General features: G+C 42.9%; 4 protein-coding genes and 9 non-coding genes across 18 annotated transcripts; 2 read left to right on the top strand and 11 right to left on the bottom strand.

The window, feature by feature from the left end:
* Window positions 1–11,238: 11,238 nt before the first annotated feature.
* LOC132765249 (carnitine O-acetyltransferase-like) lies at window positions 11,239–68,312 on the bottom strand. Its single transcript, XM_067465290.1, has 14 exons — window positions 68,158–68,312; window positions 62,422–62,643; window positions 59,942–60,060; window positions 41,322–41,375; window positions 40,988–41,153; window positions 30,540–30,714; window positions 30,035–30,213; window positions 28,707–28,807; window positions 26,240–26,359; window positions 24,541–24,663; window positions 20,911–21,046; window positions 18,292–18,354; window positions 14,974–15,111; window positions 11,239–11,803 (listed from the first exon to the last, which is right to left on the bottom strand). Exons 1-14 carry the CDS (start codon window positions 68,221–68,223, stop codon window positions 11,576–11,578), a joined length of 1,890 nt encoding a protein of 629 aa, XP_067321391.1. The 5' UTR covers window positions 68,224–68,312; the 3' UTR covers window positions 11,239–11,575.
* On the bottom strand, window positions 22,541–22,612 carry TRNAC-GCA (transfer RNA cysteine (anticodon GCA)). Its single transcript has one exon. It is a non-coding gene; the product is annotated as a tRNA-Cys (tRNA).
* TRNAC-GCA (transfer RNA cysteine (anticodon GCA)) lies at window positions 31,714–31,785 on the bottom strand. The gene has a single exon. It is a non-coding gene; the product is annotated as a tRNA-Cys (tRNA).
* Window positions 33,807–33,878, bottom strand: TRNAC-GCA (transfer RNA cysteine (anticodon GCA)). The gene has a single exon. It is a non-coding gene; the product is annotated as a tRNA-Cys (tRNA).
* Window positions 43,837–43,908, bottom strand: TRNAC-GCA (transfer RNA cysteine (anticodon GCA)). Its single transcript has one exon. It is a non-coding gene; the product is annotated as a tRNA-Cys (tRNA).
* On the bottom strand, window positions 46,388–46,459 carry TRNAC-GCA (transfer RNA cysteine (anticodon GCA)). The gene has a single exon. It is a non-coding gene; the product is annotated as a tRNA-Cys (tRNA).
* Window positions 46,716–46,787, bottom strand: TRNAC-GCA (transfer RNA cysteine (anticodon GCA)). The gene has a single exon. It is a non-coding gene; the product is annotated as a tRNA-Cys (tRNA).
* Window positions 53,585–53,656, bottom strand: TRNAC-GCA (transfer RNA cysteine (anticodon GCA)). Its single transcript has one exon. It is a non-coding gene; the product is annotated as a tRNA-Cys (tRNA).
* TRNAC-GCA (transfer RNA cysteine (anticodon GCA)) lies at window positions 55,191–55,262 on the bottom strand. The gene has a single exon. It is a non-coding gene; the product is annotated as a tRNA-Cys (tRNA).
* On the bottom strand, window positions 57,706–57,777 carry TRNAC-GCA (transfer RNA cysteine (anticodon GCA)). Its single transcript has one exon. It is a non-coding gene; the product is annotated as a tRNA-Cys (tRNA).
* Window positions 68,313–86,478: 18,166 nt separating the features above from the next.
* On the top strand, window positions 86,479–145,315 carry PPT2 (palmitoyl-protein thioesterase 2). Of its 4 annotated transcripts, XR_010909389.1 has the most exons (10): window positions 115,362–115,512; window positions 120,617–120,789; window positions 127,916–128,069; window positions 129,375–129,470; window positions 130,733–130,840; window positions 131,934–132,017; window positions 133,741–133,825; window positions 134,457–134,511; window positions 136,089–140,413; window positions 140,551–145,315. XR_010909389.1 is itself a non-coding variant. In XM_067465457.1 (9 exons), exons 2-9 carry the CDS (start codon window positions 120,628–120,630, stop codon window positions 136,230–136,232), a joined length of 888 nt encoding a protein of 295 aa, XP_067321558.1. In that variant the 5' UTR covers window positions 86,479–86,659; window positions 120,617–120,627; the 3' UTR covers window positions 136,233–145,315. The 4 variants fall into 4 exon arrangements, 3 of the variants coding, with proteins under 3 accessions (XP_067321558.1, XP_060615509.2, XP_060615508.2); XM_067465457.1 differs by lacking the exon at window positions 115,362–115,512 and adding an exon at window positions 86,479–86,659 and having other exon boundaries at window positions 136,089–145,315; XM_060759526.2 differs by lacking the exon at window positions 115,362–115,512 and adding an exon at window positions 107,971–108,054 and having other exon boundaries at window positions 136,089–145,315.
* A 10,920-nt stretch (window positions 145,316–156,235) lies between these two features.
* On the top strand, window positions 156,236–185,640 carry LOC132765246 (uncharacterized). 3 transcript variants are annotated; one of them, XM_060759492.2, is made up of 11 exons: window positions 156,236–156,406; window positions 167,627–169,298; window positions 170,941–171,066; window positions 172,735–172,830; window positions 174,701–174,814; window positions 175,636–175,773; window positions 177,430–177,609; window positions 180,442–180,618; window positions 180,828–181,007; window positions 183,996–184,089; window positions 185,366–185,640. In XM_060759492.2, the coding sequence occupies exons 2-11, from the start codon at window positions 168,384–168,386 to the stop codon at window positions 185,389–185,391; spliced, it is 2,046 nt and encodes a 681-aa protein (XP_060615475.2). In that variant the 5' UTR covers window positions 156,236–156,406; window positions 167,627–168,383; the 3' UTR covers window positions 185,392–185,640. The 3 variants fall into 3 exon arrangements, with proteins under 3 accessions (XP_060615475.2, XP_060615474.2, XP_060615477.2); XM_060759491.2 differs by lacking the exon at window positions 156,236–156,406 and adding an exon at window positions 159,725–159,867; XM_060759494.2 differs by lacking the exon at window positions 156,236–156,406 and adding an exon at window positions 162,738–162,811.
* Window positions 185,641–188,410: 2,770 nt separating this feature from the next.
* Window positions 188,411–246,922, bottom strand: SLC44A4 (solute carrier family 44 member 4). The gene is made up of 21 exons (XM_060759532.2): window positions 246,780–246,922; window positions 228,705–228,753; window positions 225,734–225,807; window positions 223,379–223,457; window positions 221,402–221,501; window positions 219,479–219,625; window positions 218,452–218,512; window positions 215,947–216,052; window positions 213,131–213,214; window positions 209,933–210,045; window positions 208,739–208,861; window positions 206,201–206,300; window positions 202,930–203,022; window positions 202,022–202,124; window positions 199,974–200,230; window positions 197,762–197,856; window positions 195,096–195,199; window positions 192,558–192,631; window positions 192,290–192,455; window positions 190,362–190,446; window positions 188,411–189,440 (listed from the first exon to the last, which is right to left on the bottom strand). The coding sequence occupies exons 1-21, from the start codon at window positions 246,832–246,834 to the stop codon at window positions 189,334–189,336; spliced, it is 2,175 nt and encodes a 724-aa protein (XP_060615515.2). The 5' UTR covers window positions 246,835–246,922; the 3' UTR covers window positions 188,411–189,333.
* Between the last annotated feature and the right edge of the window lie 242 nt (window positions 246,923–247,164).

Raw genomic sequence — 247,164 nt, 5'->3', positions numbered from 1 at the left:
TCCTCCAGGTGTTTTGGACTTCAACTCCCACTATTCCTAACAGCCGGTAAGCTGGCTGGGAGTTGAAATCCAAAGCACCTGGAGGGCCAAAGTTTGCCAATGCCTGGGCTAGGGCCACGGGGAGCAGGGATGTAGAAGAAGAAGAAGAACTTTATTTTTCTACCCTGCCTCCATCTCCCCGAAAGGACTGGGGGCGGCTTACATGGGGCCAAGCTCAGGCAACATACAATTAAAAGCAGAGCAATAACAAAATGCAATTTAAAAAAGCATAAAGCAACATAACAATAATAGACAAGTATTAAGCAGCAAAAACTAATTTAAAAGGAGGGGGAAAGGCCAAAATATGGGCTGATTAAAGAATAATTGGTTCAATAAGATGGATGAAAATGCATGATAGCATAGGAAATATCATGAAAACAGAGCAATTTTACAGGAAAAGAATATTCAGAAACATGTTGTTGAAGGTTTTCATGGCCAGAATCACTGAGTTGCTATGTGTTTTCCAGGCTGTCTGGCCATGTTCCAGAAGCATTCTCTCCTGATGTTTCACCCACATCTATGACAGGCATCCTCAGAGGTTGCCAGGTCTGTTGGAAACTAGGCAAGTGAGGTTTATATATCTGTGGAATGTCCAGGCTGGGAGAAAGAACTCTTGTCTGCTTGAGGCAAGTGTGAATGTTGCAACTGGCCACCTTGATTAGCATCAAATGGCCTTTCAGCTTCAAAGCCTGGCTGCTTCCTGTCTGGAGGATCCTTTGCTGGGAGGTGTTAGCTGGCCCTTATTGTTTCCTGTATGGATATCCCCCTTTTTAGTGTTGTTCTTTAGTTATTGTCCTGATTTGTAAAGGGTGGGAGAAAGAACTCTTGTCTATTTGAGGTAAGTGTGAGTGTTGCAATTGGCCACCTTGATTAGCGTATTCGGAAATAGTTTAAAATGGTTGAAAAAAATGGTTTTCACAAGCATTGAGACGTACTGATGCTGAAAATCCTGCAGTGATGAATCATAGAATCATGGAGTTGGAAAAGACCTTATAGGCATCCAGCCCTGCCAAGAAGCAAGAAAATCATATTCAAAGCTCCCCGACAGATGGCCATCCAGTCTCTGTTTAAAAGCCTCTAAAGAAGGAGCCTCCACCATATTCTGGGGCAGAGAGTTCCACTGCTGAACAGCTCTCACTGCTAGGAATTTCTTCCTCATGTTCAGGTGGAATCTCCTTTCTTGTAGTTTGAAGCCATTGCTCCATTGCGTCCAAGTCTCCAGGACAGCAGAAAACAAGCCTGCTCCTTCCTCCCTGTGACTTCCTCTCACATATTTATACATGTCCCTCATCATACCTCCTCTCAGCCTTCTCTTTTGCAGGCTAAACATGCCCAGCTCTGCCGCTCCTCATAGGGCTTGTTCTCCAGACCTTGATCATTTTAGACACCTTCCTCTGGACACATTCCAGCTTGTGAACATCGCCCATCAGTTGGGGTGCCCAGAATTGGACACTGTGTGATTCCAGGTGTAGTCTGACCAAGGTGGAACAGACAGGTAGCATGACGTCCTTGGATCTAGACTATGCAGGCCAAAATCCCATTGGCTTTTTTTTACTGCTGCATCACATTGTTGGCTCATGTTCACCTTCTTATTCGCAAGGACTCCAGTATCTTTTTCACACGTACTGCTCTCGAGTCAGGCATCGTCTCCATTCATTTTTTCTGCCTAAGTGAAGTATCTTGCATTTGTCGCTGTAGAACTTCATTTTTTTAGTTTTGGCCAATCATCTCTCTAATCTGTTAAGATCATTTTGAATTCTACTCCTGGTAATGAGAACTCTTGTAGTTCTGGATTTTTGGATTTATTCTGTGCAAAATTAATGCTTCATTTGTGCAGGAAACAGTTTTCTGTGCATAAACATGAGTGCTTTTCCATACAGAAAAAAAATACTTTTATTTGCAGAAATATTCTGTTGTGTGCAAAAAAATAATAATCCCACATCAGAGTAAATCCCAAATTATCATTTTGATACCTGTTTCTTGTTCCAAAGAAATTTTCTGTGCCAAAAACCCCACTTACCTGCAATTTTTGCACAGAATAAATATACAGTTTTCAACTACTGCCCAATTTTCACAGTCTTTCTCCCATCAGGTAGGAAATTGAAGTGATTCCTTCCTTCTTTTGATAAAAGAAATGAGTGATGTAAGGAGTTTCAACCCAATTATTTCTATTTTCAGGAGATCCACCACTTCTCTTTCTGGTTTGTTTGCTGGGTGACTTTGAGGGCCAAAGGTCTCAGTCACAGTTCATCCCCTTTTCCTAATGCAAATAGTTCCAAGAGCTAACAGGTGAGTACTATATACTTGGGACATCCGCAGGGATACCAAGATGCTTGTTGATAAATCTGGTGTCCTCCCAACCCTGCTATACGCCTTCAAAACGTGGACTGTTTACAGACTTCATACGCAACCATTCCATCAGTGTTGCATCTGAAAAATCCTGCAAATTCCTTGGGCAGACAGGTGGACAGATGTCAGTGTGCTGGAAGAAGCAAAGACCACCACCATTGAAGCAATGCTTTTGTGCCATCAACTCCGCTGGACTGGCCACGTTGTCCAAATGCCCGATCACCATCTTCCAAAGCAGTTACTATACTCCCAACTCAGGAATGGGAAATGAAATGTTGGTGGAAAGGAAAAGAGATTGAAAGATGGGCTTAAAGCCAACCTCAAAAACTGTGGCACAGACACCGAGAACTGGGAAGCCCTGGCCCTTCAGCGCTCTAACTGGAGGTCAGCTGGGACCAGCAGTGCTGCAGAATTCGAAGAGGCATGAATGGAGGATGAAAGGAAGAAACATGTCAAGAGGAAGGCATGTCAAGCCAACCCTGACCAAGACTACCTTCCATGTGGAAACCGATGCCTGCACTGTGGAAGAACATGTGGGTCAAGAATAGGGCTCCACATTCACCTACGTATCCACTGCCAAGACTTGGAAGGCCATCATACTCAGACAACAAAGGGTCGCCTAAGTAAGTAAGTAACTATACATGTGTAGACGAAAGGAAATGTCTTGTCATCTTCATCATCACCATTGATCTCTCATGATCAAGTGTGATTGTTTTCCAGAAGGAGAGTCTTGGCCATGGGTCTGTAAGTGACTATAGAGACCTGTTTTACCATAACCGCCTTGAGTCTCCTTTGGGAGAGATAAAGCAGGGTATAAATAAATATAATTATATTAATAACCTCCTTAACCACAGTTCCAATGTGACCAAAGAGCTTCTCTTGCAAACACTTCAACAACAAACCAGGGATGAGCTTGGTTCATTCGAGCATCCCCTGGGCAACGTCCTTACAGATGGCCAATTCTCTCACACCAGAAGTGACATGCAGTTTCTCAGGTCGCTCCTGACACGATAAAAAAGCTTGGTTTATTCTCAGTAAATGTTTGATTTTATACTTATTTTATATTCTATATATCCAGATAGTTTTTAACACAACAACAGAGAGGAAGCAGGCAGGGACATCTAATTACCTCTCAACAAAAGTTTGTTCCAGGCACAGCCAGCCCATTGTATGCTAATCAAGGTGGTCAGTTGTTAACATTCACACCTAGCTCCAGCAGACAAGAGTCCTTTGTCCCACCCTGGTCATTCCACAGATATATAAACTCTTTTTTCTAGTTCCAACAGACCTCACTACCTCTGAGGATGCTTGCCATAGATGCAGGCAAAACGTCAGGAGAGAATGCCTCTAGACCATGGCCATACAGCCCGAAAAAACCTACAACAACCCAGTTTTTAAAATACTTAGGTGGAAAGGGGTCATGAATGGAAATGGTTTCAGAACAAGGTTTTTTGGAAAGCATACATCAATATAGGTTCAGGAAAGGTCAGTGCAGAACCCGACTATTAGATGTAATCATAATCATAAGCAATCCCTCGTGTCTAAGTATGATTGCCTTCCAAGTGTAGGGTCTTGGCGGTGGGTCAGTAGGTGACTATAGAGACCTGTTCTTGATCTGCATGTGCTTCCGCAATGAGGACACCGGATGGAAGGCAGTCCTGACAACGGTTGACCTGATGCGCCTTATTCCTCTTGACACGTTTCTCCCTTTCGCCCTCCATTCGTGCCTCTTTGAATTCAACAGCACTGTTGGTAACAGCTGACATCCAGTTAGAGCGCTCGAGGGCCAGATGTAGTATTTTGGCCATTATTTACTGGATAAGTCATATCATTTATTCTGTAATTAATGACCAAGAAACTACATCACAGTCTGTATTTAGTACCTTTCAATCTGTAGCTACATTGTAGATATGTAGCTACCCTCTGCTGGTGAAGACGAGTATCTCTGAACACTTGAAAAAGTGCTCCATTTTTTATGTGCATCGGGTATTTTTATTTTACTCCAGTACTTCCCAACTGTTTCAGGAAGCACATTGATGCAGTTTGGCACCAACATCACCTTGTACAACACCTGTCACTCCACTTACTACCACAGTAAGACTCTCTTATGCCTAGGGATACGTTCCACTGTCTCCTGTGGATAGCTTTTTTTTGTCATGTCAGGAGCAACTTGAGAAACTGCAAGTCGCTTCTGGTGTGAGAGAATTGGCCATCTGCAATGACATTGCCCAGAGGACATTTGGATGTTTTGACATTTTACCATCCTTGTGGGAGGCTTCTCTCATGTCCCTGCATGAGGAGCTGGAGCTGATAGAGGGAGCTCATCTGAGTCCGTCCACAATCACCTGCTGCAAATGGAGTAACCAATTCACTCCCAATTTTCCTCTTGCTTCATCGACAGAAACTTGCATAACAAGCAGAAGATGGGAGGTCAATCTCCATCCCAAGTGTATCTTAGAACTGCACTGGGAGATTGAGAGATGCGAACAAAGGCTTCGGATAGCAGTGACCACAGGTAGATAAAACAGCAAACGAACTCACAGATAATTTATTTTTTATTATTTATTTACTTTGCTTCTATGCCGCAGTTCTCAGCCCAGAGGCAACTCACGGCGGTTCACAACACACAAAAAAACAGCAAAAATTCAATGCACCAATATAAAAACAGTTAACGACCTAATCTAATACACAGTTAATACACAATTACTATAATAACCATTCACTAGCGTCTCATCACTAAAAACACGATCCAGACTCGTCATCCATTGTTCCATTCCTATGTCATCACCAATCATTGCACTAATTATTCGAACGCCTGCGCAAATAACCAGGTCTTTACTTTTTTGCGGAATACCATTAGAGATGGTGCTAATCTAATGTCTGCAGGAAGGGTGTTCCATAGCCGGGGAGCCACCACCAAGAAGGGTTTTTTTTTTTAAAATTGTGTGTTGAAACATAATGGCAGCCTGGGTTGTTGTAGGTTTTTTCGGGCTATATGGCCATGGTCTAGAGGCATTCTCTCCTGACGTTTCGCCTGCGTCTATGGCAAGCCCCTAGGACAGTTTCTCAACCTTTCTAATGCAGTTCCTCATGTTGTGGTGACCCCCAACCATAAAATTATTTTCGTTGCTACTTCATAACTGTGATTTTGATACTGATATGAATCATAATGTAAATATCTGATATGAAAGATATATTTTCATTGTCATAAATGTAACATAATTAGAGCATAGTGATTAATCACAAAAACAATATGTTTGGGGGAGTATGGACAGCGGATGTTGGGATTTGCAGTATCTTCAACCGATTCAAATCTGACTTCCACAGCCTAGACCTCCACGAATGACAGATCTGGGCCAAACTTGGCCCACAGAACTTGGCACACAGAAAACACTGGAGGTGTTTGGGAGGAATTGACAGTGTTTTAGGGGAGATATAGTTCACCTAGGTCCAGAGAGCACTCTGAACCCAAACAACCATGGATCTGGACCAAACTTGGCACAAATACTCAATATACCCAAATTTGAACACTGGTGGAGTGGGGGGGGGGGGGGGTGGAGGAGATTGATTTTGTCATTTGGGAGTTGCAGTTGTTTGGATTTATAGTTCATCTAGATTTTGAACTCCACCACCAAACTTGGCACACAGAACTCCCATGACCAACAGAAAATACTGGAAGGGTTTGCTGGACATTGACCTTGAGTTTTGGAGTTGTAGTTCACCTATATCCAGAGAGCACTGTGAACTCAAACAATGATGGATCTGGACCAAATTTGGCACGAATACTCAATATGTCCAAAATTGAACACTGGTGGAGTTTTGGGAAAATAGGCCTTCTCATTTGGGAGTTGTAGTTGCTGGGATTTATCATTTACCTACAATCGAGCATTCTGAACTCCACCAATGATAGAATTGAACCAAATTTGATGCCCTGTGGATAGCACATGGGCATCAACTTTTACCCTGGCAGCCATTTTGGGGAGGCAGAGGAGGCAGGTGCCTAAAAAGGCACTGCCGCAACCCCTCAGAAATTGGCAATTGACCCCTCCAGGGGTCACGACCCCCAGGTTGGGAACTGCTGCCCTAGGAGAACATGATTATTGTGAAACTGTACACAATTCAATGTTGTATGCACATAGGCTACTGTTTTCAGCACTGGACTACTACTCAGGAGACCAGTAGTGTAATCCTCGCTTAGTCATGGGAACCTACTGGGCGATGTTGGGTAAGTCACTCTCAGGCTCAGAGAAAGGTGAAAGAAACCCCTCTTTGAACAAGTCTGGCTAGAAAAACCCTGTGACAAGATCGCCTGAGGTCAGAAACCATGTGAAGTTTCACAACAATAAAAGACCTAAATCCCAGGGGAAACCATAGCCATTATTTTTTCATCCTACTGTACAACTACACATCACTGCCTTCTTAGATTTTCCTTTGATATCCATCCTATTGTGTTGTTTCCACTTCAGTGCCAGCCACCAGCAGTACTAATCTGAATGCACATTATAACTTCATTCCTTGGGACTCATTGTTACAAAGATCTTCTTTTAGTTGGGTATCCAAAGAAAATACAACGTATTACAGCTTGTTATTGTTATGTGCTGAAGATGGAGGTTATGGAATACTTGTTCTTAGCTACCTTCAACTCAACTGGGTTGACTAATGTCAACCCAATGAACAAGAGACTTCCAAGTGTTCTTTATACACTTTGTTTTGTTTGTTGTTTATTCATTCAGTCGCTTCCGACTCTTCGTGACCTCATGGACCATCCCACACTAGAGCTCCCTGTCGGGCCGTTGTCACCCCCAGCTCCTTCAAGGTCAAGCCAGTCATTTCAAGGATAACTTCCATCCATCTTGCCCTTGGTCAGCCCCTCTTCCTTTTTTCTTCCATTTACCCCAGCATCATTGTCTTCTCCAAGCTTTCCTGTCTTCTCATTCTGTGGTCAAATACTTCATCTTTGCCTCTAATATCTTTCCTCCCCACCTCTGGAACGCCCTTCCATGGGAAATAAGGCAGACCCCATCCCTCTCCTCTTTTCATAAGAGCTTGAAGACATGATGGTTTCACCAGGCCTTTGAGAATGATTAGATCCAGCTCAGCACCTGGACACTATTTGAATCTGGCCATGCACCCCCATCTTTTATCCCAGACACTCCCCCAATAGGCCCTGGAATTGAGCAGCCACAGGCCCCACTATTACTATGGTTGGAACCGGTTATTGCACCTTACCCTGTTTTTGCACTGGTCTCGATCTGGCCCTTTTAATTTACCTAGGCCCATTTTTGGAATGCTTGCTCTAACAGTAATTTTCAAACGAAGAATTGGATGGGATTGGTTTTTAATGTGTTGTTTTGATAATTCTATGCTTATGTTTTGCATGCTCTGTATGTTGGTGTTTTGCTATTTGGAAACTGCCCTGAGTCTCCTAGGGGAGACAGAGAGGTATATAAATTAAGTTTTATTATTATATTATCCCCTCCAGTGAGCAGTCGGGCTTTCTTTCCTGGAGTATGGACTGGTTTGATCTTCTTGTGATCCAAGGCACTCTCAGGATTTTCCTCCAACATCACAATTCAAAAGCATCTCTCTTCCTTTGCTCAGCCTTCCTTATGGTCCAGATCTCACATCCACAGGTTACTACGGGGGGAATATCACTGTTTTAACTATGCAGACCTTTGTTGCCAGAGTGATGTCTCTACACTTCACTGTTTTGTTGAGATTGATCATTGCTCTCCTCCCAAGAAATAAACGCCTTATGATTTCTGTGTCTGCAGTCATCTTTGCACCTAGAAATACAAATTATGTCACTGCCTCCATGTTTTCTCCCTCTATTTGCCAGTTGTCAATCAGTCTGGTTGCCATCATCCTGGTTTTTTCTTCATACAGTAACCCTGGATATTGGCTTGTGCTTGGTTTCTAGAACCCGCTTCGATACTAAAATCTATGGATGCCCAAGTCCCTTTATAGATAAGGGCATAGTACAATGGTATCCTTTATTTAAAATGGTTTACTTTAGATTTTTTTTAAAAAAATCTTTCAAGCTATGGATGAGGGAATTCATGGATGTAACATCTGTGGATACGGAGATCCTAACGTCTTAAAAGGTTTAGCAATCTCTGAGTAACGCTCTTTGATTTACTCAATCTTTCTGTTGTGCCACCTTCCTCTTTTCCTCCTGCTGTTATCTTCAGAGCTTTATTGTCTTTTCCAATGAGTCATATCAGCTCATGATATATTCTAAGTTTAGTCATTTTGGCTTCTAGGAAGAGTTCAGGCTTTACTTGTTCTTTGACCCATGCATTGCCTTGTTAAAGCTCCATAGTATACGTAGAGCTCTTTTCAAGTGCTACATTTTAAATAGTTGATTTTTTTTATCCCTGCCTGGGTATCGTCACTGTCCAGCCTTCATGTCCTTTTTGGTCTCAACAGGTCTCCAAAATGGTTGAGACCAAAATAGTTTTGGATTTCAGAATACCTGCATTTGCATAGATGTATGCAATAAAATATCATGAAGATGGAACCATAGTCTAACATGAAATTAATATATGTGTCATATAGACAGTATACACATATCTTGCAGGGAATTTTATATACTATTTTAAATAACATTGTGAATGGAACAATGTGTGTGTACATGGAACCACTGGAAAGCAAAGGTGTCACAATCTCTGACACTTATGGGGATAATTTTGGATTTAGCGAATTTTGAAGGTGCAGTTCAGGCCCGTAGCCAGAATTTTGATTCGGGGGGAGGGGGGTCTACCCTAGCAAACCTTTTGTATCATTACCGTAATACCCCCATGCATATGTGATATATTGAGTATGGTGATCAGATCATGATATGAATAAACATAACAGTTTAAATAATGCACCAGTAAGGCCTTCTCGTGGACCACCATGAGAATTTCGGGGGGGGGGGGGGTTGAAGCCCCTCAACCCCCCCCCCCCCCCCAGCTACATGCCTGGTGCAGTTGTAATGTATTTAAAAACATAAAATTAAAAACTAGGCATTATATTAAATGTCTTTTGACCAGTATCTGGCCACTTGGAGGGCTATGGTTGCTATAAGAAGGTCCTCCATTGTGCATGTGACAAGGATCAGAATGCATTGTAATAGGTGGTCAGTGGTTTGCTCTTCTCCACACTCGCATGTTGTGGACTCTACTTTGTGGTCCCATATCTTAAGGTTGGCTCTGCATCTCATGGTGCCAGAGCACAGTCTGTTCAGCACCTTCCATGTCGCACAGTCTTCTGTGTGCCCAGGAGGAAGTCTCTCATTTGGTATCAGGCATGGATTGAGGTTCCTGGTTTTAACCTGCCACTTTTGGACTCTTGCTTGCTGAGGTGTTCCTGCTATTTCTTAATTTAAGACGTTGGCGTGCTGGCTGATATTCAAACAGGGGATGGGGCAGAGCTGTTACTGCTTTGGTCCTTTCATTATTGACTGCTATTTCCCTGCAGATACCAGCTAAGCAGTATAATTTCTCCAGTGATGTGTGGGGAGTAGACATTCTGTGATCATGTAGCATCTCTCATTAAAAGCAACGTCCATTGTTTTAACGTGGCAAAATGTGCTATACACTGAGTGTGCGTATTCATGTCCAGTGTGGAACACAGGGGGGCATGAGAGAAGCCTCCCCACAGGATCATAACACATCCGGGTGTCCCCTGGGCAATGTCTTTGTAAATGGCTGATTCTCTCACACCAGAAGCGACTTGCAGGATGAACCCAATGTTGGGTTCTGGTGTATTTTCAAAAAGGGATGATGAACCTGACTTATGACATTGATAATTCTGACTGATATCTGATGAAATCTCATTACACTTTAGGATTTTATTTAGTTTCTCCATAAATTTTGTCACTTGTATTTTACTATGCCAAGGAACCCCCAATGGCACAGTGGGTTAAAGCGCTGAGCTGCTGAACTTGCTGACCAAAAGGTTACAGGTCCGAATTCGAGGAGCAGTGTGAGTTCCTGCTGTTAGTCCCAGCTTCTGCCAACCTAGTAGTTCGAAAACATGCAAATGTGAGTAGATCAATAGGTACTGCTACAGGCGGGAAGGAACAGTGCTCCATGAAGTCATGCTAGCCACATGACCTTGGAGGTGTCTATGCTGGCACTTCAGCTTAGAAATGGAGATGAGCACCACACCCCAGAGTCGGACATGACTGGACTTAATGTCAGGGGAAACCTTTATCTTTACCTATTTTACTATGCCATTGTAAATAATGGGAGCCCCCGGTGGTGCAGTGGGTTAAACACTTGTGCTGGCAGGACAGAAGGTTGCAGGTTCGAATCTGGGGAGTATGGATGAGCTCCCTCTGTCAGCTCTGGCTCCCCATGCGGGGACATGAGAGAAGCCTCCCACAAAAGATGGTAAAACATCAAAACATCCAGGCATCCCCTGGACAATGATCTTGCAGACAGCCAATTTTCTCACACCAGAAGCAACTTGAAGTTTCTCAAGGCACTCCTGACACAAAAAAGGGGACTTGAGCACCCACAGACTTTGGTATGCATGGAGAGTCCTAGAACCAAACCCCAGAAAATAGTAAGTGTCCACTGAAAAACTTCAAATCAGGAAAATCTCACAATTTGTTGCACCATGAGATTAATTTGTTTAGATACCTGTCCTAAGGAAGGTACTAACATTTTCTTATTTCACTGGTCTCCTAAGAACTGTGGGGTACGGAGCCATGGTGTCAACTTGGAGATAAAGGGAATGGATGTGGAAAGAGAGAGAGGGAGAGATTGGTTCAAGGTGCTCTGTAGGCTCACAGTCTGAAACTCTCCACTCAACCAGGATGTTGTTATTCATTCACTATAAAAATGCACAACCCAATATATATATTTTTCCCTGCAAGAACCTTTATTTCTTTGTTCAACCTCATAATAAATTAGATTTGGTTTCGAATTAAGACTCTGTAAAAAAAATCAAAATAAGAGAGGAGTGTTTTCCTGAAAGTTCCCTAAGTATGTTACCAAGGAAATTGTAGGTAAAGAGTGTCATCAGGACGGGCTGAAGGACATGTAACAAGCTTTGGCACAAAGCAAAAGGAGTGTGCAGATCTGGAGACTGAGGCCTACCAAATTTAGAGATGACAAAGATAGTCAGAAGGAAAAGGAATATACTCTGTAAGCCACAGTTGGGCCTGAGGTTCAGAAATGGTGATATGGAGTGATCCTCACGATGGTTTCTCACTGTTTCCTCCTTCGTTGTTCCCCAGCAGGGTCCCCACATCATCCAGGGCCTTCTGGATGTTTCCAGCCAGACGCTCAGCATTGGTCTCCTGGCAGCAGTTGAAGGCAGTGACGGCAAAGTTAACGTGAGCTGGGAGTGGGTTGTAACAGACAGCATAGCCGTCAGGCACCAGGGGCCCATAGCACATCACGCAATCCGTGCGAGCCGCCACCTGAGAGAAAGAGAAATGGGGATCCACAGAGCATGAAACATCTAAAGAGAATCATAGAAGGATAGAACTGGAAGAGCCCCAAGGGCCATCCAGCCCAACCTTCTGCTAAGTAGCAACACAATGAAAATATTTCTCAACAGATGGCCATCCAGCCACTGTTTAAACACCTCCAGAGAAGAAGACTGCAAAATACTCCCAGGGAGCAGCATATTCCACTGCTAAACAGCTCTTACCATCAAGAAATTAAGTGGAATCTCTTTTCCTGAAATGTAAATCTGTTGCCCCATTGTGTTCTACGCTCTAAAGCATCAGAAAGGAAGTTGCTCCCTCCTCAATGTGATATCTGTCCGAACGCATGTCCTTCTACGTCCCGCCCCGGAGCTTAAGATCTTCTGGGGAGGCCCTGCTTTCAGCCCCACCTCTATCACAAGTGAGGTTGGTGGGGACGAGTAGCAGGGCCTTCTCGGTGGTGGCCCCTCACTTGTGGAATTCACTCCCCGGGGAAATTAGGTCATCGACATCCCTCCTCTCTTTTAGAAGGAAATTAAAAACATGGATATGGGACCAGGCCTTTGGGTAATCTGGCAGATAGACAAAGGAGAAGTGACGACTAGAATTGATGGATTAGACAATGTGGAATGAATTTACGGACTCTGAGCTGGCAAACGTTGAATGCTAGATTGGTTTTTATTGATTATGATGTATAATTGATTGTTTTAATTGTTTTAATTACTATTTATATATGTTTATTTTTATCTTATTGTTGTGTTGGCATCGAATTGTACCTTTTGTAAGCCGCCCTGAGTTCCCCCTTGGGGGTTGAGAAGGGCGGGGTAGAAGTGCGAGAAATAAATAAAGAAATAAATATCCTTTCAATCTTTTAAACATGGCTGTCATGTCCCTTCTTAACCTTCAAGCTAAACACACCCAGCTCTTTAGCTGCTTGGCTTCCACCTTTGATCATTTTGATCTCCTTCTCTAGACATATTCCAGCATGTAAATACACATCTTGAATTGTGGTGCCCAGAACTGGACACTGTATTATTCCAGGTGAGATCTGACCAAAGCAGAATAGATACTTCTCTTGATCTTCTCTAACGATGCATGCTGATTACTTTGGCTTTTTTAGTCACCAAAGGCCTAGAAGCCAAGCCCTATAAGGAACAACTTGGCAAGCTGGGTATGTCTAGCCTGGAGTACAGAAGTTTAAGAGGACACATGACAGCCATATTTCAATACTTCAATGAACATTAAGAAGAGGGAAGTGTTGTAGCATGGTCAGATTCGGAGTGCTCAGAAGATGAGGAAGGGGATGGTGGGAAGATTGAAGTGGCCTGGAGAGAGTTGTTTTGGAATCTCTTGGCAGTTTGCATGAGACAATATCAGCTCTCATGAGAACCTGCCAGAAGTGCAAGCTGAGAAAAATGTGGGAGATGAATGTTTGTCTAGGTTAAGGCGCTTGGAATTGCAGAGACAGGGCATGCAACAAAGACAGACTAGCTTTCCCCAGAGAATTAGAGATAAGGAGAGGAAAAGCAGGTGTGTGAGAAATGATGTTATGGGAGGGTTGAGGCCTTTTAAAGTGGTTGCTGCTGGAACAATCCTTTGTAAGAGCAACGTTGTTGGTCCTATGTTCTTAGAATTCATGTATACAAGTTTCTAAGTTGTTCTTGCTTCTAGTTCATGTGTGACATAGGTTACCTGCCCTGGATTCTTGCTATCTTGTTTATGGATATATTTGTGGATTGACTCTGGAGACTGTATTTGAAAGGATTTCTGACTCTTGACTACCTTGGAACTTATCTTTTGAACGTTGATTCTCTTTTTTGCATTTGCTTATTTTTATATATACTCTTTTTTCAATAAACTTCTACTTACTGAATTACCTGGACAGAGTGTGGTTTGTGTTAAAAAGGTGTTTCAGGGCTCTAGTGCAACAGGAAGTTTATTTTCTGCTGCTTTAGAGACTAGGACACAGAGCATGGATTCAAATGACAGGAAGAGTGATTCCACCTAAATAACAGGAAGAAATTCCTGAAAATATAACCATGTAGGCCTCTAAAGAATAGCATTCTGCAATTATGGCACCAGCACTGAAAAAACCCTACTCCAAAATTTACAAATTCAAAGCTGGCATGCACGAATACTATGCTCCGTCCAATGTCACCTCTAACAAATATATTTTCCACTTAAAATCCACCACAACTTTCATTGAGTTTCTTCTCTGGGCTGCACAAGTTTCCAGTCCTCAATGAGTAGCTAGACTTAGATATAAGATTGGGAGGGATTCCTTTCCCCACATTCCTATGCATACTTTTCCCAGAAGAAGCTTTGTCTTACTTTTCTTTCTTGCTGCTATCTCCTTTCCCCTTTGAAGATGTAGCAATGGAATCTCTGTGAGGGATGAGGTAACTTCCTTTTTAAAGATATTTTTATTGCCCTGGGTTTTGGCCATGTAGTGATTCTCCATTGCTCTCTCTCTGCCTTTGTCTCCCTTCCAGTAAGGACGCATTTTGCCTTTCTCCAGGCAAAATGTAGCTGCATGGATACTTTTGATATTATATCCTTTTATCTTCCTTAGAAGATGAGCTTAGTAAGCTAGTTAGCTCCAAGACCCTTTTCTATTTAGAATGTATTTCTTTTCTTGAATAAATATTCTGAACTTAAAGTTCTTTCTCTGCAATCCTGTACCTTACTATTGAATGGAAGCTTATCCCGGCTCATGACACGTAAGCTTCTGCTGGTCATGAAGTTTGCTTATAGTACTCTGCTATATTTATGGTGGAAACACCCCAAGTAAGGGTTATTTCGAGCCTAATAGCTCCGATTCCCAACAACTTTGATCCCAAAGCTTTTGGAAAGCCTATTTCAAGTGTTTGCTTCCTATATTTTCATCATTTTTTTCAGCTTTTTGAGGGCTGGGAGCAGAACCTGGATGGAGAAAAAGCAAAACCAACACACTTCATGTGGTCTTGAGCTATTTCTGGCAACTTTCTGAACCTTGTTTTTGGTTTGGCTCAAAAATAAATTAAAACAATGTTTTGTGGTTGATAGTACCAAAAAAAAAAAGAAGCAAAATATTTTGAGCACATTGGGCCATTCAGCCTATAAGTTGCTACAAAAATACAACCTGGTCCCGAAAGGCTCATGAAGGATCTGATGGCTCATACCTGTCCTGTGGAGAGTTTCCAATATGAGGCTACAGCATAGGAAGTGTCCATAAAAAGCTCTGGCACCCGGAAGCCATCAGCAATAGCCTCGAGTTTGAGTCCCAGCATATGGCGGTCAATGCCTTGCCCATCCAGAGCCTGGAACAGATTGGATAAAAGGAGATTAATTCTTAACCTCTTGGCTGTAACTCCACAAATCTATAACCATTTGTTATAATGGCTAGGCTGATGGTCATTGTCTTCAAAGGGCTGAGATTCTACTTTGGCTGCATCCTATGGAATCCTGGGGTTTCTAGTTTGGATCCTCCCTAAACTGCAGATCTCCAAGCTGCAAATTCCCAAATTCCAAAACATTTAGCTATAGCAGTTAAAGTGGAATTGAAGTGGGTTGTTGTGTGTTTTCTGGGCTGTTTGGCCATGTTCCAGAAGCATTCTCTCCTGACATTTCACCTGCATCTATGGCGGGCATCCTCACAGGTTGTGAGGTCTCACAATCTCTGAGGATGCCTTCCATAGAGGCAGGCGAAACATCAGGAGATAATGCTTCTGGAACATGGCCAAACAGCCTGGAAAACACACAGCAACCCAGTGATTCCGGCCATGAAAGCCTTCGGCAATACATGGAATTGAAGTGCTGTGGAGGTGTCGCTGGAAGCAAACCATATTTCTAAAACACTTCATCTTGACAGTAATCTTTATGAAATACACCTCTATGCACAATTAAAGCAGTAAGCTTGCCTGAATGATCGATGGCCAATGTTTTATCTTTCCAACCTTGGGAGTACAATAAATCTTTTAGCCACAGTTACAGTATCCAAGTGATTTGCTCTTGAGTTAAATTCCACAACATGTGGATACAGTTACAAAGAACATGCATGTCTACAGATGCCAAAGATGATTGTTGTAATGCAAAATTAATATGCAGTTTAGGTGGTTCAAGAATCTGTGCACCCCACCTCCTTCAAGGTCAACGGAACCACCTAAACTGGGCTCTACAGGCCAATGGAGACTCCGCCAAAGACAGAAGAGTTGCAAGATTGAGAACAAGCCACGAGAATCAAGACGAAGATCCACCCAGAGGATAAAGTGTTCTTGCCATACATCAAAGGAACCACTGACCACATAGGGATGCTGATGAAGAAACACAAACTACAAACTATTTACAGACCCACTAAGAAAATCCAACAAATGCTAAAGCAAAGGACAAGAGGGATCCTCTCACTTCTGCAGGAGTCTATTTATTTATTTATTTATTTATTTATTTACAGTTCTTATATTCCGCCCTTCTCACCCCGCAGGGGACTCAGGGCGGATTACAGTAAACACATATATGGCAAACATTCAATGCCAGTTTGACAAACAACATTTAACAGACAAATACACCAAGGCTATTTAACTTTTTTTTTTTTCTGGCCGCCAGGGGAGCTGCTGCTTTTCATCGTCCATCAACGACACCGATGAAGTTCTTCCGCATTCCACATTCCCCAGAGTCTTTTTTCTTTATGGCCTCATAAATTAGTTAAATTTAGCCTCCCACACAAGGTGGTACCTTATTTTCCTACTTGACAGATGTAACTGTCTTTCGGGTTGCAAAGGTCGACAACGGGCTACACAATGGCTGGACACCCACTCCAGCCCGGGCTGGCTTCGAACTCATGACCTTTTGGTCAGAGTGATCTTAATGCAGCTGACACTCAGCCAGCTGCGCCACAATCCCGAGTCTACCATATACCATGCAGCTGTGGACAAATCTACATAGGGACCACCAAACGCAGCATTGCCCAAACACAAATCAAGGAACATGAAAGGCACTGCAGGCTACTTCTGTCAGAATTTATTGAGATATATTGTATGTGTGTTTTAAATGTAATTCTTGTATTGCCAATATGGATGCCACTTAGAATGTAATGCTATGCTGAAATGTTTATGTTGAGGCTGTGATTGAGTGACCTTAAGATAAGCTCTTTGCTGCTGAGAAAATTTAGGGAGTTATGGCTTGGAGCAGGAGAGCTTAGCAGTTGCAAAGAACTGTTTTGACTTTCAGTTTTTCCTGACTTATCCTGTGTGTCGCTCGCTGAATATGGATGTGTTTTTGCTCTGTGCTTAGTAAACTGAATCTTCCTTGTAACCTGACATCTCCAGAATCCATGATTTTACAGAGCTGTATCTGGTGTATCTAGCATTTACTTCTGCCAAGTTGCACCTTAGCCTGACAACTTCAACCAGAGAAGTCAGCCATAGCAGAGCACCTGATGAACCAACCTAGACACAGCATATTATTTGAGAACACAGAAATGCTGGACCACTCCAACAACCACCATGTCAGACTACACAGAGAAGCCATTGAAATCCACAAGCATGTGGACAATTTCAACAGAAAGGAGGAGACCATGAAATGAACAAAATCTGGCTACCAGTATTTTTAAAAAATCTAAAATCAGGACAGTAAAGAAAGAACAGCACTCAGAAAACAGAAAAGAAACAATCAGGATCAGCTAACACCTCTCAACAAGGGATTCCCCCGGGCAGGAAGCAGCCAGGTTTGAAGCTGCCAGGCCATTCAATGTTAATCAAGCTGGCCAACTCCAATGTTCACACTTGCTTCCAACAGACAAGAGTTGTTTCTCAAATCCTGCACTTCCACAAATACATAAACCTCACTTGCCTAGTTTCCAATAGAGCCCTCAACCTCTGAGGATGCCTGCCATGGATGTGGGAAAAATGTCAGGTGAGAATGCTTCTGGAACATGGCCATACAGCCCAGAAAACTCACAGCAACCCAGTGATTCTGGCCATGGAAATCTTCGACAACACATTGTCATAACTTTATCCAGCTGTATCCAAAATATCCCTCTTTCCTGAACCAAATGTAAAAATGAATGTTAGACTAAAGCATTCCTGAAAAATACTAATTCAACCTCTGTTTAAAGACTTCCAAAGAAAAAGAGACCACAATGTCTGAAAGCAGGCTATTCCACTGTCAAATATATATACACTATAAAAGCCAGATACTTTTTCAATTCTCCAACAGACATTCAAAGACTCATAGAGATAGAAGTGACACAAAGGCCATCCAAGTCCAACCCCTGCCGTGAGGCATAAACAATCAAACTAGACCAATTCCCAATGAGAACACTAAGGAAATCTCCAAATTTGACTTCATTTAGTGACCGGGCAAAATTCCTGATTCAATTTCTTCTGAATGATGCAAGCTCTCCTAAACGTCATCCCAAGCTCTTTGACAATCACAGCATCCTACCTCCCACACTCATTCACTTTTTCAATTACTGAAATGCTTTCTTATGGGAAAGTAATTACCTGCTCTGTGAGGGTGCTGTGGACTTCGGCGGCTTTTTTCAGCAGAGATAATCTTTCTGGGGCCTGGCATGGAGAGAAGGTGGAAACAGATGACAGATGTCCAGGAGACTTTGTAAACCAGAGGGGGGGGGGGGAGGTCACAGGTACCCTCAAATGAACATGCAACACACTATTAAGATGCTCAGAGAAGTCTTAGGGGTGAACATGGACAATCCAAGTTTAGGCAGCCTCTGGTTCTCCAGATGTTTATGGATTAGAATTCCCAAACACATTTATTGTTTTGGTTAGAGGTGATTGGAATTACTGTATACATCAAAAACTCTCAATGGCTGCAATTACCTAGCTCTGCCCTGGGGAAAAAAGGCTAAGTTTAGAGGAGGAATTCTTGTCCGTAATTATTTATTTATTATTTATTACATACATTTCTATCCTGCCCTTCTCCCAACAAGGGGACTCAGGGCAGCCTTACATAAGCATCCAATGATGCTATCAACACATACACCACATGAGTTACAATTAAAATAGTAAAATCCATTTAAAACATTATAAAAATTCAACAAATAAATTCATTTAACAATAAATTAATGTGCCAATAAAACCAAAGGCAGCCGGGAAAATCCAGTGTCGCAATGTCCAAAATTTCTTTTCCTAGTTGAACGCCAAGAACCAGAGCCATGTCCTTAGGGAGGGAGTTCCACAGATGGGGGGCCACTGCCAAGAAGGCCCTGTCTCTCGTCCCCACCAACCATGTTTGTGAAAGTGGTGGGATTGAGAGCAGGGCCTCTCCTGATGATCTTAAGCTTTGTGATGGTTCATAGTAGGGGACACGTTTGGACAGGTCATCTGGGCCAGAACCATTCAGGGCTTTAAAGATTAAAACCAGCACTTTGAATTGTGCTCGGAAGCTGGTCGGCAGCCAGTGGAGCTGCCACAATAGTGAATTACTCCGTGTACGCCGCTCCAGTTAACAGCATGGCTGCCGACCATTGGACTAATTGGAGCTTCCGAGAAGTTTTCAGCCCCATGTAGAGAGCATTGCAGTAATCTATTCGGGATGTAAACAGAGTGTGGACCACCATGGCCAAGTCAGACTTCCCAAGGAATGGGCGCAGCTGGCGCACAAGTTTTAGTTGTTCAAAAGCTCTCCAGGCCACCACCGAGACCTGGGGTTCCAGGCTCAGTGATGAGTCCAGCACCTTTCCCCCTTCTCTCTCATCCTGCGCGCGCCTTTCTTAGCGGCGGTGGTAACTGAATGTCTGCCATGTATATGTGCATTGTGATCCGCCCTGAGTCCCCTGCGGGGTGAGAAGGGCGGAACATAAATACTGTAAATAAATAAATAAATAAATAAATGGCTCTGGTCCAACTTACCTGTCCAAACATATCTCCCCTTGTGAGCCAACTAGAGCCTTAAGATCTGCTGAGGAGGTCCTGCTCTCGGTCCCACCCCCTTCGCAAGCGCAACTGGTGGGGACGAGAGACAGGGCCTTCTCCAACCTAGCAGTTCAAAACATGCAAATGTGAGTAGATCAATAGGCGGAAAGGTAATGACACTCCATGCAGTCATGCTGGCCGCATGACTTTGTAGGTGTCTATGGACAACGCCAGCTCTTCGGCTTAGGAATGGAAACTAGACTTAATGTAATCGAGACTTAATGTCAAAGGGAAACCTTTACCTTTATTTACAGAAGTCTTACATACTAAATGCAGTAAATGGGTAGGGTAGACTGGGACTAGCTATGCTCTCTAACTCTTTGGCATCATTCCCTGCTCCTTAACATTTATTACCTGAGGAGGCTGCCTCATTTTACCCACTAGTAAGGAAAGGTGTGTTGTGGCACAGTCTTCAACTACAGCTCATAACAATAATTGCTGCAACAGCTCACCCACGAGGCTGTACTTTTGGTACTTATTGTTGGCATCAAATAGCAATTAAGGATTTGGAACATTTGATAATGGCTGACATCTTCCCATGGTCTGTATTGTTTGCTGTGCTCTGGCCTTGAATACTGAAACTACAATATGTAGGGCCAACAACTAGATATTGTAGTTACAGTCTCTGAGAAGATCCCTTTAACAAAGAAGCTCTAGTTGCATTTTGTGCATAGACCTCAGATAAGGATTACCATCTCTGCGTTGGCTATTGCTCATGCACACTTTGTCTTTGCAACTCTGAAGCTGGGTTGTTGTAGGTTTTTTTGGGCTATATGGCCATGTTCTAGAGCAGTGGTTCTCAACCTGGGGTCCCCAGATGTTTTTGGCCTACAACTCCCAGAAATCCCAGCCAGTTAACCAGGTGTTAGGATTTCTGGGAGTTGAAGGCCAAAAACATCTGGGGACCCCAGGCTGAGAACCACTGTTCTAGAGGCATTTCTCCTGACGTTTCGCCTGCATCTATGGCAAGCATCCTCAGAGGTAGTAAAGTATTGACGCTTGGAATAAACTTTATCTCAACCAGTGCTGTGAGTAGGTTGGACTGAAAGCCACGCTACAGCTTTGGCCTTGGTCTATTTGCCTTTCTCCTTAGCTTCAAGGCTCATTCTGGCTTCATGTCCCAGCATTAATATTTCAGTTCAACTCAACAACATAAAGACAGGAAATTGTGGGATATTTAAATACCTGACAGTTGTCATCAGACATGCTCTGGACAAAGGCCAACGCAGCTGAGGTAGTGGAACGGATGGTTTCTGTGCGGCCTCGGTGGAAGCGGCGGAGAGAGGCCGACTCAGTGGTGGCACACAGCTCCCCATGTGCCCTAAGAAATATTAAGTATATACAAATGAACGCACCAATATACAGCCTTCCCTGCACAATGCTAAGCATACACATAACCTACATCCCTGAGCCAAGTTAGGACTTCTCCCATAAATTGTGCAGGAGGATTGATTTCTGTAGGTTAACTTCTGGCATAAGCTGTACACAGACTTGCGCTGGAGGGCCTAGAGCAGTGGTTCTCAACCTTGCTAATGCTGCAACCCCTTAATACAGTTCCTCATGTTGTGGTGACTAACAACCATAACACTATTTTCGTTGCTACTTCATAACTGTAATTTTGCTACTGCTATGAATGATAATGTAAATATCCGATCTGCAGGATGTATTTTCATTAATTGGAGCAACTTTGGGACAAATACCCAATAACGTCCAAATTTGAATACTGGTGGGGTTAGGGGAGGAAGGAATTGATTTTGTCATTTGGGAGTTGTAGTTGCAGGGATTTATAGTTCACCTACAATCAAAGAGCATTCTGATCTCCACCAACAATGAAATTGAACCAAACTTGGCACATAGAACTCCCACGACCAACAGAAAATACTGGAAGGGTTTGGTGGGCATTGATCTTGAGTTTTCGAGTTGTAGTTCCCCTACATCCAGAGAACACTGTAGATTCAAACAATGATGGATCTAGACCAAACTTGGTATCAATATGCCCAAATGTGAACACTGGTGGAGTTTGGGGAAAATAGACTTTGACATTTGGGAGTTGTAGTTGCTGGTGGTCCTGCCAGAAGTTTTTTGGGTTCACTCTGTTAATTGACTAAGCCTTTTTACAAGGTGCATCCAGTCCCACTAAGAAGTTGTCCTCTTCTTAATACTAAAGATTTAAGAACTTCCTGACTGTGAGAGCCGTTCAGCAGTGGAACTCTCTGCCCCGGAGTGTGGTGGAGGCTCCTTCTTTGGAAGCTTTTAAACAGAGGCTAGATGGCCATCTGTCAGGGGTGATTTGAATGCAATATTCCTGCTTCTTAGCAGGGGGTTGGACTGGATGGCCCATGAGGTCTCTTCCAACTCTTTGATTCTATGATTCTATGAGGCTGGATGGCCATCTGTCAGGGGTAATTTGAATGCAATATTCCTGCTTCTTGGCAGGGGGTTGGACTGGATGGCCCATGAGATCTCTTCCAACTCTTTGATTCTTTGATTCTAACCAAAGAGACTTCAGAGATCATATCCTTCTAGAGGTAGTGTGGTAAAATTTAATTTTGGGGAGTACAACTGTCAAATCCTGTAAGAACCAACAAATAGATGAAGCTGCCTTGTTCCAGATCATACCGTTTTTTCCATCTAAGTACTGCCTACTCTTAAAGGCAGTAATCTTCCAATGTCTCAGGCAGGAAGAAGGACTTCTAGCCTTGCTGTTCTGGATTTGTTATTGAGAGATCCAGGGTCTAAACATGGACATGTTACCCATGAGAGGTCTTTGGCAAAAGTGGGACTAAAAAGGCCAACCAAACTCCTGTTTAAAAAGAGGGGGCACCCGGAGTTGAACCAGGGACCTCTTGATCTGCAGTCAAATGCTCTACCGCTGAGCTATACCCCCAGCACATACATCAGGATCACCCAAAGTCTAATTATGCACACTGGTTTTGCCTCTTGGTTCTCTCCCATATATTTATGAGTAATGTTTCCAACACTATCCCCACAGGGAAATCTTTCCACCATAATTAGTTAAGAATGTTGGGTACATCCCATGCGTATGGAGTAAAAAGGTTTATTCTGACGTCATTTTTCATGAGGCCCTCCTATAGGTTACCTACCACGAGTCTTCAAGCAGAAAAGGACTGAACATCCAACTACATTCTTCTAAAAAGAGAGGCAACTGGAGTTGAACCAGGTACTTATTGATCTGCAACTGAGCTAAATTCCAAAAACAAGAACTACTATCAGCTAATCATTTATAGATACTAGCTCTACCATATGGCATTATAAGAGGGGTATGTGTGTGTCTACAAGACATCTCTTGACTTATTATGATGACCCCATGAGTTTCATAGGATTTTCTTAGGCAGTTCTGCCAGTTCCTTCTTCTGAAATATAGTCTACATCACACGATATTCATTGATGGTCTCCCATCCAAGTACTAAACAAACCAGACCCTGCTTAACTTCCAAGTTCAGATTGGATCTGGTGCCTTTAGGCTATTTAAGCATTTCAGGCATAAGAGTTGTCCCTTCACACCTGCAAATCTGTTTATTCAAAGATTTGATTCAATACTGTCTCTCGGAGTCTCTAGGTCAGTGTTTCTCAACCTTCCCAATGCTGTGATCCCTTAATACAGTTCCTTATGTTGTGGTGACCGCCAACCATAACATTGTTTTCATTGCTACTTCATAACAATAATTTTGCTACCGTTATGAATCATAATGTAAATATCTGATATGCAGGATGTATTTCCATTCACCGGATCAAATTTGGCACAAATACCCGATATGCCCAAATTTAAATACTGATGGGTATGTGTGTGCCTACAAGACAGTTCTTGACATTATGATGACCCCATTAGTTTCATAGGATACTGATGGGGCTGGGGAGATTGAGTTTGTCATCTGGGAGTTGTAGTTGCTGGGATTTATAGTTCACGTACAATCAAAGAGCATTCTCAACGCCACCAACAATGGAATTGAACCTAACCCCCATGACCAACAGAAAATGGTGGAAGGGTATGGTGGGCATTGACCTTCAGTTTTGGAGTTGTAGTTCACTTACATCCAGAGAGCATTGTAGACTCAAACAATGATGGATCTGGACCAAACTTGGCATGAATCCTCAATATGGCCAAATGTGAACACTGGTGGAGTTTGGGGAAAATAGACTTTGACATTTGCGAGTTGTAGTTGCTGGGATTTATAGTTCACCTACAACCAAAGAGCATTCTGACTCCACCAACCCCACCAACTTCCCACACAGAATCCCCATGACCAACAGAAAATACTGTGTTCTGATGGTCTTTGGCGACCCCTTTGGGACTCCCTTATGACCCCCACCAAAGGGGTCCCAACCCCCAGGTTGAGAAACATTGGCCTAGAGTTTCCGAAGGAGGCGTTTATTCGGCTAACAACAATTGTTGTTTTGGTACTGCACAATGGCTACAAACTACAAGAAAGGAGATTCCATCTGAACATGAGGAAGAACTTCCTGACTGTGAGAGCCGTTCAGCAGTGGAACTCTCTACCCCAAAGTGTGGTGGAGGCTCCTTCTTTGGAAGCTTTTAAACAGAGGCTGGATGGCCATCTGTCAGGGGTGCTTTGAGTGCAATATTCCTGCTTCTTGGCAGGGGGTTGGACTGGATGGCCCATGAGGTCTCTTCCAACTCTTGATTCTATGATTCTATGAAACATTACATTTTTATGTATATAGAAAGGGGTCCTGTGCCCCTAAAGCCGGTGAATATGGAGGGATAAATGTAGACAACCACCTTCACACAGATGCCCTTAAAGGCTCATGCCATCCACTGGGTTATCATCTCACCTGTAGTAGGCCAACTGCAGCGCCACCTGTAGGACCGAATCTGGACTCAGTTGATTACGTTTGAGAAGTGCCTTGCCAAATCCACGGTAAGTGAAACAGCTGATATCCAGGTCAGTAATAAGGCTGAGCGAAGAGACAGAAACATAACTAGCGGTAGTAAAATTCAGACAGCTCGCTATAAGCATGTCAAAAGGTCAACTCTGTTGCTCCAGCTCCACTGGCTGCCAATCTGCTACCAAGAACAATTTAAATGCTGGTTTTAGCCTATAAAGCCCTAAATGGTTCCAGCTCTGCCTATCTGTCCGAATGTATGCCTCTTTATGAACCATCTAGGAATTTAAGATCTTCTGGGGAGGCCCTGCTCTCAGTCCTGCCATCTTCACAGGTTCAACTGGCAAGGACGAGAGACAGGTCCTTCTCAACGGTGGCCCCTCGGCTGTGGAATGCCCTCCCCAGGAACATTAGATCGGCCCTCACCCTCTTAACGTTTCGTAAAAGAGTCAAAACCTGGCTATTTGATCAGGTTTTCCCAAATGCAGTGTAGCAGATAAACTCTGATCTTGGAATGGCTGGACAACACGACTGGATAATGATTTGGTAATGAAATGCGGAGGATTTATTGTTTTATGATGTTTTTATTGATGTTATTATGGAGTAAATTTTAGTCTATGTTTAAATGTTTTAACTATTTTTATATTGTTATGGGCATCGAATTGTGCCGCTCTGTAAACTACCATGAATCACCCCCAGGCTGGGAAAGGTGGCATAGAAATATAGTAAACTTTTAATATATGTGTTATGGCGACAATTTTTATGCTTATATTTTGTCTTGTTAATCTTATGGTTATGTTGTTTTTTTTACTTTGTATGTTTTGTGATATTACCTGGGAACTGCTCTGAGTCCCCTCAGGGAGATGGAGCGGTATATAAATAAAGTTTTATTATTATTAGAAATAAATAAATAGATTTCTTATCCTTCTGTCCCAGAGGTGGGGCATGTGCTACAGGTTGGGGGCTGCACCGACCCCCACTGTATCCCTGCCACTATGTCCCCTTGCTCTCCAATTTTGAAATGTCTTTTAAAATATTTTCCCATTCATTACTCTGCCCTCTTCTGAGGCTAGCTTAAATGTCGGGATGTGGAAAAATATGCTAGTCACTAGAATCCTTATGGGACCTTTGCAATTTGATCAAAGTACAGTGTACATTTGCAGATTTACTTAATGCAGACACAGGCAAACTTTGGTCCTCCAGGTGTTTTGGTCCTCAACACACACAATTCCTAACAGCCTACAGGTGTTACATCTGTTCATTTTGGGTTGGAGATGGAGTTGTAGCATGAGCATGTTCCATAGTTGGGGACTGTCTTATGGACTTGTGGAAAGTATCCATGGCAGTCTTATGTTTTGTGTCCACACTCTAAGGTCAGGCCTTGCATTCAGATGACAACTATACTCCATTTCCATCTCCTCTTCTCTTGGCAGCTTGGCCTCCTGTGCTCTCATTTTCCCTCAGGTCTGAAGAGCTGACTAATCCTTCCCTGCAAACTGACAATCGCTGCTGTGAGATGACTTAAAAGGCCAAGGAGCAAGACAAGTCTGCGGCAAAAGTTGAAAAATGTCAGCCTGGCTGGAGTTTGCACTCCTTTCCAATGCACTTTATAAAAAAGTCTCCCTTGGACCAAGCATCACAAACTCACATGTCCAGATTCTGTTTTGCGTGTTCAATATCACGTTTGATTTCTGGAGTGAAGCAGAAGTAGAGCTTCTTAGGCAATTGCAGGGGAATCAATGGTGCGCGGACAGTGACCGGATCTTTGCTGGAATGAGAAGGGTGGGAGTGGAAGGGAAGAGAAAAAACAGGCAGAGTAAAATGCACTTAAAAGAAAGAACAGGCCTAATAATAGCCAAGCTATCCTAAACCCAGATCCCGGCCAATTTTGAAAGCTAAGTAGGGCCTCATTAATAACATCACCTAACACATTTTTTGTCCCTGGGTTATAAATGTCAATTCCTAATTGGTCCTGGAGTCCCCGGTGGCCCAATTGGTTAAACCCTTATGCCAGCAGGACTGAAGACTGACAGGTCGGAGATTCGAATCCGGGGAGAGCGCGGATGAGCTCCCTCTGTCAGCTCCAGCTCCCCATGTAGGGACATGAGAGAAGCCTCCCACAAGGATGGTAAAACAACAAAAAATCCAGGCAACACCCAATTCTCTCACACCAGAAGCGACTTGCAGTTTCTCAAATCGCTCCTGACATGAACAGAAAAATTGATCCTATCATAAAAACATAGAAATACTTTTATAAAACTGCAAACACTGTTTTTGCAGGATATCCTGCAGCACATTTTGCTATAGTTGAGTCTTAACCGATTCAACATAGTTTGTAGCAGGCACAAAAGCAAAGTTTCTTGATTATAACAACTCCAGTGTTCCCTCATTATTTCATGGTTCACTTTTAGGGGACTCACTATTTCGCGGGTTTTTGAAAATATTAATAAAAAATATATAATATTTACACCCAGTGGAGGCCAGAGACCTCAGAATTGCAGCGGCCTGAGGCGCAGCGGGGAAGGCCTGCCTACCTGGCCTCTACAGACCCCAGAAGTGCGGTGGCCTGAGGTGCGGCAGGGAAGACCTGCTTCCCTGGCCTGCTGCTGCATGCATGGCTCCGAAGGCTCTGTTGGGGTCTGCAGAGGCCAGGGAGGCAGACAGGCACCCTTGAGATGGGTTGGGAGGCGGGTAAGGAAACACAGGTAAGAAAATTATATATAATATATATAAGATAATGTATAAATATTAAAATTAATATGGCGTCCCTACTACATGGATTTTCACTTATCGTGGGTAGTCCTGGAACAGAACCCCCACAATAAGTGAGGGAACGCTGTACTTTCAAAGTAAGTTCAGCACAATCAAGCAGGAAATAACACGTTCAAACCAGGAATAGAAAATTTATCAAATGTTGTTACATAGGACTCCACCAATGAATACCAGGTACTCATATTTCAGAGGTAGGAAAGGGCAAAACCATCTCTGAAAATCCCTTGCCTGAGATAATAATAATAATAATAATAATAATAATAATAATACACTTTATTATACTCTGCTCTTCTCCCCTTGGGGTCTCAGAGCATATTACAGTATAAACAGATACTGGCAAACATTCAATGCCTTGTTACAATACAGTGAGACACACAAAACACAAACAATGGCAAAGGCTGTTCCTTTCATTTCCGGCTTTGGAGGCGGTGTTCATCTCTGGCTCTGTGGGAGGTGCAGTTCTCAATTTCCAAGCCAAGGAGCCTGCATTGTCACCTCCCTGGACGTGTGGTTGGCATGACAAATTAGGTACCACCTTGTGTGGGGATGCTAAATTAACTAATTTATGAGGCCATAAAAAAGACTCCAGTAAAGCACTCCAGCAAAAAAGCATGCGGGGAATGCGGAAGTACTTCATCAGTGTCGCAGATGGACGATGAAAGCGACAGCTCCCCTGGTGGCCAGAAAAAGTTAAATAGCCTCTGTGTATGTTTGTATACATTGTATGTCAAATTGGCATTGAATGTTTGCCATATATGTGTTCATTGTAATCCGCCCTGAGTCCCCTGCGGGGTGAGAAGGGCAGAATATAAATACTGTAAATAAATGACTGCTTGGAGCATCTTATGCCTTTCCCATTGAAGCGGTACCTATTTATTTATTCAAATTTGCATGTTTTCGAACTGCTAAGTTGGCAGGAGCTAGGGCTAACAGTGGGAGCTCACCCCGTCCCGTGTTTCTGAACTGCCAACCTTCAGGTCAGCAGTTCAGAGGCACAAGGGTTTAACCCATTGCTCCAGCTAGTGGGCAACATGTGGTCCTCCCCATATAATTGACCCAATCTGAAGATGTCCATCACTGCTCTAGAATGAAAACAAAACTTTTGCTTTACCATATATGAACAAGCAAAACTTCCTGGGATTAACTCATATATATATATATACATACACACACACATACTTAAGTGACCTTGAGCAGGTGCCACCCTCAAAACAGAATCCTTCTGCTTCTCGTTTTCTAAGTTCAGCCTCTGCACACAGCAAAATAGGAAGTCCTGCCCACGCAACCATGAATCACACCTGAGTAGAGCATGTCTAATGCTTTCCTATCCCAGGGGAACTTACCAGTAATCAAGGACATGGTCGATGATTGTGGCAATCGGGGGCCCCTCGGCAACGGCTTGCTCATAAAGCACCCCACAGGAGCCGTCTTCTCCTATAATGAACTGTGAGTCAGGGAAAAGGGCAAGTAGGTGGAAGAAAAGGAAAAGTGATTTCAGGCTGCGTAAGGACCAGCTCTTGGACAAATACGATGAATGTACGTCATTTCATGTACTGGAATGACACCTGTGATTACTTGAGCTTGGACTATAACTCTAGAGATCAGGATTCAATGCCTTCTCTGCCACAGAAACCCACTGGATTTCCTCAAAAGAAGGTGAAGGCAACCCTCCTTTGAGCAAAGCTTGCCCATGTTTTAGAGCAGACATGGGCAAACTTGGGCCCTCCAGGTGTTTTGGACTCCAACTCCCACCATTCCTAACAGCCGGTAGCATCTAACTCAGACTTGGACAAATTTTGGCCCTCTAGGTGTTTTGGGCTTCAACTCCCACAATTCCCACAATTCCTACTATATACTTAGGACATCCATAGGGATACCAAGATGCCTGCTGATAAAGCTATTGTCCTCTCAACCCTGCTATATGCCTGCGAAACGTGGACTGTCTACAGATCTCACACTCAACTCCTGGAATGATTCCATCAGAGTTGCCTTCGAAAAATTCTGCAAATCTCTTGAGAAGACAGGCAGACAACTGTCAGCATGCTGGAAGAAGCAAAGACCACCAGCACTGAAGTAATGCTCCTACCCATCAAATCCGCTGGACTGGACACTTTGACCAAATGCCTGATCACCGTCTCCCAAAGCAGTTACTATACTCCCATCTCAAGAACGGGAAACATAACGTTGGTGGACAGGAAAAGTGATTTAAAGATGGGCTTAAAGCCAACTTCAAAAACGGTGGCATAGACACAGAGAACTGGGAAGCCCTGGCCCTTGAGCGCTCCAGCTGGAGGTCAGCTGTGACCAGCAGTGCTGCAGAATTCAAAGAGGCATGCATGAAGGGCAAAAGGGAGAAAAGTGTCAAGAGGAAGGCGCGTCAAGCCAACCCTGACAGGGATTGCCTTCCACCTGGAAACCAGTGTCCTCACTGCAGGAGAACAGGCAGATTGAGAATAGGGCTCCACAGCCACCTTCGAACCCACCGCCAAGACACCAGACTTGGAGGACCATCATTCTCGGCCTAAGTAAGGAATTGTGAGAGTTGAAGACCAAAACACCTCGAGGGCCAAAGTTTGCCCGTGCCTGATCTAACTGCTCCCATATCCAAATATAGAGATTGGCCATTTACTGCTAAAAGGTATCAGCCTTGCTTTCATCCTAATGTTCTTACCTGCAGGGTCTTGTCAAACCAGCGATTGCCACTGTTGGAGTAGCTCCCGCCGCCATGCAACATCTGTGCCGCCAGTCGACTTGAAGCCCGAGCGTCCGACACTTTCAAGACCGGGGCATCCAGGCAAACAGTAAAGAGGCTGCGCTGAATGGCACGCGCAGACTCCCGGTTCAGCTTGTCTAGAACAGACCAGACACAGTGCTAACATTTGAGACACCAAAATGTGAGCTGTCCATTGTAAAGTGATATAGCACGACCCCCCCCCCCCCCCATCCATAGGGGATACATTCTAGGACTTTGCATTGATACATCAAACCACCAGTAATGAGAATGAATGAATGGCTTCCAGAAGAAGCACACAATTGTGACAAATAACAACGGCAATAAATCAGGGTTACATGTTACACCTGCATATGGAGACACTTAAGGATTTTGAATTAGGAGCACACCACTGTGACATGACAGATAATCCTGTTTTCCTTCCATCCCTTTGATAGAGATGTACCTCGCATGAGAGTGGTGTAGGCCTGGCCCCATGTGTGTCTATGATCACTGGTCAGAACGCCCAAGGGCTCCTTATCCGTCTTCCAAGACTGGGCACGAATTCTCTGGAGCTGCCAATGTAGCTGGTCCACAGTGAGAGGGGTCCCATCGCTATTGTACACTTCAAGCTGGAAGAACTAAGAGGGAAAGAACATGAGAAGTAAAGATGAGGTGCATCCAGTCCCACTAAGAAGTTGTTCTCTTCTTAATACTCAATCCTTAAGATCCAAAGAGACTTCAGAGATCATATCCTTCTAGAGGTAGCATGGTAAAATTTAGTTTTGGGGAGTACCACTGTTATAACCTGCAAGAACCAACAAATAGATGAAGCTGCCTTGTTCCAGATCATACCACTTTTTTCCAACTAAGTACTGCCTACTCCTGGTACTCCTAAGTACTCCTGGAATGATTCCATCAGCGCTACCTCTGGAAAATCCTGCAAATCTCTTGGGAAGACAAGCAGACAAATGTCAGTGTGCTGGAAGAAGCAAAGACCACCAGCACTGAAGCGATGGTCCTCCGCCATCAACTCCGTTGGACCGGCCACATTGTCCGGATACCTGACCACCGTCTCCCAAAGTAGTTGCTCTACTAGGAACTCAATAATGGAAAACAGAATGTTGGCAGGCAGGAAAAGAGATTTAAAGATGGACTCAAAGCCAACCTTTAAAACTCTGCCATAGACACTGAGAACTGGGAAGCCCTGGCCTGTGAGCGCTCCAGCTGGAGGTCAGCTGTGACCAGCAGTGCTGCAGAATTTGAAGAGGCACAAATGGAGGGTGAAATAGAGAAACATGCCAAAAGGAAGACGCGTCAAGCCAACCCAAATGGGACCGCCTTCCACCTGGAAACCAATGCCCTCATTTTGGGAAACGAATAGGGCTCCACAGTCACCTACGGACCCACCCTAGAGGATTATCCTACTTGGACAATGAGGCATCGCCTAAGTAAGGAAGTAACTGCCTACTCTTAAAGGCAGTAATCTTTCAAAGTCTCAGGCAGGAAGAAGGACTTCTAGCCTTGCTATTCTGGATTTGTTATTGAGAGATCCAGGGTCTAAACATGGACAAGTCACCCATGAGAGGTCTTTGGCAAAAGTGGGACTAAAAAGGCCAACCAAACTCCTGTTTAAAAAGAGGGGGCACCCGGAGTTGAACCAGGGACCTCTTGATCTGCAGTCAAATGCTCTACCGCTGAGCTATACCCCCAGCACATACATCAGGATCACCCAAAGTCTAATTATGCACACTGGTTTTGCCTCTTGGTTCTCTCCCATATATTTATGAGTAATGTTTCCAACACTATTCCCACAGGGAAATCTTTCCACCATAATTAGTGAAGAATGTTGGGTACATCCCATGCCTATGGAGTGAAAAGGTTTATTCTGACGTCATGTTTCATGAGGCCCTCCTATATGTTACCTACCACGAGTCTTCGAGCAGAATAGGACTGAACATCCAACTACATTTTTCTAAAATGAGAGGCAACTGGAGTTGAACCAGGTCTGCTCCAAAAACAAGAACTAGTATCAGCTAATCATTTATGGATACTAGTTCTACCATATGGCATTATAAGGGGGGTATGTGTGTGCCTACAAGACATCTCTTGACTTATTATGATGATCCCATGAGTTTCATAGGATTTTCTTAGACAATTGTGCCAGTTCCTTCTTCTGAAATATAGTCTACACGATATTCATTGGTGGTCTCCCATCCAAGTACTAAACAAGTCGGACCGTTTCCAAGTTCAGATTGGATCTGGTGCCTTTAGGCTATTTAGGCTGCCAGACCCTACTTAGCTTCCAAGTTCAGATTGGATGGTGCCTTTAGGCTATTTAGGCATTTCAAGCATATCAGAACATTTTCCAAAATAGCGTTGTCCCTTCACATCTGCAAATCTGATTATTCAAAGATTTGTTTCAATACTGTCTCTCAGTCTCTAGGTCAGTGTTTCTCAACCTTCCCAATGCTGCGACCCCTTAATATAGTCCCTCGTGTTGTGGTGACCCCCAACCATAACATTATTTTCGTTGCTACTTCATAACAATAATTTTGCTACCATTATGAATCATAATGTAAATATCCGATATGCAGGATGTGTTTTCATTCACTGGACCAAATTTGGCACAAATACCCGATACGTCCAAATTTGAATACTGATGGGGTTGGGGAGATTGAGATTGTCATTTGGGAGTTGTAGTTGCTGGGATTTATAGTTCACCTACAATCAAAGAGCATTCTGAATTCCACCAACGATAGAATTGAACCAAACTCCCATGACCAACAGAAAATGGTGGAAGGGTTTGGTGGGCATTGACCTTGAGTTTGGGAGTTGTAGTTCAACCACATCCATAGAGCACAGTGGACTCAAACAATAATGACTCTTGACCAAACTTGGCACAAATACTCAATATGCCCAAATGTGAACACTGGTGGAGTTTGAGGAAAATAGACCTTGACATTTGGGAGTTGTAGTTGCTGGGATTTATAGTTCACCTACAATCACAGAACATTCTGAACTCTACCAATGATGGAATTGAACCATTCTTGGCACACAGAACTCCCATGGCCAACAGAAGATACTGGGAGGGTTTGATGGGCATTGATCTTGAGTTTTGGAGTTGTAGTTCACTTACATCCAGAGAGCAAAAGGGGGGCTTTTGGTGGGAGGATCTGCCGTCTGTTTCCAAAAATGAAAAGAAGGACAGGTAAAGAGATCTTCAGCCTTGTCTGCCAAAGGGGCTCCTAAGACCACCAGAAATATGTGTTTTCTGATGGTCTTTGGTGACCCCTCTGTAACCTCCTCATGACCCTCTCAGGAGTCCTGACCTCCAGGTTGAGAAACACTGCTCTAGATCCTCCAGGGCAATTCTGTGGTCACCTCCTGCTCGAAGTCATTCTGAATGATCTGGAGCTTCTCTAGGAATCTTTAGATCCTACAATATAATCCAGTGGAAGTTGTCAGTAGAATCATGTTGGACAAACTGGATATTCCTACAGAAGTGTCATTTCAGCTACAAATATATATATATCAGTTTGATTACTTCTGGTTTTTTTACTTTAGTGGGAGCTGTATGCCTCTAACTCCAGAGAAAGCAGAGACTTGACTAGTTAAGAACCCTACTCCTGATCTACAGATCTGTCTTACATGTACTGAATTCCTCATCCAAAAAACCCACCATAAGCCTTGAAGAAAAGTGTGGCAACAAATCCAACATTCATCCAAAAAGAGGGGGCACCCGGAGTTGAACCAGGGACCTCTTGATCTGCAGTCAAATGCTCTACCGCTGAGCTATACCCCCACGACACAGGGATGCTTGACAGAGAAGCCTACTTAAGGATACTGGTTTTGCCACATAGTTCTTTTTCACAGATTTAATGAGTAATGGTTTCAAATTACCTACAGGCTACTTATCCCACATGAATGCTGCTGCTAAGGAACAGCCTGCTGCTCCTTTATGCACTGCAACTAAACCAAACTCACAAAACTGCTTCTCATTCCTGGAAACTTGCTACAGACTAGTAGCTAATGGTTTGCACCAATGCACAGACCATCACTTTTAAATAGTTCTATTCTAGAGCATAGTGGGCCCTTGGCATCTGCTGGGGTTTGGTTCCAGGATCCCCTCTGGATATCAAAATTGGAAGATGCTCAATGGAAAAATCAGTTTTGCAATTAAAAAAACGATTTTCAAATTGTAGATGACTGAATTCACAGATATAGAGGACAGACTGTACACAGAACGTTAACTACAGCTATGGAACCCATCCTTCTACAATAGAGTCTCGCTTATCCGACCTTCGCTTATCCAACATTCTGTCTTATCCAACGCTCTCATCCGATACCCCCGTTTTCCTCCAGCATTTCCCCAATTCTCTCTCCATTCCCAATAAGTGAAAAAGGCAAGACAAGGAGGAGAGGAGGAGGAGGAGGAGGAAGGAAGGAAGGAAAGGAGGAAAAGAAGCAGGACTGGAACTGGAAGTGTCCTCCCTCCTTCCCTGTGATTTCCATGCTACTCTTCTGTATCCGGGCTCTTCCTGCTGGGCCACTCTAGCCCCAAAGCACTGCCTTGCCTTAACCCTTTGAGTCCCTGTTGTTAGCATTCTATGTGTCTAGTACAAAGTTGGATGGGAAACAGTAGACTCCGTATTATCCAACATTCTGCTAGCCCATTTATCATAGAATCATAGAATCAAAGAGTTGGAAGAGACCTCATGGGCCATCCAGTCCAACCCCCTGCCAAGAAGCAGGAATATTGCATTCAAATCACCCCTGACAAATGGCCATCCAGCCTCTGCTTAAAAGCTTCCAAAGAAGGAGCCTCCACCACACTCCGGGGCAGAGAGTTCCACTGCTGAATGGCTCTCACAGTCAGGAAGTTCTTCCTAATGTTCAGATGGAATCTCCTCTCTTGTAGTTTGAAGCCATTGTTCCGCGTCCTAGTCTCCAAGGAAGCAGAAAACAAGCTTGCTCCCTCCTCCCTGTGGCTTCCTCTCACATATTTATACATGTCTATCATATCTCCTCTCAGCCTTCTCTTCTTCAGGCTAAACATGCCCAGTTCCCTAAGCCGCTCCTCATAGGGCTTGTTCTCCAGACCCTTGATCATTTTAGTCGCCCTCCTCTGGACACATTCCAGCTTGTCAATATCTCTCTTGAATTGTGGTGCCCAGAATTGGACACAATATTCCAGATGTGGTCTAACCAAAGCAGAACAGAGGGGTAGCATTACTTCCTTAGATCTAGACACTATGCTCCTATTGATGCAGGCCAAAATCCCATTGGCTTTTTTTGCCGCCACATCACATTGTTGGCTCATGTTTAACTTGTTGTCCACGAGGACTCCAAGATCTTTTTCACACGTACTGCTCTCGAGCCAGGCGTCCCCCATTCTGTATCTTTGCATTTCATTTTTTCTGCCAAAGTGGAGTATCTTGCATTTGTCACTGTTGAACTTCATTTTGTTAGTTTTGGCCCATCTCTCTAATCTGTCAAGATCGTTTTGAATTCTGCTCCTGTCTTCTGGACTATTGGCTATCCCTCCCAATTTGGTGTCGTCTGCAAACTTGATGATCATGCCTTCTAGCCCTTCATCTAAGTCATTAATAAAGATGTTGAACAGGACCGGGCCCAGGACGGAACCCTGCGGCACTCCGCTCGTCACTTCTTTCCAAGATGAAGAGGAAGCATTAGTGAGCACTCTCTGTGTTCGTCCACTTAACCAATTACAGATCCACCTCACCGTAGTTTTGCCTAGCCCACATTGGACTAGTTTCCTTGCCAGAAGGTCATGGGGGACCTTGTCGAAGGCCTTACTGAAATCCAGGTACGCTACATCCACGGCATTCCCCGCATCTACCCAGCTTGTAGCTCTATCGAAGAAAGAGATCAGATTAGTCTGGCATGACTTGTTTTTGATAAATCCATGTTGACTATTAGCGATGACTGCATTTGTTTCTAAGTGTTTGCAGACCGCTTCCTTAACAATCTTTTCCAGAATCTTGCCCGGTATCGACGTGAGGCTGACCGGACGGTAGTTGTTTGGGTCATCCTTTTTTCCCTTCTTGAAGATTGGGACCACATTGGCCCTCCTCCAATCTGCTGGAACTTCTCCCGTTCTCCAAGAACTCTCAAAGATGGTTGCCAATGGTTCTGAAATGACTTCCGCTAGTTCCTTCAATACTCTGGGGTGTAGTTGATCTGGCCCTGGGGACTTGAACTCATTAAGAGCGGCCAGGTATTCCTGGACGACTTCTTTCCCAATTTGGGGTTGGATGTCCTCCAATCCCTCATCCACTCCATCTTGCTGAGGTTGAAGACTCTCTTTTTGTGAGAAGACCGAGGCAAAGAAGGCATTAAGTAGTTCTGCCTTTTCCCTATCCCCTGTCAGCATTGCCCCATCTTCTCCGCGAAGAGGTCCTATCGCCTCCTTGTTTTTCCTTTTTCTACTGACATAAGAATAGAAGCCCTTTTTATTGTTTTTAATGTCCCTGGCAAGTCTGAGCTCGTTTTTTGCTTTAGCTTTGCGGACCTTTTCCCTACAGGTGTTGGCTATTTGTTTGAATTCTTCTTTGGTGATTTCTCCCTTTTTCCACTTCTTGTGCATGTCTCTTTTGTGTCTTAGCACAGTGAGAAGTTCTTTGGACATCCATTCTGGCTTCTTTGCACTTGTCCTATTTTTTCTCTTTGTTGGCACGGTTTGCAATTGCGCCTTGAGTATTTCACTCTTGAGAAATTCCCATCCATCTGTAGCTCCCTTGTCTTTTAGTTTCTGTGTCCACGGAATGCTGCTCAGCGTTTCCTTCATTTTTTGGAAATCAGCTCTCCTAAAGTCCAAAATGCGGGTTTGACTTGTCTTAGTTTCGGCCTTCCTTTGTACCTCAAATTGCAGGAGCACATGGTCACTTGCCCCTAAGGATCCTACCACTTCGACCGCATCGATCAGGTCCTCCGCATTTGTTAGGATGAGATCAAGAGTAGCCAATCCCATTGTTGCCTCTTCTACCTTCTGGACCATGAAATTGTCTGCAAGGCAAGCGAGGAATTTGTTGGACCTTGTACTCTTGGCCGAGTTTGTTTTCCAGCAAATATCGGGATAGTTGAAATCGCCCATGACTACTACATCTCTTCTCTGTGCCTGTTTGGTCAACTGTTGGCAGAAGACTTCATCAAGATCTTCTTCCTGGCTTGGGGGTCTGTAGTAGACGCCTACAACGACATCTTTTTGAGTCCCAGTTCCCTTGATTCTTATCCAGATGATTTCAAGCTGGTTTCCCAGACTGCTGTCTTGAATTTCTTCTGCAGCATAAGAGTTTTTGACATATAAGGCTACTCCGCCTCCTCTCCCCTTTGTTCGGTTTCTGTGAAAGAGGTTATACCCCTCGATATCTACATTCCAGCGATAGGAGTCATCCCACCAGGTTTCAGTGATGGCTATGATATCATATTTGTGGTGTTGTGCTAGAAGTTGGAGTTCGTCTTGTTTATTTCCCATGCTCTGTGCATTAGTGTAAAGACATGTGAGCCCCTGGGATCTTCCCTTGAGCTGTTTGATTGGGATTATTGTGCTTTTGGTACTTGGTCCTTGTTGTGTTTGTGCAGCCCTCCGTTTAGCCTTCTGGCGATTCCCAGACATTATGGGTAAAGTAGTGTTCGCAAGGCTGTTGTCCCCCTCCCCCGGTGGACCTAGTTTAAAGTGCGTCTAATGAGGTTTGCGAGTCTGTGAGCAAAAAGGTGTTTTCCTACTTGTGTGAGATGCACCCCATCCCTTGCCAGTAGGCCATCCTCCTGGAATAGCAGGCCATGGTCGAGGAAGCCAAAGCGTTCCTCCTGACACCATTTTCTAAGCCAGTCATTGACCTGTACTATTTTTCTGGCTCTTGTGGGTCCGTGTCTTACAACAGGGAGGAGGGATGAAAAGACCACCTGTACATTACATTCTTTTAGCATTGCTCCTAGAGCTCGAAAATCATTTGTGATCTTTTGAAACGTATGCCTTGCAGTATCATTGGTTCCTACATGAATCAACATGAGGGGTGGACGGTGATAGGGCTTGAGGAGCCTGGTGAGCCTCTGAGTGATATGGTGTATTTTTGCCCCCGGTAGGCAGCATATTTCTAGAGCCATCCCATCTGGTCTGGAAATGACAGCTTCCGTTCCCCTAAGGAGGGAGTCGCCTACTACCAAGACCTGTTTACTTTCAGGAATGACAGGGCCCCTTTTGTGCAATGTAGTGTGTAGGTCTCCAGAAAAGTGATCCTGTTGGTGTGAATTGTGTAGGTGAAAAGTGTTGTCCTCCTCCTCGACATCCCCGGTGCATTCGTCAAGGACAATCCATTGAGATTCGTCCAAGAGCCTATGGTTCTCCTGTATGTGTTCCTGTTGCTCCTGGTCTATGGTTGGGGATGGTACACCTGCACGATTGTGCAAGTGTGAATGTTGTGAAGTGTTGTCCCAGTCAGGGCTATCCCCTGCACACTGATCAAGGATGAGCCACTGATCAGTATCTAAGCCATTCTGGTCTTCCCCAATATGTTGTGTTTCTTGGTCAGGTGCTAGTTGTGTGAGAATTTGGAATCTATTGTGTAACTGCAGCTGAGCGGAAGTATTCTGAGGAGGCTTCCGGGTCCTATGTGTCCTTCTAAGGGTGACATTTCTCCAAGCCTGAGGGTTGTCGACATCTGAGGTGCTGTTCTGTTGAGCCTCCCCGTAATGTTGGTGTGATATGGGCTGCGTGTCTAGGCCAGTGTGGTGTGTGGTGTCTAAGAACAGCTCAAGTTCCTGAATGTCCTTAAGGGTCTTAATACGGTCCTCGAGTTGTCGTATCCTGTGTTCCATGCGAGTGATCTGTGTACACTTGGGGCAGATGTAATTGAGTAATTGTAGTGTGAAAAAGCTGAACATGCCACAGCTTGTGCATGAGACGGGAAGTTTTCGTGTTTGTTCCATCTGGAGGTTGCTAATGACCTCCTCTTGGTGTGTGTTTGATGCTGTCTGTATGCAGGGGTGAAAGTATAGGTTACTGAGTGTACGAGTTTATATAGGATAACCAGGAAGCCCCGCCTCTCAAACCAAGCAGTTAATTTTTAAACTCAGGAAGCCCCTCCCCTCAAACAGAGCAGTTAATTTTTAAACTCAGGAAGCCCCGCCTCTCAAAGAAAGCAGTGCTGAAAGCTGTTAAATTTAAACAAAGCTTACCCTGAAGCAGAAGGAAACAAAATGGGTTCCTGCTTCCTCAACTTCTGTGGAAAGCCCAGCTGTCGGATAAGAGAGACTCTACTGTGCTTATGTCGGATAAGAGAGACTCTACTGTGCTTCCAAGGTGCAAGGTTGCTTCTCCTTGGATTTCTTTGAGAGCATCCCAATCCCTGTATATTTCCAATTTACTATTCCTGGACTGCAACTCACAACAATCCTCCAGGTAGATAAGATACATAGATTAGATAGAGATAGGTAGTAGGTAGGTAGATCAATCGGGAGGACTGCTGGGAGTAACAGTCCAAGAAAAAGTAGAGAAGGAAGAAAGGAGAGAAAGAAAAAGGAAAGGAAGGAAAGAGGTAGAGAAGGAAGGAAGGAAGGAAGGAAGGAAGGAGAGAATGAAAGAAAAAAGGAAAGGAGGGAAGGAAAGAAAGAGGGAGGGAAGGACAGGAAGAAGGGAGGGAAGGTTGACTACAGCAACACATGGTGGGTACAGCTAGTCAGATCTAAGTTCTACGAGGATTAGTGATGGAAGCCAAGGTGGTGGGTGCACTGGGGGTAGGACAAGGGATACCTGCAACATAGGTGGTGAGTTGTCTATGTATGTGTACCATACCATGTCCATCCCAGCATATACTCGTCCTCTTAATGCACTTCTCCTTATTCTTAGCGGGTAATTAAGCCCCATAGCTTGTCCATCCTGTACCTCCCAACAGATAAATCGTTCCAGTTTCCTATCCCACTCTATTTCCCTTATTTTTATTTGTGCATCTGGCCTAGCCCATCCTGATTTATTCCTTGTCCGTAATTGTTATTTCACTTCATACCTGGTGTTACATCTCACTGTGTTAATTTTCCTTTACTGTTTGTATTTTATTGTTTTTCTTGTGGTATATTTTATTTTATTTTAATTCTAACTATTATTTTGCTGTATGCATTTCATTTGTTTTTTGTATTCGTCGGACTTGGTCTCATGTTAGCCACCCCAAGTCCCTGAGTGGAGATGGTGGTGGAGAATAAATAAAGTTTAATAATGATGATGATGATGATGATGATGATGTTTGTATATGTGTATTGTAGGTGTATCATAATATCAAAATAAAATTATTTATTATAAAAGTACAGAATATGGAATGTTGGGGGACAGCAAAAGAAATGCAGAACTAACATGAAAAACTGGGTTGTTGTAGGTTTTTTCGGGCTGTATGGCCATGGTCTAGAGGCATTCTCTCCTGACGTTTCGCCTGCATCTATGGCAAGCATCCTCACCTCACTACCTCTGAGGATGCTTGCCATAGATGCAGGCGAAACGTCAGGAGAGAATGCCTCTAGACCATGGCCATACAGCCCGAAAAAACCTACAACAACCCAGTGATTCCGGCCATGAAAGCCTTCGACAATACATTTAACATGAAAAATGTAAAATAATCAGAGAACTGAGAAGCCCTGGCCCTTGGGTGCTGGAACTGGAGGTTAGCTGTTACCAACAGTTCTATGGATTTTGAAGAGGCAAGAATAGGTGAAAGAGAGAAGCATGCTGAGAGGAAGCAAACCCTTGTTGGGACTACCTTCCAACTGGAAACCAGTATCCTCACTGTGGAAGACCCTGCAGATCCAGAATAGGTCTCTACAGTCACTTATGGACCCACTGCCAAGACCCTACCCTTGGAAGACAATCATACTTGGCCATGAGGGATCACCTATGATGATTACCTGGAAGTTGCGGACTACAGTGATGTATGTTGGTGGTCTCCGTCCCGGGGGAGGCAGCAAAACTGAATCATGTTTTGGCCCTGGAAGTCGGCACGAGGCAAAGAGCCGAGAATACTGGTCCATGCAGAGAGGGTAGCCGCGGGAATATTCAACCAGCAGAGTTTGGCTAGCATGAGGAGAAAAAAAGGTATTATATGTGTATTTGTATCAGGTGTATCACTGCCCAAATTCCCTTTGGGATACAAGGCTTTGCTTACAGCACCCTATTTTGACCAGATGTGTATCTTGTGCAGCACTACTGTGTCATCCAACCTCCCCAGGTCACAATACTTACTGGTCAATCTTTGCCTTGAAATCCAACATGCCTGCAATGAGTTTTGCTGCAAACCTACAGGAGGAGAAGACATTTCAGATTATAAGTTTTACACAGAACGCCTCAGCTTCAGGATTCACTCCATTCTGCTACCCTGAGTGCACACTCTATAGTACCCACTACTTGATGACATCCCATAAACCAACAATTTCACAGTAAATCAACACTTCTTCTTCAGAAACCCAACCTGCCTATCAGCAGGAGAGGAAGCAATATGTGCATGTTCAAAATCTATTTTCCAGTCTTCTTTAACACTGGTCACAAAAGCTAGAAACTAAGACATATAGAAAATAGTTGGTTGGGAAAGTGTGACTTAGCCAAATTTAGATATAAGTTTCTATGATTATTATTATTATTAATAATAATAATAATATTTTGCCCCAGCCAGGTTGTTAACAGGAGCAGTGCTCAGAGAGCATGCAACTCCTCTGTTGCGCGAGCTCCACTGGCTGCCATTTTGCTACCGGGCACAATTCAAAGTGCTGGCTTTAGCCTTTAAAGCCCTAAACGGTTCCAGCCCAGTTTATCTGTCCAAACGCATATCTCCCTATGAACCATCTAGTAAGCGCTTAAGATTGTCTGGAGAGGCCCTGCTCTTGGTCCCGCCCCCTTCACAGATGCGATTGGTGGGAACTAGAGACAGGGCCTTCTCAGTGGGGGCCCCTCAGCTATGGAACACCCTCCCTAGGGATATTAGAATGGCCCCCTCCCTCCTAACATTTCAAAAGAGAGTCAAAACCTGGTTGTTTGAGCAGACATTTGCAGACGCAGTGTAACAGACTAATTGAGATCCACAGAATGATTGGACGATGCGACGGAAAAATGATTTTAGTGATGAGACATTGAGGACTAGTATTTTATGGTTTTTATTGTTTTATTGCTTTTATATGGTTTATATTATATCTAATTTTTAAACTGTATTTTATGTTGTTTGGGAGCATTGACTGCCTACTGTAAACCGCCTGAAGTCGCCTTTGGGCTGAGAGGGATGGTATATAAATATGGTAAATAAATAATAACTCCAGCACCATCATTAATCAATAATATTAATTGATATTTTAAAAACCTTTTCTTGACTCTTTTATTTTTATTTTTTTGCCTCACTGGCGTTTTGCCAGATTTATTCCTAAGTGGTTATGATCTACTAAGGGTCACATGTTTGTTTTCAAATATTTTAATCTACATCATGCTCTTTATATTTGCACGGCAATAATTCCTACCAAGTTCAATTCAATTTTTGTGACGTCAAACACCAAGACCTTTAAAAGGCCTATTAGAGCAAAACAGAGGACCATTGACCAGCAGACACAAGCTGGGTATTGTTGTGTGAAATCTGATTGACTGTCCTTGTAGCTGTTTTGTTCATAACTCTCAATATTTTTGAAAACTGGAACAAAATCAAGGAACTTTGCAGAAGTTTGCACCTTAGGAACAGACAAGCATCTCGAGTTCTGAGGATTATCTAGGAAGGAATCCCACCGGAGCACTCCATCTCCAAGATATCGCATTATATACAAATAGAATCTCAAAAATATCCAAAATCCAAGACACTTTCATTCCAAGCATTTCAAGTAAGGGAGATGCAGTCCATATATGTCTTCAATTATTTTACATATTTCTTTGGACCATTTGAAGCTTCCAAACTATCTTCGGATAGTTTGGAAGCTTCAAATGGTCCAGAGATTAGCAGCCAGGTTCCTCCACTGGTTGCCGGTCTGCTTCCAAGCTAAATACAAAATGCTGGTTCTTACTTTTGAAGCCCAAAATGGCTCGGGACCAGACTATTTGACAAACTGCATCTCCCTCTATAGACCAAGTTGGACACTGCGGTCATCGGAGGAAGCCCTCCTCTTGGTCCCACTCCCATCCCAAGCATGGCTGGTGGGAACGAGAGAAAGGGCCTTCTCCATGGCTGCCCCCCACCTCTGGAACTCCCTTTCTAAGATGTTAAAGATGGCCCCTCCCTCCCCACTTTCAAGGAACAGCTGAAGGTGTACCTTTGCTCATTGGCTTATGAGGAGGAGTCGGAGTCAGTAATATTACCATTATACCTCTAATTAATATCTACTATCCGTATCCGTTCCCTGCTCGCCCCACCAACTCAACCGATATCTTGAGCAATGATCAATCTATTTGCCCAAGGAACTGGGAAATTGTTGCTTCTGTTCAATGTTTGATGTTTTGTCTTATGTATGCTATATCAGGCTGCATTTTTATTTAATTTTAGTAAAGTCATAATTTGTGTTTATATGTTGGGTTGTTAAATTTTGTTAGTATGGATGTATTATTGCTGTATTCGGGCATTGAATGTTTGCCTTTTATGTTTGGAATCTGTCCTAATATCCCTCTGGGAAGATAGAGCAGAATATAAATAAAGTTTTAGTATATTATTATATCATTATTATTTATTTTATGTTAACTGCTGTTATAAATGATGTACAGCAAAAAGGGACTCAAGCAAATCCCTCCAAAAAAGAGGGGGCACCCGGAGTTGAACCAGGGACCTCTTGATCTGCAGTCAAATGCTCTACCGCTGAGCTATACCCCCACGTCACAGACTTATTTAACCAGGAAGCATATTTATGGATACTGGTTTTGCCAGTAGAAGTAGTAGTAGTAAGCAAATATGTAATTAACAGAATCTTTTTTTATTTGCATTTCTCTTAATGAGAACCTGGATAAGCCTCGGGATTCCTGCCTGGAGATGTGACACTTGAGTACTTCACTTGTAATTTGAGATTTGCATAGTCTGTGATAGATGGGGATACACCTGGGACAAACACTGAAGGGTGCCTGTAGAATTAATACAGTTTAACATCACTTTATCTGCCATTGCTCAATGCTATAGAATCCTAGCAGTTGTAACTTCACAAGTTCAATAGCCTTCTCTGCCAGAGTGATGGTGCCTCACCAAACTACAAATCCCAGAACCCCATAGCAATGAGTCATAGCAGTTAAGATAGCAACAAACTGTATGAAACCCAGATTAGTGTATCCCATGTGCCTATGTTGGGTTTGAACAACTTACAGGTCCTTGTAAACCTGAACCCCAGAGGAGCAGAGGGAAGCTCATGCTGAGCATTGAGCTCAATGCTCTCTGTCTCAGAAAGGGATTATTAGTTTCACAAATATCAGATACAACCTGGATCCCAAGGGAAGTTACGTTTCTATTGCTAATGGTGCTCAAATTGTATATCTTGTCTTCTATTTCCCTTTGTCCATGGTTCCCACATAGCCAGGGAGTGGATTACTCTCTACCTGCATTGATATCCCTCTAGACTTAAAAGTCACCAATATCACTCTTTTGTGGATTTTGGATTTTGCTGCAAGACCAAGCCCTGAGTATGTTTCCTGAATTGGGGAAATTTGTCTTAGATCAAATGCTTCATTGCTGTATATGGAAATAAGGTAACGTGATGCACAGAGGAATCCTTTTGCTTAAGGAAGTGTCTTTCTAAGGCAAATATCCAATCCAAATATTTACTTTCCTGTAACACAGCTCCCAGAATGCCTTAGCCAGTGGCTTCACCATCTCACTAAGGGAGGAGAGAGGAGACAACATTGCACCCCAGTATATTTTGCACCCAGGATGGAGCGCAACCACTTGCTTCCCCTTTCAATCCAAAACCGCCCTTAGAGCAGAAGTGAGGAAAGTGTTGCTTTGAGATTACATCTAACTCACAAGTCCCCTTTTTTGTAGAATCCAAGAACAATGGACCTCCCAATCTATTTCTTCAACACACTTCAGAAAAATCAATTGGCCACTTATAATGACAGTTTACCTTCCCATATGTTGTGAGTTTGACTTTTGCAGATGTTGATCAAGATGCCTCTGAATTCTCCAGTGCTATTCTATGGTCAACTGGGGGCACCCAGACTTGAACCAGAGGTGTCTTGATCTGCAAAAACTTCTGACAGAAGTTGACCAGAAAGTTGTGCTGAACGACTAAAGTACAGGTAAAGGTTTCCCCTGACATTAAGTCTAGTCATGTCCAACTCAGGGGTGGGGGGTGCCTATCTCCATTTCTAAGCCGAAGAGCCAGCGTTGTTCATGGACACCTCCAAGGTCACGTGGCCAGCATGACTGCACGGAGCGCCATTATCTTCCCACCAAGGTGGTACCTATTGATCTACTCACATTTGCATGCTTTCGAACTGCTAGGCTGGCAGAAGCTGGGCCTAACAGCGGGAGCTCACCTCGCTCCCTGGATTCGAACTGCCGACTTTTCGGTCAGCAAGTTCAGCAGCTCAATGGTTTGATCCGCTGCGCTACTGGGGGGCCTGCTGAACAACTTAGAGATATATTTTATTTTACCACATAATACTCCATTTACTCGAATCTAATGCTCACCTCTTTTGGCTAAATGACCTGGCCAAAATTAAGATGAGCATTAGATTAACGGTCAACTCAGTGCTGACCCAAAGCAAAGAGGGAAGCTACTTCAAGAGCTCCTCTTTGAGGGACCTCACCTCTAATTTAATTGCACTGACTGGATGCTATGCCATCCTCCGATGTGTAGTTTGGTGAGGCATCCACCTTCTTTGGCACAGGAGGCTCGAGACCTTGCCAAACTACCTTTACTTTTAGACTCTAGTAAATAGAGTAGTTGCACTCCCCTCCTCTTTTTCCCCTTTCAAAAGAGAGGGGCAGGTGCGACTATTAAGTGGTGAAATATGGGCAAGATTTATGGGGCCACCCTCAGTTGACAGACCCCTTAGCTCTTGCCTGCATGCCTGCCCCTCAGAGTTATGGGGCTTTCATCAGTTGGGAAGCCCTATATCTGTGCGACTATTATGCGAGGAAATCATTAATCTCTATTTTTGCACCCTCAAAAATGGGGGTGTGTTCTATATATGATAACATACAGTATTAGTTTTAAAAAAGATGTTTCATTCACAGTTCATTCATTTATGATGGGTTTCTATGCCAGCAAATGTGGACTGCATTTCCACTAAAAGTCTTCTCTGAATTCAACCTTCCGTGATCAATGCAAGACAACCCACTGTTTGTTTTTTTTTAAAAAAAGAGGGGGCACCCGGAGTTGAACCAGGGACCTCTTGATCTGCAGTCAAATGCTCTACCGCTGAGCTATACCCCCAGTACGTACACCAGTATCATCTGAAGTATAATTATAGACACCTTTTGCCTCTTGGTTCTCTTAAACATATTTAAGAGTAATGAGTTTCCACCATTATACCTGTAGGGAAATCTTTCCATCACATGCTTGATCTGTCCCATGCAATGAGAGTTAAAGGATTTATTTTGATCTCATTCCTCATGAGGTCCTCCTTTAGGGGACCCACCATAAGCCTTCAAGAAAAGTGTGGCAACATATCCAACATTCTTCCAAAAAGAGGGGGCACCCGGAGTTGAACCAGGGACCTCTTGATCTGCAGTCAAATGCTCTACCGCTGAGCTATACCCCCAGTTAGGTACACATGCTTCTCCAGGAAGCTCATGAAAAGATACTGGTTTTGCCAGATAGCTGCTTACTGTATGCTTAATGAGTAATGCCTGCTCAGCCTACAGGTAATACTTTCCACATAAACGCTCCTATTAAAAAGCTACCTTGCATACATCTATCCATTAGAAATAGATGCTACAGCAATGATTCTGGTGATCACTTTAGACGTCCTACTCTGGACACATTCCAGCTTGTCAATATCTCCCACCACAATTCAAGAGAGATATTGACAAGCTGGAATGTGTCCAGAGGAGGGCGACTAAAATGATCAAGGGTCCGGAGAACAAGCCCTATGAGGAGCGGCTTAAGGAGCTGGGCATGTTTAGCCTGAAGAAGAGAAGGCTGAGAGGAGATATGATAGCCATGTATAAATATGTGAGAGGAAGCCACAGGGAGGAGGGAGCAAGCTTGTTTTCTACTTCCCTGGAGACTAGGACGCGGAACAATGGCTTCAAACTACAAGAAAGTAGATTCCATCTGAACATGAGGAAGAACTTCCTGACTGCGAGAGCCGTTCAGCAGTGGAACTCTCTGCCCCGGAGTGTGGTGGAGGCTCCTTCTTTGGAAGCTTTTAAACAGAGGCTGGATGGCCATCTGGCAGGGGTGCTTTGAATGCAATATTCCTGCTTCTTGGCAGGGGGTTGGACTGGATGGCTCATGAGGTCTCTTCCAACTCTTTGATTCTATGATTCTGATATCTTTACTACCAAAGAGACACTGAAGTAGTCAAAGTGGGACAGTGATAAAACATGACAAACTGAATATACCTGACCTGAAATTATTTGGACCAGAAGTGTTTGAGATTTTGTTTTCATATTTTGAAACATCTGCTTATATATACATACATACATAACATCTGTTTATATATACATACACCCAATTTTTACAACCGAATCCCGTATTTCATTATATATAGGCCACACCACCATTTTTTGGGGGTGCAAAAATAGAGATTAATTATTTCCTCACATAATAGTCACACTGCCCCCCCACACACACACACACTTACCCCTTGGAGCTATGGAGCTTCCCAACTGATGAAAGCCCCATGACTCCAAGGGGCAGGCATGTGGATAAGAGCTATGGGGCCTCCTTTCCTTTGGCTGCCAGATATGGAAGAGGCCCTGTAGGCCTTGCATACATTTCACCACTTAATAGTCTCACACACACCCCTTTTGAAAGGGGGAAAAGGGAAGGGAAATGCAACTATTATATGGTGAAATACAGTACTTCTCCAAGTCATCCAGCACAACATGCGTGTGCGGAGAAGAGCAAACCACACACCACGTACTGCAATGCAGCCTGAGCCCTGCCACATGCACAATGGAGGACCTTCTTACAGCGACACCAGAGGCACTCCAAGTGGGTAGCCACTGGTCAAAGGACATTTAGTATGCCAAGTTTTTAATTTTGTTTGTGTTTTTAAATACATTATAACTGTACCCCCAACTCACTTCTGACACTATATATATATATATATATATATACACACACACACATATATCGTAAACTAATGTCCTTTGCTTGATTTCCGTTTTGTGCACTTTAATATGTATTTTATAGAAATGCAGTTTTAATATGTATCTTTTATAGAAATATGTATATTTGTTGAATTTATGCAATGTTCATGTTTTTTTAACGATGTTGCAACTCGCCTCGAGCCGCAGGGAGAGACGAGTAAGAAATAAAATTATTACTATGGGGTGTTGTGAATTTTCCAGGATGTATGGCCATGTTCCAGAAGCATTCTCTCCTGACATTTTGCCCACATCTATGTCAGGCATCCTCAGAGGTTGAGAGGTTTGTTGAACACTAGGAAAGAGAGGTTTATATATCTGTGGAATGTCTAGGTTGGAAGAAAGAACTCTTGACTGCTTGAGGCAAGTGTGAATGTTGCCAATGGCCACCTTGATTAGCATTTAATGGCCTTACAGCTTCAAAGCCTGGCTGGTTGCTGCCTTGGGGAATTCTTTATGAGCAAAACGTCAGGAGAGAATTCTTCTGGAACATGGCCATACAGCCCAGAAAACTCACAGAAACTCAGTGATGCTGGTCTTGAAAGCCTTCAACAACCTATGATTATTATTATTATTGGGATCCAAGTACAAATGTTACATCCATTGGTATTTCATAGACACACTCAACCTGTAATATCAATTAGTTTTTCTCCATAATAATGCAACAATTTATTATTCACAGACAAGTCCTCTCTCTAGGAACCTCTAAATAATAATAATAATAATAATAATGAAAAACTTTATTTATATACCGCTCTATCTCCCCGAGGTGGACTCAGGGCACTTTCCAAGTACATCACTGAAACATACAAAGTAAACATACAAAGTAAATAGACTCACTCCAGGGGACTTAAGAGGAGACATATATCAAATCTGCAAAAAAGCAGCGCTCTCTGTGCTCCTGTTTATAACAAGACAGGTCATTAAGCAGACTCCAGCCTCTGTGTAAAAGCTCCTTAGGAATGATGCTCACTGTCTATCTTGCCAGACGAGAAAGATAATTACATTTCCTATTACAATGCCAATTATCTTGTGATTGCTGGAGCAACACCCTTAAGAGGAAAGGTTACAACACCTGGAGCGCGTTACTGAAGAAGAAAAAATAGATAAGTGAGATATGTCAGAGATATATAAAGCTATGTACAGTGTGGAGAAAGCAGGCAGAAATATGTTCCCCAAAACCAAGTGGCATAGCAGGGTCACCCATTGAAAATGTATAGTAGGAGACTGAGGACAGATGAAAGAAAACTATTCTACACACAGTAGTTTTAAAACAGGCATACACAACTAAGGGAGACCTGGGGACCATATTTTCCACTTTTGATCTATTTCTAGTTTTAAAATAGCCTAGACCTGTGTGAATCACACTGCCTATCTTGCCAGACAAGCTAGACAGTGGACCAAAATTGGTACACACAACCATCACAACAAACATAAAATACTGGTAGTGTTTGGTGGGGTGAGGGCAATGACTGGGGATGATGGGAGTTGTAATCCACCCACACCCAGAGTGCTGTGTGAATCCAACCAACGATGGATTTAGACCAAACTTGGTACACATACCCATCATTACCAACTTTAAATACTGGCAGGGTTTGGGGAACAATCACAGAGGGATGGAAGTTGTAGTCCACTCACATCTGAACAGCTGCGTGAATCCCATGGATCTGGACCAAAATTGGCAGATACCCATAATGACCAAGTTAAAATACTGGCAAGGTTTGGGAGGAATAGACAGAGAATGAAGGGACTTGTAGTCCACTTTTATCCAGATAGCAATGTGAATCTCATCCATGACCGAAGATGCTCCTCTCTTCCTAACTTTCTTTTCCAGTTTTCGGATTATGTGATTTTAATATTGATACTATGAGGTTGAATGAAAAGTAATGCCTCCACCTTCGTTACTTGGGTTTGAGTGGAAATATTTTAATAAATCAAATGCAGAAATAATCCATAGAATGTGCTCTTTAACAACCACTATTAACTTTTTCACATAATCACCAGACAATTGGATACATTTCTGCCAACGATGACCAAGTTTTCTGAAGATGTCATGGAAGAAGTCTGTGCGCTTTCATATCAGGTGTCAGCATCCTGGGTACCCATCGTGCACAGATCTTTCGATAGCCAAGCAGAACAATAATGTGACCCACACGTTCTTGTGAAATGCCAATTATGCTTGAAATTTCTCTCTGAGTGATATGATCGTCCTGAATCAATCTGTCAACCTTTTGCTTGTGAACCTTGGTGGTTGCTGTCACTAGATGTCCAACTCTTTGTTTGTCACGCAAGTCAGATGTTTCCACCTCAACATCTTTAAACTTACTCGCCCAACAATGCACAGTACTCACATCAACACAATCACTATAAAGAGCTTGCAATCTCTGATGAATCTCCTTTAGGGTGACACTTTCTGCTGTCAACAATTCAATGACGGCACCTTGCTTAAATCACATTGAGCAACCGTCTGCACAGGGTTCAATACTTCGCACTTTAACAACACAACTGTTCAATGCTAAGGCTTCCCACCAAAATGGAACTGTAGAGGAGAGCCTACTGAACAAGCCAGTACCTGTTGCATACCAGTACTGCCATCTGTTGAGGAGTTATGAAGGTGGAGGCATTACTTTTCATTCAACCCTCATAGGATGATTTTAATGCTTTGTCTGAATATTTAAATTTGTTTATGTCTTATGTTTAATGGTTTTAATTATTTTAAGTCATAGTTATATGTAGTTATTAGTTAGAGGGGTGAGAAAGGCGGTATATAAATACAATAACTGATCAGATGCCTCATCTACTTATCGCTTTGCATCTCCTTTATCTCTTTACTATACACCTTGGGGGTGACGGGGATTGCATCACAACAAAAAACCTAACACATCTGACCAATTAAGAACTTTCCCCCAACTTTCATCCACCCAGATCTAGGGCTAATGGGAATTTCACCCTAACATCTATGGTTGAGGGGAATTAAACCCTACCATCACCCCCAGATCTCTGGGGGTGATGGGAGTTACAGCTGTCCAAATCAGGACGTGATGAGAGTTGCAGCCTGTCCACGTCTTGGGCTGATGGGGGTTGCATCCCAACCTCTTACAATTTTATATTTTTTTTACACTGTTGCACTGGAAGATACAGATATTTTTAGAGATAACATAGTAATCATATCCACAAATAACACTATGTAACAACATTTGAAAATGTTTCTATCCCTGGTTTGAAAATGTTATTTCCTGTTTAACTGTATAATACTTACTGTTAAAGTGATTGTTATACTCCAGAAACTTTGTTTTGTGGCTGCCACAAACTATGCTCCGTGACAGTGTTTCTCAACCTTCCTCATGCCAAGACCCCTTAATACAGGTCCTCATGTTGTAATGACCCCCAACCATAACATTATTTTCATTGCTACTTCATAACTGTAATTTTGCTACTGTTATGAATCGTAACGTAAATATCTGATATGTATTTTCATTCACTGGACCAAATTTGGCACAAATACCCAATATGACCAAATTTGAATGCTGGTGGAGTTGGGAGGAGTTGATTTTGTCATTTGGAAGTTGTAGTTGCTGGGATTTATAGTTAACTTACAATCAAAGAGCGTTCTGAACACCACCAATGATGGAATTGAACCAAACTTGGCACACAGAACTCCCAGGACCAACAGAAAATACTGGAAGGGTTTGATTGGCACTGACATTGAGTTTTGGAGTTGTAGTTCACCTACCTCCAGAGAGCACTGTGGACTCAAACAATGATGGATCTGGACCAAACTTGGCACGAATATTCAATGTGGCCAAATGTGAATACTGGTGGAGTTTGGGGAAAATAGATTTGACATTTGGGAGTTGTACTTTCTGGGATTTATAGTTCACCTACAATCAAACAGCCTTCTGAACTCCACCAGATTTCCCTACACCATGGAATTGAACCAAACTTGGCACAAAACTCCCATGACCAACGGAAAATACTGAAAGAGTTTAGTGGGCATTGACGTTGAGTTTTGGGATTGTAGTTCACATACATGCAGAGAGCACTGTGGACTCAAATAATGATGGACCAAAACTTGGTATGAATCCTCAATATACCCAAATGTGAACACTGGTAGAGTCTGGGGAAAATAGACCTTGCCATTTGGGAGTCACCTACAATTTATAGTCACCTACAATCAAAGAGCATTCTGAAACCCACCACTGATAGAACCGGGCCAGACTTCCCACACAGAACCCCTGCTGGAGTGAGCCTCCCTCCAACCTCGCACACTGTCCCTCACCCTCACATGCACACCACGCAGTCATGTGCCAAGCATGCCTGCTCTCCCCTCCCCACTTGGACTCCCAGAAACAGCCCTCCCCTTGGCTGAGAGGTCGGCCAATCACAGCAGGAGGAGGGCTTTTGGTGGGAGGATCCGCCTTCTGTTTCCAAAGAGAAAGAGGACAGGCAGAGAGCTCCTCAGCCTTCTCTGTCAAAGAGGCCCCTAAGATCATCAGAAATATTTATTTTCTGTTGGTCTATGGCGATTCCTGTGAAACCCCCTCACAATCCCCCCAGGGGTCCTGACCCCCAGGTTGAGAAACACTGCTCTATGAGATATTCATTGAAAATATATAGCAAAATATGCTGCAGGATGTTCCTAAAATCAAAGCTTTTGCAGTTTAGTAAACTTTCCCCATGTTTTTATGATAGAACCAGTTAGGAAATAACATTTACAACCCAGGAACAAAAATCATGTAACATAGTGTAGTCCATCTACAAAAGTTAAACCTGTAAACAAAAAGACCTCCCTAGACTACATATCCCAGCATTGCATTGGATGGAACCATGGCAGCTGAAGTTGAGTACTACCAGTAACACTATAACAAGGCAGTGTAAAAGGGTCCCTAGCTTACACAACGGTTTAAAATACAGATGCAAAAATTGTGAAAGAAGTCGCCGGTCATAACCACATTACAGCAATCTCATATCATTTTCACTGCATCGTCAGTTTAATCAGAGCTCTATTTTGGTAGTTACAACATGTGGGAATGTTTTTCAGTTTTTTAGTTGAATCGGGGATTTAACCTTGAAGGTTTAAATTGTTTGTTGCAGTTATATACCTTCTGTGAGAACAGTGACCATGTGTCAGGGAGAGAGCTTTCACAATTGTGAAGCAAAACAATCTTCCAAAAGAGAGCTCCACGAGCCTTCTGCTTTTAGGCTGGCGAGGCCAAACAAAGCCCTTTTGGGGAAGGAAAAGAGGGGGCACCCGGAGTTGAACCAGGGACCTCTTGATCTGCAGTCAAATGCTCTACCGCTGAGCTATACCCCCGGCACAGGTTCATGCATCATCTCAAGCCTAGTTATGGGTACTGGTTTTGCAACATACTTCTTGCCATGTATTTATGAGTAATAACTTTCCAGCATGACAACTACAGGGAATATTTTGTACAACAACTTTTCCAACTTACAAATTGAGGCAATGCAACAGGTTCTGGAGTAATTGTACAACACAAGGGACAAAAAGCAGAAACAGGCAAGATATGGAGAAATCTCCACCACCTTCTGAAGGACACAAGATGTGTTCCTGAGAAATCCTAGAGAGGGGACACCGAATGCTTTGTTCAACTCAGTGCTCTCTGGTATTATACCTATAGCAAAAACAAGCCTACATTTGTGAGTTTAACTTCTGCAGATTTGATTATTTTAATAATAAGCTCTCTGTAGGAATGTCTAGCTCCTTTAGCATGGCTCTATAGTCAATGCATGTTTTTATGGTTTTTTTTATTATTTTATTGCTTTTATATGGTTTATATTATATATAAAGTTTTTAACTTTATTTATGTTTGGCGGAATTGACTGCCAACTGTAAACCGCCTCGAGTCACCTCCAGGTTAAGAGGGGCAGTATATAAATATGGTAAATAAATAAATAAACTAAGCTGACCACAAAGTAGCATTGGAGGACTGAGGCCCCTTCGACACAGTTCTTATATACCAGATTATCTACTTATCCTAGATTATATGGCAGTGGAGACTCATATAATCCATCATATAATGCTCCTGGTGGCGCAGCAGGTTAAACCATTGAGCTGCTGAACTTGCTGATTGAAAGGTTGGCAGTTCAAATCCAGAGAGCGGAGTGAGCTCCTGCTGTTAGCCCCAGCTTCTGCCAATGTAGCAGTTTGAAAGCATGCAAATGTGAGTAGATTGATAGGTACCGCTTCCGCAGGAAGGTAACAGCGCTCCATGCAGTCATGCTGGCCACATGACTTAGGAGATGTCTATGGACAACGCTGGCTCTTTGGCTTAGACATGGAGATAAGCGCTACCCCCCAGAGTCAGACATGACTAGACTTAATGTCAAGGGGAAACCTTTATCTTGAAAGGGGCCTTAGAGATTCCTAGATAGAATATTTTTCTAGGCATTTTAGCTCCTCTAACACAACACTAAGATCCCTCATCCCTCATCCCTGAGGACCTAGAGCAGTGGTTCTCAACCTGGGGTCCCCAGATGTTTTTGGCCTACAACTCCCAGAAATCCCAGTCAGTTTACCAGCTGCTAGGGTTTCTGGGAGTTGAAGGCCAAAAACATCTGGGGACCCCAGGTTGAGAACCACTGACCTAGAGATTTCGAGAGAAGTGTTGTCTTGAGTAAAATATATGCTCTTTTTTGACCCAGAGTTTTCCCATTGGCTGAATCCTTACATTTAGCCAATATGGATAGGTGATTGTATAAGTTAAGAACAATTGATACATTTCAAATGGAGTGAAAATCTGGTATCATTTTTCTTCTGAAGATTAATTACTCAACTTGAGTTTCAAGAAAAAACAGGACTAGACATCCAACTCAATTCCTCCAAAAAGAGGGGGCACCCGGAGTTGAACCAGGGACCTCTTGATCTGCAGTCAAATGCTCTACCGCTGAGCTATACCCCCAGCACATAAGCTACTATAACCTAAAATAAAATTATGGGTACTGGTTTTGCCACATAGTTCCCATTCATTATGTTAGTGAGGCACGGCTTTCCAACATTATACCTACAAGGAAGCCTTTCTATAACAACTTCTTCTGGCAAGGGACAGCCTACCCGACATTTGTACCAAGCCTAGCAGGTACAAACCATGTGTCTTCTACACCATTGATGGATTATGATGCAGGACGAGGGCTTATGAGGCACCTTCAAACACCATTCAGGGGTTGTCTGTGGTTTCCACTATAAGTTGACTGACACTACTGAAAGTGCTACCACTAGTGTTGGCTTCTATGGTGCCATCTTAAACAACAGACCTCTGCAAATTGGCATGGCAGAGTATCTCCATTCCTGTCAGTAGGGAAGAAGGGAAGAGAAAAGCCGTATTTTCCGGAGCAAATACAAATTTTATTGGCAACAGTAGGCAGAGCTGGCAGGAGAGAACAGTGAAGTGTAAAGGTGGTATTCTATAGCTACGGATTCAACCATCCATGCCTTCAAAATATTCCAATTTCTTTCCCCCCAGAGCAAACTTTTATTTCCCCATTTTATATAAGGAATACTATTTTATTATGTCAGTTTATATAATTGGACTTGAGCATCACAGAATTCCGTATTCATATGTGTGCGCGTGTGTGTCCTAGAACCAAACCCCAGCAGATAACATAGCTTGGGGGAGGCAAAATCGACTGGGTCCCCTCCAAATAAGAATCCCACTCCTTCCCAAATACTTTTCCTGATTCTCAAATTTTCATCACTGTGAAACCCACTCAGTCTCAGGAAGAAAAACAAATCTGAACAAACCCTGCCAAGAAAACCATGAGATTGGTTTGCCTTAGTTGCCTTCAGAAGATGGAAACACCTTAAAGGTACACAACAGCAACTGAAAATCACTCATGTCTAGAACTTTGTATCAGCCCTTGTTCCCGTTGCTTTGTAACTTCACCTGCTCCTCTAAAAACTGACTGCACTCAGCTTTTAATATGATGCAGTGCTGTTTTTAAGGTCATTGTATACAACAAGACCTCCTTACACATGGGGGATATATTCTAAGACCCCTTATGGATGCCTGAAACAACATTCTTGATGAGAGGAGTCCCTCTGCTACACTGTGGAAGGTGGGGAAATTGATCCACTTCCAAATTTCCTCTTGTTGCTTCCTCTAGAGACGTTAGCACGGAGGTCAATGTTTAGCACATAGAATCGTACTGGAGAACCAAAAAATGCCCATACACATTTCCATTTTCTTGGTAGTGGTGACTGTGAGTAACTTAAAACTTGGAAATTGAATCCACATTTAGATAGATAGATAGATAGATAGATAGATAGATAGAGTGGTGCACCATGCAATCATGCTGGCCACATGACCTTGGAGGTGTCTATGGACAATGCCGGCTCTTAGAAACTGAGATGAGCACCTAGCCCCAGAGTCTGACATGACTGGACTTAATCTCATGGGAAAACATTTACCTTTACCTAAATGATAATAATATTAATAATAAATAACAATAAATAATAATTATTAATAATATTAATTATTATTGTTGTTGTTTTGTGTTAAAAAACAAAGTATGGATCGTCGATGTCACAATCCTAGGTGACAGCAGGATTGCAGAGAAACAACTGGAAAAGCTGACATGATATGAGGATTTAAAGATGGAACTGCAAAGACTCTGGCACAAGCTAGTAAAGGTGGTCCCAGTGGTGATCGGCACACTGGGTGCAGTGCCTAAAGACCTTGGCCTGCACTTAAACACAATCGGCGCTGACAAAATTACCATCTGCCAACTGCAGAAGGCCACCTTACTGGGATCTGCACGCATTATTCACCGATAAATCACACAGTCCTAGACACTTGGGAAGTGTCCGACGTGTGATGCAATTCTACAGTCAGCATAGTATCTGCTGTGGACTCATCTTGTTGTGTTTCAAATAATAATAATAATAATAATAATAATAATAATAATATATTATATAATAATATAATATCATTCCACAGATATATAAACCCATTTTCCTAGTTCCGACAGACCTCACTACCTCTGAGGATGCTTGCCATAGATGCAGGCGAAACATCAGGACAGAATGTCTCTAGAACATGGCCATATAGCCCGAAAAGACCTACAACAACCCAATAATAATAATAATAATAATAATAATAATAATAATAATAATAATTTTATTCTCATATCCCGCCACCATCTCCCCAAAGGGACTCGGGACAGCTTACAGATAGCACAAAGTGCCTAAAAACAAACCTAAATTTGATTGTTTCCAAATACATTATATATATTTAAAAACCAAGATTATAATCTATACTGTTTCTAAATATGAGTTCCATTACTGGGAGAATTTATTTTTATTTTTATTTATTTACTACATTTAAATCCTGCCAAAACAATAAAAAGAGGGGGCACCCGGACTTGAACCAGGGACCTCTTGATCTGCAGTCAAATGCTCTACCGCTGAGCTATACCCCCGATGAAGGTTCTTTCCCACAAGAGAGCTAGTTATGGGTACTGGTTGGGTCACTTAGTCCACTTTGATCTGCTGCCAGGAACAGGTTTGCTCTCCACACGGATCCTGATGTCACCTGGCATCCAAGTGAACTATAATTATCCTCCTTTTGTACATCATGCTTAGCTAGTTGTGAGTTTGCATAAGCTACTCTGAACACAACGTTACTCATTTGGGTGGCTGGGCAGATGCAGGTAAGGATTAAAAGTGCACCTGTTGTGTAGAATTAATGCAGTTTGACATCCCTTTAATTGTCATGGCACAATACTGTGGAGTCATGGAAGTTATAGCATGGGGAGACTCCAGTACTCTGACAGACGAGGCTCAAGACCAAGCATTCGACCCATCATAGGAATATTTAAAGTGAAAGTGAAAGTTGAAAGTGCAGGACTGTTTATGGACAATGGCTATGTCTTTGTTAGATATGTGCTGTGTTTAATAATGTTTAATGTTTTATCAAGAGAGGATCAATTTTGATGTTTATAGTGGTTTTTATTGATGGCCAACACAGTGAACCACCCTGAGTCCCCTTCGGGGTTCAGAAGGGCGGTATACAATACTGCAAATAAATAAATAAATAAATCATAGAATCAAAGAGTTGGAAGAGACCTCAAGGGCCATCCAGTCCAACCCCCTGCCAAGAAGCAGGAATATTGCATTCAAATCACCCCTGACAGGTGGCCATCCAGCCCCTGTTTAAAAGCTTCCAAAGAATAAAGACCATGTAAAACTAGAGCTCCTATGATTCCATGGCACTGAGTCATGGCCGTAAACGTGGTGTCAAACTGCATTAAACGTGGTGTTAAAAGTGCTAGCTGCAGGAAATCTGCTGACCAGAGGATTAGCAGTTCGAAGCCGCGATTGGGGGTGAGCTCCTGCTGTCAGCCCTAGCTTCTGCATAGCAGTCTGAAAGCATAAAATGCACGTAGATCAATAGGTACTGCCTTGGTGGGGAGGTAAAAGGGCGCCCTATGCAGACATATCGGCAACAATAGGAGAAGGTCTATGACCAACAGGCTCCTCAGCATGGAAAAATGTAACAAGAGCACCTCCCTATGGCCAAAGTTGAGCACTGCCTCCAGATGCTGGAGATGGAAAAGGGAAGGCCTTTACATTAGTCTGTGTATTGTATGTCATTGTTCACAGAGTAAATAGGGATTAAATGTTTGCCTTATATTGTTGTTGTTCATTTGTTCAGTCATCTCCGACTCTTCGTGACCTCATGGACCAGCCCACGCCAGAGCTCCCTGTCGGCCGTCACCACCCCCAGCTCCTTCAAGGTCAGTCCAGTCACTTCAAGGATGCCATCCATCCATCTCGCCCTTGGTCGGCCCCTCTTCCTTTTACCTTCCACTTTCCCCAGCATAATTGTCTTCTCTAGGTTTTGCTGTCTCCTCATGATGTGGCCACAGTACTTCAACTTTGTCTCTAGTATCCTTCCCTCCAGTGAGCAAATTGCCTTATATATGTAACCTGTAATCTGCTCTGAGACTCTCCGAGGAGATAAAGCAGAATATAAAGTATATTATTATTATTATTATTATTATTATTATTATTATCATTATTATCTCTAGAGCAGTGGTTCTCAACCTGGGGTCCCCAGATGTTTTTGGCCTACAACTCTCAGAAATCCCAGCCAGTTGACCAGCTGTTAGGATTTCTGGGAGTTGAAGGCCAAAAACATCTGGGGACCCCAGGTATAGAGTATAGATCAGTGGTTCTCAACTGTGGGTCCCCAGATGTTTTGTCTTTCAACTCCCAGAAATCCCACCAGCCGGTAAACTGACTGGGATTTCTGAGAGTTGCAGGCCAAAACTCTTGGGGACCCACAGGTTGAGAGCCACTGGTATAGATGCACCTAAGACAAAACCTTGGAAGGGCAAAGAGCTCACTGGAAAGAGGATGCTATGGTGGAAATAAAACTTAAGATATCCAATAGCTTGTGCATCTTGATCCAGGAGGGGAAATAGGAAACATTTTCCTTAGTCTGGGAACAATGGAGAATCATTGGACCAGAACATGTTCTCTGCCAGCACTTTCCCAAGTCCCTAATTCTCTCTCTGGATCCATGCCAATGGTTTCCACAAACCCGCCCCATGCATCTTACCCTCCTGCTTTGCTCCTTACCTCAGCTGTCCTCTCCAGTCATTGAAATCCTGCTTTGGGAGCACAACCGCTGGACTCGAATGGACAGCCAGGGGCAGGCGGCTTTCCAGATAGGCCGACTGGACCCACCAATCCGTGATCTGGGACAAAATAAAGAGAGTTAAGACTATCAGGAGGACCCATTATTCCTGTCCTAGTCTTGGAGGCAGCACAACACAAGCTTGCTCCCTCCTCAATGTGATGTCCTTTCAAAACAAGGCTGAAGATGTACAAGTGGCCTATCAACCTCCACTTTTCTCCTCCTCATGGGACTCATGCAGCCTTGAACTGCGATTCCCTGCTTCTCTAGTCATAAACTATACTGACTAGGGAGACTTAATCGGGACAAGGCAGAGGTCCTCCTGGTCAGTCAAGAGGCCGATCAGGGTATAGAGTGGCGACCTGTGCTTGATAGGGTTACACTCCCCGTTGAAGGCATGGGTCCGCAGTCTGGGTGTCCTTCTGGACTCATCGTTGATGCTTGAAGCTCAGGTGTCGGTGGTGGCTGGGAGGGCCTTCACACAATTAAAACTTGAGTACCAGCTGCAACCGTACCTTGAAAAGCCTAACTTGGTGCTCCATGGTTTAGTTACATTCACAATGGACTATGCAATGCACTCTATGTGGGCTGCCTTTGAAGATGGTTCAGAAACCATTAGTTCAAAGTTAGTACTTTGAAGTTAGTACAAAGGTCGGCTGCCAGATTACAAACTGGAGCTAGCTATAGGGAACATATTATACCCCTACTTCAATGGCTTCTGACAATTTTCTGGGCTTAATTCAAGGTTCAGGTTATTATCTACAAAGCCCTATATGCTTTGGGTCCAACCTATCTTTGAGACTGCATCTGTATGAACCAGTGCAGGCTTTGAGGTCAGCAGGGGAGGCCCTTTTCTCGGTCCCACTACTGTCTCAAGCGCGGTTGGTGGGGATAGAGAGAGAGGGCCTTCTCTGTAGTGGCTCCCTGGCTCTAAAATACCCTCCGAGTATTCCAGAGTCAGGGTTAGCCCCCACTCTCGACTCCTTCCGATCCAGCCTAAAAACATGGATTTTTAAGCAGGCTTTTGGTCTTGAGTAGGCTGAAATGGGCCCATATGAGGCTGACACTTTGGCCCTTTAGTTGTGAATTGAAGGCAGCTAGTTTTAACTACAGATGGCCTCTGTTTTAAACTGTATTTTCATTTTAGGTGTTGATAGTGGTTGTTTTTATCATTTTTTTTGTGATTTTTTTTAATACTTGTGTACCGTTTATGCTATATACTATTCTTTTAGTGCATTGTAAGCCACTCTGAGTCCCTTTTGGGAAATGGTGGCAGGATATCAATAAAGATGATGATGATTATTATTATGAAGATTTGAAAAAGAACGCCACGATAAGGTGGGTTAACTGGAGAGGCATGTATCAGCAGCCGATTGTTTGAGTGTGCCAGGAGCCAAGAGTTCTGACTGGCTGCTGCCTCTGGCTAGCTGCTGAGACCAACAGTTCTAACTGTCATTTTGCCATTTTATTTATTTATTTATTTATTACATTTATATGTCGCTCTTCTCACTTACAATTTATAATTGTTTCAGATTTGTGCGCTATTTTCTTTGGACTTCATTCTGGTCTTAACGCAATACAATTAAGACACAGTAGGTGTTGCTATGTCCAGGCAGCTAGGCCGCTGAAGTACTCTCACCCCAAGGCTGTGGGGCCATGGAGGTGCCTTGCCCAGGAGTTGTAAGGCAGCAGGGCCAAAGAGGTGTTGCTATGGCCCATACAGGTGTTACTATGGCCAGCAGCAGGCAGTTAGGCCACTGAAGTACACTCACTGAGAGGCTGTGGGGCCATGGAGGTACCCTGCTGATGTCAGGCAGCAGGACCGAAGAGGTGTAGCTATGGCCTCGTGCAGGTGTTGCTATTTTCCCACTTTGGACAGTGAAGAGATAGTGTTGGCTGTCAACTATCTTGAAGACTGATCATTTTATGAAATGACGCTTATTTTAAAGACTAGTTAAAAGGACTATTTTATTCCTCTGATCTCTGCCTGAATGCAAAGAGACTGATGTATATATTGTTACCCTGTTCGAACCTTTGAACTAAAGTAAAAATACTGTTACTTGTTTCCCAAGCCTGAGTGACATTTTATTATACTGCGGGGTATATCTTGGTTTAAATACTATGGTAAAGCTTCTGCTTATTCACATTTACCAACCTTCACAATATACTATGCTTGTAGTGCCTTGTAAGCCACTCTGAATCCCTTTTGGGAAATTGTGGCAGGACATCAATAAAGATTATTATTATTATTATTATTATTATTATTATTAGCAACTTGTTTTGTAGTAGCACTGTCTCCAAGACACAGTTCCATGACAATGCACTGAACAGGCATGACCCTCACAAGTCTGAGGATGGAATACGTGGCTTATTTCTCCTTGTTATCTTCCTCTTTGCAGCTTCCCCAGAGCCGCTGCCTCACCCAGTTCTCCATGCGTGCCGCCCTGCGCTCCAGCCGGGCCTGCAGCCTCTCCCCTTCTCCGCCCGGGGCCTCGAACTCCGTCACCAGTTCCTGCGTCTGCTCCAGCTCCTCAAGGCTCACCAGGGGCTCCAGAGAACGCAGGTAGCGGGCCATGGTTTGGCCCAGTGCGGGAAGCGGCTGACGGGGAAGAGGGAAAGATGATGCATTCCTGCGGTGGAGCACCTGAAATAGAAGAAGGGGAAACTTTTAGACACACCATTCATTCCCTCTTTCGAAATATACCGTATATACTCAAGTATAAGTCGACCCAAATATAAGCCGAGGTACTTAATTTTACCACAAAAAACCTGGGAAAACATATTGACTCGAGTATGAACTGGTGTGGGAAATGCAGCAGCTACTGGTAAATTTCAAAAATAAAAATAGATACTGATAAAATTACATCAATTGAGGCATCAGTAGGTTAAATGTTTTTGAATACCATAAAACTGTAATTTCAGATAAAACTGTCCAACTCCGATTAACCTTCTTCAATGTAAATGTGCTTACGTATCCTTCTAATAATAATTGAGTAAAATAATAAATGTAATAAAAATAATAAGAATAGAGTAAAATAATGGAAATGTAATAACAGTAATATTAGAGTAAAATAATAAATGTAATAATAAAAGTAATAGAGTAAATAATAAATGTAATAATAATAGAATAAAATAAATGTAATAATAATAATAACAATAACAATAATAGAGTAGATCACATCCTCAGCTGCTGCAAGAAGATCACACAGACAGACTACAAGCAGAGGCATAACACCGTTGCTATGATGATTCATTGGAAACTGTGCCACAACTACCATCTGCCTGCGACAAAGAACTGGTGGGATCACAAGCTGGAAAAAGTTACAGAAAATGAACACGTCAAACTTCTCTGGGACTTCCAAATTCAGATAGACAGAGTTTTGGAGCACAATACATCTGACTTCATGATTGTGTTAAAAAACAAAGTATGGATTGTCAATGTTGCAATCCCAGGTGACAGCAGGATTGAAGAGAAACTGGAAAAGCTGACACAGTATGAGGATTTAAAGATCGAACTGCAAAGACTCTGGCACAAGCAAGTAAAGGTTCTCCCAGTGGTGATCGGCACACTGGGTGCAGTGCCTAAAGACCTTGGCCTGCACTTAAACACAATCGGCACTGACAAAATTACCATCTGCCAGCTGCAGAAGGCCACCTTACTGGGATCTGCACACATTATTCGCCGATACATCATGGCCCTCACAAGATTGAGGATGGAATACGTGGCTTATTTCTCCTGAGGATCTAAAGCAGGGGTCCTCTAACTAAGGCTCGGGGGCCAGATACGGCCCTCCAAAGTCATTTACCTGGCCCTCGCTCAGGGTCAACCTAAGTCTGAAACGACTTCAATGCACACAACAACAACAACAACAACAACAACAATCCTATCTCTTCAACCAAAAGTGGGCTCACACCTCCCATTGAAATACTAATAAGTTTATATTTGTTAAAATTGTTCTTCATTTTAATTATTGTATTGTTTTAAAGTGTTCTTTGCACTACAAATAAGATATGTGCAGTGTGCATAGGAATTCATTCACTTTTTTTTTCAAATTATAATCCGGCCCTCCAACAGTTTGAAGGACTGTGACCTGGCCCTCTGTTTAAAAAGTTCAAGGACCCCTGATCTAAAGGGAAACACAATGAGACTTTGCCAGTATTGAGATCCCTCGATACTATCTTAGTTGACAACACAGTAACATCTCAGAGAAAATGGGACAATAACATTGTTGCCTTAAGTCTCCTGTATTATTTTCAAATGTCTCTCTAAATACAGAGACCAGTGAAAGAGTGAAAGCTTGCAGGATGTGTTTTATACTTTGGAGCTGACCCAGTATATGTTGAGCATCCCTTATCCAGATTGGCAAAATCCTAAATACTCCAAAATTGTCCACAGAACTGGCTGAGACAGTGACACCTTTGCTTTCTGATGGTTCAATGCACACAAAAGTTGTTTCAGGCACAAGATTATTTAAAACTTTGTGCAAAACTGTGTTGTTGAAGGCTTCCATGGCCGGGATCACTGGGTTGCTGTGAGTTCTCCGGGCTGTATGGCCATGCTCCAGAAGCATTATCTCCTGATGTTTCACCCACATCTATGGCTGGCATCCTCACAGGTTGTGAGGTCTGTTGGAAACTAGGCAAGCGAGGTTTATATATCTGTGGAATAATGTCCAGGGTGGGAGAAAGAACTCTTGTCTGCTTGAGGCAAGTATGAATATTGCAATTGGCAAGCTTGATTACCATTGAATGATCTTGCAGTGGGTTAAACCTGTGCTGGCAGGACTGAAGACCGACAGGTTGCAGGTTCGAATCCGGGGAGAGCACGGATGGGCTCCCTCTATCAGCTCCAGCTCCTCATGCGGGGACATGAGAGAAGCCTCCCACAAGGATGGTAAAAACATCAAAACATCCGGGCGTCCCCTGGGCAACGTCCTTGCAGGCGGCCAATTCTCTCACACCAGAAGCAACTTGCAGCTTCTGACACGACAAAAAAAAAAATCTTGCAGCTTCAAAGCCTGGCTGGTTACTGCCTGGGGAATCCTTTGTTGGGAGATGTTAGCTGGCCCAAATTGATTCTTTGTGCAAAATTAAATACATTTCATGTTTAGATCTGGGTCCCATCTCCAAGATATTTCCTTATGTACATACTGTATATGGAAATACAAGTGGAATATGCTGCCTGGGAGTGTGGCTGAGTCTCCTGGATGGATATCTGCCAGAGTGCTTTGATTGTGCCTTCCTTTCTGACAGAATGGAGTTGGACTGGACGGGCCCTGGAGTTTGTTGTCTTTGATTGTATGCAATTGATGTTCCAGTCTCCAATGGAAAGAGAGTAATAAAATACATGTTTGTATTGTGCTTTATTGTCTTTGATCTTATATATTTGATGTTCCAGCCTTTGATGGAAAGGGAGTAATAAAGAAATGTTAGTATTATGTTTTATTATCTACGATTGTATATGTTTGATGCCCTGCCCTTTGATGGAAGGGGGGTAATTAATAGTATTATGTGTTTGTCATTTTTGACTGTATATCCTTGATGTTCCTTCTTTATGTGCAAAGTAAGTGTAATAAGTAAGTGTTGCCTGGAATATTGTGTCCAATTCTGGGCACCACAATTCGAGAGAGATATTGACAAGCTGGAATGTGTCCAGAGGAGGGCGACTAAAATGATCAAGGGTCTGGAGAACAAGCCCTATGAGGAGTGGTTTAAGGAGCTGGGCATGTTTAGCCTGAAGAAGAGAAGGATGAGAGGGGATGTGATAGCCATGTATAAATATGTGAGAGGAAGGCACAGGGAGGAGGGAGCAAGCTTGTTTACTGCTTCCATGGAGATTAGGATAAGGAACAATGGCTTCAAACTACAAGAAAGGAGATTCCATCTGAACATTAGGAAGAACTTCCTGACTGTGAGAGCCGTTCAGCAGTGGAACTCTCTGCCCCGGAGTGTGGTGGAGGCTCCTTTTTTGGAAGCTTTTAAACAGAGGCTGGATGGCCATCTGTCAGGGGTGATTTGAATGCAATATTCCTGCTTCTTGGCAGGGGGTTGGACCAGATGGCCCATGAGGTTTCTTCCAACTCTATGATTCTAAGAAGGGTACATCTACACTTTAAAATTAATACAGTTCAATACCACTTTAACTGTCACAGCTCAATGCTAAGGTCTCTTGGAAGGAGTAGTCTGGTGATATTTTTTTTCTGTGTCTGAAGCGACTTGAGAAACTGCAAGTCACTTCTGGTGTGAGAGAATTCGCTGTCTTCAGGGATGTTACCCAAGGGACCATCCTGGAGGGATGGAGGGATATACAAGAAAAAATGCAGAAAATGAATTAAAACCTGAATTATTCCTTCTAGGAATGTTAGATATACAAAAAATAATGACAGACTATTCTGCTACTTGAGGACAGCAGTTAGAATCGTATATGCGAGGAAATGGAGAACCAAAGAAAGGCCCAAACAGCTGGAGGGCCACAGTTTGAGCATGCCTGGTCTAGACACTAGACTCCTATTGATGCAGGCCAAAATCCCACTTGCTTTTTTCAATGGGATTTCAGTGCAAAGCAGATAATGTGGATTATCTGATTTGATAAAAGCAGATAATGGGAAAAAGCCAATGGGATTTTGACCTGCATCAATAGGAGTCTAGTGTCTAGATACAGGGAAGTCATGCTACCCCTCTAATTTGCCTTGGTTAGACCACACCTGAAATCACACTGTCTCCAGTTCTGGGCACCACAATTGAAGGGAGATGTTGACAAGCTGGAATGTGTCCAGAGGAGGGTGACAAAAATGATCAAGGGTCTGGAGAACAAGTCCTATGAGGAATGGCTTAAAGAGCTGGGCATGTTTAGCCTGAAGAAGAGAAGGCTGAGAGGAGACATGATGAGCTTTGATTGGACTAGAAACCTGCCATGGGAGGAAGAATTCACAACAGTGTCTACACTCGGTCTTTAACTTTGCTAGCTACTATTAAGTGATTTATGTCGTTTTGATGGTTTAGTTGCATTAAACTGATGTTTACATATTTTAGAACCATTTAGAATCCGTGTTTACAACAGTAAACAACATTTGGAATACTGTGTTCAATTGTAGGCACCACAATTGAAGGGAGATGTTGACAAGCTGGGAAGTGTCCAAAGTAGGGCAACTAAAATGATCAAGGGTCTTGAGAACAAGCCCTATGAGGAGCAACTTAAAGAGCAGGACATGTTTAGCCTGAAGAAGAGAAGGCTGAGAGGAGAGATGGTAGCCATGTATAAGAATGAAAGAGGAAGTCATAGGGAGGAAGGAGCAAGCTTGTTTTCTGCTGCCCTGGAGACGTGGAACAATGGCTTCAAACTACAAGAAAAGATATTCTACCTGAACATTAGGAAGAACTTCCTGTGAGAGCTGTTCAGGAGTGGAACTCTCTTCCTCAGAATGTAGTGGAGGCTCCTTCTTTGGAGGCTTTTAAACAGAGGCTGGATGGCCATCTGTCGGGGGTGCTTTGAATGCAATTTTCCTGTTTCTTGGCAGGGGGTTGGACTGGATGGCCCATGAGGTCTCTTCCAACTCAATGATTCTATAATATGGACTAGATGACAGTGTAGAAGGGGCTTCATGACCTTGTGCAAATCCCACTTCAGAACCAATCTTTCCAAGAAAACCATGAGTCAGAAAGGAACACAACAGGAATGACAAGAAGTGAGCGGAACTACAACATTCCTTCAAGTGAGAAGTCCAACTTCCTTATTTCTTTATGTTATGGTGCTTGTTTACAGATGGGGAAGGTGGGAAAAGTTGCTTCTAACAGGAGTATAGGAGGCATAAGTCAAAGAAGCATCGATTTGGAAGAGACCATAAGGGACATCTATCCCAGGCATGGGCAAACTTGGGCCCTCCAGGGGTTTTGGACTTCCACTCCCACCATTCCTAACAGCCTCAGGCCCCCTGGGCCTGAGGCTGTTAGGAATGGTGGGAGTGGAAGTCCAAAACCCCTGGAGGGCCCAAGTTTGCCCAGCGCGTGCTGCAAATGCCCCCTTGGGAGACTTCCCCACTCTGCGCACGCGCCAACTTGCACATTCCCAGGCTTGGAAGGAGAAAAACAACCCCACGAGGCAACCTTGCCACTGCTTTTTTGTTTTTTGCAGCTCTCCCAAAGGGACTTGGCTACTCACCTTCGGTCTCCACACCGGGGGCTTTTTACAGCCCAAGGGTCTCCATAGCAGCCCCCACCTCCCCATTGCAAGAAGACCCTGCAAAAAAGGGGGAGATTGCAACTTTCGGAGGTGGGGAAAGCCAAAAAGAGGTGGGCTTGACCCGGTTGCAAATCTGTGTCACTTCCTCCTAGGGAAAGGAAGCGGAGAAGGTGGAAATGGGAGGGGGGAAATGCTTCCTCCCTCCCCCCTCCCCCCCCCCCCGTTTCCACCATTGCAAGCTGTTACTTTTCCACCCCATTGATCCTCCCTCCATGCAAATCAAAATATACCTTTGCAAGTGGCCGCGCAAAGGAATTCGGCTTTCTTTGGGCGCATCTGCACTGTAGAATAAATGCAGCCTGACGCCAGTTTAGCAGCCATGGCTCAATGCTATAGGATCATGGGATTTGTAGTTGGGTATTTATTTGTCGTGTCAGGGCAACCAGTCAATTGTATTACATTTCTAACAGAACAAAACAAACAGACAGACAAAACACAAAATTTGCAAGTTTGGTAGTTGATTAAATGTCCTTTGACCAGTATCTGGCCACCTGAAGTGCCTCTGGTGTTGCCCTAAGAAGGTCCTCCATGGTGCATGTGGCAGGGCTCAGGTTGCATTGCAGCAAGTAGTCAGTGGTTTGCTCCTCTCCACACTCGCATGTCGTGGATTCCACTTTGTGGCCCCATTTCTTGAGGTTGGCTCTGCATCTCGTGGTGCCAGAGCGCAGTCTGTTCAGCGCCTTCCAGGTCGCCTAGTCCTCTGTGTGCCCAGGAGGGAGTCTCTCATTTGGTATCAGCCATTGGTTGAGGTTCTGGGTTTGAGCCTGCCACTTTTGGACTCTCGCTCGCTGAGATGTTCCAGTGAGTGTCTCTGTAGATATTAGAAAAGTATTTCTAGATTTAAGTCGTTGGCATGCTGGCTGATACCCAAACAAGGGATGAGCTGGAGATATCTCTGCCTTGGTCCTTTCACTATTGGCTGCTACTTCCTGGCGGATGTCAGGTGGTGCAATACCGGCTAAGCAGTGTAATTTCTCCAGTGGTGTAGGGCACAGACACCCCGTAATAATGCAGCATGTCTCATTAAGAGCCACATCCACTGTTTTAGCATGGTGAGATGTGTTCCACACTGGGCATGCATACTCAACAGCAGAATAGCAAAGCGCAAGGGCAGATGTCTTCACTGTGCCTGGTTGTGATCCCCAGGTTGTGCCAGTCAGGTGGGATGCTTCCTTCTTTGGATGCATTTACATTGTAAAAGTAAGGGCTCAGGATTTGATCTGCTTTCAACAGGATTAAATGAGTCTGCACTGCCAGATAATCTGGGATAAACAAAAAACCTGGGATCAGATCCTGGGATATAGGGCCTGTGTGAAAAGGCCCTCATTCAGTTTTGCACCCTCACTTGAACTGTCATAACTCAGTGCTATAGAATCCTGGAAGCTGTACTTTGGTGCATCTACACTGTAGAATGAATGCAGTTTGAATGTTTTGATGGATTTTAATTCAATTTTTAAAATACCCTTTAACTTTAATTCAGTCTCATTGTTTGTGTATTTGTAGATTTCAAATTGTATTGAAATTCTTTTAAGGTAAACTGCTTTGAATCTCCTTGAGGAGGAAAAAGTGGGGTATTGACAAACATAATAATAATAATAGATTACTGTGAGTATTCCGGGTTGTCTGGCCATGTTCCAGAAACATTCTCTCCTGACGTTTCACCCACAAATATGGCTGGCATCCTCAGAGGTTGTGGGGTCTGTTGGAAACTAGGCAAGTGGGGTTTATATATCTGTGGAATGATGTCCAGGGTGAGAGAAAGTATTCTTGTCTGCATGAGGTACATGTGAAAGTTGCAATTGGCTACCTTGATTAGCATTTAATAATAATAATGATAATGATAATAATAATAATAAGCCATCGGAACAAATGCTATTAAGACCAGGATTGAAAAATCAGCTGATGACCCAAAATGCAGACTGTGCAAGGAAGCTGATGAAACTATGGACCATATCCTCAGCTGCTGAAAATCGCACAAACAGACTACAAACAGAGGCACAACTCTGGCCTAAATCGTTCATTGGAATTTATGTCACAAGTACCACCTGCCAGTAGGATGGATTGTTGTTCCCTCGTTTCTCTCTGAAAAATCCTATCCAGTTATATTTTTACCTGTTCACGTCAGCATATTTTCAATTTTAATCTATTACATTTTAATCTATACATTTTAAAACTGTTTATATGTCACTATTGATAGTTGTTTTGTTATGTGATTTATATGATTTGTATTTATTTGTTTTATTAATGTTGTGTTATTGATGTTGTTTGATGTATTTTGGGCTTGGCCTCATGTAAGCCGCACCAAGTCCCATGGGGAGATGGTAGCGGGGTACAAATAAAGTTTTATTATTATTATTATTATTAGTAGTAGTAGTAGTAGTAGTACCACATCCACAAGCATGTGGACAATTTCAACAGAAAGGAAGAAACCATGAAAATGAACAAAATCTGGCTACCAGTATTAAAAAACTCAAAAATCACAACAGCAAAACAACAGAGAGTAAACAATCAGGCACATCAAATCACTCTCAACAAAAGATTCCCCCCAGGCACTTCCAAGCCATTATATGCTAATCAAGGTGGTCAGTTGAAACATTCACACCTAGCTCCAGCAGACATAAGTCCTTTGTCCCACCCTGGTCATTCCACAGATATATAAACCTATTTTCCTAGTTCCAACTGACTTCATTACCTCTGAGGATGCTTGCCATAGATGCAGGCAAAACATCAGGAGAAAATGCCTCTAGAACATGGCCAACCCAGTAGTAGTAGTAGTAGTAGTAGTAGATAACTGGTGGGATAATAAACCTGCAAAGGTAGTGGAAAATGAACACACAAAATACTGTGGGACTTTCGAATCCAGACTGACAAAGTTTTGGAACGCAATACGCCAGACATCATGATTGTGGAAAAGAAAACAGTTTAGATTACCGATGTCTCCATAGCAGGTAACAGTCGCATTGAGGAAAAACAACAGGAAAAACTTAGCTATTATCAGGGCCTCAAAATCGAACTGCAAGCAGGCTCTGGCATAAACCAGTCCAGGGGATCCCAATGGTCATCGGCACACTGGGTGCCATGCCAAAAGATCTCAGCTGGCATTTGGAAACAATTAACATTGACAAAATCACTGGACCCATTCGCTGGGGACTCATATCACAATCATCTAACAATAAATCACATGGAACCTGATGGCTCTTCATTGTTTGTCCCAAAGCATGGACAATTTAATTCAATCATAAAATAGTATCTCCTATGTCAAAAGTTTCCATCCAGCCCCTGATCAGCCATTGGAGAGTGAGAATCTGCATTGGGAGTGGGGAATGCTCTCCTATTGGCCTATTAGACAGAGGGGTAAGACTAACCATATCTAACAACTAATCCATAGTTAATATTCCTAATACAATGTAACCCGACTTAATACATTGGCCGGCAGGTACTGCAGTCCCGCCTCTGCAGGGAATCCTCCCTCAGCTGTCAATGGAGCCTAGCCAATCATGGCAAAGCCGGTTCCAAAGGATTTAACTGTATAAAAATTTATGTTTTGCAATGTTATGGTATCTCAACTTACTTACTCAGATTACCGCGAGCTTTAATTAATGCCTTCAACTTGGTGAGATTTATTTGGAAACATTTGTTTAGCTTCTTCATCTCGCCAGGCATGAGAGGGGGGGACATGAGAGAAGCCTCCTCGCAGGATTGCAAGACATCCGGGCGTCCCCTGGGCAACGTCTTCGTAGACGGCCGATTCTCTCAACCCAGAAGCAACCAGAGACGACTTGAAGCATGCAAACAAGGAAGCAAAACAACCAACGGTCCTTTTCAGGACCAACCATGACAATAATCGCAATCAACATCGAAGGCATGTCAGCTGCCAAAGAACAACTGCTCTATGAACTGTGCCGAGATAAGAAATGTGACGTGCTGTGTGTCCAAGAAACACACAGGGATGAACGACAGAAACGACCCAAAGTTCCAGGAATGATCCTAGTAGCGGAAAGACCACATGCGCAGTATGGAAGTGCTGTCTTTGTCAAACCAGGCCTCCAAGTCAGCAGTGCCCACAACACTGAAGAAAACAATATCGAGGTTATAACAGTAGAGCTTAATAACATCACCATCACCTCTGTGTACAAGCCCCCAAATGAAGATTTCTGCTTCTCCTCCCCCGAGAACTTTGACAGGCACCAAAGGGCGGTAGTAATTGGTGACTTCAACAGCCATAGCCATGTATGGGACTATGCCCAAGAGGACAGAAATGGAGAGGCTGTCCTGTCCTGGTCTGAACTGCACAAACTATCACTCATCCATGATAGCAAGCTCCCACCATCCTACAACAGCGGGAGATGGCACCGAGGTTATAACCCAGACCTCTTATTTGTGAGCGACAGCATCGTACAGCAATGCACCAAATCAGTGGGACCACCAATCCCAAACACACAGCACCGACCAATAATATGCCAACTGTTCCCAACAATAAGGCCTCAGGAAGTTCGATTTAAACGAAGATACAACTTCAGAAAGGCAAATTGGACTAAATTCTCAGACATGTTAGACGACATGATCACATCGGTCGCGCCAATCCCTGAGGAATACGAACATTTTATTGAAATAGTGAAAACCTGCTCACGGGCCTCTATACCGAGAGGCTGCAGAATTTATTTTTATTTATTTATTTTATTTATTTTTTGCATTTATTGACCGCCCCTCTCAGCCCGAAGGCTACCTCCAGGGCATTACTCCTGAAACAGGCTCCACAACGAAGACCCATTCAGTGAGCAGACTCTTCAGGCAGCGCAGAGCATTGTGTCCTCCATCTCTGAAGCCAAGAAAGAACAGTGGATCAAGTTGATCACAGAGGTCGACATGGGCAGGAGCAGCCAGAAGGCGTGGAGGCTGCTGAGACGGCTGAGCAACGATCCCTCACAAACTAATACCCATGCCAACATAAAGGCAGATCAGATAGCACACCAACTCTTGAAGAATGGGAAACCCAACCTCGCCACCAAAGTAGGAAAGAAACCAATAGCCAGACAACCAGAGATTGAGAACAACAACCTCCATGAACCCTTTACATCTACTGAATTGGACATGGCTCTCAACAAATGTAAGAATGGCAAAGCAGCTGGCTTGGATGATCTACGGATGGAACAAATCAAGAACTTTGGTCCAAAAGCAAGGCGCTGGCTGCTGGAGCTGATGAACAACTGCACTGCATCCTGTCAGATCCCCAAAATCTGGAGGAAAGCAAGAGTCATCGCCATCTTGAAGCCAGGCAAAGACCGTAATGACCCAAAAAGCCAATCTCCCTGTTGTGCCACCTCTACAAAGTTCTGGAGAGACTTATTTTGCATAGAATTATGGAAAATATAGACCCCTGTCTGATCCCACAGCAAGCTGGCTTCAGAAAAGGCAAAAGCTGCACATCGCAAGTGCTGAACCTGACCCAGCACATAGAAGATGGCTTTGAAAGGCAACAGATCACAGGAGCTGTCTTCATAGACTTGTCAGCAGCCTATGATACTGTGAACCACCGCCTCCTCCTGAGAAAAATGTATAATATCACAAAGGACTACCACCTCACCCGCCTCATAGGAAACCTGCTACAAAACAGGAGCTTTTTTGTTGAGTTCCAGGGCCAGAGAAGCAGATGGCGGAAACAGAAGAACGGCCTGCCTCAGGGGAGCGTGCTTGCTCCATCCATGTTCAACATCTACACAAATGACCAGCCACTGCCAGAAGGGACAGAGAGTTTCATCTATGCTGATGATCGTGCCATTACTGCTCAAGCAGGGAGCTTTGAGATGGTAGAACAGAAGCTCTCCGAAGCTCTAGATGCTCTTACTGCCTATTACAGGGAAAACCAGCTGATCCCTAATCCATCTAAAACACAGACATGCGCCTTTCACCTTAAGAACAGACAAGCATCCCGAGCTCTGAGGATTACCTGGGAAGGAATCCCACTGGAGCATTGCAGCGCACCCAAATACCTGGGAGTCACTTTGGACCGTGCTCTGACCTACAAGAAGCACTGCCTGAACATCAAACAAAAAGTGGGCGCTAGAAACAACATCATACGAAAGCTGACTGGCACAACCTGGGGATCACAACCAGACACAGTGAAGACATCTGCCCTTGCGCTATGCTACTCTGCTGCCGGGTATGCATGCCCAGTGTGGAACACATCTCATCACACTAAAACAGTGGATGTGGCTCTTAATGAGACATGCCGCATTATCACGGGGTGTCTGCGCCCCACACCACTGGAGAAATTACACTGCTTAGCCGGTATTGCACCACCTGACATCCGCCGGGAAGTAGCAGCCAATAGTGAAAGGACCAAGGCAGAGACATCTCCAGCTCATCCCCTGTTTGGGTATCAGCCAGCACGTCAACGACTTAAATCAAGACATAGTTTTCTTAGATCTACAGAGACACTCGCTGGAACACCCCAGCAAGCGAGAGTCCAAAAGTGGCAGGCCCAAACCCAGCACCTCAATTCATGGGTGATACCAGATGAGAGACTCCCCCCTGGGCACTCAGAAGACTGGGCAACTTGGAAGGCGCTGAACAGATTGCGCTCTGGCACCACGAGATGCAGAGCCAATCTTAAGAAATGGGGCTACAGGGTGGAATCCTCAGCATGCGAGTGCGGAGAAGAACAAACCACTGACCACCTGCTGCAATGCACCCTGAGCCCTGCCACATGCACGATGGAGGACCTTCTTGCGGCAACCCCAGAGGCACTCCAAGTGGCCAGATACTGGTCAAAGGACATTTAACCAAATACCAAATTTACAAAATCTGTGTGGTTTTTTTTTTCTTTTTTTTTCTTTTTTTTCTTTTTTCTTTTTCTTTTTAATCTCTGTGTTTGTTTTGCTCTGTTAGAATTGTAATACAATGGTTGCTGATGACACGATAAATAAAAAATCTCGCCAGGCGCACAGTTTCATAAGGTGGCCTGCAGGCAGTACTGGTAACTGTGTATTGGGGCTCGGTATCCACATTTTGGTTTTCGCTATCTGCAGCCTGGATCTCACTATCTGTAGTTGCTTTAAATTGCTCTATTTCAATGGCAAGCCACTTCTAGTGTGAGAGAATTGGCCATCTGCAAGGATGTTGCCCAGGGATGTTGTTTGACCATCCTGTGGGAGGCTTCCCTCATGTCCCCACATGTGAAGCTGGAGCTGACAGATGGGAGCTCACCCCGCTCCCAGGTTTGAATCCTGACATTAAAAAATAGGGAGATGGATCGTTCCCACAGATAGCTCTGATTATATCAGGGGAAACGGGAAAAGAGGCCCAGGAGTTTCATTATGTGCTCCCTTCACATCTCTCAGTCCATTGTGAGGGAATTATAGCGATTTTAAAGGATCATTTCTTGGGGTCTGGCAGGGTGTTAAACAACATTCCAAAATAATTTCATAAAAATAATTCTGCATATCAAAGACACTCTATCGCTGCAAGCTCAAGTGGAGTCACGACTATAGATTTGTATATATTATATTATTTATAATTGGGGGAGGGTCTGATTTCTCAATCTTTATATAATAGGGTATTTTGTTGTTTCTTTTGCAAGTCTAGTTTGTTGTTTCTTGGAAAGTACTCAATTTGAAGTAAGAGTTGAATAGAACAAAGGGATAGATTGTTCCATGCGAATCAGCAAATGGAAAACTGGCCAGGTTTAATAAGCTAGGCTTATAACTACATTTGGTTTGGTTAAAAAATGTGTCTAGGAGGGGGTAAAGTATTTAGAGAAGAAGAAACATAGAATCACAGAGTTGGAAGAGACCTTGTGGACCATCCAGTCCAACCCCCTGCCAAGAAGCAGGAAAATCCATTCAAAGCACCCCTGACAGATGGCCATCCAGACTCTGTTTAAAAGCCTCCAAAGAAGCCTCCACCGCATTCTGGGGCAGAGAGTTCTAAGAGGCAGACATAGATCCATCATGTCTAGTAGCATAAGAAGATGAAAGGCTCTGATCTTGATTCCCACTGCTCTTGCTTCAGAGGGAGAGAAGAGACAGGTATAGATCCATCATGCATAGACCTAGAATAATATCACGGGTCCTCCATCCATCCCAGCTGCCACTGCCCTGGCCTTGGAGGCTGAGACGAGGCAAGCATAGCTGTTTCATGCCTAGGCCCAGAAGCAGATGTCTATTCATCTCTGTATACGAACCCACACGATCCCTTCGATCATCTGGAGAGGCCCTGCTCTCGATCCCATCAGCATCGCAGGTGCGATTGGTGGGGACGAGAGACAGGGCCTTTTTGGTGGTGGCCCCTCAACTCTGGAACTCCCTCCTAAAGACATCAGACAGGCTCCAACTCTGGCAGTCTCCAGGAGGAGCTTGAAGACGTGGCTGTTCCAGTGTGCCTTCCCGGAATAATGACCCATAGCACTTTGTCCTCCAAAGCACTTTACATTTCTTTAAGTCTGCTTGTATGCCCTTCCACAAACACCAGTATCACCTTTCGTTCATGTCCCAGCATTATTTCCAATTTTAACTCTACATTTGGCCTTCCCACTGTTTTTAATTACGTGTTGTTTTATTGATAATGTTGTGTATTTTATTGTCTATGTTTTCTTATTGCTTGTATTGTTGTGTTTGGGCTCGGCCCTTGAGGAGATGGTAGCGGGGTACAAATAAATTATTATTATTATTATTATTATTATTATTATTATTATTATTATTCCAGCTGCAACCATCCTGCCCTTGGAGGGGGAGAAGAAGAGGCAGATGCAGCTCTAACGTGCTTAGTCCTACAGCAAACAGAAGGCCGTCCCTCTTATGCCAAACACGAATTTGGGAGGCCCTGCCTAGGCAGAGACCAGCCAGACCCAAAAGGAGGATCCGGAACACCTGGCGAGATGGCAAGCGCCAAGAAGATTTCCCTCTAATTTTCCAAAATAAAGTCTCACCATGTGGAAGGAAAACCACTGAGGTTTTATTTCATTCCAGCTGGAAAGGATGACGATTGCAGTAATTTGCCAACAAATCAACATGCCTCCTAGGCTGGTAAATGCAAAATATATAGCCTTCAGATTCAAAAGTTCCCATGCCCACTCCCTACCCCCCAAACTGGCTTTGCTATGATTGGCTGTAATGTCAGCAAGCCAGGAGGAGATCCAATGAGGGCCCTGACCCTGCTTTTGGCCACCCAGCCAATGAGGTAGAAGGGAGGCGGGCAACAGGGAAACAATGAAGAAATGTCTAGTTGACTGGATTAAGTTGACCAGTGTTTGCCAAAGGACCAAGCGATAGTTTCAGGCTCTTAAGCCTAGTCTGTGTTATTGTTTTGTCCCTTGAATTAACATTCTATTCTGGCCCTGAGAGGCCAGGTCCTCTTGTCTTACTATGCTGCAATATGGAGTCCGTTGATTAAGTAGATATTGGTTTTGGAAATAAGGATATGGCACAGCAGGGAGGCGGTGACAAATCCCTGGTTCCTCGTAGATGGGGAAACGTGTTGGATGATCCAGTATGTCCATAGACTCCATTATTCTGGATGGCCTGGATATCAGCCCTCTGAAGTCTAGTCAAATAGAGTAATTTACTTATTGTATTGTTGAAGGCTTTCATGGCCGGAATCACTGGGTTGTAGGTTTTTCTGGGCTATATGGTCATGTTCTAGAGGCATTTTCTCCTGACGTTTTGCCTGCATCTATGGCAAGCATCCTCAGAGGTAGTGAGGACAATTTACTTATTGCCCATGCAAATGGACCTGGTTGAGTCCTTTGTTAAGGGATTATCGGCTCAGGAAGTTTGGAAACTCCAAGAGCCATGAGTTGCTGGTTGACGAAGAGGTCCCTTTCCTTCATATTTTCTTATATAGACTTGCATACATATAGGGAATGAGGAATGGGGCAAGGAAGCATACATAGAATTAATAGGAAAAGGGGGAATCATGCAGGGTCTAAGGGTAAGTCACGTCAGCCCCCCCCCCAAGTCCATAAAAGTTCATAAAGTTTAGCAGGAGTTTATAAAAGTTCCTATAAAGTTCATAAGAACTCATAAGAGTTCATGGGGGGGGGGGCATGGAAGTTATGAGGAACACTGAGTAGTCGGAGTCCACTCATATAAACAGGAGGAGAGATAGGGGATTATGGTATCATTCCAGCCTAGTGTCCTTGGCAAAACTATGAATTCCCTGATTTTGAATTATCTTCTACAGAGTCCTAGGGGGAGGTCACCTCCGATCACACCTCCATCCCAATTGCCACTGCCCTGACTCCTATATGATGTGGTTGATCTGGACCCATCATGATCCAACTTAAAACAACTTAGGCAGTGGTTCTCAACCTGGGATCCCCAGATGTTTTTGGCCTACAACTCCCAGAAATCCCAGCCAGTTTATCAGCTGTTAGGATTTCTGGGAATTGAAGGCCAAAAACATCTGGGGACCCCAGGTTGAGAACCACTGAGAGGCTTAGGGTGGAGGAGGGTGGGGTGGTAGAGGTTGATGGAAGTTGTAGTCCACCTACATCCCAAGATCCACATGAATCCCACCAATGATGGATCTGGGCCAAACTTGGATCACATGATCCAGCTTAAATAATTACACAGTTTGGGAGAGATTGGCAAAAGACTGACAGAACTAATGGGAGTTGTAGACCACCACATCCAGAGAGCAGCGTATATACTATTTACGATTGATCTGGACCAAGCTTGATTTGGGGTTTTGTGGGGAGTCCTGACATTAAATCAAACACTTATTCAGCAACAGCTGCTTGTGTATTCCCCGCTATATGCCAAGGCGCATCCTTTTGTGTTGTGTGCTTTGATTTGTGAGGGCAAATGGCCTAATATGCAATTGTGATTGTTGCAAGACACATTTCCTGTTACTAAATGGGATAATAATATATTTTATTTCCTGGATCTTTCCCTGCCAGCCTTGTTGGCCAGCTTATGTTCCTATTGCAATGCCCTGGGCACCAGAAGGAGTGAGGAACCTGGTGTTGTGCTCCGGAAACTCCCAAACATATGAGATTGAACTGTCATGCGCAATAAATGTTTATAGGGCATTTTTAAAGGGCATACTCAGTTCGTATAAGGTTTTTGTCAGGCCTGTTTGGTCTCACTGTCACCCTGGATGAACCAAGAACCTGATCTTGTCAAATGTACACACCCAACATTCCTCTGCTTGACTGCCTCGCTTGACTCCAATCATGATGGAATTTGGGGAGCTTTCTTCCAGGGATTGTCACCATTGATCTTTCCCTTTGAGAAACTTCTAAAGGCCCTTCCAGACAGGCCCTATATCCCAGGATCTTATCCCAGGTCTTCTGCTTTAAACTGGATTATGTGAGTCCACACTGCCAGATAATCTGGGATAAGCAGAAAACCTGCAATCAGATCCTGGAATATAAAGCCTGTCTGGAAGGGCCCTTAGAAAGAACAGTATTGAAATACTGGGGTGTCTCTCCAATGCGATTTGACATCACAACTAGTGTTGAGTGATTTCAGCTCCTCTAAAACTGTGGGCTCGGGCACCCCAGTGTGTCTAGTTTTCCATAAGGCCAAATCAGAAACAGACAGGTAGAAGGCAAAAGCAGAGGTTTATTCTCAATGGCCAGAAAAGATGTCAGGGGAGAAAGCACTCCAAAGTAATGACATAACGCAATCGTGACATTTGACAGGCATTCAAGAAATCCATGTCAGTGCATGACTGGTTCAAAAATTGACTGGCTAGGATCCTTGTCCTGAGTGGCTCAGGACTCCATTGGACATCATCACTGGTTGACCCTTCACATGGTGAGAAAATCAATAAACTGTTATTGGAGCATTTAAGTGTCAATCTGTTCAGTGGTTCAGCTCTGAGAGGGGCGCAATCAAAAAGCAATGTGATGTGACAATATGCAATGAGGCCTTGATGGGCTTAATGAGTTGGCTCTGGTTAACACAATGAGTCCAATGTACACAACGGATACTTGGGGATGATGACCATTTAAATAGGTGAGGCTGGCTCAAGGCATGGGTTCTGGATCTTTCCCACATATAGCCCCAATCTTATCAGTGGGAGCAGAAAATAGACCCAGGGAACTCTGATGTAAGTTCATTGAGTGATTTCCCTGTGTCTCCCAGTTCAGTGTGAGGAGATTATAGAAATTAAAAAAATAGGTTTTTGGGTGCAACCAGACGGCCCTGGTGATGCAGCTGGTGAAATCGCCAAGCTGCTTAACTTGCTGACCAAAAGGTCGGTGGTTCAAATCCGGGGATTGTGGTGAGCTCCCACTGTTAGCCCCAACTTCTGCCAACTAACAGTTCAAAAGCATGTAAATGTGAGTAGATCAATAGGTACCACTTTGACAGGAAGGTAACGGTGCTCCATGCAGTCATGCAGGCTACATGACCTAGGAGACATCTACGGACAATGCCAGCTCTTCAGCTTAGAAATGGAGATGAGCACTCCTCCCCAGAGTCGAACACAACTAGACTTAATGTCAAGGAGAAACCTTTACCTTTAGACAGCATTCCAGAGACGTATAAGACAAAAGCTGCATGCACTCACTAAGCCCTGGCAGAGCTGTGGTTTATATTCATATTATTTTATGCTATTGTATAATTTGGTGGCCGAGTTCTTGATTTCACCATGACCGTCCTTGTTAAATCAAGACAATTGGAGAGTGTGTATCTCTCTAAACTATAACCTATGGGTGAACTGGTTTGGCGGAAGGAGAATCCAGTACACACCCTGATCTCGTAGGAGGCCAAGCAGAATCCAAATGGTGTTAATAATTATTTACATGCGACTGCCACTCTCCTTCCAATAAACCCATGTGTTTTCATAACATTAAGCTTGGTCATTCCGGCTTCCCCGTATAGACGCTCCCTTCCAGTGATGCCCGTTTGGATGGTAGATTCAAGAGGTGGAGCCTTTTAATGATTGGCCCCACATATTTGGAAATGATTTGAAGGTGCACCACAACTACATGTATTTATGAAACTTCCTCCTAAGAAAGGTAAGATTGTTTCCTGTCCTATTTGCCTTGACTGAGGACTAGAGGCTTGTATAAAAGGTCATCTAACCTTTATTAATTTTTAATTAAATTTTTAAACTATTGATGTTTTCAAATTATAATGATAATTGAATGACTGTATTTAGATTGGATTGTTGTGAGTTTTCCAGGCGGTATGGTCATGTTCCAGAAGCATTCTATCCTGACGTTTTGCCCACATCTATGGCAGGCATCCTCAGAGGTTGTGTATTTGGATGGTTGGCCTGAATTGGGAATTCTGTTTTGTTGCTGTCCTTAACTTTAAAGTAAACCAATAGTTTTGTTTCCACAGTTTCTGTGATACTGATTTGAGGTCTCTTTGATGAACCTTTCTTTAATATATATAAAAAATAGAGTCATAGAATAGATATCACAACTAAGGGCAGGAAAAGACAAAGGCTGAGGGATACAGATTGGGCTCAATGCAAGACTGATTTTAGTTTTTCTTTGACCTATTGCAATGCTAGAACTGCTATTTTAAAGGATCCTTATTTCATGATATGCATCTGTTCATTATTTGGTGGAAAGAAAGCAGAGGACCTCTTCGGTGGTTGCTCCCACATTTTAGATTCTCCTTGCTCTCCTTCCACCAACAAATAAAAGCTTTCCTGGGTTATTGTAGGTTTTTTGTGCTATATGGCCATGTTCTAGAAGCATTCTCTCCTGACGTTTCAACTGCATCTGAGGCAGGCATCCTCAGAGGTTGGTAGATCTTCGCCTGGAGATGGACGGGGGAGTGTGTCCCGGTTAGTTCTGCTAGACCTCTCAGCGGCCTTCGATACCGTTGACCACGGTATCCTTCTGAGACGCCTCATAGATATAGGACTTGGGGGTACTGCCTTGCAGTGGCTCCGGTCCTTTCTTGAGGTACGGTTCCAGAAGGTGTTACTGGGTGACACCTGTTCGGCCCCACAACCGTTGTCATGTGGAGTCCCACAGGGTTCAATTCTGTCCCCGATGTTGTTTAACATCTACATGAAGCCACTGGGAGAGATCATCCAGAGTTTCGGAATGAGGTGTTATCTCTATGCAGATGATGTCCAAATCTGTCACTCCTTCTCACCTGTCACCAAGGAGGCTGTCCAAACCTTGAACCAGTGCTTGGCTGCTATGTCGGACTGGATGAGAGCTAGCAAATTGAAATTGAATCCAGACAAGACAGAGGTCCTACTGGTCAGTCGTAAGGCCGAACAGGGCATAGGGTTACAGCCTGTGTTAGACGGGGTTACACTCCCCCTGAAGACGCAGGTTCGCAGCTTGGGAGTGATCCTGGACTCATCACTGAGCCTGGGGCCCCAGGTCTCAGCGGTGGCTGGGAGAGCTTTTGCACAATTAAAACTTGTGCGCCAGTTGCACCCGTACCTTGGGAAGTCTGATCTGGCCATTGTGGTCCACACTCTTGTTACATCCCGAATAGATTACTGCAACACACTCTACGTGGGGTTGCCTTTGAAGACTGTTCAGAAACTTCAATTAGTCCAGCGGGCGGCAGCCAGATTACTCACTGGAGCGTCATACAGGGAGCATACCACCCCTCTGTTATGTCAGCTCCACTGGCTGCCGATCCAGTTCCGAGCACAATTCAAAGTGCTGGTTTTGATCTACAAAACCCTGTATGGTTCCGGCCCAGCATATCTGTCCAAATGCATCTCCTTCTACGTCCCGCCTCAGAATTTAAGATCTTCTGGGGAGGCCCTGCTCTCGGCCCCACCTCTATCACAAGTGAGATTGGTGGGGACGAGGAGCAGGGCCTTCTCAATGGTGGCCCCTCGCCTGTGGAATTCACTCCCCAGGGAAATTAGGTCATTGACATCTCTCCTTTCTTTTAGAAGGAAATTAAAAACGTGGATATGGGACCAGGCTTTTGGGTAATCTGGCAGATAGGCAAAGGATAATGACAACCAGAATTAATAGGATTGACAATGTGGAATGAATTTACGGACTCTGAGTTGGCAAACGTTGAGCATAAGATTGGTTTTTACTGATTGTGTTGTATAATTGATTGTTTTAATTGTTTATAATTGCTGTTATATATGTTTTTATCTATTGTCTGTGCTGGAATCGAATTGTGCCTTTTGTAAGCCGCCCTGAAGACCCCTGCTCTAATATAACACAACACTTCTCATTTAATAAACGTGTATCTGTACCTCTTACAAGGCTGTTAAGCACAATTCTCCAGCCTGTCTCATCTCATCTTCAGACTGCTCCCTCCCCTGTGACAGCTCCTTGAGCAACTGACTCTTTGACATTTTCCCTCTCGAAAAGCTCTTGCTACCTTCAAGTTGTTTGCCCAGCAAATATGGTCACGTGCCACCAAGCTCTCTGTACTGTTTGCAACCTGGGTGTTGTTGCGAAAGGGAAGAGTGATAGGCATCTTAGGGAAAATGTGACATGCAGGACTAGTTGGCGAGTGGATAATGTCTGACCTTCCGGATCCAATTCCAAACCTTCAGCTGACCCAGTTTGGTGCTGCTGACTTATCCTTTGCCACTCCTCAGGATATCTTTCCTCCTTCCCACTTTTCCTCAATTTACTTCAGTTGCTGCAAATCGAGGCCCCTTCCACACAGCTATATAAAATCCACACTATATGGCAGTGTGGACTCAGATAGTCCAGTTCAAAGCAGATATTGTGGATTATTTGCCTTAATATTCTGGGTTATATGGCTATGTAGAAGGGCCCCGAGGCTGGACCTGCATTGCCATATAATGCAGTTTGAAATTGCATTATATGGTCAGTATAGAGCCATATAATGTGGTTTACCTGGACAGGCCCATACTATAGGGTTCTGCACTGACCACATAAGTTTCAAATTGCATTATATGGCAGTGTATGCCCATATAATGCAGTTTAACTGCACTGAATTACATTATATGGGTCCACACTGACCATACAATGCAGTTCCAGACTTTAAACTGGTGTTTTGTTCATTTGTTCAGTCGTCTCCGACTCTTCGTGACCTCATGGACCAGCCCACGCCAGAGCTCCCTGTCGGCCGTCACCACCCCCAGCTCCTTCAAGGTCAGTCCACTCACTTCAAGGATGCCATCCATCCATCTTGCCCTTGGTTGGCCCCTCTTCCTTTTACCTTCTACTTTCCTCAGCATAATTGTCTTCTCTAGACTTGTGTAGCTACCCACAAAAGAGTTCTGGTTTTTGAAGGTCTCTAGCTTACACTGTGGAAGCGTTCCGGCGCTTAGCACACAAGATGTCATAGCATTAAGCCACATCATTTACAGCATTGTCAAACTGCATCAATTCAAAAGAGTACGTAGATGTAGCCTGCATTCATATGCAGAAGCATTTCAGATGTCGGAATATTTGCATTTGTTGGAGATGGTGCTATGTGTAAACACAACATTCATTTTTTCATTCATAGGAAACCAGTCTGAATGAAGTTAGAAGGGCTTGGTATCTGTACACTCTTTAAAAAAAAAGAGAAGGCAGGCCACAGGATAATTGGGGCAGTGTTTCTACTTAAGGCTTGAGCATTTATGAAAAGAAAAATAAAAGCACTTAAGGTCCCTTCTACACTTCATATAATCCAGATTAACAAAACTGATAATTTGGATTTTATATGGCAGTGTGGGGCCCCTTCCATACAGTTGTATAAAATACACATTAAACTAGATTATGTGGTAGTGTGGACTCAGATAACCAGGGGCGGCTCAATCCGTTACGCAAAGTAAGCATTTGCAGTATAGTTTATTTTTCCCAGGGGTGCTCTTGAGGCGCTCTTGGGGGAAAATAGAACTTGACATATGCAAGTTGTAGTTACTGGGATGTATAGTTCACCTACAATCAAAGAGCATTCTGAACTCCACCAACAATGGAATTGAACCAAATATAGCACACAGAACTCCCATGACGAACAGAAAATATATATCAGTGATTGGTTGGGGGTGGGTGGGGGAATACTGTTTGCTTACCATTGAAAATTACCTAGGGCCGCCTCTGCAGATAACCCAGTTCAAAACGGATACCGTGGATTATCTGCCTTGATATTCTGGGTAAAATGGCTGTGTGGAAGGGTCCCTAGGAGGCCTAAACAAGAAATGAATTAGCTGGATTGTTGTAGGTTTTTCGGGCTATATGGCTAATTCAAAGTGCTGGCTTTAGCCTATAAAGCCCTAAATGGTTCTGGCCCTACTTACCTCTCCGAAGGCATCTCCTCCTATGAACCGACTAGGACACTAAGATCATCTGGGGAGGCCCTGCTCTCGGTCCCGCCTGCATCACAGGCGCGCTTGGCGGGGACAAGAGACAGGGCCTTCTCAGTGGTGGCCCCTCGGCTGTGGAATGCCCTGCCTGCAGACATCAGATTGGCCCCCTCCCTGCTGGCATTTCAGAGGAAAGTGAAGACCTGGCTGTTCGAACAAGCATTTGATTAAACTGTGTAATTGAACATAGGAATACGAAATAATGGATGACGAGACTGGATTCTGATTTTACTGTTGAGGCGCTAATGATTGTTATACTGATGTTAATGATTTATGTGACAATTGCTTTTAATTCCCCTATACTTGATTTGTGATATTTTGTACTGATGTTGTTTACCGTTTTGAGTTGCCTGAGAGCTGAGAAAAGCGGTATAGAAATAAAGTAAATAAATAAAATAAATAAATGTTCTAGAAGCATTCTCTCCTGACATTTCACCTGCATCTATAGCAGGCATGCTCAGAGTTTGTGAGCTTGCTCCCTCCTCCCTATGACTTTCCCTCACATATTTATACATGGCCCTCATCGTGTCTCCTCTCAGCCTTCTCTTCTTCAGGCTAAACATACCCAGCTCTTTAAGCCACTCCTCATAGGGCTTGTTCTCCAGACCCTTGATCATTTTAGTGTGTAAACAAGGTCTTTAGCTGGCCTATAAGTGTGCTGAGGAATCATGGAAGTTGTAATTTTCCATCCTGTTTGGCGTTCTCTGCTAGTGACTCAACAAACTGCAACTCCCAAGATTCCTTAGTACTGAGCCATGGTAGGTTAAAGTGGTATCAAAACTGCCTTCATTCGACAGTGTAGATGCCCCCCTGGATTGCTATGTTTTCCCTCCCCTCCAAAAAAAAGGAGCAAAGGAAGGAAACAGAGATCCTGGAGCCTGGGCGCATCCCATTGGCGGATGCCTTCCTTTGAACTGCGCCGATGGCTGCCCGCAGCGAGGAAGGGAGGCGGGCTATTGGTCAAGAGGAGGAGGAGGAGGCGGGAATAGAACGTTGGGTCGGCCGGGGTTGCCAGGGACGCCGTGCACGGTTGCCAGGGATGGAACGCCGAGGGGGAGTTTTTCCCGGATCTGACGCGCGCGGGGCGTCCGCACGAGAAGGGAAATAAACAAGAGAAAAGCAGCGACTCCAGCGAGCTCCGCGGGCGGATGGGGGCAGGGAGGCGGCGGAGGAGGAGGAGGACGGTGCTTTGATCCAGGCAAGAGCCCCAGGATGGCCATAAAGGGAAGGGAGGACATATATCAAAGGGTGCAAGTTGGGGTGGGGGGAAAGGAACAACAAAAGTTTAAGAAGGAATGGTTTTGCAGCTTGGAAAAGTCGATCACGGGGAAAGGAAAGCATTGCGCCCTCTGATTTACTCCCAGCAAGGTTGGCCCTGGCATCCTTAGGCTTCTTCAGCAGAGGAATATATATGTGTATATATATGCAGCATTCATATCTACACATATATATTAGATTTTGGAATATTTTTATTCATATGTGTGTATACTCATACATGCATATAATATATACGACTTCAAACACAAATATTTATTATGGATATATATGAATATATATATGTGTGTGTGTGTGTGTGTGTGTGTGTAGGAATGTGTATTTGTATATATATGTCGGATTTTGGAATATTTTTATACATACACATATCTACAATTTTGGAATATTTTCATACACGCATATCTATGATTTTGGAATGATTTCCTACACATATCTATAATTTTGGAATATTTTTATGTAAACACATATCTACAATTTTGGAATGTTTTTATACATACCTACAATTTTGGAATATTTTTATACACACATATATTTACAATCTTGCAATATTTTCATACTCATAGCTATAATTTTGCAATATATTCATGCATGCATATATGTGTGTGTGTATGTATATGTATGTATGTATGTGTAATCCACTGATATACATATGCATGTCTTTCTCCATTTAAGAAGCCTGACAACCCCCTACACACATCTATAATTTTGGAATATTTTCATACATACACATCTCTATAATTTTGGAATATTTTCAGACTTACATACGTATAAATGTCATAAATAAATAAATCACACACACACACACACAAACATATAAATCTACTGATATACATATGCATATATTCCTCCATTTAAGAAGCCTGACAACCCCTTACCTTCACATTGGATTATATGGCAGTGTGGACTCAGATAACCCAGTTCAAAGCAGATAACCCAGTTTAAATTGTGGATTATATGGATATTCTGGGTTATATGGCTGTGTGGAAGGGCCTGTCCTTTGCACATCCCAAGATCCTTCTGATGGAGATTATATTGGTGAATGTACATTTTGGTTGCTTGGGTTACTTGTAAATACTAACACTATACTTCACCGTAAACTCTGTATTGATATTAAGAGCAAATGAAGACAGATCAGGGCAAACCTAATGTAACATAGTTTTAATGTATTACAAACACTGGTTTTCCAGTATTATAGAAATCGGTTTTGGTTCAACTTTTTTTCAAGTGTTATTTCTTAGAATTTTTTTGCCAGTTGCTTGAGAGTGCCAGTTGTTTGAGTTCTAGTTAATTATTATTGTTTATTTATTGTTGTATTTGTTATGTTGTTGTTTTATTGATGTGTTGGGCCTGCCTCTTGTAAGCCTCACCGAGTCCTTCGGGAGATGTTAGAGGGGTATAAATAAAGGTTTATTATTATTATTATTATTAGCCGAGAGTCCACTGTTTGTGTGTATCTATTTATATCTATATCTATGTATTTTCCCCGGTGGTGCTGTGGGTTAAACTGCTGAGTTTCTGAATTTGGAGACAAAAAGGTCAGTCGTTTGAATCCGGGGAGCGGCGTGAGCTCCTGCTGTTAGCCCCAACTTCTGCCAACCTAGCAGTTCAAAAACATGCAAATGTGAGTAGATCAATAGATACAGCTTCTGTGGGAATGTAATGGCACTCCATGCAGTCATGCCGGCCACATGATTTTGGAGGCATCTAGGCTCTTCAGCTTAGAAATGGAGATGAGCATCACCTCCCAGAGTTGGACACGACTAGACTTAACATCAAGGGAAACCCTTACCTTTACTCTTTAAGGTGCCTGATGACCCGATATTGCACTACCAACATTATTGATCCCAGGAAGTTTTTATATTTGGGGATGATGTTGATGGTAGCAGCATCCCACACATGACACAGCTGTGGGAAAAGGGATAGGGAATGCCAAATTTGATGGATCCCCCCCCCCCTTCTGCTTTTGGATAGCTCTCAAAAAGCCTCAGCCAAGCTAGACCTGGCTGTCTTTTATACTGGATAGAAACATCAAATCATAGCGTTGGAAGAGACCCCAAGGGCTATCCAATCTAATCTAATCCCATTCTTACGTGCAGAAAGACACAGATGGCCATCCAGCCTCTGCTGGAATGGCCATTTGTTGGGAGTGCTCTGATTGTGTGATATTGAATTAAATTGAGCATATCAACATGATGACTTTCCAAATGGGATCTACTTTATTTGGGATGAATAATTGGATTATACATTTTGTTTAGAGTGAAGGGAGAAAGAGTGAATTACTATAGTTAGTTAAAGTTCCCCAAGTTCCTTGCAGTTTGTTGAAGAGATGGGAAATTGAGGATTTGGTCACTTTTGTGAATTGAAATGGAACAGTGGTTGCATTGTGGATGTAGCTGTGTTGTGTTCCTCTTCTGTTCTCTCCCATAAGATTGCTAGCTTTCCAACTGGTTTGCTGTGAGTTTTCAGGGCTGTATGGCCGTGTTCTAGAAGCATTCTCCCCTGACGTTTTGCCCTCATCTATGACAGGCATCCTCAGAGGTTGTGAGGTCTGTTGGAAACTAGTGGTTGCTGGCTTTTGGGGGCAGTTGGGTCACACCTTTTACAACATTGTCGCTCGCACAACAAGGAGAAAGAAGGCTTGTTTTTTTCCAGTCCCTTGGGTCATGCCACTGTTTCCTGCTGGGTGATGATAACAAAGCTGTTCGCCAGGCTTTTTCTGATAATGCCAACCAACTTCTGAGCTGAGTTGCATGTGATGTTGCTCACTTAAGATTTTTTTAAAATTTTATTTTGCAGAGCATTTATTGTTTTGGACTACAACTTGCACAATCTCCAGGTAGGCCTGGCATTGACCACTATTTTTGTGTGCGTGTGTTAGGAGCGACTTGAGAAGCTGCAAGTCACTTTTGGTGTGAGAGAATTGACAGTCTGCAAGGACTTCTCCAGGGAATGCTCAGATTTTTAAAAAAATTATTTTTATTAAAACAGAAAATGTTTATTTTACATAAAAAGTGGTAAAACATTTGGGTTGAAGAAAAGTAGGAAATAAGGATAGAAGGAGGGAGGGAGGGAGAGAAAGAAAAAAGAAAAGAATCACACATAAGGAAAAGGAGAGAGGGGCTCTGTTTACTTCGATTCTAAACCTTTGCGATTATGGTTTCCATTCTTAATAGTAGTCCTTTCCTTACAGTTCCCTTCCTACTCGACATTCCGGCATTATTGATTCATTTTTTTATTCCCATTCTTATTACTTAGTTACTCAGGTGATCCCTTGTTGTCTGAGTAGAATTGTTTTCCAAGATCGGTGTACTGGCGGTGGGTCCGTAGGTGACTGTGGAGCCCTATTCTTGACCTGCATCTTCTCCCGCAGTGAGGGCATCAGTTTCCAGGTGGCTTGATGTACCTTCCTCTTGGCACGTTTCTCTCTTTCGCCCTCCATTCGTGCCTCTTCAAATTCTACAGCACTGCTGGCAACAGCTGGCCTCCAACTGGAGTGCTCAAGGGCCAGGGCTTCTCAGTTCTCAGTGTCTATGCCAGAGTTTTTAAGGTTGGCTTTGAGCACATCTTTAAATCTTTTTTCCTGCCCACAACATTCCATTTTCCATTCTTGAGTTTGGAGTAGAGCAACTGCTTTGGGAGACAGTGGTCAAGCTTCAATCCTGGTGGTCTTTGCTTCTTTCAGCACGCTGACATTTGTCCACCTGTCTTCCCAAGAGATTTGCAGGATTTTTCGGAGGTAACACTGATGGAATCGTTCCAGGAATTGCATGTGACGTCTGTAGACAGTCCACTTTAGTTTGTTCATATCTTTAATCTCTCTCACTTTGTTTATCCAACTATCTATATCTGCTATCTCTTCAAGTTTCCAAAGCTATCCTCACTGCCATTGACATATATATGAGAATAATATATCCTTGTTTGGGTCTAAAGTCAGTTCCAAATCAGTGTGGTGGAGGCTCCTTCTTCGGAAGCTTTTAAACAGAGGCTGGATGGCCATCTGTCAGGGGTACTTTCCATGCAATTTTCCTGCATATAAAGTACCTGGAGGGTCAAAGTTTGACTCATGCTTGGTATAGACCCATAGAATGCATTTCAGTGCAGTTGACCTGCATTATATAAGTCCACACTGAGCATATAATGAACTTTCAAACTGCATTATATGGGAGTGTAGATGGGACTTTAGTCCAAATCAGTCCTGACCAAACTCTGGAATTTTCAGTAATCAGCGTGGATTAACAAAGTGAGGCCTTCTCTGCAGCTAAACAATTAATATATTCTGTGTTCAAAATTTGTCAACTTCTCTTCCCAAGGTTAAACATACATTTTTCCCCAGAAAAACGTGAAATTTATTGAATGTATAGTCTGCCTTTCCCCCAAAGTGGTTTACAATGATAAATTAAGGGAAAATAACTAAAATAAATATTTAATATAAATGTTTCTAAAAATTCAAACAACCGATCCACGTAGAATATTGTTTAAAAACAATTTAAAAGACATACAGCATATTTATTTATTATTTATTTATTTGCTATACTTGTATACCGCTGTTTCTCAGCCTAGCCGGCGACTCAACACGGTTTACAACAAAATACAACAATCAACAGTATACAATTTAAAACCATAAAAGCATGATACACAATATTCACACATCAATAACAATCCAATACATCTCCTGACTAAAATCGTGATCCAGTTTCGTCGTCCGTATTACCAATCCTTTAATCCTTTAATCATTACATTCATTGCACCGAATTAACCAAATGCCTGTTCGAACATCCAGGTTTTTAATCTTCTACGGAACACCATCAGCGAGGGGGCTGATCTTACCTCCATGGGAAGGGCGTTCCATAGCCGAGGGGCCACCACAGAAAAGGCCCCAAATATGGGGTCACATAGTATGACCCCATATTTGTTCCTGGACTTTGTATGGATAATAGTGAACCATGGTTAATACTGAACCCTATTCCAATGAAGGTCTTCTGGCCTCAAAATAGCATATATGTAGAGCCGTGCTGGAGTATTGCTTTATGCAGCGTACAACCACAGCCTTCGTAATTAAAACTGAAGATGTCCAGGGACTTTTTGGCGCAGAAATATCCATCCTGCCTAATGCATTGTCAAAGGCTTTAATGACCGGAAGCACTGGGTTGCTGTGAGTTTTCTGGGCTGTATGGCCATGTTCCAGAAGCATTCTCTCCTGACATTTTGCCCATATCTATGGCAGGCATCCTCAGGGGTTGTGAGGTCTGCTGGAAACTAGGAAAATTGGGTTTATATATCTGTGGAATGTCCAGGGTGGGAGAAAGTGTGAATGTTGCAACTGGCGAGCTTGATTAGCATTGAATGGCTTTGCAGCTTCAAAGCCTGGCTACTTCCTGCCTGGGGGAATCCTTTGTTGGGAGGTAATTTTTCTTCATGCTTTTTTTCCCTTCTTCTTTCTATCCGTTCAGTTGACTGGTCAGTGTTTTCCAGCCAAAGGAAAATTGATGACTAGAGACCAGGCCTCTTTCTTGGCACCAGAAAACTGCAGGCTTGAGAAGCGTTGATCCCTTTTATGGAAGCAGCTATAAACCAGTCCATGAGTCAGCTGCACTTTCCATCCATTGTCTTTCCCTTCACATCCCCAGCCACTGTTCCTCAGCAGCACGCTCCTGCGACCAAGCCTGCACCAACACTGTGGAATTAATGCATTTTGACATCCTTTCAGATGCCACAGTTCGATGCTATGGGATACTAGGGGCTGTGGTTTGTTCAGACAACACCAACACTCTTTGGGAGAGAAGGCTAAAGGCCTTGTAAAACAAAAATGCCAATGTTTCCATAGCCATGAGCCATGGCAGTTAAAGTGGTGTGAAATTGCATTAATATCACGCATTATTCTCATGCATAATCATGGTCGCTTTGTTTCTTAGTTTAGTAACATGTTTACAGGTTTATGAGAATGTTTGACAACTTTAGATGGAAAAGAGCTCTTTTTTGCTCTGTGTAAGGAGCAACTTGAGAAACTGTAAGTCGCTTCTGGTGTGAAAGAATTGGCTGTCTCCAGAGACCTTGCCCAGGGGACGCCCAGATGTTTTACCATCCTGTGGGAGGCTTCTCCCATGTCCCCGCATGAGAAGCTGGAGCTGACAAGAGGGAGCTCAGCCATGCTTTTCTGGCTTGTACAGCTTTTTATATATTTATATTTTATGCTAAATTTTTAACAGTATTTTATGATTGTTTTACATGTTGATGCATCAAATGTTGCCAACTGTGGCACCTGAGAAGTCACCTTGAGTCACCTGAGAAGGGCGGTATACAAATATGATAAATATAAATAAATAAATGCTGACCATCCTGCTGGCACAATGGTTTGGCCCATTACACCACTGGGGGCTCCATGGAAAAGAGTGACTTTTTGTCTTCCTGATGAAAAGAGTGGCTTTCTTTCTGATAACATCCTGTTTGGATTATTGGATTGTTGTAATGCCGTCTACATGTAGCTGATGTTGAAAAAGCTTAGAAACTGGAGTTGGTCCAAATACTGCAACCAGGTTGTTAACTGTTGTGACAGCTTCACCTAGGCATAATTTGAATTACCAGGCATAATTCAAAGAGTTGGTATTGACCCATAAAACCCTTTTGATTTATAGAGTCCTATAGGGCTTAGGTCCAGGTTACTTGAGGGACCTTATCTCCCTTAATGAACCCATATTTACTCTACGTGGGGCTACCCTTGAAGACGGCTCGGAAACTACAACTTGTCCAACGCTCGGCAGCCAGATTAATAACTGGGGCGAATTACAGAGAGCAGTCAACCCTCCTGTTTAAGGCACTCCACTGGCTGCCGTTTATCTTCAGGTTCCAATTCAAGGTTCAGGTCATCACCTACAAAGCCCTTAACGGTTTGGGACCCACCTACCTTCGTGACCATATCTCCTTCCATGAACCGGCCTGATCTCTTCGAGGCTCTCCTTTCGCCCCTGCTGCTTTCACAGGCTCGTCTTGTGGGAAAAAGGAAGAGAGCCTTCTCCGCTGTGGCCCCCCGACTTTGGAACTCATTGCCCGGTGAGATTAGCCAAGCCCCCTCTTTAGAAATGTTTAAGAAGGAACTCAAAACCCGGCTCTTCAGCTGCGCCTTTGGAGAGTAACCCCAGAACTAGACATTGCTGCTACTCCTCAACGTTTATCCCTACAGTACATTTTCCCCTGCTTGTCTGAAGGCTTGTTTCTACGCCACCGTTTTTATGTGCTCTCCCTTACAAATAATCCTCTCCATTCCTATCTCACCCTGAGTTTTTAGTATTTTATTTTGTACATGTGGCCTGCTTATTGTCACTGGGATTGTGATGGACTTTTACTGTATTGTATATTGTTGATTGTACGAGGGGTATTTTTAAAGTAAGGTCCATTTTGTTGTAGACATTAGTGCTTCACGCGCATACCGCAACGAGCGCGTGCGTCATGTACCGGCATGCCTCGGGAACAACTGTGCTCAGTTTCCGTCCTGTAGCTAACCTGTACGGTTCTGTTCTGTGCTTTAAAAATGTTTAAGACTATCAACTCACCCGCCGCATGTGAGGTTCGCTCAGTGATACGGTTTTTGTCAGCAAGGAACCTGCTTGCTGCAGAAATTAATCGACAGATTTGTGAAGTGTACGGTGATATTGTTATGAGTGAAAGCAAAGTGTGTAAGTGGGTACGACAATTCAAAGATGGCCATGACAACGTCCATGATGAGGACCGCTCCGGTCGCCCTTCTTTAATTACGGACGGCAGTGAACTCTTAGTTATCGGAGCAGGTGGCAAGTTTTTATGAAGAGGGTATTTTAAAATTGGTTCAGAGGTATGATAAGTGTTTGGACAAATTTGGCAACTATGTCGAAAAATAGAGTGAAGTATGTACTTTCTGAAAATAAATTTACTTTTTTGAAATAAACTTTCGTTGTGTACTTATGTTCCAACGGACCTTACTTAAAAAATACGCCTCGTATTTTCATGTTTTATGTATTTTATTGTATTATTGTTTCATGCCTTGGTTTTATTTTATTTTATTGTAATGTGGTGTTGGGCTTGGCCTCATGTAAACTATCCCAAGTCCCCATTGGGGATATGGTAGTGGGGTATAAAGATTATTATTATTATTATTACTATTATTATTATTACTATTATTATTAGAGTTCTAAGGCCCCTTCCACACAGTTGAATAAAATCCCACATTTTCTGCTTTAGAGTCATAGAGTTGGAAGAGACCTCATGGGCCATCCAGTCCAACCCCCTGCCCAGAAGCAGGAAAATCACATTTATAGCATCCCGGACAGATGGCCATCCAGCCTCTGTTTAAAAGCCTCCAAAGAAGGCGCCTCCACCACACTTCAGGACAGAGAGTTCCACTGCTGAACAGCTCTCACTGTCTAGAAGTTCTTCCTAATGTTCAGATGGAATCTCCTTTCTTGTAGTTTGAAGCCATTGTTCCACGTCCTAGTCTCCAGGGCAGCAGAAAACAAGCCTGCTCCTTCCTCCTTATGACTTTCCCTTTGAATAATTGCTTTGAAGTGGAATATATAGCAGTTGTGTATAAGCCTGTATAAAACTTGAAAGTTCTGTATAAAACTTGAAAGCGTTATTTATTCATTTTTGTGTAATTCATTATATTACTAAAACCACGATTCTGCTTAACTTTGGTTATAGTAGAAAGGCTAAGAAGCTGTAGATATGGTGGAAATCTGACTTAGTTTTGCATTTTCCCCTCCTACTGAGATTCCAGCATGCATTGTCCTACCTTCTTTCAAGTGTATTTTTGTAGCTAAAGGCTTAGAAAGTAGCTAAACTTGAGCATTGCCCTACTTAAGGCAACTTTTCTATTCAGTGGCAGAATAAAGCGCACACATTGCCCTGTTAAGGCTATTGCAACTAAATAATCTTCTTTGCAAAGATCTATCTCAAAGAGCCGTTAAAGGGGATTATTTTAATTTGTACATATTTCAGTGGAATTTAACTTGTATTTGAACTCTGTGTATCTTGTTGTATGTGATGTTATAGTGTTTTATCTCTTGTTTTAATTATGTTGTACCCAGCTTTGAGCCTCAGGGAGAGGCGGGTAATACATTTGTTATTATTATGATCTTGGGCATTGCCCGGGTTATTTGAAAAAGTCAGTTTCTAATTGTACAAAATGCATAAAGTTGTGGATGAACTACAACTCACATCATGCCAGGCTAACCCCCTGAAACTCCATCAGTACTTAAAGTTTGTTATGTTGGGCAAGTTTGCTCTAGATGCATCATCAGTGGGGTTCAGTGTGCTCTCTGGCTGTAGGGTAAACTACAACTCCCACTAGGGTGAGTCAGTCCTCTCAAACGCCTTCAGTAGGTTATGGGTGTTCTGTGTGCCAAGTTTGGTCCAGGTCCATCTTTGGTGGCATAGATTGGTTGTGTATATTTTTAAAAGGTATTTTATGACATTGTCCATTTTTAGCTGGACTGAGGATCTCAACTGAGAGAGCACAAGAGATGTGGGACTAAAATATTTTCATAAATAAATAATGGAAGGCATGAGATCAGCATGTGGAATTATAGAATTGCTGTATTATGTTCTTGAATATACCGGCTTCCATCTCCCAGGCCATATATTCCTTACTCGCATTTTTGTTTCAGTTCTTTTAGTAGATTTATATTTTTACAGGGCAGCTAACATAAAAAAATACAATGTACTAGCCGTCCCCTGCCACATGTTGCTGTGGCCCAGTCTGGTGCTCTGGAAAATAAAGTAATGAAAAGTGTTGGTTTCTAATATATGTACTTTCTTTATGCTTGTGGGTAAATAGTATTTCTTGCTCTTTCTTTGTCAGTGTTGATGTAGAGATTGTCTGATTTGCCTACAGCATATAATTGTCCTTCTTTAGGGGTCCCTTTCAAATCTATGATACTATATCTCGTGTGTGAATCATATGTATCTATCTATATCTATGGCTGGATGGCTCTTTGTCAGGAGGGCTTTGATTACTTTTTCTTTCTCTGGTGAAGGGAGTTGGACTGGATGGCCTTAACTATTTTCTGTTGCTCATGAGGGTTCTGTGTGGGAAGTTTGCCCCAATTCTGTCGTTGGTAGGGTTCAGAATGCTCTTTGATTGTAGGTGAACTATAAATCCCAGTAACTACAACTCCCAAATTGAAGTCAAAGTCTATTTCCCTCAAACTCCATCTGTGCTCATATTTGGGCATATGGAATATTTGTGCCAAGTTTGGTCCAGATCCATAATTGTTTGAGAGTCCATGGTAATTTCTGGATGTAGGTGAACTACAACTCCCAAACTCAAGGTCAATGCCGACCAAACCCTTCTAGTGTTTTCTGTTGGTCATGGGAGTCCTATGTGCCACATTTGGTTCAATTCCATCATTGGTGGAGTTCAGAATGTTCTTTGATTGTAGATGAACTGTAAATCCCAGCAACTACAACTCCCAAATGACAAAATCAACTGTTTTGAATGATGGTCATTCATTGGCCTGATAGGTGTATTGTGTCCAAATTTGGTGGCAATTTGTCCAGTGGTTTTTGAGTTACGTTAATCCCACAAACGAACATTACATTTTTATTTATATAGATTAAATGGAATGAAAATCACAGTAACCACATTAAATTATCCAGCTCGGTGGTAACAAACTTCTCCTTATGCAAGAAAATGTCATTCCATTTGTTCCAATGGAACCTTTCTCTGTGTTGTTGAATGGTTTCTTGGCCAGAAACACTGGGTTGCTTTGAGTTTTCTGGGCTGTATGGACATGTTTCCAGAAGCATTCTCTCCTGACATTTCACCCACATCTATGGTTGGCAAGTGAGGTTTAACTATCTATGGAATAATGTCTAGGATGGAAGAAAGAACTCTTGTCTGCTTGAGGCAAATGTGAATGTTGCAATTGGCCACCTAGGTTAGCATTGAATGGCCTTGCAGCTTGGCTGCTTCCTTCTTGGGGTAATCCTTTGTTGGGAGGTGTTAATTCTATAATATAGATGCATCCTTAGAGGTAAAAGAGGGAATCCTCCTCCTTTCTGTTCCAGCCATGGAAGCCATTTATGACACGCAGATAATATTTTCTACCTGTACAATTCTATACAGTTAGCCTTCCACATTGACTGGTGTTAGGGCACAGGACCCCCATTAAAGTGAAAACTCTTATTGAAAAGTACTGTTTTATATGAGAGAACACCTCCCTGGGAACCTCTAGGTATTTCAGCATGACTCTGTGGTCAACATCTGGCCAAAGGTGACTATAAAGCCACATCGGAGGACCTAGAATTTCCTAGATAGATTGTAATGTATAAATATGTGAGAGGAAGTCACAGGGAAGAGGGAGTAAGCTTGTTTTCTGCTTCCCTGGAGACTAGGACGCGGAACAATGGCTTCAAACTACAAGAAAGGAGATTCCATCTGAACATTAGGAAGAACTTCCTGACTGTGAGAGCTGTTCAGCAGTGGAACTCTCTGCCCCGGAGTGTGGTAGAGGCTCCTTCTTTGGAAGGCTGGATGACTATCTGTCGGGGGTGCTTTGAATGCAATATTCCTGCTTCTTGGCAGGGGGTTGGACTGGATGGTCCATGAGGTCTCTTCCAACTCTATGAATCTATGATTCTACTATTAAAATCCACAAAAGTCACAGCTGCAAATGTGGAGGGCCAGCTATACTGCTTATTTTCCTTATAGGGATTGTATTTTCCTTATAGGGATGGCGAATGTCCCTTTTCTTTGAGACAGTAAGCCTTTGCCTAGCAAGAGCAATAACCTGAGAAGGATTGCATAGCTGTTTCTATATTTAGGTCAGTTCCAGTTATGATGTTATGAAAATATGATTGACATGTTGTTATTGTGTGTGTCATAGAGCTGGTTTTCCAAGTATGTCAAGGACTTTGCTCTCACTCAATTGCTAGGCTTTTACTTGAGTAAAATACAGGTATCTTCTCTGTTTGCATTTTCATTAAAAAGAATTTTAATGGTATGTTACTGTATTTTAACTTTTGCATTTTATGATGTAAACATTTAATTAAAAATATCCATTCATATATGTGTTCACCTCATTTGTAATCTCTATCATATTGTGTCATGTCACTTTTAGCCACCTTGAGTCCCTATGGGGAGAAAAGCATTCTTATTCTTATTCTTATTATTAGATACACAACAAGATTAGTACACAGCAAACAAGATCACTCTGCTGGCTTTTGTATTCGATCATACATCGGACACTTCCCAAGTGTCTAGGACTGTGTGATGTATCACTGAATAATGTGTGCAGAGCTGAGTAGAGTGGCTTTTTTGCAGCTGACAGATGGTAATTTTGTCCCTACCAAGGTCTTTAGTGTGGTGTTGGAGGAAAGTGCTGAGAGTGCCTTGGACTGCGAGAAGATCCAACCAGTCCATCCTCCAGGAAATAAAGTCCGACTGCTCACTGGAGGGAAGGATACTAGAGACAAAGTTGAAGACTTTGGCCACATCATGAGGAGACAGGAAAGCCTAGAGAAGACAATTATGCTGGGGAAAGTGGAAGGCAAAAGGAAGAGGGGCCGACCAAGGGCAAGATGGATGGATGGCATCCTTGAAGTGACTGGACTGACCTTGAGGGAGCTGGGGGTGGTAACGGCCGACAGGGAGCTCTGGCGTAGGCTGGTCCATGAGGTCACGAAGAGTTGGAGACGACTGAACGAATGAACAACAACAAAGGTCTTTAGGCACTTCACACAGTGTGCCAATCACTACTGGGATTACCTTGACTGGCTTGTGCCAGAGTCTTTGCAGTTTGATCTTTAAATCCTCGTATTGTGTTAGTTTTTCCAGTTGCTTCTCGTCAATTCTACTGTCGCCTGGGATTGCAACATCAACAATCCATTCTTTGTTTTTTTCCATGATTGTGAGGTCAGGAATATTATGCTCCAAAACTCTGTCAATCTGAATTCAGAAGCCCCAGAGTAACCATTTCAGGTTTGCTATCCCACCAGTTCTTTGTCACAGGCAGATGATATTTGTGGCACAAGTTCCAATGGAACGTCTGAGCAACGGTGTTATGCCTCTGCTTGTAGTCCATCTGCTCAATCTTCTTGCAGCAGCTGAGGATGTGATCTATTGTTTGTTCTGCTTCCTTGCAGAGTCTACACTTGGAATCTGTCATCAACTTTTCAATTCTGACTTTGATGGCATTTGTTCTAATTGCTTGCTTTTGAATTATTATTATTTATTATTTATTTACTGCATTTGTATTCCAACTTTCCCAGCCAGATAATAATAATAATTACTATTGTTTTATGAAATTGCACAACTTATTATGAGATGGATCTTTTGCACCATATTTAGCTTAGAGGCTAATAATGATAGTGGTCCCTGTTAGGAACTTTCTTGTACCGTAGCATATTTATTTCAGCCTGCACTGCTTTGTGTTAAAATCCACTTCCTAAGCTGAATGGAAGGAATAAAGTGTTCAATCAACAGTGGAAAGAAAATCAGAATGAGTATTGGTTTTACAGTTTGCAGACATTCGGATTACAGATTTTTATTTATTGTGTCAGGGGCAACCAGACCATCGTATTACATTTCTAACAGAACAAAACAAACAGATTAAAAAACCCCCACAAAGTTTGCAGGCTTGGTAGCTGATTAAATGTCCTTTGACCAGTATCTGGCCACTTGGAGTGCCTCTGGTGTTGCCACAAGGAGGTCCTCCATCGTGCATGTGGCAGGGCTCAGGTTGCATTGCAGCAGGTGGTCAGTGGTTTGCTCTTCTCCGCACTCGCATGTCGAGGATTCCACTTTGTAGCCCCATTTTTTAAGATTGGCTCTGCATTTCGTGGTGCCAGAGCGCAGTCTGTTCAGCGCCTTCCAAGTTGCCCAGTCTTCTGTGTGCCCAGGGGGGAGTCTCTCAGTTGGTATCACTCAGCTATTGGTTGAGGTTCTGGGTTTGTGCCTGCCACTTTTGGACTCTCGCTTGCTGAGGTGTTCCAGCAAGTGTCTCTGTAGATCTTAGAAAACTATTTCTTGATTTAAGTTGATGGCGTGCTGGCTGATACCCAAACAAGGGATGAGCTGGAGATGTCACTGCCTTGGTCCTTTCACTATTGACTGCTACTTCCTGGCGGATGTCAGGTGGTGCAATGCCAGCTAAACAGATTTACAGGTTCACAGATGCAAGAACAACAATCGTTTGGTGTAACTATTACCCTTTTTGGTGTCTCATTGAATCCTGGTCCTGTTGAAGGGTCCCTCCTTCGCAACTAGATAACTATGCATAGGAAGCATTAACATTTTTCTCCATCTAAGGAAGAAGCTGCACATCTGGGAAAAGGCAGACTAGGGCCCCTTCCCCACAGCTGAATAACATCCCACATTATCTGCTTTGAACTGGAATATATGGCAGTGTGGACTCAGATAACTTAGTTCAAAGCAGATATTGTGGTATTTTCTGCCTTGATATTCTGGGATACAGGGATATGTGGAAGGGCCCTTGATATTCTGGGTTATATGGCTGTGTGGAAGGGCCCTAAACCTCTTTATGTATTTATTTATTATATATTATAATGTTTATCACCTCTTTATCCAATTATTGAAAATGGCTTCAAATGATTTCTAACTTATGGACACGGTGGCCCAATCTACACTGCTATGTAAAATACAGATTATCTGCTTTGAACTGGATTATCTGACAGTATATACTCATATGCGGATTATCTACTTGTATAATCTGGATTATAAAGCAGTGTAGAAGGGGCCTGAGGGCCCTTCCATAAAGCCCCATATCCCAGAATATCAAGGCATACACAGTATCTGCTTTGAACTGGGTTATCTGAGTCCGCACTGCCATATAATCCAATTCAATGTGGATTTATACAGCTGTGTGGAAGGGGCCCGAGCTTCATGGCTGTGCAGGGATTCAAAGCCTGGTTTCTAGTCATAGCCCAATACTCAAGCCATTGCACTATGTTGACTCATCAAAGTAACTTACAATGGAACAAATAAAAGGTGCAAGGTTCTTCTCCTCCTCACTTCCTGTATCATCATAAAGATGACAATCTGAATGTGTTCTCCTTCCTGGGAGGAACCAGGAACTGGTTTTCCAAGTGAGGCCCTTTCTCCTGGCTTGAAAGGAAAAGGAAAAACAAGAGTCACGTCCCTTCCTGCTTTGGCATGAAAGCCAAAGGGACTGGTATCACTCTCTCAGCCTCAAAGGAGGGCAAAAGCAATTCCTTTCTGATTAAGTCTTGCAAAAAAAAAAATGCCCATTAGAGGTTTGCCTTAGGGTTGCCATAAGTTGTAAACAACTTGAAGGCACACAACAACAACACAAATGAATGGATTATATTTTTTCATGTCAGGAGCGATTTGAGAAACTACTAGTTGCTTCTGGTGTGAAAGAATTGGCTGAAGTTTGCCCATGCCTGATGTGGGTTATCTGTGTTCATAATCAGGATTATATGGCAGTGTTGTAGGCCCTAGTATCAGTAAGCTGAAAATGACAACACAACAACTAATTGAAACTGCAAGTCACTTCTGGTGTGAGAGAATTGGCCGTCTGCAAAGACATTGCCCAGGGGATGCCTGGATGTTTTGATGTTTTACCATCCTTGTGGGAGGCTTCTCTCATGTCCCCGCATGGGGAGCTGGAGCTGACAGATGGAGCTCATCCGTGCTCTCCCCAGATTCGAACCTGTGACCTATCGGTCTTCAGTCCTGCTGACACAAGGGTTTAACCCACTGCACCACTGGGGCCTCCAAATGACTGGATAGTCATATGGTTCAAATTCCCAGTTGTGCCACTGAACAACAATGGCATTGTTAGGCGTGAAAGAACAATAAGTTGGGAGGACAGTCTTAATTTCTTGATTTTATATATAAAAACATTCTTTGAACTGGGTTGTTGTGTGTTTTCCAAGCTGTATGGCTATGTTCCAGAAGCATTCTCTCCTGACGTTTCACCTGCATCTATGGCAGGCATCCTCAGTGGTGGTGAGGTCTGTTGGAAACTAGGCAATTGAGTTTTGCACATCTATGGAATGTTCAGGGTGGGAGAAAGCACTCTTGTCTGTTTGAGCCATGAAGCAGCCAGACTTTGAAGCTGCAAGGTTATTAAATGCTAATCAAGGTGGCCATTTGCTACATTCACACCTACCTCAAACAGACGCGTTCTTTCTCCCACCCTGGACATTCCACAGATACGCAAAGCTCACTTGCCTAGTTTCCAACAGACCTCACAACCTCTAAGGATGCCTGCCATAGATGCAGGCGAAACGTCAGGAGAGAATGCTTCTGGAACATAGCCATACAGCCCGGAAAACACACAACAACTCAGTGATTCCAGCTACTAAAACCTTTGACAATACATTCCTTAAACTAATACTCACTGCCACTTGTGTACACCCCCAAATAGAGTTAGTGTAATATAAATAACCCCATATTTTAGAGCAAAAATAAATAAAAGGGCTGGAGGAAAGATGTTTACTCTTGTAAGGAAAGTAACCAGTTTATTATTGTTTTTTATTTTGTTATTTGTTATTGTTATTTTGTGTCCCAAGCTAGTGGTTTGTAGCATTCAGATGATGTTGCTCTTTAAAGGAATATTCTGAGTTGCTTTTCAGCAATAGGAAAGTAAAATGTTACTTTCTGAAGAGGAAGTCAACTTTTTCAATTAGTTGTGTTGTCATTTTCAGTTTATTGATACTAGGGCCTGCTACACTGCCATATAATCTTGATTATGAACACAGATAACCCATATCAGGCATGGGGAAACTTCGGCCCTCCAGGAGTTTGGACTTCAACTCCCACAATTCCTAACAGCCGGTAGGCTGTTAGGAATTGTGGGAGTTGAAATCCAAAACTCCTGGAGGGCCAAAGTTTGCCCATGCCTGATCCACATTATCTGCTTTGACCTGGATTATCTGAGTCTTCACTTGTCATATAATCCAGTTCAAAGCAGATAATCTGGATTTTATATAGAAATGTCCTTGGAAGCACTTACTTCTCTTTTGCATTCTTGTACTGATTTTGTTCTCGTGATGGTAGCTTTACACAGTAATGTAATTTGCAATCAAGTGACTGGGGTTGGCAACATGATATTTTCCCCTTCTGCCTTATGCCACAGTAAACCAATTAAAGGTTGTGTGTGAAGGAGGGAAGTATTTCTCCAAGCTGGGTGGCAAAACAGAGACTTACCAGGTTAAACTTGTTTCTTTGGTTTCCAACTGGGTATACCTCAAGTTTCAGCAGAAAGGTACCCTGTATTTAATTAGACTGCTTGAGAAACTTGTATTTTGCAGAATGTGATTTGATATTTGTTTTAATTATTTATTTATAGATTAATATTTATTTTAATTATTTATTTATAGATATTTATTGCATATATCCAGTCAGTATTTTAAGTTAGATCAAGAAGGGTCCAGATCTATCAAGCCATGCAGGAGCCATCTTGGAACATACATACATACATACATACATACATACATACAAGGGTTGAATGAAAAGTAATGCCTCCACCTTCATAACTCCTCAACAGATGGCAGTACTGATATGCAGCAGGTACTGGTTTGTTCAGTAAACTCTCCTCTACAGTTTCATTTTGGCGGGAAGCCTTAGCATTGAATGGTTGTGTTGTTAAAGTGCGAAGTATGGAACCCTACGCAGACGGTCGGTCAATGCGACTTAAGCAACGTGCAGCCATTGAATTCTTGACAGCAGAAGGTGTCACCTCAACATCTTTAAACTACCTCACCCAATGATGCACACTACTCATATCAAGACAATAACCATAAACAGCTTGCATTCTCCGATGATAGATGCATAGATGAACAGATATTTTGACTCATTATATAGATAGAAATATAGATTAGCATATCACCCAGGGAAATGTAGTATAGTCAGCCACCTTTTAACATGGCTGTTTGAGGAACCATTATAGTTCCAGTTTTTAGTGTTGCTGTGTGCCTTCAGGTGACTTCTAATCTTTAAAACCCTTATCACATGTCAACATAGCATTCATTTCCTAATCTAATCCGCAAAAATCAAACCCATAAACATGGAAGGCTGACTGTAATTCCAGCAAAAGTTGGAGGACAAGATTTTTGCCTGAAACCTTGAGAAATGTACTATTTGTCAGAACAAACCCTACTAAGGTCGTAACACAATAGTATGACTCATTGTAGAGGAGTTTATCTGGAACTTTTGCCATGTCAGCAGGGTGAAAACAGAGCAGTGTAACTCTTGATATATTAAAATCCACATTACAAATGCTGTGTGAATGCTAGGTAAGACTACTAATTGCCTATATTGCCCATGATTAATTCATGATTTGAAATGTAATATGGGTTGAGTATCCCTTATCCAAAATGCTTGGCTCTCAGTGAGTTGTTTTAATTATTATTTTGGAATACCTGCATTTGCATATTTGGACATAATGAGATGTCTTAGAAATTGGACCCAGGTCTAAACAAGAAATAAATTTTATGTTTTCTATGCACTTCATGCACATAGGTAAAGGTAAAGGTTTCCCTTTGGCATTAAGTCTAGTCATGTTCGACTCTGGCGGTTGATGCTCATCTCCATTTCTAAGTTGAAGAGCCGGCGTTGTCTGTAGATGTCTCCTAGGTCATGTGGACTACATGGAGCTCTGTTGCCTTCTGGCAGAAGTGGTACCTATTGATCTATTCATATTTGCATGTTTTTGAACTGCTAGGTTGGCAGAAGCTGGGGCTAACAGTGGGAGCTCACCCCGCTCCCCAGATTCAAATCTCTGACCTCAGCAGCTCAGCGGCTTAACCTGCTGCACCACCAGGGGCTGTGCACAATAACCTGATATATTTAAAATAATTTTGTGCACAAAACAAACTTTGTGTGCACTGAACCATCAAAAAATGAAGGGTTGAGTGTCTCAGCCACTCATGTGGATTATTTTGGAGAGTGGAGTAGTTCAGATTTCGGAGTTCTTGATTGGGAATGTTCAACCCGGATGAGCGTTGGAGTTTTGTTTTATTGCTTCCGGCCAATTCTTTTCCTTTTGTGCACCTTGAAATGAGTGTGCCAAAAACATTGAGTCAACAATGTCTTGGTCAACAAAATGTCAAATATTTCAATATTTGGATTTTGTTTCCTTCCACCCTTAAGGCTGGCTTTGCATTTTTTTTTACTCACTCAGGAACATAATTCCTGAGTGAGTTTGGGAAAAAGGCCAGGCCACATTGCCCCAGGACTGTGAAACATTGACTAAAGATTTGATTAGTTGGAAAGGAAGGTTAATCCTTTTTCAGTCTTCATATCAGACAGATACACAGGAATGTAAATCATTGTTCCAGCCAGTCTCTAAATCATCTCTTCCCTCTTGCAAAAAATGCTATCTATAATAAACTCTCTTAAAGGATAAGTCTGCTCTCCAGCTGGCAGACAAGGAGCATATCTCCTAAATCTGCTGCTTAGGGTTCTTGGATCCATTGGTCTCCATGTTTAGACCCCCTGATATTGATGAATGACAGGTCCCATCATCCATGGTTATTTGGTCATGTAAGATGTGAATGATGGGAGTTGTAGGTCAACAGCACTTTTCGTGGGATAGGGTTGAGAAATAAAAATGGAACTGTTGGAGATTGGCCACGGGATCATCAGAATATATGTGTCCATGATATTGGTTTATATTCTTCTTCACTGGCCCTTACTTAGGTGATCCCTCATTGTCCGAGCATGATGGCCTTCCAAATACAGTGCCCTGGCGGTGGATACATAGGTGACTATAGAGCCCGATTCTTCATTCGCATGTTCTTCCACATTGGTTTCCAGGTGGAAGGCAGTCCTGGTCAGCGTTGTCCGTAGACACCTCCAAGATTATGTGGCCAGCATGACTGCATGGAGCGCTGTTACCTTTCTGCCAGAGCGGTTCCTATTGATCTATTCACATCTGCATGTTTTCGAGCTGCTTGATTGGCAGAAGCTGGGGCTAACAGCAAGAACTGACCCACTCCCCGAGTTTGAACCTGCAACCTTTCAGTCAGCAAGTTCAGCAGCCCAGCAGTTTAACCCACTGTGCCATTGGGAGCTCCAAAAAATGGGGTACAGTGTTACCTCGCTACTTTACGGTTCGCTTTTAGCGGGCTCGCTGTTTTGCAGGTTTTTGAAAATATTAATAAAAAATACTAAATATTTACGTCCAGTGGAGGCCAGGGACCTGGAAGTGTGGCAGCCTGAGGCATGGCGGGGAAGGCCTGGCTCCCTGGCCTCCACAGTTCCCGGAAGTATGGCGGCCTGAGGTGCGGCGGGGAAGGCCTGCCTCCTTGGCCTGCTGCTCCAGAGGCTCTGTGGAGGCCAGGGAGGCAGGCAGGTGCCCTTGGGATGGGCCGGGAGGAGAGTAAGGAAGTGCAGGTAAGAAAATAATATATAATATGTATAAAATAATGTATAAATATTGAGTCGCCGATAGGCTGGGAAAAGTGGTATACAAATACAATAAATAAATAAAATAAATATTTAAATTAATATGGTGTCCCTACTTTGTGGATTTTCACATCGCGGGTGGTCCTGGAACGGAACAGCCACAATTAGACCACACCTGGAATATTGTGTCCAATTCTGGGCACCACAATTGAAGAGATATATTGACAAGCTGGAATGTGTCCAGAGGAGGGCGACTAAAATGATCAAGGGTCTGGAGAACAAGCCCTACGAGGAGCAGCTTAAATGTTTAGCCTGAAGAAGAGAAGGCTGAGAGGAGACATGATAACCATGTACAAATATGTGAGAGGAAGTCACAGGGAGGAGGGAGCAGGCTTGTTTTCTGCTGCCCTGGAGACTAGGACACGGAACAATGGCTTTAAACTACAGAAAACAAAGGAGATTCCACGTCAACATTAGGAAGAACTTCCTGACTGTGAGAGCTGTTCAGCAGTGGAACTCTCTGCCCCGGAGTGTGGTAGAGGCTCCTTCTTTGGAAGCTTTGAAACAGAGGCTAGATGGCCATCTTTTGGGGATTCTTTGAATGCAGTTTTCCTGCTTCTTGGCAGGGGGTTGGACTAGATAACCCATGAGGTCTCTTCCAATTCTATGATTCTAAGTAAGAGAACACTTTATAAATAAATAAATATCATCACCATAATCCTTTTCCTTGATTCTTGTGGACTACCTTCAGTTGAACCCCAGCTCAGATTGACAATCTAGAGAGTAGTAGTCCCTCGTCCTGAGCTTTGTGATTGGCTGAAGGAGAAGAGGCCGGACTTAGAAAAGCCTATATGATCCCAGGAACTGGGAGGGCAGCCAGGAGGTGATTGTAGACATCTAAGCAAGAAGTTCAGATCTGAGAAGTGTGTCAGCCACACGTAGGGTTGTGCTAGGTAAGCGCTCTGTCCTGTCTAAGGGCTGGGCTTTTTAATCCCTTTGCTTTCTCTCCTTCCCTCCTCTGAGATGATCCAAGCCTTTAATTGCATTTCACTTTGTTGCTGTGTTGTTTATAGCTCTGCAGCCATCGGAGAGAGGCTTAGATTCATTAAGTGGCTAATGGAGAGAAGTGCTCCAACTATTAGGCTTCGATTAGCTGGGAATCTCTGCCATGGACCAGGTGAAAGGAGAGCATCATGTGAACTAATCAGTCAGCTGGAACTTTCCAACATCCCTGGATGTATGGCTAACCCCCTTTCCCTCATTCATGGCATATATTAAAAAAATGGGGGGAAATGCAAAATCCAGAGAGCCCTGTTTCCAAGAATTAGAGATAAGAGGCAGCCAACATCATCAAAGAGGCATACATAGGTTCTTGTGGGTTTTTTCGGGCTATAGGGCCATGTTCTAGAGGCATTTCTCCTGACGTTTTGCCTGCATCTATGGCAAGCATCCTCGGAGGTAGTGAGAGGATGCTACCTCTGAGGATGCTTGCCATAGATGCAGGCGAAACGTCAGGAGAAATGCCTCTCGAACATGGCCCTATAGCCTGAAAAAACCCACAAGAACCTAGTGATTCTAGCCATGAAAGCCTTCAACAATACATTGAGGCGTACATAGCTAATGTAAGGATTTCAAGTGCAAAAGGTTGTTTACTATCTCTCTACAGTGCCAGAACTGTGACTTTAGAAGGAAAATTTCATTGGAGGAGGCAGAATATGCTTCTGGTAAACTGTAAGTGGAAATGGCAACTTTGCCTACTTGCCAACCTCAATGAGCGTGTTGCACATTTGTGGCTTCACTTTGTGGATCCAGCAGGAGATTGTAACCCTGTTTCTTGTAACCCTGTTTCTCAAGGACACAACAGTGCCGCATTTGTTCAGCTCAGTACTTCGTAATGCAACAATAATATCTTGTTACTGTTGTTGATTTTGTTGTAAGTTTCATATTGTTTCTGACTTACGGCAATTCTTAAGTGAACTTTACTTACCTACTTAGGCGATCCCTCATAACTCAAGGATGACTGTCTTTCAGATGTGGTGTCTTGGCGGTGGGTCTGTAGGTGGCTGTGGAGCCCTATTCTTGTTCTGCATGTTCTCCCATAGTTAGGACTTCGGTTTCCAGGTGGAAGGCAGTTCTGGTCAGTATTGGCTTGACACGCCTTCCTCTTGGCATGTTTCTCTCTTTCGCCCTCCGTTCGTGCCTCTTTTAATTCCGCAGCACTGCTGGTCACAGCTGACCTCCAGTTAGAGCACTCAAGGGCCAGGGACCCCCAGTTCTTGGTGTCTATGCCAGAGTTTTTAAGGTTGGCTTTAAGCCCATCCTTAAATCTCTTTTCCTGTCCACCAACATTCCATTTCCGGTTCTTGAGTTCGGAGTAGAGCAACTGCTTTGGGAGACGGTGATCGGGCATTCAGACAACGTGGCCAGTCCAGTGGAGTTGATAGTGGAGGAGCATCGCTTCAGTGCTGGAAGTCTTTGCTTCTTCTAGCACACTGACATTTGTCCGTTCGCCTTTCCAAGAGATTTGCAGGATTTTTTTGGAGGCAGCACTGATGGAATCGTTCCAGGAGTTGCGTATGACTTCTGTAGACAGTCCACGTTTCATAGGCGTATAGCAGGGTTGGGAAGACAATAGTTCTATAAGCAAGCATCTTGTTATCCCTACGGATGTCCCGTCCTCAAACACTCTGTGCTTCATTCGGAAAAATGCTGCACTTGCAGAGCTCAGGTGGTTTTGTATTTCAGTGTCAATGTTGATGTTTGTGGAGAGGTGGCTGCTGTGGTAGCGTAAATGGTCAACATTTTCTAATGTTACACCATTAAGCTGTATTTCTGGCATTGGAGAGAGATTTATCTCTCAATGTAGACTCATATAATCCAGTTCAAAGCAGATAATGTGGATTATCTGCTTTGATAATCTGGATTATATCACAGTGTCTCTTCTCCAATGTAATCATACTGAGTTCCCTAAAATGTTCCTTGTTGGGCCTGTTTTCCAGCCCTTTTGCTATATTGACTACCAATCTATTGTATCCACCATGGATAGCTCCTTCAAAGTTCAGAGTTGAACCCAGAATTGAGATCAGGTCAGTCCCCTCTTTCCTGACCTTTTGGAGACAGCTAAAGACCTGGCTGTGGAACCAATCATTCAGCTCATCATAGGAATATTTAAAGTTAAAGTGAAAGTTGAAAGCGCAATGACCCAGGACTGTTGAGGGATAACAGCTATGTCTTTGCATGATAGGTGATGTCAATTTTGATGTTTTATACTGTTTTTTCAATCGATGACATTGAATTGTTGCCAACGCTGTGAATTGCCCTGAGTCCCCTTTGGGGTGGAGAAGGGTGGTATACAAATACCTCAAATAAATAAATAAATAAATAAATAAATAATAAACCCTAACCAACTGCTCTGAATTTACTCTGGAGACAAAGGACCATTATACACTGCCCTATAACCCAGATTATCAAAGCACAAAACCCACATTATCTGCTTTGAACTGGATTATAAGGCGTCTACATTGCCTTATAATCCACTTCAAAGCAGATAATCTGGATTTTATAGGGCAGTGTAGAAAAGGCCAAAGTTGATCTGTAAGGTTTTTCCAGGTGCCTAAGTTCTGTTGACTATCTGCTTCCTTGCAAGCATGTCTATTTAATTGGGAACAAGCTGTTGACAAATGGGTTTATCTTTTGTGTTCGTGACAAGATAACATTGTGTTGCAATTTTGCTGCTAGGTAGTGCTGTGATATGTCTGTCAAACCGCTTTGCCTTCAAAAGGTGGATTGAAGTGGAACAAATGGGATAGTTTCTGTGGGTGATCTTCAAGAGCAGATAGGCACAATCTAAAGCCTAACCTGGCTTTAGACGTACAATATCAAAGATTGTTTTCCCCCTTCGTACTTTGTACATCAAGGGTCTGGAGAATAGACCTATGAAGAGCAGCTTCAAGAGCTGGGCATGTTTAGCCTGCAGAAGAGAAGGCTGAGAGGAGACATGATGAGAGCCATGTATAAATATGTGAGAGGAAATCATAGGGAGGAGGGAACAGGCTTGTTTTCTGCTGCCCTGGAGACTAGGACATGGAGCAATTGCGTCAAACTACAGGAAAGAAAGGAGATTCCACCTGAACATGAGGAAGAACTTCCTAACTCTGAGAGCTGTTCAGCAGTGGAACTCTCTGCCCCAGAGTGTGGTGGAGGCTCCTTCTTTGGAGACTCTTAAGCAAAGGCTGGATGGCCATCTGTCAGGGATGATTTGAATGCTATTATCCTGGTTCTTGGCAAGGAGTTAGATGACCCACAAGGTCCTTTCCAACTCTAACTTACATAGACACATGCACATTCACACAGACGAACACACTCACACATGCATGCACACACACACACACACACACACATATATATATAGAGAGAGAGCAGAGTTTCAGAAGTGGTCTTTCAGTTGCCCGAAAAACATCTACTCTCCCTTAAAACATCTTGGTTTAAATCACGCTCTCAAGTGACCAAAAATAAGGTAGACTTCTTTAAAAGTAACATAGTTGGTTTACTCACAAACTTCATGTATTCAGCATACAGGTAATTTGCATATCAATCCAGTTACAGATAGGATTTAGAGTAGTTTCTCTGTGCAGATAACACAGGGCACCTTTCTTATAATCAACAGTCCAAAGTCTGAAAACTTATCTCTGTTCTGAGAGTCTAATAGAATCTCTGTCTAGTCTGAAAATCCAGTGGAGTCGAAACTGTACTGTTTCTACTGGCATCTGAAAGCATCCTGTTTGTAAAATGGAGTCTGAGTCCTGAAAAATCCCAGACTGAAAGTCTAATAGCTTCTGAACTATATTGTTTCTACTGATGTCTGAAAGCAAACACTATTTCTAAACTGGAGTCTGAGTCCTGAACAATCCCAGACTGAAAGTCTAATAGCTTCTGAACTGTACTGTTTCTATTGATGTCTGAAAGCATACTATTTCTAAAATGGAATCTGAGTCCTGAACAATTCCAGAGCTGGTCATGTGGCCTATAGCTCATCCCACTACAGAGTTAAGGAAAACTGCATACCGATACACACATAAACAATACAGTAAGCAATCTGAATCAAAGGCATAATAAATAACTAGTGCAGGCCTGAAGAAGGTTGCTATTCCCGGCAAATTTAGATGAATAACCTGATTCAGAGCAGTGCCTAAAAGTGGTATAAATCTAGCTTTGACTATTTCTTTTCAGCACATAGTGAGAGTCCTGCTTGCTTCTCATCTTTGAGCTAAAGCATTGAGGGAGGCAAGCAAATCGTGAATTTTTGAAAATATAAATAATTTTAATAACACGCTAAAAACTAAATGAAACTAAACTAGGTTGGTACTTATTTACTTAGGCGATCCCTCGTAGCTCGAGGATGCTTGTCTTCCAGATGTGGTGTCTTGGCGATGGGTCCGTAGTCGGTTGTAGAGCCCAATTCTTGATCCGCATGTTCTCCCGCAGTGAGGACATCAGTTTCTAGACAGAAGGCGGCCCCGGTCAGGGTTGGTTTGATGTACCTTCCTCTTGGCACATTTCTCCCTTTCACCCTCCATTCATGCCTCTTTGAATTCTGCAGCACTGCTGGTCACAGCTGGCCTCCAGATAGAGCATTCAAAGGCCAGGCCTTCCCAGTTCTTGGTGTCTATGCCACAGTTTTTGAGTTTGGCTAGGTTGGTACAAATAGCAACATAAACATTGATGGCTATGTGGTCAACCCTCCATATTTGCAACGGTTAGGAACAGAATCATATTATTTTTTACCTGAAAGAATGCCTCTTTTAGAATGTCTACGTCATTTCTCCGAGGTCCTTCAGTGAGACTCTGTGGGAAACATGCATCAGAAATTGACTGAAGGACTTACAGAGTTCTAGGGAGAACATTTGATTGTAAATCAAGACATCCATAAAAGCCAAACCTGCAAAAGTAGAGGATTGACTGTCATGCCGTCAGACAATCATGCAAAAGGTCTATTGCAACAAAGCTTCATTGAAGAGGTAGGAAATGTTCCGAAGTTCCACACTGTAAGCACCCAGCGCCCTTCCACACCCAGAATATCAAGGCAGAAAATGCCAAAATATCTGCTTTGAACTGTGTTATCTGAGTCCACACTGCCATATATTCCAGTTCAAAGCAGATAATGAGGAATTTTATTCAGCTGTGTGGAAAGAGCCCCAGAACAAAGAAAATCCCTTTGGCCTTGAGACTCCAAGGAGGTATTTAGAAATTGGTTGTTAAGCCTGAATGTTGGCAAGGGCTCAGCAGACAACACGGATTCCTTCAGTGCCTTCAGTGGCAGACAGATGAGAGATTAGATGGCAAGGGCAAGGAAGATACAAAGCAGATCTAAGGCAGGACTGAGGGCAAGGAAGGTAAGCATCATCGGAAGCCAGCAAGAAGTGCTCTGCTGTTGAGTGCACTTAGTGTAATTGCAAGGCATCTCCTATACAGGTAAAAGGTCCAAAGCAGAGGTGGGCACCTGTGGAAGAATAGATGGGTGCTTTAGTCACCTAGAAGACCTTGAAGGGTCATGTCTGCCTCTGCAAAAAAGGTTTTTTAAAAGTTTAAACTTTATGGGGGCATTTTCATGTTTTGATATTGCCCCATAACTTTCTCTCACCCTGGACATTCCACAGATATATAACCCCACTTGCATTGTCTCCAACAAATCTAACAACCTCTGAGGATGCCTGCCATAGATGTGGGTGAAACATCAGGAGAGAATGCTTCTGGAGCATGGCCATACAGCCTGGAAAACTCACAAAAACCCAGTGGTTCCGGCCATGAAAGCCTTCGACAACACATATGGCTCCTAGGATTCCATAGCACTGAGCCATGACTGGTAAAGTGGTGTCAAATTGCATTATAACTACGAGGGTTGAATGAAAAGTAATGCCTCCATCTTCGTTACTTGGGTTTGGGTGGGAATATTTTAATAAATCAAACACAGAAATAATCCTTAGAATGTGCTCTTTAACTACCACTATTCACTTTCCACATAATCATCAGACAATTGGATACATTTCTGCCAACAATGAACAAGTTTTCTGAAGTTGTCACGGAAGACGTTTGTGCGCTTTCATATCAGATGTCAGCATCCCGGGTACCCATCGTGCACAGGTCTTCCGATAGCCAAGCCAAGCAATAATGTGACCCCCACGTTCTTGTGAAATGCTGATTATGCTTAAAATTTCTCTCTGAGTGATACGATGATCGTCCTGAATCAATCTGTCAACCTTTTGCATGTGAAACTCGGTGGTTGCTGTCACATGACATCAAAAGCTTTGTTTGTCACGCAAGTCAGATGTTCCCACCTCAACATCTTTAAACTTACTTGCCCAACAACGCACAGTACTCACATCAACACAATCACCATAAACAGCTTGCATTCTCTGATGAATCTCCTTTGGGGTGACACCTTCAGCTGTCAAGAATTCAATGATTTCATGTTGTTTAAGTCACGTTGACTGACCGTCTGCGCAGGGTTCCATACTTTGCAATTTAACAACACAACCGTTCAATGCTAAGGCTTCCCGCTAAAATGGAATTGTAGAGGAGAGTCTACTGAACAAGCCAGTACATGCCGCATACCAGTACTGCCATTTGTTGACGAGATACGAAGGTGGAGGCATTACTTTTCATTCAATCATTGTACAATGTAGTGTATCCCTAAAATGGTAGCATCCTGGAGTGATGTTGTGTTTACTCAGATCATCTTAATGGGGATGGGCAGTGTCCCCCCAAGTGTACCTGGGAGCCAAACGAAATTGGCGCCCATTGACTAGAGTTGTTGTTAGTATTATATATGTTTTTCTATCCCACTTAATCTCCCCAAAGGGGACTCAAAGAGGCTTTGTTGTGTCTTTTCTTTTTGAAAACTCTGCAAGAAGCAGAAGCTGATAATTTATGCACCAGCTAAACTCTGCAAACCAATACTTTGTGCATTTTACCCACCTTGGCATTAGCATGCATTTCCCCTTTTGATCTTTTTTATGGGAAAATAAATCCGCGCAAAAGACATGGCCAGGGATTTTTAATCCAGACTGGAGGTTTATTTGTGAGTTGTTGTAATTCTCCAGTGGCCCCACTTGCGAATATTGGGGGGGGGGGGGGGGGGGGATGGGTATTTCATTGGAAGAAGGAGAAAGAGAGAAAAAGGAGCAAAATGCAAATGCTTCCAGTGCCTTGTAACCTAGTTTCTCCAAAGAGCTTATTACTGTCAAGACACGTTTTTTCCAGCTTTGTAAAATAACTTGATCTGCATTGCGAATATCTGCCTTCACACACCCATCTGAAATTCTGCTGCTCTTCTGCTTGGTGAGAAGGCTGGGAAACTTTGAAAGCTTGCATGTGGCAACGTCAGTCTACGTCAGCTTTTGGACCTGATATTGGTGAGGGACTGGTATTTTTGTACTTCTAACACATAGAAATATTTTTGTGTGAATGGGTGGGAAGCCTTTCTGAAAATCCTTATTCTGTCAGTTTCTGCAGATTATTTTATTTATAGCTCGCCTTTCTTCCAGCACAGAACCAAAAGCCATAGCTGCTCTGCTGTTACTGCAAATAAATTGTGGTTTCAGATAGATTGGTAGGTAGATAAGTAGGTAGATAGATGGATAAGTAGATAGATCTGTTTTGCAGCTTCCTATTTAAATACTGTTTTTCTTCAATAATAAGATGCCATTGATTATAAGATGCGCACAAATTTCAGTACTTACTTTGATGATCCCTCGTATAGTCTTGGTGGTAGATCTGTAGGTGGCTGTGGAGCACTATTCCTGATCCGCATGCTCTCCCGCAGTAAGGATATCAGTTTCCCGGTGGAAGGCAGTCCTGGCCAGGGTTGGCTTGACACACCTGCCTCCTGGCACATTTCTCCCTTTTGCCCTCTGTTCGTGCCTCTTCGAATTCTGCAGCACTGCTGGTCACAGCTGACCTCCACTTGGAGGGCAGAGCATGCACTTTTGTTGACCGGACCTGCTGCAGAGCTTCTCTGTGGAAAAGTGAGTTAAATATAACTTACCCAAGGTCAAAAGAGCTGAAAATAGACTTGAAGTATAGCTAAGAGATTGTAGAACAAACTTGTTTACTTTTCTGCCAAATCTGAAATAACAGAGGCATTAAAAAGCGATATCCAAAAAGCTAACCTCCACTTAGAGCACTTAAAGGCCAGAGAATATATGTGCCCATGACATTGGTGTATATTCTTCTTCACTGGTAATTACTTAGGTGATCCCTCTTTGTCCGAGCACAATGGCCTTCCAAGTACAGTGCCCTGGCGGTGGATACGTAGGTGACTGTAGAGCCCTATTCTTGATCTGCATGTTCTTCCACAGTGAGGACATTGGCTTCCAGGTGGAAGGCAATCCTGGTCAGGGTTGGCATGTTTCTCCCTTTTGACCTCCATTCGTGCGCCTTCAAATTCTGCAGCACTGCAGGTCACAGCTGACCTCCAGTTACAGTGTTCAGGGGCCAGGGCTTCCCAGTTCTCGGTGTCTATGTCACAGGTTTTAAGGTTAGCTTTAAGCCCATCTTTCAATCTCTTTTCCTGTCCACCAACATTGTGTTTCCCATTTTTGAGTTGGGAGTATAGTAATTGCTTTGGGAGACATGGATCGGGCATTCGGACAATGTGGCCAGTGCAGCGGAGTTGATGCCATAGGAGCATCGCTTCAATGCTGGTGGCCTTTTCTTCTTCCAGCATACTGACATTTGTCCACCTGTCTTCTCAAGAGATTTGCAGGATTTTTCTATTGGTGGCACTAATTCCAGTGCCACCAATAGGAAAAAAAAGCTTTGTTTAGATATCGATTAGATTTTAAGACAGAGATATTTGTATGGGGGAAGTACATATTACAGTTGAAGACTGTTGTACTGTAATTCTTTTGTTGGGAGTAAGGACACATCTATACTGACCACTTAATTTAGATTAAGGTGAGTGGGAAAGGTGATGTTTAAAAGGTGCATGGCATGAACACATGTAGCAATGCAAATTAGCAATTTTAACTGAGATAAGCAAAATCGGGAGGTACTCCAAAATAGAGCCAGAAATGTGCATCAGCGAATTAGGTGTAACCCATGATGCATGGCGAAACCATTTCAGAGACAGGTGATCCAGCACTCTGCAGATACTGTGGCCTTAAAGCTGCAGATACTGTGGCTCTTGGAACCAAATGGCAGCTGTTGTTCATCTAGGGATCCAAATTGGGCAAAACCCTATGAATTCTCCATCCATGGCTGCAACAGCCCTTTGAAAACCACCATAAGGCTGATGAAAATGAGTTCAGCACTCTTGCTTAAGAGAGGTTTCCGGGAGAGCAGTTCTTTCCTCCTTTATGGGAAAAATAATTATTGGGGAGACAGTGGAGTAATTTGCAGGGTTTGCATGGCCATCCTCATTTAATACTGAATGGCTGAGATTGTAGACTCATGCTGGCATGCTTGGAAATGCAGAGCCAGCTGGGTATCTACCAGGGTGGAGTTGATTGTGACAAAAATGCTGAATGATTGGTTTGCTCCGATTTTTGCATTCCAAATAAGAGTCACACTGTATTTAGAGGTTTGCGTGTGAAGGCGGATGGAATGTGTGTTAAAAATCTCTCCTGTTTTTGATACTGACTGTCTTGCAAGGTAAGAGAGGGGTTCGACTCTTAGGGAGTTTCACATGGCTAACCAAGTGCAATTGTTTTCTCATGTTGGTATGCTAAGACACTCTTCTTGTTGATAGGGTTGTTGTGGAATTGTTTCCAACTCAGCATACTGGACACAAAAGAGGATGGTTGTCATACTTTAAATCTCAGCTCTGTATTTATTGGAGCCTGGATTATCTTGAACAATTTAGTCTCTTTCCAAGGGTCAGCATCCCTGTTTCAACAGGAATATTTCTGCCTAGGGCAAAATGTTTTGCAGCAGCAAGGAAAGGGGGGAAAAACCCAACCCAAGGATTCAAGTTGCTGTCAGTTATTAATAGCAGAAGGAATATTCATATTAATATATTATTGATGACATATTTAATGTGATGTATAATAAGTACTACAGTTATGTAGTACCTTTAGAAGCCTGTCTTGCATTATCTTTTGTTTTGGAATATGCTATACTTGGCCACATCATGAGGAGACAGGAAAGCCTAGAGAAGACAATTATGCTGGAGAAAGTAGAAGGAAAAAGGAAGAGGGGCCGACCAAGGGCAAGATGGATGGATGGCATCCTTGAAGTGACTGGACTGACCTTGAAGGAGCTGGGGGTGGTGACGGTCGACAGGGAGCTCTGGCATGGGCTGGTCCATGAGGTCACGAAGAGTCGGAGACGACTGAACGAATGAACAACAACAAATACTTGCAGCAGAGACAGCATGATGTAATAGTTTAAGCTAGGGGTCTTCAAACTGAGGCCTGGGGGCCGGATATGGCCCTCCAAGGTCATTTACCTGGCCCACGCTCAGGGTCAGCCTAAGTCTGAAATGACTTGAAAGCACACAACAACAACAACAACAACAACAACAACAATCTTATCTCATCAGCCAAAAGCAGACCCACACTTCCCTTTGAAATACTATTAAGTTTATATTTGTTAAAATAGTTCTTCATTTTAATTATTGTATTGTTTTAAGTGTTTTTTGCACTACAAATAAGATATATGCAGTGTCCATGTGGGTTGTTGTAGGTTTTTTCAGGCTATATGGCCATGGTCTAGAGGTCAGCATCCCTGTTTCAACAGGAATATTTTTTGCCTGCATCTATGGCAAGCATCCTCAATGTGTTTTTTTTTTTCAAATTATAATCCAGCCCTCCAACAGTTTTAGGGAATGTGACCTGGCCCTCTGTTTTAAAAGTTTGAGGACCCCGGTTTAAGCTTTGGACTACAACTCTGGAGACCAGGGTTGTCCATGAAATCCATAGCTACGTCCAAGGAACTCTTATTAGTGGGTGGTTTTAAAGTGGAGTGAATGAATATCAGTGAGACTGACAGAAGGTTTATTTGTAACGGTGATACCGGTAGAACTTCAATTTTAAATAAGTCTGAATGAAACAAACGGAACGCCTTTTCCCCTTTTTTGGTTTCTATTTGAAGATTCTGATTCAGGCATCTCACGGGGAACTTTGCTGAGTTCTGAGAAGACGGAGAAGTGATTTCTCTGTGAATAGAGGACATGTTGATTTAAGACATTTCTATACTATTCTTCCTCAAAATGATTCCAAGTGTTCTGCTAGAAAAACAATGAAATACAATCAAGTGGATATAACTTCGGCCCTCCAGGTGTTTTGAACTTCAACTCCCACAATTCCTGGGAACAACCTGGAATATTGTGTCCAATTCTGAGCACCGCAATTTAGGGGAGATGTTGACAAGCTGGAATGTGTCCAGAGAAGGACGACTGGGATTTGAAGCCTAAATCATATATTTGATCGATTTTACAATAGAAATTAAAGCCATATATATTACATGAGAGTGAGAAAAAAGCATTCCCCTTCATATAGTGGCCTTTTGGCTAGAGTCAGTGGTAAATTTTAATTTATATTTTTAATATTTATTTGTTTACTTGTATACCGTCTTTCTCAGCCTTATTGGCGACTCAAGGCGGTTTACAACAAGTCAGTACACATAACAACAAAATACAAATTAAACATTAAAGCAGTATAAAACCACAATAGAAGCAGTAAAAACAATAAAAACCAACATCATTATCATCAGCATCTCCTAGTTAAATAACGTTGTCCAAGTTCCATTGTCAAGTGATTCCATTTCCTATGTCAGTTACTCTGCATTTGTAAAAGCTTGTTCATAGAACCATGTCTTAACTTGTCTCCGAAATGTTAAGAGTGAGGGAGCCAATTTAATCTTCTTAGGGAGGGAGTTTCATAGCTGAGGGGCCACCACAGAGAAGGCCCTGTCTCTCGTCCCCGCCTAATGTACTTGTGATGAGGGTGGGATCGAGAGCAGGACCTCTTAAAGTCCTAGATGGTTCATAATAGAGAGGGAAAAGACTTAGAAAGGTATATAATTTAGGAATTTAATTAGTTTTAGGGGGGACCCAACGATTACAATATTTTTCTTGGAATCTCAAAGGGATTAATCACCTTAGAAAACACAAACATGCATTCTGTTATGTTAAAAAACAAAATATGATTGGATATGTTTGCAGGAAACACATATAAGAAGAAGAGGTGAAAGACTGCGTATTAATTTTTAATTTGGTCCCCCATTTTGCAGCTTTGATGAATAAAAAAAGAGTTATAATTTATGTAAATAAGAAATATGTGGCAAAAATATGTTTAATTTGAAGGATTTGAAGTGTTTATTGTAAAAAATTGTGATAGATAATTTTGCTTTGTGGTATTATTGGAATTAATTGGTTGATCAACCATAGTTGCTAGTGCAAAAAAAGGGTGTGGGTTGAGCTGGTTAACCAAGATCGAAACACGGGTGAGCCACAGAAAGTAGCAGAAGAGGAAAATGCACGCTGAGCTCATATGCATCTTTTGGTGCCTTTTCCAGGTGGTAGGATCATGCGGCAGGGACGAAGCTACATCGGGGTCCTCGCTCCAGTTTTTCTCCTGGCCACTTCCCTTTTGCTCACTCACACAGCATCTTACAAACCCGTCATTGTTGTCCATGGCTTGTTCGACAGCCCTTCGGATTTTCGGCTTTTGCTCCAGTTCATCAATGAGGTGAGTCTGGGAGCCAGGCATGGGAGGTAGTGTGGAAAAGGTACAAATGTAAATCTAATTGTTCTTCTCAATTAGAGTGGAAACTTGGTAAAGCAAATGTTATGCAAATCTTGTTGAGTCAATAGGCCTGTTCCTAAATTTAGCCTAGAGGATGTATGTGTTTATTAGAACAATAGAATATAGGATTTTAACAAACTATAACTGTTGCAATGCTACAAAGTCAAAACTAGAGAGATGTGTTACAATGTTACGATAATATAACTGCAATTTTTAAAAATTGCTAGCCATCAGTGTGTAAGTCATGGGTAACACAACACAGTATCCTTAGAAGATGCCAGCCACAGATGCAGGCAAAATGTCAGGAGAAAATGCTGCTAGAACATGGCCATACAGCCCAGAAACCACCCAACACTTCAGTGATTCCAGCCATGAAAGCATTTGACAATACTAATGTATTGTTTATGGAAAGAAGAACTATGAGACATCCTCTCCCAAAATGGTTACTGAATTGTTCAAGAAAAGGGGGTTATTAATAGAATTATTAATATCTGAGAGTGCCTTGGACTGTGAGAAGATCCACCCAGTCCATACTTCAGGAAATAAAACCCGACTGCTCATTGGAGGGAAAGATATTAGAGGCAAAGATGAAGTACTTTGGCCACATCATGAGAAGATAGGAAAGCTTAGAGAAGACAGTTGTGCTGGGGAAAATGGAAGGAAAAAGGAAGAGAGGCCGACCAAGGGCAAGATGGATGGTGGGGATGGTGATGGCCGACAGGGAGCTCTGGTGTGGACTGGTCCATGAGGTCACGAAGAGTCGTAAGCCACTGAACGAATATACAAAAACAAGAGAATTATTTCCACCATGGGGGAGAGTATATATACTCTCCAATGCACCAATGCCTAGAGAGAGAGACAACATTGTGCAATAAGGCTAAGGCAAAAGTGATACTAATGCATCACTATGATGGTATAACAGAGTGGTATGATCATGCTCTTAGGACGTCTTTCCATGCAGTTGAGGGCCAACATAGGCCCCTTCTACACTGCCATATAAAATCCACATTATCTTCTTTGAACTGGATTATATGAATCTACACTGCCATATAATCCAGTTCAAAGCAGATAATATGGATTTTGTTTAGCAGTGTCGAAGGAGCCATAGAATAGGTTGAATTTCCTTTTCTGTAACCTTTGTTGGAAAGGAATGTGGAGCAGTGTTTCAGTAGTTTAGGCAAAGAAGGTCCATAGGGGAAAGGTTCACCCAAAAAGGCAGCTTGTACATTTTTGGGGGGTGGGCATGGTATTGGAGTTCTTGGCTGAAAGGTTGCAGGTTCGAATCCGGGAAGCAGTGTGAGCTTTCACTGTCAACCCCATCTTCTGCCAACCTAGCAGTTCGAAAACATGCAAATGTGAATAGATCAATAGGTACCTCTCCAGTGGGAAGGTAACAGAGCATGACTACATGCTTCATGCACACATGCCAGCCACATGACCTTGGAGGCATCGACGGACAACGGCGGCTCTTCAGCTTAGAAATGGAGATGAGCACCAACCCCCAGAGTTAGACACGACTGAACATAATGTCAAGGGAAAACCTTTACCTTTACTATTGGAGTTCTAGAGAAACCTAACATCTATTCCGGATCCTTCAAGAGGCTGCATGCATTGTGTGGGAACACTATTTCCATCTGTGACTGTAGTTCAGCTGGTTGGAGAGGGGTTGTGTTATCCATGAGTTTCACATTACTTGCCAGCAGGCCGGATGGACTAGTAGTCCCACTTGTTGTAAGGGAGCGCCCTGTGTTATGGCACTGCATTATGCAAGCCAGAAATAAACCCTGAAAGAGACATTGAAAAACAGTGCAACCTGAAGAATAATGCAGCAAAGGAAATGGAATAATTGGTTTGGGTTGCTATTTAGAGGCATCTTTGGATGGGATGAAAGAAAGCTTTGGTTCTCAAAGGGGACTTTGATGAAGTTTGGGAACAAATTCTGGGTAAGGAAGGAAGCTAAAGAACAAAGTCCAGATTATAGGGCACTGAATGTTCCTTGCACTTCTGTATGGGGCCTTTAGGTTACACAGCTACTAAAGACAGCAAAATAAGAGTTTATATTCTCACAAAGGAAAGAACTCTGAAATTTCAGAGATGGAAAGGAAGGTATAGAATAAAGAGGGGGTTCCAGCCCATACCCCAATACTCTCAAGTCTACCGTTACTATTATTTGGAAATTGGTTTTGTTTATTATTTGATCTCTTCCTGGGCACTACATGTGGTCCTAACCCTCATGTTCCCTTTGCAACAATCATGTGTTGAAATAGTTCACTCTGAAGGCAAAAGGTACCCAGTGAGTTTCATTGCTGGAGTTATGTCTCCAGCCCTAGTTTAATGCTGTAGTCCCGGGATGGACAACATGTGTTCCTAGAAACCTATTTCCATTTTTTAAAAATGGAACTTTTCTAGTATGTTCAGACCCCACTTAATCCCCTATTCTGATTTATATATCATTGTTTACTCATTATTTCTCACAATGGTATAGCACATCCTACACTTGTATCATCATTGCACTATTACAGCTACAATAAAAAAATTAAACCAATCATGAAGTGAGTAACGGAGTCATACTATCAGCAACAACAATTTATTACAGTCCGTAGACCCATCAGTGCAAAAGAACAGACATTTATAAATTCTCCCATTTTGGGAGAAGTTCATTATACAAGAAACATGTACATGATTTCAGGTAATACCACTATCAGAGGTTAGTTTCTTTCTCAGTCTTGTTGCTGTTGCAATAAAATTTTGCCACTATGAGAGTGGCTCTTGTCCTATAAGAGATATCTAATAATCCCCTGTGGTGGATGGTTGGTCATGTGTGACAAAATTTGATATAAAAGCTGGCTACAATGTACTAAATAGTAGCAGCACTGCAATAGAATGTCCTCTATTGTTTCTACTTCATTTCCTTCACAGGGGCGTAGTCTTTGGGAGTACGGGATTCCAGACAGCCTGCCTCTTCGCAGCTCTGATAGAAATGAGTTTAGTCTTGTCTCCTGTGCTTCACTAATAATATATTTTTTGTCGTGTCAGGAGCGACTTGAGAAACTACAAGTCGCTTCTGGTGTGAGAGAACTGGCCGTCTGCAAGGATGTTGCCCAGGGGACGCCCGGATGATTTGATGTTTTTATCATCCTTGTGGGAGGCTTCTCTCATGTCCCCGCATGAGGAGCTGGAGCTGATAGAGGGAGCTCATCCGCCTCTCCCCAGATTTGGACCTGCAACCTGTCGGTCTTCAGTCCTGCCAGCACAGGGGTTTAACCCACTGCACCACTGGGGGCTCCACACTAATAATATAATATAATATATTGTATATACATATAATATTTATAATATTATAATGTAATACAATATAACAATACTACTATTAATACAATATTATAATGATATATTTTATATTACATGTAATATTACTAGTAATATTACAATATAATGGTATAGTTCAATATAGTAATATATAATACTGATATTGTACTATGCTAATAATATAATGTATTGCATGTATATATATATATCTTGTAAGCTTCTCAAAGTCCCCTTCGGGTGGCATATAAATGTCGTAAATAATAAATAAATAAATAAATAATATTTATTTACTTTATTTGTATACCGCCCCTCACAGCCTTGCGATGACTCGAGACGGTTTACAAGGTGAAATTCAATGCCACAAAATACAAATACAATTTGAAACATTAACTTCAATAAAATAATAACAACAGCAATAAAAAACATAAGTCAGTAAATCCTCAATAAAAACATTGTCCAATTTCATCGTATAGTTGTTTCGTTTTCCTATGTCAATTACTCAATATTTGCAAATGCTTGCTCAAATAGCCATGTCTTGAGTTTTTACTGAAATTTTAGGAGTGAAGAAGCCAATCTAATCTCCTTGGGGAGGGTGTTCTATAGCCAAGGGACCACTGCTGAGAAGGCCCTGTCTTTCGTCCCCGTCAACTGTACTTGTGATGAAGGCAGGACCGAGAGCAGGGCCTCCCCAGACGATCTTGCCTTTGTAAAAGATCTACAATATTTAATCACTGTAAGGTTTTTTTTAGATATTCACATGTCTTGAAACGCTCCCTATAAGGTAAATTTAAAGATCTGGGGGAGCATGATGAGTTGGAGCAAGCGCTGATCTCTCCCAGGGCAATATCTCACAACCTTTGTTTTAGGAATTCGTATGCCATTTTAAATCCCAAGTGGAGCAAGTGGGAAGTCGTAGTATCATAGAATCCTAAAGTTGGAAAAGACCCCAAGGGCCATCTAGTCCAACCCCATTTTGCCAGGCAGGAACATACAAGCCAAACCCTCCAGATAGATGGCCATCCAACCTCTGTTTAAAAACTTCCAGAGAAGGAGGCTCCATTACACTCTGAGGGAAAGTTTTTCAATTGTCTTTGAGTGTGATAATGATGCCATTAATGCAGGTGAAAGACCATTAATGCAAAATAAATGCTGTTGATGAAGATGAAAAAGTATGCAAATGATGCTAGTAAAGTGCAAATGCAGCAAGGGTGTGATAGAGAGCATCAGCAATCAGCTGGTGTGAATTTCAAACAGAATAATGCTGCATGGAGTGGGTTTGACTGGAAAGTCTGTCTTTCTGGATTGAGAAAGAGAAGGCATGTGGGGCTCTTAGACATTCCTGCATACTTATTCTTCAAGTATTTCCTTTGTAGAAATATAATTTTAAGGCAAAAGACTGAAAGAGTCAGTTTAAGGTTTTGGTTAGGATCTTTTCTGGACATGGGAAATCCAGGTTCAAATCCCCACTGAGCCACAGAGTAGTGATATTTGGCATAGTTATTCTGTCGCAGTCTGGCCAGCTTTACTGGTCTGTTGTGAGAATAATGTAGAAAAGGCAAAACAGTGGTTTTTGCTGCTTTAAACTTTGAAGGAACATGTAATGAATAAACATACCAAACACCCCCTGCTAAGCATGAAAATGGTATTAATAACTTTCAAATAACTTTAAAGCATAGGTTCTTTTTATTGCAATTTTCCCGTAAGAGAAAAGGTACCAGAACTTTTATACAAATCATGACATTGAACATACAGACATACAGATTCTGTGTAACTATATTGAATTTACAAACAACCTTAAGGTACATTGACTCACAATCAAGTAAAGGGGAATTCCATTTTGACTCAGCACTCACTTTCCCCTTATACATTCAGTCATCCTCATGGCATACTATGTCCAATTCTGGGCACTGCAGTTGAAGGGAGATGTTGACAAGCTGGAATGTGTCCAGAGGGGGGCGACTCAAACGATCAAGGATCAGGAGAACAAGCCCTATGAGAAGCAGCTTAAAGAGCTGGGAATGTTTAGCATGCAGAAGAGGAGGCTGAGAGGAGACGTGATGAGGGCCATGTATCAATATATGAGGGAAAGTCATAGGGAGGAGGGAGCAAGCTTGTTTTCTGCTGCCATGGAGACTAGGAGGCCGAACAATGGCTTCAAACTACAGGAAAGGAGAATCCACTTGAACATGAGGAAGAACTTCCTGACTGTGAGAGCTGTTCAGCAGTGGAACTCTCTGCTCCAGAGGGTGGTGGAAGCTTCTTCTTTGGAGGTGTTTATACAGAGTCTAGATGGCCATCTCTTGGGGATGCTTTGAATGCGATTTTCCTGCAGGGGGTTGGACCGGATGGCCCACAAGGTCTCTTCCAACTCTGTGATTCTGTGCATCAATATTTCTCCTCCCATCATCTCTTAGGCCAGATTGCTTCCTTGCAAATCTGCTACTTTTCCAATACTTCCAAAACTTCTAAAATACTAATTGCATCCTCTTTCCCTAAGAACAATGCCAAGGATTAGATCTCTACAGCAGAAACTGACTCCCAAACGTATCATGACTCCAAAACACACTCCTATCTCTTCCCTTGAGAAAAGGAGGCAAGTGACCAGAATCCTGCTTTCCCATAGCAGATCTGACACCCCCAAATACACCATCTCTCCCCTTCTCAAGGAGCAGAGCATGATGGGTGAACAGCACCACTGTCTGTCACACTTGAGAATTATTAGATTGAGTCTTTTATTGGAATATTCGGCTGATGTTATTCCAACGTTGCAAATGAATGAAAGATGTTTTTCTAGCCTGAAACATCCTGGCTTCATCTCAGTTTCATGTCAGATGTTGTCTCTTCGTAATTGGTGTTGGTAAATACAAGTAGCCTTGTAGAATCATAAAATCATAGAGTTGGAAGAGGCCTCATGGGCCATCCAGTCCACCCCCCTGCCAAGAAGCAGGAAAGGCAAATCAAAGCACCCCTCACAGCCTCTGCTTAAAAGCCTCCAAAGAAGGAACTTCCACTGCATTCCAGAGCAGAGAGTTCCAATGCTGAACAGCTCTCACTGTCAGGAAGTTCTTTCTAATGTTCGGGTATAATCTCCTTTCCTGTAGTTTAAAGCCATTGTTCTGCGTCCTAGTTTCCAGGGCAGCAGAAAAGAAGCCTCTTCCCTCCTCCCTATGACTTCCCCTCACATACATGGACTTCATCATGTCTCCTCTCAGCCTTTTCTTCTGCCCAGCTCTTTCAGCCGCTTCTCATAGGGCTTGTTCTCCAGACCCACTAGACACATTCCATCTTATCAACATCTCCCTTCAATTGCAGTCCCCAGCATTGGATACAGTGTGATTCCAGTGGTGGTCAGATCAAGGCAGATAGAGGGGTAGCATGACTTCCCTGGACCTAGAGACTTCCTTCTTAATGTAAAGAAATGTGTAGACATTTCCATAACTTAAAGAACTATTGTCTCTGATAAGAATCATTTCTCCAAAATTATTAGTGCTCATTCATACACCTTTCATACAATTCCATTGCATCATATTTATCCATGACAAAAATACGCAGGATTCTGTGTGCATATGCTCTAATGACCCTGTTGTACATTAATATGTGGTACTGGGATGCAGAAATGGGTTTACGATCTGCTTTTGTTTCCAGAGTGATAACGTTTATTTAGCTATTGCTATTCAGATATTTGGGGAATTACTACAAGCTCTTTCTGAAGGTTTGAAACTTTTTGTTTGTTCCTCTGATTCAATTCTCGTCCCTGCAGACGCATCCGGGAACCAACGTAACGGTTGTCGATTTGTTTGACCGCACTGAGAGCCTGAAACCTCTCTGGATACAAGTGGAGGGCTTCAGGCAAGCTATTTACCCTATAATGCAGAATGCTGCTGACGGCGTCCACCTCATCTGCTATTCACAAGGTATATGGGCTTTTAATGGAGAGGAGAAGGCTTGTTTTCCTGGGATCGGATCGGTCCCATCCATTGTTCTTTGACAGATAAAGTGGGCTTACCTGGCTACAATGGCAACTGGGGCTCGCTGTATTTTTAGCTTGATTTAAGTGACTTAAGTGAGGGCAAGAACTAGCTCCCTGGTGTTGTTGAAATACTCAGGAGACCTGATAGGCCTCTTTCCCTGTCCTTGGTCTTCCCATCACTTCTTGTCTTGGAAAAAGTCTCATCCATCCTGGACCTAAAAGTCACGTCTGTCCTCCTTCCAGGGGGATGTGACAAAATCACCCATGATCTTAATAAGGGAATGGGAACATTTTAACTATGAGGGTTGAATGAAAAGTAATGCCTCTACCTCCGTTAACTCCTCAAAAGAGGGCAGTACTGCTATGCGGCAGGTACTGGCTTGTTCAGTAGACTCTCCTCTACAGTTCCATTTTGGCGGGAAGCCTTATCATTGAGCGGTTGTGTTGTTAAAGTGCAAAGTATGGAACCCTGCGCAGACAGTTGCAACTTAAGTAACATGCAGTCATTGAATTCTTGACAGCATATCAGAGTATGCAAGCTGTTTATGGTGATTGTGTTGATGTGTGTACTGTGCATTGTTGGGCGAGTAAGTTTAAAGATGTTGAGGTGGGAACATCTGACTTGCATGAGCAACAAAGAATGGATGTCCTGTGACAGCAACCACCGAGTTTTACAAGCAAAAGGTCAACAGATTGATTCAGGACAATCATCGTATCACTCAGAGAGAAATTTCAAGCATAATCGGCATTTCACAAGAACATGTGGGTCACATTATTGCTTTACTTGGCTATCGGAAGATCTGTGCACGATGGGTTGCGGACTTCTTCCGTGACAGCTTCAGAAAACATATTCATCGTTGGCAGAAATATATCCAATTGTCTGGTGATTATGTGGAAAAGTGAATAGTGGTAGTTAAAGAGCACATTCTAAGGATTATTTCTGCGTTTGATTTATTAAAATATTCCAATTCAAACCCGAGTAACGAAGGTGGAGGAGGCATTACTTTTCAATCAACCCTTGTATTTTCCCCCCAAATATAGTATGACACCCATATCTGAGGGGGAAGCGTTAGAATCATATAATAATAGAGTTGGAAGAGACCACATGGGCCATCTAGTCCAACCCCCTGCCATGCAAGAAAAAGCACTTCCACTTGATGGATTGGGGTGAAATTTGTACAGGACTAGAATTTGTTCAGCCTTTCCCCCTTGTTCTATAAGTGTGACTCCATTTTCCTCTTTCTTGCAGGCGGACTCATCTGTCGTGCCCTCCTCTCCACGATGCCTGATCACAATGTGGACACGTTCATCTCTCTCTCGTCCCCACAAATGGGACAATATGGAGGTACGAAATGAGCTAAGACTGTAATGGTGGAATTTGGGGAAAATGCTCAACAACACCACTCAATAAGGTCTCACTCATGAGCAGAGTTTCCAGGCATTAGCTTAACTACATTTTGTGGTGGAAGGAATGGGCAAAGGATGTTCTGCCAGGGCCCCAGAACAGGGCTTCTGATGCCCTCAGGACAGAAAATAATTTTTTAAAATCATGGTTTTCCTTTTCTGCATCTGAGGAAAAATGGTCTGTCTAAAGCAGAGCTCTCCAAACATTTCATGTTGGTGGCACACTTTGACATGCATCATTCTGCAAATCAACTCTTTACAAGACATATGGACACATATATAAATTGTAATGATGAAATGTTTGGAGACACAATACATCTCACAAAAATCATATATTTTTAAAAATATATGATTTATGGTTTATTTCACATAGATTCATTGTGTTTGAGTGATACACCTACACACTACAGCCGGCATATTAATGTTTGGAAGTTAACTTAGAGTTGTGTTGGAGTAGCGAATTCCTAGAGATTATACCAGTGCAACTCTATAGTACATTGGGACGGGAATGTAACAACAACAACAACAACTGATGATGATGATGATGATGATTATTATTATTATTATTGATGAGAAGCAAAATTGAACTGCAAAGCCTCTGGCATAAACAAGTACAGGTGGTCCCAGTGGTCATTGGCACACTGGGTGCCATGCCAAAAGATCTCAGCCGGCATTTGGAAACAATAAACATTTACAAAATCATTGTCGAAGGCTTTCATGGCCGGAATCACTGGGTTGTAGGTTTTTTCGGGCTATATGGCCATGGTCTAGAGGCATTCTCTCCTGATGTTTCGCCTGCATCTATGGCAAGCATCCTCAGAGGTAGTGAGTTTACATCTCTGGAGATAGCTAATTCTCTCATACCAGGGCGCTCTTGGCCAAGGCTGAGAGCTGGGGTTCCAGGGTCAGTGATGAGTCCAGGATCACCCCCAGACTGTGGACCTGTGTCTTCAGAGGAAGTGCGATCCCATCCAACACAGGTTGAAATCCCACACCCTGATCCTCCTTACGACTGACCAGGTGTATCTCTGTCTTGTCTGGGTTTAGTTTCAGCTTGTTGGTCCTCATAGCTCTCAGATGGACTCAGACAGTGGGTAGATTGGAAGCATTATATTGAGCACCTTAGATATATGAGTTGTTCTGCCTAATTTTAGAGCTGACTCTGACTTTGTGTTTCTTCTTTCTCTCTCTTTTCTGATCCAGACACCAAGTACTTGAAATGGCTTTTTCCTCAGCACATGAAGTCCAATTTGTACCGTGTGTGCTATACACATGTGGGCCAGGATTTCTCCATCTGTAACTACTGGAATGGTAAGACTATCTCTAGTTATACTAAGGCATCCATTGTTGCAACTCAGAGTAGGCTTCACTTTGCTTCCAAACACCACCACACAAGAGCTGTAGTTTTACAGTTTATTGAGGGAAAAATCCAAGTCAAAATAAAGAATAAGCATTGCAAAGTCCCAGAGATTAAGGTTAAATGCAGAATACAGTTCCAAAGATCTTTAGGTAAAAGCAGGAGACATAATCCTATTGGCAAAGTTCAAACCAGAGTCCCAGGTACAAGCAATGAAACATTTGCCCCAAGAATCACAATGGAAGAAATCCCAAGCGTACTGCTTTCCAGGCTAAGGTTATTCCATGAAGCTTTCAGGCTAATAAGCTACATTGAACTGAAGCTTTCACAGAGTTTCCAGGAGGCCTAAATACCTTTCTAACATCAAAACATTAGGCTCTCAGCATCATAAAAGCATTGCGATGACCTTTTACTGAGCTAGCCTCCCGTCTGCTTGCCAGACGCGAACTCCGCCTGACCCGGAGATCAAGGCGAGCTTCTCGGATCAAATCCTTACCTACACTTTCAGTATCATAGTGGGAAGGCACCTGCTCGCTATTCCCTTCGTTAAAATTCCTTTCTGGTGAAAACAGCTGTGTTGACACTGCACTGTCTGTGAGAGCCTCGGAAGCAGGCTCAGATATTTGAGGCATAGACAAAGAGCCAGGAAGCTGAAACCCAACGGGAATCTGAATCCCATCATCGTCATCGTCATCGTCATCATCAGAAACTAGCTTAGCCACAACACTCATAATAGTTCTTCAGCATTTTATGGTGCACATTTGATTGTTCAGAGGACTATCACCTACATGTTCCCTGCAGTCCTGAATAAAGTATGACCTGATATACTTTGTATGTTTTTGTGGCATCATCTGCCCCAAAAAATATTCAAAATGAAGATCCTTTAAAACAGAAGCAGATAATTATGGAATGCTAGAAGGACATGGAACTTCTCTGGGATCTTGGAAGACAACATACTTTGTTGTGGTCTGTGGCAGTAAAGAAGTTTGAAGAGTAGGAGCCAAACATTTCTCTCAACTTTTTACCCCTTGGCTTTTTCATTTTCAGATCCTCATCATCGGGATCTTTACCTCAACAACAGCAATTTCTTGGCTTTGCTGAATGATGAGAGACTCCACCCCAATGCAACTGGTAAGAATGAAAAGTAGTCCTCAGTCCCAATACACTCCTGGTAGAATACATCCAAGTTCCAGGCATGCCTCACACCTCCTCATCATTTGCTATCCTCATCAGAGGCCCTGTTGTGTATCCAGATGCCCCATTCGTGTGTTCATATGACAAGGCTTTTTCTGTAGCAGCCCCAACCTGTGGAATGCACTGCCAAAGAACATTACCCTTTCTCCATCTCTTCTGACTTTTTGGGAAGTGGCTAAGACAATGTTAGGGTATGACTTGCTCTAGGTCAACCAGTGTATTTCATGGCCATGTAGCGTTTTGAACTCCAGTTCCCAAAGCCATACTCCAACTCTTACACCATTCTGGCTCCAGTCTTTAGTAGCTAGGCTTTCTGTTGCTCACCACAAAGAATGATATCCTTAAGCATGAGAATAATAGTGTCAGTCTCAGATATAGGTTCAGTCTTCTTTGAAATGCTTGGGACCAGAGGTTTTTCAGATTTTGGAATATCTGTATTTGCATATACATAGTAAATGAGAGATAGAGGAAAGGGGGCTAATCACACATTGAGTTCCCAGTGAGTTTGTCCTCAAGGAGCGATGATGAGGGGACGAGATTGCCATGAAGGGAGGGGGAAATCTCCTCCCAACCCATCTTCCCATGGATTGTTTCCTCTCTGGGCTGGATGCAGATGGTAGCCAATGGTGTTGCTTTATGCTTGCCCGTGCAGGGCTTCTAACTCATTGTGTGCCACCATTGGTTGTGCAGAAGACGAGCATGGAAGTGCCTGAATTGTTTGCTTTTTACAGGGTCTGGTGTATGTGGACCCCTCTTCCTCTTCCATGACTTATATGTATTTCCAAGGGCGGAAGGCCACTATACACCGAAACGTAATACAGTTATATAATCACAATAATGTATATCATATCTATGCTTATAGGACTATAACATTAAGTGTACTGGCATCTTGAACAAAGTATACTTCATGCAATTCTCTAAACCTTGCTCTCTATTATTTGTATTTCCCCCATGAAAAACCCATCATGCACTGGCTGTATGACCAGCCCCCTTTCCTCAAAGATGGAAGCTGGCTGCAAAATTTTGGTTTTCAAGATTTTGAATTTCCAGATTATTGAGATTCAATCTATATTGACCTTGACAATTCAGTCAACACTTTTTCACTATTAATAAAAAAGGATATTTTCTTCAACATTTATACATCTTATGTGTGGAGAGATTTTTCTATCCAGAATCATAGACTAATAGAGTTGGAAGAGACCACATGGGCCATCTAGTCCAACCCCCTGCCATGCAGGAAAAGCATAATCAAAGCACCCATGGCAGATGTCCATCCAGCCTCTGTTTAAAAGCCTCCAAGGAAGGAGCTTCCACTACACTCGGAGGCAGAGAGTTCCACTGTTGAACAGCTCATACGACCAGGAAGTTCTTTTTAATGTTCAGGTGGAATCTCCTTCCTGTAATTTGAACCTATTGCTCTGAGTCATATTCTCCAGGGTAGCAGAAAACAAGCCTGCTCTCCTCTTCTGTATCTGATGTTTTTTTCTTCCATAAAGACCAAAGCGAAGTGAAGACCACAAGTTCTTTTCCCATTGGGGATATAGAGGGGAGTCCTTGTGCTTTCTCTCATGGTTGTAGATAGGAAGAGGAAACTTGGAGACAGGAAACTTGGTGACGCAAATGCCCAGAGACCTTGATTGTCCCTTTTTTTTCACTACAGCTTGGAAGGAGAATCTCCTGCGGATTCGCAAGCTAGTTCTCATTGGGGGTCCAGATGATGGGGTGATCACGCCATGGGAATCCAGGTAAGTCTTTGGAGGTGGGGAGGAGGACGTCCCACTTTTGGAAAGGGCTCAAGATTAACATTTCTGCTGACCTACCTATGCATCTTGTGTTTAAGGAGGAGAATCTTCTATGATGATAATAATAATATATTATTATTAATTCCCAAATTTCCAGGGAGAACTGGGATTGCAGAATTGCTGCCAGATGTATGAGCTTGTGATCAGATTGAGTAGAAAATACTTCCCTTAGTTAGGTATCAAACTTTAGGAAAAGAGGGTTTCAAAATTGGCCCTGTCAGTCATCTGTCACACCAGAAGCAAGTTGCTTCTGGTGTGAGTGAATTGGCTGTGTGCAAGGACGTTGACCTGGATGTTTTACCATCCTGTGGAGGCTTCTCTCATGTCTCCTCATGGGAAGCTGGAGCTAACAGACGGGAGCTCACCCCTTTCCCTGGATTCGAACCACTGATCTTTCAGTCAGCAGTCCTGCTAGTACAAGGGTTTAACCTATTGCGCCACTAGGGGCTCCTTTCTTATCAGATAATATTGATGCAATTTTTATGTAATGAGAACTGGGATTGGTTGAACCTGGTTTTCTCATAAAATCCCCTTTTCCTCCCCCCCCCCCTCCTCCTTTTCTCTGTCGTTGCAGTCTGTTCGCCTTCTATGATGATAATGAAACAGTGCGGGAAATGAGGTATCAGCCAGTGAGTATGAGATCCTTTAGTCCCAAAGAATTTGGGGGTGGGGAGAAGATACATAGCAAAAAAGGATATATTTTGGTTTAGGGGAAAAGAGGATATAATTCATCTTCAGGCAAATGAAACTATCAAGAGTGTGGTGAAAGACATCATAGAAGATTTTTAGCAAGGAGCTAAATACTAGACATGTGCTTACCTTCATCCATTTCGTGTCCAGCTTTTGATGGGCCCCCCGATCCTTTCGTCTGAGCCTTCCAAAATTGAGAGGTCAGACATTCGTTTTTTGTTTTTGGGGACAAAAGATCTGTTTTCTTTTGACCCATTATTGGGGGGAGGGAATTCACCCGTAGGCCCAAAGTGCCCGGGCCCATGGGTGCCGGCTTTGGACCTATGCGCTGGGGCTTGGCAGGTCCTGCAGCCAAGTGCCAAGTAAGGAGCTCTTCAAAGCCTGCACCCATAGGCCCAAAGCTCCAGGGTGCCTGCAGCTGAGTACCGAGTAAGGAGCGCTCCTGCCAGGCCCCAGCGCTTTTGGCGTGGAAATCAATTCAAAAAGCAGGCTTGGAGCCGGTACCCACTCCCACCTGCCTTTCGTTTCGAGTCCATTTTCGTTCCAGGAGGGGCCTTTCCATTTTGTGCCATCTGAATAGAGGGAACAAAACAGAAACATGAATCAAACGGATGGGACAAATTTCGGGCCAATGACTACTAAATACTCTGATCCTGCCTGAGCTTAAAAGCTAAGCAGTGTGAGCCCTGGTTACTACTTGGATAAGATACCACAAATGAATACCAGGTGCATTAGACTATTTTATTCAGAGGAAGGGACAGGGAAAATGACCTCCTGAGTATTCCTAAGCTAACCCTACAAAGTGTGTAGGGGTCATCATGAATCATAGATCAAGGTTTTTTCAAATTGTGGTCCTCCATGTGTTGCAGCCCCAGCCAGCTTGTTTGATGGTCAGGAATTCTGGGAGCTGAAGTCCAAAACACTTGGAGGGCCACAGGTTGAAAAGATTTGGCATAGACTCACACACACAATCCATCCAGTCCAACTCCATTTTGCCACACAGGGAAATACAATCAAAGCACTCCCGGCAGATGGCCATCCAGCCTCTGCTTAAAATGCTCCAGAGAAGGAGACTCCATCATGCTGGGTTTTTTTTTTTGGTCATGTCAGGAGCGACTCGAGAAACTGCAAGTCGCTTCTGGTGTGAGAGAATTGGCCATCTGCAAGGACGTTGCCCAGGGGACACCCGGATGATTTGATGTTTTTATCATCCTTGTGGGAGGCTTCTCTCATGTCCCCGCATGAGGAGCTGGAGTCAATAGAGGGAGCTCTTCTGCCTCTCCCCGGATTCGAACCTGCGACCTGTCGGTCTTCAATCCTGCCAGCACAGGGGTTTAACCTACTGCGAAACTGGGGGCTCCTATTCAGAGATAGATTAGATAAAGATAGAGATGCTTAATTTTTTTTTAATTTTAATTTTTGATGCTTAACATCATGCTGTGAGGCAACATAAGAGGCATCCGTTATAATAAGAGATACAAACAAACCCTCACCGCTGTCTCTGTTTCTTTCTCAGGTCTACCTACTGGACACCTTTGGTTTGAAGACCCTGGATGCTCGTGGTGACATTGCTTTGTACGTGGTGCCTGGCATTTCGCACACAGACTGGCACTCCAACCGCACGGTGTACGAGGCCTGCATTGCCAAATGGCTGACGTAGCCAAGGACGACAGCGGACAAGAGGCGAGCGAGTCTTCAACTGAGATGTGCTCCGTTCCTTCGTCTTGGCATTTCTCCTCCCTCCGGGCAGAAACTCAGTTACGTGTAGCTTTTTCTAGAATGACTGATGTTTTCTTTCCTAGTGGAAGAAACTTTTTTTTCTGCAGGAATTTTTGGTAGATGCCAGCAGCTGGGATTTTTGAGGGGTGGGATTGGGAATCTTCAGGTTTGGATGGATGCAAAGTGGAGGAATGGGGCCTTTTGTTGGGTCCAGAGCTATAAACGAGAAGAGCAATACGGTATCAGATAATTGAGGTGAGCTGCAGGATAAGGTAGATGCAAAGTCTGGCAAAAGCAATCAGGTATCATATATTTCCCTGTTCCAAACCCTGGGCAGAAAGTGACGTCTGCAAACTGACAACTTCTTGAATTACTTTGCCCCAAATTTGGAAAGCGTCTTTTAAATGAGAGGTGGGTTACAAGTTGTATGTTCAAACACCAGTGGCAACTGGCACAACCCAACCTTGTTTTGAAGAGGAAGATCTCTGAAATGCTAGCAAAAATTACTCTGGAGAAAGCTTTCATTCAGCCCTCTTTTTGTTTTGCTTAGTTTGAAGAGTTAAGTCTGTTGTTTTGTTATTATTTGAATCCTTGTCTGGACATTTCACCAGGAAACATGAGCCGGCTTGTATCTTTTTTACCTCAAACTCCGGTTCTGTAGCATTTTCAAAACCAAGGGGAAAACTGTTACCACGAAACTATTATGGGAGTTGTAGTTTTATGAGTGCTGGTGCCTCGCCAAACTTACAACTCCCATTATTCTATAGCATTTGCCCATAGAAGTTAAAGTGGTGTCAAATTCTATTGAATCTACAATGTTGATGCACCCATGGTTCAGCATCCCAGGTGATTGTAACTTTTAAGGTCTCTTTCCATAACGTAATTGAAAGGAACCTCAAAGTTTGTTAATGGCTGAATTACTGAAATGATACTAAAGGCAATATGTATATTGGAAGCACATTTTTAGAATCTCAGGCTGGCAGCAGAAAACCAGGTTAGACATAGGAAATTCATAACCTGCTCTGACTTCTATTTTTTCTAGAATAATGCGTACTTTAAAACCCTCATACTAGCAGATATGGGGTGATTACATTGTAGTAGCACTCTACTAAGGTACTCATACTATTTCTTGGAGGGAAAACCTCCGAGTGTCACTGTTACAGTATTAATTCCTTAATTTTTACAAAGGTACAACAGGAATAGGACTCAGGTTTACCTTTAGCCTCTCTATTGGGGGCATGGAAGTAGAAATCAAGGATGCACTGCAAACTGAGTTTGGTGAGACTTCTTAAAAGAATGAGATGTTCCCTAGCAGCTCTCCCCAATCCAGTATCCTCTAGATCAGTGTTTCTCAACCTTCCTAATGCAGTTCCTCATGTTGTGGTGACCCCCAACCATAAAATTATTTTCGTTGCTACTTCATAACTGTAATTTTGTTACTGTTATGAATCGTAATGTAAATATCTGATATGCAGGATGCATTTTCATTCACTGGACCAAATTTGGCACAAATACCCGATACGCCCAAATTTGAATACTGGTGGGGTATTCATTTTATCATTTGGGAGTTGTAGTTGCTGGAATTTATAGTTCACTTACAATCAAAGAGCATTTTGAATTCCACCACCAAACTTGGCACACAGAACTCCCATGGCCAACAGAAGAGACTGGAAGGGTTTGGTGGGCAATGACCTTGAGTTTTGGAGTTGTATTTCACCTACATCCAGAGAGCACTGTGGACTCAAACAATAATGGATCTGGATCAAACTTGGCACAAATACTCAATATGCCAAAATGTGAACACTGGTGAAATTTGGGGAAAACAGACCTTGACATCTTGACATTTGAGAGTTGTAGTTGCTGGGATTTATAGTTCACCTATAATCAAAGAGCCTACCAATGATAGAATTGGGCCAAACTTCCCACACAGAACCCCCACAACCAACAGAAAATGCTGGAAGGATTTGGGAGGAATTGATAGTGATTTAGGAAAGATATAGTTCACCTATCTCCGGAGGGCACTGTGTTCCTAAGACCATCAGAAATATGTGCTTTCTGATGGTCTTTGATTATCCCTCTGACACCCCCCTTGTGACTCCCAGGTTGAGAAACGCCGGTCTAGATGAGTTGGACTACATGGCCTTGCTGGGTTGGGGATGATGATACCTGTAGCCTGCTATAAGCTGTCCTGAGTCCCTCTTTGGAAGTGAGAAGGTCGGGATAGAAATGCCCAAAATACAGTCTAGAAATGGGGGAAATGGCGCTGCTTGCAGTCCCAAATCACATTTTATTTATCATGTAGGAAGCAGTTTTGTCATTTGTGTGTGTGTGTTTCTAACAGTTAATGTTTGGATCAGTTCCCATGGAGAAAAACAAGTGCTTCATAGACTTAAAAGAGCCAGAGATGTGGCAAAATTGCCCCCATTCCTCTTAGAGGATATTTGCGAGTGAAAGAAATCCAGGGGATGTGGAGTGGAGTGCAGCCACCCAAGATTCCCTGGAGAGGGAGCAGTTTGGCCGCCAACAATTGTCCACTTGTTGTATTCAGACACATCCAGAGGTTAAGATCAGGTGGTACAGGATGATGTAGATTTCCTGATTGTCCCACTTCTGATTCTGTTTTTAAATAGGGAGCATTCAAAAGTGTGATGCACACATACTTGTCTGCAGCTTGAGTTGATTTCTTTAGGACTTTATCACACCATGCTGCAAAAACATAATTATGGCAGGGTACGATGCTGTGGCTGTCTTGTAGTCACACTGCATTTGATTTGTGATTGGGATGTCTCTTTTCATTGATGGGAAACCTCACCGATGAACCCAGTACTGCTGTTGTTCTGTTGTCCTTCCCTGTGCGATAATCTCCTTCCTTTGCAGTCCTTTTATTGCGAAACAGGAATGCTGCAATTGTATGTGATTAAGAAAAATAGAAAAGCAATAGGCACAGGAGAGGAAATGAGGCTGTGCAAAACACTGATCTTGTGTCTTAGTATCGCCCAATTGTGTCTTGGTGCTTCAATAACACTATGTAACAAACTTTGAAAAATGTTTTGTTCCTGGTTTGAAAGTGTTATTCCTGTTTAATTGTGTCGTACTTACTTTGAAAGTAAGTTGCTGTACTCCAGGAACTTTGTTTTTGTGGATGCCACAAACTACGTTGAATTGCTTGGGTTGTTGTAGGTTTTTCGGGCTATATGGCCATGTTCTAGAAGCAGATGTTTCGTCTGCATCTATGGCAAGCATCCTCAGAGGTTGTGAAGTCATGCTTGCCATAGATGCAGGCGAAACGTCAGGAGAGAATGCCTCTAGAACATGGCCATATACCCCCAAAAAACTACAACAACCCAGTGATTCCAGCCATGAAAACCTTTGACAATACGTTGAATTGGTTGAGACTCAATGAGATATTCACTGAAAAACCATAGCAAAATGTGCTGCAGAATGTTCTTCCCACAAAAACAAAGTTTTTGCAGTTTAATAAATCTTTTCCACGTTTTTATGATAGACCTGATTAGGAAATGACATTTATAACCCAGGAACAAAAAATCATGTTACATGTTGTAATTTTGTTTCTGTTTGCTTAAACAATGCAATTGTGGTGAGACAAGAATTTGCTATGATAGGCCCCATCTACACTGATGGCTCAATGCAGTTCAAAGCTAGCTTCAAACTGCGGTAGCCAGACAACAAACTTCCCCCAAAAACGCACAAAAGAAAACAATGCACAGTAATGTTCTGCAGTTTGTGTAATCATCATCCAGGTCTCAGACTGGTTTCAGGATTTATTACGTAATCATCTTCATAGTGAAACCACTTTCTTCAATACTGGTTTGAAACTGCACTCAATGGTCAGTGAAGATGGAGCCATAAAGTCCCAAGATTTTTATCACCTCGGTTGATGTGATGTATGTTTTATCTCAGTCACCTGTTTCCCATTCAAGCTGCTTTCCCCTAATGCAGTGGCTCTCAACCTGTGGGTCCTTAGGTGTTTTGGCCTACAAATCCCAGAAGTCCCAGCCAGTATACCAGCTGTTAGGATTTCTGAGAGTTGAAGGCCAAAATATTTGGGGACCCATAGGTTGAGAACTAGTGCCCTAATGCTTTGGTCAGATCCAGGTGGATGTTGGATTCTCTATAGCAGTGGTTCTCAACCTGGGGTCCCCAGATGTTTTTGGCCTACAACTCCCAGAAATCCCAGCCAGTTTAGCAGCTGTTAGGGTTTCTGGGAGTTGAAAGCCAAAAACGTCTGGGGACCCCAGGTTGAGAACCACTGCTCTATAGCCATAGTGGCCAAAGCTGTGTATATGGCCAATATTCAGATTCCATCATTATGCAGATCTACATTCATTTTCATACGTGGCTTATGTATTTCCACAGATTGATGGGGAGGTGCTCATTACTTTATGTTTTGCTGTTGTCACTTCTGCATAACCTTCATTTATGTATTTTTTTATTTAATGCCAGGGCCTTTCTGCCCACTTTCTGCCCAACGGTACTCAAGGTGGTTGATAGTGATAAAATCAAAGAAGAGCAACATGCACTGAGCAACAAATTGGAAATGCATCATTAAAATGATAATAACAAGTCAAAAGCCTTCCTCCCCATGCAACAACAATGCCAAAGACGTGTCTGAAAACAGTAAGTCAGAATGAAACAAGAATCATTGCCAGAGCCTGATGCTCTCTTCTTTGGAATTAGTTATTTATTTTATTTACTCTATTTATATTCCACCCTTCTCAACCTGAAGGGGACTCAGGGCAGATCACCCACGTTTACGGTAAACATTCAATGCCGTTATATACTGACAGGATAGACACAATACACAGATAGAGGTATATAGGCTTTTCCCAACTTTGGCATCTTGGAGGTTGCACTTGGTTCTGGCCATGAGGGGGTGCTGTTGCTCCATCCTCCATGTCGAAGAGACCTATTCAAAAACTTCCTACTTTTGATCGAATCGCCAACATTTTTCTGATATTTCCTTACGGTGCCATTAAAATACCTCCCAGCTAAGCAGTATTAATTTATTTACTCATAAGGAGCCCCCGGTGGCACAATGGGTTAAACTGAAGACCGACAGGTCACAGGTTCGAATCCGGGGAGAGGCGGATGAGCTCCCTCTATCAGCTCCAGCTCCTCATGCAGGGACCTGAGAGAGGCCTCCTACAAGGATGATAAAAACATCAAATCATCCGGGTGTCCCCTGGGCAACGTCCTTGCAGATGGCCAATTCTCTCACACCAGAAGCGACTTGCAGTTTCTCAAGTTGCTCCTGACATGACAAAAATGTTTTTTTTTACTCATAGCTGTTTTTGATCTGCCAAGAGGGCAATGACCGGGGTTGAAGCTTGAGTGCTCACCCCCCACCCCCAGGCTCGAACTGCCAACCTTTCGATTGCCAAGATTTATTGCAGCTGGTGTTAACCTGCTGTGCTAAAGCCCGGCTTTGTTGTTGTTTCCTTCAAGTAGTTTCCAACATGGCAACATCACAGTTTTCTAGGGCTAAGATTATGTTATTTGCCCAAGGTCATCTAATAGGTTTTCATCGAACCTTGGTCTTCAGAGTCATAGTCCAATGCTCAGACCCCTACACCACATTGGCTCTTACATCTAAGCTTTCTTTGCCACCATCCCCATGAGGATGCCAAATACTAGATGCTGTAATAACTGAATACAGGATTTATTGTTATTGCTGTTGTTTATAGTTCTGTTACTTGCAAAGCATGGGCTTTATCACCAACAGGGTACAATGCCCCCCTCAAAAGTCCATAAACCATAGGAAGCAATTAATTTGCACTGATTTCATATTTGGAGTCACTTAGGATACCTTCTTCATGTATGTGTTTTAATTTTCAAAACATCAGGAAGTGAAGACTCTGTTAGCCACTTGTTCCTTCCTCCACTCCCTTCAGGATTAAAACAAATAGTTTTGTCATAATCGTGCTGCCATTAAAAGTCAAACCCTGGGTGCATCTACACTATAGAATTAATGCAGTTTGACACAACTTTAATTGTTTTGAATCAAGGCTATGGAATCATAAGAGTTGTAGTTTTACAGGGTCTTTAGCCTTCTCTAGCAAATATTGCTTGAACCTCACCAAACTACAACCCTCAGGATTCCATAGTATTGAATAATAATAATAATAATAATAATAATAATAATAATAATACACTTTATTTATTTCTACCTTTCTCCCCTAGTGGACTCAGAGCAGATTACAGCATTTGCATACATAGGCAAACATTCAATTCCTTTACATTCATATACAGTGAAGACACACAAATACAAACAAAGGCTTTTCTCCATTTTCAAGTCGAGGAGCCTGCGTTGTCATTTCCTGGCGTTGTGGCTGGCAAGATTGCTTGGAGTGTCTTTTTGCCTTTTTTCACAGAAGTGGTGGCACAGTGGGTTAAAGCACGGAGCTGCTGAACTTGCAGAACGAAAGGTCCCAGTTTCGAATCCGGGAACCAGGGTGAGCTCCCACTGTTAGCCCCAGCTTCTGATAATGTAGCAGTTCGAAAACATGCAAAATGTTAGTAGATCAATAGGTACCACTCCCAGAGTCGGACACAACTGTCAGGGAAAACCTTTACTTTACCCTGCAGAAGCGGTTCCTGTTTATCTACTCACATTTGCATGTTTTTGAACTGCTAGGTTGGCAGGAGCTAGAGCTGACATGGGAGCTTACCCCATCTCTCAGGTTCCAACTGGCAACCTTCAGGTCAGCAGTTCAGCAACACAAGGGTTTAAACCATTGCGTCACCACACAGTTTAATTGAACCATGGCCTTTAAAGTGGGGTCAAAGTACGTTAGTTCTACAATGTAGATGCATCCCCTGGCTTAAAGTTTTCTGGTCCAGTGCTGAGACTATTACACTACAGTGGCCTTCAGGCAAAACTAATGCAAACTACATACTTCTTTAACTACAGTACAACGACTACATTTTTTTCTATTTCCAGGGTTGTCATTTATGTTAGACAACTTGCAGCTTTGTGACATAACATAATTTGGAGTAGGTTGGGAAAGCTTTAGTCTTTTCCTGCTGCTTTCCCATTATGTTTGCCTGTAGTTCAAAGGATATTGAATATTTACATCTCTTTGGCTGGATCTACAATGTCATATCATGCAGTTCGAAACTGTATTAAACTGCATTGTATGGGTCCACATTGTCCATAAAATCCAGTTCAAACTGCATTATATGGCAGTGTAAATCCAACCTTTACTAATTTTTGCTTTTTAACACCCTAACTACCAATTAAGTTTGCTTGGTTCATTTACTTTTTGATGGTAGAATAGATTAGTAGGCTTTTTAAACTTAGCATCAAAAAAGTGAGGACATTTTGATTTGTGTTACCTATTCAGTAGAAGGTACAGTCATAGCATTGCACAGGGAACAGTGAGAAGGAGATATGGAAATAATGTTTTCTCCTCCCATCGAAGAGCTTATAGCATCTGTTTGATATTTTGCACAGCCCAATTTCCAGGAGCACAGACTTCGTAACTGCTCTTGCTGAAATCTAGTGCATAGGATTTCGGTGTAACCATTGTAGAATTTTGATGCAGTTGGTATAATTGTCATTCTCCTTTGTTGCATGTATATTATTTTGTATCCCATGAAGCTCCGCTATAAGCTGCATGCTGAAATTACCCATGTTTCTGCTTTTCCTCCTGCACATTTAAAGGAAAGATTTTTTTTTTCATGTCAGGAACGACTTGAGAAACTGCAAGTCGCTTCTGGTGTGAGAGAATTGGCTGTCTGCAAAGACGTTGCCCAAGGGACGCTCGATGTTTTGGTGTTTTACCATCCTTGTGGGAGGCTTCTCTCACGTCTCCTCACGGGGAGCCGGAGTTGACAGAGGGAGCTCATCCACGCTCTCCCCGGATTCGAACCTGCGACCTGTTGGTCTACAATCCTGCCAGCACAAGGGTTTAACCCATTGCGCCACTGGGGGCTCCTTAAAGGCTCCTTAAAGGAAAAATAAATGCAGCCTTTCCATTTTCCTGCACCTATATTCCGGTGCCATATGCCCGCTGGTGGTGCAGCGGGTTAAACCTCTGAGCTGCTGAACTTGATGACCAAAAGATCAGTGGTTCAAATCCGTGGAGCACGGTGAGCTCCCAGTGTTAGCCCCAGCTTCTGCCAATCTAGCAGTTCTAAAACATGCAAACGTGAGTAGAGCAATAGGTACCGCTTCTGCAGGAATGTAATGGCGCTCCATGCAGTCATGCCGGCCACATGACTTTGGAGGTGTCTATGAACAACGTTGGCTCTTTGGCTTAGAAATGGAGATGAGCACCACCCCTCAGAGTCCGACATGACTTGACTTATAGTCAAGGGAAACCTTTAACTTTATATTCTGTCGCAGTGCAGGTTTACATTTGAATCAAATCCTAAAAAGGCAAACCCATAAATGTAGAGGGCTGACCATATTTTAAAAACAGCAGGAGGAAACGCATGAACATTTGCATTGCTTTGAATTTTAAAACATAGGTGGATGTTGTGACCTTTGATTGAGGACTAAGAGAGCTGTTGGTACATAGGTTTCTTTTTTCAGGTCTGAAGGTGAGCTCTACCTGCAAGCTATAATATATTGTGTTTTTTAATGTTTGATATGTTTTCACCTTTACTTGAAAGTAAGTCCCTTTGAACTTGGTAGGCGTCCTTGGACTCTCGATTCATAGGACTGGAACCTTCCCTTTGCCCCTCGAAACCAGCAATGTTTACATATTTATGGTTTGAAACACTATACCCTACGATAGGATGTTTTCTTGTTTTCCTTTCTGCTAATTCTAGGCATGGCTTGGTTCGACGAGAACTGGCTCAGTGTTTTCTCCAAACCTCCCCCTCTGAAATTTCTGCCTCTTTTCCTAGGCCAGGCACAGTTTTATAAACAGGTTACACTGCCTCCTTTTGAGGCAAAAGATGAAGAAGTGTGGCTGTTTGATGGCTTGAAATGTGGCTGCCTTCCCTGCCACGTGAAGTATCCCTGTATTTATAAGAATAAAGCGATTTGTTCCCAAACGGAGTGTGTCTCGTCTGTCTTGTGTTCAAACCACAAAAGAAGAACCTGAGATAATTCAATTGAGATCATTTTTTAAAGGTTTTCAAAGACATCTGGAAGATACTTCAGAACAGAGGCTCTTCTGAAGAACATATTCTATCCTTACATTCTGTGTTCTTGGGTTAGATATTAGGCTTGTGCATAATTTTGTTTTTAATTTGTTTTTCGGATCAAATTTGTTAAATTTGTGCATACGAATCGATATTAGAAACATGCAGGAAAGGTGGTGGGAATTTAGAAATGGAAACACTCACCAATCATTTTCGTTAAGATTCTGTAACATTCGGATACCACCCAAGGTCAGTATAAGCATTAAGCAACTTTGGTAATTTTGCAACCCAGAGCAGGAAATGAGACCATAAGATAATAATCCACCACACTTGACTGTGGGAAAAAGCCACAGTAAAGTTCAGCAGTCAGGAATATCCATGAACATCCAAAAGCAACACTGTAAAAACCTGGAACCTGTTAGCAAACCACTAACCGTACTTGGAGCACTAGAAGCCTCTTGGGATGTAGGCCACGGGAAACAGGGAAATCTGCCAAGGTAATGCCTCAGTCTAAACGATGCCTGATCTAATGAGACAACCCGGCGGGAGGCACTTAAAACTGAAGAAACTATTTCGTGACACGCCTCCAGGCTTTGAAGCCTGTGTTTCCTTTTCCCTTAATCTGCTTGACCTTTGCAGACGCTGCTATTCACTCCTGTTTTTCCAAATCTGTCCTTTTCTATCCTCATTAAGGAAGTCAGGTGTTAGCTCCTCTGGAGAGCTATCACCGCTTGGCTCTGAAACAGTTTCACTTTCCAAGCCACTGACCTCAGAATCAACATTTTCATTACCATCAGGGAAAAATACATGTTCGGTAGCATCAGGAAATACAATCAGAGAATCAGGTTCAGGTTCAGCAATCAGAGAATCAGGTTCAGGTTCACACGCAGGCTGAACCCCAACAGGTAAAGCCAAGAGAACATAAAGTGTTTTTAAAACAAGCCCTGTTTTGCTTTGGCCCTGGGGGCAGGACTAGCAAAGTTAAAGGACAAAATATACTGAGAATACAGCTGTCACAACTCAGGATAGATTCACCTTGCTCAAGATACCACCACACACCAAGGCTGTAGGTTTTGTAGTTTATTGAAGAAAAAGCAAAATCAATACATAGAAGTAAAGTTGCAAAAGTTCAATAGCCAACACAGAATCCTAAATGCAAAGGCAAAGTTTCAAGATCCAAAGGCAAATAACATGAAGTACAATCCTTTAGCATTGGTTAAACAAGAATCCATGGCAGCATGACAAAGTCCCCAAAAATGAAGATCAAAACCAAAGTCCCAAAGAGCTAGAAGCTTTCCCCAAAAGCCGAGGTAATTTCAGAGAAGTTAACAGGGTGTAAGCAACATTGCACTGACAAAGGACAGACTTCAATCAGATTGTTAAATATGTTTCCCCAGCATGAAAGCATTATGTTGACCTTGAACTTCCCGTTTGTTGGCAAGGCGCGCACTTCGGTGAACCCTTAATTGCAAACGGTCCTCCCTAATCAAATATCCACCATCTTCAAGGCTGGATACCTCATTATCCTGGGACTGGTCACCCTGGGAACCAAGAGGCACTGAACTCCCAGATGGAGCCAACTCTTCCACCTGCAGCTGTGAAGTTTCACTATCTATATCTAAAACAACATTGGGTTGTTGTAGATTTTTTCGGGCTATATGGCCATGGTCTAGAGGCATTCTCTCCTGACGTTTCACCTGCATCTATGGCAAGCATCCTCAGAGGTAGTGAACAACATTCCTTTCTCTGGGGAACAGAAATGCCATCTCTTTTCAGAATCAACACTGTCTGCCTCAATAACAGGGACAGGTTCAGAAATCTGTAACCCATCATCCTCCTTGTCCTGAGGAAACTCAGGCTCAGAAAGCTCAGGCTCAAAGTGAACCACAACAACAGCCATCTTGAATGTAGTTTGAGAAGGCGAGGCCCCCTGTTGCAGAGGATGCAAAAGGCCCTGCCCTAAACTACATTTCCCAGAATACAATTCTCAGCATCTGAAGGACCCAATGAGGGCTGCAACAGCCAGCCGTTTAGAATCAGTCTAATAATAATAAATGAAATTACTGAATTTGCAAAGAGGACTAAAGTAAGTAAATAATAGTATAAATCTGCACTAAGTTGATGTGGATGTGTCATAAAGACAGATATTCAAGGGAATTGCTGTTGTCGCAGTGGTAAATGTGTTCTACCATTGTAGCAAGTTTCACTCCAATAGCTTTAAAAATGAGGAAGAAACCCTCCTGAAGTTTCCCCAATTATTGTAATTATGCGAAATTACTATAATGAAATAGTAGCGAAATTTCGTTACTCTCATTATAGTAATAAATTTTTCACAATCTATGATTTAGAAACAGTTTAGAAGCACCCCCAGTTTTGTAATGACTTTTGAACCATTTTTAATGGATCGCACATCCCTATTAGATATTGTTTTTGGTTTTCTTGATGTTCAATGACAGGCCGAGCTTCTCGTATTCTTCAAAAGGTGTTTAGAGTGGCTTGTAGATATTCTTCTGAATGCACACAGATGATGTTGCCTTCTTCCCCTCTCATACCAACAATAATAGACCAAACAAAAGGTCACAGATTCTGCACTAGTTTTTGAATACAGCAGACCGTTGGTATCAGTGGGGGCTTGTTTCCAGGATCCCTCGACCCCATGAATAGCAAAATCTGTGGATGCTCAAGTCCCATTTATACAATGATGTAGTAGAACAGCATCTGTTACATAAAATGGGAACAACTAAAGTGCCAGGAGAGTCTGAGGATCTGCGAAACGAAACAAGGCTAAAGCAGTGTTATGCCGAAATATCAGCATAGTGTTTGATGTACACCAAAATCAAGTTTTGGTTTTTGGACTTTTTCTCTCTGAATATATTCAATCACTGGGCACAGAAGCTATGGATATGGAGGTCCTACTGCAATAAGCAGGAGCCCCTGGTGGCACAGTGGGTTAAACCCCTGTGCCGGCAGGACTGAAGACTGACATGTCGCAGGTTCGAATCTGGGGAGAGGCGGATGAGCTCCCTCTGTCAGCTCCAGCTCCCCGAGCGGGGACATGAGAGAAGCCTCCGACAAGGATGATAAAACATCAAATCATCCGGGCGTCCCCTGGGCAACGTCCTTGCAGACGGCCAATTCTCTCACACCAGAAGCGACTTGCAGTTTCTCAAGTCACTCCTGACACGAACAAAAAAATGCAATAAGCAGAGTTTAAGGCTTCAGTACCCAAAGGTGGCCTCTAGAGGGTGCTGTTGATTCGTTAGCTGACTTGCAGTAGACCATAGCTCAAAAGGCAAAACAAATATCCATATAAGGGTGCATCCACACTGTAGCATTAATGCAGTTGGATACCATTTAATTATCCATCATGCGCCAAGTGCATTTGGTGGCTCTAGAATGTATTTTCTTAGCAATATCTTTGCAATTGCAACCTTTTTTGCCTGCCTCTGAGGCTGAGTGTGAGTTGCCCAAAGTCACTTGCTGCATCTCATGGCCAAGCAATTATTGAGTTCTGCTCATTGTGACACCCTTTCAAAGAATGTCACATTGATGGTTTGTATATAGGTCTCCAGTTCTTGTCCCAATGAACAAACCACTAAGCACAACAGCCTCCCATTTATTGGAGTAGAAATCTTATCACTGTTACATGGGGAAAGGACTGAAAATTTCAAATATATATTAATGTAATACAAACTTCCTGACCTCGGTGAGATTTAATTCATTTAGCTGCAAAAGAATATTATTAATAAATAAATAAATGTAAATATGTATACAATATAACATATAAAATTAATATTATTTAATTACTATTATTACCCCATTTTACTTTCTTAAATGATATACACATTATTACTATTGCCAATATTATCAATATTTTTATTATTACCCCACGTTCCTTTCTCAAATTATACGTAAGTTATTATTATTACTATTATCAAAAAAACCAAGATTATGGCAACAAGAATGATTGACAACTGGGAAATAGAGGGAGAAAACGTGGAGGCCATGACATACTTTGTATTTCTAGGTGCAAAGATTACTGCTGATGCAGACTGTGGCCAGGAAATCAGAAGACGCTTACTTCTTGGGAGGAGAGCAATGTCCAATCTCGATAAAATAGTAAAGAGTAGAGACATCACACTGGCAACAAAGATCCGCCTAGTCAAAGCCGTGGTATTCCCTGTAGTCACCTACGGATGTGAGAGCTGGACCTTAGGGAAGGCTGAGCGAAGGAAGATCGATGCTTTTGAACTGTGGTGCTGGAGGAAAGTGCTGAGAGTGCCTTGGACTGCGAGAAGATCCAACCAGTCCACCCTCCAGGAAAAAATGCCCGACTGCTCACTGGAGGGAAGGATACTAGAGGCCAAGATGAAGTACTTTGGCCACATCATGAGGAGACAGCAAAGCCTAGAGAAGACAATTATGCTGGGGAAAGTGGAAGGCAAAAGGAAGAGGGGCCGACCAAGGGCAAGATGGATGGATGGCATCCTTGAAGTGACTGGATTGACCTTGAAGGAGCTGGGGGTGGTGACGGCTGACAGGGAGCTCTGGCGTGGGCTGGTCCATGAGGTCATGAAGAGTCGGAGACGACTGAACAAATGAACAACAAATTATTATTACTATTATTATTATTATTTAAAACTTTTATATCCTGATCTTTTCACCTCCGTAGAGGGACTCAGACCAGTTATTGGTATTACCATTATTATAATATTCTTATCCACTTTCCTCTCTCAGATTATACATAAGTAATAATAATAATAATTATTATTGGTATTACCAGTGTTATAATTGATATTATGACCCCATTTTTATTTATTTATTATTTATTTATTTATTTATTATTGTTGTTGTTATTATTTGTATTACCAGTATGATAATTAATATTAGTACACCACGTTCCTGCCTTAAATGATACCTAAACTATCATCATCATCATCATCATCATCATCATCATCATCTATATTATTATTATGCTTTCCTTTCTTAAATGGGACTCAAAATGGCCAATATAACTATGAAAAATATTTAAAAGTTTTTATTTTTTCAAATGAGATATATATACATATATGGTATTGCCCCTATTAGTAATCCCCAGTGGTGCAGAGGTTAAACCGCTGAGCTGCTGAACTTTGCTATCATCCACAGTTTCCTTGGTAAGCTCAAAATATATCCCATGCAGATGCTGAGGTCATACTGCATTTTGGAGGTTAAACCGCTGAGCTGCTGAACTTACTGACTGAAAGGCTGGCAGTTCGAATCCTAGAAGCAGGGAGAGCTCCTGCTATTAGCCCCAGCTTCTACCAACCTTGCAGTTCAAAAACATGCAAATGTGAGTAGATCAATAGGTACCACTTCTCCAGGAAGGTAACAGCGCTCCATGCAGTCATGCTGGCCACATGACCTTAGAAGTGTCTATGGACAATGCTGGCTCTTCAGCTTAGAAATGGAGATGAGCATCACCCTCCCAGAGTTGGACACAACTAGACTTAAGGTCAAGGGGAAACCTTTACCTTTTTATTGCCACTATTATTACTATTAGTAATATTATTACCCTGTTTTCTACTCTCAAATTATACGTACATTATTATTATTACCATTATAATAATATTATTATCCAACATTCCTCTTGTAAATGATACATCAACTATCATCATCATCATCTATGTTGTTGTTGTTGTTATCATGTTGCTTTTCTCTCTTAAATAGGACTCAAAATGTCTAACGTAACTATGAAAAATATGCAGAAAAAAAGCTGGCAGATTTCATGAAGTTATCCCCTAATGAGCCATAAATAATGCCCCCTGCCCTCCTCTTCCAGAGCTGCCTTCTTTAAATGCATTGTCGACAAAGCCATTGTCACATTCCATGAAAGCAACACAAGCTAAAAAGGACAAAAAGAGAGAAAGGTTTTAGCACGCACAGTAATCACCCTGGTAGAGCCACCACTCCTGGGCTCTTTGGAACATAGAAGGAAAAACCTTCAAGGTTTATTCTTTTCCTCCTGCAAAATGACCCACCCCAAGGCCAGCCTTGCAAGTTTGGTTTGATAACAATCCTCCTCCCTGGTCTTGGGAAGGACTGGAGCTTTCTCATGGGAAGGGTTTACGTGGCAACCCAACATAGGAAGACAGTGACGTGGCAGTCACAAGGAACAGCCCGGCTATGCCTTGGGCAATATTGTTTGTTTGCCAGCTGCCAGGTTAAGTAATTACTGCAGTGCCTGGGAATATCCTTCTTGAATGGTCAAGATCCTTCTCGAATTGTGGCGCCCAGAACTGCACACAGCCAGTGTTGCCTGATGAATTAAAACACCAGGAATCCAGGGTTGGAATCTATACATCGAGTTGGAAGAAACCCCAAGGGTCATCCAATCTACCCCCTTCTGTCATGCGGGAAGACACAATCAGGGGCGGCTCAATCCATTACGCAAAGTAAGCATTTGCAGCATAGTTGATTTTGCCCAGGGGTGCTCTTGAAGTGCTCTTGGGGGAAAATACACCTTGACATATGCAAGTTGTAGTTACTGGGATGTATAGTTCACCTACAATCAAAGAGCATTCTGAACACCACCAATGATGGAATTGAACCAAATATGGCACACAGAACTCCCATGACGAACAGAAAATATATATATTAGTGATTGGTTGTGGGGGCGGGGGGCACCAAAATACTGTTTGCTTACCATTGAAAATTACCTAGGGCCGCCTCGGGACACAATCAAAGCACACCCGACAGGTGGCCATCCAGCCTCTGCTTATAAAACTCCAAAGATGATTCCACCACCCTCCAAAGTAGCATATTGTACTTACCATAATAACGTTCTTCCTAATTTTATATGGAATCTCATTTCCTGCAATTTGAATCTATTGCTCCATTGTGTCCTAATCACTAACGCCACAACAACAACAACAACAACAAAAACCCAGCTTGTTCTGTCTTCTGGGCACCACAATTGAAGAGAGATATTGACACGCTGTAATGTGTCCAGAGGAGGGCGACTAAAGTGATAAAGCTTCTGGAGAACAAGCCCTATGAGGAGTGGCTTAAGAAGCTGGGCATGTTTATCCTGCAGAAGAGAAGGCTGAGAGGAGATGTGATAGCTATGTATAAATATGTGAGAGGAAGCCACAAGGAGGAGGGAGCAAGCTTGTTTACTGCTTCCATGGAGATTAGGATAAGGAACAATGGCTTCAAACTACAAGAGAGGAGATTCCATCTGAACATGAGGAAGAACTTCCTGACTGTGAGAGCCGTTCAGCAGTGGAACTCTCTGCCTCGGAGTGTGGTGGAGGCTCCTTCTTTGGAGGCTTTTAAACAGAGGCTGGATGGCCATCTGTCGGGGGCTCTTTCAGAACCCTCCTCTGGACACATTCCAGCTTGTCAATATCTCACTTCAATTGTGATGCCCAGAATTGGACACAGTATGATTCCAGGTGTGGTCTAACCAAGGCAGAATAGAGGAGCAGCATTATTTCCCTGGAGCTAGACACTATACTCCTATTGATGCAGGCCAAAATCCCATTGGCTTTTTTTGCCGCCGCATCACATAGTATTTTCTGTTGGTCTTGGGGGTTCTGTGTGGGAAGTTTGGCCCAATTTTATCATTGGTGGTGTTCAGAATGCTCTTTGATTGTAGATGAACTATAAATCCTAACAACTACAACTCCCAAATGTCAAGGTCTGTTTTTCCCCAACTCCGCTAGTGTTCACATTTGGGCATATTGAGTATTCGTGCCAAGTTTGGCCCAGATCCACCATTATTTGAGTCCACAGTGCTCTCTGGATGTAAGTGAACTACAACTTCAAAACTCAAGGTCAGTACCCAATAAACCTTTCTAGTATTTTCTGTTGGTCATGCGAGTTCTGTGTGCCAAGTGTGCTTCAATTCCATTGGTGGTGTTCAGAATGCAATTTGATTGTACGCGAACTATAAATCTCAGCAACTACAACTCCCAAATTTATTTATTTATTTATTTATTTAGAACACTTTTACCCCGCCCTTCTCAACCCCTAAGGGGTTCCAATTGACAGCACAATAAAATACAAAACAGCAATTATAACCGTTAAAAGCATAAACATTTTGACATAAAGATTAAAACAGTATACTTACAGTCCACTGAGCTATTACCAGTCTGGTGGCTCTTTATCTCGCCGCATACTAAGATTGAGTACTCCGTTTAACTTATCTATAATCCACTTTCAAGCCATAGTCAACAGTTGTCCTTTTAACCTAATTGCCCGAAGGCCTGGTCCCACATCCATGTTTTTACCTTCTTTCTAAAGGTGAGGAGGGATTATGGTGACCTAATTTTGCCGGGAAGTGAATTCCACAGGTTGGGGGCCAACACTGAGAAGGCCCTGTCCCTCGTCCCCGCCAAAACGTGTTTGGGACAGAGGCGGGGCCGAGAGCAGGGCCTCCCTAGATCTTAAACAAAGGAGCTGGGCATGTTTAGCCTGAAGAAGAGAAGGCTGAGAGGAGATATGATAGCCATGTATAAATATGTGAGAGGAAGCCACAGGGAGGAGGGAGCAAGCTTGTTTTCTGCTGCCCTGGTGACTAGGAAGCGAAACAATGGCTTCAAACTACTGAGAGCCGTTCAGCAGTGGAACTCTCTGCCCCAGAGTGTGGTGGAGGCTCCTTCTTTGGAAGCTTTTAAACAGAGGCTGGATGGCCATCTGTCAGGGCTGCTTTGAATGCAATATTCCTGCTTCTTGGCAGGGGGTTGGACTGGATGGCCCAGGAGATCTCTTCCAACTCTTTGATTCTATGATTTTATGAAATGACAAAACCAATCAATCAAAAACACCCCACCTGTATTCAAAATTGGGTATATCAGGTATTTGTGCCAAATTTGGTCCAGTGAATGAAAATACGTCCTGCATATCAGATATTTACATTATGATTCATAACTGTAGCAGTAATAATTTTATGGTTAGGGGTCACCACAACATGAGGAAGTTTATTTAGGGGTCACGGCATTAGAAAGATTGAGAGCCACTGCTCTATGGGATGACAAAAGCGGTATATAAATGAAATATGTCAATTGGGAAGTCTGACTTGGCCACGGTAGTCCACGCACTGGTTACATCCAGTATAGACTACTGCAAAGCTCTCTACGTGGGGTTGCCTATGAAGACTGCTCGGAAGCTACAAATGGTCCAACGATCAGCATCCAGGTTGTTAACAGGAGCGGCACTCAGGGAGCACACCACTCCTCTGTTGCGCCAGCTCCACTGGCTGCCAATCTGCTACCGGGCACAATTCAAAGTGCTGGCTTTAGCCTTTAAAGCCCTAAACGGTTCTGGCCCGACGTATCTGTCCGAACGCATCACCCCCTATGAACCAGTTAGGACATTAAGATCGTCCGGGGAGGCCCTGCTCTCGATCCCGCCAGCCTCACAAGCACGGCTGGCAGGGACGAGAGACAGGGCCTTCTCAGTGGTGGCCCTCGGCTGTGGAATGCCCTTCCCGCAGATATTAGATCGGCCCCCTCCCTGCTGGCGTTCAGGAGAAGAGTGAAGACCTGGCTCTTTGAACAGGTGTTTAATTAAGCAGTGCAATTAATTGATTGATCTTGGGACTTGGAATAATGGACGAGGAGATCGGATTATGACTTTACTGATGAGACGTGATGGATTAGTTATATGGATGTATTGATGTTATATTGATGTACTGATGTATTGTTATATTGATGTAGTTGCCTTAGTTACTGTTTTAATTGCTAATGTTGTGCACTTTGTATATTGACCTGGCTGTAAACCGCACTGAGTCGCCTACGGGCTGAGAGAGTGCGGTATACAAATAAAGTAAGATCTTGGAGTCCTCGTGGACAACAAGTTAAACATGAGCCAACAATGTGATGTGGCGGCAAAAAAAGCCAATGGGATTTTGGCCTGCATCAATAGGAGCATAGTGTCTAGATCTAGGGAAGTGATGCTACCCCTCTATTCTGCTTTGGTTAGACCACATCTGGAATATTGTGTCCAATTCTGGGCACCACAATTCAAGAGAGATATTGACAAGCTGGAATGTGTCCAGAGGAGAGCGACTAAAATGACAAAAGGTCTGGAGAACAAGCCCTATGAGGAGCGGCTTAGGGAGCCGGGCATGTTTAGCCTGAAGAAGAGAAGGCTGAGAGGGGATATGATAGCCATCTATAAATATGTGAGAGGAAGCCACAGGGAGGAGGGAGCAAGCTTGTTTTCTGCTTCCCTGGAGACTAGGACGCGGAACAATGGCTTCAAACTACAAGAGAGGAGATTCCACCTGAACATGAGGAAGAACTTCCTGACTGTGAGAGCCGTTCAGCAGTGGAACTCTCTGCCCCGGAGTGTGGTGGAGGCTCCTTCTTTGGAAGCTTTTAAACAGAGGCTGGATGGCCATCTGTCAGGGGTGATTTGAATGCGATATTCCTGCTTCTTGGCAGGGGGTTGGACTGGATGGCCCATGAGGTCTCTTCCAACTCTAGGATTCTAGGATTCTATGTGAGAGCCGTTCAGCAGTGGAACTCTCTGCCCCAGAGTGTGGTGGAGGCTCCTTCTTTGGAAGCTTTTAAGCAGAGTGGCCATCTGTCGGGGGTGCTTTGAATGCAATTTTCCTGCTTCTTGGCAGGGGGTTGGACTGGATGGCCCATGAGGTCTCTTCCAACTCTTTGATTCTATGATTCTATAAGTAAATAAGTAAATAAATAAATAAACTAATCAACTAATCACTTGATGGCACCCAACAGCAAACGCAGCAGCGCCCCTAGCGGCCGTCCATGGCATTGGGGCCAATGGGTCTCAAGGGAAGCTTGCGAGGCCCCGCCCCTTTCTCTCTCTTCTAAATGCTGCCCAGCCAGACGGATGATCCTGCAGCCAAATCCTATTAGTGGGCGTCGTCACCCGCTCCCTTTAAGTGGCTTGTTGCCTCCAAACCTCAGGGCAAGGCAATTAGGAGGGATCTGGATGCCCTTTAAAGGGAAAGGCGCCCGTGGAGGAGGAGAAGCCCCGAGAGAGGTACAGCTCGCTTTTGGGGGTGCTGGAAAGGGAAAGTATCCCATTTTAGACTTTGGGGTTGAGTTGGATGGGGAGCCAAGACAACAGGGAGAATGTATGGTTTTTAGGGTTTGAACAAAAACTCACAAGAGTCGTCTTTGGCAGTGAGATAGAGTTGGGAAATCAAAGGAAGCAGGGAACTAACTTCCTTAATGCTGAAAAGGGGGATCATCTCAGGGTGGCTCTACTACTACACTGCTTGACCTACTCTGGCTCAATGCTAATTCAAACTACAAGAAAGGAGATTCCACCTGAACATGAGGAAGAACTTCCTGACTGTGAGAGCCGTTCAGCAGTGGAACTCTCTGCCCCGGAGTGTGGTGGAGGCTCCTTCTTTGGAAGCTTTTAAACAGAGGCTGGATGGCCATCTGTCAGGGGTGATTTGAATGCAATATTCCTGCTTCTTGGCAGGGGGTTGGACTGGATGGCTCATGAGGTCTCTTCCAACTCTAGGATTCTATGATTCTATGTGAGAGCCGTTCAGCAGTGGAACTCTCTGCCCCGGAGTGTGGTGGAGGCTCCTTCTTTGGAAGCTTTTAAACAGAGTGGCCATCTGTCAGGGGTGCTTTGAATGCAATTTTCCTGCTTCTTGGCAGGGAGTTGGACTGGATGGCCTATGAGGTCTCTTCCAACTCTAGGATTCTATGATTCTATGTGAGAGCCGTTCAGCAGTGGAACTCTCTGCCCCGGAGTGTGGTAGAAGCTACTTCTTTGGAAGCTTTTAAGCAGAGTGACCATCTGTCAGGTGTGCTTTGAATGCAGTATTCCTGCTTCTTGGCAGGGGGTTGGACTGGATGACCCATGAGTTCTCTTCCAACTCTTATGATTTTATGGCATTCTGGGCATTGTAGTTTGACAAGGGCTTGAGCAGAACATTTCCTTGCTTGGGTGCCTCTGGAATGAATGCAGTGTGACACCCCTTTCACTGCCTGGACTCAATATTGTCGCATCTTGGAGTTGGTAGTTTGGTGATTCACTAGCCCTCTTGGGCAGAAAAGACCTTGTAAAAACTACAACTTTCGGGATTTCATAGCAGTGACACCACTTTCACTGCCATGGCTAAGGATTTGTAGTTTTGCAAAGAACTCAAGACATGGCTATTCGAGCAAGCATTTGCAAATATTGAGTAACGGACATAGGAATCGGAGCAACTACACGATGAGACTGGACAATGATTTTATTGATTTATGTTTTATTGTTATTGTTATGATTTTATTGATGTTAACGTTTTTATATTGTACTTGGTTATTTGACCCTAACCCTACCCCTAAACCTGGTTATTTGAACAGGCGTTTGAATAGGCAGTGCAATGAATTACAATGAATTATAGGAATCAGACAACGGATGACGGGCTTGGATTATGATTTTAGTTATGAGACGCTAGTGAGTTGTTTATTGATGTTATTGATGGTTATTGATGTTAATTGCTTAGTGTATTATTGTGTTAATTGTTTTTAAATGGCTGTTTGATGTTTGCATTGAATTTTTGCCGCTGCTTGCTGTTATCCGCTCTGAGTCGCCTAATGGCTGAGAAGAGCGGTATACAAATAAAGTAAATAAATAATAAATAAATAAATATGGCATTGACTTTTTGCCTTATAAACCACCTCGAGTCGCTGGAAGGCTGAGAAGGGCGGTATACAAATACAGTAAATGAATACATAAGTTGTGGAAGTTGAAGTCCAAATTTGAAGTTTGCTGATGCCTGGGTTTCCCAGTACTCTAACCATTACACAAAGCCATTCGTTCTTTATATCCATTATAAGATTAACTCTGGGCCTCCCCCTAAGTCTCATATTAATTTGTGGGAAGAGGTTTATTACTCACTAACCACACTTCTCTTTTGAAAAGTGAAGGCGCCTCTGTTCTTCTGCGCTTTTAATGCCAGTGGAAATGTAACCTGTTCTCGCCTGACTTGTTAACAGTTTAAATGCTTGTTTCTCCCTTTTTGTTGACAAAAGCCTCAATTAAGGAAGCATAAAGGAAGCTGTTGCCCCGTGCCTTCAAGTCACTGTAAGGCTTTTATCACATTTCCCCCTGAGGCTGAGAGAGTGTGACTTGCCCCAGATCTGTGCTTTGTTTGTGTGTTATTTTTAATAGTTGCTGAATGCCATTTAACTTCTTGGCTCAATACTAGGGAAGCCTTGGAGTTGTCGTTTGGTGAGATGCCACCAGAAAGACTTTGTCAAAATGCAAATTCCAAGATCGTATAGCATTGAATCATAGCAGTTAAAGTGGGGTCAAACTGCATTCGTTCTACAGTGTAGAAGGGACTGTGGTAGCAGAGCGGGGTTTTAAACCCTTATGTGTTATTGTCTACGTGTGTGATAGTCGTGTCAGGAGCAAGTCGCTTCTGGTGTGAGAGAATTGACCGTCTGCAAGGACGTTGCCCAGGGGACGCCTGGATGATTTGATGTTTTTATCATCCTTGTGGGAGGCTTCTCTCATGTCCCCGCATGAGGAGCTGGAGCTGATAGAGGGAGCTCATCCGCCTCTCCCCGGATTCGAACCTGTGACCTGTCGGTCTTCAGTCCTGCCAGCACAGGGGTTTAACCCACTGCGCCACTGGGGGCTCCTGAATTATATTAATTGTACTATTTATTTATAAAACTTTATTTATACCCCGCTACCATCTCCCAAGGGACTTGGGGCAGCTTACATGAGGCCAAGCCCAACAACACATCAATAAAAACAACAAGCAATAAGCAAAATAAATAGTACAATGAGTACAATTGAGATATATTAATTGTACTATTTATTTTGCTTATTGCTTGTTGTTTTTATTGGTGTGTTGTTGGTCTTGGCCTCATGTGAGCTGCTCCAAGTCCCTTGGGAGATGGTGGCGGGGTAGAAATAAAGTTTTTATTATTATTATTATTATTATTATTATTATTATTAACCGGAGGGTTAGCACTTTGAAGCCGCGAGTTGGGGCAAGCTCCCAACTGTCAGCCCTAGCTTCTGCCAACCTAGCAATTTGAAATCATAAATAAAAGTGTATAGATGCACCCATAGTTGTAGTCTTGTAGTTGTAGATACGATGTATAATAGACTCTCCGTTTACTGGAACTCAAGCAAATGGCAAAAAATTCAAATAAATAATACTTTAAATAAAAATTAAAATATTTTTGTAATAATTCAGTAGAATCAGTTTCTATAATACAGTAAAATTATACAACGCTGAGTGGGAGGCCTCCCCTCCCCCAACTGGGAGGCGGAGCTTGTGGCTCAGCTACCTGCCAGGTGTGCTGCATTAATCTCCTTGCCCTTTGCTCTGGGTGGAGTAAGGGAGAGGAGAAAGACAGGTAAAAGGCTGGAGGTGTTTATATACCTTCTCCCTCTGCAATCCTAACTCTGAGGCTGCACAGAGTTTGGAGGTGTCACCTTTTCTGTGTCCGGAAGCTCCCTGGAAGTTTGGACAGGTGAGTTTAGCTTTGGTCAGACCTCACCTGGAATCACTCTGTGTCATGTTCTGGGCACCGCAATTCAAGAAGGATATTGACAAACTAAAATATGTCCAGAGAAGGGCGACCAAAGTGATCAAAGGTTTGGAAGCTAAGCCATATGAGTAGGTTTAGCTTGGACTAAAGAAGGCTGGGAAGGAACATGATAGCCATGCTTAAATATTTTAAAGGATGCCACATTGAGGAGGGAGCAAATTTGTTTTTGGGTGCTCTGAAGACTAGGGCACAATAGAGCAATGGATTCAAATGGAAGGAAAAGTGATTCCACCTAAACATTAGGGATAACTTTCTGATATTATTAATGTAATATGCCACTGCTTGGGAGTGTGGTGGAGTCTCCTTCTTTGGAAGTTTTTAAGCATAGGCTGGATGGCCATCTGTTGGGAGTGCTTTGATTGTGTCTTCCTACATGACAGAATGGGGTTGGACTGGAAGATCTGAGAATGGCCATGACAAACCTGATATCCCCCAAAGCTTGTTAGGGTTTTTTTTTTTGCAAGGTAAACATTAATTAATCCGGGGTAAGTCTTGTACCTTTTAAAGGAAGCTGAAGGTCTGGATCCATCTGGGATAAGCTCCAGACGTATGCTGCAGTTGTTCCTAGGAGCAAATGGATTACTTCTCTCTGTGTGTTGATCTCCTCATTCTTTTGTTTACCTTGACAAATCGATCACCATCTGCCCCGTTTCTCCTTGGCCAGCTTTTGAACTTCTTGATCCAGAGACAGGATAGGGTTGGGCTGCTATTATTATTATTATCTAACCTTGTAGCATCCAGAGTCCTCCTTCTGCCCTTTGGATTTATAGCCCTGATCCATCTGTCACACTGGAAAGCTACACAGTGCCCTCCACAAAGCAGCCCTTGAGAATCTGTACCCATTCTTTTCCTATTTTTATGGGGTATCTGTATGTGTGTGTGTTAGTTTGCAGGATTAACATAACTCAAAAAACCACTGGACGAATTGACACCAAATTTGGACACAGTACACCTATCAGGCCAATGAGTGAACATCAGTCATAAAAACACTGAAAATCACAGCAGAAGAGATTAAAAAATCCAAAAAATAAAAAATACATTATAATGCACCCGCAAAACCACACATATATACACAAACACACATATATACAAATATATGCACACATACACACACACAAAAAACACATACACATAATGGGCCACAGCAACACATGGCAGGGGACGGCATATATATATAATCGGTTGACTGACTAATTAAGAACTTTAATATCATTTCTTCACAAAACGTGACAGTCTAACAATTGAGAAAAAATCGCCTCTTTCAAGGCAGCATATTTGTCATGAGATTCCTCCCCTGTGGTGGGAGATCTGGCAACCCTAGCTTCAATCTCCCTCCTTATTACTTCTGATTAACTTATCCCCCCTCTCAATTTTTCCCAAAGCTGATGTTTTATTGCAGGATCAGCCACTTTCCTATCCATAGGGATAGTAGTAGTACTATCTGGCAAAGAGATTGTCTGCATTACATAACTATAGCAGTTTGACGCTATAGTTAAGAATCCATGGGGCTCCTTCCCATGGATTCTTGAAATTTGTAATCTGTTTTGTAAATATCTCACAAAACTACAAAACTCAGGATTCCATAGCACGGAGCAATACTAGTTAAAGTGGTGTCAAACTGCTATAACATTACAGTGCAAGTCGTCTCTGGCAACACACCCAAATACCTGGGAGTCACTTTGGACCGTGCTCTGACCTACAAGAAGCACTGCCTGAACATCAAACAAAAGGTGGGCGCTAGAAACAACATCATACGAAAGCTGACTGGCACAACCTGAGGATCACAACCAGACACAGTGAAGACATCTGCCCTTGCGCTATGCTACTCTGCTGCTGAGTATGCATGCCCAGTGTGGAACACATCTCACCACACTAAAACAGTAGATGTGGCTCTTAATGAGACATGCCGCATTATCACAGGGTGTCTGCGCCCCACACCACTGGAGAAATTACACTGCTTAGCCGGTATTGCACCACCTGACATCCGCCGGGAAGTAGCAGCCAATAGTGAAAGGACCAAGGCAGAGACATCTCCAGCTCATCCCCTGTTTGGGTATCAGCCAGCACGTCAATGACTTAAATCAAGACATAGTTTTCTTAGATCTACAGAGACACTCGCTGGAACACCCCAGCAAGCGAGAGTCCAAAAGTGGCAGGCCCAAACACAGCACCTCAATTCATGGGTGATACCAGATGAGAGACTCCCCCCTGGGCACTCAGAAGACTGGGCGACTTGGAAGGCGCTGAACAGACTGCGCTCTGGCACCACGAGATGCAGAGCCAGCCTTAAGAAATGGGGCTACAGGGTGAAAACCTCGGCATGTGAGTGCGGAGAAGAACAAACCACAGACCACCTGCTGCAATGCACCCTGAGCCCTGCCACATGCACAATGGAGGACCTTCTTGCGGCAACACCAGAGGCACTCCAAGTGGCCAGATACTGGTCAAAGGACATTTAACCAAATACCAAATTTGCAAAATCTGTGTGTCCCCCCCCTTGTTCTTTTTAATCTGTGTGTTTGTTTTGCTCTGTTAGAATTGTAATACAATGGTTGCTGATGACACGATAAATAAATTACAGTGCAGATGCATCCAAAGTGCCTGTTTTGATTACTGGGAGAGCAGATGCAAACATGGTAAAGGCCATATTCCAATAAGTTTTCTCAGCAATTCAAGGTATGCTGCGTCAGACTTGTGAGCCCTTTCGCCATCTGGCACAGCAGGGCAAAAGAAATGCCCGTCAGCTCCTTCTGGATTCTCCATTAATATTCTTGCATTCCTATCATAACACAGATCTAGATTATTATCTGCCAGAAAAAGAGACGAGGATGTGTCTAGACACAGCACACCTGGGAATACCTGCAGGGTAAGGAATATGCTCTATTAATGCACACCTATTTCTTTTTAAGGAAAATAAAACCACCAGAAAGCCTGCAGACTCCAGCACATAAATCTTCTCAGGTGACTTTCCCTTTTCGCCTCCGCCCTAAGCACGTTCTACAGGTTTGCTCTGCCAGCACGGCATTGTGACTTTTTGCACACAGAATGTAACGCACCCAGTACTTCTCAAGTTTTGAGAAAATATACAAAAGCATGTCTCTACTCCTCCAAGCTCCCCACTATTGTGAAGATAGGCAGGACCCAAACTGTTTAGGGCTTTTTAGGTGATAACCTGCACCTTGAATTGGGACTGGAAACATATTGTGCATGAGACAAAAGTTTGTGTACATTGTCTCATGTTAGGGATACTCTATCTTTACAAGGATGTGAGAAAGACAACAAATACCAGATGCTTTCAGAGGAAGGAAATGGGTAAACTACCTCTGAGTTTTCCTTGCCTAAGAAACCTTATGAAATTCATGACATTGCCATAAGTCAACAAGTGGCTTGAAGGTAGCACTCTTGCCCCAAGGATTGGCCGACAAATGCAAATCCTCAAGATTGAATGCCAGGCCCTGAAATCTGGCAGATCAAACTTCTGTTTAATACTATTTGAGCTAAACAAACGGGTTTATCTCAACCTGTGTTCAAGTCTCGGGTCATCCAAGAGGCCTACTGTTTCTGGAAACTTGCTGAGTGATTTCAGCTCTGCTAAAACCGCAGGTTCAGAGGCCTAGCATGTCTAGCTTCCCACAAGGCCAAATCAAGTATAGTCAGGTAGAAGGTAAAAGCAGAGGTTTATTCTCACTGGCCAGAGAGGATGCCAGCAGATAAAACACTCCAAAGTACTGAAATATTTTGCAAATACAGAGCATTTTTATTTTATCTGACAACTATTCAAAAAATCAACAAGAGCTCCTGGTTGACTGAAAAACTGTCCAGCTCGGATCTGTGTACTGAGTGGTTCCCTTGGATGTTGGTTCTTCCTATGATGGGAATTTCAATAAATTGTCATTGGAGCATTTGAAATGTCAGTTCATTTGCTGATCTTCTTCCAAAGCAAGATCAGAAAGGAATGTGGTGTGGCATTGGGAAATGAGTCCATTATGAGATTAATGTGTTGACTTTGGTAAACATAATAAGGTTAGTGTGATGTACACAACAGATACTTGGAGAATATGACCATGACTTGGCCACGGTGGTCCACGCTCTTGTTACATTCTGAATAGAATACTGCAACACACTCTACGTGGGGCTGTCTCTGAAGACTACCTGGAAGCTTCAACTAGTCCAATGTTCGGTAGCCAGGCTGCTCACTGGGGCTGGATACAGGGAGCGCACAACACCCTTGTTACGCCAGCTCCACTGGCTGCCGATCAGCTTCCAAGCATAATTCAAAGTGCAGGCTTTGGCCTATAAAGACCTTAATGGTTCTGGCCCAGTTTACTTGTCTGAACGTATGTCCTGCTACGATCCACCTAGGGCCCTAAGATCATCTGAGGAGACCCTGCTCATTGTTCCCCCATTGTCACAATCGCGTCTGGCGGGGACAAGGGACAGGACCTTTTCTGTGGTGGCCCCCTGGCTATGGAACTCACTCCTGAGTGAAATTAGATCTGCTGCATCCCTCTTGACCTTCCGGAAACAAGTAAACTCCTGGCTATGGGATCAGGCCTTTGGAGAATAGGCTGACCTACTGACGTGTTGACTTATTTAGAACTGATGGACTGCCCTTGGATAATGATTTATATCGGTGACCACTGACTATTTGTTGTCTGTTTCTATATTGTTTTTATATTGTTTATATGGTTTTATACTGTTTATACTGTTTTATATTATTATTATTACATTGCTGTTAATTGTATATTTATGTTTTGATGTGGTGCCACTTTGTTAGCCGTCCTGAGTCCCTCTGCGGAGGTTGAGAAAGGACGGGATATAAAAGCCCTAAATAAATAAATAATAAATAATTTCAATAGGTAAGGCTGGCTTGAGGTCTATGTGCCAGATCTTTCCCAGAGATAGTCCGATCTTGGCAATGGGAGCAGGAAACGGACCCAGGAACTCTGACGCAAATTCATTGAGTTCTTCCCTCCACATCTCAGACTTAATTGTGAGGGGATTATGGAAATTAAAGGAAGGGAATTTGGGTGTGATCAGACAGCATTCCAGAGACAATTAATACAAAAAGTTAATGTAAGACAAAAACTCCTGAAGCTGTGGCTTCTGTTTATATTATTTCATACTGTTTCATAAGTTGGGATCCATTTTCTCAACATCAGACTCAGTCTCTAGACCTAAATTTTTCAGCTCATGATCATATTCCAAATTCAGTATTTACACTGGTGAATTTATCTAGTTTGATAACATTTTAACTGCCATGGCTCAATATTAGCGCTTCCCAACCTTTGTCCTCCAAGTGTTTTGGACTTCAGGTTCCACAATTCCAATAACAGCTGGTAAGCAGACTGGGATTTCTGGGAGTTGAATTCCAAAACAACTGGAGAACCAAAGGTTGGGAACCAGTGTTCAGTGCTATGGAGTCCTGGGAGTTGTTGTTTTTCAAACTGCTCTCTGCCAAAGAGGGCTAGTACTTTTCCAAATGACAACTCCCAGGATTCCATTGCATCAAGCAATCACAGTTAAAGTGGTGTCAAACTGCATTAATTCTACCATGTAGATGCATCCTAGATTTGAAATCCTTGAAGATCTATCTGTGCCATTAAGTAGAGGAAAAACAACTGTAGTGTGACCAAGGACCGCATTCTGGAACATGCCTGAGGGCTGTAATTGTTTCCATGCTTATTTATTTCAGTTAAATTTAGTCCAATTTCAGTTTAGATCTACCTCTGAGGATTAAATGTATAAAATTGATTCTAAATTCTAAAACAAGATAATAGCAAATGACTACATTAAAATTAATGATCTGAATAAACTCCCTGATGAAGTGCAATTAGCTTGAGCCATTTACATTGAATTTAACAGATATGATTATTCAGAACTTCATGCTCATTGGCCACTGCAAAGGTAGGTATCTGCAGTATGTCCACAAGCTGCGGAAACTGTGTGGTTGTTGGAGCTTTGTTCCTTGGCGGCACATGGATGGGAAACCAAAAGAGGTTGGACGGCAGATGTAAGAGTGCAGCTACAAAGTTGAATGAATGCTGTTTAATACCACTTTGTTGCGTAGCAGTGGATTTTACCCAGCACCCAAAGTCCAAATGCAATAGATTCACAGACAAGAGGAAAAATGAACAGAAAAATATTTACCCTTAATAGCAGAGATGAAATATAAACTTGCAGTGTTGCATACAAAAATCAAACAATGCCACAAACTTACATAGTCCTTATAAGAAACATAGAATAAGGCATCTTAATCTTCAATCAGATGGGAGAGCAAAACATAAACCTTGAGTAAATAGCTATTCCACCACAGCCTCCTTCATAGTAGGTTCTCCAAACTGATCCCCAGAGTAAAGCCTTTGAGCATAGATCTCCTCAGACAAAAAGCTCTCCAGAAGCTCTCCAGAAGTGTATTCTAAAAACTCATACAGTTATACACCATCGGGCATGGCCGAAGCTTGCTGGTTGACCTACGTTACCAGCTGCACATGATAATTAACACAATAATGTTTTTTTATTAAACACACACACACACACTTGGTCCTGCTATGATTTACCACAACACACTTTACCATCCATGGTGCCATCCTATGTAATCTAGATATTTGTAATCTGGTGAGGCACCAGCACTCTTTGGTAGAGGAGGCTAAAGACCTTGTAAAACTAAAACTCCTAGGATTCCATTGCATGGAGCCATGGCAGTTAAAACAGTGTCACACTGCATTAATTCAAAAGTGTAGAAACACACTGTAGTAATCCAAATAGGACGTAACCACTGTGGCCAGTTCGGAGTTCTCCAGGAATGGGAGCAATTGGCATAGCAGCTTTAACTATGTGAAAACAGTCCTAGTTACTATTGAAACCTGGGCCTTCAGGCTCAGAACTGAATCTAGAAGTTCCTCCAAATTGTGAACTTGTATTTTTAGTGATGATAATGATGGTGATGATAACAATGATGGTGATGATTTCCACTTAAATTCCTGCCAGATATTTGTGGGATTTTCTGCCAGAGGTACACAAATAATCTGGTTGGCCTTCCATACTATGTACCATGACTTTGGAGATAATTTATGACACTATTTCAATGGCATAATGTATTGGGCCAGTTCTTTCATAGAGGACAGTTTATTTATTTATTTATTATTTGCAGTATTTATATACCGCTTTTCTCACCCTTGGGGGAACTCAAAGTGGTTTTAAAAAATAATGGCAAAATTCAATGCCTTACATATATAAACCAAATCATACGTCAAACAGCATATGACTAAGCATAAAATACAATAGGACAAATTCACCATAAGATAATAGGACATTGAAACATGAAATATCAAAATTAAAAACACCTAATAAAACCATTAAAATCACATAATCCAAACTTGTAAACCGAGCCATTCCTGATGTCAATTACACATATTCCATATTTACGTCTTGCACTTCGTTACTTTAGAAGTCAAAAGCTTGGTTCCATAACCATGCCAGCTAATGGCTTCTAGCGACTCATTAACCAGTGTAACAGAGTTCATTCTGTTCGCTACTACAACTTCTCAGGAATTCCTTAGAAAATCAAGAGTAATCTTGTACCAGCAGGTCAAAATATTTGCCCATCCAGCTCATTGTTTGTTTATGTTGGCCATTCTTGCAGAAACCTTACTGATCTTATTTTTCCCTGTTTTTATAGGGATTAATCCACAACAAGAAGATGATGGAATGTGAAAAGAAAAGACGATTGCTTTTCCACTAACCGAATCTGACTAACCTTGTGAACTTTCCCCAGCTGGAAATATCTCTATCTGATTACCCTAATACACCAGGAAAAACCAAAAATTTAGAAACTGATTTCTGGGTTTAATTGGGATGAGAATAAGATTTGAGAGGACCAGATTAACAAATCAAAGTGAATTTGTGTTGGAGTGATCCTGATATTTATAAATAAAAATAATGCTAGACATTTGGATCTAAAGCGGGGATCTGAAGCCTATTATCGGTTAGTGAGACTGAAAACTCTGGAAATGTTCCTTTCTTTGAGTAGCCAAGTTAAAGCTGAATATGCTGAAGGTGCCCTTTTAGGCTTGAAGAATTTGTAGATCTTGTAGTAGTTTATAATTGTCCAGAACTAGATCAGTGCAGGAATCCATTTCCTAAGATTGGAGAGAAACTGAGAATATAGGATTTTACTTTTGGAGATTAGAAAGAACGTGAGAATATAATGTTCCCCTTTCTGAGATTGGACATAAATTGAGAATACAAGATTTCTTTTTCTGAGATTGGTGAGAAACTGAAAATACTGGATTCTCCTTTCGGAAACTGAACATAAACTGAGAATTTAAGTTTCTGCTTTCCAACATTGGAGAGAAACCGAGACTACAGGATTTCCCTTTCTGAGACTGGACGTAAACTGAGAACATAAGATTCCCTTTCTTCTTGGTTCAGTATTCATGGATAGCCTCAATAATTTCTGTCGCCTATGTGGCGCAGTGCTGCGTGGCAACCATCGGCGATGGTTATTCAGCCGCAGTAGTGGCAACTCGCGCCCTGACCTTCTTGTGGTGCTGTCCTTCGTCCTTGACCGACAGCCGCCCCAGCGTGGAGATGGCCGTGGAGAGTTCCTCTGCGGAAAGTGTGCCCAGGCCTTGGGCCGCATATACCGCTTTGACACTGTCATTGCCCGGGTCCAAGCGCTCTCCATCGACCGGCTCCAGCGCCTCCTTTCAGAGAAGGATCAACTGGCCCGCTCCCTGCGCCACATCCATGCACGGCGGTTTCCAGGTGAAAAGGATGTGTTGTCCTACACGGGCCAAGAGATCTCAGCCAGCATAGCAGATTTGCCACATGTCCGATACCAGCGTCTCTTGCAAGATGACATGGCACTCTCCGAATATGAATGTTGGGCAAACGACACAGACAGTAGCCAACCAGGCTCACCCTGCCGCAACCGGCAATGCCGCAGCTGCCACGGGCTGCGGGTTGAGGACTCTGATTACGAGTGGGTGTGCCGGACCCCCAGAAGGCTGGGCGTGTCATCTCCCATCTTCCCCCTGTGCCGGGATAAATCCCAGAGCATGCCCACAGTGCACCACGCAAGCTCCCGAGCCTCTCTGAGGTCTCAAAGTCTAGGGGAGGCAGATTCATGTTCGATGCTGTCGTTGGATACCTTGCCAGAGCTGGATCTGTCCTGGGAGGCTCTGAGAGCCCTGAGGGGCATTGGACGGAAACAGCTGAGAGTTCCCAAAGGCAGCAAGATCCCAGTGCTGGCCAGGAATAGCTACGTCTTCCCAATTCAGAGGGAGAGTCCCTTGGGAGAGGAGGCATGTGAAGACATGGTGGATGAGTTCATGCCACTGGAGTCAAAGGTAAGCGGCATGAAGATGTGTGGAGGACTGAGATCTTTTCTGACTCACAGCTTCTAGACCAGCATTTCTCAAACTGGGGGTCAGGACCCCTGGGGTCATGAGCGGGTGTCAGGGTGATCACCAAAGATCATTGGAAAACACAGTATTTTCTGCTGGTCATGGTGGTTCTGTGTGGGAAGTTTGGCCCAATTCTATCATTGGTGGAGTTCAGAATGCTCTTTGATTGTAGGTGAACTATACATCCCAGAAACTACAACTCCCAAACGTCAAGGTCTGTTTGCCCCAAACTCCATCTATGTTCACATTTAGGCATATTGTATATTTGTTCCAAGTTTGGTCCAGATCCATCCTTGTTTGAGTCCACAGTGCTCTCTGGATGTAGGTGAACTACAACTCAAAAACTCAAGGTCAGTGCCCACCAAACCTTTTCATATTTTCTGTTGGTCATGAGAGTTCTGTGTGCCAAGTTTGATCCAATTCCATTGTTGGAGGAGTTCAGAATGCTCTTTGATTGTAGATGAACTATTAATCCTAGCAACTACAAGTACCAAATGATGAAATCAATCCTCTCCAACCCACCAGTTTTAAAATTTGGACATATTGGGTATTTGTGCCAAATTTGGTCCAGTGAATGAAAATACATCCTGCATATCAGATATTTACATTACAATTCATAACAGTAGCAAAATTACAGTTATGAAGTGGCAATGAAAATAATTTTATGGTTGGGGGTCACCACAACATGAGGAACTGTATTAAGGGGTCGTGGCATTACGAAGGTTGAGGAACACTGTTCTGGACTTTCAAGGACACCTGTTTGACTTATCCACCATTTTATACAAGTGATGCCATTTTGCTACACCAATGTATAAACAGTTGGCCCTTCCACATTTGTGAGTTTGACTTTGCAGATTTTATTATTCACAGTTTTGGTTAAAATGTTCTCCTTGGAACCTGTAGATCCTCCAGTTGGCTTAGTGTGAACGTTGACCATTGAGCCATGCTGGAAGACCTAGATGTTCTTATAAAGATATTCTCTGAGGTTAAAAATAGCACTTTCATGAAGGTCCTGTGCCCCTAACTTCAGCAAATGTGGTTGGCTGACTGTAATGGGACCAATTTTTGTTTCCATGAGTATACTGGAACAAAACTAACAGATATTGAGGGTCCACTGTAACTACTTAGACATAACTAGCAACTTGTAATTTATTTCTGCATCAGATAAGGTATAACTACATAGCTTTTTGGTCGTATCTTGTTGACTTTACTCCTTACACAATGTAATTGTAACTTTTTAGCTACTTTTTTAGTTTAAGGAGTATGGTCTACAGCAGGCATGGGCAAACTTTGGCCCTCCAGGTGTTTTGGATTTCAACTCCCACAATTCTGTTAGGAATTGTGGGAGTTGAACTCCAAAACACCTGGAGGGCTGAAGTTTCCCCATGCCTAGTATACACCAAATGATGTGGAGGAATATGGCATGGAGGAAGAATATCACATGCTTCAAGTCCTGGTCAGAGAAAGTAGAACCCATAAATCTAGGCTCTTAGATCTTTTCCAGAAACTAAGACAATATTTTTTGTGAGCCCAAGAACCCTGTCTCCTAATTTAGGATTCGATTTAATTTGTTTTCTTCCCAAAGCACCAACCTCAGCGGACACTACACCAGGACCTCCAAGGAGCTTTTGACAACCTGAAGGAACGTCTCAAGGCAGCTGAGGAGGAGCTCAGGAGCTTCCAGGAGAAGGGAGGAGAAGTGGCAAGCCAGGTAAAGGGCTGTTTCATTTTGGTGTTTACTTCAGTTCCTCTAAAGCAATGGTTCTCAACCTGTGGGTCCCCGGGTGTTTTGGCCTACAACTCCCAGAAATCCCAGCCAGTTTACCAGCTGTTAGGATTTCTGGGAGTTGAAGGCCAAAACATCTGGGGACCCACAGGTTGAGAACCACTGCTCTAAAGTAGTGATGAGGGAACCCCCAGCTTATAGATCTCACCTGAGTTGTGGAGGGTTCCCGTTTGACTTGCCTTTGCTGGTTGAGGAGCTGGAAGACTGAAAAAGCATATTTCCCCCAAGCTTTGTCAAACAGTGCATAGGCTAATCCCACATGAGGATGGGAAGCACATCAAGGAAGAGTGGGGTTATGTTAATCAAGTTGCTCTCTTGTTTGGGAGCATCTTTGCTTTATTTCTCCAGGTGACAAACATCTAAATGAGAAAGTAATAGCTCTGAATCTCCCAACATCTAGGATTCTGTGATTTCAAGACAGTTGAGAATAGGGTGACTTTGAGGTCTCTCATTCGTAGGGTTGCCATAAGTTGACTTGATAGAGTTGAAAAAGATCTCGTGGGCCATTCAGTCCAACCCCCTACCAAGAAGCAGGAAAATCACATTCAAAGCACCCCAACAGATGGCCATCCATCCTCTGCTTAAAAGCCTCCAAAGAAGGAGCCTCCACCACACTCCAAGGCAGAGAGTTCCATGGCTGAACAGCTCTAACAGTCAAGAAGTTCTTCCTAATGTTCAGGTGGAATCTCCTTTCCTGTAGTTTGCAGCCATTGTTCCATTGCGTCCTAGGCTCCAGGGCAGCAGAAACAAGCTTGCTCCCTCCCTATGACTTCCTCTCATGGCCCTCCTCATGTCTCCTCTCAGCCTTCTCTTCTGCAGGCTAAACATGCCCAACTCTTTAAGCCACTCCTCATAAGGCTTGTTCTCCAGACCCTTGATAATTTGAGTCACCCTCCTCTGGACACATTCCAGCTTCCTTCAACCATGGTGCCCAGAATTGGACACATTTTTCCAGGTGTGATCTGACCAAGGAAGAACGGAGGGATAGCATGACTTCCCTGAATCTAGGCACTAGACTCCTATTTATGCAGGCCAAAATCCCATTGGCTTTTTTTTTTTGCTGCTGCACCACAATGTTCGCTCATGTTCACCTTTCTGTCCAGGAGGACTCCAAGATCTTTTTCATACATACTGCTGTTGAGTCAGGCATCATTCCCCATTCTGTATCTTTGCATTTCATTTTTTTCTGCCTAAGTGGAGTATCTTCCATTTGTCCCTATTGAACTTCATTTTGTTAGTTTCGGCCAATCATCTCTCTAACCTGTTCAGATCATTTTGAATTCTGCTCCTGTCTTCTGGAGTGTTGGCTCTCCCTCCCAATTTGGTGTTGTCTGCAAACTTGATGATTGTGCCATCTAACCCTTCATTAATAAAGTCATTAATAAAGATGTTGAATAGGACCAGGTCCAATACATTAAAAACAAAAGAGGCAAATTCTACCATGAGGGAGGAACAGCCAGACATCTATGACTGCTTCCCAACATCTACTTAATAGAAGAGTCACCCTGAGCAGAACTAATACTTGCACCAAAATGACAAAACAACCCATCTAATTTTTGTTGTCCCTCCTTCTCCAACTCCTCTCTCTCATAGGAGACTGGCCTTCCACTTGAGAAAACTATGGGAAGTCAAGAGCGTTTGATTCATCAAATGACAAGATGCCTTCAGAGCAAGGAAAAGCTGTTACAGGTGACTTGGGGTCAGGGAGAAGAAGCTGGCATTTCAGGTCACAAGTGGTCACTTCTCGTGTTTCTTTCATTCCTTTCTCACAAGGGCACCAAAGGAATGAATGCGTCATCAGAGGCCCAAGGTTGCTGCTTTTTGGCAGGATTCCTGAGCCCACTGAATCAGACAAAATCCAGCAGGGGACGTTTATGATTATTTGGCAAACTCCCTCTGAATAATCTTTCTAAGAAAACCCTGTGACAGGGTCATAAAAATCAGAAATAATGTGAAGGCACACAACAAGAATGCAATGTTGATCCTGTGGAATTCTACCTGGCCATAAGAAATGAGGAGGCTGAGATTCAAATGTGGGAAATTTGCTAGGTGCCCTTTTGGCTTGACTTTCAGTCTGGCCTATCGCTGTAGTGTTGTGAGGATGGAATAGTGGTGCCTGCAAAGGTTTCTATATGTTGGGTAGGATGTTAGCTGTACTGTGTCCTCCCAGCTGGGATGCAAAGCTAGGAGGCGTCCTGAAACTGGGCAGAAAAGCAAATAATAATAATAATAATAATAATAATAATAATAATATCATCTTTATTTATACCCAGCCACCATCTCCCCCAAAGGGGTCTCGGAGCGGCTTACTTGAGGCCAAGCCCAATGATACATTACAGCAAAATAACATACAGATCAACAAGAAATAACATCACAATGGAATACAAAACATTCAAGTAAAATAAGCAGTGCAAAATAACATAACAAAAAATCAAACACAGTGGGCAGGCCAAATTCATAACACAAAATGATAAAACTCTGGATGAGATAGCAGTGAAAAGGTATATTTATGAAGGAGAAGTTTCTCAAGTCTCCACTAGTAATTTTTTTGTATATTATTCAGATTACTTCCTGTATTGTATAGTATGTGTGTGTTGGTATGCCGTTTTCCTTAACTCTATGTTGTGGGAGGGACTGCAGACCATGTGACCAGATCTGGGGGCTATTCATCTCAGACTCCATTTTAGAAATCAGTAGAAACAGGCTGCTTTAGAGACACCATTAGGGCAACAATATATACAACAGTCTCTTTGAATTCAAGTCTCTTTGAATTGACACAAATAACAGAGGAAATAAAACAGTCCTTTTAAATAGTCTTTAAATATGACTCATGCCTTAAAATGACCAAGCTTCAAGAGAACTGTCAGCCAGCACTCTCTTCACTGTCCAAAGAAAAAGTAGCAGTTAAAACCATTGGTCCCAGCAGCAAGCCAATCAGAACTCTGGATCTTGGCATGATCAGCCAATCAGCTGCTAACTCAGGACTATGTCTGTTCTTGTTTTTATTGTATTTTAAAGTTAATTGTATTGTTTTAATCTACTGCTGTAAACCCAAATTGGGAGTAGCGGTATACAAGTCAAATAAATAAAAATAAAATAAATAAATATGCCTCTCCAGTCAATCCGCCACATCATGGCATCCTTTTTCAAATCCTCACATCAAGCACACAACATTGTGGTTGCAATATTTCTAGTATGAAACAAATGATAGAGGTCAACAAGCAAAACAGGCCATGGGGAAATACCAGCTGTTGTAGAGTTGATCATTAAAACACATCAGCATGTAGTTGAATTATAAATTAATATTATATCTAAAATAATAATAATAATTAATAACAAAAACTAACAAGAGAAAGGAAGTAAGAGGCGTGGAAGGATCTCAGGGCTCTTCAGAAGGTCTCTATATATGTGTGTCTTCATATCATATAGTTGATATGTCCAACCCCATGACATGCAATCAAAGCCCTCCCAACATATGGATATCTAGATTATGTTTGAAAACTCCCAAGAGGGAGACTCCACCACACTTCAAGGCAAGCATATTCTTCCTCTTTTCTAGGATTGTCTGGTGATCTTGCAGTCTCTTGGGACTCCAGGGACCAAGCCTTCTGTGTTGGAAGCCTTGACCAAGCAAATGGCCCAGCGCCTGAAGGACAGAGACCAAGTGTTAGAGGTGAGCAAGATCTCTGCCAAGAGTGAGCATGCTGTAGTAGTTTGAACATTGGTTCAGAGTTTGATCCCTTGCTCAGTCATGGAAACTCACTGAGAGATCACAGGTGAGTCACACACTCCCAGGCCAAGAAAAGAAAGGCTTCCTTAAGCCAAAAAAAACTTATTCAACAACAAAAGGTTAGGCATCATTGACTGTTTGGGATTGGAGAAGTGTGAACCTGTGTAATAGTAGAGTTTCGAGTCATTATATATGTTTTCAACCAAAACTCTGAATTTCCCTGGTATCAAGGTGAGTAACTATCCGGCCTGGGGAATTATGTAAATTATAGACCCAAAGCAATTTATTTTGAAGTCTGGATTACTGATCTTCTGCTACTGGTAAAGGTAAAGGTTTCCCCTGACATTAGGTCTAGTCGTATCCGATTCTGTGGGGTAGTGCTCATCTTCATTTCTAAGCTGAAGAGTTGACGTTGCCCATAGACACCTCCAATGTCATGTGGCCAACATGACTGCATGGAATGCCGTTACCTTCTCGCAGAAGCGGTATCTATTGATCTCACATTTGCATGTTTTCGAACTGTTACGTTGGCAGAAGCTGGGGCTAACAGCAGGAGCTCACCCTTGGTTCGAACTGACAACCTTTGGGTCAGCAAGTTCAGCAGCTCAGTGGTTTAACCTGCTGCCCCACCAGGGTAGCCTTTCCGCTTTCAGTAGACCTTGACTTATCTGTTTCCCTGCTCCAAATAGGCCATTTGTTTCACAGATTTTCATGTTTTTCATCTCTGGTCTTTCTTCTCCTTCTGTGTTGTTTCTACCCAACAGAAGACATTATCTGGCAATTTCTTGGCCCTGGAGTCAGTCCATCGTGAAGTGAAGCACCTCCAAGAGGCCCTGAAAGATAAAGATGCCGACTTGGCAAGACTTCACGCTGCCCTGCGCACAGGCGAGGAGACGCTGCATGTATGGATAGAGCGGTTAATGTTGGAGACAAGGGAAGGAGGAGGGTCTGGGAGTGTCGTGGACATTTAAGTCATGGTGCCATGCTATGAGGCAATCCATTCCACTTCTGGCCTTTTCCTGCAGGCAGGGTTGCATTTTTTTTTTTTGGAAGTTGGCTTATATATTTTGGGGGCGGGGACGGGGCTGCATGTGGAATTTTGAGCTGAATCTGACACTCCATAGCAGGATTTTGAACATTTCATCAAAGATACGGAATAGGGGACGATTCCTGGCTTGACATCAGTATGCGTGAAAAAGATTTTGGAGTCCTCGCAGACAACAAGTTAAACATGAGCCAGCAATGTCATGCAGCAGGAAGAAAAAGCAAAAACAAAATGCCAATGGTGCTTTTGTCTCCATAAATAGTATCCTAGTGTCTAGATCCAGGGAAGTCATGCTACTCCTCTATTCTGCCTTGGTCAGACCACACCTGGAATCATACTGTGTCCAGTTCTGGGCACTGCAATTGAAGGGAGATGTTGACAAGCTGGAATGTGCCCAGAGGAGGACAACTAAAATGATCAAAGGTCTGGAGAATAAGCCCTATGAGGAGCAGCTTAAAGAGCTGGGCATGTTTAGCCTGCAGAAGAGAAGGCTGAGAGGAGACATGATGAGGGCCATGTATAAATATGTGAGGGGAAGTCATAGGGAGGAGGGAACAGGCTTGTTCTGCTGCTCTGGAGACTAGGATGCTGAACAATGGCTTCAAACTACAAGAAAGGAGAGTCCACCTAAACATGAGGAAGAACTTCCTGACTGTGAGAGTTGTTCAGCAGTGGAACTCTCTGCCCTGGAGTGTGGTGGAGGCTCCTTCTTTGGAAGCTTTTAAGCAGAGGATGGATGGCCATCTGTTAGGGTGCTTTGAATGCCATTTTCCTGCTTCTGGGTAGGGGGTTGGACTGGATGCCCCACGAGATCTCTTCCAATTCTGTGTTTCTATGTTAGCATTCCTTTCATTACAAAAATTCCCAGTTAGCTTTCTAAACCTCAAGGCCAATAAAGTCATAAATCTGCCTTTATAAATGGGGTGTTGTTGTCTTGTAGAGCTAGGCTGATATAGGTTTGAGTGTTGGATTAAATTTCTAGGAGACTGGGATTTGCATTCCCACTCAGCAAGTCACATTCTCTCAGCCTCACAGACAATGGCAAACTTTCTCTTGAAGTGATCTTCCCAAGAAAACCCTGTGATAAGGCCACCTTAGGGCTGCAACTGGGAGGCACACATAAACAAGATGTGTCATGCTTCACGAAGAATTTGGTTGGTCTTGAATATCGTCATGGGATCCGTAGTCCAACTTAATTCCACTTGCAGGCCTTCCTAGTGGTCTCATTTCATCTTGTTTCCCTTCTGCATTTCTCTCTTTCCTGGTATGTCAATAACATCATGTGCCCTTCTCAGCCTTTTTTAAAAGCTCCATTGTTCTTGCAAAACTAGCCTGGATTTTTCCATGGTGGGAAAGACAGTCCTAGATACGAAATCTCTGCTTGGTTAGCAGTCTGGGGTTTGTGGTTGCTGGGAGACAAAGGCCCAGAAGCCATAGGACAAAAGATCACTCCACTGACCGGACAGCCTGGCACTATTTTAGCTCCTGTAATTGTTCTTTTCTTTTTCTGCAGGCGTTGCGTGAGGTGCTGCACCAAAAGGAGCTGGAGATCCAGCGTCTGGAATCGCTGGGCGCCTCCGCCCGGGACTCCTGGCAACAGCACGACCAGACCTGGCTCCTGACTTTGAAGGAGAAGGAGACCTTGGTCAAAGCCCTCCAGGAGGCCCTGAGCAGCAGCAACAAGGATGTGGAAGTAGGTGGTCAATATTTGAAAATGCATGGGTAAAAATCGCGAGACATCCAAAGGCACCAGGAAACAGGACTTCTGAACGGAATCTAGGAGTCTTAGCAGACCACAGGCTGCTAATGTGGTTTTTATTTATCATGGCATAAGCAAATTGAGGGTACAGCTGTAATGTATTTAAAACCACAAACAAAAATAAAAACTGGGCATTATACTCAATGTCCTTTGACCAGAAGCTGGCCACTTGGAGTGCCTCTGGTGTTGCTATAAGAAGGTCCTCCACTGCACATGTGGCAGGGCTCAGACTGCATTGTAATAGGTGGTTTGTGGTTTGCTCTTCTCTGCACTCACATGTCGTGGACTCCACTTTGTGGCCCCATTTCTTAAGGTTGGCTCTGCACTTTGTGCTACCTGAGCGCAGTCTGTTCAGCACCTTCCAAGTGTTCTGTGGGCCCAGGAGGTATCAGCCATGGATTGAGGCTCCGGCCTTTAGCCTGCCACTTTTGGACTCTTGCTTGCTGAGGTATTCCTGCAAGTTTCTCTGTAGATCTTAGAAAGCTATTTCTTGATTTAAGATGTTGGCGTGCTGGCTGATATCTGAACAGGGGATGGGCCGGAGATGTCACTGCCTTGGTGCTTTCATTATTGGCTGCTACTTCCCGATGGATGTCAGGTGGTGCAATACCGACTAAACAGCTTATTTATTTATTTATTTATTTATTTATTTATTTATATTCCGCCCTTCTCACCCCGCAGGGGACTCAGGGCGGATTACAATGTACACATATATGGCAAACATTCAATGCCAAAGATACACAACAGATATATTTCTCCAGTGGTGTGGGGCATAGACATCCTGTGATAATGCAGCATGTCTCATTAAGAGCCACACCCACTGGTTTAACATGATGAGATATATTCCACACTGAGCATGCGTACTCAGCAGCAGAATAGCAAAGCACAAGGGCAGATGTCTGGTTGTGATACTTAGGTTGTGCCAGTCAGCTTTTGTATGATATTATTTCTAGTGCCCACTTTTTGCTTGATGTTCAGGCAGTGCTTCTTGTAGGTCAGAGTACGGTCCAGGGTAACTCCCAGGTATTTGGGTGTGCTGCAATGTTACAATGGGATTCCTTCCCAGGTAATCCTCAGAGCTCGAGATGCTTGTCTGTTCTTAAGGTGAAAAGCACATGACTGTGTTTTGGATGGATTAGGAATCAGCTGATTTTTTCCTGTAATAGGCAGTAAGGGCACCTAGAGCTTCAGAGAGCTTCTGTTTAACCATTTTAAAGCTCCCTGCTTGAGTGGTGATGGCACAATCGTCAGCATAGATGAAACTCTCTGTTCCTTCTGGAAGTGGCTGATGATTTGTGTAAATATTAAACAGTGTGATGCAGCAGCTGAAAAAGCCAATGCACTTCTACACTGCATCAATAAGAGTTTAGGGTCGAGATTGAAGAAAGTCACAGTCCCACCGTATTCTGCTTTGGTCAGGCTTCACTTGGAACACTGTTTCCAGTATTGACGAACTGGAACATGTTCAGAGGAGAGTGGCCAAAATGGTAAAAGGTCTCAAAACCTTAGGAGGAGCAGTTCAGGAAACTGGGTATGTTTAGCTTGAAAAAGGACCCAATTGTGATGTGTTTGTAGGGGGAAGCTTAGAAACCAGGTGAATGAATGCTGGTGCTCATCCTTCTTGTGGATAACTGGGATCTTGGCATTATTCATCTCCTTCCATTAAGCATATCTTCTAGATTGCAGATCAAGGGAAGTAATAGTCCTTCTGAGAAGAGGGGACATGATAGACATGTTTCAATATTTGAAACAATGTCACCTTGAGGAAGGGACAAGCCTGCTTTCTGCTGCCCTGGAGACTTGGACGTGGAGCAATGGATTCAAACGGCAGGAAAAGAGATACCACCTAAACATTAGGAAGAACTTCCTGATGTCAAGAACTGTTTGGCAGTGAAATATGCTACCTCAAAGTAAAGTGGGTTTCTGTCTCTGGAGGTTTTTAAAGCAGAGTTTGGATAGCCATCTGGTGGGTAGTGCTTTGGTTGTCCCTTGTGGTCTCCTCCAATTTTATGATTCTATGATCTTGGAAGCTAAGCAGGTTCAGCCCTGGTTAGTACTTGAATGGGAGATCACCAACCAATGGGAAGTGCTCTGGGCTACTTTTCAAAGGAAGGAACTGGTAAAATTATCTCTGTGTCTTCCTTGCCTAAGAAAACAACAGAGAGTCCTCGAGTTACAAACATCTGACTTACAAATGACCCATAGTTACAAACGGGACTGAGACAAAAGTGGGGGAAATCTACCTCTAGGAAGGGAAATTCGCTCCTGGAAGAGTTATCATGGGGAAAAGGTGTCTTAACTGAAGTTTTATCACTAATCCTTGTTTCCACAATCCAAATTTTTTCAAAATTGAATTCTCACAGGGACAGAAAGTGAAGTTTGTTATGCTATCTGAACAGGGGCACAGATAGCAAAACAAACACCGCAAGGGTGTTAACCCTTCCCTATGCTACCCAAACTAAATAAAATATATTTTTGACTGGAGTTACACTTAAAAATGAAGCTGTTCCGATTTACATGCAAATTCAACTTAATAACAAACTTACAGAATGTATCTTGTCTGTAACTCGGGGACTGCCTATAATGGGATAGATTTCGGTTCTCATTGACAAAGAGTGGTTATTATTGATTTATATTTATTTATACCTCGCTTTATCTCCCCAAAAGGGAGATAAAGCAACCTCTCTTATGTGTTTCTTCCCCCATCCGTCTTACTTCCATTCTTCACCATGTGTGTTCATGTGTGTCTTTGTGTGTGTCTTCAAGGCCCTGGCAAACTCCTTCAACAGCCCGCACTTTGCCCCAGGGCTGCTCCAGCAAATCCACGAAAAGGAAAACCTCCTGACCCAGTCCTTAGCTGAACAGGAACAGATCCAAGCCCAGTGGCAAAGACGCCTACAGGAAACCGAAAAGGCAGCAGCTGCTCGGGAGCAAGAACTTCAGGTATCCATGGTATCTAATGGGTGCAAATGTGGATTGGGTGGTGGCACAGCTGGAACTCACTCTGCTCCCCGGATTTGGACTGCTGACCTTTCAGTTAGCAAGTTTAGCAGCTCAGCCTTTTGAATAAAAATAAAGTAAAAAATAAAGTAAAAACGATATCCATTTTAATGGTAGGAACATAAATTAAAAACTTATTTCTCTACATACAGGCTCAACTTCGTCAGTTTGGCCAGGATGCCCAAGAACGGGCCCAAGAAACTGAGAAGCTACGCCGGCGCTTGGCAGAAGCAGAAGAGAAACTGGCCCAGGAGGCTACAGCACTGGAGGAGCATCGCAGCCAGCTGGCTTTACTTCGGCAGATGGGAGATGTGAAGGATCGTGCACTTGGGGTGAGCCCAAAGGGGGAAAGTAGGGAGAAAACCTGGGGGAAAGAACTGGAAGGCAGGATACAAAGGGACCTTGAAGACAACAGGAGGCTGGTAATACAAAAGAAACTAGGTGGTTTTTTGAATGATTCCACCTGAACATTAGGAAGAACTTCCTGATGGTAAGAGCTGTTCAACAGTGGAACTTTGGAGTCTGGTGGAAGCTCCTTCTTTGGAAGCTTCTCAACAGAAGATGTATGGCCATCTGTTGGGTGCTTTGATTGTGCTTTTCTTGCATGGCAGAATGTGGTTGGACAGGATGGCCCATAATTGGTCTCTTCCAATTATGATTCTATGACTTTCCCATAGTCACACTGTGCTTGAATCGTGCTTGAATCGTGACTGTATTGTGTCTTTTCATTGATGAGGAAAACCCATCAACGAAGCCATTTCCATCAAAGGTGGCCTTCTGCAGCTGGCAGATGGCAGTTTTGTCAGTGCCGATTGTGCTTAAGTACAGGCCAAGGTCTTTAGGCACTGCACCCAGTGTGCTGCTGTACTATACCCTGTTAGTAGCTAATAATAATAACACTATGTAACAAAATTTGGGGGGAAAATGGTTGAGAAACACTGATCTAACCTAATGAAAAAGGCCAACTCAGTCTCCGAAAAAAGTGCAATTCATATTATAGATACTAGATGGAGGAGATGTGCTGAGTATGGAAAACACCCCTTGCTAAATGCTGCAATACAGCATGCAAACCACTGTCAAGAGAGGGAGAAAATTTTACAACAAGCACTAAGCAATAGGCTAACTGCTGCCTTATTTTGCTCCTGTTCCTGGTTTGAAAGTGTTATTTCCTGCTTGTGTAGTACTTACCTTGAAGGAGCCCCCGGTAGCGCAGCAGGATAAACCGCTGAGCTGCTGATCAAAAGGTTGGTGGTTTGAATCTGGGGTAGCGGGATGAGCTCCTGCTGTTAGCCCCAGCATCTGCCAACCTAGCAGTTCGAAAACATGCAAATGTTGAGTAGATTAATAGGTACCACTTTGGCAGGAAGGTAACGGCATTCCATACAGTCATGTTAGCCACATGACTTTGGAGGTGTCTACGGACAATGCCGGCTCTTCAGCTTAGCAGTGGAGATGAGCACCACCCCCCAGAGTCAGACACGACTAGACTTAATGTATCCGGTTTCTTCCTCCTGCAGAATTCTGGGGTTTGTCGTTTTGTGAGGCTGCTAAAGGCTCCTCCCTAAATTACAAACCCCAGAATTGTGCTGGAGGCAGCAAACGGATTTAAAGAGGATTCATTTTCTAGTGTGATGAAGTAGTTGATGAAATATTCATTGAAAAACTATAGCAAAATGTACTGCAGGATGTCCCGCAAAATGCATGTTTTTGCAGTTTAATAAACTTTTTCCATGTTTTTATGATAGAACCAATTTGGGAAATTACATTCATAACAGGAACAAAAATGGTGTTACATAGTGTCATTTCCGTTTACTATCTGTTGAAAATTCTCCAGCTTCAGTGGCAGGGAAAGAATTAACAAAATAAGGCAGCACATAGCCTATTAGGTTGTTGTAGGTTTTTTCGGGCTATATGGCCATGTTCTAGAGGCATTTTCTCCTGACGTTTCGCCTGCATCTATAGCAAGCATCCTCAGAGGTAGTGAGTTCTATTGGTAGTGAGTTAGGCTATTGCTTAGTGCTTGCTGTTAAATTTTCTCCCTCTCTTGACAGTGCTTTGCATGCTGTATTGGAGCATTTAGCAAGGGGTGTTTTCCACACTCAGCACATCTCCTCCATCTAGTGCCTATAATATGAATGGCACTTTTTCCGAGACTGAGTAGGCCTCTTTCATTGGGTTAGATCAGTGTTTCTCAATCATCCTAATGCCGCGACTCCTTAATACAGTTCCTCATGTTGTGGTGACCCCCAACCATATTTTCATTGCTACTTCATGATTGTAGTGTTGCTGCTGTTATGAATCGCAATGTAAATATCTGATATGCAGGATGTATTTTCATTCACTGGACCAAATTTGGCACAAATACCTGATATGCCCAAATTTGAATACTGGTGGGTTTGGGGGGGGGGGGGGATTGATTGATTTTGTCATTTGGGAGTTCTAGTTCCTGGGATTTGTAGTTCACCTACGCTCAAATTGCATTCTGAACTCCAACGATGGAATCAAACCAGACTTGGCACACAGAACTCCCATAACCAACAGAAAATACTGTGTTTTCTGATGGTCTTTGACGACCCCTCTGACACCCCCTCACAGACCCGCCCCTAGGGATCCTGACCCCCAGATTGAGAAACACTGGTGTAAATCATCAAATCGGACTTGGCACACAGAACTTCCATGACCAACAGAAAAAACTGGGTTTGGTGGGCATTGACCTTGAGTTTTGGAGTTGTAGTTCACCTACATCCAGAAAGCACTGTGGGCTCAATGATGGATCTGGGCCAAACTTGACATAGATACTCACTATGCCCCAATGTGAACACTGATGGAGTTTGGGGAAAATAGGCCTTGACATTTGGGAGTTGTAGTTACTTGGATTTGTAGTTCAACTACAATCAAAGAGCATTCTGAACCCCACCAATGATAGAAGTGAGCCAAACTTACCACACAGAACCCCCATGACCAACAGAAAATACTATGTTCTGATTTTATATTGTTGCGCTGTTTATTTATATTGGTTTTGTATCTTATGTTATTTATTTTCTTATTTTCTATTGTGTTCTTGTGTTACATTGTTTTACTTTATTGACAGGCATGGCTTCATGTAAGCCGCCCTGAGTCCCCTTGAGGAGATGATGGCGGGGTATAAATAAATTATTATTATTATTATTATTATGGTTTCTTATGGGCTTTGGCAACCCCTCTGACACCCACTCATAACCCCTCTGGGGGTCCCGACCCCCAGGTTGAGAAACACTGCATTAGATTTAGCTTTAGGGCTTGAGAGCTGCTTCTGAGGAGTTCTGTTTCCTTTCTGGCAGACGCTTCTGCGGGAGGGAGAGGAAAAGGACCGGATCCTATGGCGATGGCAAGAGCGCTGGTTGAGAGGGCTGAAGCAGGTCCCAGGGAGACAAGGTAGGCAACGGGAAGAAGTGGAGATTTTAAGAATGAGTAAAGGTAAAGGTTTTCCCTTGAGGGGCCGACCAAGGGCAAGATGGATAGATGGCATCCCTGAAGTGACTGGATTGACCTTAGAATCATAGAATCAAAGAGTTGGAAGAGACCTCATGGGCCATCCAGTCCAACCCCCTGCCAAGAAGCAGGAATGTTGCATTGAAATCACCCCTGACAGATGGCCATCCAGCCTCTGTTTAAAAGCTTCCAAAGAAGGAGCCTCCACCACACTCCGGGGCAGAGAGTTCCACTGCTGAATGGCTCTCACAGTCAGGAAGTTCTTCCTTGTGTTCAGATGGAATCTCCTCTCTTGTAGTTTGAAGCCATTGTTCCACGTCCTAGTCTCCAGGGAAGCAGAAAACAAGCTTGCTCCCTCCTCCCTGTGGCTTCCTCTCACATATTTATACATGGCTCCCATATCTCCTCTCAGCTTTCTCTTCTTCAGGCTAAACATGCCCAGCTCCTTAAGCCGCTCCTCATAGGGCTTGTTCTCCAGACCCTTGATCATTTTAGTCACCCTCCTCTGGACACATTCCAGCTTGTCAATATCTCTCTTGAATTGTGGTGCCCAGAATTGGACACAATATTCCAGGTGTGGTCTAACCAAAGCAGAATAGAGCATGGGTAGCATGACTTCCCTAGATCTAGACACTATGCTCCTCTTGATGCAGGCTAAAATCCCATTGGCTTTTTTTGCCGCCACATCACATTGTTGGCTCATGTTTAACTTATTGTCCACGAGGACTCCAAGATCTTTTTCACACCTACTGCTCTCAAGCCAGGCGTCCCCCATTTTGTATCTTTGCATTTCGTTTTTCCTGCCAAAGTGGAGTATCTTGCATTTGTCCCTGTTGAACTTCATTTTGTTAGTTTTGGCCCATCTAATCTGTCAAGATCGTTTTGAATTCTGCTCCTGTCCTCTGGAGTATTGCCCCCCCCCCCTCCCAATTTGGTGTCGTCTGCAAACTTGATGATCATGCCTTTTAGCCCTTCGTTTAAGTCATTAATAAAGATGTTGAACACCTTGAAGGAGCTGGAGGTGGTGACAGTTGACAGGGAGTTCTGGCGTGGGCTGGTCCATGAGATTACAAAGAGTCAGAAGCGACTGTAGGAATGAACAAGTTAGTAAAACATAAATTCATGTTTGCAAGACTGTTCTTCGAGGAGCAGAACAATTCCATAGGAACCTTAATGAAGCTTGCAAACAACTTGACTGTATTGTTTATTTTCATTCCAGGCCTGTCTCTTCTGCCTTCCACCTAAATCCACTTGCACCTGACCTTAAGATGTCCAGGGAATCAAGAATGGATAGACACTGATTATCCAAAACACTGCACAGGAAGAAAGGAAGACACTGTCATTTATTTCAGAAGGGGAATCTGGTGGAGTCGACTTCTCTTCTTCAATTTATGGGGGAGTGAATGTTGAGAGGATGCTGGAGATAAGCTCTCTCAGGGTACAAACTATGTCTTGGAAGCACACTGCCTACATGGAATAACAAGTTTAAAACTGCTTGAATTTGGAGTCTCTTATTTTTGGTGGTGACTTGGTCTGTGAACCATTCAAGGGGAGGGCCACAAGGGACACAGGGAGAGTTCAGAGAATGGGGACGTTCAGAGAAAGGAACCGGCAGAACCCCCTTGCCTGAGAAACCCCTATGAAATTTATTGGGTCACTGTAAGTTGACTTAAAGGACACATACATACTGTATTTCTTTAATTCTAAAACACACCTTCCCCCATATAAACATGTCTAAAAATGGGATGCATCAATAGAATCACACAGTTTTTTCCCCTGTTGGTGGTACTGAAATGTTTGTGTGCATCTTACAAATGACACACCAAAGGTGGCTTTTTTGTGGTGGTGGGTGGATGGGAACATCTAAAATTCCAGAATCTGAAACCAAAATACGCCATTGCCCATTTTGAACTCCAATTTCATCACTGCATCATAGTTGCTGTCAATTTTTGGTGTGCTAAAAATAGGGTGTTTTTGTTTCCTCACATAATAGTTGCACCCCCATTTGAGGCTCTCCCTCCCTCCCTTTCTTCAAAGACAAGGCCTATAAACTGAGTTCTCTAAAGCTCTGCTTTTCCCTCCTTCCTCGGAAGCCTTAAGGCAGTTTTAAAAACCTGAAATTGAGGTCTCTTGAGCTTCAGAGTTTTCCTCCTTCCTCAAAGGGCTCCATTCCAGGTTCTGTGAACTGCAAAAGCCTCAGGGGAAGGAAGGAGGAGAGAGAGTAAGTGCTCTTATAGAATCAAAGAGTTGGAAAAGACCTCATGGGCCATCCAGTCCAACCCCCTGCCAAGAAGCAGGAACATTGCATTCAAATCACCCTTGACAGATGGCCATCCAGCCTCTGTTTAAAAGCTTCCAAAGAAGGAGCCTCCACCATACTCCAGGGCAGAGAGTTCCACTGCTGAATGGCTCTCACAGTCAGGAAGTTCTTCCTCATGTTCAGATGGAATCGCTTTTCTTGTAGTTTGAAGCCATTGTTCTGTGTCCTAGTCTCCAGGGAAGCAGAAAATAAGCATGCTCCCTCCTCCCTGTGGCTTGCTCTCACATATTTATACATGGCTATCATATTTCCTCTCAGCCTTCTCTTCTTCAGGCTAACCATGCCCAGCTCCTTAAGCCACTCCTCATAGGGCTTGTTCTCCAGACCCTTGATCATTTTAGTCGCCCTCCTCTGGACACATTCCAGCTTGTCAATATCTCTCTTGAATTGTGGTGCCCAAAATTGGACACAATATTTTAGGTGTGGTCTAACCAAAGCCGAATAGAGGGGTAGCATGACTTCCCTAGAGAACTCCAAGAAGTAAACTCTAGACTAGGTGCCTGTTGATTCTGGACCGGCCAGGTTGTCCGGATGCGTGACCACCGTCTCCCAAAGCAGTTGCTCTACTCTGAACTCAAGTATGGAAAATGGAATGTTGGTGGGCAGGAAAAGAGATTTAAAGATGGGCTCAAAACCAACCTTAAAAACTCTGGCATAGACACTGAGAACTGGGAAGCCCTGGCCCTTGACTGCTCTAGCTGGAGGTCAGCTGTGACCAGCAGTGCTGTAGAATTTGAAGTGGCACAAATGGAAGGCAAAAGAGAGAAATGTGCCAAGAGGAAAGCGCATCAAGCCTGACTGGGACCGCCTTCCACCTGGAAACCAATGCCCTCACTGCGGGAGAACATGCAGGTCAAGAATAGGGCTCCACAGTCACCTACATATACCCACCACCAGTAAACCGATCTTGGAAGACAATCCTACTCGGACAATGAGGGATCGCCTAAGTAAGTCAGTAAGGAGAAGAGTGAACCACAGACCACTTACTACAATGCGGTCTGAGCCCTGCCACACGCACAACACCAGAGGCACTCCCAAGTGGCCAGCTACTGGTCCAAGGAAATGTAGCATAATGCCAATTTTTAACTTTGTGGTTTTTCATACATTTTAACCGTACCCTCAACGCACTTCTGACACAATAAATAAACAAATAAACAAATTACAAATCACATGATTCCATAAAAATGAGCCATGGCTATTGAAAGTCCAAACTGCATGAATTCTACAATGTAGAAGCGACCTTAGTTGAGATTAACCAATAGAATTCAATCTTCTATTTGTTTCTGCTGCATCTAGCTATCATCCCACGCCAGAAAATGAGGAAGAGGCGCAAAACTCAGTTTAGAATCAGTTTTAATAAATCTGTATGGTTCCTATAATTTTTTGAAAAAATTCTGTACAGAAAGAAAAAAAATCTATATACAGTACATTTTAGCAGCTCACGTGGCAATATAAAAACAGATTTAAGAACGCCCTAAAAAGGACTTAAAAGAGGGCTCCCAGAGCCATAGAAACAGTGTAAAAATGGGAGCTGTTTATTAGAGAACTGGGTTTGAAATGTACGGATTTTAAAAGTCTGCCTTTCCTAGTGGGCCTGAGCTTTGGCAGACTTGGCATCGTGACCCTATTATATATTATGAGAAAAGGTAAACGTCATTGTTCAGTGAAGGCACTTAGGAAATAAGACAGGAGAGAATTGGGTTGGCCGAAACCCCAATTGTTTCACTACATTACAAAGCATAACCATTTGAAATCTGGCAAATGCCACAAAAAGAACAGATCAGTAGACAAAATAATTTGAAAGGGAACTGGCTATCTGAATAGGGAGCGGCATCATTGAACCTGATAGAGGACAGTTAATTAATAGCATTATTGGAAAAATTGGCTAAAATAATAAATAAAAACATATTTTTAAAAAAATAAAAAATACGCAATAAGGGTAGACATAGGCAACTGGTAAACGACATTCATTCTACAATGCAGAGAGAAAGAGCAGAAAAGTATGGGTGCTGATTAAGGCATTGCACAGAGACCAAGAGAAAAGTAGGCAACCATGTGGTGATCAAGAACACAGTTGTGGGGAGAGGAAGTGTTTGGAAGACAAGATAGTCAACCAAGCAATAGTCTGAAAGAGGCTACCTGGAAGGAGTATAACAGCATCAATGTGTTCTTGAAGGCTTTCATGGCTGAAATCATTGAGTTCCCATGACTTTTCTGGGCTGTATGGCCATGTTCCCGAAGCATTGCTTCTGGAACATAGAATCATAGAGTTGGAAGAGACCTCATGGGCCATCCAGTCCAACTCACTGCCAAAAACCAGAAATATTGCATTCAAAGCACCCCTGACAGATGGCCATCCAGTCTCTGTTTAAAAGCCTCCAAAGAAGGAGCCTTCACCACACTCCAGGGCAGAGAATTCCACTGCTGAACAGCTCTCACAGTTAGGAAGTTCTTCCTAATGCTCAGATGGAATCTCCTGGGCCATACAGCCCAGAAAACTCACAGCAATCCTATAATAGGATTAGCCAATCATCCATATAAGGAATGCCACCACAGCTAGCCAAAAACTATATGGCATTGTGTTAAAAATGGTTGCCGCTGTTAAAAAAATATAAATTAACATGGCTAGTGCAATCAAGTTTCTCCAGTTGGGTATATTTGGATAATAGCAGGACAAGGAAAGCAACAGGTTAAAGAAAATGGTGCAAAATTGGCAAGTTTTCTTGTGCAAGGCCCATTTATAAAAACAACTTTGGAATGAAGGGAAGAAGGTGCATAGTAAGCTGTACTTGATACAGCAAAAAATGATAAGGACCAGGGTCATGGGAATCAACAAATTGAGGGATGGGTGCCCACTTTTGCCAGAATTATTTATTCTGGTCTGCTTTGTTCTTTTTGTTGAGAATCTTCATGAGGGATTTGTCCATGTAGTAAGGCTTCTCCAGGGAGCCGTCGTTCCGCTCCAAGTCTTCCACTGCGGAGAGAATTGAGACAAAGCTTGCTTCAGGCTTTTCCATGTTTGTTTATTTATTTACAGCATTTTTATCCTGCTCTTTTCAGCCCGAAGGCGACTCAGAGCGGCGTACAGATTGGCAGCAATTAGATGCCATGAACATACATACATACAGTTAACAACATTTAATATCACACAATAAAATTCATATAAAACCAATTAAAAATATAAAAATTAATGTCTAACCAGTTTGACTCCTTATCCATTTGCATCGTCTAATCCAGGGGTCCTCAAACTAAGGCCTGGGGGCTGGATGCGGCCCCCCAAGGTCATTTACCCGGCCTTCACTCAGGGTCAACCTAAGTCTGAAATGACTTGAAACCACACAATAACAACAACAATCCTATCGCTTCAGCCAAAAGTAGGCCCACATTGCCCATTGAAATACTAATAAGTTTATATTTGTTAAAATTGTTCTTCATTTTAATTATGGCATTATTTTTATGTGTCTTTTGCACTACAAATAAGATATGTGCAGTGTGCATAGGAATTCATTTTTTTTTTCAAATTATAATCTGGCCCTCCAACAGTTTGAGGGACTGGGACCTGGCCCTCTGTTTAAAAAGGACACCTGGTCTAATCCATTCTGTGTACATTATTTAATCATACTGTATTTATCCAATTACGCTGTTTTACCAAAAGCTTGCTCAAAGAGCCAAGTATTCACTCTTTTCTGATCTAATATCCTTGGGAAGGGAGTTCCACAGCCAAGGGGCCACCACTGAGAAGGCCCTGGTCTCTCGACCCTGCTAGATGCACTAGCGAGGAAGGCGGGACCGAGAGCAGGGCCTCCCCAGGCGATCTTAAATTCCTGAATGGTTCGTAAGGAGAGGTAAGTTCAAGGCAGTGAAGTGAGCCAAAGAGGGTAGGAAAAATACTCACGGAAACAGAGGAAGAGAGTGTCCACACACATGCTGTAGACGCTGAAGAAGCCTTGGGCTATGAGGTAGGAGCCCACCACCACCGTCTGGAGGAGAACACAATGAGAGGGTGAGGCTTCAATGAAAGAACACTTCAAATTGATGGCATTCCTTGGCTATCCCCATCCAAGTATTAACCAGACCTGAACCTGCTGATCTTGGAAGATCTGGTGCCTTCAGGGTATTAGACCATAATGTTTAACTTTTTGCCTTTGTATTAGAATTTTAAGAGACAATGTGATATAATGGTCCAAGAGTTGGACCCTGGAGAACACTGTTTGAATCCCAACCATAGAAACTCTCACTCTCTGAGCTTTATGCCCCATCTACACTGCCATATAATCCAATTTCTGAATGCAGATTATCTGTTTTAAACTGGATTATAGAAATCTACATGACCTCAGATGAAGGGAAAAGAAGAAATCTTGCCAAGAAAACCACATGGTGGATTCATCTCAAGAGTCACAATAACAGAACTTTCCACACATTTCATGCTGTGGACAAACTTTTTAGACATGCATCATTTTGCAACACATTAATCAGTTTAAGTAGCAAACCAGAGGTTAAACAAATCCCTAATAATAATAATATTATTAATAATAATAATAATAATATAAATACGAAATCCAACATATATATCTCGTTTGCTGTGACATACTGTGTTGTGTCAGTAAAATGATAATAATATAATTACTATGTTTATTTATACCCCACTTTAATCTCTTCTAAAGGAGACTCAAAGTAGCTTGACATAAAAGCAATAGTATACAATTTTATAAAAACAATTTAAAATAAACCAATATGTAAACATTAAAACAGGATTAAATATAAACAGAATTTTAAAATTCCCAGTAAAAAAACATTAAATACATTCAAAAATAAAAAACCACAGCACTCCCTGCAATTACCTTAAACACCTTCAGATTTACAAGAAATACAGCCACACATGTACGTTGTAATAGCAAAATGTATAGCAACACAACATATCCCACAAAAATCTTTCATTTATATTTTTAAATATATATGATTTACTATACGTACTCGAGTATAAGGTGAGTTTTCAGCCCTTTCTTAGGATGAAAAAGTCCCCTTCAGCTTATACTCAAGTCAATGTTATTTATTATTTCACTCTATTATTTTTTATTATATTTATTATTTTACTCTATTATTATGGTTATTATTACATTTACATTATTTTACTCTATTATTTTTATTATTTGTATAATTTTACTTTATTTATTATTATTACATTTATTATTTTACTCTATTATTATCATCTTTATGGTTTTACTCTTATTATTTTTATTACATTTATGTAAGCACACATACATTGAAGAAGTTTAGAATAATGGTTTAATCAGAGTTGGACAGTCTTATCTTGAATTACAGTTTTATGTAATATTCAAAATATTCACCTACTGATGCTTCAATTAATGTAATTTTATTAGTATCTATTTTTATTTTGAAATTTAACAGTAGCTGCTGCATTTCCCACCCTCGGCTTATTTCATATATTTATTTCATATATTTATATCCTGCCCTTTTCCCCACATGGGGGACTCAGTTTGGCTTATACTCAAGTCAATACGGCATATACTCGAGTCAATATGGTTTCCTAGTTTTTTGTAGTAAAATTAGGTGTCTCAGCTTATATTCGGAGCGGCTTATACTCGAGTATATATGGAAACTCAGCGGTTTCATGTTATATTTGCATGACACACCTACACACTGCAGCTGACACACTAATGTGTCACAATACACAGTTTGGGAAGCCCTATGGACTACAAGATGGCAGCAACAAGTAAAACTGTGTACAAAATCTGCTATGAAAGAATGGGTGGATAGATGGGCAGATAAACACAAAGGATGGAAAGGGTTATTGATACGTACCAGAATGGGAAGCCAGTAGTAGTTCAAAGTGGGGGACTGGAACCGGGCGTCATGGATGGGGATGCGTCCCGTGAAGAAGAAGAAAGAGAGCACGCCAACTCCTCCAACCACCAGCAGCTTTCCAAAAAGGAGCAGCAGGTCTGTTATTTTATCCAGGACCACAACCCTGGATGGGACGGAAGGCCAGGACAGAACTGGGAATGTCATCTTCTCATTCAGATCTACTTGCTATGGCCTGATCCCACCCTCCCTCTTGTACCCTGGTTACCTGACAACATTCCTCATCAACAGCTTGAAGGCATTTTTGGCTGAGATGCAGAAATTCTTTCCATAAATAGCAATCTGAGAAATAGAAGAATTTTGAAAGACAAAAGAAATTGGTTCAATCAGTGTTTCTCAACCCTCCTAATGCCGCAACCCCTTAATACAGTTCCTCATGTTGTGGTGACCCGCAATCATAACATTATTTTTGTTGCTACTTCATAACTGTAATTGTGCTACTGTTCTGAATCTTAATTAAGATATCTGATATGGAGGATGTATTTTCATTCACTGCACCAAATTTGGCACAAATACCCGATATGCCCAAATTTGAATACTGGTGGTGTTGCGGGGGGATAGATTTTGTCATTTGGAAGTTGAAGTTGCTGGGATTTATAGTTCACCTACAATCAAAGAGCATTCTGAACTCCACCAACGATGCAATTGAACTAAACTTGGCACACAGAACTCCCATGACCTACAGAAAAATCCTGGAAGGGTTTGGTGGGCACTGACCTTGAGTTTTGGAGTTGTCGTTCACCTACATTCAGAGACTCTAGTTCACACTAAGGGCTTTCCCAGATTGGGGGCAACTAATACTGAGGCGTACTAAACTACAGGCACACCTGCTTATATTGAACTGCAGCATTTACTTAGTCATTGCATGCATGTAACCCTTTCACATTTTTGTAATTAAAAATACCTAGTTAATTTTTAATATTTCTGACAGCATCCTACATAAAACAATAGACAGTATAATTGTTTAGTGGGCTCAGGCTGCATGTTGTGTAATTCACTGACCTTCAGTAGAGACACACACATCTAGACCATTTAGACTGAAAAGCCCCAAAACTGCCACCACAACCTTTCACCTTATCTCACCTGAGATGGTTGTCTCACACTGCATCACGGTAGGATCAAGGAGGTTGAAGAGACCCCAAGGGCCATCCAATCCAACCCACTTCTGCCATGCAGGAGCACACATTCAAAGCATTCCTGACAAATGGCCACCCTGCCTCTGTTTAGAAAGATCCAAAGAAGGAGACTCCACCATGTTCCCAGGCAGCAGCATTATTCCACTGTTGGTTAGTTCTGACTATCAGTGGCACCTCTTGAATTTACTGCTCCGTGCCCTAGTCTTAGGAGCAGGAGAAATCAAGCTTGCCCCTCCTTAATATGACATCTGTTCTGATAAGCTGGCCATCCACATCCAAATGATACTGGGCAGAGCTTAAGAACAGTGGCTCTCAACCTGGGGTCCCCAGATGTTTTTGGCCTTCAACTCCCAGAAATCCTAACAGCTGGTGTGCTGTCACGTGCTGGGCCTATAGCAATTGGCTTTTGAACAGGACGTGCTCTTTGTGCCCAGCGGGAAGCCGGGGTGCCTCAGCTGAGAGGCCCTAAGGATTTTCCTATACAAAGTCTTTAGAAGCTTGAAAAGTTTAACAAGGTCCTTTATTATTGCTTAGGTCTTCAATAAAACAATCAAATACTTCAAGGCTTTGAATCAACTGGTGGCTTTCTTAATCTTGTCCACAAGGAACAGGCAACTGGCTTCGTGAACTGTTTCTTTTCTTTAAGAGGAAAACCCTTTTTAACTCCTCCTTGGGAAATCTACTTTCTAAACTTTGCTGGTGTGGGCCCTACTCCCGGCTCCAAACTGCTTCTTGGGTCCTGAGTAGACCTACCAGCCAAGGCTTTGTAGATTCTCCAGATGGAGTCCTTTGGATTTTCTCCACGAATGTTGTGGGTTTGTTTCTTTAACCCCAACAAGGATTGCACTGTGAAACTGTTTCTGTTAAAGGCTTTTCCTTAAAGCTGTGAGGCTGTAAATTCCCCAGCCAGAGCTTTGGGACTGTTTCCCTCCGGAATTTCGTAAGAAATGAAGCTTCTCTACAGGTGGAGCTGATTCATGTCCTGTAGCTAAGCTTTCAACTGTAAGACTGAACCAAAATGTCTCCCTTTCCTTCCCGAACCCTGGGGAAAGGGGCGGAACTAAAAAACTCAACGATGATAGGCAGGTGGCTAGCCCCATGACTGCAAACCAAGGGAAGCCACCTTACTGCAAAATGCATGGAACATTGGAATACATGCAAACACTCAAAAAAAAAAAGGAAAAAGAAAGAAAAGAAAAGGAAGTTGGAGCTCCTGGTACAGCTGTACCAGCACAGCTGGTAAACTGGCTGGGATTTCTGGGAGTTGTAGGCCAAAAACATCTCGGGACTCCAGGTTGAGAATCACTGGAAGAATTAAATATAGAATGGCAACTGTCTAAGCAGCCACTGCTTATGCTGGCTGTGGGATTCTGGGAGCTGTTGTGAAAAAAAAACCCCAAACAAACAAGCTAACAAAAAACAGTAATTTCCCCAAGTTTTGTGACTCTATCTACTTCACCATTGCCACTGGGATATTCTGCCTCTGCCCCTTTTGGCTACCTTGGCTGGCGTGCCCCTTTGAATGCCCCCACTGAGTTCCCCAAAACGAATTCTATGGGCCACCCCATCCTACCCCAGAATCTTCTCTCCGGCCAACCAGTGAAGCTCACCATGATGTAGGCATTTCTGTTGAGGAACTTGAGGAACTTCTCCAGACACCAGAAGCAACATTTCAGGCAGCACAAGATACACCGGGCAACAGGATTATTGGAGTCTGCAATTTGCAACCAGAGAGAGTAGAATTAGACTACGTTTTCTCATAAACACTGCCTTAAATATATAGTCGGCACTCCATATTTGCAGGTCTGACTTCTGGGGATTTGATTATTCACAGATTTAATTAAAATAGACTCAAAGAGTTGGAAGAGACCTCATGGGCCATCCAGTCCAACCCCCTGCCACGAAGCAGGAATATTGCATTCAAAGCACCCCTGACAGATGGCCATCCAGCTTCAGTTTAAAAGCTTCCAAAGAGGGAGCCTCCACCACACTCTGAGGCAGAGAGTTCCACTGCTAAACAGCTCTCACAGTCAGGAAGTTCTTCCTAATGTTCAGATGGAATCTCCTTTTTTGTAGTTTGAAGCCATTGTTCTACATCCTAGTCTCCAGGGAAGCAGAAAACAAGTTTGCTCCCTCCTCCCTGTGGCTTCCTCTCACATATTTATATATGGCTATCACGTCTCCTCTCAGCCTTCTCTTCTTCAGGCTAAACATGCCCAGCTCCTTAAGCCGCTCCTCATAGGGCTTGTTCTCCAGACCCTTGATCATTTTAGTCGCCCTCCTCTGGACACATTCCAGCTTGTCAATATCAAAATGTTCTCTTTAGGAATCTCTAGGTCCAGTGCAACTATGCTGTGAGGTTGCAACTAGTTTTAGAGGGATATTGTCTTAGATTTTTCTAGATACTCTCCTCTTTCAATTCATTTATTTGTTTATTTTATAATAATAATAATAATAATAATAATAATAATAATTTATTTGACCAGTCATATGACCATTTCAAAATACAACATTTTACATTTTGTCTTTCTCCTGGTATAGTAACCAATATGAAAGTAAAGTACAGTGAAAAACTATTTGATACAACAAAAGTGGATAAAATTAAATAAAACATTCTATAGTCAGCGTTCCACATTTGCGGATTTAACTATTGCAAATTTGTTTAATATGGTCTTCCTGAGAATCTCTAGGTCCTTCAGGGTTAAAGCCAACTTATGACCAAGTTGCACTGAAGGATCTAGAGGTTTCTTGAGACATGTTGTCTCACGTTCAAAAAAAATTAGTGGAGATCCTATTGTATTTAAAAATACAAGCAAGATAAAAACCTAACCGGTCCAAGTAACTATATTTATTTATTTCATTTCTATCCCGCCTTTCTCGACCCAGGAGGGGCCGTTTACAAATCCGGCAAAAATTCAATGCTGCGCAAGTAAACAATAAAACACATCTCATAAAAATATAAACAATCTAACTATATAAGCAATTAAAACACATGAAACCGCATATAAAATGCCGAGTCATTATCTCATGTCCAAATCATTTCCCAAAATCCATAGTTCATTATTCAAGCTGTTGAAGTCTCATTCCATAGTTTCCTATTCACCAAACACCTGCGTAAAAAGCCAGGTCTTAAGTTTCTTTCTAAAAACCAGGAGGAAAGGGGCCTGCCTGATGTCACTGGGGAGGAAGTCCCACAGCCGACGGACCACGGAGCAGGCCCTGTCTCTCATCTCGGGGGTTTAGCACAGCTGGTAAGTCACCAGCAATTATAAGATCTATCAACCAAAAGGTTACAAGTTTGAAGTCCTGGGTCGGTGTAAGCTGCCAACTGCCAGCCCAGCTTACTGTTTACCTAAGCAGTTTGAAAACAGCTTTAGCTATAATTAGACAAATTAGGTACCGCTAAAAGCTGGGGGAGGTGTTTTATGATGCCATAAAGAAGATCAAAAAATGCTGGGCGACCAAAAGGAAGGAGGAAGTCCTGATGGCTCTTTGTCATAGAGGATGGAGCGACAGCACCCCATGTGGCTGGATTCGAGCCCAACCTCAAACCACCAAAAAAGCTGGACAGAGTCAAAACAACAACACACCTCCTTCTGTTCTGTCTCTGTATTGTCTATACAAAACAGCATTGAATGTTTGCTGTGTATGTGTACTGTGATCTGCCCTGAATCCCCTTCCGAGTAAGAAGGGCAGAATATAAATAAAGTGTTGTTGTTGTTATTGGTTGAGACGAGAGACAGGGCCTTCTCAGTGGTGGCACCTCAGCTGTGGAACTCCCTCCCCAGTGACATCAGGCTTGCAGAAAGGTTGGGATGGAGAGCAGGTCATCCCTAGCAGATCCGAAAAGCTCTTGTAGGCTCATAGAGGGAGATGTGTTCGGACAGGTAAGTTAAAGGACCCTTTATATCAGAAATACACCATAAGAAACTGCAAGCATTTGGAAAGGTGGGTTAAATAGAAAGCTTGGAAAAGTTACTTGCTGGATTCTAAGTTCCAGAAGCTGGTGATGATACTTTTGGGAGATTTGAGCATTTGCAGTTCAAGGGGTAGCTTATCTGTGATGTTTAAGGAGCAAAAATAAGGAGGGGGGGGCGAGCTCACCCCCATTGCTCTTTGTAGAAAAAAACCCTCAATTTCCTTCCCCGTTGTTCAGCCAGTTCAGATACAGCTTCAACATTGTCTAGTGTGTAAAGAACACTCATACTAATCTGTGACTCTGATTATGTTAACCATGATAATAGCAATTTCTTCCTGTCCCGTCTTTTCCACTTGCCTTTCAATTTGTGGTCCATATACTCTAGGAACATACGGATGACTTGGACAATGGTGAGGATGAGGGCGCCAAATGCCAGGGATCCTATGTGATATCTGAGGAAAGAAGACTACCATGTTCAATGTTAGGAATAGGCAATTTCCTCTCTGAATAGCTATGTAGAGTCTTCAGATACATTGAAAACAAACCACCAAACTCAGAGGGGGGAAATGCAGAGCTCAGTCAAAATGTATTTATTTACCACATTTGTATACCGCCTTTCTCAGCCCGGAGGCGACTCAAGGTGGTTCATAAAATACAATTAAAAATTAAAAAATTATAAAATGCAATTAAAACATTTAGCATGTGTGATGAAGCATTAATTTTTAACTGTAAGTTAAGCGTAGTTATGTATATGTGTCTCTACAGTTAAATATGATTGTATGTATATATATATATATATATATATATATATATATATATATATGCTTAGATGGTTGAATATTATTATATGTATGTGTTCAGGAGGTAAAAGACAGTTATGGATGTACATAAAGGGTTAACCATTTAGAAATGGCAGAACTAGGGGGATGGATGGGACCAAGCTCAGGACTCTGAGTTAGGTTGCCATGGGGTGGAGCTAACTGCACTTACCAGAAGCAGACATTTTGAGGCTTCAGTCCTTTGGTCATCGAGCCAAAGGGAAGGTGGTTCAAACGTGTAGTGAACCAAACTAAGGGAAAGCTTTTAGTCTAAATGATTTAAATAATCACTTATTTAGGTTTGTGGTTTGGCTGTGTGCTAATAGGAGAAGAAATCCCACTGGGAATCTTTACTTCAGCAGGAAGCTGAAGGAGACAAGGGCATTAGCTGACCTTAGTTAATCTGTCAAATAAGGAAACATATTTAGAAGTGTAACAACTTAAGAACTAGTTGGTGAAGTAAAAGACATCCTAAAGTTATATTAAGATTTATTGAAACTCGTGAAGCTTGGTGCCTCAGGAGAAGAGAATTCTGAAACCATTACGACCCTTCCATACTCCAAATAAACTTGTTCTTGTTTTAGTAACTCAAGCCTCAGTGTACTATTTCAAAGGGAACCCTTATTAATTGGTGGCAGCATAGCCTAGCACCTCACAGATGGTGGCAGCATACTAGATTGAATAGAATATCAGACAACGAAGAGGAAACCTTTACCGCATGTAATATAAAAACCATAAAAAGCCATAAAAACATAATCATCACCGTCTCCTTACTAAAATCATTATCCAATTGCATCGTCAGTCGTTCAGTAATTTCATATTTACTTGATTATGCTGCATTAGTGAAGCTTACTCAAAGAGCCAGGTTTTAACCTTTTTACGGAATGTCAGAAAGGTGGGGGCTAATCTTATATTCCTGGGAAGGGTGTTCCACAGCCGAGGGGCCACCACTGAGAAGGCACTGTTTCTCGTCCTCGCCAAACGCATCTGCGAAGGAGGTGGGACTGAGAGCAGGGCCTCCCCGGAAGATCTTAGAATTCTAGATGGTTCATAAAGAGAGACACATTCAGACAGATAAGCTGGGACGGAACAGTTTAGGGATTTATAGGCTAAAGTCAGTACTTTGAATAGTGCCAGGAAGCAAACTGGCAGCCAGTGGAGCTAGCACAACAGTTGTGTGCTCCCTGAGTGCTGTTTCTGTTAGCAACCTGGCTGTTGCGCGTTGGACCATTTGAAGCTTCTGAACAATCTTCAAAGGCAACCCCACGTAGAGTGTGTTGCAGTAGTCTATACGGGATGTAACCAGAGCATGTAACTACCGTGCATGGCCTACTGTGCAGAGCATGGCCAATCATGCTTCAAAAATATGGCTTAAGGTATAATTTAGAATGGTCGAAAGAGCAGGTTGGCAAAAAGTAAGTCACCTGTTACTTAGACTAAGTGACTTTATATATTTCAGCAGTGTATTCTGTGTAATTGTGGTTGATGCTTAATTTATCAAGATTAATAGCATCACTTAGGAGTGCTCCTTGTCACATCAAAAGGGATCATCTCCAGGTTTCAGGGCATGATATTGTTTTGATCTGGAAACCCAAGGCACATAAAGGCAACAATTTAGGCTACTTGGAAGCAAACACAAACTTGTCAAGTTACTTGTCAGGAATGCTTTGATTGTGTATTGCTGCATGGCAGGAGGCTGGACCACTTGGCCCTTGGGGTATCTTCCAACGCTATGTTACTACATTGCGCACCTTAATGTCCGGATGAAGGCACTGCACACAGCACAGGCGGGGATGTCTCGGGGTTTCCTGAAGGCCCAGTAGTATGAGGCAAAGGCTCCAGCCAGCACACACTGTCCGAGGGCAATGACAAAGTTGATGCACCAAAGAAAGCCCAGGATGTTGTAGATCTGGAGGTTGAAGAGGTTTTGCTGGACCAGCCCTTGGTCATTGTACTTGAAGAAGATGCACTCCACGGAGCACGGGAGGTATTCAGAGGCATTGAATTTCTGCAGGAGGGACACAACAAGCATAAAAGTATCTCCTTTCAACCAATACAAAAGAAAGAAGGAAAGGTAGATAAAAACCACTCAAATAGACTTCATGCTCGAATATTTGGCCTTAAATCTCTGCTTACATAGTCTCTCCATAGTTCAAATTACAAGATAGGAGATTCACCTGAACATTAGGAAGAACTTCCTGAACATAGGAGCTGTTCAGCAATGGAACTCTCTGCCTCAGAGTGTGGTGGAAGTTCCTTCTTCGGTAGCTTTTAAACAGATGCTGGATAGCCACCTGCTTTGATTGTGTTCATCCTGAATGGCAGGGGGTTGGACTAGATGGTCCATGTGGTCTCTTCCAACTCTATGATTCTGAGTTTCAACCTACCATATATACTCATGTATAGAATCATAGAATCCTAGAGTTGGAAGAGACCTCATGGGCCATCCAGTCCAACCTCCTGCCAAGAAGCAGGAATATTGCATTCAAAGCACCCCTGACAGATGGCCATCCAGCCTCTGTTTAAAAGCTTCCAAAGAAGGAGCTTACACCACACTCCGGGGCAGAGAGTTCCACTGCTGAATGGCTCTCACAGTCAGGAAGTTCTTCCTCATGTTCAGATGGAGTCTCCTTTTTTTGTAGTTTGAAGCCATTGTTCCGCATCCTAGTCTCCAGGGAAGCAGAAAACAAGCTTGCTCCCTCCTCCCTATGACTTCCTCTCACATATTTATACGTGGCTATCATGTCTCCTCTTCTTCAGGCTAGACATGCCCAGCTCTTTAAGCCGCTCTTCATAGGGCTTGTTCTCCAGACCCTTGATCATTTTAGTCGCTCTCCTCTGGACACATTCCAGCTTGTCAATATCTCTCTTCAATTGTGGTGCCCAGAATTGGACGCAATATTCCAGGTGTGAGTCTAGCAATGGTAGTCAAAAATGAATCCCAAAAAACTTGGGTAGATTTATCCATGGGTCAATGTAAACACTGTATCTTAACTCTTATTTAAAAAGGAACCATCCCCTTCTGTGAGTAGAGTGGTGAAAAGCAAGAGCTTAGTCTGTCCTGTGTATAAGTTGACATCATATATACGTTGAGGGAAGGTTTGGGGGCCAAAGTGATAGATTTTCTGATGATCCATGGATAGGTTGAAAGGATGAGCTGCCCTTCACCATCATTTTCCCACCCAGTCATTTAAGAAGACCAGAAGCAGTATCACAGTAGAGAGAACAGAGGATAGTGGTGCTTCTTCTAGGTTATTCCGGGATGAACTAAGCTCTTGTCTATTGCCATTCAAGAGATAATTCCTTTTTTTAAAAGATAAGAGTTAAGTTACAGGGCCGTGCTTTAGCACAGTAGGTTAACTGCCCGCTGCAGTAAATCTTGTCAATTGAAAGGTTGATAGTTCAAAGCCTGAGTTGGGGTGAGCTCCTGGCCTTTAGCCCAGCTTCTGCCTATCTAGCAGTTCAAAAGCAAATATGAGTAGATAAATAGGTACCGCTTTAAAGTGGGCAGGTATTTAAGGCACCCATAAGGAAATGCCAGATAAAATTGTCAGCCATTTGCTCAAGGAGGAAGTTTATGAACAAAGCTCTTCGGCAGGGAATATGGATTGACAGCACTCCGTGTAGCCGGAACCGAGCGCAACCTCCAAGATGCCGAAGATGGGAAAACCTATATATACCTCTATCTATGTACAATTCTCTGTTAATTGAGTTGCTCTGAACACTTTTCCTTTCGATGTGGGCATAGGGGTGGCTTTTGCTTCATGTGCCAGAATTCAGACCTGGCCTTGTCACTTACTAATGGATTACAGCTCTGATTGCCAAAGATGCTTTCACAGCCAGGAGCACTGTGGTTATAGGACGTCACGCGGTAAAGGGGCGTTCCTGAAGTGGCAAGGTATCTATAAATTGCAAAATAGTCAAGGAAGATCCCAAGAATCAAACAAGAATCAAAACGGAGTCATGCTGGAGATGTGCTTTTTTAAAAAAAATGTGTTTTTCCACTTTTATGGGCGTCCTAACCCCTACAAATGTGGAGTACTGACCACAAAACCATTACAGGATGGGATTTTCAGTCCCTAAACAGGGTCCATCTTATACAAAACAGAATCCTTACAAATCAGATAAATACAGGAGAGTCTCGCTTATCCAACCTTCACTCATCCAACGTTCTGTATTATCCAATGCAGTCCACGGTGGGAGAAAGAAAGAACCCTTGTCTGTTTTGGTGCTAAGTTTGTAAATACAGTAATTACTACATAACATTACCATGTATTGAACTGCTTGTTCTGTCGATTTGTTGTTAAACATGATGTTTTGGTGCTTAATTTGTAAAATCATAACATAATCATAACAACTTGGTGTTTAATAGGCTTTTCCTTAATCCCTCCTTATCATCCAACATTTTTGGTTATCCAACGTTCTGCCAACCCATTTATGTTGGATAAGCGAAACTCTACTGTACACCCATCGGGATTGGTAGATGTCAAATAAATAATATTTTCAGCACACAGTTTAAGGCCGCAATCCTATCTGCACTCACCTGAGAGTAAGCTCCATTGAGCACAGTATGGACTTACTTCTGAGTAGGCATCTACGCACAGAACTGCACTGCGAAGCAGCAAAGTTCAACAATTGCCACCTCCATTTCCCATTCATGTGAACTCAAACGAGGGAAGGAGAGGTCATGGAACAAAAAAAGGATACAGGGCAGTCATTCCCCAATAGGCCACACAGATCACCAGCAAGATGAAAGTCAAAATCGGGTACAAGAGGGTAGACATCATGTGTCCAATGGCTCTGAAGGAGAGAAGAACAAGGGACACCATTAAACACTGACCACAGAGCTTCCTGTATCGATCATTTCCTACTACAAGTCTGCGGCGCTCAGATACATTGCTGTTAGCATTAGCCAACCGACATGAAGTTATCCAGAAATTAAACCTTGACGTCAAAGTACTTTTTTATAAGTGAATACAGTAAGACTTCCATAACTGTGGGACCCATATCCATGGTTTCACTTATACACAAACACAGTTGGAAACGGGTCTTCCTAGGAATTTGCTATGTTTTCCAGGTGATTCTTTGGTATCTTTCCCCTGAAAATTACTATAGAATTGTTTAGGAAAACCTTGAAAATTCCTAGGGACCTTTCTAAGAATCCAACGCAATCCTATGGAATGCTGGGATGGGACTTCAGGTAATTTAATGGCATTTATTTGTATCTACGGTTTCAGTGCCTTGGACTGCGAGAAGATCCAACCAGTCCATCCTCCAGGAAATAAAGCCTGACTGCTCACTGGAGGGAAGGATACTAGAGACAAAGTTGAAGTACTTTGGCCACATCATGAGGAGACAGCAAAGCCTAGAGAAGACAATTATGCTGGGGAAAGTGGAAGGCAAAAGGAAGAGGGGCCGACCAAGGGCAAGATGGATGGATGGCATCCTTGAAGTGACTGGACTGACCTTGAGGGAGCTGGGGGTGGTAACGGCCGACAGGGAGCTCTGGCGTGGGCTGGTCCATGAGGTCACGAAGAGTCGGAGACGACTGAACGAATGAACAACAACACGGTTTCAAGTAACCATGGTGGTGGATATAGAAGTCTTACTGGAAATTTATTTATTGATCTTGGTAAATTAGAATACAGCAAACATTTTTTATTTTAAATATTTTAAAATACAGCAGACTCTCAGTTAACTGGGACTCTTAAGCAACTGGCAAAAACGATTAAATAATTACTACTTTATTATTTTTAAACCTGTTTAATAATAATAATAATAATAATAATAATAATAATAATTTTATTATAATATCCTTCCTCCATCTCCCCTCCTCTGGAATGTGTCCAGTGAAGGGTGACTCAAATGATCAAGGGTCTGGAGAACAAGCCCTATGAGGAGCGGCTTAAAGAGGTAGTCATGTTTAGCCTTCAGAAGAGAATACCCAAGGTTTTTGGGATTGATTTTTTAACTAACATTTCTCGACTCGCACCTGGAATATTGTGTCCAATTCTGGGCACCACAACTGAAGAGAGATATTGTCAAACTGGAATGTGTCCAGAGGAGGGCGACTAAAATGATCAAGGGTCTGGAGAACAAGCCCTATGAGGAGCGGCTTAAAGAGTTGGGCATGTTTAGCTTTCAGAAGAGAAGGCTGAGAGGAGACATGATAGCCATGTATAAATATGTGAGAGGAAGTCATAGGGAGGAGGGAGCTAGCTTGTTTTCTGCTGCCCTGGAGACTAGGATGCTGAAAATGGCTTTAAACTACAAGAACGGAGATTCCATCTGAACATGAGGAAGAACTTCCTGACTGTGAGAGCTGTTCAACCGTGGGACTCTCTGCCCTGTAGTGTGGTGGAGACTCCTTCTTTGGAGGCTTTCAAACAGAGGGTGAATGGCCACCTGTCGGGGGTGCTTTGAATGCAATTTTCCTGCTTCTTGGCAGGGGGTTGGACTGGATGGCCCACTCTATGATTCTATGACTCGGGTCGGCTTATATGGGGACTAAGCCCAATATAAACAAAGATTACAAAGTAACACAATTAAAAACATATAACAATCAGCTATATTAAAAACAATAAAAACAATTATAAGACATCATAAAACATAACTACCAATAGCTAAAAAAGTGGGCTTGTGCAGGCTTGAGACTAGTAGGGCAGGACAAGGGCTTGTGCAAATGCAAACTCCATGGCCGGGCTGGGAATAATAAAGTGCGGGAGATTCAAACAAAAGATTAAGGCTAGGCAGACTTGATCAGTAGCTAAATTAGTATTCAAAGGCACATTGGAACATCCAAGTCTTCAAGTCTTGGACGGTGGACATGGTGGAGGCTAATCTAATCTACCTGGGGACAGAGTTCCAGAGTCAGGGGGCTACCACTGAGAAGGCCCTTTCCCCCATCCCCACCAACGTTTTGCCTGCATCTTTGGCAGGCATCCTCAGAGGTTGTGAGGTTTGTTGGAAACTAGGAAAATTGGGTTTATATATCTGTGAAATGTCCAGGGTGGGAGAAATTACTCTTGTCTGTTGGAGTTCTGGTATATGGTAGACACCTCTGCAGGAGTCTACCGTGTACCATGCAGCTGTGGACAAGTCTACATAGGGACCAAACACAGGATGGCCCAAACACGAATCAAGGAACATGAAAGGCACTGCAGACTACTTCAACCAGAGAAGTCAGGCATAGCAGAGCACCTGATGAACCAACCTGGACACAGCATTTTATTTGAGAACACAGAAATGCTGGACCATTCTCACAACCACCATGTCAGGCTACAAAGAGAAGCCACTGAAATCCACAAGCATGTGGACAATTTCAGCAGAAAGGAAGAAACCATGAAAATGAACAAAATCTGGCTACCAGTATTTTTAAAAAATCTCTAAAATTATAACAGCAAATAAAGAACAACACTCAAACACTGGGGAACTCCAGACAAGAAACAATCAGGGACAGCTAATCAACCCTCAACAGAGGATTCCCCCAGGCAGTAACAAAAACTGTCAGGCCATCAAATGCTAATCAAGGTGGGCAATTGAAACATTCACATCTAGCTCCAACAGACAAGAGTTCTTTCTCCCACCATCTACAGATATATAAATCCAATTTTCCAAGTTTCCAACAGACCTCACAATGTCTGAGGATGCCTGCCATAGACTCACTTAATATAGAATTTTAGAGGAATCATAGAGTTGGAAGAGACCTCGTGGGCCAAGAAGCAGGAAAATTGCAAAGCTCCCCTGACAGATGGTCATGCAGCGTCTGTTTAAAAGCCTTCAAAGAAGGAGCCTCAACCACACTCTGGTGCAGAGAGTTCCACTGCTGAACACCTCTCACACTTAGGTAGTTCTTCCTAGTGTTCAGGCGGAATCTCCTTTCTTGTAGTTTCAAGTCATTGTTCCGTGTCCCAGTCATTTGTAATGAATTGTTCAGACTCCCTGCAAGGAGGGCGATTCTTCAGAGAGACTCACTCACCGACTGGCTTCCCGGAGGAGGGCAACGGCAATGAGGATGCGTTTGCGCAAGAACAAGAGCGAGAGGAGCAGGATGACTTCCACCACGCAGAGGATGATCACTAAGGAAAAGAGGTGGAGAAAAAAGGGAAGGTTCATATGGCATTGCCTCCAACAGGCAGTGTTGGCAAGGACAGTCACAATTATCCCTCTGTTGCCCCATGTTTTAAAGCTGCTTACAAAACGTTCCAGTTTCTGTTTCTGCTTCATATTGCTCCTCTTTGTTCTTGGTTTCCTTCAAATGTGGCAAACTGAGTTGAAGTAGACAAGTGGGTTGCACTCAATTTATTATTGTTGTTGTTGCAGGCCAGCTGCCTACTTGATCCCTTTTTCACCCAAACACCACACAGATGAAGAAGAAGACTAAGGTTATTAAAAAAAGAGTATCTAATATAAAAAATAGTTTCAAAATACATCCACGAGCTAGATTTCTAGATGGTTAACAAAAAGCAATGACCAAGTCCGAACAGGAATTCCACTAAAGGCAAAAGCAAGAAACTGTAATCCAAAGTTTATTGATTGAAAGCATGAACATGACCATAGTCTAAAGCAGGGGTCCTCAAACTAAGGCCCGGGGGCCAGATGCGGCCCTCCAAGGTCATTTACCTGGCCCTCGCTCAGGGTCAACCTAAGTCTGAAACGACTTGAAAGCACATAACAACAACAACAATTCTATCTCATCAGTCAAAAGCAGGCCCACATTTCCCATTGAAATACTAATAAGTTTATATTTGTTAACATTGTTCCTCATTTTAATTATTGTATTGTTTTTAAGTGTTTTTTACACTACAAATAAGATATGTGCAGCGTGCATAGGAATTCATGTTTTTTTCCAAATTATAATCCGGCCCTCCAACAGTTTGAGGGACTGTGACCTGGCCCTCTATTTTAAAAGTTTGTGGACACCTGGTCTAAAGGCTAGGAGCCCCTGGTGGAGCAATGGGTTAAACCCTTGTGTCAGCAGGACTGCTGACCAAAAGGTCGGCAGTTCAAATCCAGGGAGCGGGGCAGGTTCCCATCTGTCAGTTCCAGCTTCCCATACGGGGACATGAGAGAAGCTTCCCAAAGGATGGCAAAGCATCCAGGTGTCCCCTGGACAACATTGTTGAAGATGGCCAGTTCTCTCACATCAGAAGCAACTTGCAGTTTCTCAAATTGCTCCTGACATTAAAAAAAAAAATCCAAAGGCTTGATATTTGAACTTGACTATAATCCCAAAGCCTTGAAACTTGAAACAAGATTTATCATTCAAACAAGAGACCTGGAACTTAAACAGGAAAACAAGACACAGATCCAATAACAGGACTCCTTACTCAGAGCTCCCAAGACAGGCAACCTGACACATGGAAATCCAATGTTGATCTTCTCACCAAACATTAACTCCAATTCTTTAAGAATACTCCCTCTTGCCCATGACATCACCCTTTCTCACACCTAGGTCCCCTTTGTTTATCTTTCAGTCTCTGGGAACACTGCATTTGTCTCTGTTTCACACTATCCCGTCTGATCTGTAAACGTTGGGTTATCTGTAACCCTCCTGTCTCCACATTCCTTTCAGAGTCAATCCCCGGCCATGCAGGAAAAGCACAATCAAAGCACCTGCAATCAATGAACATCCAGCCTTTGTAATAATAATAATAATAATAATAATAATAATAATAATAAGTAGTAGTAGTAGTAGTCAGGGGTGATTTGAATGAAATATTCCTGCTTCTTGGCAGGGGGTTGGACTGGATGGCCCATGAGGTCTCTTCCAACTCTATGATTCTATGATTCTATGATTCTATGATTCTAGTAGTAGTAGTAGTAATAGGAATAGGAGCAACCCCAGGGGCTATCCGATAAAACTCCCTTCTGCCATTTAGCAATACACAATCAAAGCACCTTCAACAGATGGCCATCCAGCCTTTGTAGTAGTAGCAGTAGTAGTAGTAGTAGTAGTAGTAGTAGTAATTATTATTATTATAGAATAGAAGGAACCCCAGGGGCCATCCAGTACAACTCCTTCTGCCATTTAGTAAAAGCACAAAGCACCTCCAACAGATGGCCATCCAGTCTTTGCAATATTACAATAATAATAATAATAATAATAATAATAATAATAATAATAGCAACCTCAGGGGTCATCCAGTCCAATTTCCTTCTGCCATGCAGGAAAAGCACAATCAAAGCACCCTTTGTGTAATGGGAGAGAAATGTGGTTTTGGAAGCATGCAAGGCGGGGGGGGGGGGGGGAGAGATCTGGGTGGAGAAGAAAGGTGAGGAAAAAAGGCTTTTGGGGGTGAGGAAGGTGGGAAGGAGTAGGAAGGAAGAAGGAAAGCTTAGAGGGAGGAGAGAAGCTCAGAGCCCCTCAGTGTACTTTGCTGAGCCCCAAGGGCTCAACGGAGCACACTTTGAGAACCGCTACTCTGCATATATCACTGGCAGACCTTTTTGATGTAGCCTCCCTGCACACACTCCCTGTCCCTCCCCAAGCCACTCCCTCCTGCACCCAACTTACAGACCACAAGCCAGGTTTCCTTGACGCTGCCATAGGCGCTCAAATTGGTGGTGAATCCAATGGACTGGAATGTGGTGCCATTCTTGCTGAGGCTGCTGTATTCCATATAACAGTGGAAAATTCCTGAAAGGAAAACGGCAGAGATTGTTGGAAATGTAATAGTACTTAGCATCGAAGAGTGAAGGACGCCTTACAATGGAGAGCAGAGACAGGGTATAGACCCATTTTAGTCAAAGAACTCCATCCCAAAACCCTAGGTCCATTTATGCAATGCGAGTAATGTATCTTAACTTTTATTTTAAAAAGAAACAATCTCCTTCTATGAGTAGAGTGGTGGAAGACAAGAGTTTAGTCCATTCCAGGAGAGCCTAAAAGAAGTACTGACACTTACTCTCTCTGCTGTGGCACTGCTTTTGGACTTTTGGACTTTTCAAATACCTGGGTATGAAAACTGCAATGGTGGCAGTCCTTCTTTTTCCAATTCCAGCCTTGAGCAGGAAGCAAAGCTGGAAAGGGGTGTCAACGGAGCTTAGACAACATACTTTTTGGAACGACATCTCCCAGATTATCTGCTTTGAACTGGATTATATGAGGCTACACTGCCGTATAATCCAGTTCAAAGGATGCAGAAACTGGGTTATATGGCAGTGCAGATGGGGGTAATAGAGATCCCTAGAGAGATGTTCTGTCAAATTATATATTTAAAAGTGTGTTTTATTCATGGCTTTACCACTGTTATGGAAATTCTGTGTCTCCAAATTCCTACAAAGGTGGTGATGGGGCGGCAGGGGTCTAGTATATTTCACACCAGTGTCCCCATCCTAATCTTACTGGGCCAGTTCAACTATAACAAGGAACTATGAGTCCTCTCCAAGGCGCTGTAGTCCCTTGGTTCTCTAGTTCAGCCCTTGGTTATCACTTTACAAAGTGGAATCCACAACATGCGAGTGTGGAGAAGAGCAAACCACTGACCAAGTGCTACAATGCACCATGAGCCCTGCCACATGCACAATGGAAGACCTTCTTGCAGCAACACCAGAGGCACTCCAAGTGGCCAGATACTGGTCAAGGGACATTTAATCAACTACCAAGCTTGCAAACTTTGTGTTTTGTCTGTCTGTTTGTTTGTTTTGTTAAAAATGTAATACAACTGTTTGGTTGCTCCTGACACAATAAATAAATCACTTTACTCACCATACGCAACGACAGCCAGCACCCCAATAATCAGGATCCACACCAGAGCCCCGGCAGTGTATCTGAGCAGCACAAGGAAGAGGAGGCTGAGGACCATGGCGATCAGGAGGCCTCTTGAAGGGAAGAAGAAGGCAGGGAAGGAGAAAGAAAATAAATTCAGAGTGCAAGGTGATCTTCTTCTCCACATCGTAAGGAAGAGGGAGCAGGCTTGTTTTCTGCTCCCCTGGAAACTAAGACTCGGAACAATGGGTTCAAATGACAGGAAAAGAAATTCCATCTGAACATTAGTAAGAACTTCCTGACTGTAAGAACTGTTCAGCAGTGAAACTCTCTGCCTTGGAGTGTGGTGGAAGCTCCTTCTTTGGAAGTTTTTAAATAGAGGCTGGATGGCCATCTGACAGGGGTACTTTAATTGTGCTTTTCCTGCATGGTAGGGGGTTGGACAAGATGGTCTATGTGGTCTCTTCCAACTCTATTATTCTATTATTCTATGATCTACACTTTGCTGAAAATACACACCCATCCAAATTTAGGGGTGCACCTACCTTGCAAATTTAATATTTATTTATTTGGAACTTTTGTATCCTGTTCTTCTCTACCTCCGTGGAGGGACTCAGAATGGCTAACAGCAAAAATGCAATGCTATACAATAAATAACATTTTAAAACACATTCATCATACAATAGGTTAAAATACATAATAAGTGAAAATACAAAAATGTGTATTTTAATAATAAGTTAAAATACTGGAACGTGTCCAGAGGAGGGCGACTAAAATGATCAAGGGTCTGGAGAACAAGCCCTATGAGGAGCGGCTTAAGGAACTGGGCATGTTTAGCTTGAAGAAGAGAAGGCTGAGAGGAGATATGATAGCCATGTATAAATATGTGAGAGGAAGCCACAGGGAGGAGAGAGCAAGCTTGTTTTCTGCTTCCCTGGAGACTAGGACACAAAACAATGGCTTCAAACTACAAGAGAGGAGATTCCATCTGAACATGAGGAAGAACTTCCTGACTGTGAGAGCTGTTCAGCAGTGGAACTCTCTGCCCCGGAGTGTGGTGGAGGCTCCTTCTTTGGAAGCTTTTAAACAGAGGCTGGATGGCCATCTGTCAGGGGTGATTTGAATGCAATATTCCTGCTTCTTGGCAGGGGGTTGGACTGGATGGCCCATGAGGCCCATGAGGTCTCTTCCAACTCTTTGATTTTATGATTCTATATAAAACCATTCACCAAGTTAAAAACATCATCCAACTCAGTCCGTACATTGTGGTCCAATGACTCTTAGTCTTTACTGGTCTCAGCCGTCACTCTGCAAATGTCTCTTTCCAACACCAGGATTTCACTTGCTTCCTGAAAGTCGGGAGGGAGGGGGCAGACCTAACCTCATTCGGGAGAGAGTTCCATAGCCAGGAAGCCACCACAGAGAAGGCCCTGTCTCTCATTCCCACCAAGTGCGACTGCAAAAGTGGCAGGATGGAGAGCAGGGCCTCTCCAGAAGATCTTAACGCCCTTGATGGTTTATAGGGGAGAATATTGCACTCCAACTGCTATGGCTCAATGCTCTGTAAGTCTGGGATTTGTAGTTTTACTGGATCTTTAGCCTTCCATGCCATAGCATTGAACCATGGCAAAGTGGTATCAAATTGCAGGAATACTATAGAGTAAAAAGGTAAAGATTTCCTCTGACATTAAGTTTAGTCATGTCCAACTCTGGGGGTTGGTGCTCATTTCCATTTCTAAGCCAAAGAGCCGGCGTTGCCCATAGACACCTCCAAGGTCATGTAGATGTCATGACTGCATGGAGCACTGTTACCTTCCCACAGAAGTGGTACCTATTGATCTATTCTCATTTGCATGTTTTCAAACTGCTAGGTTGGCAGAAGCTGGGGCTAACAGTGGAAGCTTGCCCTGCTTCCCGGATTCAAACCGCCAACTTTTCAGTCAGTAAGTTCAGCAGCTCAGCGGTTTAAATGCAGTATGACCTCAGCATCTGCATGGGATATATTTTGAGCTTACCAAGGAAACTGCGGATGATAGCAAACCCTATTTTATCCATTTTTTTTCCAGAATGGCAATTATACTTGATACAATATCACTCCTAGTTGCCATTTGGGGGAGAATATGGATTAAAACAGAACTATTGTGGCAGACTCAGGGGGCAGGTACCGTCTTTAGGGCACAGGGAGGAATTGTCGTGTGTGGCTTATGCTGCAATGCAAATGTGCCCGTGTGTGGCTGATGCTGTGATGCACATTAGTCTTAGACAGACTAGTGTGCTGCAGATTCAAATCCCCATTCAGCCATGATGTTCTGAGCCTGGCATTACTTCTCAAACTAAACTACAATTTCACAATGGTTAAAATACGGGGCAAGCACAAACAATAAATAGCCTGAGAGCCCATTAGTGGAAGAGCAGGATACACATGGAATTGATAGTCACAATATGTCATGCTATTGTTCACTATGAGTGCATCTACACTGTAGAATTAATGCAGTTCAACACCACTTTAACTGCCTATAGAATTCTAGGAATCGTAGTTTGGGGTGGTGCCAGCATTTTTGGTAGAGAAGGTTAAAGATCTTGTAAAACTACATCTCTATAGCATTGAACCAAGCCAGTTAAAGTGGTGTCAAACTGCATTAATTCTACAGTTTTGAACCCCAACTAGTCTCTTTGACCGTATATCTGATTGCAGCAACTAGCAAAACCTGGCAAAATGCAATGAGGTATATCGAGAAAATCCACTCTTCTTTAGACCCCATTTGGACTAGAAGCATTGCCTGTTTTTAATCAATAACAAAGGCAAACTTGAGAGAACCAGTGCAGTTGTAATGCTCTCAGTGTTGGATTATGAATCTGGAGGCTAGGGTTCAAATCCCTACTCAGTCATGGAAAACTACTGGATGGCCTTGGGCAAATCACACTCTCTCGGCCTCAGAGGAAGGCAAAAGCCACCCTGCTCTGAACAAATCTTGGCAAGGAGATTTGTCGTAAGTTGGAAACAACTTGAAGGCACACAATGGCAACAAAAGAAACCAGGATGTTGGATCACAAGCCAAATACTTGGCTTATTCAGGGATATCATATGCATGCAAAGTAAATACATTGCTGACTGGTACGACACACCATTAACCTCATTGATATTCTGTTTGCTAAAGGATCGTTTCCCCCTCCCAGATCCACAATCTAGGTACTCACATCAGGATCCAGTACCAGGAGCGGGTGAAATCCTCAAAGATCTTCAGTCCAATATTTTTGGCATCGAGAGCCTTTATCAGCTGTCTGTCGAGAATAGAAATTGGAATTGAATTGCAAAGGAGGCAGTTAAAAGAGACTTGATGGCTAGGAACATTAAGTGCCATTGCATTTATTTATTCCCAGCATTTCTACCCTGTCCTTCTCAACCCTGGGGCTCAGGACGGCTTTCACTCAGCAACAATTTGATACCACAACATATAGACAAATACAACAATGTAACAACAATTTAAAACAATAGGTATCACATTAAATTAAAAAGAATTAAAAGTATTTTTGTTAACCATATAACCATTCCAGTCCAATTCCACATCTAAAGTGCTCTTATGCTTGTTGTCCAAAAGCCTGGTCCCAGAACCATGATTTCAATTTCTTCCTGAAAGACAGGAGGGATGAAGCCAACCTAATTTATTTATTTATCTATTTATTTTATTTACAGTATTTATATTCCGCCCTTCTCACCCTGCAGGGGACTCAGGGCAGATTACAATGTACACATATATGGCAAACATTCAATGCCAAAGACACACAACAGATATAGACAAACAGTCAGAGGCTATTTAACTTTTCTGGCCGCCAGGGGAGCTGTTGTTTTCATCGTCAATCTGCGACACTGATGAAGTACTTCCGCATTCCCAGCATGCTTTTTTCTGGAGTGCTTTGCTGGAGTCTTTTTTATGGCCTTCCCACCAGGACCCTCACCCCTTTGCACAGCTGTTGGAGTTCAGCCTGTGATTGTGTTTCAAGATCAGGGTGCTTTGGATGTGGGGAATGATGTTAATGAGGTTCAGGATGAGTTTCAAGATGGCAATGGTTTGGTCAGTGATATTGATACAGAGAATGACTAGGAGATCCCTGTAGTTTCCCATGAGAATGGCCTTAAGGGGTGTGCGGATGATGGTGTGCTTTCTGAATTGTTAACAAAGAGTTCTCATGAGAGAGAACATGAAAATAGCTCGGCACCTGCAGAAATTAACGAGCAAGTAGATAACGAGCAGAGAGATAAATGAGAAGAGATCAGTCAAAACAGGAGAGTTGAGCAATGGCTTCGGCACTCTGCCAGGCTTCGACAGAAAACAATAACAAAGTCTCAGCTAAAGAGAAACCAATTTCTGACCGCTAGTGACCTAGCTAACAAGGGGATAAAAATCTCAAGTTTGGGATGTGTAGTCAGATGAAGCATCATTTGGAATCACACTAAGTTCTTGTCCTTGTTTCATGGAAGACTTGCTTTGAAGATTCATGCTAACATACTCCTTGTTTCATGGTTCTGCTTCCTGGATTTACTGATTGCTTACCCAAGCCTTGCATCAATGTATTCCTGATTTTCTGGATTAAATTACAGCTGTGTGGACTTTGCTTTTATGGACTGTGCTGAACTCTACTTTGGACTAATTTGTTCCTGCTTATCTTCTTACCTAATTGGATTTACCTATTTCTTTAAAGTGTTTTTTACTTTGCTGCTTTTTACTTATCTTCAATAAAAGGATTGTTTTCCTATTCAGCCTGTGGTGTTTAAAGCCAGAGGATTATTCCTGTTCTGGAGTGCAACAACAGCAACCCAGCTGGGTTGCTGTGCCAAGAGGGGAGGGGAGGCCACGTGCCTTTCTCTCCTCAGTCCTTCTCACTTCCTCCCTTCCCATCTCAGTTTTGTCCCACTTTTCCAGCACCCCTTTCCTACCCCAGTCTTCCTTTTCTAGTTTTCCTCTTCCTACCCCTGTCTTTACTATCCCTAGCCCTTCTTTCCCACTTTTCCAGCTCCCTTTCCATCCCAGACTTTCCCAAATTTCAACCTCTCTTTCTGATTTCAGTCTTACCTATTTTACCACCACAATTTCCCCTTTTTACAACCCCTCTTTCTCATCCCAGTCTTTCCCACTTCACCAGCCCCCTTTCCCACCTCAGTATTTCCCACTTCTCCACTTGTCCCCCTCCCATTCCAATATTTCCACCTTTTCAACCACCCCTTTACACCCCAGTCTTGCTCTTTTTGCAATCTTCCTTTCCCCATCCCAATCTTTTTCAACTGCCCCTCTTTCCCACCCCAATTACCCCAGATTTTCCCACCCACCCCACTCTAAACTGTGGTCTTTTCGACTTTTCCATCCCCCTTCCCCTCTCAACCTTTCCCAGTTTCCATGCCCCCTTTCACACCTGTCATTCCCACTTCCCCCGTTGCCCCCTTCCCACCTCAATGTATCCTACTTTTCCAGCTACCCCTTTTCCACCTCATTTTACCACTTTTTCAACCATCCCTTCCCATTCCAACACTTTCATGTTTCCAGCCCTTCTTTCCCACCCCTTCCCATGCCAATCTTTCCCACCTTTCCTTATTCATATGCACATAGCATTTTCCCTGATATGAATAATTAAAATAAACTATGGTCATTATTGGAAGGATACGTGAGCACATTTACATTGAAGAAAGTTAGAATAGTGATTTAATCAGAATTGGACACAGTCTTATCTTAAATTACAGTTTTATTAACCTACTAATGCCTCAAATTATATAATTTAATTGATATCTATTTTTATTTTGAAATTTACCAGTAGCGGCTGCATTTCCCACCCTAGGCTTATACTCAAGGCAATATGTTTTCCCAGGTTTTTTTATGGCAAAATGTGGTGCCTCGGCTTATATTCGGGTCGGCTTATACGCAAATATATATGGTACTTTGAACTGATAAGGGAACTTGATAAAACTTAAGGAGAGGGGACTCAAGTCAAAATCTCCCTAAAAAGCTTGAAAATTGACTTACTCTGCTCCTGACTTGATATCTTCCATGGTTTCATTGACTGTCTTCCCACTCAAATTAAAATTACCAGCTTCGGCGATATTAAAAGTAGGAAAGCAGCGATTAAGGACTGTGAAAAGAAAGGAGAAGACAATGAGAACTACTTCACTTCTAAAGGAGAAACAGTCAGCATTAGCATCAAAGGATTGTCCCAATTATTTCCCTTTTAATTGCGTTTTCTCTTAGATCTCCATGAAGACAAAATCCTAGCCATAAGGGCCAACACATCTATGGTTTACTGTTTTGCACCCCAATTCCTTCGCTGGTTCAAATCGCCATCCTAAACAGTCCATTGTAGTCCATTAATAATAATATCTTTCCCAGGAGGTCAGTCTATTCTACAAACGCTTGCTCCCACATCCAGGGTTTGAGTTTCTTCCTAAAGGTTAGGAGCGAGGGGGAGGATCTGATCTCATTAGGGAGGGAGTTCCAGAGCCGAGGGGCCACCACGGAGAAGGCTCTGTCTCTCGTTCCCACCAAACGTGACTGTGATGGTGGTGGGACTGAGAGCAGGACCTCCCTGGACAATCTTAAGGACGATGTATTGTCAAAGGCTTTCATGGGTTGTTGTAGGTTTTTTCGGGCTATATGGCCATGTTCTGGAGGCATTCTCTCCTGATGTTTCGCCTGCATCTATGGCAAGCATCCTCAGAGGTAGTGAGGTTTGTTGGAACTAGGAAAATGGTTAGTTGAAACATTCACACCTAGCTCCAGCAGACAAGAGTCCTTTGTCCTACCCTGGTCATTCCATAGATATATAAACCCATTTTCCTAGTTCCAACAGACCTCACTACCTCTGAGGATGCTTGCCATAGCCCGAAAAAACCTACAACAACCCAATCTTAAGGACCTTGGTGATTCGTAAAGGGAGATACATTCGGACAGGTAAACTGGGGCAATTATTCCAAATTGAGGGGGAATTCGTATCTAAGGCTGGATCTACACAGCCATATAATCCAGTTCAAAGCAGATACCCTGGAATCAGAAACTGGATTATATGGCAGTGTAGATGAGACCATTGAGTGCAACAATACTATATAAATAATGTTTGACACCACTTTAGCTGTCATGGCTCAGTGCTAGGGAACTCTGAGAGTTATAATTTGGTAAGGCACCAAATTGCAGAGAAGGCTAGAGACCTTATAAACACATATTTTTGGACAACTGCAATCCCAATGTTGATACCTCTTAAAGGTGTATGCATGTATTTAGGTAAAAGTTTTTCCCTGACATTAAGTCCAGTAATGTCTGACTATGGAAGTTAGCGCTCATCTCCATTTCTAAGCCAAAGAGCCAGCATTGTCCATAGACACCTCCAAGGTCATGTGGCCAGTATGACTACATGGAGCATCGTCAGCCTCCCGCTGGAGTGGTACCTATTGATCTATTCACATTTGCATGTTTTTGAACTGCTAAGTTGGCAAAAGCTGGGGCTAACTGTGGGAGCTCACGCCGCTCCCCAATTTCAAACCTGCAACCTTTCGGTCTGCAAGTTCAGCAGCTCAGTGCTTTAATCCACTGAGCCACCAGGGGCTCCCATGCATGTATTTATTTATTCTTATTTATTTTATTTAAAACATTTATATACTACCCTTCTCACCCTGAAGGGGACTCAGGGTGGAGCACAACATGCAAATGGCAAACATTCAATGCCGGGACATGAATTCATTATCTGCATACATAAACATTAAAAACATTTATCTCAATATTAAAATACACCATTTAAAACCATCTTGGTCATCTGCGTCAAATCTAATTGGCCTGGTAATCTTTCCTCTTGCTGCTTTATTGCCCTGTCGCAAAAGCTTGGTCCCACAGCGAAGTTTTTACCATCCTTATGAAGGACAAGAGAAAGGGGGCCAACCTGATCTCACCAGGAAGGGAGTTCCATCGGTGGGGGGCAATCACGGAGAAGGCCCTGTCTTTTGTCCCTACCAATCGCGCCTGTGACAATGGCGGGACAGAGAGCAGGGCCTCCCCAGCAGATCTTAATTTCCGCGATGGTTCATAGGGGGAGATGCGTTCGGACAGGTAAACCGGGCCAGAGGTATTTAGGGTTTTATAGGCCAAAGCCAGCACTTTGAATTGTGCCCGGTAGCATATGCATATGTTTAGGGGATCCATATTCCACTTTCCAGTGAATTTCTGGTCACTTGCAGTTTTGCAAAAGTGCAAACAAAATAATTTCCTTTTGTTTTGTAGACTGGGGTGGGGAGACTGACCATACCCAGAGGGCAAAATGAGACCCTAGACTTGCCGAAGTTGTCCACCCTATTTTAAAAAAAGTTGTGGAAATTAGCAGACTTCTATGCTGTTACTTTTCTTTTTGCGGCACCAAGGAGAAAGCAAACACACCATCAGGGAAGAAGGCAAACACATCATCCGGCAGCATTTTCACTTCAACAGAATGGACGTGAAGCTGGGCAATCCCCCCTAAGTTCACGGTGAATGAGATCAGTCAGCACTCACCTGGTTGCGTTGGAAGAGTGAATTCTGGACAGAGCTCTTCCTGGAGAATTTCTCTTGAAGTCTGGAAAGAAAATGAGAGGTCTGGCTACTTTGTTGGTGCAAAGGGAATGCCACTTCCATATAGAGGACCACAGGAAAGCATACAATTTATTTCACAGACACTATATATCAGATTTGAGCAGGGTAAGCCCTAGTTAGGACTTGGGGGGAGACCACCAACAAATGCAAGATGCTATAAGCTATATTTCAGAGGAAGGAAACTCCACATGTGAGCATTCTTTGCCTAAGGACTTCCATAGGACTTCCCCAAGAGAACAGGCAACGTGAAGGAATATACATGAACTAGTAGCATTATCTGTCATTTTGGTGCATATGTTTGCATCTTTGCTTTATTTTATACCTCATCTTAATATTAGGAATTTCAACAGAAAGAAGAAAACCATGAAAATGAACAAAATCTGGCTACCAGTATGTAAAAAATTCTGAAATTATAACAGTAAATAAAGAACAAAACTCAAACACAGGGGAACTCCAGACAGGAAACAATCAGGAACAGCCAATCACCTCTCAACAAAGGATTCCCCCAGGCAGTAACAAGCCATACATAAAAACCATTAGGCTATCAAATGCCAATTAAGGTGGCCAATTGAAACATCAACACATAGCTTCAACACACAAGAGTTATTTCTCCCACCCTGGACTTTCCACATATATATAAACCCAATTTTCCTAGTTTCCATCAGACCTCACAACCTCTGAGGATGCCTGCCATAGATGCAGGCAAAACGTCAGGAGTTAATGCTTCTAGAACATGGCCATACAGCCCGAAAAACATACAACATTAGGAATAACTGTTTGACAGTGGAATATGGGGATGTGGTGGAGTCTCCTTCTTTGGAAGTTATTTTAAACCCCACCCAATTAAGCAAAATATCAGGTTTGCTTTTACCTTAAACTGTTAGTGATTAGAGGAGGGCAAAGAACCAAGGTGTTCTAACAAAAAGTACAAACTGCACCCCCAACATACCAGGTTAGTGGTGCCAAGGTCAATACTTGGCTGGCATAACGTCTGGTTCCATATTTTGGAAGGACGCTGGTAAAGTGGGCTGCCAGGAGGGAAAAAGGCCATGGGTGGCACAACCCAGAACTTCTCCGTACAGGATGAGACACAAATCTGGGGAGAAAAGAAGCATTGTTAATAGATATGGCAGAAAGCAAGGACGAGGAAAACATGCAACCCTGATGTTCTTTTCACCATCGCTGAAAACCAGAGGATAAAATTTCCCTCAAACTTTCCAAATCCACCACAAAAATGGCACAAAACAATGGTTAAGAGTATGAATCCTGTTTCTGTGGGACTGATACTAATTTCACTTACCTACATGTATCATCGCATTATAGTCACCATCACATATTAGTCGCATCTCATTTTGAGGAAGGCCAAATTGGTATTTTGCCTTTCCCCGTGTAATAGTCGCACCCCTTCAGGGAGAAGCCTCTTGTCATCTCACAGTAGTCACACATCCCTCCCAACAAAAGGGGAGAAGTTTGACTGGATGGCCCATGAGGTCTCTTCCAATTCTATGATTTTGTGATATGAAATCCAGCATATAGATCTCGTTTGCTGTGACATACTGTGGTTTTGTGTCAGTAAAATAATAATAATAATAATAATAATAATAATAATAATAATAATTTTATTTTTATACCCCTCGAAGGGACTCAGGATGGCTTAAATGGGGCCAAGCCCAGATAACAGAGTTAAAACATAGCACATTAAAGTGCATCAACAGCATTCTAAAACAACATAAACAACATTAAACAAAATATAAAACAGGCATCAATATTATTATTATTGTTGCTGTTGTTGTTGTTGTTATCCCTCCACATTTGCTTGGATTAGGAACACAGCCAACCATGAAATCTTCATGTTCCAAGTAGTGTCACTTTTTGTAATGGGATCACAAGAATACCATTTGCAATGGGTTCAAATCATCATCATCATCATCATCATCATCATCATCATCATCATTATCATCATCATCATTATTTATAGCCCGCCCCCTCTTCCTGAAGGGACTCGGGACGGCTTACAACAATTCATAGAGACAGAAAATAATATAAACACTAAACAAAAAACAACACCAAACCATTATCACTACATAAAATTAAAATTAATAAAATAATTTTAATAAATACTTTAATAAATGCTTATTAGGACAGTAATAAATGCTTTTAGGACAGTAAGAGCTGTTTGGCAGTGGAATATGCTGCCTGGAACCATGGCGGAGTCTCCTTCCCTGGAGGTTTTTAAGCAAAGGCTGGATGGCCATCTGTCGGGAGTGCTTTGATTGTGGATTCCTCCATGGCAGTTGGCCTGGATGGCTTTTGGGCTCTCTTCCAATTCTATGATTGTATTTAAAAAGTAATGTTATTTGGAACATGCCACATTCCCTGATTTGATACTTCTTTCGTTTCTAGATTCTTGGAAAGAAACGGAATCACTGATGTCCGAGACTGTCCAATAGCACTTGGTAAACATTGACACTGAAAGATGATGGTGGTGGTATCAGCTAACCTTAAAAACTGTGGCTTAGACACCAAGAACTGGGAAGCACTGGCCCTTGAACACTCTAATTGGAGGTCAGCTGTGACCAACAGTGCTGTGGAATTAGAAGAGGCACGAATGGAGGGCGAAAGGGAGAAACGTGCCAAGAGGAAGGTGTGTCAAGCCAACCTTGACCAGGACCACCTTCCAATGCCCTCACTATGGAAGAGCATGCAGGTCAAGCATAGGGCTTCACAGCCAGCTACGTATCCAATTCCAAGACACTACACTTGGAAGGCCATCCTACTTGGACAATGAGGGATCGCCTAAGTAATAAGCAAAAGATATCAGCTCACAGAACTTGGTGGGCCTTGGGCTACCCACCTCTATCCTACACCCTACCTGTGCTGTGGGGCACTGCAATCCATTCATTGCTGCTGCGAGGATGTTCACACTTGTGGCACATTTGATAAGGTTGAAGTAGAGCAAGAAAGGTTTCTCACTGCAAACACAGACCACAGGAAACATAACATTAAAATATTAGAAGTACCAACTTCTTCCTTACATCCAGAATTTAGAGAGTATATTAGGCAGACACAAGGTCCAGGCACCAGCTTCCAATGAAGGATTCATGGTGTAACATCACCTTTGGTGGAGGGAAGGGGAAGTTGTACGAGGGTTGAATGAAAAGTAATGCCTCCACCTTCGTTACTTGGGTTTGGATGGGAATATTTTAATAAATCAAACGCAGAAATAATCCTTACAATGTGTTCTTTAACTATCACTATTCACTTTTCCACATAATCACCAGACAATTGCATAAATTTCTGCCAACGATGAACAAGTTTTTGAAGCTGTCATGGAAGAAGTTGACACTCTGCAACCAACGTCTCACAGTTCTCTCAACATCTTCATTAGAAGCATAATAATGTCCCCACAGATCTTCTTTCATTATTGGGAACAGATGGAAGTCAGACGGTGCTAAAACTAGACTATATGGAGGATGTTGTATGGTGGTGAGATCCAGTCTCTGAAGTTTCGAGTCTGTGCGCTTTCATTTCAGGCGTCAGCATCCTGGGTACCCATCATGCACAGATCTTCTGATAGACAAGCAAAGCAATAATGTGACCCACATGTTCTTGTGAAATGCCGATTATGCTTGAAATTTCTCTCTGAGTGATACGACAATAATCCCAAATCAATCTGTCAACCTTTGGCTTCTGAAACTCGGTGGTTGCTGTCAAAGGACATCCAACTCTTTGTTTGTCACGCAGGTCAGTTGTTCCCACCTCAACATCTTTAAACTTACTCGCTTACTGACGCACAATACTCACATCACAATCACCATAAACAGCTTGCATTCTCTGATGAATCTCCTTTGGGGTGACACCTTCTGCTATTAAGAATTCAATGACTGCATGTTGCTTAAGTCGCATTGACCAACCGTCTGCGCGGGGTTCCAAACTTCGCACTTTAACAACACAACCGTTCAATGCTAAGGCTTCCTCTAATGCTAAGACAAAATGGAACTGTAGAGGAGAGTCTACTGAACAAGCCAGTACCTGCCGTAAACCAGTACTGCCATCTGTTGAGGAGTTACGAAGGTGGAAGCATTACTTTTCATTCAATCCTCGTATGAAGAGCCCTTTCCTAGTATACCAGTGTTTCTCAAACTGTGCTCCTCCAGGTGCTTTGGGTTTCGACTCCCATAAATCCCAGCCAGCTTACCAGCCATTAAGAAGTCCAAAACATCTAGAGGAGCACAGTTTGGGAAACTCTGCATTACACAATTACACAACTACTATGAATATTCCACTTCAATTGCTATCTATCGATCGATCTAAAAGTCAAAATACGTCAGCTTGTCTATCTATCGATTGATCAGTCTGCCTGCCTCCTTCTACCAAAAGCTGTTGCCAGGTGAAGTGGTGTCACTGGGAAAGAAAGTTGACATTTGTATGAGGGGAAGGAAGGAAGGAAGGAAGGAAGGAAGGAAGGAAGGAAGGAAAGAGTCACAAAGAGAGCCATGTTGCCATTGCGAAGTAGACCTTCTCAGGGCTTGAGAATGGAGAAAGGGGAAGTAAATAAAGAAAGACAGGAAAAGGAAAGGAAGAGGAAGGATAAGGAAGGAAGGAGTAGAGAAAGAAAAAGGAGGGAAGGAGGGAATGAAGGACAGAAAAGGTATAAGGGAAGGGCAAGAGAAAGAAGGGATGAAAGCAGGGGGGCAGCAGTCACTCCAACACCAAGCAATGCCAATTATATACACTAGTGGCGGTGTTAAAATAATATAATATCCGTAATATAAAATGAAACACCTCCTATGACTGAGTCCCCCTTTGGTTCTCCCTTTCTTCCCATTAATCTCTCTCCCAAACTCACCGGTTTTCGCCAATTCCACAATAGGATCCAGTTGAATTCCTAGGAAAAATAACTTGCCGGGGGTCGCCATAGAGCCAGGCTAAGAAAAAAGAGCAGAGAGAGTTTGCTCTTAACATTTTACAGAGTAGGCTACTGGTTAAAGTATCCGCCTAAGACTTGAAGATTGTCATGGAAAGATTTCAAAAGGGACACATGATTGAGTTGCTGTGAGTTTTTCAGGTTGTATGGCCATGTTCCAGAAGCATTCTCTCCTGATGTTTTGCCCACATCTCTGACAGACATCCTCAGAGGTTGTGAGGTCTCTTGGAAACTAGTCAAGTGAGGTTTATATAACGGTGGAATAATGTCCAGGGTGGGAGAAAGAATTCTTGTCTGCTGGGGGCAAGTGTGAATGTTGCAAATGGCCAGATTGATAAGCACAGAATAGCCTTGCAGCTTCGAAGCCTGGCCGCTTCCTGCCTGGAGGAATCCTTTGTTGGTAGGTGTTAACTGGCTGTGATTGTTTCTTGTCTGGAATTCCCCTGTCTTCTGAGTGTTATTCTTTATTTACTGTCCTGATTTTAGGGTTTCTAAATACTGGTAGACAGATTTTGTACGTTTTCATGGCTTCCTCCTTTTTGTTGAAATTTTCCACATGCTTGTGGATTTTTATAGCTTCTCTGTGTAGTCTGAAATAGTGGTTGTTAGAGTGGTCCAGCATTTCTGTGTTTTCAAACAAAATACAACAAAGGATTCCCCAGGCAGGAAGCAGTCAGGCTTTGAAGCTGCACTGCTATTAAATGCTAATCAAACCGGCCAATTGCAGCCAATTGAGTTCTTTCTCCCACCCTGGACATTCCACAGATATATAAACCTCAACTTGCCTAGTTTCCACAGACCTCACAACCTCTGAGGATGCGTGCCATAGAAGTGGGTGAAACGCCAGGAGAGAATGCTTCTGGAACATGGCAGGACATCCTGGAAAACTCACAGCAACCCAGTGATTCCGGCCATGAATGAATATACAGTGGGCCCTTGGTATCCGCTGACATTTGGTTTCAGTACCTGCTATGGATACCAAAATCCATTCTATACAATGGCATAGTAAAATGATGTCCCTCGTGCAAAATGACAAAAGCAAGATTTGCTTTTTGGATTTTATTTTGGGGAAATATTTTCTGTGGATGGTTGAGTACATGAATGCATAGGACCAACTGTCTCTAAAACTGTCAAGAAATAATTAGACTATTCCTTAGATAGGACATATTATTACTCTTATCAATATAGCTATTAATACGCAATTAGTTGCTTGAATACACTCAGGCATACAACCCAAGAAACCTAACTCTGTAAGACTACCAGAATGCAAGTTAAACCCACAGAGAGTTTCTAGTCTTCATGACTGCAGAAGAAATTAATTTTTAATCGCTAAAGACTGTAAGGTTTTATTGTTCAAGTCATTCTGCTAAGAATAGAATGGGTTTCAAGCTTTTCACGTCTGCCAATGTGGATCATAAATGGCCTCCACAACAAAGTCCATGCAAATAAAACTATTTTGTAAACTCACTCATCATATATGTTTGGCAGGTTTCAGCTTCCCTTGTGTGAAAATATAATGTTACTGAGGCGGCATCTATATTGCACTTTGACACCACTTTAACTGCTGTGACTCAATGCAATGGAACCACAGGGATGTAGTTTTATAAGATTGAAGAGAGATATTGACAAGCTGGAATGTGTCCAGAGGAGGGCGACTACAATGATCAAGGGTCTGCAGAACAAGCCCTATGAGGAGTGGCTTAAAGAGCTGGGCATGTTTAGCCTGAAGAAGAGAAGGCTGAGAGGAGACATGATAGCCATGTATAAATATATGAGAGGAAGTCAAAGGAATGAAGGAGCGAATTTGTTTTCTGCTGCCCTAGAGATGAGGACGCGGAACAATGGCTTCAAACTACAAGAAAGGAGATTCTATCCGAACATTGGGAAGAACTTCCTGACTGTGAGAGCCATTCAGCAGTGGAACTCTCTGCCCTGGAGTGTGGTGGAGGCTCCTTCTTTGGAAGCTTTTAAACAGAGACGGGATGGCCATCTATCGGGGGTGCTTTGAATGCAATTTTCCTGCTTCTTGGCAGCAGGTTGGACTGGATGGCCTATGAGGTCTCTTCCAACTCTAGGATTCTATGATTATCTACCAAAAAATGCTGGTGCCTAGCTATACTACAACTTCCAGGTTTTCCTAGCATTGAGCCATGGCAGTTAAAGAGGTGTCGAACTGTATTAGTTCTATGTGCAAAAACATCCCCGGTTCTGATTTGTGGTTAAAGAGCCCAAAAGTACAATTCTGTGGCGTACCCTGAAGTTTTCAGTGCTACTTACCCACAAGCCCCACGATAATGTAACCAACGATGAAAACAGCGAAAATAACACAACAAATAATATCTGTACAACTCCTGGAGAAAAAGAAAAAGACACCATGAGGCCAACACACCCACATCCACTAATTACTACACTACATACCTAACCCCTCAAAACTTAACAGAACTTAGAAAACTTTTTATATTATGTGCCCCCTAATTCCTGAATCAGTATTACTACTGGCTATGCTGGGGGGATTCTGGGAAATGCAGTCCAAATGGTCTAGTCCTCATTCTGGAGGGACTGAACATCCTTTAAGGCTCAGCACTGAAAAAAAATCTCATAGCCATTATTATTATTATTATTATTATTATTATTATTATTATTAGGTGCAAAAGGCCACCTTACTGGGATCTGCACGCATTATTTGCTGATACATCACACAGTCCTAGGCACTTGGGAAGCGTCCGAAGTGTGATCCAATTCAACAGCCAGCAGAGTGTCTGCTGTGGACTCATCTTGTTGTGTTTAATAATAATAATAATAATAATAATAATAATAATAATAATCCTGACCTCACGATCGTGTTCAAAAACCAAGTATTAATTGTCAATGTTGCAATCGCAGGCGACAGCAGGATTGAAGGGAAAAAACTGGAAAAGCTGACACGATATGAGGATTTAAAGATTGAACTGCAAAGGGTGAGCCCAGTGGGGATCAGCACACTGGTGCAGTTCCTCAAGACCTTGGCCTGCACTTAAACATAATAGTTGCTGACAAAATTACTATCTGTAAGCTGCAAAAGGCCACCCTACTGGGATCTGCACGCATTATATGCCGATACATCACACAGTCCTAAATAATAATAATAATAATAATAATAATAATACTCCTGACCTCATGGGAAGTATTCGACATGTGATCCAATACATCAGCCAGCAGATTGACCTTGTTTGCTGTGTACTAATCTTTTTGTGTTTCATTTATTATTATTATTATTATTATTATTATTATTATTATTATTATTATATGAAACACAAAAAGATTAGTACACAGCAAACAAGGTCACTCTGCTTGCTGTTGTATTGATTTCTAACCTACACCTCTCTCCCTGAAGGAACTCAGGGCAGCTAGATTGGATAGCCATACGCAATAGGAAAACTTTTTCAGCATGCACACGGTAAATTATTTTCACTACTGCAAGTGCATCTTAATGCAGTTTAGCACCACTTGAACTAGCATAGTTCAATCCATTGGAATCATGCAGGTTGTTGTTTTACGAAGTCATTAGCTTTCTCTGCCAAAGAGTGCTTAAGCCTCACCAAACTATAATCCCCAAATCTGATAGCATTGAGCCCTGGGAGTTAAAGTGGGACTAAACTTCATTGACTCTACAGTGGAAGGCAATGAGCAAAAGGCCAAAGCTTGTTTCTACAGGGGAGTCCTTAAATCTATCTATCTATCTATCTATCTATCTATCTATCTATCTATCTATCCATCCATCCATCCATCCATCCATCCATCCATCCATCCATCTCAGTGGTTCTCAACCTGGGGTCGCCAGATGTTTTTGGCCTACAATTCCCAGAAATCCGAACAGCTGGTAAACTGGCTGGGATTTCTGGGAGTTGTAGGCCAAAAACATCTGGGGACCCCAGGTTGAGAACCACTGATCTTTCTAGACTCGTAGGTCTCAACCTGTGGGTCCCCATATGTTTTGGCCTTCAACTCCAAAAAATCCTAACAGCTGGTAAACTGGTTGTAGGCCAAAACACCTGGGAACTACTGATTGATATAATCTATCTTATCTATCTATCTATCTATCTATCTATCTATCTATCTATCTATCTATCTATCTATGTTGAGTATCCCTTATCTCAAATGCTTGAGGCTAGAAGGGTTTTCAAATTTGGTTTCCTTCCAGACTCTCCTGGGCTTTAGCACAGCAGGTTAACCACCAGTTGCAGTAAATCTTGCCAATCGAAAGGTTGGCAGTTTGAAGCCCAGATCAGGGTGAGCTCCTGGCTTTTAGCTCTGCTTCTGCCTATGTAGCAGTTTGAAAGCAAATGTGAGTAGATAAATAGGTACCGCTTAAAGTGGGGCGGTATTCAAGGTACCCATAAGGAAATGCCAGAAAAATGCTGGCAATTTGATCAAAGAGGAAGTTTATAAACAAAGCTCTTCGGCAGGGAAAGTGTCGCAACAGCACCCCCTGTGGCTGGAACCAAGCACAGCCTCCAAGATGCCGAAGATGGGAAAGCCTATATATACCTCTATCTATTTACAAGTGTCTGTCTTGTCAGTGTATAAGGGCATTGAAAGTTTGCCGTATATGTGTTTTGTGATCCACCCTGAGTCCCCTTTGGGGTGAGAAGGGTGGAATATAAATGTTTAAAATAAATAAATAAATATACTATTAAATAAATAAATATGTACAAAATGAGCTAGACAGTTTTAAACAGTGTATTTTAATACTGAGATAAATGTTTTTAAATAAATTAAATTTTAAATAAATAAATTACATTTTAAATAAATAAATAAATATTTATAGTAAATAAATAAATAAACAAATATGTGCAAATAAATATAAATAAATAAATATATGCAAAATGAACTATCCTGGAGATGAGACCAAAGTTTTAACACAAAATTTATTTATGTTTCATAAACACCTCATTCCCATAACTTGCCCAAAATGCTATACAATATTTTAAACAATTCCATGCATGAAACAAAGTTTGTGTACATGGAGCCACCAGCAAAGCGAATATGTCCCTATCTCAGCTACCCATATGGCCAATTTTGGAGTATTTGGGAATGCCGAATAAAGATGTTCAACCTGTAATAACTTAATGTTCCAATTCCCTCCTCGTCTGTTTAGTCTGTTTTGAACTAATTCTTTCCCTAGATATTTTCCTCCCTTCTTCAGTCCCATATGCGTAATCTGAGTCCCCATTCCATTCATCCTTTCATTTCACAAAATTTGAATTACCTTTTCTGGATAGGACCACGGAAAGAGGGATCATATTTACACTTCTCCCCTAGTGAGAGAGGCAGAAAAAGAAGAATCAGGAATAGAAAAACATTAGAACTGGTAGATTTCTTCAGTTGAAAGGTTGCATACATATCAACAAACACCAGGATGCAGCCCTCCATGAAATTTGCATGTGCTAAATATATAAAAATGGATACAAATACTGTCAAAATTCAAATAAGAAGTACTGCACACCTCACTAAGGCAGTGTTTCTCAGCCTGGAGGTCGGGACTCTTGGAGGGGTCATGAGGGGGTTCCAGAGGGGTCGCCAAAGACAATCAGAAAACACATTTTTCTGATGGTCTTAGGAACCCTTTTGGCAGAGAAGGCTGAAGATTTCTCCACCTGTCCTGTCCCAAATCCCTCCAGTATTTTCTGTTGATCATGAGGGTTCTGTGTGGGAAGTTTGTCCCAATTCTATCGTTGGTGGAGTTCAGAATGCTCTTTGATTTTAAGTGAACTATAAATCCCAGCAAATACATCTTTCATATGTCAAGGTATGTTTTTCCCAAACTCCACCAGTGTTCACATTTTGAGTATTCGTGCCAAGTTTGGTCCAGATCCATCATTGTTTGAGTCCACAGTGCTCTCTGGATGTAGGTGAACTATAACTCCTTTTGTTGACCAAAAGGTCGCAGGTTCGAATCCTGGGAGCAGTGTCAGCTTCCGCTGACGCAAAACGTCACCTTCTGCTAACCTAGCAGTTCGAAAACATGCAAATGGGAGTAGATCAATAGGTACTGCTCCGGCGTGAAGGTAACGGCGCTCCATGTAGTCATGCTGGTCACATGACCTTGGAGGTGTCTACGGACAATGCCGGCTCTTCGGCTTAGAAATGGAGATGAGCACCACTCTCCAGAATCGAACACAACTGGACTTAATGTCAGGGGAAAACCTTTACCTCTAGATAGATAGATAGATAGATAGATAGCATTAAAAGTTATATACAGTAAAGAAAAGAAGAAGAAGGGAAGAAGAAAGTAAGAACGAGAGAGAGAATGATAAGATCATAGCAACAACAAATGAAAAGCTACAATGGCACAGACAGCCTGATTCATCAGAATGGATCTTTGTTTGTTTGCATGCCAAGTTCTCCAAGTTCGATGACAGTGCTGATACTGGGAAGCTATTAAGTTCAATTACCAGAGATAAGAGATAAGGAAGAGAAAGCGAGGGTCTGAAAAAAACCCATTCAAAGAGGACTTCGCTGAACATCAAGGAAACAAATTCACAGAGAAAATACTTCAGCTGTAGTGAGTCACCGCTTCGGAATGCAAAACGTCACCAGCAGATTGTGTGGATATGAATGTGCCTTTAAGTCACTTGAGCTGATGAATTTAATAAGTTTTCCTAGGCAAAAAGACTCAGAGGTGGTTTTGCCAGTTCCTTCCTCTGAACTGTTGCTTCTGGCACCTGATATTTGTTGACAATCTACCATCCAAGCATTAATCACGTGATTTTTTTTATTGTAAAATGTTTTGTATCTTATTTTAATTTCCTTAATTTATTGTTGTATTTTATGACAAAGAGGGTTGGTGCCCAATTGGCCCAATGGATGCCAATGCTGATTTCAGTTAGGCATTAAGTAACAGCTGGTTAAAGCCTTTGGACCCAGCCGATTTCTCTCAAAGCACAAATACCAATGACTTTCAAAACCTTTATTCTTTTAAACCTTGTTTGAGCTTGTTAAGCAAATCTAAAAAGTTTTTATTCTATTTATTTAATTGATTTAACTGCATGCCACCTTGAAGTTCTGTTATATTGATTTTAGCATAATAAAGAAATAATCCTAAAAGCTCTGGAAATATCTGCACAGCACACTGGTTGCTAAACAGGATTTTTTGGGGGGGCAGCACAATAATGATGTAGGTAGTTAGCCAAAATAATGCCCAGACCAGGTGGCGATTTTGTCATATGGCTTGCTTTTGTGGTGCTGATGATTTACACCAGCATTTCTCAACCTGGGGGTCAGGATCCCCGGGGAAGGGTCTGTGAGGGGGTGTCAGAGGGGTTGTCAAGACCATCAGAAAACACAGTATTTTCTGTTGGTTATGGGGGTTCTGTGTGGGAAGTTTGGCCAAATTCTATCGTTGTTGGGGTTCAGAATCCTCTTTGATTGAAGTTGAACTATAAATCCCAGCAACTGCAACTCCCAAATGCCAAGTCTATTTTCCTCAAACTCCACCAATGTTCACATTTGGGTGTATTAAGTATTCATGCCAAGTTTGGTCCAGATCCATCACTGTTTGAGTCCACAGTGCTCTCTGAATGTAGGTGAACTACAACTCCAAAACTCAAGGTCAGTGCCCTCCAAACCCTTTCAGTATTTTCTATTGCTCATGGGAGTTCTGTGAGCCAAGTTTGGTTCAATTCCATTGTTGGTGGAGTTTAGAATGATTGTAGATGAACTATAAATCCCAACAAATCCGCCTCAACACCACCAGTATTCAAATTTGGTATTTGTGCCAAATTTGGTGCAGTGAATGAAAATACATCCTGCATATCAGTTATTTACATTACGATTCATAACAGTTGCAAAATTATAGTTATGAAGTAGCAATGGAAATAATGTTATGGTTAGGGGTCACCACAACATGAAGAACTGTATTAAGGGATCACGACATGAGGAAGGCTGGGAAACACTGATTTAGGACAACCTTATTCGTATTCATCAGGTATAATTTTCAGATAACAGGAAATTAGCATGGAATACTTCTTTGCAATAAAAAACGTGCTGACCTAAAGGTTGGCAGTTCAAAGCCACGGGCTCTTGCTGTTATCCCTAGGTAAAGGTAAAGGTAGTCCCCTGACAGTCATGTCTGACTCTGTGGGGTGGTGCTCATCTCCATTTCTAAGCCGAAGAGCCAGTGTTGTCCGTAGACACCTCCAAGGTCATGTGGCCAGCATGACTGCATGGAGCGCCGTTACCTTCCTGCCGGAGCGGTACCTATTGATCTACTCACATTTGCATGTTTTCGAACTGCTAGGTTGGCAGAAGCTAGGGCTGACAGCGGAAGCTCACGCCGCTCCCCGGAATCGAACCTGCGAACTTTCGATCAACAAGCTCAGCAGCTCAGTGCTTTAACCCACTGCGCCACCGGGGGCTCCTGCTGTTATCCCTAGCTTCTGCCAAACTAGCAGTTCGCAAACATGCAAATGTGGGTAGATCAATAGGTACCGCTTTGGTGGAAAGGTAATAAAGCCACCCATGCATCCATGCCAGCAACATGACTAGGTGTCTGCAGACAACAGTGCTCCTCGGCTTGGAAATGGAAGAAGAGCACCTCCCCAAGGCCAGAGTTGATCACCGCCTCTAGAAAGCTGGAGATGAAAGCGGAAGCCTTTACTTAGTTCTGTGTATTTATATAGCATGGTTATTCCACTGTATTAAAAGGCATTGAATGTTTACCTATCTGTGTTTGTTGGAATCTGCTCTGAGTCCCCTCTGGGAGACAGAATGGAATATAAATAATGTGTTATTATTATGGATTGCTGTGAGTTTTCCTGGCTGTATGGCCATGTTCCAGAAGCATTCTCTCCCGACATTTCACCCACATCTATGGCAGGAATCCTCAGAGGTTGAGGGGTCTGTTGGAAACTAAGTAAGTGACGTTTATATATCTGTGGAATGTCCTGGATGGGGGAAAGAACTCTTGTCTGCTTGAGGCAAGTGTGAATGTTGCAATTGGCTAGCTTGATTAAGGAGAGGCTTAAGGAGCTGGGCATGTTTAGCCTGAAGAAGAGAAGGCTGAGAGGAGATATGATAGCCATGTATAAATATGTGAAAGGAAACCACAGGGAGGAGGGAGCAAGCTTGTTTTCTGCTTCCCTGGAGACTAGGACGCGAAACAATGGCTTCAAACTACAAGACAGGAGATTTCATCTGAACATGAGGAAGAACTTCCTGACTGTGAGAGCCGTTCAGCAGTGAAACTCTCTGCCTCGGAGTGTGGTGGAGGCTCCTTCTTTGGAAGCTTTTAAACAGAGGCTGGATGGCCATCTGTCACGGGTGATTTGAATGCAATATTCCTGCTTCTTGGCAGGGGGTTGGACTGGATGGCCCATGAGGTCTCTTCCAACTGTTTGATTCTATGATTCTATTATTAGCATTTAATAGCCTGCAGTTTCAAGGTCTGGCTGGTTGTGGCTGGGGAAATCCTTTGTTGGGAGGTGTTAACTGGCCTTGATTGATTCTTGTCGGGAATTCCCCTGCTTTTTGAGTCTTGTTCCTTATTTACTGTTCTGATTTTAGAGGAATGCCTTATCAGAAGTTCTTTCAAGCTCTTTGCTCATAAATCTCTGTGCTTTTCCTAACTATCCTGACAGATTGAGAAAACAACTTCCTATTCTCTTTACATCCTTTTGCAAATAGGAACAGAAATGTACAATCACAGCTCCATCACCGGCATCACAGGCGATTACTCATGATTGTCTTTCAAGGGTAGAGTCATACCTTGTTAATGAAGCTGTGATAAAGAAGGCTCATTTTGCAAAATCTTTTCATGCTTGCCTCACCCTCCCTTTCTTTCTTATTCTCTAACTCGCATTTTAGCACCTTTGAGTTGCAGTCAGACTTGCACACCGTTCTTGGACACACTGACTTATTCATTCTGGCGTCGCTCATTGCCGGTCATCTCCCAGGTGAACTGGTCAGACCAGAAATGTGGGCATTTTATGACTATCCATAGCCCCAGAATACAAGAAACATGTGAGCCGTTCCTCTCTAGGGAAAGCCTTGAATGCTCATTGCCCTTCTGCATCCAGAGACTTCATGTGCTTGCTGTTGAAAGCAAGTAAACAACACCTGTGACATTCCTCTTGCAGTACTGAGTTTATTTATTATACTTAAAAACCTGCCAAGGAATCAAAGTTTGCTGGCCCGTACTTGGTTTTCCTTGTTTATGGTGGCCATCCAGTCCAACCCTATGCCAAGAAGCAGGAAAACAGCATTCAAAGCACCCCTGACAGATGGCCATCCAGCCTCTGTTTAAAAGCCTCCAAAGAAGGAGCCTCCACCGGGCAGAAATGGGTGGAAAAGGTTTAAGAAGCCCCATTCTAGAGGACCTATATATTCCTAGTGGTTTTTACTCAGTTTAAAAAGATATAACACTTTTAATCAAGTCCACAAAAGTCAAAAACATAAACAGGGAGAGGCGATTGTACTGAAGGACAGACAAGCTAAGTCAATCTGTAGGCAAGGACAACCTTCCTCTGAATAAATCTTGCTGAGAGAGCCCTATGACATGGTTGCCAAAAAACAGAGCTAACTTCAAGACACAACAAACAACATGAAAACTGAACGGTCATTGTATTACAATGTCAAACCGGATGGCTTACCATGTCAGAAGCAAATTGAGAGTACAGTTGTAATGTATTCAAAAACACAAAGTTAAAAACTTGGCATTATCCTGAAAAGATTCATTGGTTGGCTTGTTTGCTTGTTTGTTTGCTTGCTGCAAGTTGCTTCTGGTGTGAGAGAATCAGCCATCTACAAAGATGTTGCCCAGGGGATGCCCAGATATGTTATGATCCTGCAGGGAGGCTTATAGGATCAAAGAACCATAGAGTTGAAAGAGACCTCATGGGCCATCCAGTCTAACCCCCCGCCAAGAGGCAGAAAAATCGTATTCAAAGCACCCCCAACAGATGGCCATCCAGTCTCTGTTTAAAAGCCTCCAAAGAAGGAGACTCCAGCACACTCCAGGGCAGAGAATTCCACTGCTGAACAGCATTCACAGTTAGGAAGTCCTTCCTCATATTCAGGTGGAATCTCCTTTCCTGTAATTTGAAGCCATAGTTCTCTCATGTCAAGGAGCCCCTGGTGGCACAATATGCCAGTAGGACATGAGACTGACAGGTTGGAGGTTCAAATCTGGGGAGACGCAGATGAGCTCCCTCTGTCAGCTCCAGCTCCCCATGCAGGGACATGAGAGAAGGGTCCTACAAGGATGGTGAAACATCAAAAAAGAAACATTTGGACGTCTCCTGGGCAACGTCCTTGCAGAAGGCCAATTTTTTCACACCAGGAGCGACTTGCAGTCTCAAGTCGCTCCTGACATGAATAAAAAAAAGGGTAAACACCAAAGAGCACCAACAGCTATGTAAAAATATTACAATTGACCCATTCTCCACCCATTGACTGAACCATAAGGCTAATGTGACATCTCTGCCTTTGTTGTTGTTGTTCATTCGTTCAGTCGTCTCCGACTCTTCGTGACCTCATGGACCAGCCCACGCCAGAGCTCCCTGTCGGCCATCACCACCCCCAGCTCCTTCAAGGTCAGTCCAGTCACTTCAAGGATGCCATCCATCCATCTTGCCCTTGGTCGGCCCCTCTTCCTTTTGCCTTCCACTTTCCCCAGCATAATTGTCTTCTCTAGGCTTTCCTGTCTCCTCATGATGTGGCCAAAGTACTTCAACTTTGTCTCTAGTATCCTTCCCTCCAGTGAGCAGTCGGGCTTTATTTCCTGGAGGATGGACTGGTTGGATCTTCTCGCAGTCCAAGGCACTCTCAGAACTTTCCTCCAACACCACAGCTCAAAAGCATCTATCTTCCTTCGCTCAGCCTTCCCTAAGGTCCAGCTCTCACATCCGTAGGTTACTACAGGGAAGACCATGGCTTTGACTAGGCGGATCTTTGTTGCCAGTCTGATGTCTCTACTCTTGACTATTTTATCGAGACTGGACATTGCTCTCCTCCCAAGAAGTAAGCGTCTTCTGATTTCCTGGCCACAGTCTGCATCTGCAGTAATCTTTGCGCCTAGAAATACAAAGTCTGTCACGGCCTCCACATTTTCTCCCTCTATTTCCCAGTTGTCAATCATTCTTGTTGCCATAATCTTGGTTTTTTTTATGTTTAGCTGCAATCCAGCTTTTGCACTTTCTTCTTTCACCTTGATTAGAAGGCTCCTCAGCTCCTCCTCGCTTTCGGCCATCAGAGTGGTGTCATCTGCATATCTGAGGTTGTTAATGTTTCTTCCAGCAATTTTCACCCCAGCTTTGCATTCATCCAGCCCCGCACATCGCATGATGTGTTCTGCATACAAGTTAAAAAGGTTGGGTGAGAGTATGCAGCCTTGCCGGATGCCTTTCCCAATCTTCAACCAGTCTGTTGTTCCGTGGCCTTAGGGGTATATAATTTTTAGTATTTTGAGCTATTCTTGGTTGAATCCACGGATACAGAACTGGTGGACAAGGAGGGCTAATGGTGCAAGTGAAGTTTTTTTCTGTTTAAAGACATGCAGGGCAAATGGTTTTGTTTCTTTCTGGCTATCCAGTAAAATAAGCCTTGTTTTGTCCTTGATTGCTTTACAGGCTTCCAGAAAAGGTTTCTTCCTCCTTGGCTTTCTTTCCAACATTTCCTTGTTCTGACGCAGGACAAAAATAGGTAAATATCCGCCTTCACTTCTTTCTTTCTTTGCCTTTCTTGGGCTGTGCCCTTCTGATAAAACATACCAACCTGGGCCGTTCCTCTGCCCTTTCAGTCATCACATTTATTACAGAAGTCCATTTGTCTAAGCCAATTTGCATCACCTATGCTCATGAATTAGCATGTGGAAAATTTTATACAGATCTATACTGTGACTATTATCTGTTTTCGATAGCTATGCAAATTTGCCTCTTCTCTGTGTCTCTAGAGCAGTGTGAAACAAGCCACCTACATCTTTAGTAGTATAAATACAACCTCCTGATCTGTGGAGACATTCCTGGATAATCCTCTGACTTCCCCCTGTTTCAACTGCTTCTCCTAGAAGGGAACCCAAAGGTCATCCAGCTGAACCCCGTTCAGCCATGCAGAACACAATAAAGTCACCTTCAGCCACTGGCATTGGCTGGGAGACCCCATCACACTCCCAGTGAGCATTTCCCACAGGCAAACAGCTCTTGCCCTCAGGAAATTTTTTCCTAACGTTTACATGAAATCTGGAAACTATTCCCTATGAGAAATGACTTGAAGAGCTGGGTCTGTTTATCCTGCAGAAGAGAAGGTTGAGGAAACATGACTGCCATATATAAATATGTGTGAGGAAGTCATAGGGAGGAGGGAGCTGGCTTGCTTTCTGCTACCCTGGAAACTAGGATTCAATGGAGCAACAGGTTTAAATGTTAGGAAAAATTATTCCACGTGAACATTACGAAGAACTTCCTGACCGCAAGAAGAGCTGTTCAGCAGTGGAACTTTCTGCCTTGGAGTGTGATGGAAGTTCCTTCTTTGGAGGCTTTCCAACATCCAGTCTCTGCCTCCGAAAAATGCTGCAAATTTATTGGGAAGACAAGTGGACAAATGTCATTTTGCTGGAAGAAGCGAAGACCACCAGCATTGAAGCAATGGTCCTCCACCATCAACTCCGCTGGACCAGCCACGTTGTCCGGATGTCTGACCACAGTCTCCCAAAGCAGTTGCTCTATCCAGAACTCAAGAACAGAAAATGGAATGTTGGAGGGCACAAAAGAGATTTAAAGATGGGATCAAAGCTAACCTTAAAAACTCTGGCATAGACACTGAGAACTGGGAAGCCCTGGCCCTTGAGTGCTCCAGCTGGAGGTCAGCTGTGACCAGCAGTGCAGAATTTGAAGAGGCACGAATGGAGGGGGAAAGAGAGAAACGTGGGAAGAGGAAGGCGCATCAAGCCAACCCTGACCGGGACCGCCTTCCACCTGGATACCGGTGCTCTCACTGTGGGAGAACATGCAGGTCAAGAATAGGGAACCACGGTCACCTATGGACCCACCGCCAGGACACTATACTTGGAGGACCATCATCTTCGGACTACGAGGGATCTCCTAAGTAAGTAAGGATGGCCATCTATCAGGGATGCTTTCATTGTGCTTTTCCTGCATGGCAGAAGTGGTTGGACTAGGTGGTCCAACTCTTCTATTCTATGATTCGTTTTTTACTGCCATTTGAATCCATTGCTCCATTTTGTCCTCGTTTCCAAAGCAGCAGAGAACAAGAATACCCGCTCCCATTTTCTTCCTCTTTCTCTCCTTTTATGCTCATCGTACTTGCACTGCTGCAAACTGAGTTCAAAGTGCCAACGTGAATAATTTCAGCCAGAGAGACAAGAGACAATGTGGGGAAATTTTACCCTTCTCAGTAGGCTCAGATAAAAGCAAACCACTATAGCTTCTCCTTCCTCCTTCCTTGGGAATACCTTTTACCATCGTGACCACCCTCTGGTGCTGCTTGACCACCTTTGATCTACTTTTTCGTACATGAAATGTTGCAGGGTATGGATATCTTATTTGCAAAGGCAGACTGCCACTTTCTTCTCCATAAGGGCAGGACAGAAAATAGAGAAATTGGTGACACACTTTCTCTCCCTCACAATCCAAAATTGGGCCACATTTAGCCTCCCTGAGTTCTTTTTGATATCCTGTCCGAAGATCATCCCGGGGAGGCCCTGCTCTCGATCCCACCCCCCTCGCAGGCGCGACTGGTGGGGACGAGACATAGGGCCTTCTTGGCGGTGGCCCCTTGGCTTTGGAACTCCCTTCCCAGGAAAATTAGATCAGCCCCCTCCCTCCTGACCTTCTGGAAGAAGCTAAATCCTGGTTGTGGGACCAAGCGTTTGCACAATGATTCCCAGAGAACTACAATTTCTCAATGCAATAATGAACAAGGACAATTGGGATGGCTCCTGGAATATGCTTTTGGACTGTGTGATTTTAAATAATTATTTTAAGTGATATGTTTTAATTATGAGATTTTAAAGTCTATGTTGTTTATTTTTATATGTATTAAAGGCATAGAATTGTGCTTCTGTTGTGTGCCACCCTGAGTCCCCTTCGACGTGCGAAGGGTAGAATATAAATGTAGTAAATAAATAAATTAAGTAAATTTGGTCTTCCAGTTGTTTTGGACTTCAGCTCCCAAAAAGTCCAGCCAGCTTTCCAGCTGTTAGGAATTGTGGGAGCTGAAGTCCAAAACACCTAAAGGACCAAAGGCTGGGTTAACTGTATATGTTTGGGCTTGGCCCCATGTAAGCCACCCCGAGTCCCTTGGGGAGATGGAGGCGGGGTATAAAAATAAAGTTGTTGTTGTTGTTGTTGTTGTTACCACCACTACGTATGCTTCTTTCTAATGTTCTCTTATGGATTAAACATGAGGTTTTTAAATGCTAATTTTACCATTTAAAATTTCTGGAACTTACCCCCTCTCCCTAGCCAGCATGAATTCTGACAGCTCCCATTAAAAATTAACTTTTCCCAGTGTTGCAGATCCCTGGGAATTGGTTTGGTGTGCCACTTGGCTCCATACAGAGAAGCACACACTGGAAACAGGTCCCAACCCCAAAAAGAATACAAGACTAGATTGAGCCATAGGAAGCATGGTGTAGAACAGGCATTGGCCCTCCAGGTGTATTGGACTACAACTCCCACAATCCCTAACAGCTTCAGGCCCATTCCTTTATCTCCTCAGTCACTAAAAAAGGAATTGTGGGAGTTGTAGTCCAAAACGCCTTGAGGGCTGAAGTTTGCCCATGCCTAGTGTAAAACTTGCCAATATCTTGGACTACAGTGCCCATCCTCCTCATCAGTCTAGTACAGTCTGGTGGGAATTCACAGCAATGGGAACGTACTAGATTGCTTGTGACCTTTGCTGGGGTAATCATCCTGAACCACGCACTTGGCTTTTTCTCCAGAACTCAGATCTCAAGATACCTACTGAAAACTGACGCTAAATCAATTATTGACCAAGGTTGTTCATCTTGTTAATCCATCCAACATGTTTGTTCACTTTCTCTCTCTGTATGTGTGTCTTCCGATTTTCTCATTCCAAATTGCTTATAGGGAAGGAAGTCAGAGATTTGGAGGTTCTCAACCACATTCTCCTTGCAACTTCTGATATTTGGTGGCAAAAAGTGATGAACAAACTGCACCCCATGTTCATAGTGCTGAAATAGGGAACGTTTCGTGCTCTTAGAAACCAAGGTCCCATTCCAAGGAAGTGAGAAAGATGGGGAACAAGTAAACAAGCACAATGTGTTGTTGAAGGCTTTCATGGCCAGAATCACTAAGTTGCAATGAGTTTTGCAGTCTATATGGCCATTTCCCAGAAGCATTCTCTCCTGACATTTCACCACATCTATGGCAGGCATCCTTAGAGGTTGAGATGTCTGTTGGAAACTAGGCAAGTTAGGTTTATATATCTGTGGAATGTCCAGGGTGGGAAAAATAACATTAAATGCTAACCAAGGTGGTCATTTGCTACATTCACACTTGCCTTGAACAGACAAGAGTTCTTTCCCCCACCCTGGACATTCCACAGATATATAAACGTCACTTACTTAGTTTCCAACAGACCCCTCAACTTCTGAGGATTCCTGCCATAGATGTGGGTGAAATGTCGGGAGAGAACGCTTCTGGAACATGGCCAGGCAGCCCAGAAAACTCACAGCAACCCTGTAAACTAGCACACATCACCATCTACAGCAGGGGTCCTCAAACTAAAGCCTAGGGGCTGGATACGGCCCTCCAAGGTCATTTACCCGGCCCTCACTCAGGATCAACCTAAGTCTGAAACGACTTGAAAGCACACAACAACAACAGTCCTATCTCATCGGCCAAAAGCAGGCCCACACTTCCCACTGAAATACTAATAAGTTTATATTTGTTAAAATTGTTCTTCATTTTAATTATTGTATTGTTTTTAAGATGCAATTCCCATCGTCCCCAGTCCACATGGTGGATAGCCAAAAGTGATGGGACCCAAACTGGGTAGATGCTCATACTAAAAGGCATCACCTGGTATATAACAAATTATACTCTGTAACACAATTTTTATTCCTGGATTATAAATGTCATTTCCTAATTGGTTCTATCGTAAAAACATGGAAAAAGTTTATTAAACTGCAAAAAACTTTGTTGTGGTGGGGCATTCTGCAGCCCATTTTGCTATAGTTATTCAATGAATAGTTTTGCTATAGGGTTGTTGTAGGTTATTCGGGCTGTGTAGCCATGTACTAGAAGCATTCACTCCTAACGTTTTGCCTTCATCTACGGCAGGCATCCTCAGAGGTTGTGAGGTCTGTTGAAAACTAGGAAAATGGGGTTTATATATCTGTGAATTTCCCCAGGCAACAACAAAGCTGTTGTTGAAGGCTTTCATGGCCAGAATCATTAGGTTGCGATGAGAATCACTAAATCACTAAAACTGTCAGGCCATCAAAATCACTAAAAACTGCCAGGCCATCAAATGCTAAGCAAGGTGGCCAATTGAAGCACTCACACCAGGCTCCAACAGACAAGAGTTCTTTCTCCCGCCCTGGACATTATTCCACAGATATATAAACTGCACTTGCCTAGTTTCCAACAGACCTCACAATCTCTGAGGATGCCTGCTACAGATGCATGGCCACACAGCCCAGAAAACCTACAACAACCCTGTGATTCCAGCCATGAAATCCTTCGAAAGTTTTGCTATAGTTATTCAATGAATATCTCCTAGAGTCTCAACCAATTCAACCTAGTTTGTGGTAGCCACAAAAATATTTTTTTTTGGAGTATAACAACTACTTTCAAGTAAAGGTAAAGGTTGTCCCCTGACATGAAGTCCAGTCGTGTCCGACTCTGGGGTGTGGTGCTCATCTCCATTTCTCAGCCGAAGAGCCAGCATTGTCTGTAGACACCTCCAAGGTCATGTGGCTGGCATGACTGCATGGAGTGCTCTTACCTTCCTGCTGGAGCGGTACCTTTTGATCTACTCACATTTGCATGATTTCGAGCTGCAAGGTTGACAGAAGCTGGGGTTGACAGCAGAAGCTTATGCTGCTCCCTGGATTCGAACCTGTGATCTTTTGGTCAAGAAGCTTAGCAGCTAAGTGGTTTAACCCACTGAGCATACCACACAATTAAACAGGAAATAACACTTTCAAACCAGGAACAGAAAAAAAATCAAATTTTGTTACATAGTGTTATAGTTGGCCCTCTGTATCCGCAGATTCTCCGTCCATCAATCCAAGGGCTCTTTGAAGGCAACCATAAGGCCAATGTGGACCTCAATGATACCCCCGTCTTAAATAGTCTAAAATTGATGCAAGGGAATAAAAGATACCATAATTTGTTCATTTCGCTTAAAAATGACTTATTAGATTGACAATCATATAGAAATATTTGCTCTAGGAATCTCTAGATCAGTGGTTCTCAACCTTCCTAATGCCACGACCCCTTAATACACTTCCTCATGTTGTGGTGACCCCCAACCATAAAATTAGTTTCATTGCTACTTCGTAACTGTTATTTTGCTGCTGTTATGAATCGTAATGTAAATATCTGATATGCAGGATGTATTTTCATTCACTGGACCAAATTTGGCACAAATACTCAATACACCCAAATTTGAATACTGGTGGGATTGGGGGATGGTACTGATTTTGTCCTGTGGGAGTTGTAGTTGCTGGGATTTATAGTTCACCTACAATCAAAGAGCATTTTGAACTCCACCAACGATGGAATTGAACCAAACTTGGCACACAGAACTCCCATGACCAACAGAAAATACTGGAAGGGTTTGGTGGGCATTGACCTTGAGTTTGGGAGTTGTAGTTCACCTACATCCAGAGAGCACTGTGGACTCAAACAATGATGGATCTGGACCAAACTTGGCACGAATTCTTAATATTCCCAAATGTAAACACTGGTGGAGTTTGGGGAAAATAGAACTTGACATTTGGGAGTTGTAATTGCTGGGATATATAGTTCACCTAAAATCAAAGAGCATTCTGAACCCTACCAACGATTGAATTGGGCCAAACTTCCCACACAGAACCCTCATGGCCAATAGACAATACTGTATTTTCTGGTAGTCTTTGGTGATCCCTCTGACACCCCCTCGCGACCCCTCCAGGGGTCCCGACCCCCAGGTTGAGAAACACTGCTCTAGATTCTCTAGTGTAGGCTTGGGCAAACTTCAGTCCTCTCTGTGTTTTGGATTCCAACTCCCACAATTCCTAACAGTCGGTAAACTGTTAGAAATTGCAGGAGTTGGAGTCCAAAATACCTGGAGGGCCAAAGTTTGCCTATACTGGCTCTAGCACAATTTAAGATTAACTCCTTTCAGAAACTGGCCACAGAGTCACTCTGGAGGACCTATAGATTCTTAGAGAAAACCTGTTAATCAAATTGGCAGTTAAATGGTGTCACGGTGGATTGATTTTGCATATATGCCTAGTTTCCCGAAATACAGCAATGGGGTGTTCACATAGTACTGTGTTTCCTGCAACACACTTTGTTGAGGTTTCAACATAGAATGGGCATAACTTCCTGGTCTCCTGAGCAAGTAAATACAAAAGAGAGTATTCATTTGTTGCATTTTTCCTTTGCAGATAAAAGAGTGAGCATTTATCTGAAAGTGGAAAATCACTCAGCAACTAGAATTATACACAACAGAGAACAAGCATTGCGTAACGGTTGGAGCATTGGATTACAAATTTGGAGACTAGGATTCAGATATCTGCTTAGTCAATGAAACACATTGGGTAACTTTGGTCATGTCACACTCTCTCAGCCTCAGAGGAAGGCAAAGGCAAAGCTCCTCTGAACAAATCTTACCAAGAAAGCACTGCGGTTGGTTCACATTGGGATCGGGATAAATCGAAAAAGACTTGGAAGACACAAAACAACAACGCCATTCTCACTTGCCACCAAGTTGGCTGTGAAAGTTTGTGTTTACTCAGCGCTGCCCAGTACTGAGTCAAGCCTTTTCTTCTTCCTTGTATCCAACATGCAAAGAAAAGCTTATCCAATATGGTTTGGGATTTACATTGCCCTCCATAGACTGTTGGATTGCAAGTCCCAGTACTCCTCACTGCTGGAAATTGCAGTTCAACAATATTTAGAACAGTGTTTCTCAACCTTCCTAATGCCGCGACCCTTTAATACAGTTTCTCTTGTTATGGTGACTCCCAAACATAACATTATTTTTGTTGCTACTTCAGAACTGTAGTTTTACTACTGTTATGAATTGTAATGTAAATATCTGATGTGCAGGATGTATTTTGATTCACTGGACCAATTTTGGCACAAATACCCAATACGTCCAAATTTGAATAGTGGTGGGGTTGGTGGAGTGATTGATGTTGTCATTTGGGAGTTGTAGTTGCTAGGATTTATAGTTCATCTACAATCAAAGAGCATTCTGAACTCCACCAACGATGGAATTGAATCAAACTTGGCACACAGAACTCCCATGGCCAACAGAAAATACTGATGGGCATTGACCTTGAGTTTGGGAGTTGTAGTTCACCAACATCCAGAGAGCACTGTGGACTCAAACAATGATGGGTCTGGACCAAACTTGGCATGAATATTCAATTCCTTCCTTCTTCTCCTCTTTCCTTCTTTCCCCCTTTTCTTTTCCTTCTTCTTCCTCTCCTTTCTTTCTTCTCTAGCTCTTTCTTTCTTTCCCTTCCTCTCCTTCGTTCCCTTCCTCCTTCCCTTATTTTCTTCGTCTTCCTTCCTTCCTTCTCTTCCTCTTTCCTTCCTTCCCCCCTTTTCTTTTCCTTCTCCTTTCTCTTCTTTCTTCCTTCTCTACCTCTCCTCCCTTCCATCTCTCTTTCCTTCTTTCCTTCCCTCCCCCTGTCTCTCCTTTGTTCCCTCCCTCCTTTCTTTATTTTCTTTTCTTCCTTCCTTCTCTTCCTCTTACTTCCTTCCCCCTTTTTCTTTTCCTTCCACTTTCTCTGCTTTCTTCCTTCTCTACTTCTTTCCTTCATTCCCTCCCTCCTTCCTTCCCTTATTTTCTTTTCTTCCTTCCTTCCTTCTCTTCCTCCTGCCTTCCTTCCCCTTTTTCTTTTCCTCCTTCCTTCTCTATCTCTTTCCTTCCTTCTCTCTTTCCTTCTTTCCTTCCTCTTTCTCTCCTTCGTTCCCTCCCTCCTTCCTTCCCTTATTTTCTCTTCTTCCTTCCTTCTCTTCCTCTTTCCTTCCCCCTTTTTCTTTTCCTACTTTCTCTCCTTTCTTCCTTCTCTTCCTCTTTCCTTCCCCCTTTTTCTTTTCCTACTTTCTCTCCTTTTTTCCTTCTCTACCTCTTTCCTTCCTTTGCTCCCTCCTTCCTTCCTTTATTTTCTTCTCTTCTTCCTTCCTTCCTTCTCTTCCTCTTTCCATCCTTCCCTCTTTTTCTTCTCTTCTTCCTTCCTTCTCTCCTTTTCCTTTTCCTTCTTCTTTCTCTCCTTTCTTCTTTCTCTACCTCTTTCCTTCGTTCCCTCCCTCCTTCCTTCCCTTATTTTCTTCTCTTCTTCCTTCCTTCGTTCTCTTCCTCTTTCCTTCCTTCCCCCCTTTTCTTTTCCTTCTTCTTTCTCTCCTTTCTTCCTTCTCTACCTCTCTCTTTCCTTCCTCTTCTTCCTTCCTTTTTGTTCTGTTTTATCATTTAGCTTTCCATCATTTAGCTTTTTGGGGGTTTTAAGTCCTTTCTGCCGTATTTTTTTTTGGGGGGGGGGAGGCTTATGAGTGATGGTCACTCATTTATTTATTTATTTACAACATTTTTATGCCACCCTTCTCACCCCGAAGGGGACTTAGACACACACACACACATATACAATCTATATAAATAAAAATGTAATGTTTGTTTGTGGGATTAACAGAACTCAAAAACCACTGGGGGAATTGACACCAAATTTGGACACAAGACACCTAACAACCCAATGTATGTCCTTCACTCATAAAAACACTGAAAAACACAGCAGAAGGGATTTAAAAAGCCCCAAAACGTTAAATGACGAAAAGCTAATTGACAAAACAGAAAAAGGGAAGAAAGCGGGAGGGAAGGGGAAGAAAAGAAAGAAAGAAAAGAAAAGAAAGAGGGAGGGAGGGAAAGAAAGAAGGAAAGTGATAAGGAAGCATGGAAGCCAAGAGAGAAGGAAGGAAGGAAAGAGGTAGAGAAGGAAGAAAGGAGAGAAAGAGGGAGGGAAGGAAAGAAGGAAAGAGCGAAGGAAGAAAAGAGAGACAGCAGAAGAGAAAGAAAAAGGGGGAAGGAAGGAAAGAGATAGAGAAGGATGGAAGAAGAGAAGGAAAGACAGGAAGGAAGGAAGGAAGGAAGGAAGGAAAGAGGAAGTGATGGAAGGAGGGAAAGAAGGAGAGAAAGAGGGAAGGCTGTCCACAGCAACGCGTGGCGGGTACAGCTAGTATATTATATTATTAGTATAGTAAAATGTCAGTATTATATATTGCTATATTGTACTAAACCATTATATTGTAATGTTAGTGATATTACATCTAATATAAAAATAGTAAAGGTAAAGGTAGTCCCCTGACATTAAGTCCAGTCATGTCTGACTCTGGGGTGTGGTGCTCATCTCCATTTCTAAGCCGAAGAGCCAGCGTTGTCCGTAGACACCTCCAAGGTCATGTGGCCGGCATGACTGCATGGAGCACTGTTACCTTCCCGCCGGAGCAGTACCTATTGATCTACTCACATTTGCATGTTTTCTAACTGCTAGGTTGGCAGAATCTAGGGCTGACAGCGGAAGCTCACGCCGCTCCCCGGAATCAAACCTGTGACCTTTCGATCAACAAGCTCAGCAGCTCAGTGCTTTAACCCACTGCGCCACCGGTATTATTAGTAGATTATATTGTATTACTTTATAATATTATAGATATTATATGTATATACAATATATTGGTCCGTTAGGGGTCTAGTGTCCAAATTTCATGTCAATTTGTTTAGTGATTTTTGGGTTATGTTAATCCCACAAAGGAACATTACATTTTGATTTCTATAGGTAGATAATACTCCAGAGGGGCAGGATCAGGATTCAAAAGGACCTCAACAGACTAGAGAGTTGATTGGCCCAAAAGTAACAACAAGGAGAAATGTAAGAGACGCCCTTAGGCACAAAGAAAGGAAATGCCTAGATCCAGGACGGGGGGCACCTGGCTGGACAACCGTCCATGTGAGAAAGACCTTGGGCAACAAGAGTCAAGAGTGTGATGCTGCAGCTCAATAGGCCAAGGCGATTTTGGGCTGCACCCAAAGGATCCAGGGAAGTCACCTTATTCTTCGAAGCTAAGGAAAGTTCAGAGGGGGGTGGACTCACCATAAGGTCCAACGGTGGTGGAGGAAGGAGAATCCGCCCCCTCCTTGCCTCCCATGCCTTCCAGGGAAAGAGAGGGAAAGGCAAGAGGCGAGGGTGGCTCCGAGCATGCCAAGCGGGAAGGAGCTCTGAGCCCGAACGCAGAGCAGCCCAACGATCTGATTTGCAACCTGTTGCTCAGCAGCCGGAGGTTCCTCCCTCTTGGCCTCCCTCCCTCCCGCCGTCGCACCTGCTGGCTGCCCTCACCTGGGCCACGCCCCTTTCCCCAACACAGCTGAGACCAAGCCACGCCCACTCCCCCATCCCCACCCCCAGGTTTCTTCCTCTGAATGAGGATGCATCTACACTCATTTCCATCCAAGGCAGGCATATAGGCAAACTTGGGCCC

Source organism: Anolis sagrei, chromosome 2 (genome assembly GCF_037176765.1).
Source record: "Anolis sagrei isolate rAnoSag1 chromosome 2, rAnoSag1.mat, whole genome shotgun sequence".
Lineage (NCBI taxonomy): Eukaryota > Metazoa > Chordata > Lepidosauria > Squamata > Dactyloidae > Anolis > Anolis sagrei.
The sequence above is the reverse complement of the archived record's forward strand: the minus strand, read 5'-3'. Positions and strand labels throughout refer to the sequence as shown.

What these genes read in the sequence shown, in the direction of transcription:
- LOC132765249 (XM_067465290.1), bottom strand. Translation starts at nt 68,223, where the DNA reads ATGGGGAGGTGGGGGCTGCTATGGAGACCCTTGGGCTGTAAAAAGCCC. An exon ending in CTACACCACTCTCATGCGAG is followed by an intron (nt 30,214 to 30,539) that starts GTACATCTCTAT and finishes GGTCTGTTCTAG; the next exon opens with ACAAGCTGAACCGGGAGTCT. An exon ending in TGTCTGATGACAACTGTCAG is followed by an intron (nt 18,355 to 20,910) that starts GTATTTAAATAT and finishes TCTCCATGCCAG; the next exon opens with GCCCCAGAAAGATTATCTCT.
- PPT2 (XM_060759525.2), top strand. Translation starts at nt 115,470, where the DNA reads ATGTGGCAACGTCAGTCTACGTCAGCTTTTGGACCTGATATTG. An exon ending in CCTCATCTGCTATTCACAAG is followed by an intron (nt 128,070 to 129,374) that starts GTATATGGGCTT and finishes TCTTTCTTGCAG; the next exon opens with GCGGACTCATCTGTCGTGCC. An exon ending in GGGAAATGAGGTATCAGCCA is followed by an intron (nt 134,512 to 136,088) that starts GTGAGTATGAGA and finishes TTTCTTTCTCAG; the next exon opens with GTCTACCTACTGGACACCTT.
- LOC132765246 (XM_060759492.2), top strand. Translation starts at nt 168,384, where the DNA reads ATGGATAGCCTCAATAATTTCTGTCGCCTATGTGGCGCAGTGCTGCGT. An exon ending in GCAAGGAAAAGCTGTTACAG is followed by an intron (nt 172,831 to 174,700) that starts GTGACTTGGGGT and finishes CCTCTTTTCTAG; the next exon opens with GATTGTCTGGTGATCTTGCA. An exon ending in ACAGAGACCAAGTGTTAGAG is followed by an intron (nt 174,815 to 175,635) that starts GTGAGCAAGATC and finishes TCTACCCAACAG; the next exon opens with AAGACATTATCTGGCAATTT.
- SLC44A4 (XM_060759532.2), bottom strand. Translation starts at nt 246,834, where the DNA reads ATGGGAGGCAAGGAGGGGGCGGATTCTCCTTCCTCCACCACCGTTGGA. An exon ending in TGCAGTGCCCCACAGCACAG is followed by an intron (nt 219,626 to 221,401) that starts GTAGGGTGTAGG and finishes TTTTCTCCCCAG; the next exon opens with ATTTGTGTCTCATCCTGTAC. An exon ending in TATTGGGGAATGACTGCCCT is followed by an intron (nt 202,125 to 202,929) that starts GTATCCTTTTTT and finishes TGCAATTTATAG; the next exon opens with ATACCTTGCCACTTCAGGAA.